General features: G+C 56.7%; 4 protein-coding genes and 1 pseudogene across 7 annotated transcripts in view; 2 read left to right on the forward strand and 3 right to left on the reverse strand.

The window, feature by feature from the left end:
- LOC119508917 (elongin BC and Polycomb repressive complex 2-associated protein-like) overlaps window positions 1-2,198 on the forward strand; it is a 2,735-nt gene extending 537 nt beyond the window's left edge. Inside the window, exons 2-4 of the mRNA XM_037802624.1 lie at window positions 333-504; window positions 1,077-1,577; window positions 1,660-2,198. Of these exons, the coding sequence (XP_037658552.1) occupies window positions 333-504; window positions 1,077-1,577; window positions 1,660-2,198 (1,212 nt within the window). The remainder of the gene's footprint in view (window positions 1-332; window positions 505-1,076; window positions 1,578-1,659) is intronic.
- Window positions 2,199-57,907: 55,709 nt separating this feature from the next.
- TSNARE1 (t-SNARE domain containing 1) lies at window positions 57,908-201,702 on the reverse strand. 3 transcript variants are annotated; one of them, XM_037803642.1, is made up of 14 exons: window positions 201,600-201,702; window positions 147,690-147,813; window positions 139,447-139,596; window positions 137,587-138,084; window positions 119,618-119,695; window positions 119,298-119,367; window positions 102,207-102,297; window positions 98,973-99,044; window positions 98,485-98,541; window positions 82,503-82,658; window positions 69,021-69,093; window positions 66,411-66,890; window positions 61,513-61,599; window positions 57,908-58,913 (listed from the first exon to the last, which is right to left on the reverse strand). In XM_037803642.1, exons 2-14 carry the CDS (start codon window positions 147,775-147,777, stop codon window positions 58,327-58,329), a joined length of 2,487 nt encoding a protein of 828 aa, XP_037659570.1. In that variant the 5' UTR covers window positions 147,778-147,813; window positions 201,600-201,702; the 3' UTR covers window positions 57,908-58,326. The 3 variants fall into 3 exon arrangements, with proteins under 3 accessions (XP_037659570.1, XP_037659568.1, XP_037659569.1); XM_037803640.1 differs by having other exon boundaries at window positions 98,973-99,047; XM_037803641.1 differs by having other exon boundaries at window positions 98,973-99,047; window positions 147,690-147,808; window positions 201,600-201,655.
- Window positions 73,386-79,946, reverse strand: LOC119509656 (formin-like protein 20). 2 transcript variants are annotated; one of them, XM_037803654.1, is made up of 3 exons: window positions 76,402-79,946; window positions 75,728-76,235; window positions 73,386-75,459 (listed from the first exon to the last, which is right to left on the reverse strand). In XM_037803654.1, exons 2-3 carry the CDS (start codon window positions 75,879-75,881, stop codon window positions 74,768-74,770), a joined length of 846 nt encoding a protein of 281 aa, XP_037659582.1. In that variant the 5' UTR covers window positions 75,882-76,235; window positions 76,402-79,946; the 3' UTR covers window positions 73,386-74,767. The 2 variants fall into 2 exon arrangements, with proteins under 2 accessions (XP_037659582.1, XP_037659583.1); XM_037803655.1 differs by having other exon boundaries at window positions 73,386-74,814; window positions 75,300-75,459; window positions 75,728-79,946.
- On the forward strand, window positions 179,271-180,364 carry LOC119509665 (annotated as a pseudogene).
- A 47,271-nt stretch (window positions 201,703-248,973) lies between the features above and the next one.
- LOC119508918 (collagen alpha-1(III) chain-like) lies at window positions 248,974-253,717 on the reverse strand. The gene is made up of 6 exons (XM_037802625.1): window positions 253,607-253,717; window positions 252,546-252,739; window positions 251,566-252,097; window positions 250,408-251,443; window positions 249,598-250,351; window positions 248,974-249,427 (listed from the first exon to the last, which is right to left on the reverse strand). Exons 1-6 carry the CDS (start codon window positions 253,715-253,717, stop codon window positions 248,974-248,976), a joined length of 3,081 nt encoding a protein of 1,026 aa, XP_037658553.1.
- Between the last annotated feature and the right edge of the window lie 5,968 nt (window positions 253,718-259,685).

Genomic DNA, 259,685 nt, shown 5'->3' on the forward strand with positions numbered 1-259,685 from the left:
GGTAGGCTCAGCACATCACCAGGATCAGGGCTCAGTGTTGTCCAGGATCAAGGATCAATGTGTGACCAGAGTCAGGGCTCAGCCTATGATCAGGCTCAGGGCTCATTGTGTGACCATGATCAGGGCTCAGTGTCCACTCTGGAGTTCTGCTTTTGAATGAATGACCTGACCACCCCATGAGCTCACGTGCACTGCTGCCTGCTGGTACGAGGGCCTGAGGAAAGAGGGTGCCCAGCCTGCAAGTCCCTGTAGACCCTCAGACAAGTCCTCTTCTCATCCTGCTCACCTCTTGGCTAAATGGCATGGACCGCCCTCCCTCAATGACCGGAAAGGACAGCTGCCGGGGCGGCCTGAGCCCAGTGGCCTTCCTGCTCCTGCTGACCGGCTGCCTGGCTGTCACCCCCTGGCCCAAGGCTGAGGGCATCTGCCAGGCTGGAGACGGCAGCCATGGGGCCAGGCCGGCCTGCCCTGCAGTGCAAGAGAGACACATTGTGCTGCTCATTGGTGACGCTCTCCAAATATCTTATTAGAAATTAATATTTAATTCTCTTCTGTGGATTTAGCTTAATTATTCAATTTATTATTGCAATTACTGAGAAGCACGCAGAAGCAAAATTGCTGGCTTTGAGAAGGGGAGAAAGTCAAGAAGGGGGGATCTTGCCAACTGCATCTCATTTTTCAGCATGACTGTTTGCCACCCGTGTCCTGGAGGGTTCCTCCTTGTGTCCTACTGAAGTCTTTCTTATTGCAGTGAAAGAAGAAACAAACCAAAACCTTGTCTCCATCTGGCCCGACTGGATGTGCTCCCTTTTCCCTTTTCCTTGAGGACCTCTCCTTGGGGGAGAGAAGGGCTCTTCCCTGGGGTGGGGCCAGGATCTCTGCATCTGCTAAAGGGGGGGCCTGAAGGCAGAGCCCCTTCTCTTCCTTTCCTGTCATTCTGGGGCCAAGGGCCTGGAGGAGGGAAAAAGGAGGGAGGAGGAGGAGGGGGAGGGAGGAGGAGGAGGGGGAGATGGGAGGGGGAGGAAAGGAGAGGGGCCAGGGTTGCCTGCCTGGGTGCCTGCGGGTCGGCTCCGCAGAGCGCAGGGTGGGGGAGGCTCTGGCCAGCGGAGGGGACACCTCCCAGGAGCTGTGCAAGGAGGCGTGGCAAAGGCTGCTCCAGGGCAGGGCTGGGGGGACACGCATTTACTATGCACCAAGCATGGCTGGCTGCCTAGGGGCATCAGGACCTCAGCTAAGCTCGCAGACACCCCAACAGGTCTTAGGGACCCCAGGCACTGAGGAGGAAACCAAGGCTCCAGAAAGACCACCCCCACTTCCAATGAGAAAGGCGCAGAGAGGGGCTCAGCCCAGGCCGTCTGACCCCAGAGACCCCCTCCACAGCCCCCAGCTGCAGCCCCCTCAGCCCACAGTGGGAGCTGGCCGCATCCCTGACGGCGGGACCCCCCACCCCATCCCCACCCTGCCAGGGGCCCCGCAGCTGCTTGGGCTGCAGATTCCCGCCGACTCGCTAGATTCAACACCACCCCCTGCCATCCTGGCTGCCAAACTCCATCACCGAGATCGCCTCCTCCCGCTCCGTGAACGCGCACAATATGCTGCCTTCTTTGTTGGCTGCCAGGATTTTTCTGCTTTTGTTTTTTTCCCACCTTTCCTTGGCAGAGCGCCATTCCCGCCGTGGCCCCTGCCCAGCCTTTGGGGGTCGGTCCAGGGAGGGGGAGCACCCAGGGCGGGGGTCCCACTTGTCGGACCGAGCAAGTCGGGAGTGGGAAGCCAGTGGCGCGCGAGGTCTCCGGCCGGCCCACCGGGAGACACGGCCGCCCCCACGCTGCACCTCCCCAGGGGCCTCCGGGCTTCCCAGCCCACCCGAGGCTCTCCCCTCTCGACGCCGCCCGCGGCCCTGGGCCGGGCGCCTGCACGTGTCTGTCTGTGCCATGTCCCCTCCCCTTCCCTCCGCTCACACAGGGGAACACGCACCCACTCTCAGCACTCGGCCCTCGGGAGCCACCTCCTCCAGGAAGCCCACCCGAAAGTCCGGCGGAGCAGCCCCTCCTCTGGCTCCCACACGCACTGCCCTGGGCCGGGGGAAGGGCGACGGGGAGGAGGACGAGGCAACACCAGAGAGGAACCAGCCAGCTGCGTCTGCCTCGGGCCTCCTCGCCAGAAGCAAAGCCTCTTCCATGAAGATAATGTTCCAGTAAGGAGCCCATCGGGCCCCCGAGGCCCCCCTAGAGGTGAGCCCTCCGAGGCCGCCCAAAGACTCAGCAGGTCAAGACCCAGACCCTGAGGCTTTAGGCCGGCTCAGCACACAGGGGCTCTCGGCCTCATCTTACTAGCTTTTGAGAGTGGCAGGGACCACCGTTCACCATCACAGCATGACGACAGGCAGAGACCGCCTGTCCTGGGCCGCTGGATCGTGGGGAGACCCTCACTCTGCACCTCCAGCAGGCAGGGTGGCCCCCAGACCTCGGCCAAGACGGACCCAAGCTGAAACCCAGGTGTGACACTTCCCTCTTGTGACCTGGGGCTGACCCTGAGCCTCCAGGCAGCAAAAAAGAGGATTCACAGAAAGATGAGCAGAGAGCTCAGCCCAGCCCCGTGTATACAGCAAGTGCTTAATAAATGGCAGCCATTAGGGTGGCGCAAGGCGATGTCCCATAATGCCTCTAAGCTCCCAGTCCTGGGCCCCCCGGAGGCTTTCGCCTCTCTGCACGTCCCTTTCTCACCAGGAAAGCAGGACGCACGACTGCATGGAAAGCACCTGCCAAGTGCTCAGTAAATCGTGGGCACACGCGTGCACCAGAGCTGCCTTCAGCCCCGCTGGGCTGGCACGTTCAGGCCCCTTGTTCTAGTTACAGACGCCAGAGCCTCTGGGAGGGGGAGGGGCAACGAAAGGGGGGTCTGCTCTGCCCACCCCCACGGCACACACGCAGGCACACTCACGTACCTGGCAGCCACGGGGGGGGCGTGTGGAGGTGAAGGCCCTGCTGCACGCTCACCAAACTGAAATCGATGGTGCTGAGTCAATACTGCAAGGCTTTCAGAAAACATTAAAAAGATGATTTGCTATATGCCTCAATTTAGCTCCTTAAATCTTTTGTGCTCATGAAAAATACTTCATTGATCGTTGCCCAGATACTGCAATTTTCTATTTATCGAAGCCCAGCCTTGCATCTCAGGCAGGGGGCATGGAGCTGGCCGCCCGCAGCCTGGTGAGGCCTCCCCCGATGCCTTTCCCTCCCTCACCCACTCCCCACTCTGTCCCATGTGTCACTGACGTCGGAGGACTCACATCACAACAGGGGCCACCACAAGTAAACAGCAACCAAAATTCAATGTGGATGAACCCCTGAGGACACAGGGCTGGAGTCGAGCCAGAGGAGGACAGGAGGAGGCAGGTGTCCCCAGAAGGCAGACAGACCCAGGGCCCAGGACACGTCCCCTTCTGCAGCCACCTCCGCTCTCTCCTGCGGCCCAGCACCCAGCGAGGGCCATGCAGGTGACCGCCCAGGGCACGGTGTCATGCCTGAGGCAGGCGGGAGGGCTCAGAATCCCCTCACGCTGAGCCTGGCCCAACCTGGGTCCACAGAGAGAGGCCCCGTCACCCAGCAGCAGGGCAGGAGGTGCCCCTGCAAACAGCTGCTCCCTCCTGGGCCAGGGACTGGGGTGTGGGGTGGGCTCTGAGGGACAGGGACCAGGGCTGGGCTCATTCCGGGGTGGCCACTGCTCTGTCCCACAGGCCTGTCCAAGGCTGATGCTCCCACTGCTCACCACGGCTCAGGAGGCCCCAGCTCCAAACACAGGTTAGCCCCAACATGGGTCACAAGGATCCTGACCATGGGCGCAGGCTCGGCCCTGACCCTGGTGACAATCTGAGCCCTGATCCTGGCCATACCCTGAGCCCTGACCCTGATCACACCCTGAGCCCTGATCCTGATCACATCCTGAGCCCTGTTCCTGATCACATGTTGAGCCCTGACCCTGGTCACACGCTGAGCCCTGATTCTGATCACACCCTGAGCCCTGATCCTAATCATACCATGAGCCCTGTTCCTGATCACATGCTGAGCCCTGACCCTAGTCACTTGCTGAGCCCTGATCCTGCTCACACCCTGAGCCTTGACCCTGATCACACCCTGTGTGGCCAGAATCCGAGCCCTGACCCTGGTCCCACACTGAGTTCTGATCCTTGTCCCAACTCGCCTTCATTCTTGCTCTAAACTAGTCCAGGGGCTTGCTGGGGGCGGTAAGGACAGCCCGGCACAGCCCTTCCCCATTTCAGAGACAGAGGCTCTGTTTTGGAAGCTACACCAGGGAAGGAGGGGGGCGTTACCCGGAGTCATGGACTCTCCCTCCCTCGGCCCCCTCCCCTGGCCCCTCTGGAGCGTGTCCCTGGTGACCCAGTGGCTCTCCCTGTCAAACGCACACCCAGTCCTGACTGCCCCGGGTGCTTCGAGGACCGGGCAGAGATGGGTTCTGAGCCCTCTCAGTGAAGAGCACGAGCTGCACCCGGGGCGGGGTGGGCCTGGCAGGCGTGGGCAGGGGAGGGGCATCACCCCCGGGAGCAGAGGACCCAAGGACGGGACCCACACCCGGTCAGACCCCGAAATGGGCCGTGCTCCTGGCGGTGCAGTTGTGGATTTTTTCCAAGCCGGGGATGCAGCCTGAGCCCCACCCTCAGATCCTGCTTTTCTCTGTAGAAATAATAATCCACTGCATTTGAATAGAGCCTTTTCCTTCCTCAAAGTGCTGTTTATATTTAGCCATCATCCTCCTCTGTCCTCAGAGCAACTCAGCGGCAGGGAAGGAAGGCAGAAGCCCCTGTTCTCAGCCGGGACGGCAAGCGACCAGGGGCTGGGCCAGGGTGGCCGGGGTCCCTCCAGCCCGGGCTCATCGCCGAGGGGCCGGCTGTGCGGGGGTCGGGGTGCTGCCCCTCCACGGCCGGGCTGACGCGGCGGAGATGGCACAGATGTGGGCCTGCCGGCCCGGGGACAGGGGATGCGGGGTCAGCTGTGGGAGCAGGGGATCCGCTTGTCCTCTGGGATCTCCCCCGGGCTCCTACCACTGGGACGCCTGGGGAGGGGAGAGGAGGAAGGAGCCCCCAGGGACAGGAGCTGAGGGCCCCTCGCCCTGAGCCTGCTCCCTCGCGCTCTCCCACCCGCCCAGGCACGCTCACACCCGGCACCTCCTCGCCTGCCCCCGCTGCCCTTCACCCACTCGTCTCACTCTCACACCAACCCCCTCGGTCACTCGCACGTACTCACTCTCTCCCACTGTTTCTCCCTCTGTCTCCCTCACCCGGACGCCCACCAGCCTGAGCAGCTCCTGTGTCCGTGCATGGCCTTGGGCAGCTCCTGCACCCCTCGTGGTCCCAGCTGGCGCCCGCAGCGAGGCCCCCTGTTGCCCTCAGCACGAACGTTGTGCCTGGTCCTTGCGGTCTGAGCTGTGGCGTCGGTGCTCCCCATTTTGCCCAGGGGAGCCAGGTGCCTGCCAGGAGGCCGTCCCGGCCACCCACTCTGACCCTGGGCTCCCTTCCGCACTTCCCACCAAAGCCAGTGCTTTGTCCAACTGCATCTGCTCCGTTCCCTGCTCCCATCCGGGTTCTGTCCTGAAAACCCCTCCTTTACAGGACTCGGAGCTGGGAGAGCAGCCTGAGGAGATGGGGCAGGATGTGTCCAGGCCCCCAGGCCCTGGGCTCCTGCCCAGCTCACCATCTCTGACCAGCTCCACTCCTGGACTGCACTGGGATTACTGGGGCCAGGGGCTGGGGGCATGCAGGACCCCAGAGTCCCCCGCTGGAGGCAGAAGCACTAGCTCCCCGGGGTGGAGGCTCCCCTGAGATGTGGTTGACCAGGGGGTCCACATAGCCCTGGAGGTGGTTCAGGGAGGTTGCCCAGGGCCACCCCTCCACAGGGCCACAGCCCAGGCACCCCTCCCTGGGGCCAGCCCCTCCCTCCCCTGCCATTAGGGTGAGCGGGGGTCTGGGTCCCTTGGGGGTCTTCATTTGAACAGGGCGCCTGCACGCTCAGGCCTCGCTGGCTCACCATCCTAGTGTCCACCACGCTCGGAGCCCTGGGATTCGCTTCGTAACCAAGGACCCCATAGTCAAAGCCTGACACGTGTGCAGAGGGTTTACCCGGGGTGGCATGCAGCTGATGGGAACACCGGGGTTGCTTGTGGGGTCAACAGGCTGGCTCGGGGGTGCTGGGGATGCACCCAAGTCACACGCACCTAACATGCTAATGAACGTCCTCAGGATGCCTGCTCCGAAGCCCACCTGCTCCGCAGGGCCGGAGAGCGCAGTGGGGACCGTCCTAGAGGACAGGGGCCCTGGTCAGCACCCATCTCCCCTCCCCCGGCCCCGGTGGTCGCTGCCTCCTCTTTCATCCCCCGGGGGCTCGGCGCAGGAGAGGGGAGACAGCTCCTGGCTCTCCAACATCGCCCACCCGGACCTGGGCAGGGCGTCATCCCGACGGGAGGGCAGTCGCCCCCCACCCCAGTCCTAAATCTAACAGGGAAGGGTCCTGAGAGTGAGAGTTTCTGGGAAAACTCTGGAATCCAGAGTCCCAGCCTCCAGGCAGCCCTGGGGCATAGAGGGGCCGGCCGAGGGCCATGGTCCCCAGGAAGGCCCAGCTGAGAGGCCCCCTGAGGACTCGGCGTTGTTGCCGCTGATCTCCAACCCAGAATCCCGAAGCAGCTGCAGCGGGGACCCCCTGGGACAGTGTCTGTGAAAGGGGTTTGGACACCGCAGGTGCAGCCGGGGCCTCAGTCAGGCTGGCTCTGCTCTGAGACGCTCGCCCCACCCCTGCTGTACCCCCAAGCTTGAAAGAGGGGGCCCCCCGACAAAACCTACCGAATAAACAGACGGCAAGCGCCTGAGGACTTCTGGCCCCTGACCGTCCCCTCCACCCTCTGCTGCAACCTGCCCTTGTCCACCTCCCCCTCCCAGGGGCTGCCCCGCTTCCATTCGGACCTCAGGGCCTCCCACTCCCCACAAATGCACCCGCCCCACCCCGCAGCCATAGGGATCCGCCTCGCGGGCAGATACGATCGTGCTGGACCCTGGTGAGCCCCGCAGGAGGCCACCGTCCTCCCGCCCCAGGCTCGCCCTCCGCAGGTGCCTTCCGGGAGCCAGGCCGGCCCTGGGCCAGGAATGAGGGGCGGTGGCTCCTGCAGTGGTGGTGGCTTTAGCTTGTTCTCTTGTATCCCTTGCTCTGGGGGAAGCCAGCCAGGGGGAGAATCCAGGGGCCACAGAGGCCTCGCACCTCAAACCAGACCAGTGGGCGGCCCTGGGAGGGCACCATCCTGGAACCAGAGCCCCAGCCCTGGCCTCGCCTTCGGAGATGCAGCCCCGGCTGGCACCTACCTGCAGCCTCCTGAGAGACATGGGCCAGAGCCACCCAGCAAGGCCACTTCAGGATTCCTGCCCCACAGAATGGTGAAAATCAAGTGTCTATTGCTGTTTTAAGCCACTAGGTTTTGAACTAATTTGTTATGCAGCAATGATTACTGATACACCTGCTTCACATGCCTCCATCTCCCCACAGCCACTCCAGGCCCTGCCAGCCAGGCCTGCCTCCCTCCCTTCTCCCTTCCACATACCCCTCCTCAGTGCCCCAAGCCCTGGGGACCAGCCTAGTTCCCTGTGCACCTGGCTGCATCCTCGCTCGGCCTCACCTGCTGCTCCTTTGGCCACGTCTCGGTGTCTTGGGGCTGCCACACCAAACCCCACAGACTGGGGGGCTCAGAGCAATGGCCTTCAATGCTCTCATGGTTCCGGGGCCCTGAAGCCCAGAATCAAGGGGTCAGTGGGGCCAGGCCCCCCTCTGTCCTGGCCCCTTGGTGCCTCGGCGTTCCGGGCTGGTGGCAGCAGCTCTCCAATCCTCCCCACCTCCTCCCTCTGTGTGTGTCCCTTTTTTCCCTCCTCTTTTCATAAAGACACAAGTCACCAGATTTAGGACTGCGCTAAGGTAGAAGAATCTCATCTCAACTGGATTCCATCTGCCAAATAAGGTGGCGTCCATGGTACCTGGGGTTGGGACTTCAGCATGCCTTTTGGGGGACACAGTGGAACCCATGTGTCCCCTCCATTGCCTGACAACCCCTTGCCCATCCCAGTCTCCCGTCTCACATCACCCTCTCTAGGGAGCTCCCCTGACCCCAGTCCCTCTAACACCTGCCCACTGGTTGGCTGGACATACAGAAGGAGGGGTGGATGGAGGGATGGGTGGGAGGAGGGATGGATAGTGGGGGAGGGGCAACAGGAAGTGACACCTGAGCTCACGTCTCTGGAGCTGGGGGGAGAGGGAAGTTGTTGCCATTCCCTGTCCTCCAGGCTCCCGTCCTGAGGGGCTTCTGCCCCTGCCCACTCTGGGCTGTACCATGGAGGGTGCTGGGCCCCCACACAGCAGGGCTTGAGCTGAGTCTGTCCCTTGGAAGGGGCTCTGCTCTGGGCTGGCCCTGGAGCCAGGAGGCCATGACAGCACCGGAGCTCCAGAGCCAGCGGGCCTGGGTGAGAATGCCAGCGTGTCCCCTCAAGCTGGGGCCTGGCCACCCCCTCCAGGACCTTGGCGTCTTCTTTGATAAGCAGAGGATGATGCTGAGGACTCCATGGGACAAAGGAAGCCATAATAGGATGATGGCGGGCATGTAGCTTGGGGCTTGCAAAGGCCAGACACGTAGTTCCCACCAGAAATTTTCCCTAATATTCATGTGAATAGCTGTCATTACCATTAATTTAACAATTCTGTCCCCAACCCCCACCCCCCCACCCCACCCCCGTCAAAGGCCTCATGGAGGAGAAAGACACACATGCGTCCTGGGGACTCATGACAAAGGGGTTATGGGAGCTTCATGGAGACGGTGAGCGGGGTCCCGAGTGGGGGGTGGGGCTCCCCAGACAGACCAGGGGTTGGAGGCAGGGGACCAGGGGGAGAACTTTGCAGCAAAAATGGGGGCTTAAAATAATCTGGCAAGTCATTGAGTGGCCACAGTAGGGAGTGGGGCAGGGAGGGAGGGGGAAGGAAAAGGGATGGGCAAGCCTGCAGGTCCCGAGGGGTTTAGACAGCGCTCCTGAGACAGCAGGGGTGTGACCCACTCAAGAGTGTGTCAGTGGAGAGGCCATTCAGGAAGCCAAAGGGGAAGACAAGTAGGAAAGGGGCGAGGAGATAGGGACACCAACCAGGAGTAAGACAGACCATGTGTGTGAAGATCGGGGTCCTAGAGCAGAGCAGAGGAGGAAGGAGCAGCAGAAACAGCCAGGACCAGGAGGGAGAGCCTGCATGTACAGAAAAAGTGAAGGCAAGATGTCCACACATCCATCCATCCACCCAACTCTCCATCTACCCATCCATCCATCCACCCATTCACCCACCTACCCACCCATCCATCCATCCATTTACACACCCACCCATCCACCCATCCATCCATCCATCTACACAACTCTTCATCCATCCATCCATCCATCCATCCATCTACACAACTCTTCATCCATCCATCCATCCATCCATCCACCCATCCATCCATCCACCACCCAACCATCTATCCACCCAAGTCTCCAGCCATCCACCCATCTACCCACCCATTCTCCCATCCATCCATCCACCTACCAATCCATCCATCTACCCAAATCTCCATCCATCCATCCACCCAACTCTCCGTCCATCCACTAATCCATCATCTACCCAACCACCTATCCATCCATCCACCCAACTTTGCATCCATCCATCCATCCATCCATCCATCCACCACCCATCAATCCATCCACCCAAATCTCCATCCATCCACCAATCTATCCATCTACCAACTCTCCATCTATCCACCCACCCATCCACCCATCCATCCACCCACTCATCCACCCATCCACTCACCCATCCACCCATCTACCCACCTACACATCCGTCTATCTATCCTCCCATGCATCTTCCCATTCATCCATCCATCTATCCACCTACCCACCCACACAGCCATCCATCCACCATCCATCCGTCCACCCAACCATCCGTCTGTTGGGGATTGAATCATGTCCCCCACAAAAGGCATGTTCAGATCCCAACCCCAGGTCCTATGAGTGTGAACCTGTATATAAACGGGTCCTTTTTAAGATGTTATTTTTAGTTTAGGTGTGGCCCAACAAATCAGTTTGGGCTTTCAATCTGGATTAGTGGAGTCCTTGGTAGGCAGAATGAAATTCAGACATAGAGAGAAAAGCCACAGGGAGTAGCCAGAAACTAGAAATTAACGGAAACTGGAAGGAGAAGGGAGAAGACACCACCATATGGCCATATGACAGAAAAGCCAAGAATCCCCAAAGATTGCCAACTAGCCAGAAGATACCACCCCCGGAAGGAAGCAAACCTTCTAGCCTCTTAAACTGAGAGCCCATAAATTCCTGTTGTTAAATCAATCCATTGCATGGTGTTTGTTTCAGCAGCTGGAAAACTGAAACAGTTTTTGGTACTGGAAAGTGGGGTATGGCTATAAAAAAAATACCTAAAAATGTGGTAATGGCTTTGGAATTCAGTAACGGGTAGAGGCTGGGAAAATTGTGAAGCACTTGATAGAAAACTCCTAGGTTGCTCTGAAGAGACTATTGATAGAAATATAGATGTTAAAGCTACTTCCTTAATCTGAAATGATGAATGTGTTATTGGAAACTGGAGGAGAGGGGAGCCTTGGTGTAAAGTGGCAGAGAACTTGGGGAAATTGTGCCCTGATGTCAGATCAAAGGCAGAACATGAAAGCAATGAACTTGGATATTTAGCTGAGGAGATTTCCAGGCTATGTGTGGAAGGTGCATTCTGGTTTCTACTTGCAGCTTATGGAGAAATTCAAGAGGAAAGGGATAAGCTGAGAATTCAACTCAGCAATTGATGATTTTGAAAATTCTCGAACTCTCCAGATAGTGTTCTCTGAGACGAGGGCCAGAGCAGCTCTGTCAGGAACCCCCTGAGCTTTGGGAAAGTGATTCCACAAGGTGCAAAGCTCCTGAGACAGTTTAACTGAATAACCCTTAGCTAAAGAGGCTGCAGCTGAACACAGATCCAGTCAACCCTTTAGTGGAAGTCCGGACTGGAGATGCAGTTATCCTGGAAGGACCTGTGGAAAGTTCTAGTGTTTGATGATTTTGGACCCGCTTGAACTGCTCACAGAGCCAATAGGGTTTTTGTAAAATCTGTATGAACAGAAGCAGTGCCTGGAAAGGGCAAAGAAGGAATGAGCTGAAAGAAGAAGGCCTTCGAGGCAGAGCCGTGGAAGCTGAGGGCTTGGGCCAAGAGGGTGGGCCCACCCCCAAGTGGAAAGGCAGCTCAGCCCCTGCGCTTGGAGGAGCTGGGTCTTGCACCCCGATGTCCATGGAGAGTGTCCTCACCCCAAGGCTCAGAGATGGTGGGGCCTGTGCCCCGGTGTTCACGGAGAGCCTGACTGCCATTCCAGTGTCAGATGGTGGGCCTTGGCCCCGGTGCCGGGGAGAGAATGGCCACCCCATGAGCTCCTGGAAAGGGAGGGCTCCCACTACACCAGACCCCGAAGGCAAGCACGCAATCCAGGGGTGACTCTCAGACCTGGAAATCCAGTGGGATTTTCCCTGCTGAGTTTGGGTTTTGTTTGGAACCCGCAACACCTGTTTTCCTTCGTTTCTCACTTATCCTATGCTTGACCCACCATTGTATACTGGAAGCAGATAACCTGTTTTCTAGGGTTTACCGGTCCACAGATAAAGAGGAATTTTGCTCTAGGACAGACCACATCCAGAATTGATTGTGATGAGACTTTGCACTTGGTGTTGCTACTGAAATGACTTAAGGCTTTGGGGACGTTGTGACAGAACGCATATGTTTTTCCTGTGGGGAGAGCATGTCTCTGGGGGTCCAGAGGGCAGGCTATTGGGGATTGAATCACGCCCCCGACAAATGGCATGTTCAGGTCCCAAACCCTGGTCCTGGGGGTGTGAATCCTTATAAATAGGACCTTTTGAAAATGTTACTTCAGTTAAGTTGTGGACCACTTAGTCTTTAGTCTGGATTGTGCTGGAGTCCTCTATAAACAGAATTAATTCAGAGAGAGAGAGAGAGAGAGAGACAGAGAGAGAGAGAGAGAGAGAGAGAGAAAGAGAGAGAGAGAGAGGAGCCATGGGGAGTAGCTAGAAGCTGGAAGTCAAAACTTCAGAAGAGAAGCTGGAACTGGAAGAGAAAGAAGATGCTGCCATGTGCACCGCCACGTGACGGGAAAATCAAGGAACCCCAGAGATCACTGGCAGCCAGATCCTGACCTCAGGAGGGAGCCAGCCCACTAGCCTCTGAAACCAAGAACCCATGTGTGCTGGTTTGAATGTATTATGTCCCCCAGAAAAAGCCATACTCTTTGATGTAATCTTGTGGGGCAGACATATTAGTGGGGATTAAGTTGGAACTTTTGGATTAGGTTGTTTGCATGGAAATGCGCCCCACCCAACTGTAGGTGATAACTCTGATGAGATATTTATATGGAGGCATAGCCCCACCCATTCAGGGTGGGCCTTGATCAGAGGAGCCATACAAATGGGCTGACAAACAGAAGGAACTCAGTGCAGCTGTGAGTGATGTTTTGAAGAGGAGCTACAGCCAAGAGGGACACTTTGAAGAAAGCACAGGAGCTGCAGATGAGAGACAGTTTGAAGATGGCCATTGAAAGCAGATTCTTGCTCCAGAGAAGCTAAGAGAGGACAAATACCCCAAGAGCAACTGAGAGTGACATTTTTGAGGAACTGCAGCCTAGAGAGGAACGTCCTGGGAGAAAGCCATTTTGAAACCAGAACTTTGGAGCAGACGCCAGCCACGTGCCTTCCCAGCTAACAGGTTTTCCGGATGCCATTGGCCATCCTCCAGTGAAGGTACCCGATTGCTGATGTGTTACCTTGGACTCTTCATGGCCTTAAGACTGTAACTGTGTAACCAAATAAACCCCCTTTTATAAAAGCCAGTCCATTTCTGGTGTTTTGCATTCAGGCAGCATTAGCAAACTAGAACACCATGAATCCCCACTGTTAAGCCAGTCTATTGGATGGTGTTTGTTTTAGCAGCCGGGAAGCAAAAACACCATCTACGCACCACCCATCCATCCTACCGTGTGACCACCTCCCAGGCTTTGTTCCTCTGTCTACTCACTTTCTCAGGTTGACTGAACCGTGAGATGCAGGAGTGAAGCATGCAGCTCAGCTCAGGGGAAGGGAAGAGATTGGGGGAACAGGAGGGCTCCTGGAGAAGGTCAGCTAGATGTGGGTTTTTTGGGGGGCTGGGTGTCCACCATGGGTTTTGATCTGAGGATCCACTCCTGCTCTGGGGTGGTGTCTGGGCTCTGCTGGGCATTGGAGGGATGACCAGCCCCAGCTCAGCTCCCTCAAGCTGCCTCCGTGTCACCCCATCTTGGGCGGGAGCCACGCACCAGCCTGAAAATCAGTCAAGGAAGGGGCCGCTGCTTCCCTGCTGGGCAGTGCTGACCAGGGACACTTGGCACCTCTTGGAAAACCTCAGGCCCTTCTCTGTCCCTCCCAGGAACTCCTAGACGTGGACCTGGGGGGTCACTGTCCCTCAGAGCCCAGACAGACGGACCACACATACTCACCCACACCCCAACCCCTACAGCTCCCTGACTCCCCACAGATTTACACACACACCTTGACACACACGCTGACACAGACACACTCAGCCCACAGAGACCAACAGCTGACACCCACAGTGGTGCACACCTGTTCTTATACACACATGCACACTCACACTCATGCTTACAGGCATGTTCACATGATGCACACACCCATATTCACTTATACCCACACTCACAGGTATACACACTCACACCCATGCTCACACATGCCTGCTCATGTGTGCACTCACCCACATTCACACACACACATTCATGTGCACACACACCCATATTCACACATTCACACACATACATGTGCCCTCACACCCACATTCACACACACACGCCCACATGTGCACACACTCACACAGTTCCTATGCACGCACACACCTGTATTCACACACACACGCTCACATATGCACACACTCTCACACACACACACGTTCCTATGCACGCACACACCCATATTCACACATGCACACACATACTCACGCCCACATGTGCATGCTCCTACACAAGCACGCGCTGGCCTTGCACCCGCCCCGAGCCTCGGCTCTCTCCCGTCTGACATGGGGAGAGCAATGCCCCTTCGGTGGCAGGGCTGTCCTGGGCACGCATGAGGGACTCCAGGAGCGGTTGTCACTGTCGTAGCCACCTGGGCCTTGCGTCTGCACAGCCCAGCTCCTCACCCAGCCCCTGCCTGGACCCCAGATTGGTCAGGTGCACCCCACCCCCTGGGTCACGCCCTGCCTGGGCCCCCAGACCGGCCTTCCTGGGCCCCTGACACTGGCTGTGCAGTGGACATGCAGCCAGCTGCTCCTCGGGGGGGTCAGCAGTCAGACATGGCCCTCGTGGCCCCTCCACACTGTACACCCCAACCCCAGGCTTTACAGATGGAGGAGAGAGCTGCGGGGGCCACAGGGGGTCCGTGTTAGGAGAGCAGACAGGGACGCTGGAGACCCCAAGGGACAGCGAAGGGCGCACCCGGGAGAAGCACAGGGGCCACCTGGGGGGGGGCAGTAAATGATCCCCGGGGCCTGCAGACCTGCACCCAGCTGCTCCCAGTCTCCTCCCACCCCCTCCGGGGGTCCAGTCCCCGACTTCAAGGAGCGAGGCAGAGAGCAGGCAACGAAAGGCAGCGCTGGGGCTGGGACAGACGGCGGAGTCCTCTGATGAAGGGCCCTGCCCGCCCCCAGCCCAAGGCAGAGCCCCCCAGCCCCCCAGCCCCTCCCGGCACCTGCCGCCTCCTCGGCAACCCCATGGGAGGGGAGCGGGAGCCGCACACCCAGCGCCGAATTGTGCATTTGAATGGGGTTCAAAAGGGGGACTTTAGGTTGTGTATGCGCTACTAGAACAAAAATTTTTAAAACCATAGACTAACAGTGAACCCTACTGTAAACCATGCACTACAGTTATTAGTAAATTATATTGTTTCGTCAATTGTAACCAAGGTACCATACTAATGCAAAGTGTTAATAAATTGGAAAACTGGGAGCCAGGGATTTGGGAACTCTATTTCCTGCATGATTTTTCAGGAAACTGACTTCTCTAATAAAAAATAAATTCTAACATTTTCCAAACACTCTCTGCCCCCCAAGCAACAACTCCCCCACCCCATCCATGGTAACCCCTAATCTATTTTCTGTCTCTGGAACTTGCTATTTCTAGGATCTCGTCTAAGTGTCACCAGGCAGTGTTTGCCCTTCTGTGCCTCACTTTTCTCACTCAGCGTAACATTTTCCAGACTTCCGTGTTGCAGCCGGAATCAGAGCATCATCCTTTCCTACGGCCGAGGGCTACGCCACGGTATGGGGAACACCACTTTGTTTACCGACTGTTGATGGACACGAGAGGCCCTGGGGCAGCCTGCTTTCCAGGGGGGCCCGGAAGCCCCACACAGGGCCCTGGGGCCACGGGGTGTGACACGGCCCTGCACCGTGCGTGACCTTCTGCCCTGTCCCCAGCCTCTGGAAAACCCAGGCGCCCGAGCAACAGAGGGTCCCTGGCCACCCCCACTGCTGACCTGGGGAAGGTGGCAGGGACACTCAGGGCCCCAAGGAAATGTTGGTCAGTGGAGCGGATCCAGGGCCTCACGCGGTCCGGTAGGCGACAGCTCCCAGCCCAGGACACCCGCAGCACTGCCCTGTCCTGCCTCCACCCCTGCAGCCCTGCCGGACAGTGCGGCACCAGCAAATGGCCACTCTCCTGCCCCTCAAGGTAGGGAGATGGCTCCCCCGAGGCCTCTGGGACTGCAGCGGGGAGCCCCCGAGGGCCACGGAAGCTTCCAAAAGTGGCAAGTTCCCTGGCCCTGGGCATCTCCAGGCAGCAAAGGGGCTGCCAGTCAGTGACCGGGCAGCTCGGGTCCCTCTAGCCCCTGACCCAGTTTCCTGCCCCACAAGCCCATTTCCCTCGAGACTGGCCCGGGGCTCCCGGGGGCTCTGCTCCCTGAAGGTTCTTTGGGTGCGCAGGGACCAGCCCGGTGCGTGCCTGCTGACCCTGAGGACATGTCACCCTTCTCGGAGGTGGAAGCCCCGGCTCTGACCATGCACTTCCCTCAGCCACCCAGGGGTGAGGGGACAAGGCCCAGCCTGGCGTCAGGCTGGAGATGGGGCAGTGTGGGTGGGGCCCGGGAGGGTGAGGACAGCAGGAAACCTGGCAAGGGGGACACCGAGGTGGGCAGGGCCAGGGCTGGGGTGGCGGGAGGGTCACTCTGCTACAGCCCCCAGCTGCAGACCGACTCAGCCCCGGGAGTCAGGACCTCCGGCTGCCCCCACTTCCCCCCTCCAGCCAGGCTTGATGAATTCCTCCTAAATGCCAGCCCCAGGGGGAGGGGAAGGGGGAGCGGCTGGCAGCGGGGAGCCAATTAACCTGATCAGGCTCCTGATAGGAGCCCAATTAGTGTCAGCAGCACGGGGTCAGCCGCAGCCGGCTGCTGTGATTGTTTAATTGATTCACTGGTGAGGGAAGAGCTGGAGACCCTCCCAGCCCCTGAGGAAATGGACCTGCCTCCGTGACTTCCTTGACCGGCTCAGCCCCCGTCCGGCCTGCAGAAGTGATGCCTGGATTAGGCTGGGGAGAGGGGATTTGCCCAGGAAGTTCCAGTCCCCACAGGGCCTTTGTACATCCTCCTGCTTCTAGATCACTTCACTTAGCAAACTCCTGCTTGCTCTACAAAACCCCAGTCCAGCACCACCGTGGCCAGGGGCCTTCCTGGATGCCCCTGGGCTGCAAACAGAGGTGTCTCTGGGTCCCCTGGCTCCTGCACTTCCCTGTCCGTGAGGGCAGGTGCCACGTTTACCCTGAACTTGGCAGGGGCTCAGTGGAAGCAAGGTGACCAAGCAAGTGGCCAGTGACAACAACTGTGGGACCTGGTGCTACACGTGGCCAGGGTGGGCCCCAGGCCTCTGCAGGTCCTGTGTCCACACTGCCAGAGGGCCAGGGGAAGAGGGGGCTGGGCCAGCTGTCATCACACGTGGTCCCCACGGCGGGCTGCCCCCCACCTGTCCCACCAACTGCACTAAAATGGGAGGCCCGAGGGGGCGGCCGGAGCAGGCTGGAGAGGCCCACGTGTTTGTACTGGAAAGGTGGGGTGGGGGGGTGGTGAGCAGAGCCCAGGAGACAGGCTGAAGAATTTTCTGGAAGGCCCAGGGAAGGTACAAATACGGGTGGCATCTGGCCTCCCCCATAAAGGGCTGCCCCCAGCTCGCCTTCCAACCGGCTTTCTGGCACCAACATTAATATAAGCCGATGACCGTGCCCCTCGGGCAGGTGAGGAACAAGGTCAACACAGAGGATGGCCACGGCCTCGGCAGACAGAAAGGAATAGGCCGGCTGCAAGCAGAAGGGCCAGCAGCAGGTCCTCGGGGGCCAGGGGAACTCTCAGCTCAGGGCCGCGCTCGCGAGGGGGCCTAGACAGGCCAGCGGGGCAGCCGACTGCCCTCCTGGTGGAGAGGTTGGAGAGCGCCAAGCCCCGTCAGGCCTCGCCCCCCTTTTCCCCACCCTTCGAGGGGTTAATCCACTTCTCCTCCTGCTGCCCCGGGGGGAAGCAGCCTGCTGGGTGCCAGGCACTGGCCGGAGATGCGGCCTCGACAGCCCGTTTCCCCTGCCAGCCTCCGGCCCCAGCCCTGACCACACCGTCAGCCCGGGAAGGGCCCGGCGTGGGTTCCGGGAGGTGGGGGCCCCAGAGCAGGCTGGGGCAGGAAGGAGCACTGGGCCAGGGGTCCTGTGGGCCTGGTGCCTCACCCACAGGCCCACTGCTGGCCAAGGGGAGGCTGCAGGTGCAGGCGGTGCACTTCGTCAGAGCCATGCCCCTGCCACTGGGCCACGTCCCCCAGCCCGGGACGCCTGAGGGGCAGAGCACACGGGGCGCGGGAACCTGCCCGAGGAGCAGCCACAAGCTGGGGGTGCTGGGCTCCGAGCTGCAGGGCGACGGGGCCAGTGGGACCTGCTGCTTCCTGGGTGCTGCCCGCTGTTCCAGCTCCTTCTCCCCCACCCCCCTCGGGAGTCCCTGCACCCCTGGGAGCACCAGTTTCCCCCATGGGAGCAGTGGGATGGTGCTCTCCAAGGGTGCTGCCCAGCCTGGACCCCACACCCCCATTTCCCTGCACACCTGCCCCTCAGGTCACGGGCTCCCCAGGCAGACCCGTCTCAGTGGCGAGCACACAGTGGTGCTCAATAAAGGCTGAGCCTCCCCCGGGGCCAGGCAGTGGGGAGGCCGAGTCCCGCAGTCCTGGGGCCTCAGACCGGCCTCGCCATCTGGGCCTCAGCGTCATCTTGCCGTCCTTGTCTCCAGTGGCCGGGGGCTCCGGGCAGGGGCACAGCGGGGGGAGAGTGAGTGGGGGGCCCAGGGGGAGGTGGGTGAGAGGAGGGCGAGGAGACGAGTAACATCAGTTCCCGGCTTGGGCACCACCGCAGGGTTTCAGCAGAGCCAAGGCCTTCCTGGTCTGCGGGGGCCCCTGCCACACCAGGGCCTTGGGGGTTGGGCCGGGCCCTGGGGGGACACCCAGCCCGGAAAGAGGCAGTGACTCACCCAAGAGCACCCCCAGCAGGCAGGGCTGGGCAGGCCCGTGGGTGCCAAACCCCAATGCTCGCCCTGGAGGTCTCCCTGGGGTTCCCCGGCCTCCTGTCCGGGGGCCGGTCCCTCCGACACCTCCAGGTCCCCCAGCCCCTCCCCCCGCCCCACCCCTGGCCCTCTGCCCTCCGGAGCCCCCGGCCCCACCCCCACCTCACAAGCCACTTCCCATGCAAATGCATTCAGAATACATGACATTTCAGGAACATCTATTTGTATATATTTAGACTCCATTTCAAAAGAATTATTCATAATCGGAGCCATTTGGATAGATGGGGGGGGTTGTTTCTTAAGTGTTTGTGTCAAAAATACCATGTTTTCTAAGTGGATTACAAATGCTGTAATTATTTAAATAGGTGCATTCCACTGGGGGAAAATTACAGAATTATAATTTGATTTCCGTCTCAGGAATGCCATGTCCTGAGGGAGAGGGGGTGAGGGCACACCGCCACAGGGTCCCGGGGACAGCAGGGCGTGTGCGGCTCTGGGACCTGCTCTGTTGGCAGCAAAAGGCACACATGTCTCCACGGGAAGGCCTCGCCCTCACATCAGGTCAGGGTGGGTGCAGGAGGGGCAGGGAGGGGTGGCACGGGGAAGGGCCCTGCCTGGCAGGGACAGAGTGGGGATGGCCCCAAGCCATGGACAAAGGTAGTAGCAGGGGGAGCTGGAAGGTTCCAGGTGGAGACAAGATCCCCTCACCTGAGGAGCCCAGACAGCCGAGTATGGGGAAGGATTCGGCAGCCCTGGGAGTGGTGACAGTTAATGTCACATGTCAACTTGACCAGGTTACGGTGTCCAGTGGTTTGGTCAAGCAAGCACTGTCTTCACAGTTGCTGGAAAGGTATTCTGTAGGTGGGATTTGTATCTACAATCGGTTGGTTGCATCTGCTGTGCCTTGCATCTACAACCAACAAAGGAGATTGCTCTCAGCAATGCAGGTCGTCACCTCATCCAATCAGTTGGGGGTCTTCAGGCCAGAATGAGGACTTCAGCAGTCTGAAGGAAGAATTCTTGCCTCTACTTCAGCCAGCAAATTTCTCCTGGGAAATTCAGCCTCACCTTCACTGGCGTTTCTAACTTGCAGCCGGCTTTATGGATCTCAGGCTTGCCAATCCCCACAGTCGCTTGAGCCAAGCCCCGTAATAAATCTCCCATTGGCTCTGTTTCTCTGAAGATTCCTGACGAACCCCTTGCTGCCTGTGCGGTGCTCTCTCTGAGCCTGTTTCCTCATCTGTAAAACGCAAGAACGTTCCCAGCTCACAAGGTCGGGGTGACAAGGGAAGGAGCCAATGTAGCCAACGCATCCAGAATGGTGCCAGGAAATGCAGCAAGCCTGGGTGTGTACTGGGGAACCCCTGCCTCGTGGGTCCAGCCTCCTGGGATGGAGGCCAGCCCCAAAGCCCCTCACACCCCCACTGCATCCACCGCCCCTCACCAAGCCCAGGTCCCTCCCCAGTGAGCACCTGCCTCAGCCCCCTGCACCCGCAGGCAGGTCCCCCAGGGCCCAGCCAGGCGGCCTTTTATGCCTCAGGGCCTTGGCACATGCTCTTCCTGCTGGTGGATGGTCCCAGCCCGTGGTCCACCTTGCCAGGCTCTGATCTTCGACCCAGTCCCAACCTGAAGGCCACGACCTGCACCTCCAGGGCAGGCACCCCCCCCCCCCATGACGCTGTTAGTGCCACCCAGACCTCTTCCATCTGGACAGATGTGTCAGCTCCCATCCGAGAGTGTGATGTCCTGTCCATGAGGCAACCCATCCTCTACCCCAGGCAGTGTCACAGGTGGGGACAGAGGGGGTCGGGGAGCTGGGCTGGCGCCCACCGCTGCAGGCCCCCCTCCCCGCCTTCCGCACCTCTGCCCAGGCTGCCCGCATCACCCCGGGGCAGGACACGTCTGCAGGCTCAGCATTTGCCCCAAGTCCCCAGGGCCCACCCCAACCCAGCTGCCGCCAGAACCAGGCAGACCTGACCACAGGCCCTGGGCCCAAGCCCACACCCCTCATGGCTCCAAGCCCCCTGCCCCCACCCCTGAGGCACCCAGCTCCAGTGTGCACCTGGGCTCGCTCTGCCCCCTGCCTCATGCCGGGAGGCCCCTCTGCTCTTCTGCTCTGTGTCATCACTCAGCTCTACTCACTTTCCAAACTTAGTTCACGTGGTGCCTCCCCCAGGAAGTCTTCCTGGACCCCAGAAAATGTGTTTAATTTTAACCCATTTCTGTGGGTGTGAACCCATGGCCAACAGGACCTTTTGAGGATGTGGGTTTTAGTTAAGGTGAGGCCCAATGGGTGAGACTGGCATTTGGAAGCTTTATGAAGAGAAAGTCACATGGAGGGAAGTTGCCAGGCTTCAAAAGAACTCTGAAGAGAAAGGAGTGGACATCACCATGTGCCAGGAAAGCCACAGAACCCAAGGACCACTGGCAGCCAGATGCTGCCAACCCTGGAGAAAGCAAGTTTCCAGTCTGACACTGAGCCAGTAAATTCCCGCCGTCCTGCCCGCCACAGGGGGTTTGACTCGGCCCCAGCTGTGCTGCCACAGGCTCCCGGGGCAGGGGGGCTGGCCTGCGGTCGCAGTTGACTCGTCTGGGGGGGGGGTGGAGGCCGGTCGCTAAATCCTAGGCTCCCAGGATTGCTCGGAGGGTACCGGCGGCGGGGGCTCTTTCCCGGAGGCGAGGGCGAGGCGGGGGACTTGGCCAGGTCCCCGGCGGGGGCGTGCAAAGTATGGAGGGCGGCGAGAAAGGAACAGGCAGGACACGTTTCTTTTTAGGGTGAAGAAACCAAGAGAGTTTATTAGGGGAGAGTACAAGCTTATAACGGGCGGTCTAGAGGGAGGGGTAGCTGTAGAGGTTAAAGGCTTGGATTGGTTCTGAGAGGGCGCGGAGGTTGGTTGTTGGGTGTTGCACAATGATTGGTGCATGCGCACTGGCAGTAGGGGACGTTGCATTGTAACGGAGGGGTTGAGTGGTTAGACGAGGGAGGCGGTCTTACCCAGCAAGCTTCCTCCAACGGTTGGTTTTGGGTGAGGAATTGGGGCCTGCCTCCGGCCTCACCTTCTCAGGCCCGGGGGGCTGTGGAGGGCGCTGTCACCCGTACCCACTACCCTCCCCAGGGGTGGATCCGGTCCCCCGGCCCAGGCCCGCCAGGTTGAAGCACGTAATCAGTATCCCGCACTGGCCCTTCGCTGGCCCCAGCAGCCCTTGGAGAACCTGGTAAGAAAAGGCCCGGATGCCCCAGGCAGGAGCTCAGCCGGGCAGGGGTGGGAGAAGGGGCAGGGGAAGGCTTCCCGGGGGAGCTGCGGGGCAGGTGGGGGCACCCCAGGACGGGCTCTGGCTGGGGTAAAGGCCTCGAGGAGAGGAAGGCCTGGGGTAGCAGGGGAAGGACAGAGGCCCTGCTGAGCTGAGCTGCCACCGGCTGCCCATCGTGCCACCTTCTCCTCTCTGCAGAGCACCACGGGTGGGGGGGGCGGGCAGCCAGCCGAGTCACTTCTCCCGAGGATCCCCCACACCCCTGGGGGAGGAGCTGAGGCAGGCTTGGGCGGGAGCTGCCTCTGGGCCCTGTGCACTCTCTCCCCCCTCATCTTCCTCAGCAGCTTTTGCATCCTGTGGCCCTTGCTGAGGGTCACCCTGACATGCCCCCAGGGCTCAGTCTGTCCCTCTGTCTTGGGGGAAGCAGGATCCCACCCCGCCCAGGTGCTGACCTGAGGCCTCTCCGGGGGTACGGGATCCCCAGGGAGCTGGCATCTGCAGTCCCTGCTTTGCCCCAGGCCCCGGGTGGAGGTGACAGGCTCTGCTGTGCACTTCTCCTGCTTGAGAACTGGGCCAAAGAAGCCACCGCTGGGCGTCTGAGGCGGGCCCGCTGGGGGCATGGGGTGGGGACGGGGCACGGGGCGGTGGCAGCCTGAGCAGGCAAAGGGGAAGGCTCCTGCCCTGGGCCAGAGGTGTAGTGGGGGAGATGTCACACACAATTAAATTACAAAGTAGGTGAGAAGGTGATAACTGCCTGTGAAAAAAAGAAAACACTGTGCAAGATGAGGGAGGAGCAGAAAGTTAGAATTACGCTGCGACCCAGGGATCCAACTGCTGGCAGGGACTAGAACAGACATTTGCACAACGGTATTCACAGCGGCCCTGTGCACAACTGCCAAGAGCAGGGAGCAACCCAGGTGTCCATCAATGATGAAAGGATAAACAAACCGTGGTGCACACACACAACGGAGCGTCACTCAGCCGCGAGAAGGAAGGAAGTCCTGAAACACGCAGCAACACGGATGAACCTTGAGACAGCGTGTTGAGTGAAACAAGCCAGACACAAAGGGACAGACATCGTACAACCTCACTCATATGAAATAATGAGACTAAGAAAATGCACAGAGTCAGAATTTGGGCTGGGGAGGGATAGGGAATGGGGAGTTAATTCTTAACTGGTGCCAAGTTTCTGTGTGGAGCGATGGAAAAGTTTCTGTGATGTTTAGAAGGGATGGAAACACACCACTGTGAGTGTAATACCACCACTGAATGTGGAAAGGGGGAAATTTTAGGTGGTATATGTATGTTGCTTGAACAAAAATTTTAAAAAAAGTAGGACTGTACAGTGCACTGAACCCTAATAGTAAATCATGGACTATAGATAATAGTACAAGTATAGAATTCTCTCATCAATTGTAACAAAGTTACCAAAATGTTAAAAACCTGGGCAGGTATATGGGAACTCTATATTTTCTGCAAGATCTTTCTATAAACCTGCAACTTCTCTAATAAAAAGTAAACAGATGAAGGGGGCAGGCAGGTGGAGGATGAGGGGGAGGGGCAGGTGGAGGATGGGGGAGGGGCAGGTGGAGGATGAGGGGGAGGGGCAGGTGGAGGATGGGGGAGGGGCAGGTGGAGGATGAGGGGGAGGGGCAGGTGGAGGATGGGGGAGGGGCAGGTGGAGGATGGGGGGGCAGGAAAGGCAGGTGGAAGCATCACATGGGCCTCAGGGCAGGCCCCACAAGGGTCTACAGGAGCAGGCGGCAGAGGGAGCCAGGTGGGACCGTGGGGAGGAGTGCCCTGGGCAGAGGGAGCAGCCAGTGCCCAGGCCCTGAGGCAGGTGCGTGCAGGTGTGTGTGAGGGGAACAGGGCGGAGATAGTGTGGCTGTTCCTCTTAGTCCCTGTGCTGAGTCCTGGGTTCACAGAGACCCCTCAGCCTGGCCTCTGCCCTGGGGACTCCCAAGCCCAGTGGGGAGACCCAAATACGTGAGAAGAGGAACAGATGCTGGTGAAAGCTGCCCAGGTGGGCACGGCATGCCGGCTGCCTCTGAGTCCTCTTCCAGAGAGACACTCAGAGTCTATGCTTCTGTGCACAAGGACAGGCCTGGGAGGTGCAGGTGAGGGCTGGGGTCACACATGCCTGACCTTGAATCCCATCCTTACCTCTTACCACCCCTGTAACCTTGGGCAAGTCACTGCATACCCTGTGCCTCAATTTCCTCTTCTAAAACAGGGCTGAGCACATCTCCCCTACAGGGCTTTTGGGAGGAAGAAATGTCATTTATGGGGAGTGCCGAGCTCAGAGCCTGGAATTATTAGCTACTCGGTAAGTGGGACATGTTTGGCTATTATTGTGGCTTTTGTCATTATTATAATTATCAACAAGAGTCCACAATCTGTGGATGCTTCACAGATAAAGGGGTGTAGTGGAAAGTATATAAGGCATTTGCCCGTAAAAGTCAATGCTGGAGCCTCTTCCCTCTTATAAAGTTCTGGCTGGCAGGAAGGCCCCCACCCCCAAAGTACTGCCACAGCCCCACTCCTGTTTGCACCTGATGATTGGGATTACACTGCTTGTGGTTGTCTCCTTTGATTCCAGGTGAAAAGTCCTAGACCCAAGTCAACTCACCATAGCCTAACGGACTCATCTAACATCCTGAGACAAGGTGTCCCCCCACTCCATCTACCCAACCCTGCCGGTGGTCTCCCTGAAGGCTTCCCCCAGCTGTTTTCACCCCTCTGATTCCTGGCACAGGCAGGGGCCACGCTAGCTTATTCTCTGTCAGCAGAGCCAGAGTGCATTTCTCTGGTGTGGGTGGGAAAGACCATCATGATGACAGCTACATCCAAATTCAATACGGAGGCTTCTCATAACACAATGGCTGAACTGGGGCTTCTGCCACTGAAGGCAAGTAAGATCTTGAAAGAAAACACTTCTATGCTATGACATTGCCCTCCTCATTCAAGGAGTAGGGAGTTCTCCAAGCAGCCTCCTCTTTCCAAATCAGAAACGCAGAGCTGGGTCAGGAGAAACGAGTGTGGGGTGGGCTGGGCTGGGACATCCAGCACTGGATGGGAGTGGGTCGCCTATGAGCTCACTGTCTGAAAGTGAGGGCTGCACCTCCCGCAAACAGTGAAAAGGGGGAGCCCAGACACTATAGGCTGGCTGGAGTTGCTACCAAATAGCAGTGTCCTTGGCAACTGGCAGAAGCAGAGCAAAATATTCTTTGGATGAAAACTTCTCCAATCCAAATATAAGCCCTAAAGTATGCCACCAAGTAATGTCAAGCCATGGATTCATCATCAAAGAGCATAAAACACTGAGGAAGAAATAGGTTACATACTCAAAGACTGAAAAATTGGGGTGAACCATTGTTCTAGTCTGCTAATGCTGCAGAATGCAAAACACCAGAGATGGATTGGCTTTTATAAAAAGGGGGTTTATTTGGCTACACAGTTACAGTCTTAAGGCCATAAAGTGTCCAAGGTAACACATCAGTAATCGGGTACCTTCACTGGAGGATGGCCAATGGCGTCCGGAAAACCTCTGTTAGCTGGGAAGGCACGTGGCTGGTGTCTGCTCCAAAGTTCTGGTTTCAAAATGGCTTTCTCCCAGGACTTTCCTCTCTAGCAAGCTTGCTCCTCTTCAAAATGTCACTCACAGCTGCACTGAGTTCCTTCTCTTTGAGTCGGCTCATTTATATGGCTCCACTGATCAAGTCCCACCCTGAATGGGTGGGGCCACGCCTCCATGGAAATATCCAATCAGAGTCATCACCCACAGCTGGGTGGGGCACATTCCAAGCAAATCTAATCAGCACCAAAACGTCTGCCCCACACAAGATTGCATCAAACATAATGGCACTTGGGGGACACAATACATTCAAACTGGCACAACCATTTATGACTAAAACATCTGAAGGAATGAAGGGCACAATCATAAAGATAATTAACAAGGGACTACTAGGAATGAACAGACAGATTTGAAAAAGAATGGAAATTTTAAAATCATATTTTAGAAAAAAAATGTAATTTTTGAAGTGAAACATTCAGTTGACAAGTTAAGAAGACCTGACAAGCTGTAAACTAAAAGATATATCCAAAGAAATTTACCAGAATTCCACAAATCACAGGAGTTTGGAAAATATTAAACAGATGTTAATAATATGGGGGACAGAAGAAGCCCTAATGTAAGTCAAGTGATCATCCCAGAAGGAAAAATAGATATAATGGAGGAGGAACAATATTGAAAGGGATAATTAGTTGTATTTTTCCAGAACTGATGAAAAACATGAAACCACTGATTCAGAAAGCTCACAAAGCAGGATAAATTAACCTAAATCCACCCCTGGATACACAAGGGAAAACTGCAGAACTCTAAAGACATGATCTTAAATTGGCCAGAGGAAGAGACAGATTCCTTACAAAAAAAATAAAGACTGTTAGATTGACAGTAGACTTCTCAGTTGCAACAATGGAATCCAGAAAGCAATGGAATGATATCTTCAAAAGAGTGATAAAAATAATGCTCTAATTATGTTTTTATTTAATAACAATCTCTGTTAAAAATTAGGATAAATGACATTTCAAGATAAACAAAACTGGTAATTTATCACCAAGACACTTGTACAAAAAGAACATCTAAAGGATGTACTCCAGGAAAAGGAAAATGATTCCAGGAGATTTGAGATAAAGGAATGAATGATGAGTAAATAACAAAAATAAATGGCTGTGCAAATTATTGTCAACAGTGGCTGCATAAAATAATGATATACAATTTGTGGGGTTAATAAAAGGGATAGAACTAAAAATAATGGGTAACAATAACATATGAGTTAGAAGGGGAGCTATGGGAGCTAAAGGGTTTAAAGTCTCTTGTATTATTCAGGAAGGGACTAAGATATTGTCTAATTTTAGACTTTTTTACAGCAGATATACCTGGTAAGATTTCAAGGGAAACAAAGGAAAGATTTATGTAAAGTGTGTTTATAGATTTTTTAAAAGAGTGTATTAGTTAGGGTTCTCTAGGAACCTATTCAACAGGAGATATCTGTAAATATGAGATTTTATAAAAGTGTCTCATGCAACTGTGGGGATGCACGAGTCCAAATTCCATAGGGTAGGCTGCAAGCTGGCAACTCTGATGAAGGTGATCAATGAACTCCTCCAAAGAGGCCAGTTGGCTCAAGAAGTGAAGGTTCTCTCTCTTCTCCCTTAAAAAGTCTTCAGCTGATTGGATTAAATCCAGCTGATTGAATTCTCTCATTGAGGAAGACACGCCCTTCATTGATGTAATCAGTCACAGCTGCAGCCAACTGACTGATGACTTAATAAACCAGCCACAAATGTCCTTGCAGTAACAGGCCAGTGCTTGTTTGACCAGACACCTGGGTACCATCACTGGCCAAGTTGACACACAAATCTAACCATCACAGTCCACCCCTTGTCAACTTGGCAGCTATACACATCACCTTAAACCATACTTAATCTGTAAATAGAACACAATAGCAGACATATGTTTTGCCTAATAATACTCAGCTGTCCTGCGTACAACCAAAAATGCACTAAATCTCTCCAGAAAGGGGTACAAGTCCTTGGGTAGCATTCACTCTTTTTTTTTTTTTTTCCCATTTTTTTTTTATTTTGAAATAAATTCAAAGTTATAGGATCAGTTGCAAAAACAATACTAACCCGATACACAGAATTCCATCATACCCTGACCCCTCTCCCCCGATAGCTCAATCCACCAACTTTAACATGCTGTCACATTGCTATTTCTTTCCCTACCTCCCTACCTCCCTCCCTATCTATCATCCATCATCTATGGCTCTGTCTTCTGAACATATGAGAGCTAGCTGCAAACATCCTTGAACATACACTATAATTCACGTATACACTTCCCATGAACAAGAACATTCTTTTATGCAATCCCATTAAGCGCAGCTAAGAAGTACAAGAGATTCAACAATGATACGAAGCTTACATACTATATTTCCTTTTCCTTATGTCTCAACTGTGTCCCTTTGAGCCACCTGTCCTCTATCCTCCAATCCCATCCAAGTTCATCCTTGGCATTCAATTGTCATCTATTTAGACTTTTTTTTTTTCAATTATGGAGACATATATACAGCCTAAATCTTCCCATTCCACCCCCTCCCTAGCCTTCCATTAGTGGGATTAATCAAATTTAGAATGTTGTAATGCTCTTTCCCATCATCCATTACTAGAAATTTCCCTTCACCTCAAACAGCAACCCTACACTCATTTCTTAACTCCCCATTGCCCCTTCCCCCATTTCTCTTAACCCAAACTCTACTTTTCATCTCCATGGTTATATTCTCTGATAATTTCTTTGCCTTTACTGTGGGGCTTAAAATTAACCTCTTATATCCATATCAATCTTGTTTTTCTTGGATACCACCTTCACTTCAATAGGACACATAAACTATGTTCCTATACTCTTCCATTCCCCCACCTTTATATAGTTGTCTAAAATTACATATTTTACATTGAGTTCAAAACCACTGATTTGTCATTAGAGTTGTGTATTTTATATCATGTAGGAAGTAAATAGTGGAGTTACCGTTCAAAACTTATTGACTTCTATTTGTATTCCATTGTGGTTGGAGAATGTGCTTTGAGTATATTCAATTTTTTTTTTTTAATTTCTTGAGGCTTGTTTTATGCCCCAGCTTATGGTCCCTTCTGGAGAAAGACCCGTGATCACTGGAGAAAAATGAGTGTCCTGGTGATGTGGGATGTAAGGTACTATATATGTCTGTTAAAATTCTCTATATCTCTTTCTCCTTTCTTTGTTTCTCTGTTGGTAGGGCTTCCTTTAGTATCTGAAGTAGGGCAGGTCTTTTATTGGCAAAGTCTCTCAGCATTTGTTTGTCTGTGAAAAATTTAAGCTCTTCCTCAAATTTGAAGGAGAGTTTTACTGGATAAAGTATTCTTGGTTGGAAATATTTCTCTCTCAGAATTTTAAATATGTCATGCCACTGCCTTCTCGCCTCCATGGTGGCCACTGAGTGGTCACAACTTAGTCTTATGTTGTTTCCTTTGTATGTGGTGAATTGCTTTTCTCTTGCTGCTTTCAGAACTTGCTCCTTCTCTTCAGTATTTGAGAGTCTGATCAGAATATATCTCAGAGTGGGTTTATTTGGATTTATTCTATTTGGAGTTTGCTGGGCATTTATGCTTTGTGTATTTATATTGTGTAGAAGGTTGGGGAAGTTTTCCCCAACAATTTCTTTGAATACTCTTTCTAGACCTTTACCCTTCTCTTCCCTTCTGGGACACCAGTGAGTCTTAAGTTTAGATGTTTTATTTTATCTATCGTATCCCTGAGATCCATTTCGATTTTTTCAATTTTTTCTCCATTCTTTCTTTTGTTCTTTCATTTTCTGTTCTGTGGACTTCTAGGACACTGAGACGTTGTTCAGCTTCCTCTAGTCTTGTATTGTGAATATCCAGAGTCTTTTTAATTTAGCCAACAATTTCTTTTATTTCCATAAGATCTTCTATTTTTTTATTTACTCTTGCAATGTCTTCTTTATGCTCTTCTAGGGTCTTCTTTATGTGGCTTATATCTTGGGCCATGGTCTTCTTGATGTCCTTTAAATCCTTTGCCATGTTTTCGTTCCTCGATTGTGGTTCTTTGATTAATTGTGCGAGGTACTTTGTCTCTTCCAATATCCTGATTTGTGTGTTTGGAGTTGGATTCTCCATATCGTCTGGTTTTATCATATTCATTAAGATTTTCTGTTGTTTTTGGCCTCTTGGCATTTGCTTTGCTTGATAGGGTTCTTTTAAGTTGTAAAAGAAAATACCTATCTAATTTTTCAGAAACACAGTTTGGTGACGTACACTTTCTCTAACTACCCAGCAGATGGTGTCTGGAGTCACCTATATCCCTCAAGTCAGTTCTCCACCTTATCCCCGCAGTGTGTGGGGAAATGATTCTTGTGGGGTTCAGTTGGAGAACTCAGTTTGGGTGTGTTGCTAGAGCCGTCTGCCCTGAATGTGGGGCGTGTGTACGGGTGGCCAGGGAGGAAGGACAGTATTAATATTCAAATCCCCCAGGTTCCCAGGGATTCAAGGCCGCTGCAAGAGTCTAAGCCTTCATTTCATTTCAGCCCCAGACCCTCACTCTCGCTGTCCCACAAACCACCGGACTTGGTGTAGCGTCCCTGGGTTCTCTGAGTGGGTCCCCCCACCCAGCTGCAATCCTCCAGGACCTCTGCCGAGGGAATGCTGTGCTACGTCACCAGTGCACGCTGTCCCTCAAGGGAAGCCTCGGGCCACCAGGCCATGCCAGGGCGCTTTTAGCCTGATGCAAAGATGGCCGAATGGGGTGTCTCCACAACCCCCTCCTTGCACAGTTCCTCCTTCCCATCTCCAGGACAACTGGCGGGACTCTGGACTGTGGGCACAGCCCCAGGCAGTTTATCCAGCCCTCCAGGTAGCCAGCTGCTAGCCACAGGGTTTCTTTCTGCTTCTGGCTCTCCCCTCCGTTCCCCCAGCCCCAAGGGTATCTGCAGCAGCCTATCCTCCAGGCCAGACACCGAGAGGCCGGCCCAGACCCCTCTTGCTGTGTTTTACTGCGTGGTTCCCACTATCACAGCTGCAGCAGCTCCTGGGTTTTTCCCTGTTGTTTTTTTTTTTTTTAAGAGCCCATTGGTCTCCAAACGCCAAACCCTGGCTTTCCCAGACCGCTGCACAGCTGCGGGTCTTCCAGCCAGCTTACTCACTCGTTTCAGAATGCAGACTCCCAGTTTCACCAAGTATACGGCCCCTGTGGAACTAGAAGACCTCGTCCAGCTGGTGCATTGCTGTAATCAGTATTCCGGGTCACTTTCTGGTTTTTATTTAGTGTTTTTCACCGAGGTGTATTTTTTCCCTGTCTCACCTAGCCGCCATCTTAGTTTCTCCAACATTCACTCTTAAACTTGATAGCCTATAACTTAAGTCCATCCCAATCTGCTAATGCTGCCATTATGCAAAATACCAAAAACGGATTGGCTTTTATAAAGGGGACTTATTAAGTTACAAATTTACAGTTCTGAGACCATAGAAGTGTCCAAACTAAGGCATCAACAAGAGGATACCTTCACTGAAGAAAAGCCAGTGGCATTTGGAACACCTCTGTCAGTAGGGAAGGCACATAGCTGGTTTCTTTGCTCCTGGGTTGTGTTCAAAATGGCTTTCTCCAGAATGTCTCTGGGCATTTGTCTTAGCTCCTCTCTCTGGGTTTCTGTGCATCCTTGCTTCTTTCTCCCAGGGCATCTCTCTCTAAGCATCCAGGGGTCCTCTCTTAGCTTCTCCAGGGCAAACTCTGGGCTTCATGTCTTAGCATCTCCAAATTTCCTTCTGTCCTCATCTCCAAGCATCTCTAAGCATCTCTGTCAGCTCTGGCTCCTGTCTCTCTTCTTGAGCCTCTTAAAGGACTCCAGTGATCTAATTAAGACCCACCCTGAATGGGAGGGGCCACACCTCCATGAAAATGATCTTATCAAAATGTCTCACCTACCGTTGGGTGAGTCACATCTCCATGGAAACAACCTAAACCAAATAACTACAAGATTGGATTAAAAGAACATGGCTTTTGTGAGGGACATAATATATCCAAACCAGCACAGAGAGTAACGAAAAAAAATGAACGAATTAAAAAAAAAAAAACCACTATTGATTAAAGATACATGTCAACTAAATGCAACAGGTGAAATGATTAGATCCTGGGCTTATAAAGAATGTTGTGGGGATAACTGGTAAAATCTGAATGAAATCTGTGGATTAGAAAGCAATATTTGATTAGTGTTAACTGTGGAAGAGTGAGCAGGTGCTCATCAGTGCTGAAGTATTAAAGCCTCATGTAGCATCCTATTGGCTAGTGATAAAGAAAGGTGAACTCTCGGGGACATGGGATTCTGGGTCCTATTTCTGCACTTTTAAGTAAATTTGAAATATTTCCAAAATAAAAATATATAAACTCTAGTAGTATAAAAACAAAGAAGCTTTGAAATCAAAAGCTATACTCAAATCAAAAAGTAAGATGGGAAAAACAAGTCCTAATATATCATTAATGGATTAAACTCATCAGTTAAAAAACAGGAGTTGTCTGATAGGATTTTTTAAATCCACATGCATGCTATTTACAAGAGACATATCTAAGGCTAAAAACACAGAATTATTAAAAATAAAAAGATATAAAAATATTCCATGAATCAAAAGAAAGTTAACATAGACACATTAATGGCAGACAATATAGCATGGGATAGAAAAGGTCAATTCATAATACTAAAAGTTTCAATTCACCAAGATGATACATCAATTCTAAACTTGAATGCAATCTCACAAAAGAGTTACAGAATACATAAAACAAACATTTATAGAGCTGCAGGGAGAAATTTCCAGATCCTTTTAGGGTAGTAGAAGATTTCAACACATTTTTCTCAATTTATGACAAGCCAGACAGGCCAAAAAAAGGGCAAACATACTGAAGATATGAATTTCAAAGTTAACAAGCTTGATATAACAGGCACTAAAGAACTTCCCATGCAACAATTATAGAATACACATTCTTCTCCAGCACATATGGAACATTTACAGAAATTGAAAGTTTTAAGCCATAAAGCAAGTCTTAAGAAATTTCAAAGAATCAGTAACATAAAAGAAATTCTCTGAACAAAATGTAGTTTTTAGATGTTGGTTTAAAAAGAGTAAATTTAAAATCCATACATATTTAGATATTTTATAATTCACTTCTTAATAACTCATGGGTCAAAGAAGAAATCATATTAGATATGATATTTTAAAACTGAAAAATAATGAAAATACTATGTATCAAAACCTGAAGAGAAAGCTTACGTAGTAACATAAGCAGTAAATGCCTATGCTAGAGAAGACAAGTTCATGGACTAACAAGTTAGAAAAAAGAAGTACAGAATACACCCAATGAAGTACAGAATACACCCAATGAAGGAGAAAGAGAGGAGATAATAGAAGTTGAAACCAATTAAAAAACAAAACAAGCATTAAATAGAACCACAAATCAAAGGTTAGTTCTCTAAAACACCAACAAAAAACACAAACCTCTGGAAAGACTGATCAAGGTAAAGAAAAAAAAGCCTAGGAATTAAGCAATGTAAGGAAAGAAAAGGGGTATTAAACTATAGCTAGAGCAGATGACATAAGGATAATGAGAGGATATTATGAACAATCTTAGGCCACTACACTTGAAAGCCTAGACAAAATAGACAAATTCCTAGAAAAATATAATGTATCAAAACAGATTTGAGCCAAAGTCCCGATCAAGATGGCGGAGTGATGGGCCTCGGGGCTCTGTCCCCAGGCAGGAGGAGCCTTGAACAACCAGCAAGAGCTGGCAGAAGCGTCTTTCTCAAAGCCCCAGAAAACAGTTAAAGGATGGCAGAAACAAGGAGGGCACCAAATCAAGAAAAAGCCTACTTAAATAATGGTGGGCTCTCCTGGGGGCCTGGCGGCCCCTCCTGAGCATAGCACAGAGCAAGCCTTGCTCCCGGGGCGGACTCCTGGAGGGAGCAGGGGAACCTCCTGCACCAACGTGGAGCACATATGTCTGGCCCAGTCCGGCCAGTGGCCGCTGAGGGACTGAGCCAGTGTACTCGTCCCAGACTTGCTGCCCTAGAAGCTGTCCTGCGTGGAGAACATGGTGCGTGTGCACTATTGAAGTTAAGTTGGTAGCAAAGCCAAGGAGATCGTTAGAGAGTTAGGATGTCAAATTTAAGCCCCATGGTAACTTCAAAGAAAATATCAGAGAACATGCGAGTTCTCTTCTGTCTATGTAGAGACAGAAATTAGAGGACATATAGCCAAGGGCAGGGGCAAGCGGAACGGGAAGTTAATGCATAATGGGTAGAGTTTCTATTTGGAGAGATGGGAAAGGTTAATAATGGAAGGTGGTGAGGGCACCGTTACACTGTAAATATGAATAATCTCATGAATGGTGTGCTTGGGAGTGGTTGAGATGGGAAAGTTTATGTTGTATATATGTTCCCACATTAGAAAAATCAAAAGCAATTAAAGAGATAATGGCAATTAAATGCAACACATGATCCTGGATGAGATATAGCAAAGGAGAAGAAAAGGCTCAAAGGGACATTATTGTAGCACATGAAAAAACTGTAAGCTTTATATCAATGTTAAATTGCTTAAACTTGATAGGTGGATGTAGGGTGGTTACATAAGTGAATGTGCTGGTTCTTAGGAAATGTATATAGAAGTATTAAGTGTTCAAGAAGCACGATGTATTCAGCCTGTACTCGAGTATTCAGAAAGTGGGTTGATAAATAGACAGGTGGATGGATAGACACACAGATGGACTGGGGGATAGATAGACAGAATGATGACATGGCAACTGTGTCAACAAAATGTGAATGCTGGTAGATCTGAGAATCTGGGCGGATGGGTGTGTTTGTGTTCGCTGTATGGGTTTTGTATTATTGTTGAAAAAAGCTGACTCGAGAAGAAACAAGAACTTGAATGGTCATGCATATATCATACTAGTGGAATACATGATGTGTAACAGAGAAAGAAAAGGAGAGACTTTCCCCAATCTGAGGCCAGAATAACCGTGATACCCAAATCAGACAGGAAAGGTAAGGTGATGTGTGGCCCACGTAGAAAAGAACATCCCCATTAATATATGATCAAAACAAATCTGACAGTGAAAGGGCACGATGCTAATAACAGTAATAAACTCTGACCACATCGAGTTTATCCCAGAGATGCTGGAAAATCGATACATCATTCACCACATAGCTCAAAAAACACAGAAAAATAATTTGACAAAATTTAGTATCCATCCCTGATTTTTTAGAAAATCCTCTAGTCAAACCTTTAGCAAACTTCCTTGATTGGACAAAGAGTATCTACAATGAACCTAAAGCTCATCTTCTTAATGAGAGAAAATTGGAAGTGCACCTTTTACAATAGGGAACAAAACAGGTTGCTCAGTGTCCCTGCAGACAATAAGGCCACGAAAGGGGACAAGAAAGAGAAAGTCAAGGCAGATGGTGTCAGGGCAGAAGAAATATTATTGGAACTAACAAGATTATCTTCAAAAGAAACATAAAAGAATTATTAAGCAAATTATTAGAAAGAATGAGAAATTAACATTTGGCTGACTATAAGCTCAATTTACAAAAATCACTCATATTGCTATACACCAGCAACGTGCAATTAGAAAAGGTGATTTTCTAAAGAGACACCATTTACAGAAGCAAACAAACAAGATGTATGTTTAGCAAGAAGTCTAGTAAAATACATAAAATATCTCTATAAAGATTATTGCTTAAATGTATCTTAAAACATTATAGAAGGCATAAATAAATGAGATATCCTATGTTCATAGATAGGAAAACTCAATATCCTGATGTCAGTTCTCACCAATTTAATCCATAAATTCAACGCAATTCCAATAAAAATGCTAACAGGGTTATTTTTGGAACGTAACAAGGCGATTATAAAACACATATGGAAGAGAAAGAGCCAAGAATGTCTAAGGTGCAACTAGAAATCCGAGGGAAGGGGCGTCTGGCCCTCCCAGAGACCATCGACCAGGGCAACGGTGCAGGAATTAAGGCAGTGAAGAAGCAACTCGGCGAGGCAAACGGCCAGCGGCTCAGAGGAGTCCAGAAACAACTGTCCATGGGGCTGCCCCAGGACAAACCGCTGGGGACAGGGGATCCTCCAACAGCGCAGGGCAATGAACAGCCCCCTGGGAATCATAAAAGGCAAAGCTGTAAAATCTTTAGGGAAACTACAAAACAAAACAAAGGCAGACAGAGGAGACCGTGTTTCCGACTTTGGAGATGGGGGGTTCCCGGAGGGCACAAAATCCACAGATCATCACAAGACCCCACGAGGGGTGCGGAAGGGAAGGCACCAAGCAGGTGTGTCTGGATAGGAACACACACACCCACACACTCAGACACACCGGTGTGTGTGCACTCTACAAATATTACAAAGAAAAAAACAAACAATCCAATTTAAAAATGGGTGAAAAACATGAACAGACTTTTCAAAACAAATGAAACACTAATATAAGCATACAAAAACCCAGCTTCATTAGAAATCAGGGAAATGCAAATCAAGACCACAGCTAGATACCATTTTACTCCTGCCAGATTGGAAAAAATTAAGAAGTCCAACACTATCCAATATTGGAAAGGCAGTGGATCAAAAGGAGCTTACGTATTTCTGGAGAACATGACAGCTTACATACACGCTGGAAAACAATTTAGCCTCATCTCATGAAGTTGAGCCATTCTCCTCCCTCAGACCCAGTAGCCAAACTCCCAACTTTATATCTAGAGGAGCAGCGCCATTTGTATCACTCCAAACCTGGAAGTGATCTACATACCCACTGAGACGATGATGGATGAATAAATTATGATATAGTCACACAATGTAAATTTATGCATTGGTAAAACATGCGAATCACTGCTATGCCCAACCACATGGATGGGTCTTGGAAACAAAGTCAGATGAAAACATGCAAGTCTCAGAAGAATAAAAATAGCATGTCTTGATTTTTATAGAGCTAAAAAATAAGCAAAACAGAACAATATATTGTTTAGGAATAAACACATTTTACAAGCGTTGTCTACATAAAATACTACAAAACTGTTTAAAACCATGTGAAAACAGGGAATAATACACACGGCATTTAGGAGAGCAGTTACGCTGGGGTGAAAGCAGAGGACGGGCTGGGCTGAGCTCACACACAGATGCTCACTGTGGATCCCAGGTCTGGGGTTAGGAGGTGGTGAATAGGAGATGGTTCTATCAGTGCACTTGAAACTGTAACTATATGGCACATGTAACCTTCCTCATGTATCAAATAACATATTAGAAAAAGGTAGTAGAGTTGGTAATATTGAGACCAGCCAGGCTTTATAAAGACAGTGCCTTTAGCCATCTCTGGTGGCTTGGCGCTCTGTACCCCAGAAAAACAGGTTCTTAAACTTGATCCATTCCTGTGGGCGTGGACCCCAGTAAAGGGGACCTATTGATGAGGCTACTTCAGGGGAAGCGTGGCCCAGGATGGGTCTTACTCCTATTACTGAAGGCCTTATGGGGAAGGTCACAGAGAGAGGGCAGGAGGGGGGAGGGGCAGCCAGATGCTGAAGGTCAAAGGGACCCGGAAAAGTAGGGAGAGGCTGGGAGAGGCTGCGCGGTGATAGAGGGGCCCAGGACCAAGGATCACCGGCAGCCAGCCCCAGAACGCCAGTCTCCAGGAAGAAAGCATCACCTTGATGACGCCTAGGTTTGGACTTCTCCTCGAAACCAGGAGCCAATAAAACCCCACTGATTAAGCTGATCCATCACCTGGTATTTGCTTTAGCAATGAGAAAATTAAAACACCATCACAGCCACACTCACGTTACCCGTGAATTCAATAGTCAACTTCTCCAAGATTCTCAAATTCCACTGCTATAAGATTCCCATGTGCTCATTCCATGATTCCAATCCCCAATGGCGTTACGTAACAGAGCAGGGCTTTAAGATTCTGCCATCCCAATGCGAGGCTCCACCCACCACCCATAAGGGCCCCTGGAGGCTGTGCCTGCTTGCCGGGTCCAGCTCGGGCCGCCCTCACCGGCCAGCAGCTGAGGAGCCGCTGTCTCTCCTGGGAGGACACAGCTGGGCCCTGCTCCCCCACAGCTCACGTTCCCCCTGAGGACGGGCCCCCGGAAGGTACAGGGCTGGGCTCCCTAGGAGAGAGGGCTCCCACCACCAGACCCCCTTCCCATTGAGTGGACCACCCAGGGCCCCTCCTCCCCCATGACATGTCCCTCTCGGGCCAAGCCAGAGAGGCTCCGGCAGCTGGCTGTGCCCCCCACCCCCAGCCAGGGCCCACCCTCAGGGGCAGACGCCCCACCCGAGGGCCCAGGGCCAGCTGCCACCAGGCTTCGCCCACCTCTGCAGGCACACCTGCACCTCCCCCTTTCCCCAGCACATCCCTGAGCTCGCCCTGGCACCGTCACCCATCCCAGGGAGAAAGGGGGCCTGGCCTGCTGTACGGGGCCTGGCCCTGGACTTGGGGTCAGAAGACTGGGTTCAAACCCCCTGTGCCACTTAGGGCAAGGGCAGCTGTGGAAGCCCCTGGGACCCCATCTTCCTCGTGGGGGCGAACCCTCCCCCACTGCAGGGTCTCTCAGTTCTCGTGAGGACCCACAGCGCGTCAGCACTGCGTCGCTATGTGACCACCACCTAAAAGAGGTCGCGGCACCCCTGCGCCATCTGTTCATCCACACAACCCACCCCTCACCCACCAAGCGTGCACTGGGCGCCACGCGGGGCCAGCCCGCAACCTGCAGAGCCGCTCCTTCCCGCTCCGGAAGCCGAGCTCCATGGGGGGCGGTGGACACAGCGCCGAGTCCGGGCCGCGGGAGGGGCAGGGAGCAGGCCATCCCCACCAGGCCGGAGCCGAGATCTGACGGCGCCCGGGAGAGGCTTCCAAAGGGCAGCCGAGCAGCAGGGCTGAGCCCGCCGCAGCTCCCGGAGATGGAGGCACCTGGGGAAGGAACCAGCAGCCGGGGTGACACCGGGAGGCTCCAGGGCAGCTCCCGGCGGGCGCAGGCTCACTCCTCACTCACACACAGGAGCTGCTGCTCCCAGATTACCCGACTCTGTCTGCAACCAGGCTGCAAACAGCCCTCGGCCCAGAGCAGGGTGGGTGGCCGGCCACACCTCCCATGTGCAGACGGAGGGGGCCCCTCACCCCAGGCTCAGCTCGGGGCAGTTTCTGGAGCAGAGCCTGAGACAGGCACCAGAGGCCCCTGGTTCCTGAAGTGGGGGAGAGGAACTAGCCAGGCTGGGGCACGGTCTCAGGTGACATCCACTTTAGCCTGACCCACGGGGGACGCCAAGGATAGACCACCACAGAGCCATCCCTCCTTGAGGCCAGGAGGCTGGGCCTCGGGCCTCCTGCACCAGCCATCAGCCGCGGGCTCCCCACAGCCGAAGGCGATACCTGGAGAAGGGTGTCCTGTGAGCCCACGGTGCCGGGCGCCCCTGATAAAGGGGGTCTGGGTGGGGCACTGCAGCATCCACGCCCCACACTCACTTTGCTTCTGGAAGGTAACGCGGTGGGGGGCAACAGCGCTCAGTCTAAGCCATGCACTGTCCTGCACCTCGAGCACACCATCAGCTCTCAGAGCCTCCGCCTTCCCGTCTGGGCGAGACTGCCCTTGCCTTGCAGGGTTATAGGGACTGAACGGAGCCACTTCCCGGTCCTGCCCCAGGCCACGGCCCACAGGAAGGGCTCCAGGCTTCCTGCCCAGGTTGGGCCACATCTCGGGGAGGCTGCTCAGCTGGAAGCAGCATCTCCCCCACTTTGCAGATGGAGAAGCAGTGCCCAGAAGGGGACGAGGCCCCGCAGCCAGTTGCCATGAGCTCCATAGTCTTAAGTCATCGTCTGGCCCCCAGGGCAGGAACCCACTCGGCCAGGGTCCAGTGTGGCCCTCCATTCACCCAGGTGGTCGCCGGGTGGACCTTCAGGAAGGCACTGGAGTCAGAAAGCCGAGGTGCACCCTCCAAAGCCCAGGGAAATAAAATTCTGGATTTCCAGGATCAGGGGAAGTGGGGCCAAGCTCTTAGGCCCAGCTGCTTCCTGGCTGGAAGGAGACTCCGGGGACATCGGGGTGTTAGGCCTGCAGGGTGTGCCTCACGGTCAGCTGAGGGGTGAGGAGAGGAAAGGCCTGAACTTGGAAGGCGGCTGAGGTCGGCGTGGGTGAGAACGGGGCTCGGGAGGAGGGGACCACCCCACCCTGGCAGGACAGAGTCCAGGGACTGCAGAGCCCAGGGCCCAGGCGGAGCAGGCCCAGACGCCCAAGGAGGGCAAGGCCCAGCAGAGGCCAGAGGAGCAGCGGGTGGCGGCGGCTGGGGGAGGAGAAGCCTTGGAGGATGTGGCAAATTACCGCATCCTCAGTGTCAGTGCTCCAATGTCCAAAAGGTCCCCTGCTCTTCTAATCAGGCCTCTCCCTCCCTCCCCGCAGGATGTCTCCACGCAAGCCCCAGGGTCATCGGGATCAGCCTATGGAATGTTTTGGTCCGTGGAATGGGACAGAAGTGGCATCTATGGCCTCCAAGCAGATGCTTTACAAGTTGCTCTGAGGCTTTTCCAACATTCTTCTCTCTCTGCCGTGCGCTTGGCAGTGCCTAGAAGAGGGCTGCGCTGTCGGCCTGGGCCCCTGGGTAAGAAGGATAGGGAGTAAGCCAACCCATCTGCATGAGCAACACAGAATCCATCCTGAGATTTGGGGGCCGTTTGTTCCTGCAGCAAAACAGCCTGAGCCAACAGAGGAATATAAGCTCCGTTTAATGGAAGGGATGTAAATTCTGCCACTGACTTGCTCTGTGGTCCTGGGCAGGGCCTTGACCTCTCTGGGCCTCTCACACCCTTCTCCAAAACGGACATCAGGACTGTTGGTGGCCGCTGCCATCTGGAGCACTGGTGCCGAGGCTGGCAGCTCAGTATCACGCGCGTGTGAAGTTATTCACGCAGGCAGGCCCTGAGTTAATAAACCCACATGGCAACCACTCATGCTGACAGCCACGTGTTCCTCTCTCCTGCCAGCGGCAAGAGCATTTTGAGGGGAAAATGCAAATTTGGGGGACATGGGGGAGCTCTTCGCCAAGGCTAAAAATGGTGCTCTGAGGAGGGCTCCCTCCCCGAGAGAGAAGCCAGCTAACACTGCTCGCGGGGTTGGGTTTGAATCAGCGGGAGCCGAGGCACCTCCCTGCTCCTTTCCCAGCAGACCGCAGTGGGGGCTGGACCAAAGGGAAGGAGAAACGGCCCCAAACCAGGGGCCTCACCGGGTGGCAGATGCCCTGCTCTCCAGCAGATGCATCTGGAGCCATTTAACAGCCCCCGAATCACAGACACCCCCTTTTGCTTTTGTTTTCCCTTCAGAACCTTTCTCATGTGTCTTGTTGGCAGCAGCGTTGGATGTACCTGAAGTGGTAGCTGAGCACCAGGGATGGGGGCATGGGGTGGAGGGCACAGAGGAGATGGGGTCCCTGTGCTCGAGACAGAGGCGTGAGGGAGGGAGACCTCATCACTCTGGCCGCAGCCCCAGGGGAAGCCAGCCTTCCTCCCCTGGGTGGCATGAAGGTTAACGTGGCTGTAAAGGGAGCCCCAGCTGGCGCCTTGCACCCAGAAGACAGCCAATTCATGGTTGTCCTGTCCTTTCCCCGTGCCTTTCGCTGAGTGAGGAGGTGGGACAGTGCTCCCCTAGGCCTGGGCTCTGCACCCACAAAGGACAGCAGTGAGAGACCCGTTAAGGAAGACAGGCCTCCCCCTCTCGGGAGCTGTCCGCGGTGCTGAAGTTCATGCACAACTCCTGGTGTGGACCCAGAGCCTTGCTAGGGTTAAAGGATGAGAAGTAACGGATGAGAAATCTGAGAACCAGAATCACACAGAAAGCAGGTGGTAGTGTCAAGCCCAAGTGGTCTGAAATCAGACCCCAAGCCTCCCCCAAGCCCCCCGCTGCCACACCTTGACCTTCTCCCACCCCACACCCCACCCCCAGCTACTCTCAGAGCTTGCCATTCTCATCAGTTGCCCTGAAAAGGGAGAAGATAACTGCACCCACCTACCCTCCAAAGCCACAATCAAGAAAGGAGAGTTTGTCCTTCCAGATTCGGAGAGGAAAAAAGGCTGAGAGGAAAGGCTGCAAAGGGTGGGTTCTCCTGCTCACACCTGTCCCATCTGCGTCCCCGTGCAGCCCATGCGGTGGTGCTCAGCTCTCCCCGGTAGGGTCACAGCACACACCTGTCCATCCCTGAGCCACGCTCACACACACACCTGGCATTCGAACACATAGATAGGCCCCCTGGAGATGGGGCCAGGGCTCATTAGAGGAAAGTCTCACACCTTCCAGGAATTCTGGGCAGGGCTGAGGTGACCGCTCACCATGCCGTCCACACTGTTTCTGCAGAGCACGCACACAGGGAGGACAGCCTGTTTGATGTCTGGGTGGTTTGTTTGCTTTAACTTTGTTGTTTTCCCTTTCTGCTGTCAAGAGGTAAACAGACACACTGCTTCATCCTCCCAAGGAGGGCTGGGTTAAAAACGCACTCGCAGCAGGTGGGAGAGAAGGGGGTGGCCGGGGCGCCTGCACATGGGGTTTTCATCCTGGCTGTGCTGCCAACTCACTCTGTGACCCCGGCGACCCACCGACCCTCTTTTCCTCATCTGTGGGATGACCAGGGCGCAAGCCAAGCCTCCTTCATCCACCAATCTCCACAGCCCCACAACTCTCTCTCCCTAGGGGCGGCATCCAGTAAGCTCACACCAACTAGGGGCTGTGGGCCAGCTGGAGCCCCCTCCCAAGAGGGTGACATCATGGGGGAAGAGCCAGGCAGAGCCGACTCAGGGAGGAGCTCCTCCAGCAGAAGGCGCTTCCGAGTCCCAGTGGGTCAGCTGCCACCATCTTAAGGGGTCCCGTGGTGTAGCAGGGATGGTGGCCGTGGCACTAACAATAGTCAAGGTGCCAAAAGCAGAGCCAGAGAAGGCGCATCCTAAGCACTAGGCATGTGCCAGTCACAGACGAGTCCCACCACCTCATCCACGCAGGGTTGGCACCCAGTCCAGGGCCCAAGGCCCTCCCAACTGGCCATGCCAAGGGTGTTGTCACCATCCTCGGCCTGGGGCCCTTCTGGGCAGTGATGTCCTGCAGGGCCACGCAGTCACTGGCTAAAAACAATGCCTTGGGCAAGAGCCATAGCCTCTCTGACCCTCAGTCTCTTTATCTGTGGGTGTTAATAAACACCTCCTAAAGGACTTGGCTACAGTCAGAGAGAATGAATGCGCATAATGCCTCTTTCTCGGGGCCTGGTACGCAGCCTGTGCCCTCCATGTAGTATTTGGCATTTCTATTGTCATGAGAGTCAGAGCCTGTAACAGGATTGGGGGGGGCACTCACGTCACCTCTGCCCACAGCTGCCCATCCCCCTCAAGTCCTGTTGTCCTCAGGCCAGAAGCTGGACCAGATGACGGGGCTGCGATAAGTCATTGGGCATTTTCCAGAAGACAGAAATCAATTTCATGCAGAGATATTCCTGGCCTTTTCATTTAAAGAGCAATAAAATTCTCTGTGCCTCCCTTTCACCTTCTTTCTTGGCAGAAAACACCAGAGAGCCGTGGGCTCCGGCCCCATGAGCCCAGCCGGGCGGAAGCCTGGCAGTGTGTTAAAGCTTTTTAATGAAACCAATCTATATCTGTTTGCGGTAGGCAGGGGCTCAGCCAACTTCACTCCATCGTGTTTTCCAGGCATCTGAGGCTGCAGCTGGCTTCCCCAGCACCCCGTGGAGCTATACTTCCTGGCACAGGGAACCACCTGACCCCTGCGTTTCGCAGCCTGCCTTATGCTGCGGCCCAGGAGAGGGAACACATCGATCAGGCCCAAAAGCAGGTAGCTCTAACGCCTCAAGCCCACCTGGCTACTCTCCCCAGACTGCCTTGAGCAGTTTAGTCAACAGACCAAAATATTTCCCCAGCAAGGCTCAGGTCCTCTGACAGCCACCTCCTCGCCCAGCACAGAGCGGGGTGGGGGTGGGGGCTTGAACTGTCACCCCTGTTCTTCTGGTGTCACCTGTGGCCACCCTTCCCCTGAGCTGCCCACCTTCTCGGGCTCCTCTCCTGGCTTCCTGGCTTTGTAAGATGTTTTGGTGAAAGCATGGGCATCAGAGAGACTTGGCTTCAAATTCTGGCTCTGCCACTTGCCAGCTGCTTGCTTTGGGGCAAGTCCCAGCCTCTCTTGAATTCCAGTCCCACATCCATGACATGGGTACAACAGAACCCACTGCACAGGGCGAACGTCAGGATGAGAGTGAGGTAGGGGGAGGTAAGCTGCAGCAGGGACTGGCCCACACTGACCCTGGCCTGGTGCTCCAGGTGCCCGAGTTCAGGGTCCCCGAGGCCCTCCATTGCCTGGCACTGCCCCCAGGAAGCTCCGAGAAGGCTGGGCCTGGCCGCCCCAGCAGCTCCTGCACACATGGCTGCCTTTCAGGGATGCCACAGAGAGAGACCTGTGCCCTCCTCGGGGAGCCTGTGGGCAGCACGGTACACAGACCCCAAATGAAGAACTGAGCCAATGGGTCTGGAGCTGTGCTGCACAGTGGGAAGGGCCAGCCCTGCAGGGGGGCAGTCCGATGTGGACAGTGTGCCCTCGTGTGCTGGGTCTCAGAGCACAGGGCTACCTGCCCCCTGGGAGAATGGCGGCTCCTCAAGGGCAGGGGCCACGTCGCACCTTCACTCTGTTCCGCACCTGCCTGGTGCTGGCTGCTGTGACCCAGCAGGGCTGGTTCTGGGAGTGAGGGCATGCTGTCCTGAGGCCAGAGAGGACTGGGGGCAGTGAGCGGGTGAGGATCGTGGATCTCTTAAGGACAGAGGCACCCAGGGGTTGCAAGGTAATGAGACTATTTGGGACTTTGCCCCTGCCCCCAAAAGGCCTTTGAACAAGAATGGGCATCTCAAAGAAGAGGTTACCTTTTCACACCTTTGCCACCACCATGTCCACCACACCAGCATCATCCCCACAGTTACAACCATCCCCATCACCCCATAATCACCCACCACCACTACCACCACCATCACCCCCAGGAGAACAGGTCACCATGCTATAAGTAGCACATGCAGTCTGTTGAGGCTTCACTGGTATATTTTACAGGTGAGAAAACTGAGTTATAGAAGTTAAGTAAAGTTCCCAGAGTCACACAAAACAAGTCATTGGCAAAGCTGTGATTAGAACTCAATTCTGCGTGACCCCAGGGACAGGGCACGGCTGTAGAATAAAGAGCAGGGGCAACCTCTAGCAGCACGGTTTCTGAAGAAGGGGATTCGTGTTTTGAGTGAGGACAGGGCGCCGGGGCTGCTTGTGGTTCTCTGTAACACTTGCTCGGGGCCACAGGTACTAGAGGGAAATAGGCTCATTTGCATGCAATTTGCATACAGCTGCTAAAACAGAGCTTTGATTCCCCATGCTTCAAAACTGCATTGTTTCTGCTTTGAAAGGGACCCTCCTACGCCGTGCACACACCCATCCCCCAATCACCCTAGACACAGGCACCCTGCTGTGGGGCGGTGTCCCCTCATCACCTCTTTCTGAAGGAGGCAATTCTTCACTCTGGCTCATCCCCCACTTTGGGGGTGACCTTGGACAGAGAGCCTCCTCTTCCTGAGTGGCCGGGGACCCTGCAGCCCTCCTGAGGAAGCCAAGCCTCCTGAGCATGCAGGGATGTCACAGGAACTGGGCAACGCGGGCAGGATGAGGTCTCCTGCAGAGGAGCCGACGAGGGCATCTCAGGGTGGGCAGGAGGCCAGAAGTGCCCCCGGGACCTGGCTGCAGCTGGATCCTCCGGGAGCCCCCCTCTCCTCTAAGCCACCATCTCCCGGCAGGACACCCCCAGCCTGGGGGTTGATGTCGTCAGCCCGGGAGGCAGGGCTAGGAGGGGGTTCCACAGGCATCCTATGTGGGAGCCCCGGGAACCTGAGAGGATCTTGGGCTCCTCTGGAGAGCCTGACCCTGGAGAGGGGCCTGCCAACAAGCCCCCAGGTGATAGTGAGGTGCTCCAGGCACCCCCTTCCCCATGGTGGGGTGTCCAGCTCGGGGCAGGAGTCCTGGCCCCGCTGCTCTCCCTCAGCTCACAGGCCCGGCCCACCCGGCCCTTCCCGCTCCTCACCCGCGACCCTCCAGGGGCCTTTCCTGCCTACAGGCTCACGCCCCAGCTAGAATGTGAACCCCAGCTCTGTGCTCCCGACTACATCACCACATGCTCACACAACGCACACACACGCAGAGCTGCACACACACAGATGCCCACACACACATACATACGTACATGCACAGAGATGCCCCCACACAAAACGTGCACACACACAGGCACAATGTCCACAGGTGCACATACACACACATACATGCCCACAGAAGCCCCCACACACATACACATGCACACTTACATGCACACACAGATGCCCACACACACACAGATGTCCACATGCACACATACATGAACACACAGAAATGCCCACACATGCACAGATATACACACAGACACATGCACACACAGATATCCACACATGCACACATATGTATAGAGATGCCACACATGCACACACATGTGCAGAGACATTCACACACATGCATGCACACACAGGTGCCCACACGCATGCACACACAGAGCTCATGTGCACATATATACATGCAACACATGCTGCTCACCCATGTGCACACATAAGATCATAAACGAACACATGCACTTACACATGCACACACATGCAGGCACACACAAGAAGTGCACGTGGACACATGCATGCACACACACCAAGGCTCACAGCTGCCCTGAGCAAACAGCCTCGCCTATTCCCCGTGTGCCATGAGCATATGCTCGGTGAGCCTTTACTGTTTCCTGGGAAGTCTCTTTCCCTCCAGCCTTGGTTCTTCATCAGAGAAATGGGACACACGTCCTCCCTCCCGGGGCTGCCGTGAGGATCGTGGGCCAGGCTAAGCAGCAGGCTCTCAGGGTCCGGCCTCTGTCCCCCCTCAGACTTTAGCTGCCCACCTTAAGAGGGCAGAGGACAACCGCCTCCCACTTTCAGGGAGACGACCCCCCTTCCTTCCCTTAGGAGGCCCTTCCTAATCAATCTAGGCCATATTGATTGGCCTCCATCCTGGGCTCACGCCACCACGCTGACATTTAATTATCCGTTCTCTGTGGCAGTTCCCACTGGCCTCAAGGTCGCCCCTGCCCCCAGGCTATGGAGCAGGAGCGTGGGTGACCAGAGCCACTCCTGGCCAGGATGGCCAGCCACACCACCCCACCCCTCCAGCACCCAGAGGGACAGGCCAGTGGCAGACCACTGCGGTGGGGGCAGGCAGAAGGGGCCAGCAGGCAGAGGTCCAGGATGCCTTCCCAGACGGCACACGTGTCTCCAGGGATGAGAAAAGGGTGGTGAAGCCTCTGGGTGGCCGAGGGCCCAGATGAAACATGGCCAGATGAACAGCTATTGGGGCCCTTCCTTGGCTCGGCCTTGGGGTGTCCTCAGCTACGGCAGTTCACGGCTTTAGATCGCTCCCCTGAGGGCCTCAGCATTCCCAGTAAAGAGGGAGAGAGACATCAGCCCTGCATGTGTGTGTGTGCACGTGCGTGAGTGTGCATGTGGGTGAGCGTGTGTGAGTGTGCAGGTTTGCATGTGTGCACACTGTGTCTGTGCTTGCATGCCCACCTCACCGTGTACCTGCTGGCCGTCCTGGCCACAGCCACCCACCCACGTCACCCCGTGCCCTGGGCACAGTACGGCAGCCCCAGGCGAGGGGCCACCAGCCCAGAGTGACACCGAAGCTGAGCAGCGACAGAGCCCGGCCTTGGAGCCAGGACAGGCTGACTCCGAGCTGCTGCCCAAGTAGCCCAGGCTGAGGACGCTTTAGAGAAGGGGGAGGACCGAGTGCAAGTTTGGGGGGCAGGGCTCTGGGGACACTGCCTGGCCATGGGGCCCTGTGGCAGAAAACAGATGGGGCATAGAAAAGGCTGTTGAATGGCTTATGGGAAGGGAAGTCCGAGAAGCGTCTCCCACCCCTCCAGGGATGCTGCCCAGGCCCCCCAGGCCCCTGAAGGGCAGGGCCCCCCGCAGGGCTGCACCGCCCGCCCCCCTCCTCGCTCCCGCTGAGCCTGGTATTTAGTACACCCGGAGCAGATGGATGTAAGTCTCTGGCTGAGGCTATTTTTCCTGCTCTGAATTAACTGAGACACAGAAGGACAGGCCAGCAGGCCCTTCTAGAACCTTCTGTGGACAGGAAAGGGCACAGCGCAGGGCCCCAGGCCTGTGAGGCCCCAGTTCAGATGCCCCCTCCCCGTCCCCCAGAGCAGTCCTCACAGTGCCTGGAACAAAACACGATCCTCGTGTGCAGTTCTCAGCGGAGGACGGGGATCCACAACTGATATCAAAAACGAGGCTCCTGTGTTCTCCCACCAGGGACCGTGCCCACCACCCAGGCCGCAGCCAGACCCAACTGCCGTTTATTTAAGCAGCTCAGCCTCCAAATTACGAGGCAGCCCCTCTCCCCACATCTGCCCACGGCCCTGGGCTCAGAATGCCCGGCTCTCTGAGAAGGCGGGAAGGGCCTGGGAAGGAGGGCTGCTCCACCTCCCCGGGGGCACCTGCCTGAGTCACGGCAAACCCTGCAGGTGGTTGTCTGAGGAAGGAAACGTCCCGTTCGGGAGGCGGGAGAGAGAGGGTCCCCGCCCCCCAGCCCTCCAGTTCCAGAGCCCCCAGGCTGACTCCCCACCCTGCAGCCCACCTCCGTCCCCTGCTCCCCTCGCCTCCCCAGGACGGCCTCTTCCTCCCATCCCCGGCCCAGCCCGCCGGCCCCGGAGGCCTCCTGGACGCCCGGGCCGATGGACGACCCCCCCTGCCACCACAGGAGGACCCAGAGCCTGGCACCTGGCAGGCACCTGACACAGGTGTGTGAGGTCGTGGCCTGGTCCTAGCCCGGGTTTTACATGAGAAAACGGGGCACAGAGGGCACCAAACAGGACAACTAACACCGGGCTGGGGCACGACAGCTGCTCAATATGTCGGAAGAAAGAGAAAGAAAGGAGGGAGGAGAGAGGGAGGGAGATGGGGGGTAGGAAGGGGAGAAGGGGGCCGGGAAGGGGAGGGGAGAGAAGAGGAGGAGAAGGAAGGGGGGCAGGGAAGGAGGGAGGGGGAGGGGTTAGGAGGCGGGAGGAAGAGCCAAAGGGCAGAGGGGTCGGCTCGTGCGGGCCGGGGCAGGCGCCTCTCCCTCCGAGCTCAGCCCGCTGTGCGGACCCCTCTGTCCTTGGGTGAGGCCCACGCCAGCAGGTGCCAGGGCCGGGGGGTCAGCGGGTTCTTAGCTCACCTTGCCCTTCGCTGGACTAGGGGCAGCTCAGAGCCCTGCACTCCTTGGCCAGCCTCACTTCTCTCAGCCCTGGACCCCCAGGAGGGGCCCTCCTGCTCCCTCCGCTGTCCCTGAGACCTCTGCTTTCTGCCTCCTTCATCTCCCCACAGGCAGCCGAGCCCCAGCCCTGCCTCCTGGGACCCCCTGGCGTCCACCACCACAGCAGGGGCTTATGGAGGGCCAGTGGGGTGCCCGGCAGCGCCCGAGCAGGGGGTGCAGCCAGAGCCCTGCCCTCGTGGTGCTCGCGTGCCCACAGGCTGGACGGTGCGGGAGCAGACGGCAGCGGCGCAGCATGTCAGCAGAGCAGGTGTGCAGCTAGAAACCAGGTGTGGGTGTGTGTGTGTGGGTGTGACCAGTAAGGACCCCTGGAAGGACTGAGCCAGGGAGCTGTGCAGATGCGGGCGGACAAAGGAGGCACAGGAAGGGGTGGTGAGGAGGGGGCGAGCAGGGGGAGAGCAGGAGGCAGAGGAGCACGGAGGGGGCGGGAGCGGAGGGAGAGTCCCGGGTGCTGAGCTCCCCGCATGCCCGGTGTCCTCACTGAGGGCGGCCACACCTCCCACCAGGGCGCTGTGATGGCTAAGTGAGGAGCAGTGTGGAAAGCTGAGGCCTGGGAGCACCGATCAAACCCAACACATGGCAACTCAGTCGCCCTCCCCTCAGGGCTCCCACCAGGGGCTGTGGTCGCCCCTCACAAGGGGCTTTCCTGGCCCCCGGCTGAGCCATGAGCTGGCGACAGCAGGCCCCTGGCCCACGTGCTTCCAAGCCCCTCTGCTCAGCGCCCAGAACCTCCTCAAAACCCACCCCTGGACACGCCCTTCCACAAGGGACCTGCCCAGGCACAAGGGGTGTCAGATCACCCGAGCTCTGGAGTGAGACCTTACAGCCAGCCTGCCAAGCCGGCACCCTGAAGACGCTATTGGGATTTCGGTTGCAATTGCACTGAACCTATAAATGGATCTGGGGAGAATCGACACCTTTACAATACTCGCCTATCCATGAACATGGTTTGTGTGTGTGTGTGTGTGTGTGTGTGTGTGCGCGTGTGTGTGCGCGCACACATGCCACTTAAGTCTTTAAAAATGCCTTTTAATAAAGTTTTGTAATTTTTTCCATATTTTCCTTGTTATAGTTATTAGACGTAATACCTGTGTAGCTACTATAAATGGTACATTTTCAAAAGAGAGTTTATTTGCTCATTGTCTATAGAAATGCATTTGATTTTAGATCCAGCCACCTTTCCAAACTCTCACTGAGGGCTCTAACTCGTGATTCTTTAATGAATTAAAGACAGTTGTTTCTTCCTTTCCAGTTCTTACGCCTGTTCATTTCACTTCACTTTCTCCTGAGCTAGCATCCCCAGCACTGTGTTGGACATCACACGAGAATGGGCATCCCCGACTTGCTCCTTATTTTAAAGGAAAGCTGCTAACACCTGACCATCGAGGTTTGCTGTTGGGGTTTTGGCAGATGACCTTATCAGGTAAGGGAATTCTTTTCTGTTTGATTTTGCCAAGTTTTTTTTTTTTTTTTAATCTTAATGAATTGTATCAAATATTTTCTCAGGAGTTATTGATGGTCATCATATACTTTTTCTACTTTATTCTGTTAATGTGCTGAAATTACACTTTCAGATTTTGTATTGATTAAATTGATAAATGACTAAATGAGCCGATAATAACCATTCCTGGTATAAATCCAACTTGGTCCGCATGTGAAATCTTTGAAAGCACTTCTGGATTCCGCTTGCCAGTGTCCCATTTAGGATTACTATGCTCGTGACGTAGGCTGTCCTATAATTTTCCTTTCTCACACTGTTCATCTCTGGTTTTGACCTCACATTATATGTTTAGAAATTTTACCTCCTATCCTATTTTCTAGAAATGCTTATATAAGATTGGATCTCTTCCTTGAAAGCTGGGTCAAACTCACTTACAAAACCATCTGGGTTTAGTGTTTTCATTGTGGGTAGGAAATTACTACTGATTCAATTTCTTTAATGGTTCTAGACCTATTGAGGCTCTTTAGTCTTGAGTTGATGTTGGAAAATTGTTCTTTTCTAGGAATCTGTCCATTTTTCCTAAATTTCCAAATACGTTGGCATAAGGCTGTTCAAAGAATTCTGGTATTATTTTGGAATTTGTGCTTTCCTTTCTTCCCGGATCAATCTCAACAGTGGCTTGTCTAGTTTAATAGTTTTTCCAAAGAGCCAGAATTTGGCTTTATACAGCATCTTTATTACAACTTATTAAATTCTGTTCTTACTTTTGCAATCTTCTTCCTTCTATTTTCTTTGGGTTTATTCTCTAGATCTTTTAGTTTTTTAAAACTGAGGTTTTAGTGTCTTTATACACTAATTTTCAGCCTTTCTTCTTTTGTAGTATAAGCATTTAAGACTATTAATTTCCTTTGAAGTATCCTACACATTTTGATACATAGTATTTTCATTACAGTTTTTTATATATTCATTATTTACATATCTATTAATAACTACTTTGACCCCTTAGTTATTTATAAATGTATTTACACTTCCAAATACACAAGGACTTTATTTTTGCTACAGATTTCTAACTACTGGATTTTATTCAGAGAATGTATCCTATGCATTACTGATTCTTTGATTTGTTGACATTTGCTTTACCACCTAGTTTGTGATAAAAATTTATGAATATTCCACATGTACTTGAGAAGTATTATCTATTTGTTTGATACAGGGTTTGATAATTGTCCCTTAAGTCAAGTGTTAGTTATGTCATTCAAATCTACTATCTCTTCACTACCTTCCTGTCCATTTGCATCAGCAAACATTGTAAAGGATGTGTTGAAATCTTCACACCATCACGATGGATTTATCAATTTCCTCTGCAGCTCTATCCATTTTTGTTTTGTTGACTTTGAACTATTTTATTAGGTGCATACAAGTTTAGGGATTTTCGTTCTCCTGATGAAATAAACCTATGATAGACAGACTCCCTTGATTCTTAATATTTACATTTCTGTCTTAAAGTCCATTTAGTCTGAAACTGATACTGCTACGAAGACTTTCTTTTGCATAGTTTTTGACTGGCATATCTTTCTTTATACCCTCACTTTCAACTTTTCCATGTCCTTGTGTTTTAGTGTGTCTCTTGTAAACAACCTAAAGATGTTATTTTTTCCCTCTGTCAGCAATCCTTGACTTTTAATGGACTCTTTTAATCTATCTGCACTTATTTTGTTTACTGGACATGGTTCCAAAACGTTGCCTGTTTTTTTCTATTTGTCCTATTTTCTCCATCTATATTATTTTTGTTCTTTTCCTTTTTGCTGTTTTTTCTTCTCCTTTCCTTTCTGTTTCTTTTTTTTTTTTTTTTTTTTTTGGATCAATAAGTGTTTTTGTTTGATTGTATTCATATTCCATTTTTACTTGTTTGGAAGTTAAATACTCTAATACTATCCTTTTAGAGTTTGCCCTTGTATTAAGTTTTATTGTACTGCATTATTTTTTCTCTCATTTCTGTTTTACATGTGTACATGAAATGTTATCATATACGTAGATACATGGATATCATGGTCAAGACACAGACCGTTCCATCCACACAAAGTCCCTCCCTCGGTGACCCCTCCACAGCAGCACGCCCCCACCCCATTTCCTAGCCCTGGCAACCCCTGGTCTGGTCCCCATCTCCATAATGTTGTCACTTTGAGGCTGTCATAGTTGGGGCTGTCACAACTCAAGAGGCTATGGACATCCATGTGCAGGTTCTTCTGTGAACAAGAGCTTTTATTTCTCTAGGATAAATGACCAGGCATGCGATTGCTGGGTTGTCTGGCATATATATGTTTGATTGTTGAGAAACGACCAAACCATCTTCCATGGTGAGTGCACCTCCTGGATTCCCTCCAGCAGTGGATGAGTGGTCCAGTTTTCCCACATCCTTGTATCTTTTATGTTGGACGTTCTAACAGATGTGCAGTGGTATCACACTGCGGTTTTAATTTGCATTTCCCTAATGGCTAGTGATGTTGAACATCTCTTCACGTGCTTACTTGCCATCTGTATATCTTCTTTGGTGAAGTGCCTGTTCAAGCCCTTTGCCTGTTTTCCATTTGAATTGTTTTCCTTACTGTTTTGTTTAGAGAGTTCCTTATATATTCTGGATACGAATGCTTTGTCAAAAAAGGGATTTGCAAAAATTTTCTCCCAGTCCATGGCTTGTCTTTACATGCTCTTAAAAGTGTCTTTCTTAGAGATTTTTAATTTTGATTTTGATGAAGGTATCCTTGAGTTTTTTGATGTACAGTTATTAATGAAGGATAAAATTAATCAATATTTACCCTCCTTGCAAATAACGCAAGGCCTCAGAGTACTCTAACAATTCTTCCCAATTAATATGCTACTATTGTCCACTATTATTGCTCTGTCCCGGCTAAAACTTTAACCCCAAATCAGACATTATGGTTATAATGACTATATTATAAGAACATTATTTTACTTAGTTGTTTGTTCAGGTTTTACTAAATATTTACTAGGTCCACTGTCCTTCTTGCATTACAGAACTTTCTTCTGGGATTATTTTCCTCCACCCGGAAGTCCACCCTTTAGACATTCCTTTAGTGAAAGACTATTGGTGGTAAAGCCTCTCGGCATTCATTTATCTGGAAATGTTTTATTTTGCCTTTGTTTTTGAAAGATGCTTTTGTTGGATGCATAATTCTAGGTTGACAGCTATTTCTTCTCAACACTTTGTAGAGATCATTTCACTATTTTCTGCCTTCTGTTGCTGCTGATAAAGAGTCAGCTGTCAACAAAACTGTCGTTCTTTTCCTGGCTTTCTAGCTGCTGTTCTGAAGCTTCATTACAATGTGTTGATAAGAATGTCTTTCTTTTCATTTGTGCTATTTGGTGTAAGTTGTGCTTATACTCCGTGTACTGCCTTGCCTTCCTGCCATCTATTCCTGCCTTCCAGGCTCCACTTAGACGTGTGTTGGTTTGTCTGATTCTCGTCTTCATATCTTCTCTTCAGATCAGCTAATTCTCCAACATGCCCAATATGCTGCTTAACCCACATGCCAGCTTATTCATTTCTAAAATTTATGTCTGTTCTTTTTCAGATAAGCTTGGCCACATTTTATCATCTCTTATTATTGCTCATTTTTTGTGAGTTCATCTTATTTTTCAAATATTTCATAGAAGTTACTTGTATATTATGTATGGTTAATTCCAACACCTATAGTTCTTTGAGCTCTAAACTATATTTCATTGCTGGTTCTTTCTCCTGATTCCCACTTGGTGACTTGCCTCATTTACAGACCAAATGGTTTCCAAATGAGCTCATGGGATTTTTCTTATTGTCTGGGTACCCGAAGTCTTGACAAAATCGTTTCCTCCAGAAAGGACCTTTTGCTAGAACCCAGGATCCAGAACTGACACTGACTTTCAATCTCAGGGCACTCCTGCCTTTCCTTGGCTTCCCTCGCCGGTGCTTCTAACCAAGGGGAAGGTGGTGGGGATGGGAAGAGAGGATCTTGGCCATTTTGTGTCTTCCCCGCAAGCCAGCAAAGCATGTACTCGCATGATTCTCTGTGTGTAGGGGGGACCTCTACACACTGTCTAATCCACCGTCTGCCCAGCTGCCAGCAGCTGCTCTGCCTGATGTCCTCACTTCCCGAGGCCCCTCGAGGGCAGGGGCCTGGCCTTGTCCATTGTGAGTCTGGGGGACAAGGCACACAGAGAGCACACCCTCACTCACCTGGGGAAGCAGCACGATGCACAGGAAAGGGCGTGAACTCGGGATCTAGAAAGCTGGCTCCAGGCCTGCCTCCAGCTCTCTCCCCGGCTCCCTCCAATGCCACCCAAGCTCCTGGTTTTACGTCTGGAAAATACTTGGTGAGGTGGCCTGAGGGCTCTTCTAGCTCTAATGGGAATCAGCCCAGACGTCCCCCAGCCCGGTTTTTCCGACACACACAGCAGAGGGCCCTGCAGTCAGCCTCTGCCACAGAAGGTCACAACACCATCTCCTGCCGTGGTCACCGATGCCTTCGAATGCCCCAAGTCAGGCCCCTTCTCAGTCTGACCGCCACTGGAGCTTCCTATGGCACATGACGCTGTTGACCCTTCCTCCTCCGTGAAACTCTCCTCCAGCTTGTCACTGCAGCCTACAAAAAGGTGCTCCCCACCCCGAGTGCTCCCTCTCTCCTCTGTCCCTGAAACCTACACTCAGATGCTCCCCATCCCGAGTGCTCCCTCTCTCTTCTGTCCTTGAAACCTACATTCAAGTGCTCCCCACCCCGAGGGCTCCCTCTCTCCTCTGTCCCTGCAGCCACTCCCTACTCCAAATGCTCCCTCTCCCGTCACTGCAGCCTACACACAGATGCTCCCTACGCTGCATGCTCCCTCTTTCCTTTGCTGACCTGTGTGTTTCCTGATGTGGCTCCTCAGAGCCCTCTTCCTTTCTCAAGCCACACAGTCCCCTAGAAGAGCGCAGCCAGCACCAGAGCTTCAGTATTGCCCCCATGCTGGGACAGAACCTCCCAGCTGCTCCAAGCATCCCCACCGGGTGGCCCACAGGCTCCTCAAATGCAGAAAATCCTTCCGATCTCACCACTCTCCTGGTGACTGACCCCACATCCCGCGTCCCTCCAGGGCCCACCACCCTCCTGGTTGCTCAGGCCTCCTAGGGGACAGAGCACAAGCAGCACAGACTTGGAGGCTGGGCAGTCTTGGTTTGAATCCCAGCTGGGATCCCACCTGGGGGAGTTATCATCATGGTCTTCTCAGCTGTCGCCACCTCACGGGCTCACTGGGAACTTCCCTTCCTTAAAAGTTGTGATTCTCACTGGCTCCTGTTTAATCCAGGACCACAGGCTCCCTCTTCATACTCAGGTCCCGAGGTTCACATAGCCACACCTTCTGCCCCCTAACCAGGAGAAAGGGCTTCCGAAGTCCCAGCTCTGAGGACAGCACTCCTAGAACCACCCGGGTTCTCCTTCCCTCCGCAGTCGACCCACCCTCGAGACTAGGCTGGCCCACCGCTCTCACCAGTGCCGGCCTAAGCCCTCCTCTGTGCTCCCTCCCCCATGCTCCCTCCCCTGTGCTCCCCTGGACTGGGGAAGGAGGAAGCCATGTGCTCCATCTGCAGATGCAAGGAGCATGATGACAGCCACCTGCTGTCCCAGTCAGCCTCTGGCCAGCACAGGGCACCGACCTCAGGAGGCCAAGAGCGTGTGCGGGCTGTGGAGGCGGAGACGAACTTGCCCACATTCTCCTTCTGCCTCTTTCCAGCCCCAGGCCACCGTGGAGCATCCTGGCCCCTCAGCCACTTGCCCTCTGATAGTCTCCCTGGAGTGAGGTCGTCCCCCAACCCTGCCTGTTCTGTGGGCCTCATGGGTCAATGCTGAATCACGCTTCTTCCAAAATGGGGGATTCTGAAATAAGCCTCTGCTGAAACAAGCCTTCTTCGGGGGGCCTCCCGGACACTCGAGCAGGGCAGACGCCAGCCCCATCGACTCTCACAATCTGGGAGATTGCTGGTTGCCTGCTCCGGCATCCAGAAACCCTCCCTTTCATTAACAGTACCCTACATGGGGCAAAAGCTGTAAAGATATTTTCCAGCTTCCACTGACACTAAGGCTGGGCATCTGACTAACTTTTGGCCAATGGGATGAGATGCAAGCAGAGGTGTCCCAAAAGCGATGGACTGTGCTCTTTCTAATTCCTTCCTTCCATCCTGCTATTTGGAACATAATGCAATGGCAGGAGTCCCACAGCCTTCTTGGACCATGAAGGAACTGGAAGGCACCTGGTCTCTGGGGACCGTGCAGCCACCTTGCCAGTTCTGGATTACTGACTTCCAGATTCCTTTTATTTAAAAGCCATAATGCCTATCTTTTCTAAGACACACTATTCTGGGTTTTCTGTCAAATGCAGCTAAACCTATTTTTAACTGATGCACAGAGTAATATTCACCACATATGGATGCTTGCTTACTATCCATTTTCTAGAGCTGACTGAGTTTTGTGAGAAGAGGGGCCTTGCCATCCTTGGATGCTTCTGTGTGTTAGCACTTACCACAGGGCTTGGCGCAGAGGAGGCACTGACAACTATCAATACACATGGGACTAAGCAGGGTCACGGCTCAGTGTGTGACCAGGATCAGGGCTCAGTGTACTACTAGGATCAGGGTTCAGAGTGACTAGAATCAGGTCTCAGAGCATGACCAGGGTCAGGACTCAGTGTGTGACCAGTGTCTGGGCTCAGTGTGTGACCAGGGGCCAGTGTTGGCCTAGCACAGGGGCTGTGACTGGAGTAAGGCTACAATACCAGAAGAAAGTGTCCCTTGCCAAGAGAGGCGAAACTTAACCCAAGGGCATTTTTCAGAAGCCCAGGAGGGCCAGTCACTTCCCCTTGGAATAAGGATTTAGGAAGGCCTCTTGGAGGCAGTGGCATTGCGGGGGCCTGGGCTCTGTAGGGTGAAGGGTGCTTTCCCGGGGAACAGTCAGTGCCCTCAGGGCCCTAGCGGGAGAGGTGGCAGAAAGAAGGCGGCAGGTCACCCGGCAGAGGACAGCTGCACGCATGGCTGAAGGGCTGGGTTTTCTTCTGTAGACAGAAGTTACTGACCACTGCTGGGCACCCAGTGAGAATCCGCAATGAAAAGATCCCTCCTGCTTGTCCACCATAACACTCTGACCTCTGCTCTTCTCTGGGCTGGGGTTTCCAGAAGCTTCTGAGACCAGCACACTGTCCAGCTCACACCAGTTCCTCTGCATCTTGTTACCGGAAAAGGCTTCTGTCCGCGGGGGTCGGGTGAGAGAAGACCGAGGAGGAGCCGGGGGCGGCGGGGCCAGGACAAGCCCGAGGCCCCCGGAGGGCGGGTGGGGGTGGGGGGTGGGCTCCACCTGCCCTCTCCTGAGGCCTCCCCGGCCGAGACCCCGGGGAGTGTGGCGGACAGAATAGGGCGTCAGGGGGAAAGGCACAGGTTCTGTCTCCTTCACTTGTCGTCATCATCATCATCATCACCATCATTTTGTGTTTTTATGCTTATTTAAGAAAAATATTTTTGCAAGAAAATTCAACAGGTACAAAACGGCATCCCACCCCCATACGGTACCAGTACCGTATGTGCGTACATATATTTATAATAATATAAATATGAAATTGGAGGGAACGGAGCGCAGACCCCAGCCGCGGCTCCCCGGGTCGGAAACCCCGCCCCTTCACAGCTGCGCCCCGAGGAGGACAAGCTCCCAGGAGACACCCCGAGTTGGACTCTTGGGGGCTCCTCCCAGGCACCCAGCGGGGCCGTGTCCAGGGCCAGACACCCAGGGTGCCCGGGCTGGGTGGCGCCGTGCCGTGCCCCGATGTCCCTCTTCCAGCTCCGACAGTGTCGTCCCTGAGACGGTCCCGGAGGGGCCCCTGTGGCGACGCCCCCCACCCTGAACCCGGGCTGCCCGCGCCTACATCTCCTCCTCCACCTTCAGGATCATCCCCGAGAAGGCCTCAAGGCCGGCAGGGGCGCCCGCGGGGCTGTCCGGGGAGGCTGGGGCGAGTCCCCGGGCCCCTCCGGCCGCGGGGACGCCATCCCCGGGGGGTGCGGGCTCCGTGCGCGGACGCGCCCCCGCCAGCCCGCCGAGCGTGCGGTTGAGGGCCTCGACGCCGTCCGCCAGCCGCTGGCTCTGCTCCGCCAGCCGCTGCAGCAGCAGGTTCTGCTGCGCCATCAGCGCGCTCTGCTGCCGGGCCCAGGAGGCGAGCAGGGCGCCCTGCCGCCGGTGACACTCCAGCAGCCGCTGCTCCAAGGCGCCCGCCTCGGGTCCCGCCGCCGGGGGCTTCCCGGAGGACGCCGGGGGGGTCGGGGAGGGCCCGGGGGTCCCTGGGACTGCGGCCGCGGGCGGGCCCGAGGCGGGGGATGCCGGCGGGGAGGGAGAGGGGGCGGGCGCCGGGAAGACTCCTCGGAAGTCCAGGGCGTCGGGCTCGGGCAGGCCGGGGCCGTCGAGGGTTCGCAGGGGCACCCACAGGCAGCCGGGGATGTCGTCCTCCTCGCCGGCTAGTGGAGGGAGACAGGGAGGGGTCACGCCTTGTGGCCACAGCAGGGCCATGGGAGGGGATGGCAGGTGCCCCCGCCCAGCCCTGGAGCCTCTGGTCTGAGGGGTGAGGGAACCGCGACAGAGCGAAGCTGCTGGCTTTGCAGTGCCACCAGCGCAGACGCCAACACCCACGGTCCAGGCAGTCAGGCTTTCACTACCCACCATCCTGTCTGTCCATCTGCCTATCGCACCCGCCCACCCACTCACCTTTCACCCATTTGTCTGTCCATCCATCCATCCGTCTGTCCACTGGACTGCCCACCCCTCCCCACTCGTCCACTGCATACAAGCATCCATCCATCCTTCCTGGCTGTCCCCCCACCCATGCCCCCAGTGGCTGTCCCGAGGGGGGGCGTGAAGGGACAGCTTCTCCAGGGCAGCAGGGATAGCCCCAGACCCAGAACCCTAGATCTGGGCTCCAAGCCCGGCTGTGCCAGTGACAGCGCTGGGCCCTGGACTAAGAGCCATCCCTTCTCTGGACCCCACCTCCAATCTGCCAACAAAGGACTGGCTTTGGGGACCTAGGAGCTCTGCGTGTATGGGAAGAGACAGCAGGGAAGCCGGGAGGGTCTGTGCCTGGGGAGGCCTGGCAGGTGCGGCGGGTGAGCCAATCCACCACTGGGTGGGGGGGGTCTTTGTCGCGAACCAGCAGGATGGAAGTGCACGGCCAGGCTCTGTACGGGAGGTCTACGGCGGAGCCCTGCTTGTCTCATCCACGCGGCTGTGGCTCCCACTCTGTGATGGCAAATGACGTCACAGTCCCTCCGGAGGACGTGCCAGGACACCCACACCCAACGAGGTGCCACGGGCACAGGGCTGGCCCGGCTGGCGCTGCTGCCTCTCCTCTTCCTCCTCCTTCCTCTCGTCGCCCTCCTCACTGTCGCGTCCTCTTGGCTTCCCACATACACATCCGTCCTCTTGACCACACTGCTCCTCAGGACAGAGCCTTCCTGCCGGCCCCGTTGGGTGGTTCCCATTGGAGTGTCTGGATAGAGCTTCCAGTGAGCGTGCCCCTCGCCCACTGCAGACCCCACCCTGTCCCAGGGGAGCAGGGAGGGGCAGGGCTGGGGCCCAGGGCAGGAGCCTCCAGCCACACTCTGCATCACCCACAGGCACCAGCCGATGCCCTCCCAGCCCGGCGCTCCCAGCCACCATAAGGGGCCAGCCCGTGGCCACCCAGACCTTCCGAGGCTGTCAGCCATAGAGAGAGGGGACGCCAGCCCAGCTTGGAGCCCACCCAGAGTGTGAGGACAAGTGCCTGGGCCCAGCTGGGTCCCACAGCCGCCACCCGCGGGGATGTGCCTCAGCTGCGGTCAGCCCATGGTCACCTGAGCACACCTGCGCCACCGAGCACAACACGACACAATCTTCCAGGCACTTGGACTTCCCAGGCCCAGGAGAAATGGGGGTCACCACCCACCCACTCCTTGCCAGCACTTCTCCCCACTTCCCTGAAAGCCCCGCACATGCTGCTCCACTCCCTCCATGCCCTCCGCCCCCTCCACGCCCGCCCTCATCTCGCTGCACTGGACCGTCCACCCCCTCATCTGCACTCACCCACCCCTGCCCCTCCCCTGGGACACACGCTCGAGGGAAGGTCTGTGTTTAATTCATCCCCGTGTCGGGGACCAGCAAGAGCCGAGCGGACCCTCCACTCCCAGCCGGGACCAAGTTGGGCTCCCCCAGGGTGGACCCAGGCCATCCTGGAGGCTGCTCCAAGTTCCAACACAAGCAAAAACAGGCCAGTAGTTGTCCTCCCTCCAGGCCATCAGACGGCTCCCAGCAACCCCCAACCCGACTCCGGCCGCCCGGGAAGCGGGAGGCAGCAGGGAATGTGGGGGTCCTGAAGAGCCCACCCAGGCCCGCGCCCCGCTCATCCCCTCCTGTCCTGCCACCACAACAGGGAAGTAGAGACCCAGAGCCCCTGCCTGCCCTCAGTCGGGAAGGAACAGCTCTCCTAGGACAGCGCACACAGGTAGGCGCCTCACAGGCCACGCCCCCAACCTCTGGCCGCGCCCCCTCTCAGGCCACACCCCTAACCTCAGGCCACGCCCCCACCCCCTCAGGCCACGCCCTGCTCCTCAGGCCATGCTCCACCCTCGGGCCACGCCCCCACCCTCAGGCCACGCCCCCACCCCCTCAGGCCATGCCACGCCTCACATGGGGACCCCACCCCAGGCACACCGGCAGGGAGACAGCCTGGGGCCTTCACACTGCCCTCTACCCGCTGGCCTGTGACCCGGGGCCTCCCGGCATGAGGGGTGCAGGCCCCGTGCGGAGTGCAGCCAGGACAGAAGCCGGACAGCGGCTGCAGCGTCCCCAAGGCGGCCCGAGCGGCCCTTGGCTCTCCCCTCCGCTGACCACACTCGCCCTGCCCCTCCCCGGGACACCCGTCTTCGTCCCACCACTAGTCTGCCCCAGGGCAGTGGCCAGCAGGGGCTGGGCTCCGAGAAGACCCCGTGGACTGGCTCCTCCCAAGCCCAGGCAACGGCCTGGGCCCCAGAACTCCGGGAGGGCGGCAGGGAGCTGGGCGGGCACCTGGCCCCCACCCTGACTTACTTGGCGCCGGTGGCTCCAGCCAAGAGCTTGCTGGCCGACGGCGCCCCAGGACGGGCAGGAGCACCTCAGGGCTGGCTTCAAAACTCCCTGCAAGTCAAGACAAGAGACAGCAATTACAGGAGAGACCCTGTCCTTCTCTCGTGAGGGAACCCCGAGGGATGAGCCTGGGGAGGCCACGTGAACATCCGCCAGCGCAGCCTGGCCCGGCAGGGGGCATCGCCGGCAGGAGCAGCCGGGTGGGCTGTCGCCCCGCCCCGAGGGCAGCTGCCTGTGAACCCCAGGTCCGCCCCTTCCCGGGTGAGGGATGGAGATTCCCCCAGCCTCAGCTTCCTCTCGTCCCCAAAGGGCGGGTCCCACCCAGAGGGTTGGGAAGCTCCTGCCTAGTCGGCAATAGGCCTGTCAGCCACTGAACAGGTCAGGAGAACGTTCTAGAAGGCACCGAGCACCTGGGAGAACCTTGGAGGCAGTAACCTAAATTTCAACCTCACACCTCCCGGGAGCAGCTGTGCAGCCTGGGCCTGGCCCCCTACTGGCCTGGGGCAGAGAAGGCTCCGGAAACCAGGGAGGAAGGAGGGAGCCTTCCCCGGGGCCACATCCGGGGTGTGTGTGTGTGAGATGGTGCTTTCTCCCGGCTCACTGCCGCTTGAGGGGCTCAGAGGATCTGGAAACTGCAGCCCCCTCTTTGCCTCCATGGACCCACCTGGGAGAAGCCTCCCACCCAGGCCTCACCCTGACCTTTAACCTGGGGCCATGGAGCTGGCCGCAGTCTCTTGCCTGCCCCCAGCCCAGGCTAGATGGACCCCAAGGCCATGCCAGGGTCAGAGTGCTCCTGGGGAGCAGCGGGCAGCAGCAGACACAGCCCAGTCGCCCATCACGGGGCCACCTCGCTGGCTCCTGCCCCAGCCTGTGCCCCGAGCTGGAGCCCAAGGGGACAGAGGAAGGAAGTGGGTGATGGCTTCCTCGAGCTCAGGACCCCACGTCCTCTCCTGCAGATGCGGGTGGCTAAGCCGCTCCCTGCAGTGAACAGGATGTGTCCTCCCACACCCGAAGGTCACTCCCCTCCAGCCAGCCCAGAAGGGGACACGGAAGGAAGGACGGGGCCAGACATTTCATTTGTTCACCCACAACTGCCACGGAGGCGGAAGGCGACCCCTCAGGCCCTGCTGCGGGCAGGGACCCTGCTCCCGGGCCCCTCGGGGTCCCTTGGGTTGTGGGCCTGCAGACCACACCACGGCCTTGCCCCAGCTGGAGAGGGCTTGAGGGCGCCTGTCGGGAAATGCTGCCTGGGTCTGGGGCCGCACAGGGGCCCTGGGGGGCCGTGCTCCCCACCGCGGCCTCACTGCTCGGGAACGCAGAGGCGCCGCCCTCCCACCCAGAGTCGCGGTCCTGGGCCCCACGGGGCCCTGCCCCTGGAGACACGTGGAGCCAAGTCGGCCCTGCACACGCTGATTCTAGCAGCCGGGGCTGCCCCAGCGGGAAGCCCCCCTCCCACAGCTGCAGGCGTCACGCCCAGGCCCACGGGCACCGGCCACCCCGTGCAGCCCACGGCCTGCCCACCCTGCCCCAGGTTCGGACAGGGCTCTCTGCAAAGACGCACGACCAGCCCCGGCTCCACAGCCAGCTCCTCACCCTTGCCAGGGGCGGCGACAGGCCCGAGGCCACGCACAGGGACAGGGTGAACGCTGAAGCTCACGGACCCAGACCCCGCTGCAGGCCCCTGGACCCCACCCAAGCACTGCGGGCAGGGCTGGGTGTAAAGCTGCTCCACAGGGGATCTGACTCCCGCCCCCCAGGCATCCAAAAGTCAAGGGATTGCCAGTCCTGCCCTCCCAGACACACCCCCAGGCCCACTTGGAATGCAGGATGCTTGCACCCCGGGCAGAGCCAGCACGGGTGGGCACCCCGGGGCAGTGGAGCCTGCCTGCTCACCCTGCTCATGGGCCTCGGGCGTGGGGACTCCCTGGGGGGAGACACATGTGACTCTATCAAGTCAGGCAACCCCAGCCCCATAGTGGGGGCCATGATGTGACCCTGCAGGAGGGGCCAGATCTCCAGTCACCCATCAGGCTTTGCAGTGCCTCACCGCCAAGGGTCCCAGGCCTCTCACTCGGTCACTCAACAAACGTCAGCGGGCGGCAGCCCTGCCCAGGCGCTCCCACCAGGGCCAGGGGCATCTCATCCATTCGGCTGGCTCCCACCCAAGCACAGGGGGCGGCAGGGGTGAGCGCACCTGCTGAGTGGGTGAGGGGCTTGCAGGGAAGGGACTGGGTGTTGGATGCCACTACTCCCAACCCCTTTGCATCATGCCGTCTGCCCCACCCCCACCATGGCAGCCCTGCCCCCTGCCCTGACCTCTGCAGAACATTGGTGAGAGGGTCCCTCAGGGCTAGGTGATAGTCCCCTTCCTGGCCCAGCTGGCCCCTGCCATCCCCACTGACCCCCATCCATCCCCACTGTCCCATCCACCCTGACCAGCCCCCGCCCATCCCTGCTGGCCCCCATCCACCCTGGCCAGCCCCTGTCCACCCCAGCTGGACCCCGTGCATCCTCACTGGCCCCCATCCATCCTGGGCAGCCCCAATCTACACCCAGTCCCCATCCACCCTGGCCACCCCCTTGCCGAGGCCCACCCCAGCCCAGCCCTGCAGTGCCTGGGTCCACACAGTCTCCGACTGGTCCAGGTTTGCTTTGTGCCTGCAGGCCCTTTCCCAGCAGCTGCATCGATGCCCACAGAGGGAGCAGCTAAGGGTGCACTGGGGCATGGTGGTCTGGACTGGTTGCTGGGGGTTCTGCCTATTGTCACCTCTGGGGGCATTTGAAGGCTCCCTGTGGCCCTGCTTATCTCAGTGAGGCTGGGGCCTGCGGTCCTGGATCATCCCGGACTACCCTGCATCGCCCTGGATCACCCTGGATCGTCCTCGATCATCCTGGATCCACCTGGACCACCCTGAACCATCCTGGATCATCCTGGATCAACTTGGATCATCCTGGATCAATCTGCATCATCCTGGACTTCCCTGGAATGTCCCAGATCATCCTGGATCAACCTGCACTACGCTGGGCCATGTTGGATCATCCTAGATCAACTTGGATGGTCCTGGATCAACCTGGACCACCTTGGACCGTCTTGGATCTTTCTGGATCAATCTGCATCATCCCGACATATTCTGGATCATTCTGGATCAACCTGGATCATCCTCCATCCACCTGGATCACTCTGGATCATCCTGGATCAATCTGAATCAATCTGCATCATCCTGGATTGTCCTGGATCATCCTGGATCCACCCAGATCATCCTCCATCCACCTGGATCATTCTGGATCATCTTGGATCAATCTGCACCATCCTGGATCATCCTGGATCCACCTGGATCATGTTCCATCCACCTGGATCATTCTGGATCATCCTGGATCAACCTGAATCAATCTGCATCATCCTGGATTGTCCCAGATCATCCTGGATCCACCTGGATTATCCTCCATCCACCTGGATCATTCTGGATCATCCTGGATCAACTTGGATCAATCTGCATCATCCTGAATTGTCCTGGATCATCCTGGATCAACTTGGATCAATCTGCACCATCCTGGGTTGTCCCGGATCATCCTGGATCAACCTGGATCAATCTGCATCGTCCTGGATTGAGCTGCATCATCCTGGATTCATCTGGATCATCTGGACCGCCCTGGACTGCCTGGATCTGGCTGCCCTGGGGGCTGCTTGGTGTCCTCAGGAAGGGTTCTGACAGGACTCCTTTCAACAGCTCCCAATGATGGTCACTGGGGCTCAGCTGCAAGGAGCTCCTGGTCCTGAGCAGGGGACACCGAGGAGGTGCCTGGGGAGGCGGCAGCGAGCAGGCAGCCAGCAGCGCCCTTGGGGCAGAGGAAGGGTGCAGCCGGGCATCAGTGTGTTCCTCTCCAGGCACAGAAACGTCCAGCAAAGGGTGTCCCTGGAGGTGGACCCATGGGCCCAGATGTGTGTATTTGGTGGCTGGGGGGAGTGCATACCATGTCCCAAGAGGCCAAGGGCCCCCAAATCCTCTCCCAGGTCTGGGGGTTGAGAGGGACCTGGGAGAAGGGCCTGCAGGACGAGAGCAGAGGGGGGTCAGGAGGAGGAGGTGCTCCCCCCTCCTCCACACCCAAGAGGCCCGGGTGGGTGCGGGGGTGGGGGGAGGCCCTGGGGCCGGGGCGCCCCCTGGCTCCCCGAGATCCCACAGTGCTCACTGACTAACCCAGGGCTGCCGCCTGGCACATGGAGGCAGTGGGCGGGGCCAGCAGGCCAGGGGCAGGGCTGGAGGCCAGCTCCGAGCCCTCCCACTCGGCTGTGACCTGGGTGAGCCCCTGGCTTTCTTGGGACCCTGGGTCCACACGTACAGGGGTTGGGAGCAGCTGACGATGCCTACCGAGGGGGCTTCGAACCCTCAAGACGGTGGGGGGTAGGGTGGGTTATCTCGGGGATCCTGCCCAGGACCCACCACTCCCCACTGGGGTCCAGCAGGAAGGAGAGAGTGTGTGGCCCTCATCCTCCCCGAGCCCCATGGATGCTCATTTGGCCTCTCTGGGGTGAGGGTGAGGAGGACAGAAATGACACCTGCCCCTGGGGCCAAGGGCAGTGCCTGACCCCGTGGGAGGCACTCATGTCGCCCTCAGCGGCCGGCGGTGTCTCTGGAGCCCCTGCCTGCACTAGGCTGTGGTCGGGGGCGCGTCCAGGCTGACCCTGGCTCAGGCCAGGACGGTCCTGGTTCTGAGCCCCGGCTCCTCGGCCCCAAGATGGGCAACCCTGCCCTGCCCTGGCACTCGACTTCCCCATCCAGAAGCAGCGCGGGGCAAAGCGGGCAGTGGGCTGTGCTGCCAGGAGACCCAGCACAGAGCAGGTGGGGTGGGAGGGGCCCACCTACCTGGCAGGGGCTCGAACACCGGGCCCTCGCCCTGGGGGGCCGGGGCTGAGAAGGTCTCCGCCACCATGCGCTCGACGGGCGTGAGGCTGAGGGCTGGGCCACCCCCCGGCAGGGCGCAGGGCCGCTCCGCCAGCTTCTTGCGCACGGCGCCGCGCAGGTCACGCCACTTGTGCTTGAGGTCGCCCAGGTCGCGGCGGCAGTAGCCCAGCGCGTTCACGGCCTGCAGGATCTTGCTCCACACACGGTGCTTCCGGGCGGGGGCAGCCCGCAGGGCGCCAAACAGCAGCGGGTAGTGCCGTGCCACCCTCTGCACCAGCACCTCGGTCTCCTGCGGGCTGAAGTTGGGCTTGCGCGTCTTGGTGCGCGAGTGGGGCCCCGGGCGTAGGCGTGTGGGGCCGGGCCCATCGCCGGGCAGCAGGGCCGCCAGGGCCGGCTCGGGGCTGCAGCTCTGCCGGCAGGGGGGCTTGCTGCTGCTGGACCCTGGAAAGGCAGCGGAGGCTGAGCGGACAGGCCGGTGGGAGAGCGCTGCCCCGTGGGGGGCTGGGACCCCCACCGCGCCCGCAGAGGGGAGCCCACGGAGCTGCACCTTGGGCACACAGCACACACCCAGCAAAGGGCACTGGTATCCCTGTATCCCTGCCGTGTGCTGAGCCCTCGCCTTTCCAGAGGGGCTTGTGTGGGTGGGTCGGTCACCCGGCCCAGCTGGGAAAACCATTCCGCAAGCCCCACTACACCCACAGCCAGCCAGAGGTGGCCAAGCTGCGGTGGCCAGTGGGCGACGGCCTGGAGACTGGGGGATGGGGAGCAGGGTCCCGGGGAAAGGACACGGTGAAGAGGTGATCGGGGCACCCATCTGAGACCTCCCTGGGGCCCAGAGCACCTCCAGAAGCCCAGGCCCGAGGGGAACGAGGGGCAGAGGGCCACAGCAGCAGGCCCTGCGTGCTGGTTCAAGCCCCTCTGCAGATCCAGCCCCCAGGAGAGGGACGGTGGGTGGCCCTGCTGGGTCAGGGGAGATGCCCAGTCCTCAGAGCATCATGCAGAACCCACTCCCGGGCCGAGAGAGAAGCAGGAGACTGTCCACAGCTGGGGCAGAGCCACCAGGTGACAGGCCAGGGACGGATCATGCAGAGGGCAGGCAAGGCAGCGGCTCTGATCCTGGCTGCAAGCCGGCTGCTCAGTGGCACCAGAACCCGCCCCTTGGGCCTCGCTTTGCCCGCTGCAGAATGGGACGAGAGCCCGGCCAGGGAGCCTAAGTCCCTCCCCCGGCCCAGTTCAGACCCAGGCTGAGCCTCAGGTACCAGGCACTCCAGGCCTTACCTGCGAAGCCCCTAAACCCCATATGTGTGGACTGGGTAGGGCAGGGGTCTCAGGGCCTTCCGGGGGGGAAAGGAGGGGCACCACAACAACCAGGAGGGCAGCCTTGAGGGAGGGTGGCGACGTGGGCATCTCCCCAAAGCCCCCTGAAGCCAAGCACCAGGTGAGTGGGCTGACAGGACAGGGCCTTCACATGACCCACAGGGTCAGGGGCATGAGTGTTCAAGTCTGGCCTTGCCAGGCGGGCACTGGGCAAGTGGCTCCTGTCAACAGCCACCCTGCTCCGGCAGGAGGGGGCGAGCCCAAGCCCCCCGTCAGGGTCAGCACTTGAAAGGGAACTCCCCATGCCCAGTGGCCAGGCTCCCACCCCCATTTTGTTTTTTAACATTCGTGGCCTAATTTGTTAGGCATGGACCCAGGTAAAGACAGGAGAGTTCTAGAAAGATCTCTCTCTCTGTTTTCCAGTGGACCTGTTCTAAAATTCACGTGGCCCAGCTCTGGGACACAGGGCTGCCCGTGTCCCATCCCACGGCAGTGGGGAGCAGAGGATGAGCTGAGGGGGGCAGCTGGCAGGCTGGGCGGGCATCCCTGGCCCCAGTGGCCTGTGTCCCCACCTATGGGGTCAGCCGCCAGCTCCCCTCCTCCACACTCACCTCCCCATCCCGGCTCTCACCCCCCAGGGCCCGGCCCGGTGCCCCTGGTCGCACGCGGGGCCTTCCCCTAGGAGTGGGAGGAGCCTGGCCTCCTGGGGTCCTGCTGGGCCCCCACCCCACCCTGGGCGACCCCACGCTGCGGCGGGGCCCAAAGGGAGCTGATTCCTCTCTGAGGGGAAGGGGATCTTCAGGACACCCGCCCTGGCCAGCCTGTGTGCAACCCCGTGCACCCTCCCACTCGCCCTGCCGTTGGTGCCACTCTCGTTCCAGAGAAGCAACTGAGGCTGAGCCGTCCGCAGCAGAATCAGGACGCAAAGGCAGCTCCCGAGCCCACACCCTGAGCCCACGCTGCGGGGGCATCTGCTGCAGCCGTGGCCCCCACCCCCCACCCAGGAAGGTCAGAGACTCCATGAGCAGCTGGGGGGCAGGGTTGCCCCCTTCCCGAGGGGCTGGGGGAGGCGGCCAGAGCAGGTGGGGTAAGGAGCCTGGGGGGCTGGGACGGAGGTGAGCAAACGCTCGGAGCGGGGCCTGGCTCATCTTGACAGCAGCTTGCCCCACCTGGGGGAAGGGGCGGGCAGGTGGGGCCTAGTGAGCAGGCCCTGGGGTCCAGCAGGTGGCTTGGAGGGTGGACTGGGGCACCTACCGATGGCATCTCCTTGCTCCGACACCATGGCGGCCAAGTCCTGGATGATCTGGTTCACATCCAACAGGTCACTCTGCAGAAACAAGATGGTGGCTGTGTCAGGAGGTAGAGGGGCTGCCTGGCCTGCAGGGTGTGGAGTCAAGGGCACAGCCTGTCAGAAAGCAAGTGGGCCCTGAGTGGGATATGGAGGGGCCACAGAACCAAGAACCAGCTGCTCTGGCCACTTCTTGTTAGAGAAGGAGGGCCCAGGGCCCAGGAACTCAACTTCTGACTCCCGGGCCTGGCCCCAAGCTCTCTGAGTACCCAGAGGACATGAGCTCCTTCACTGGGTGCTAAGGACTCAGCATCTGCCCCTGGGGACTTGTGAGCCTTGTCACTGACCTTGTCCTGGATGCTTAACTAGAGGATGGAAGAGACTGTCCAGAGCAGAGCATCAACCCTGCAGACAACAACTCTCCCCACCCCCACTTGCTTGGGGTTCCTGCCCCTTTCCCTTTCTGTGTGCCCAGACCTGAGCACCAGTTAGGCACAGGTGTTGCACAGGAAATTCTGAAGTAGTAAGTGGGTGGGTGGGTGGATAAGTGGATGGGTGGATGGATGGATGGATAGGTGGATGGTAGGTGGATGGATAGATGGATGGGTGGATGTGTGGGTAGATGGGTGGATGGATGGAAGGATGGATGAGTGGATGGATGGGTGGATAAATGAATGGGTGGATGGATAAATGGATAGGTGGATGGATGGATGGATGGATGGATAGGTGGGTAGGTGGATGGATGGTTAGTGGGTGGGTGGATAGATGGATGAATGGATGGATGGATGGATGGATGAGTAGATGGATGGGTGGATGGATGGATGGGTGGATGGGTAGATGAATGAATGGATAGGTGGGTGGATAGATGTATAGCGAGTGGGTGGATAGGTGGGTGGGTGGATGGCTGGGTGGGTGGATAGATGGTGAGTGGGTGGGTGGGTAGATGATAGCCCCATGGCTACCTAAGGACACCTAAGGACTTAGTGGCTCCATGAGGCTAGTGAGCAGGGTAAGGAGCAGAAACTTGGGCCAGGAGGACTCTAGGGACCCTCCACCCCAGCATGAGGGAAGCGGCCGCCCTGCTCACTCTGCCTCCGGAGCTGGGCTGGGGCACCACCCTGGGAGGGGAGGTCTCGACACCCATGTGACAGAGGAGGGGTCGGGGGCTCCGTGTGGTTCTGTGACCTCCCCGGCCTCTCAGAATGGGAAAGCTGAGACCACACCTGTGCCCGCTGACCCAGCCCCTTCCTGCCCAGTGGCCCTGCCCAGAGCACGGCCCCTCCACTGACCAGCGGGGCCTGGGCACACTGGCCACCTCTGAGCCAGTTTCCTCCCCAGGGCGCCTGGCCGTGGTCAGCCCCTTGCACAGCGACTGGTCAAGGCTGGGTGAGCCCAGGCCAGGGGTGGGCACCTACGCCCTGCACAGAGGGGCAGGAGGGGAAGGGGAAAGGGGAGGGGGGATGTAGGGGAGGGACCGCGTGATTCCCACCCCTCCCCCCAACCCTGCGGCTCATTCAGAGCTGCGATTGATTTCTGCAAGGGTCATTTCACTCCACTGCAAAATATTACAGGGAAATTCATTTTCATTTTAGGAGTGTTCTGGGAAATGAAGCAATTAGCATCATCTTAAATCGACATGTACTATCAATTGCAATTCAATTCCTGGGCTGAAACACGGCGCAGGGGCGGCCGGCCGCCCTGTGGGAATCCGGCCGGTGGCGGGGAAGGGTGGGAACGGGGGTGGGGGCCCAGTCTCAGTCCCAGGGGGTCACCACCCAGCCTGTCTGTCTTTGGCACAGCAGCTGCGGGCAGACGGGGTGAGCAGGTGGAAGCGGGGGGCCCGGGCCGGGGCTGGGTTCCACGGCGATGTCACAGGAGCTGAGGTCGTGAGCTAAGGCTGCAGGCCAGCCGGACCACGGTCACGGCCACGACTGGCCCCGTCGCAGCAGGACTCCTGGTTGGTGCCCCCACCACCCCAGAGGCCGGACGCTGAGCGCCAAACCCCGGGCCTCAACCTCGGCCGCTGAGCACGCCCTCACCCCTGCAGAAGGCCCTGCTCCCTCCAAGCCCTGGCCCGGCACACCCTGGGTCTGGCTGTGTTCTCGGGCAGCGACGGGGCCTTCTGAGGGCTTCCAGGCCGCACTTCAACCTCCCCCACGCCTGCCACTATCCCCACTTCACAGACAGGGAGACTGAGTCACGGGAAGGTAGGGTAATGCATCCAAGGACACGCAGCTAGTCACTGTTAGAGCCAGAATTGCAAGCCAAGCCCAGACCCTCCTGCCCCAGGTCTGAGCCCTTCGGGCCCCACCGGGCACCTGACCACTGTGGAGACCCAGGAAACGACCGCACGGCCGCTGGGTGCTGCACATCCTGGCAAGGCATCAAGCCTTCCAGCCCCGGGGGACGCCGGGCCTCCCTGCAGTGCTGGGGCACAGTGCGCCCGCCTGGGAGTGGCTCCTCGGTGCTGCAGCCCCTCCCTGTGAGCCGCAGTGGCCAGGCCAGGGAAGGCTTCCACTGCCTGCCCTCGGGCATGACCCGGCCTGGGCGAGGGCAGGAGGGAAGGGAGGGGCAGGGGGCCCAGGACCCCAGCGACGGGGACAGCCTGGGGGCTGCAGCCACCACTCCGTGACACGTGGCTCCTGTACTGGGTGCTCCCTGTCTGGGCAGGGACTCCGGTAACCTGGGACAGCCCAGGGCAGGAATGTGGTGTCCCCAAGCCAGACCGCTCTGGGGTGCCAAGAGGGCACATGCACCCACACTCTGGGCTCGGGGAGCCTTTGAAACCACAGACAAAGCGATTTCCTGGCCGGCCACAAGCTCGCCGCTCAGGTGCCCCTGGACACTTTCCACGCTGCTCTCCCCACAGGGCCCAGGGCCTTCGGGAAGGCTGTCTGAGAGCAAGCCTTGGAGGCCGGCCCCGGGGTGCTGCCGAGGGGGCCGCAGGCCTGGCGCCCACTGCTGGCCACGGGGCGGGGGTGACTGCACAGGCCCCTGTGACATGGGTCGGAAGGTGCTGGGGCTCTGTGCGGCAGGACAGACGGACCGGGAAGGGAGGGGCAGCAGTGTCTTCCATGCTGGGGCCCTGGAGGGGGCTCCCGCCCACCCCCTGCTGGACTCAAGGAGAGGACACGGGGACAGAGGTCACCCGGCCCCCGACACGGGGCTGAACAGAGGGACGTTAACTAGTGCACGGCTAGTGAGGACTCACAGGCAAGACAGACACGGGCCCCTCAGTGTGGAGCTGGAGCATGAAAAGGGAAGTAGAGTCACAGTGCGGGGGAAGGAGGGCTGGGGGCACCACGGGGGCAAGCGCTCCAACACCCAAAGGGCCTGGGAGCAAGCTCTGTGGGGTGGGCAGCAGAGAGCCCACCCTCAGGCCAGGAGGGCAGGAGCAGCCCCCTTGCTCTCTGCTCCCAGGGACCCCCACAGTGAGGGGCTTCACTGAAGACCCTGCCGGCTGCACGGGCTGCGAATGCTCGGAGCCGGGAGCCCTCTCAGTGCTGCCAGGGGCTGTTTCCTAGTGGCTGGGAGCAGGCACGGCCCTGGAGGCCACTGGCCTGGGGGTCTCGGCCCTGCAGCTGGGGTGGACCTTGGTGAGCAGCTGGGAGAAAGAGTGGACCCCAGGAGGGCACCGCGGGTGGGCTGGGCGGCCAGCAGTAGAACACCGGGGAGCATCTGGGCACAGGTGGCAGCACAGATGACCGTCCTTGGGGTCACTGTCCTCGGATCTGGGCCCTGGGCAGCCTCGGCTCTGGGTGAGGGTGGGTCAGAGACACAGAGTCCCACCCGGGGGCCTGGGCTGGGGAGGGCTGGGAAGCTGCTGGCAGATGTCCAGCTCTCAGCTCTCAGTGGACGCAAGAGAGGGCTTGGCTGGGGGGCCCTGGGGGCTGGGGGCCCAGAGGGGGCGCCGAGCAGCCCCAGTGAGGTACACGAGGGCGGCAAGCACCCAGGGCCGTGCACCCTGGCGTGGGCACAGAGAAAGCAGGAGAGAGACAGAGACTAAAAAAAACCTTAACTTGGTAAATGTTTAAATCATGCAATTATTTTTCTGATTGCTTCTAAAACTGGAACTCATTAAAAGCTCTCATGGAATCTTCTTTCTCTTCTTTCACTGGTACCGCATCACAGCAGCCCTGCCCGGGAAATAATAAAACCTCCATGCGAGTGCGCGTGCACGTGTTTGCAACCCTTCCTTTAAGAGCAAGGAGGAAAAAACGCCGCTGCGTTTCTCCCCATCACACAATTTCTATGTGTAATTAGGATCCTGGCAACCACCCAGCCACAGACAACTGTTCCAGTTAATGGAATAATAGCCAAATTGCGTTTATTTCTTTATTTCTACTTTGATAGTAACCAGATTACTTGCGGCCTGCATCAGGGCTGTGCCATGCCAACCGCGGCGGCGGGGTGGGCTGCACTGGGCCGGGGGCTCCGCGTGGGCCCTGATCACCTTCCAGGACCAAGGCTGCGTCTCCATCCTCCTCCTCCTGGGCCTGCGGTAGCCATGGCAACAGAGCAGCCAGCGCTGGCTGCACCTGTGTCAGGTGACGCGCGCACACCAGCGCCAGGCCCAGCAGGGGAGACCCCGCGGGGAAGGCAGCCCGGGCCAGGGGCCCAGTGCCCACCACAGGCTGTGGGTGGACTGCGGGGACTCACGTCCACACCCATCAACCTCGCCCAGCACAGGACGCAGGACGCTGACCCCTCCACCTTGGGGGGCGAGCCTGGTGGCTCCTTTATCTTCACCCAGAGGCAGGGCACACGCCAGGGCCCAGCAGCCTGGGCGCAAACCCCAGCTCTGCCACACGCAATGTGAGCAACCTCGGCCAAGGACAGGGCTTCCCTGAGCCTCAGTTTCACCTTTGAAAAAATAGGGACATAGGAGCGCTCGCTCTCAGAGGGCATTTGGATTGAAGAGATGCACAAAAATAACATGGCAGAGACCTCCTTTTAAAAGTCAAATCTTCCACAGAGCCCCCAAAACATAAAACGTATCTAACCATCCACCTATCGTCTACCCATCTGTCTGTCCATCCATCTACCCATCTACCCACACTTCTATCCATCCGTCCATCCATCAGTCCATCCATCCATCCATCTGTCTATCCGTCCGTCCATCCACCCATTCGTCAGTCCAGCCAGCCAGTCGTCCATCGTTCAGGGCTGGGGCACAGAAAGTTCTAGAACAGACACAAACCCCTTCCTCATGGAGCTTTTGTTCTAGTGGAGGGCAATAAACAATAACAAGATAAAGAATTCAGTAAACAGTATGTCAGAAGGTGCTGAGTGCCAGGAAGAGGGAGGTAGTGTGGTAGTGTGTGCGTGTGTGTGGCCGTGCCTCTGAGGGGTGGGTGACACCTGAGTAAGCACGCGCAGGTGAGAGGGCGTGGGCTGAGTGAGCACCTGGGGGAACGAGGCCCGGGCAGCTGGAGGGACGGGGCAGAGGGTGCCAGTGGCAGGGGCGTTTCTGCAGCCCGGGGAGCAGCAGGGGTGGAGGAAGGTGACACCCACGGGCTCTGCCGTCAGACTGCGTGGGGGGTGAGGAAGAGAAACCACGCTTGCTCGACGGGCCGGGCCGGAGCCGTGGGAAGACGGAGGTGCCCTCCGCGGGACGGGGAGGACAGCAGGAGCAGGTGGGGACCTGGGGCACAGACGGTCAGTGCCGAGTGGCGGGTGGGTGGCAGGACACCGAGTCTGGAGGGGGAGCTGGTCAGGCTGGACGTGGACATTTGGGAGGCGTCCGTGGGCATCTGTTGACTGGATGGAGACGGACAGGGGCCACCCAGCGAGTGAGGGGAGAGGGCGCCACGCGGCGAGGACCGTGCCCGGGCACCCTGGGTCTGGAAGGAAGGAGGACAAAGGGGACCACCCAGGAAGGGCCCGAGCAGGGGCCCCCTTGGGAAAACGGAGGGCGCCCTGGGTCCTGGGAGCCACCGAGGAACGAGTTTGGAGGAGGAAGGAGCGAGCCGTCGGCTGAGAGGGGGCCCTGGGCCGGAGGCCGCCCTGGTTGAGGTGGGCGGATGGGCGAGGAGAGAGGACAGAGCTTCCGGGAATCCAGGCAGGGGCTGGGCGCGGGGTGAGCTTGAAAGAAGGTGCTTTGTTTCCAGTCGGGGCGGCTGCAGACCCGGGAAAGAGGGACAGGAGGAGGGCGCAGGGAGGCAGGGGCCGGGCAGCGAGAGGGCGTCCTGGGCAGGGGCAGGGGCAGCCCCCCGCCCTGCAGAGGAATGCTCCACTGGTGGCACCTGGAGAGGAGGCGGAGCAGGCCCCGAGGTGCGCCGGAAGGACAGCAGGACCTCGGGGGGTCCTCGGGGGTCCTCTGGGAGCTCTCTGCCAAGACCTCGGCTTCCCCAGAGGAGTGGGATGCAGGGGGCGTGCAGGGACGGGAGACTGAGAAGACAGGAGCTGTGGAGCCAACCAGGGCAGGCTGTTCTGGGACCAGCACACGACAGCTGGGCCCCACAGCCACCAAAGCCTCCCCAGTTCCCACCCCAGCGGCAATGCAGACCCACCCAAGCCCTCTGGAGCCCCACAGTCTCCTATCCACACCCCAGACCCAGAGGATCAGAACCTCCCTAGTGCCACAGGGACACACTTTCCCCCCCTCCACCCAGGGTCTGGGCCCACAGCCCCGGACGCCACGGACCCACACTGCAGTGCCCAGGGCGCTCACCAGTGGGGGGGGCGGGATCCCCAGCCCCAAACCACGCAGAGGCCTGTGGGTGCACGGATGCTGGGTGCTGGGTGGGCGTTGGCGTGGGGGGCGGGATTGGGTCCTGGAGCTCAGTGGGGGTGAGGGGCTGGGGTGCTGCGGCCTGGGAGGTCATTTGGGGGATGGGTGCTGCGTCCTGGGGAGTGGGTCCGCAGCTCTGCAGTTCTTAGTGGACCCGGACAGCTCTGAGGCAGAAGCAAGTTCCCCTGAAAATGCAAATCTGTCCCTCTCAGGGCCACACCTCGGTCCATTACCATCCATTAGCACCTCAGCTCTGAGCCTCCTGGGACTGACACCTCTGCCAGCAGGGAGCCTCCCTCGGGGCTGCCACCTGGGCCCCCGGGGGCTCATTCCTGGACTGGGAGGCCTGAGCCAGGGGCACAGTGAGGAGGGTCACAGGCGCCGGGGAGCGACGCTTGGCTGCGGCAGGGTCTCCTTCTGATCACAGAGGCGTAACATGTTCGCTGAACTGCCAGAGAGACGGACAGCCCGTGTCCACGTCGCAGCAAGCAGGTGGTGGCTTGGCTAGGACCCTCTGTGGCCAGCAGGTCGGGGCACCCCCTCTCCCAGGGACGAGGCACCCTCCCTCTGGACTCCCAGGGCTGCCCCTCCCAGGCGGTGTAAGTGGGACCCACCTCGTCCGGCCATATGCAGGCCCAGGGGCCGGGAGAGGGCACTGCCGTCCAGGGCCTCTCACAGGCAGGCAGGGAGGGGGCAGGAGAGGAAGGGGCCACAAGCGCCCCGAGGACAGCGTGTGCAGGACAGCCTGAGGGTCAGCCAGCCCAGCCGCAGAGGGACACCCTGAGCATCACGGCGTTGGAAGGGCGTCGGGGCTGCCGGTGGCACTGACAGGGATGGCGATGGCCTTGAGGCACCGTGGAGCCCGAGGGCCAGGCTGGATTCCGGCCACTGTGCCGGCATTGGCCTTGTGGGGACATCGGGGTCTGCTGCACACGGGGGTGCTGGGCACCATGGTGGGGACTGACCACTCTCCGCGAGGTCAGTGGGGGGTGAGGAGAGCCGCTGGGTGGGGTGGGGAGTTTGGGAGCCAGGGGTGGGGAGAGGCTCCTCAGCCAAGCTTCCAGAGAGGCAGGGCCGGCGTGACCCGCGGGCCTCTCCTGTCTCCCCGGGGAGTGGCTGGGGGCACCCGCCCACCTGAAGACACGCCCGCCTGACCGCACCTCCGTCCTTCCCACTGCCCGGCCATGGCCCCGTGGGACTCAGCTCCTGCACGGCCTCACGGTCACCCGGGCTGACCTGTCCCTCCCGTGGGCCGGGCTGTGCCAAGACCTGGATGGGGACAGGCCCCCCAGCCCCCTCACCTAGCGGAGACCCCTGGGGAAGGTTGTATTAGCCACCGAGGCCCTCAGGTGGTGTGGTGGGGGGGGCACTGTGAGCAGGGAGGGGTCTGCTCTGAGCTCCCCAGCCCCGTGGGGTTCCTGCTCACTCCGTGGGGTTCCTGTGAGCCCTGTGGGGTTCCCACGAGGCCTGTGGAGTTCCCATGTGCTCTGTGGGGTTTGTGCCTGCCCCATGGGGTTCCTGCTCACCCCATGGGGTCCCCATGTGCTCCGTGGGGTTCCAGTGCATCCTGGGGCTCACTCTCTCTGGCGTCTGTGCCCCCGCCGGCCTTCACCTCTGCACAGGCGGCCACCCCTGTCTGCCCAGGTCCCCCTTGCCCCCAAGTCTCTGAGTCCCTGGTGGCCGGCCCCAGGACACCACGACTTCCCTCTCTCCGGGGCATCTCCCCAGGTGGCTCTCCTGAATTCCCTTCCCCCTGGGTGAGTGCAGAGCTGCCCTCCACGGCATCCGTCTGGGCAGGGACTCCAGCTGGAGCCCTCCCTGGCACCGAGCGGGCTGGGGGTGGCAGCTGCCGGGCACAGCCCACCGCCCACTCTGCCTCTGGACACTGCTCTCCCTGAGGCCGCCCACCCCGCACGAGGCTCTCAGCACAGGGCCATGCCCACCATCAGCCCCCAGGCTTCCCCTGGGACCCCCGCGGCAGGGGCGGACCCGACCTGGCAGCCCCAGTTCAGCTCCCCTGGGGCTCTCTGGGCCTCAGTTTCCTCCCCAGGGACGCCCATGACTCCCGGCTCGCAGGCAGAGGTGGCGGGACGGTGGTGAAAGCCACAGCATCTCATTGTGGGTGCAGAGGCAGCAGCTCCAGGCCCCCCAACTTTGGGGGCGACACCCTCCGAGGAGGCCTGGGGGCGTCTGGGCCAGCAGCTCTGCTCAGCTTCAAGGCCCCGAAGCCTCTTCTTGCCCCCAGACACCAGCCTCTCACTCCTGGGGACTCGGTGTGTGCTGGGAGGGGCGCCTGGGGGGTGGTGCTGCCGAGGTCCTTTCAGACTGGAATACTCTAGAGTTCCAGAGAGCTGCCGGAAGCCGGGGTGCCTGGGACCAGCCTCTCGGGTGGAGGCTTTGAGGGAGGGGCTGGCAGGAGGGAAAAGCAGCCCCGAGGGGTCCCACGGGGGTGCTGGGGGCTGCGGGACCAGGGCAGGGAGAGCAAGGAGGGCTGCAGGAGAGGCTGGGGCACAGCCAGGTGGGGCAGGCCTCTGGGGGGGTGGGGAGTGGGGGTCACCCCCTAACCCCAGGACACAGTGAGGGAGCCAGCTGCACACAGGGCTGGGGGGTCCAGGATGGCATCAGGAAGGAAGGTCAAGACCTCACGCTGAGGGGACATGGGGTGCCCATTCCCCTGGGGTGAGATACAAGGCTCTGAGCACAGGGGGTCCAGCAGCGCCTTGCTCCCAGCAGCTCCACTGGCCTCCCCGGGGTGCCCCCCTTCATCTTGCCCCACACGTGGCCCCCACCTTCCAGGCAGCCTCGCAGGGATCCTCCACCCACTGGCACCCACAAGGCAAGACCAGGACCCCCGTCCCAGTTAGGAAAGCAGGGCTCAGGGGGGTGACGGAGAGGCTGGAAGGAGCCACGGGGACTGGCTGCCACGGCCCTGCTGTGGGACCGGAGCCCAGCCCCCTCTCTGGGCTCTCAGGGTCCAGCACAGGACATGGGTGGGCAGCACAAGGCAGGGAAGGGGCGCAGGGCACAGCCAGCAGCTGCATTCCAGGGAGAGGGGCGAGGCCTCGGAGGGAGAACCCCAGCCAGGGCTGCGGGAGGGGACCAGGGTGGCATCGGGTCAGCAGGCACAGGTGGGCACAGGTCAGTGGGCACAGGTCGGTGGGCACAGGTGGGCACAGAGCTGCAGCATGGAGGCTGTCCGTGTGCCCTGGGAGCGTTCTGAGGGGTGTGGGTGGACGGACAGTCAGGGAACCGCAGAGAGCCGGGCCTGGGGGTGGGCCGGGGGGTGAGAAGGGGTGCGGGTCCTGAATCGAAGGCCTCCGAGAAGGTCCTTCGAGGGGTCTGTGGCCGCCCCGGAGCCCCCAGCTCCAGCAGTGAGGGCTCCGAGAGGCCCAGGCCCAGCCCTGTGGGCACCCTGGGCTAGGAAGAAGCGCGCTGGGGCAGTGCCCTCAGGTGCCAGCACCCCACCTCCCACCCCAAGCCCGGTCCCAGCAAGACCCCCTAGGCCTGAGGAGGCTCTGGCGCGGTGGCCAGCAAGTAGCCCTCAGGGGAGGCCGAGCTCTCCAGGCCCTTCTCTCTACCACCCCGAGCAAGACCAAGAGCCCATGGCCACCTAGAGACAGACAAGGAAGTGCAGGGCAGGGGGCAGTGATGAGGGCAGGGAAGGAGGGTCTGGGGAAAGTGGAGGAGTGCTGGGGGCAGTGGGGCCAGGAAGGAGGTGCTGGGGAAAGTGGGGGGGGTGCTAGGGCAGTGGGGGCAGGAAGGAGGGTGCTGGGGACCAGCCCCAGGCCTTCCAGGTGACCACCAGCCCCAGCCCTCCGGGTCTCAGCCTCACCTGAGAAAGGGGCAAAGGGGAAGCGAGGGACAGAAGGTGGCTGCCGACACCCGGGTCCCTGCCACTGGCTGCTGTCCTCCTCAGGTGCCCCCTCGGCCCTGCACCTTTGACCCCTGCCACCTGTTGAGGGGGGAGTGTGGGGCAGAGGAGGGCGAGGGGCCAGGCACCGTCCAGACTGACTCGAATCTGCGCTGGGCCCTGGGCGGACGCGTGTGCCAGGGCAGGGGCAGGTGGCAGGGGGCTGGCAAACGTCGGGCTCTGCTGTGCCCACCTGTGCTGGCCCCGGGGGCGTGGGGAGGTGGGAGGAGATGAGCCCAGGGGTGTAAGTGCTCACACAGGCCCAGGCCTGAGTCCTCCTCCCGCAGCCAGCACAGGGTAGGCCAGAGGGCATGGGGTGGGGGTGGGGGTCCCTGAAGGCTGTGGGTGGAGGGGAGGCTCTCTGGGGGGTGGGCCCACTCCCAGGCCGTCCAGGCTGCCCCGTGCCACTTTGGGAAGCACCAGGGTCTAATGGGATGTGCACTGACGGAAGGCCAGCTGCCACAGGGAGGGTTGAGATGGGGGTCGTTAGGGGGCGCCCCCCAAACTTCTGTCCTGCCAGGGCAAGACACCCTCACAGAGCATCCTTAAGAACAGGGCAGGGGGCCACTGAGGCAAGGTGAGTGCCTGGACTGCTGTCTCCCCTCCGCTGCCCTGTCCCCCCGGGGACAGCCCTGCTGAGGAGGACATGGGGGTGCCCACCGCCCCCCACCTCACAGATGGGACAGACCCAGGACGTAGTGGCTCTGGGGTCACCGTGCTGGTCGGGGGCAGAACTCAGTGCTAAAGCCAGGACTTTGGGTTCCCAATCCAGGTCCCTTGTTTTCTGCCAGAAGGGTGGTTGTGGGGAGGAGGGGGACGAACAGGGAAGGCACAGCATGTGGAGAGTGGGGCCCACCAGCCAAGAGCCCCCCAGGCCCAGGGCCCCCAACCAGCCTCCCCTCCACAGCACTGCCCACCCTGGCCACAGCTCCACCCCATAACGCTCACAGGGGCATAAGCAAGGAGAGGTGAGCAGGGGTCCCTGCCATGGACAGACCCGCTGCGGTGCCCACTCTGGGCCTCAGTGTCCCTGTCTGTCCTCCACCCTCCCCTGGTACGGCCAGTCGAGTCCCCGAGCCCGGCCAGGGCCATCAGAGGGTCTCCTCTCCAGGGCTCCCCTGGGTGACTGGGAGATGTGATGGTATAAAACCGTGGGAATCTGGAGCTCCCAGGGAACGTGGGAGGGGCCTGAGTTGGGTGGCCAACTTGAGGGGGGTCGCTGTGTGGGTGGTGATAACAAGTCTACTAAATTCCACAGGCGAACAGTTTGCAGCAAACCAAGGTGTGAAATCACCCCATTTTCTGTTTTCTTCCCGAGGCTGTTTCCTGCAGCCCCCTCCCCAAAACATCCCCCGCACACCAGGCCCAGCCCCTTGGGCAGGGGTAACTGCAGGACAGACGCCAGGCAGGGGCACCTTCAGGACAGATGCCTGCAGACAACGCCCCCCACTCGGAGCCAGCCCCCCTGACCAGGCCAGCTGCAGCCCTGGGAGAGGGTTCTTAAAGGATAACAGAAATTCGCGTCTTGTTTGTCCCTTTCCTCCTGTCCCACCCTCTGTCCCCCTGACCCACGGGCAGGGATGGCCCTCGCTCCATGCCCTTGGCGGTGCCCCCAGGCTGCAGACGAGGAGATGAGGCCAGAAGGGGCGGGGGCTCAGCAGGGTCACCCAGAGCGGCAGCGGCAGGCCACGAGGCTGTCCACGCCGTCTTCCTGCAGGTCCCCTGCAGGCACCCAGTCAGCCGGGGGCTCCAAGGGACATGGAGGAAGTGTCCCTGCCCCCCAGGCCTGTGTCCGCCGCCCATGCCGCACACCCAGGCCCTGGGTTAAATTCACTGTGGTTCAGGTCACTTGGTAACTTCGGGGTGTCCTAGAGCCACAGTCCCTGTCCCAGCAGCCCATCCCTGCAGCCCCTGCCCCCAGAACCCCGTCCCCACAGCCCGTCCCCACAGCCCCTGTCTGTGCCTAGGCCCCACCCCTCCCGGACCCCAGCAGCAGCCCCCACACAGCCCCTCGCCTCCCTGCCCTGCCCACCGCCCAGCCCACACTGCGCAGGGAGCCCTCACCTGGCCCACACCCGACGCTGGGCTGCCCAGGGCTTCCCCAAAGCCAGTGGCGACCATCTCCCTATGAAGGGACAGCCTGGGGAGACACCGTTGGCCCTGCCTCCAGCTGCACGAACCCAATCCTGGGTGTCCCTGCCATGGCAGAGAGCAGGTCCCCGCCGGCCCCTCGAAGGCTGCCCAGCACGGGTGGCTGGCACCTGGCAAGGCCCTGTCAGCCCTTCAGCCTCTTCACGGAGGCCTGGGAGCAAGACACTCAGGCTCCAGTGGGGAGAGGCCAGTGCCCTGGGCCAGACCAGCCCCTGGAGTGAAGTTGGACCCCTGAGCGAAGCCAACCTCCCGAAGCAAAGCCGAACTCCCAGAGCAAAGTCAGACCCCTGAGTGAGGCCGGCCCCCCAGCAGGTCACCAAGCCCCCTGGTGTCCTATGTTCTGAATGCACTTATCCGGGCAGTGGGGCTCGCTGACACTCGCTCACACACGCCTGTGGAGAGGACGGTGGGGAGACGTGAGGGTACAGGGCCCAGTCAGGTCACACACACACACACACACACACACCTGGCTCCAGGCTCCACCGCAGACCACAGAGCCCTGCCCTGCTCCCCCAGGCTCAGGCTCGGGGACTGGTCTCCGTCTGCTGGTATAGGGCAAGTGCCTGATGGGGTCAGCAGAGCTGCGAGTCACTGCACACGCACATGTGTGCACACGCACACACACACACAGGTGTGCGCCCGGGCCCGGCTCACCTCGAGTTGCAGGATGGCCTCCTCTCGCAGCCGGATGGCCTCCAGGTCGTCCTGGGTGATCTCCGGGAGCAGCACCTGCTCCTGGCTCTGCCACATGTCGCCCCCATTGAAGACCTTCTCCTCGTCCGCCAGCTCAGGCAGGGGGGCCCGGGGACTCTGTTGGTGACAGAGACAGACTCGTCACCACCCACATCTCCTTACCACCAAGCTCGGAGGCCCTGCATCTTCACCCAGCTGGGAAGGAGGCACCCTCGGCTCTGTTGGAGACAGGGAAACTGAGGACCAGGAGGCGAAGCCACCAGCTCGCATGCACCCCAGGGCCCCTGGGAGTCTGCATGCTGACTTGCTCTTGGGCCTGCAACCTGGGCTCGGTCCTGATGGGATGTTGGGGCACTGGCTGCAGGTGGGGTTTGGGGCAGGTGGGATTCAGGGAGCAGGGGTAATGGGGCAGAAGGGGATGGTGGTGGGTGGGGGTGGGCGGGCACAGGCTGGCCCCCCACGCTGGCAGGTGTGCCCGTCTCTGGCTGGCTCAGGCTTGGCTGCAGGGAGAACGGCCCCTGTCCATGGCACCCGGCTGGGGACATGGGATGAGTTAAGACATGGCCCCTGGCCCCAAGGAGCTTTTGGGGTCCCAGGCCTCTCTGTGAACCCCCAGAGCTCCCCCCCACCATGTGCAAACACGAAGTCCAGCTTCTCACCTGGGTGGGCCCACCAGGAGCCCCTCACAGAGCCCATCACAGATCTAGCTCTAGCTGCAAGGCTGGGGCTGCAGGGCTAGTGAATAGCTGGGGAAACTGAGGCTCGGAGGGAAGCAGTGACCGCCTGACCCCACACAGCCGGGCACAGAGCACCACCCAAGGGTGGTAAGTCTTGTCGTCGTCATTGTTTTCCCTAGAAATTGTAACAGCTTTACTGATCACGACTCAAATACCTTACGAGTCGCCCAAAGTGTATGATTCAGTGGTTTTTAGGATTTCCCAGAGTTGTACAACCACCGCCACAGTCCATCCTGGAAGTTTCATCACTCAAGAAGAAACCCTGCGCCCCCAGCCGCCCACCTTCCGTCTCCGCGCATCTCCCGTGCCGGGAGCTCCCGAGGGGCATCTGCAGTCTGTGGACTCGGGCTCCTGCTTCTCTCACTCACTCGATGCTCCGACGTGGGCCCCTAAACCCACGATGGCCCAGCCCCTCTGGCTGGACTACAGGAGGGATGTTTTTGAGTTTGTTTTAATCTTTGTTGACTTCCTTAACTTCTCAAATTTTGAAATTCAATAAAATGGTGGCTTTTCCTCTCAAGTATCTCCATTGCTCCTTGATGGGACAACCTGGGTCCGAGTGGCTGCAGGCCCCCACCGCCCGTGGGAGTGAGAGGGGCTGCCCCAGCCCTGCCCCCCACACTCTGGGGTGTGCAATTTAACTGAAAATGTGCACGATGAAGATCACGGCTCTGCAGCCCACGGTCCCCCACCCTCCCCGCCCCTTGGCAGGGCATGGCCTGCCCCGTCAGCCGAGCCCGTCCTCCCCGCTGGGGCGCCTGCCTGCACATGCATGTCTGAAATCAGAAGGGAGACGGAAAAGGCCCGGGGACCACGATGAAGGCAGCCTGGCCCGGCCTGCCGCCCTCCCTCCCGCGTGGTTCCCGGGTCCAACGCGCCCCCGACGCCCCCAATCCCCGCAGGAAGGAGCTATCCACTCATCTCGCAGCTGAGCTCTGGAGCACAGTCTGCTAAACCCCGATCCTGCCCCTGCCCCGGTACCTCCCCACACCCCACAGAAGAGAGGACAGTGCCTCTGGGTCTGGGGGCACGGAAGGGCCCCCTTCCAAAGCACCAAGCGGACACTGGGCCTGCCAGACCCCTCCCCGTCGGCAGCCTCCCCTTCCAGCCCCCACAGCCCCTGCTCTGCTGCCAGATGATTTATCTTAACATGCAAATCGAATCCGGTCACTCCTCAGCTCAAAACCTTCGTTGGCTCCCAGTGCTCACAGAATGAACCCCAAGCTCCACCAGGCCGCAGGACCCCGGGCTCTGGCTTTTGCACGCTGCCCTGGAGGCTGTGCACTACCCTCTCCAAGCCCTTCTTCTCCAGCAGTGTCACGAGTGGGGCGGGGGATCGCCAGCTGCTGGTGCCCCAGAACACCCCGAGAGCTGCCCAGGCATCTGCGGCCCGGGGCGAGCTCACCTCCAGGCACCAAGGGGCCTGGGGACAGTGGGGACAGCTTCCGGGGACTAGACAAGGGGCCGATGAAGCCCACCTGTAACCCCACCCTGGCGGCCGGCCCGCCCGCTTCAGCAGAGCCAGGCCCCTGGCACCACCCTCCGGAGCGTTTCCAGAGCCCGGGCCAACAGCACCAGGCGTGACACTGTCAGAGAGGACCCGACAGGACCCCAGGCTCTTGGCGTCTCCCCAGGGCCAGCCCATCACCAAGGTCCCAGCTGCCGCTCACCCCCAACCACCGCCCCTCGCGCACCCCAAAGCCCCAGGCTGCTGGGCCCCGAGCCCTCCACACTTGCCCACACCTCTTAGCAAACTCCTCTGTGTCCTGGGAGACCAGGCCCTGGGGAGCCCCTGGAGGCACCGGCACAATTTCCCAGGCGGCTGAAAGCGATACTGTGGAATACATCAGCTTGAACGAAGGGAATTTATTTGCTTACGGTTTTGAGCCCAAGGAAATACCCAAATGAAGGCCTCATCAAGGCGATGCTTTCTTCCCAAAGACTGACTGCCAGCAATGCTTGGCTCCTCTGCCACACCGCAAGGCCCTTGGCAGGGTCTACTTGTCTCACCCTTCTCTCCCGGGTTTCAATGATTCCAGCTTCTTGCTTCTGTAGCTTTTTCGCCCTCTCTATGTATTCATCCCATTTTTAAAGGACTCCAGTAAGAGGATTGTGCCAGTTTGAATGTATTACGTCCCCCAAAACGCCATTATCTTTGATGTAATCTTGGGGGGGCAGACGTATCAGTGTTGATTAGATTATAATTCTTTTGAGTGTTTCCATGGAGATGTGCCCCACCCAACTGTGGGTGATGACTCTGATTGGATAATTTCCATGGAGGTGTGGCCCCACCCATTCAGGGTAGGTCTGAATTAAATCACTGGAGCCATATAAATGAGCTGACAAACAGAAGGAACTCAGTGCAGCTGAGAGGGACATTTTGAAGAGGAGCTACAGCCAAGAGGGACACTTTGAAGAATGCACTGGAACTGAGAGAGGAGCTTCAGCTTACAGAGACATTTTGGAGATGGCCTTTGAAAGCACACTTTTGCTCCAGAGAAGCTAAGAGAGGACAAATGCCCCAAAAGCAACTAAGAGTGACATTTTTGAGGAACTGCAGCCTAGAGAGGAACGTCCTGGGAGAAAGCCATTTTGAAACCAGAACTTTGGAGCAGACGCCAGCCACGTGCCTTCCCAGCTAACAGGTTTTCCAGACGCCATTGGCCATCCTCCAGTGAAGGTACCCGATTGCTGATGTGTTACCTTGGACACTTTATGGCCTTAAGACTGTAACTGTGTAACCAAATAAACCCCCTTTATAAAAGCCGATCCATCTCTAGTGTTTGCATCCCAGCAGCATTAGTAAACCGGTACAAGGATGAAGACTCATCCTGACTGATGTGGGCCATGCCTTAACTGAAGGAGCCTCATCAAAAGGTTCTACTTCCCACAGGTATGGATTAGCTCTAAGAACGTGTTTTCCGGGGGTACACACAGCTTCAGACGCCCACAGGAGCCCTCCCCATGCCCTCCCAGGCAACGCCTCTTCCCCTCTAGGGGTGGAGTCCAAAGCCCCCTGCACCCATGCCTGCAGCCACATGGACGGGGACACCCGCACGCCGTCTCCTCGGGAGCAGGGGCCACACGCCGGGCAGCTCCATAACCCAGGGCCTAGCCAAAGGGGCCAAAAATACTTGCTGCACAAAAAACTTACAATGAACCTTCTAGCTATTTGTATGTTAGAAATATGACAGGTAGACAGGTTAAATAAATGCAGTGGGTGGGTCTGCCCAACTGGGCTTGTAACATGCCTTATCCTAGGAAAAAAATGGAATAGCTTATATTTTAAAAAGATATTATAAAACCCTAAAACCATGAAAAACATGAGGAAAAGTCACAAGTAATTAGAGGAAGTTCAATGGAATTAAAGCAATGAAGGGAATGGGCAACAGAGGCCAGAAAACCTAGGTTAAAAGAAGCTCAGCACAGAAGTTTGATCTGAGCTTCCTGGTAACCAAGGCAAAGAGGGAAGGAGGTTGGTACATGGAGCTCTGGCTGTCCTGCCTCATTGAGTCAGCTGAGGCTCCCTGGCTTCCAGGAAGTTCTCCCTGAACCCCCAGGCTGGCTGATGTGTGTGCCGCCAACCTGAGCCCTCCAGGCTGGGAGGCTCCTGGGTGGGAGGGCTGTGCTGACTCATTGTGGGGTCCTTGGTGCCTGACACAAGTTGGGGTGGAGCAATGTATGACAAAGGCCCAGCTGCCTCCCCTCCTGCACCTCCCGAGTGTCGCAACATGCCAAGGGCGCTGCATTCCCCACGCGCCCTCAGTGGCCCCCCAGCCCACACAGGGCCCCGGCTTGCACATGAGCACACAACGCTTAGTGAGGAAGTGGATGAGTGAACAAATGAATGAATATATGCAAGGAAAGAGCCTCTGTTTCCTGTTACTAAATGTCAAGAGCAATGACTGGCTCCCGCACTAGGGCCACCACACAGCCTCCTTGGCAGCTCCTACAGCGACTACTAAACCCTACTGGGGCAGGATGCTTCTACAGGGTCCCCAGCGAGAAGGCTGAGCTCGTGGCTTTCTGCTGCCCCAGGGCCTTGCAGAGAGCTGTCCTGGCCACCCTGGCCTTCCCGTTCTCAGGCCTCCTGGAGCTCCTCTGTGCGGCGTTAAGATGGCCTTGCTCTGCCCGGGCCCACGCCAGCAGGGGCTGAAGGCAGGGCCTTGGTGAAGGGGGATGGGCTCAGGCAGGACTCGGCACCATCGCTCGCTGGCTGGGTCTCCTTCTCCTGGGTCTGGGAGGTTCTAGATCTGTCAGCTGGAGGAGGCTGCAGAGGCTGCCCCCTGGTACCTGAAGCTGCTTCCAGAAGATCCTGCTGGCACCCAACGGCTCAGGTGGCCACGGGGAGGAGGTCTGGCCAACCCGATGTCTGCGGCATGCCGGGCAAGGACCTGCCTGTGATGTGACCTGCGGCCTGTCCTCCCATCAGAGGCGGCACTCCCAAGGGCGGGCCCCTGCCGCGTCCACACCTACGCGGGGGCCTGGGTTCTCCTGCAGAGTCAGGGAGATACAGGCTCCTCCACGGCCCTGCCACGCTGCCTTATGGCCCCCACGGCCTGCAGGGCCCTCTGGTCAGGATGTGGCTCGGCAGCTGGAAGGAAGACTCCGGAACACCGTCCAAAAGACAGAAGGTTCACCCGTCTTGCATTCTTTCCTCACTCTTTTGGGGTGCCCTTGACCCCCCTGCTCTGTGCCAGGCCCGGGACGGAGCAGAGAAGGGAGGGCCCTGTGCATGGGCAGAAAACCAGATACTACAGAAACAAGACGACGATGGCATTTGTGACCAGGGCCACCACGGGCAGGCACGGATGCTGCGAAAGCCACGTGTGTACCTGCTGACGGGGGCAGGGGGTGGCGTCTCCTCCAAGACCCCAGGCCCCGTGGGCAGGAAGCAGCTGAGAACAACGGGGGTTGGCAAGGCCACCAGCGACGCCACCGGTGCCTGCAGCCGACGGGAACACACTGCTTTCCGCTCATTCTCATCGGCACTTTCTGCCAGGAGAGCAGTGGCCCGTCTGAGGTCACAAGGGAGGGGCAATGGCGAAGCTGGCACAACCCAGCTCCTGTTTGGAGCCAAGGGCCCCTCTCCAAAACTCGCTCATGGGTGGAACAGTTTCCCCCAGGGGAGTCAGCAGAGGCCTTTATATAAATAAATAAGTGGATAAACACTTATAAAATAGAAGACTGAAGAATCTGTTGGCAACCGCTCTTCTTCAAGGCAGCAATTATCTCCTCGCCTTCCGGGGCAGGTGGAAACAGGGAGCCATGGCTGGCGGGCGGGCGTGGGGAGGACAGCGGGCCCCGCGCCAGGCCCCTCTGTGCCCCCTGCCCTTCCTGGAGTGTCGAAGGCATCAGGGAGAGAGCTTGGGACACAGGGCCGAGGCACACGGGCACCAGCCAAGAGGCCCCAGCCAGTCACGCGCCTCCCCTGGTGTCCTGGGCCCATCTGCAGAGCAGGCTGGTGGGTCCACCCCCCGCCCAGGCCCAAGGGGCCGCTCAGCCTGTCCCATCCGAGTGGCGGCTGAAGCACGTGGAAGGAGCCCGCAGCCAGGGCTGCCCTCCAAAATGCCCGGCTCAGGGCCCCAGGCGGGAGGGGTGGGGGACTCAGGCTGGGTCAGCGGCTGGCAGATGACTCTGGGCAAGCCCTTGGCCTCTGTGCATGTGGCCTCCACTCAGCAAAGACAATGCTGCGCCCGGCCACACAGAGAACCGGGGGACGCAGAGGCCCCACAGATCCAGAGATAGGAGGGGAGCGGGAGCTGGGGGGGGGGGGTACCCGAGAGGCCACGGGACACCAGCACAGCCGACCCGCCCCCATAAGGATCACACATCCAGGGGACACTGGGCCCTACCCGCACGCTGGGATTTTAAAAACACTGAGGCAGGGCCTGCCCTGAGGGCCTGGGCAGGGGGCAGGGGAGGTAGGAAGGGCCCCAGGGGAGCCGGCGCCTGTGCGCTCGGGCGGAGCTCCTGGAGTGCTCGCTGCAGCGGGACCCCCACACTCCAAACAGCAACGGGGCTGAGCGGGAGGAAGCCCGGGGGAGTCTAAGATGCCCCATGGAGCAGCCAAGCGGATCAGGCCTGCTGGGTGCAGAAAGCCTCGGAGATGAGTCTGTGCCTTTCCTGGAAAGCACCCCAAGAGCTGAGAGCATAGGGTGCCGCTCCAAGACCACCCCTGCAGACCTGGAACGGCCTGGGGGCTGCGGCTCACTGCCCCCTCCTGTGTGTGGCAGAAAACTGGAGAACGTGGAGAGGGACTGGGCAGGCAGGAGAGCTCAGGGGCCAAGAGGGTTCAGGGCTCGGTCTGGGACAGGAAGAGCTGCGAGGCCCAGGGAGGGGGCCCGGCGGACCCTCAGGCCCCAGGGACAGGCCAGGCGGTCCACGCGGTGACCGGGAGCAGGGCCACCGGGGGGGGGGCAGGTCCCGGGCACACCCTCCCCGCTCCTCACGACAAAAGACAGGGAAAGCGGAAATGGCTCAGCAGCTCCGAGCCCACCACATCCTTTCTCTTGAAAGGATCACAAAGCGCTCCTTTGTCCTCCCCACAAAGGCCCAATTTGGGTCTTTAGCTCCAAAGCTGGGATTAGGGATTTGCTGGCAAGGTGCGAGCCGCGGGCCTTGTGATGGCTTTCCAGCCCGAGGCCCACAAGGGCGCCTTTGTCCTCCCGCGCGGCCCGGGCGCAGGCCCCTCGGACACGTAGGGAGACTCACACGTCCAGTCTGACCGTGAGACGCTTCCCGTGAGAAGAGACAAAGCGCCGACCGGGGTTCAGGAGGCCGGGCCGGGGCCGGGCAGCGACTGCACAGCCTCCACCAGGAGAGAGGGCAAGAGGCTACAGGCCCAGGCCCCGCGCAGGGGACACCACTGGCTGGGTGAGAGGAGGGGCCGGGCACAGACCCCCGTGGATCGCCCCAAGCCTGGTCATCTGTGTCTCTAAACAGCAAATAATGCTACTTATTAACTGACGGAAGCTTCTGGAAGCTCGTCAAACCCTAGAATGGCAGAACTGGAAGACTAGCAATCCTTCCCTCCACCATTTTAAATAAAACAGACAACGCTTATTTCATTTTGTGCCCAAAACCACAGACGGGAAGGCAGGGCCAGGAATTTATAGCTGGCTGCTGAAAGTGAAGCTCACTTTTATTTCTGTGGTCTGGGAGACGCAGGGAAGTTGGAATGAAAACTGCAGCTGAGTCCGCGAATGGCCGTGTGAAGACGGCGTGTGATGCACATGGAGAACCCCTGAAGCTGAACAGTCGCGGCTCAGACTCGGGCCCGGCAACCTGGCCCCACACGTGCTGCCCGGTGTGCGGCTCGCTGCCCGAGCCCGAGCCTCGATCTGGCCAACAAGAGCCCTGGGCCCGGCTGGGGGCCACGTCCTGCCCAGTGCCCACCCCACAGAGCCCAGGAGGCCAAGGGCCCGCACCCACCCCCAGCTCTCATCTCAGGCGAGCGCCCGGGCGGCACAGGGGCCCTGCTGCTGACGGGACCGCTCAGGACGCCGCAGAAGGCTGTCCTGCCATCGGGAACTCCAGCTCGGCAGCTAGTGTCTCCTTTTCTTGAACAGGGCGGTACATCACCTCATTATTTATAATTTTTGAAAGCACTGGAAATAATCTTTCATAGCTTCTCAGAAGGACTACTGATCATTTCTGTCTTTCCTCAACTTTTTAAGTGAAATGTAGTACATCTACAGCTAAATGCATGAATCTTAGGTTGACAGCTCCACAAATCAGTACAAAGGAAAACAAAATTCCGACTTCTCACACTGCTGATTACTTTAGCCTGTTTTGTAGGACACAAATGGAATTTAACGTATATCCTCTTTGCTTGCAGGCATCTGGCCTCCTTACACTGTGGTCAGAGAAGATGCTTTCCAACCTTTTTAAATTTGAGGCTTGCTTTGTGCCTAACATATGCTCTCCCCTAGAGAAGGACCCGAGGGCACTGGGAGGAATGCGTATTTGCTGCACGTCTGCAAGGCCTAGGTGGTTTAGAGCAACGTCCAAGTTCTTCCACTTCCTCACCGGTCTTCTGTCTGGATGATCTACCCATTATTGAACGTGGTACACTGACATTTCCTACTTTGAATATAGAGCCATTTATTTATCCCTTCATGCTGACAATGTTTTCTTCTTACATTTGGGGGCACTGTAGTTAGGTGCGTATATGCTTATAATTGTTTTATCTTCTTCATGAATGGACTCTTTTATTTAGTATACAGTGTCCTTCTTTGTCCCTTTTTTACAACTTTTGACTTAAAGTCTATTTTGTCTAATATTAGTACAGTCACCTCCATCTCTTTTCATTAGTATTTGCATAGAAAATTCTTTTCCATCATTTCACCTTCAACTTACTTGTCTTTGAGTTTAAGGTGAGTCTCTTTTAAACAGCAGATAGTTGGGTCACACTTTTTTATTCATTCTGCCAGTCTCTACCTTTTGACTGGAGAGTTTAATCCATTTACATTTAAAGTAGCTACTGATAATGCAGAACTTTATTCTGCCCTTCTGCTTTTTGGTTTTTTAAGTCTTACACCTTTTTTTGTCCCTCAATTCTTTCATTACTGTCAACTTTTGTATTTAGTTGATCTTTTGCAGCGAACCATTTAGACTCCGCTCTTCCTACTGTGAATACTTTTCAGATATTTTCTGTGCAATTACAACAGAGTTTAAAATATAATGTGGTTTGATTTGATACCAACTTAACTTCAATAGCATACACAATGTAAGTTCCTATACCTCCAACTTAACTTCAATAGCATACACAAAGTTCCTATATCCCTCCATAAACCCACATTTATGTTGTTCTTGTCATAAATGACATTTTTATTCATTTTGTGCCCAAAACCACAGATCCAGCATTACTTTTTATGCATTTGCATTTTAGATCTTGTAAGAAATAAAAAGTGGAGTTATAAACCAAAAATACAATAGTACTAGTGTTCATAATTACACATGTGGTTATCTTTATCAGAGATCTTAATTTCTTTATGCAGCTTTGATCTACTGTTTAGCGCCCTTTCCCTTCAATCTGAAGAAACCCCTTTAGTACCGATTGTAGGGCAGGTCTAGTGGTGATGAACTCCCTCAGCTTTGGTTTATCTGGGAATGTCTTAATCTCACCCTCATTTTTGAAAGAAAGTTTCATCAGATATTAAATTCTTGGTTAGCAATTATTTGCTTTCACCATGTTGGATTTGTTGTCCTACTTCCTTCTTGCCTCCATGGTTTCTGATGAGAAATCAGCATTCAATCTTATTGACGATCCTTTGTATGTGGTGTTTTGCTTCCCTCTTCTTGCAAATTTTAGGATTCTCCCTTTGTCTTTGCCATTTAACAGTCTGAAATGTGTAAGGGTGTGGATCTCTGAGTTTATCCTGTTTGGAGTTTGTTGAGTTTCTTGGATGTGTATACTCATGTCTTTCATTAAGTTTGGGAAGATTTCAGCCATTATTTTTTTGGAATATTCTCTCTGTCCCTTTCTCTCCTCCCCTTCAGGAATTCCCATAATGTGTACATCAGGATGCTTGATGGTGTCCCACAGGTTTCTCAGATTCTGTTCACTTTTCTTCATTCTTTTTTCTTTCTGCTACCCAGACTAAGTAATTTCAATTGTCTTATCTTTGCCTTCACTAGTTCTTTTTTTCTGCCAACTCCAATGTGCTCTATAACCCCTTCCAGGGAATTTTTTTTTATTTTAGTTGCTCCAGTATTTCTCTACAGTTCCTTTTTAGAATTTATATCTCTACTGAAATTTCGTTTCATTCACGTATTATTTTCCTGATATCCTTTGTTTTTTTTTTGTTTGTTTTTGTTTTTGTTTTTGTCTATGCTTACCTTTAGCTCTTTGAGGATATTTAAGACCAATTACTTAAATTCTCTGTCTAGTATGCCAAAGTCTAGTTTTCTTCATTCATGGCTTCTGATGATTTAACTTGCTCCTTTCTAGGGGCTGTCATATCCTATTTCTCTGTATGCCTTGTTGCACACTGTACATTTTAATATCTTAATGTGCTAACCCTGGAATCTAGTTCCTGGTGTGTCTGTTCCCCGAGTGTACATCCAACTAGTGATATGACAGATTTCCGTGAATGCCAGGAGTTGACAAAAACAAACCAACACAAATAATACCCTTCACAGTCTTTGCAAATTGCCTCTGTGTTGATTGATTTTCTCCTAATAATGAATTTGAAGAGCAGCCTGAGGCAGAAGCGTAGTAGCCTCTGTTTTCTTTCTGAGCATGTGTCTTGTTTTCTGGGCATGTGCTGTGGTCTTAGAAATTCTCATTTACACAGCTCTCAATACCATCTCCTCTCACTATGAAATAGTCCTTCCTCCCAGTCCTGGACACTCTGTCATATGTCTCAAAGTCGGCAATCCTTTGCCCAAGGTCATTTTGATTTGACTGTTTCTTACACTGATGTAGCTGCAGGCAAGCTGCTTCCGCATGCAAGGCAAGTTCTGGAACAGTGAGCCAGACGAGTATCTTGGCTCAGTCCTTCAGGCTGCCACCAAATAGACTGGTACAACACATACGCACCCCACTGTGTTCACAGGGATTACTCTGCTCCCTCCAGAACCAGGACCAGGGACCTACCTGGGAACATGGGCAGATCTGCACTGAGCCAGTGAGGGTCAGCAAGAGTGCCAAGGGATCTACCTATCATTTTTCAGTTACCTTTTTCTTGACTCCATGACCACCCTGTTAACTGCAAACTTTTGACTCTTTTCTGGAGCTCTGAAAAAGGTTTCTGCCAGTTCTTGCTTGATGTTCAAAGCTTCTTTGGGGGGAGAGCCCAGAAAAATCTCAGTCCACCATCTTGGTGATATCAATCTCTTTTGCAGGATTCTTTGACCCAACAATATGTTGACAAATTATCCATGGACTTTAGAAGCAATTCTTTTTATTGGCATATGATGTTTTCTGTATTATTGCTTGTAGACATTAGCACTGTTACCAGGATTTTGATGTTGCATGCAGTACTGCTATAAGCATTTTTATATATGACTTTTGGTGAATATGCATGTGCATTCCCATCAAGTATATTCTTGGAGTGGAACTGCAAGGTCACAGATAAGAAAATGTTTAACTTTAGCAGATATTTTCAAACAGTTTTCTGAAGTGGTTGCAGAAATTTACACTGACATCAAAAGTATATGAGATTACCAGTTGTTCCATATCCTAGCAAACACTGGATGTTCAGATACTGATCTGTGTGTGTGTGTGTGTGTGTTTTAAACCATACTGGTGTGTGTGAGGTGTGTAGTGGTATATCAGCATGATTTTTATGTGTTTCTGATGATTAATAATGTTGAACATACTTTCATATACTTATTAGCCATCTGGATATGCTCTTTTTCATGATACGCCCATCTAAGGCTTTTCCCCATTTTTGTTTTGAAATTGGTTTTCTGCCTTTTCTTGATTTGTAAGAGCTCTTTACATATTATGGATATAAACTCATTTCAAATATGTGTTGTGCAAATATATTCTCTTACTCTGTGGAAAGCCTTTCTACTGTCTTAGTGGTGTACTAGTTTTAACAAAGTCAGGATTATTCATCTTTTCATTCATGATTAGTGCTTTTGTGCCTGTGTAAGAAATTTTTGCTTACTGTAAAGATGTGAAGATAGTCTCCTACACTAACTTCTATAAGCTTTACCATATTACCTTTAATATTTAGGTCTATGATGCAACTGGAAGTTAATTTTGTGTATGGGGTGAGGGAAAGGTAGGAACTGTGTTTTTTTCTTTCCTCAGTATGGATGTCCACTTGATCTAGCATCAAGTCCTGAATAAATCATCCATTTCCCTCTTGCATGGCAGTGCTACTCTGTCATAAACCAAACAATCATATACGTATGTGTCTGCATCTAAACTTAATTCTGTTCTTACCAGTCTGTTTACCTATCCTTGCACCAATACCACATTGTTTTAATTTATGCAGCTTTATATTGACTTCCGATACTTGGGTTTTTTCTTCTTCAAAACTGTCGTCATTATTTTGGGCCCTTTTATTTCCATATATGGCTTAGAATCTACTGGACAATTTATACACACACACACACGCTAGGATCCTGATTTGGACTGTATTGAAGCTACTGGCCCACTTCATGAGAACTGACATCTTTACATTTCAAGTTTCTCAATCTATAAACATGGTTTATCCTCCATTATTTAGGTCTTCTTTAATTTCTCTCCATAATATTTTGTAGTTTTCAAGGTAGAGAACTTGAGCATCTTTTGATTGAGTGCCTCCTAGATCTGATGCTACTGTAAATGATATATCTTTTTACATCTCAGTGCCAAATGGTCTTTTGCCAGCATATCCAGTGTCTTCTTGTTTACTGACTTGCTACCAGTGATTCTACCGCATTCACTAATCAATGTTAATGATCCATCTGCAGATTCATTCAGATTTTCTATGTACACTATAAGGTTGTATGTGGAGCACAGTTTGTTTCTTCCTTCCCAATCCTTATACCTTTTATTTTTTTATGAATATGTTTTGTGTGTCCTTGAAAGGAATTTATATGTTCCAGTGATTGGTTACAGCGTCAGAGATATCAGTTAGGTTAAACTGGTTAATAGTACTGTTCAAACTTTTTATATCCTTACTGATTTTTTGACTGTTCATTTTATCGGTTATTTAGAGAGATGTGTTAAAATCTCCAACAATGATTATGGATTTATTATTTTTTCTTTTAGTGCTGTCAATTTTTGCTTTACATATTTCAAGGTACATATATAAATATAGGAGTGTAATGTTTTCTAGTTGAAATGAAATGCTCCAGTAATACTTCTTCATTTGGAATCTACTTTTTCTGATATTAATATAGCTACACCTGTTTTCTTTGGTTAGTCATTGCACAGCATACCTTTCTCCCCTCCTATTTTCAACATTTTTGTGGCCAAATATTTAAGGTGTGTACCCTGTAAGCACTACATAGATTTTTAAAACCAAGTCTGTGTCTTTTAATTGGAATATTTAGTCCATTTTCATTTAATATAATTATAAAAAAAATTGACACAAATCAACTTAAAGTTCACTTTCTATTTACCTCTGTTTTTTTTTTTTTGCTGATTTTTTCCTCTTTTCTTGTTTTCTTTTCAATTGGTCAAGACTTTTAAATCATTTCTTATTTTCCTCTCTATTGGCTTTTTAGTCCCTTTAGTAATTTCTTTACAAATTGAAACACGTATTCTTGGCTTAGTGAAGTCTATATTAAATCAGCATTTCTGTCACCTCTTTGTGATACAAGGACATGGTAACACCATCCACCCACCTTGTATTTTGCACTATTGTTGTCATATTTTAATTCCACCCGTATTTTAAACCCCACAAAGCATATTATTATTTTCAAACAGTGAACGTTCATTTAGATGTACCCACATTTCACCGTTCCCAGCGCTCTCCACTCCTTCCTGTATTACGCTTTCATCTGGGATCACTTTTCTTTCTCCATCATTAGAGAATTCAGTTGATGATGAATTCTCTAAGTTTCGGTTTCTCTAATTTTCTTTCCATTTCACCTTCATTCCTGAAGAACATTTTCACCAGATGTGAATTCTAGGTGCTGTTTTCTTTCAGCACTTCAAAGGCATCTTTCCATTGCCTTCTGGCTACATCGGTTTGATACAACAAGTCATGTGTCAGTTTTGTTTCTCCTTTAAAAATAATGTGACCTTTTCTCAGGTTTTAATCACTTTTAAGATTTTCTCTGCCTTTGTTTGTCAAAATTTCATTATGATGTGACGAAGGGTAGTTTTCTTTACATTCACCTATTTGAGATTGATAGAGATTCTTGAATCTATTGCGTAAATTGATTGCAATACTTTTGGGAACTTTAACTCATTATCTCTTCAAACACTGCTTCTGCCCATTCTTTCTCCTAAGCATCTAGGATTCCAGTTACACCCCTTTTCCATATTTTCTATCATATTTTTTCTCTGTATTTCAAGATAAGTACTTTCTTATGTACTATCGCCTACTTCACTAATCTGTTTGCTATGTCTACTTTGCTATTTAACCAATCTCTTGAATTCTTAATTTCAGTTGTCATATTTTTGAATATTAAAATTCCTACTTCATTATTTTTATAAGAGCCAAGTTCTCTGGTGAAAGCCTTTATCTTTTCATCTATTTTCTTGAACATATAAATAATTATTCTAATGCACATGTCTGATTACTCCAAATATGAATCAACAGTACATCAATTCCTACTGGTCACTTTTTCTTGGCATTAGTATGTCGATCCTGTTACCTGGCGTGTCTGGTAATTGTGGATTAAATATCAGACAATGATCAGAAAAAGCAGAGAAGCTCTGTACGACGGGTTCTTCCTCCAGAGACGATACGGCTGTCTTCCAGCAACAGGGACAGACGTGATCCCAGGCGGTGCTTCCGGATCTTTGACAGCTGGTCCATTTCTGGTTCACCGTATTCCTGAGACACAGCCCTTGTCTCAAAGGAAAGGGGTGATGTTTACGAGAGCACCTGTTACCTGGTGGGCACTGAACTCCGTTTTTTTTTCTTCTTAGCATCCCAAGAGTGCCCCAATTTCTAACTTTTCCTGGAAATTGCTTTTTGCTTGGTTTCTTGGCTCTCACAACATGCACGCACAGTTTAGGAATCAGCAGATGCCTCAACGAAAAACCGTACAGACTGCAGCCACCCCCTTTCTCCAGGGACTTGATTCCTCATGTCCAGACTACCTTAGGATCACTGAGTGCCAACTTTTGTTTCTGCAGCCCAATGGGACTGCTGGAGCCCCAGGCCATCACCTTTTCCTCAGCTTCCAACGGCAACAGCCCAGGGGGTGGAGAGGAACTGGAGGTGAATGTGCTGTGCATCACCACGCATTTCCCTTCCCTTAGTACTCTTCGCTTTTCAAGTCCTTGCTGCCTTTGTTGCCCTCTGGGGTCTTAAACTGATGTGTATGTGTGTCTGTGTGTCTGTGTGTGTGATGTCTGTTCTTGGCAGATGGATTAGTCTGATACGAGGTAGACCTTCACAGCAAGTGGAACTGTCAACAGTCATTATTTAGGAGCTTACCCTGTGTCAGGCCCTGTGCCAGAGACCAAGGGCCAAAATGCCAATTTTTAAAAAGGTTATTTGTCATGCAACTGCCCTTCCCTGGAGCACAAATGGTTAATGGATTCTGTGCTCTCCCCTAGTACCTAAATACCGGGCGCCCACCTGTTTGCTGCCCCTCTGCGCCGTGGGAAGCAGTGCTCTGGACTTTTCTGCGATTTTCTGTCAGAAAAAGCACAAGAGGAGGGAGACAGGAAGAATAAAAAGGGTGGGAGAAGAGAAGAGATGGTCAGATGGAAACAAGGCATTGGACCATGACTGACAGCAAAACACACCTCAGCTCCCGGAGAGAATGGAACTCTCCCGGGTCCCAGAAAACGGGGTTCTTGACTGGCTTCTGCCAGTGATTTGCTAGGCAACTGCCATCAACGCACCTGCACTCTGTGCACCTCAGTTTCCTCACCTGTCCCTCCCACCTTCCAGGAGGCTGCCGTGAGAGAACATCCCGGGCAGCACTGCATGAAGGGAAAGCCCTTCCATACCCAGGCCCTGAGGGTACCCGCCCAGACCCTGGCTCCCGGCAGACAGCCCACCGGGCCAGTCCCTGGTTCTGACAGCCAGAGTGGACCCACCCCTGCTGCAGGGCTCCTCACCTTCTGCACGACGCCATAGCGCTGAATGGCGTCTGACAGCTGATTTTTCAGGCGGTCCAGCTGAAGTCGCTCCTGCTGCAAACAGAAGAGGGTGGCTTAAACAGGCAGCTGGGGCCTTGGTCTGGCCCTTCAGCCCCCTCGTAGCACCTGCACCGCGCCCCAGCTCTGTCATCACCCCCAGTGACACCACCTCGGGCCCTGTGAACACTGTGAGCACCACGCCCATGGGCACGGCCACGTCACTCGGACAACTGCCCCAGTCACCTCCCCACACGCCTCCCCACAGACCACGCAGCTGAGCACTGCCTGAAGCACACTGCACACCCGAGGACATGGGAACTGTCACCATCCCCGTTGCACAGCGTAGCAGATCCTGGCTCTGGGTCGTGGTTGTTCAAGGCTGCACGGGTGGTGAAGCCCGGTCCTGAACCCAGAGCCCACTCCCCTCAGCACCCGTGAGGCGGGGCCGGATTGCCCTCCTCAGAACTGCAGCCACCCAAGCATCCCTTCCGCCCCCAGGTCTCACAGGCACCCCTCCCTCCGCCCCCGCACCACCCCTTCCTCGCTGGAACGGGGCCATGATTTCTTGCCCATCATCTGAATCCCAGCACCCGTCACAGGTAGCACAGCCAGCCCACTTCCCCGGGCTGGGGTCCCAGCACAGCCGGCCCACTCCCCGGGGCCAGCTCCCTCCACGGCACCTGCTGCAGCTGCACAGCGGCACCCCTTCTGCACGCAGAGCTGGGGAAAGTGGGGCCTTGGTCACTGGCTTTGAAGTTCTCACATGGGAATCTGTCCCTTCAACAAGCAGCCCTAACTCACCTGTCCCTCATGAATTTAAGACACTTCCGAGCATGTCAGCCTCCCTGCCCCCGCCCCCAGCCCAGTGCCACAGCCACCCACCCTGGCCTACACGGTGCCTCCTCCACCCACAAGGGCCTCTCAGCAAACACCACCCCTCGGGTCCTCCCCAGTCAAGGCCCTTTCACTCATCCTCTCATTCGTTTATTCGCTGGTCTGGTAAGTAGGCACCGAGTGCCACTACATGAGGTCTCACTCAAACCCAGACACTCCAAGGAGCCCCCACAGTGGCCCCTTCCTGATGTGCTGCCCTCTGGGAAGCCCCTCGTCCAAGACAGAAGTCTCACTCCTCCCTGGGCCCCCATCATGCCCTGCGCACACTGCCTTCGGTGCTCCCACAAGACGCAGAGCTGCAAAAGAGGAAATCCCCTTACTGCCCTGTCCCCACATCAGGAATGGAGCAGGTATTCAAGAAACGTTGCTGGGTTTTATGGGTGGGTGGGTGGAAGGACATGTTCAGCTGGAAACAATCCCTCTCACCTTCCCAGGACCCCAGCTCCGGTGCTGAGGACTTGTGCACACAGAGGCAAGAACAGGGGCTCCGGACCGGGAAGGCCCGAGTTCAAATCCAGCCAGAGCTGCTCCCTGGCTGTGACCCCTGACCTGAGGGTGCAGACCGAGCGCCCGACCTGATGTGAGCCAGCCTCCAGCCCGGCCTGCCCTCCTGGGTCGAGGGGCCATGTCTTACCCGAGCGTTTACCCCCCCCAAAGTCAAGGGTGCAGGAGACTCTTGGAACATGTCCAGTGAACAGACTGGACGAATAACGAACCCTGCCGGGAAGGAAATGCGGTCCCTCTCCCCTTCGGGCCCCAGCACAGGCCTCAGGTGACAGGGGCTCCCCCGACATTTGGATGAACAGATGGAGGCAGGCAGGAGTCAAAGGGCAAAAGGCAAACGCACACAGGGAAAGGCCACATAAACACCAGAACTGCGAAACCTCTGCCGACGGGGCCGCCGTGCAGCCAGTGCCCCCTCGGGAAGAGCTGTGGACACTCCGCCCAGGAGCTCAGGGCCAAGACGCGCCCGACTCCCCCGAGCGACCAGCCCGTGACCACCGAGCTGGGCAGGGCGGCTGAGGCCATGCAGGGCAGGGGGCAGTGCTGCCCTCAGTCCCAGACCCCGGGGCACCCCGTCCACCCACCACCGGGGAATGGGCCCTGCTCCCAGAATGACTTTTTTAGTGCATTTGATTTCTCAACATGTAACACAACTTTTGGAGCTGGGCCTACTTTTTCCCTATGACAAATTTACAAAAGTCTAATTGACGCAGCACAAAAACCACTCACCGGCAGTGTGCAGCTCGATAACTTTTAGTTAATGTACACGGTTGTGCAGCCCTCGCCACCGTCTAGGACGTTTCCATCACCCCGGAACCCTCCCCTGCCCTTCACCGTCAGTCCCTGCCCCTGTCCCCAGGCCCAGACAAACACCGTTCTCCCGTCTGTCTCTACAGACTGGCCTCTTCTGGACATTTCCCAGAACCGGGACATGCCACACGGGCTCTCCGGCGTCTACAGGGTCACCACCCTGAGTGGCCCGCGGCACCAGGGCCAGGGGGAGACGTTTCCGGCTCTGCAGACCAGACGGCCTCTGTCACAGCCACTCGGCTCACAGGACGGAGCCGCTGTGGACAGGTGAGTGGGTGGGCACCACTGGTCCCAATAAAACTTTATTTACAAAAGCAGGTGGCCGAGACCGAGGCCTGCCGGCCCACCCTACACCAGGGTCTGGAGGTTCCCCGTAAGCCCCTTCAGGCTTCAGGCACCGGGGCAGGGCGTGGCCGCCCCCGGCGTTGGGGAAGCTGGGGTGTGAGCCGGCGGGCGGTGGAGATGGAGACGGGAATGGGTGGTGGCCGAGGGGAAGGCTGGGCCTGGGGCGTGACAAAGGGATTGCCGGTGGTCATGCTGGCCACATGGGGTCGGAGATGTGTCTGGAGGTGGCCGTGGATGTGGAGGTGAAGGGACCCGGGGAAGAGACCCTGATGATGGAGGGGCTGGTGGTCGTGACCTCCATACAGAGAAATGCCCGGGAACTCGGGGTGCCCTCACCCCCTCCAGAGCACGTGCTCAGGCGGGCAGGGCCTCCGTTGCTTCGTTCCCTGAGACCCCCGGCACCTACGCTGCCACCCGGCAGACAGCGGGAGCTCAGTGGGGGGCCGTGTGAACCTGAATTGCCCAGTGCCAACCCAGGGGCTGCGCCCAGTCCTGAGGCCCGAGCCCACCAGCCGAGCAGCCCTGCGGGCCCCTCCTCCACCAACAGCAGCAGGGCTCCCCTTCCAGGGGCTGCACCCACTCCAGGGGGTCCCACAAAGGCACCAGGTCACTCTCACGACAGCACCCGGGGGCCCCAGCTACAGACCCCGAGAAACGTACCCGGGAGGTGCCCCGCAGGAGGTCAGACAGCTGCTTCATGGCGCCAGTGCTGGCACCCACGGTTGTATTGGTCTCCTGCTGCGCCGCGTGCCTGGGGGGAGGGGAGAAGTGGGGAGACAGGAGCGGGGTGGGGGGAGACGCAAGCAGCAGGGAGAGGAGATAGGCCGGGAGACAGCAGATCCACCGGAGAGGGGCTCGGAAGCAGGAGGCGCAGGAAGGGAAGGAAGGGATAGGGGGCGAGTAAAAATGGAGAAAGTGGGGGAGACAGGGGAAGCCAAGAGGAAGGAGAGTCAGAAACAGAACCAGGCCGAGGCCCGAAGAAAGACAGAGGACACGGCGAGGCAAGTGGCAGCGATGGCGACAGGGAGAGGAGGGAGAGAGCGGGCGGCAGGATGGGAGGGCCCAGCAGGCAGGCCCGGGAGGTGGGAAATGGGGAGGGGGCAGAGGGGGCAGAGCGAGCAAGAGGAGGAGGACAGAGAGAGAGAACGGACAAGGTGAGTTTGCGTTGGAGCGGACGGCAGTGTCCTCAGGACAGAGGCCCCTCCCAGACCCCGTGGCCGGGACCACCTGTGCCTCCCCGGCCGCCCCCACCCAGACCTGCACAGACAAGTGGGCTCTGGCTTCCAGGGGGCCCCGGCTGCAAGCCCTCCCTGTGGAAAGGCGCCTCCTCGGGGTCAACCGTTCACGGGGACAGGGAGAAGGGAGCCCCGGGAGCAGAGCTGAGGCGAGGCATCGGGAGGCCTGGGCTCCCCAGCCCCTCAGCCAGTTCTGCCGGGCACAGCGGATGCTTCCCCCCCCCAGACCCAGGACAGCAAAGGGCCCGGGCCCCGGGGCTCTCCCTGCTCCCACAGGCCAGATTTACGCTTCCCAAGAGTGACCCAGACGCCATCAAGAAGAGACAGCAGGCTCCTCCTGGGGGCCGACCGGCCCCTCCTGGATCCAGGGTGGGCCCCAAGTCCTCACCCGGGCCCACAGTCCTCACCCGGGCCTCCCCTGCTGTGTCCTCCCCACCCGCACCTGCACCCCATGCCGGGCAGGCTGAGGGGTTCTCCATCCCGGGGCACGGGCGTGTGCCCGTCGCCTCAGACCTCGCCATGCCGGTGGTCCCAGCCCGGTGGCACCCAGGCACCAGAGAGCTGTCCTGGCTCCCTGTGGACACTAGAGGCTGCCCAGCAGCCCAGGGGAAGGGAGGGAGAGGACAGGCAGCAGAGCCGCCAGGCAAGGAGCATGGTGCGCTGTCCCCACAACCGCGACTCGGAGACCTCCGCCTGCAGCTGCGACGGCCGCCTGGTCCCGGATGACCACAGCCACCAAGCACCCGGAGACAGCCCAGGGGAGACCCGAGGAAATGACAGCTGCACAAGGCAGCTAACACAGGGCGCCAAAGGAGGATGGGAGCTTTAAATTCCTATGCTAGGGAGAAGAAAAGAATAAAACCGATATCCCAAAGGCCCATCTAAAGAGGTTAGAAAAAGAAAAGCAAGTTAAATACAAAGTGGAATAATATGGATAAGGTCAATAATTAATAAAATAAATAAAAGTACCATCAGTAAAATCAAGTCATTCTTTAAAAGTACTTTTTAAAGGTATAAGTCCCTAGATAAACTGAGGAAAAAAAAACACAACTTTCCAATATAAGGAATGACAAAGCGGGAAAGGCCACAGACACAACACTAAAAGGACAGTAATGAAACATTGTGAACGATGTTATGTCAATAAATTTAGATGAAATAGAAAGAACTCCTTGAAAAATCATGAGCTATCAAAACTGACTCAGGAAGAAATAGAAAACCTAAATAGCTCTATATCTACAAAGAAACTAAATTTACTTTAAAAAGGATCTCACAAGAAAACCACAGGCACAGATGGCTTTGCTATCAAATGTCTGAGGAAGAAATAATATCAATACCATAAAACTTCTCCAGAAGAAGGAGGAAAGGGGAACACAGATATTTTATGAGGCAAGCATTACTTTGACACCAAAACCTAAACAAGGAATCTAAAAAAAAACTACATATCATTCATGAAAACAATACCAAAATCCTTCACAGGGTATTAGAGAAATGAATCAATAATATGACCAAGAGGAACTTACTCAGTGAGCATAATTTTCATATTATCAGAATAAATACAAAAGGCAGGAAATCACCTCAATAAATTATTCAGAAAAAAAAAATCATTTGACAAAATTCAATACCCATTCAGGGCAAAACTCTAGGAAACTAGGAAAATGATGAGAACTTCCTATACCTGAGGCAGAAAACTCACAAAACAAGCCAAACCAACATCTAATATGCTGATGGTGAAAGACTCAACCGCTCTCACCTAAGATAGGAGGAACAAGGCAAGTGTACGTACTTTCACTCATTCCATTCAACATTTTACAAGCAACATTGCAATAAGGGGGGAAAGAAATAATGAACATTAAGGTTGACGGCAAAGAAGTAAAACTGTCTTTATTCACAAAGGACATGTTATTCTATGTTGAAAATTCTAAGGAATCTGCAGAAAAACTCCTGGAATTAATATGTGAGTCAAGCAAAGTCACAGGATACAAGGTCATATTAACAAATCAATTGTTTTTCTCTACTTGTAGCCAATAATTGGAAAACGAAGTTCTAAAAATGCTGACATTTACAATAGTGTATAAACATGCAATCATTAGAGAAAATTTAACAAAGTATGTTCGAGACCTGTACACTGAAAACCCTAAGACATTGCCGAAAGAAATAAAAGAACATAAATAAAAGACTAACCATGTCCATTGCTCAGAAGACTTGATATTGTTAAGTCATTTCTCCCTAAATTCATTTATAGATGCAATACAATTGCAACCAAAGTTATAGTAAGCGACTTTTGAAGGCAGAAATTGACAAGGTGATTCTAAAATTTATACTGAAATATAAAGGACTTGACTTGAATTATACAAAACAACTTCAAGAAAAATAAAGTTGAAGGATTTACACAACTGATTTAAAGACTTACTATAAAGTTTCAGTAATTAAGGCTGTACAGTATTATCATAAGGACAGATATAAAGATCAATGAAACAGAAGAATCCAGACGTGCACTCAAACCTATATGGTGAATTGGTTTTTCAAAAAGGTGCCAGAATAGTCAATGAGGAAGGGCAGCTCCTTCAACAAATGGTGCTGGAAACAATTGGATAATCGTATTAAAAAAATACACAGAAATAAACTTAAAATGGGTCATAGACCTAAAAGTAAAACGTAAAACAATAAAAATCATAAAACTATAAAAAGCAAAACCCATGAATGAAAATATCAATAGAGATCATGAACATTAAAATCTTCAGCTCTTCATAAAATACTAAAAAATGGAAAGGCACGCTATGCATGAGAGAAAATATTCTCACTGCATGTCCTGGATGAAAGACTTGTACACAAAACGTATAAAGAGCTCTCACAACCCAATAAATGAGACCACCCAATAAATGAGAGGTAAAGGGTTTGACAGAGAAGAGAAGCTTCCACACAAAAGAAGAGGGCAGACAGCGGAGAGTGCAAATTAGCAGCACAGCCGGGCCCCAGCCGCGCTCACTGGAATGGCTCACGTACAGACAGACAAGTCCCAAAGGCCCGTACAGTGCTGGGAGGAACGTAAGATGGTGCAAAAGAGTTGGGCAGTTTCTTATAAGGTTAAATATGACTGTTATTCAACACAACAGTCCCCCTTGTATCAATTAACCCAGGCGAAGGGGCAGCCGTGTCCCCACACAGGCTTGCGGGAGACTATTCACAGCGGCTTTTGTCACTGCACAAACTGGAAATACACCTAGGTCCACTGACAGGTGAGTGGATAACCGGAATGTGACGTGTCCACACAACAGAACACCATCGAGCACTAAAAGGGGGCAAACACCAAGGCATGTGTGCTGGTTTGAATGTATTATGTCCCCCAGAAAAAGCCATATCCTTTGATGCAATCTTGTGGGGCAGACATAATAGCAGGGATTAAGTTGGAATGTTTGGATTAGGTTGTTTGCATGGAGATGCGCCCCACCCAACTGTAGATGATAACTGATGGGATATTTCCATGGAGGCGTGGCCCCACCCATTCAGGGTGGGCCTTGATCAGTGGAGCCATGTAAACGTGCTGACTCAAAGAGAAGGAACTCAGTGCAGCTGTGAGTGACATTTTGAAGAGGAGCAAGCTTGCTAGAGAGGAACGTCCTGGGAGAAAGCCATTTTGAGGCCAGAGCTTTGGAGCCGACGCCAGCCATGTGCCTTCCCAGCTAACAGAGGTTTTCCGGACACCATTGGCCATCCTCCAGTGAAGGTACCCGATTACTGATGTGTTGCCTTGGATACTTTATGGCCTTAAGACTGTAACTGTGTAGCCAAATAAACCCCCTTTTTATAAAAGCCAATTCGTCTCTGGTGTTTTGCATTCTGCAGCATTAGCAAACTAGGACAGCATGTACCAGTGGAGGTGAATCATGAACACAGTGCACCGAGCAGGAAAGCAAAAGACAGACACGAAAGGACACATGTGTGATTCCAACTATGTGAAGTTCTAGAATAGGCAAAACTACTCCGTAATGCTGAAAACCAGGTCAGTGGTTATCTGGGAGGAGTGTGAGGGGCCCTGACAGGAAGGGGCCCAACACGATGTTTTGGAGGATGGAAATACCCCACGTTTTGCTGGGGGCATGAGTATGTGACGTGCACATTTGTCAAAGTTCACTGAGCTGCCTTCTGAAGGTGGGTGCCTCTACCATCTGTAACATGATTAAAAACAAACTCACAAAATGACACAAGGAGACTCTACAGAGAAAGGGAGGCGGGAGCCCGGGGCCTGCAGGAGGAGCGTGAGCGGTCCCTCGGGAACACACCCCACAACCCCAACTGCAGGTAAAACAAGCCTGGACTTGGGGGGTAGGGAAGTGTTTTTAAGGCCCCACTTAGAAGCAAATAAGTAGCTTTCATCAGGGGAAGTTCTGGCCTAAACCCTCACGCTGGGCCCTCCTCAAGGACAGGGCCACGTGGGCTCCCGCAGGGGCTCGCCAGAGTGTTGATGATGAAAACGGTAATGGGCACTGTCCATCTGGCGTGGCGCCAAGCCCTTCTTGTGCAGACTTTATGGAATTCCGCCACCGGGTGAGATAAGCCTCCTTTCCTGTGAGGAAACCAAGGACCACGGAGAGAACGGGTCCCGCCGATACCTGGTAAGGTGCGGGAGGAGCAAACCAGAGCCAGACACCGGGGAGAAAGCTGAGACACTGTCCCAGAGCGTGGGAAAGAGAACCCAGCAGTCAACACGGGTGCCCACCCCAACACCTCCACATGGCGGGAATCACTGGCCGCGGTGGCAGAGGAAGTCACAAGAGCCGAGGGCAGCTGTGTCCCTGGGGTGGAGTGGCCATCAAGGCCCCGGAAGGAGGGTCTCCTGCTGGTCAGTGGAAAGAGGTCAAAGTGACCCCGGCTCTCATCAGCTCACAGTGGACCCAGCAGGCCCGAAACAGAAGCCTCATGCACACTTTAATGCCCAATTAACCACAGGCAAAAGCAGATGAGGGTCGAGGGTCCTGGAATGAAGACCCCAGCCAGACCTTGCAGTCCCCTCCTGGGACAGAGGAGCCTGGCCCAGCTAAGGGACTGGACGAAGGCGAGAGCTGCCTGGGCACTGGACGCCCCTGGAAGGGTGAACAGGAGCAAGGCCACCTCCTAAATCCCACCACTGCTGTGACGGGACAAGAGGGCCCCCACTGCTCTCGTGTCACAAACAACAGACAACCAGAAAACATCCTGAAACGCCAGTGGTCAGAACTGGACGAGAGGCGCCGCGGGCCTCTGATCTCCGGCGAGAGAGAAGCGGCTGAGCAGGCTCTCCGACTGCCTTGTGCTTCTGCTGGGGAAACGCTGCAGGCTGTGATGTCTGGAGTGGGACTCACGCCCAAAGCCCGTCCTGTGGAGCTGAGGGGACAGACATCCGAGTCCAGGGGGGCTGCAGTGGAGAGAGGAGAGAGCTACGCAGGAAACGCACTTGAAGACCTGTACAGGCAACCCCGTCTCTGCTGAGTGCTGAGCCGTGCACGTGGAGGGTGACACTTCCTGGGGTTTCCGGGGACTAAGGCTCTGGGCCCAACAGCTCCCAGGGCTCCCAGAGCCACGACAGGCCCTGGGGCGGCAGCCAGGGAGAGTAAAGGCAGCGGCCGACCGCCCAGGCATGCGGGAGAGACCAGGGCCTGCCTGAGAGGAGGGCCACGCTGCCCCTCCAGCAGATTCTACAACAACCCACCTCGAAAAGTTCACGAAGCTCGAAATGATCAAGTTGATCCGTAATTGCCTCCAGAACGAAACATAATATCCTCTTTAAAAGAAGACAACAAAATCCACACATTCGAAAACATAATTCACAGCGTCTCATGCCCAATAAAAAGTTAACAGACAGTAAGAAGTAGGAGAAAGGGAATCAATGACCTGGGGAAGAATCCATCCACAGAAACAGGCCCCAAAATGACAGGGATGCTGGATCTGCAGATCAAGACTTTAAAATGGCCACTATAAATATGCTAAATGTAATTAAGTAATTAATGTAAAACACAAACATAACGAGGAAAAAACAACACCTTATAGGCAGAGAAACAAAGGAAAGGAATTACAGAAGACTTCTCATCAGCAACTACGTAAGCCCAAGAAATTGGGGAGCCATCCTAAATGTACTGAAGGAAAAAAGTTAAACCCAGAATGCAATACCCAGCAAAATATATTTCAAATTGAAAAGGTAATCAAGACTCTTTCATACAAACAAAACTAAGAGAATTTGTTACCAAAGACCTTCTCTACAAGAAATGTTACAAAACATTCTACATGCAACAAGAATCTGAAACCCGGGGAGACTTGGATCTGCTTGAAGAAACAAGGATCTCCAGAAATAGTTACAATTTCAGTAAATATTTTTTTACAGCTTGACATGTTTAAATGCTCCAAAAGATAATTGACTATTTAAAGCAAAAATGGTCGCAATATACTGTGGGTTTATAGCATCCGTAAAAGTAAAATGCCTGACACGAAGAGCACACAAGCTAGAAAAGAAGAATCAGGAGCACATGATACACAGGAAGAAAGCAGGGCGATTTGAATGCAGACCATGATTAATTAAAGGTACATATTTTAAACCTTAAGGAATAATAACACGAACAATATTAGACACATCAACAACTTACATGAAAAAGGCAAGTTCCTTGAAAGAAACAAGAAAGATAATCTGAAGATTTGTGTTTCTACTGAAGAAATTGCAATTGAAAGAAAATAAATTTAGAGTCTTAAAATTTCCAACAAAGACTGGAAGGTCGCAAGATTTCGCTGGCAAATTCTAGCACATATTTAAGGAAGAATGCTAAACAATCTCTTCCAGAAAATAAAAGAGGTGGGAACATTTCCCAACTCACTTTATGAAGCCAAGATTAGTCTGACACGAAAACCAGACAAATTACAGAGCTTGTGCTCATGATCATGGATGCAAAACTCAGTAAAGCATCAGCCCAGACCGAGTCCAGCGGTACGTACAAAACATTTATCCCAGGAATGGAGGAGACCCGTTGTGACACAAGCATGACCCCTAGTGAGGGCCTGGAGCAAGCCCCCTGACGGTGGCCGAGTCCCAGACCCCTCATCTGGGCTAGCCACACGGTAAGGGATGTGGGGTTGGGACCCCGTGCACAAAGTGCTCGAGGCTGGGCGAGTGGGCCAGGGCCCCTCAACCACTCGGCCCCCGCCCTTGGGGTCCTCTCTGCCGGACAGGGTCAGGCCGGGCCTCAGGAAAGCGGGCGGCTTGCGGCCAGACCAGCCCCCAAATCTGGCCCCGGCTGCATGCTCTTCGGTGGGCTTCTAGCTCCAAATGGACGTGAAAATGGCCAACGAATCCGAGGGAAGAGTATGGGATTGAAACAGTGATCACACTAGCAACCCTCCCACCAAACAAGACAAGTTTCATCTTTTCGGGTGTTTGGTTTATTTGCTTTTTTAACTGTATGCTTGAATACATACAGTTTTGTTTAATTTTTTAAAAATGACCACCCCATTGGGTACCCCTTCTTAAGAAATGGTGTGTGTTAGAGAATCTTAAAACCCATGGCTGGGGGGCGGGGAGGGCAAAGGCCCCTCCCACGCCGCCCTCTGTCCCCGCAGCCCGTCCTGCTGTCCGGCCAATCAGCCTCATTGGACCCCAGGCCAGGCGGAGCCACTGACCCGGGCGGGCCCCTGGGGAGACGGGACGGGGGAAGGAGTGCCGCCATGGTCACTGGGCCCCGACTGGCCTTGGAGGCCTGACCTCGCTCGGTCCTGGTTCTGTGGATGAGAAACCCCAGCCGCAGACAGGTTCATGAGCTCGGCCAAGGCTGCCCCACCAGGAGGTCAGCCAGGACCACGGCCAGGGGAGGGGGCCTGCGCCCAGCCCCTCCATGCCCAGTGCCTGGCTGGGAAGGGGGAGGGGCCAGGAGCAGCAGGCAGCAGCTGACTTCAGGCTTCCTGGGCCCCGGGTCACGCCAGGGCGATGCCCCAGAGTGAATCTGGCTCCTCCCCGTCCCCACCTGCACCCCACAGTAGGACCAGGCTCCATGGCCAACAGGCTGTTCCTGCCCCTTCACCTGGCACGGAGGGAGTGCCCGGCAGCTACTCGGCCTGCCCTGGACCTGCTCCGTGCTGCAGGGACTGGCCGGATCCTTGCCAGGCACCCTGGACTGCCCCTACCAAGACGCAGTGACAACATGTATTTCCCTCCAGCCTGAGCTCCCAACCCGTGTCTATCCCTGGAGACTCTAGATGACGGCGGGGAACTGCGGGGAACAGGGCAGGCTTGGGGCTGCTGCTGAGTGTCGGGGGGCCCTAACCCCACCAGCTGGGAGAGCTTCGCCCAGGCCCCAGGGAGAAGGGGTGCCCCTGCACACCCACGGGGTCTGGGGTCATGCCTGTGCCAGCTCGGGCTGGTGGCTGATTTTCAGTCGGGTTGTTTTCCTCTCCAAGGGGCTGACCGACCACCTGAAGGCCATCAAGGACCCACCTGCTGCACACACCTGCTCTGAAATGACCACACGACAGGGGCTGCTGGGCCTCCGCTGTGAGGCCAGGCCTGCAAGGTGACCCCTGCAGATCCCGCTGGGCCTGGGGCCTCCTGACCAGGCTGGGCCAGCCCCACTCCCCTGCTGGGAAGGAGCTCAGGGCACTGAGGAGGCCGCAGGGATGGGGCTCCCCTCCTCCTTCCCCACGTCTGCAGTTCTGGGGCTCACAGAGGGGTGGGGAGTAGCCGCAGCCCAGGTAACCAGACACCACGGTGGGTCCCCGATCAGGGAGGCCACCCTAGGGTGCCCATGAGCTCTACCTAGCCACTGGGCTAGCTCAGCGATGAGCCAGGGAGGCAAAGGAAAGCTCAGGACTTCAGTTCTATGCTGAGGGAAACCAGGCCCCTTTCCTTATTCACATGTGGAGTACGGTGTGAAGCCCGGAACCATGACCCCTGGTTTGTCACCATGAGACATGTAAGCCAAGTGACTGGGGGCCCCGAGTAGACAGTGCTTGACCTGCACGGCACTGACACTGCAGTTAGCCAGCTTGCTGCCCATCAGCCGCCAGGTCAGGAAGGTCACAGGTGAGTGGCCAGGGTAGGACAGCTCAGCGGGGAGGCCGGCCCGGTGCTGAGAGGGGCCGGGCAGTGAGGAGCCACAGGGGCAGCTTGCCCCACTCCCCTCCATCGCCCGCCCTGGGCGCCACGTCAACCTGCTCACCCTCCTCTTGATTGACTTGACACTTAAGATGCCTTTTAGAGACCACCACCGCACACGGGGTTCCGTTGTCCCCCCACCCCATGGCACTGACCGGGACACGGAAGCTCAGGGTAAGGCAGGGGCCGGTGGGTGGAGGCAGGGCACAGCCGAGATCCCCACATCCAGGCCCTGAGAACTTCCCGCCTCGCATCTGGGATCCGAGACCACACGCGTCCCGTGCACAGGCAGCAGTCTGCTTTCCCTTCCGGATGCAAGTGCATTCGAGCACCTCCGCCTGTGTTTGTAGAATATTCACAGCACCCCAGCCAGTCCCCTTGGAAAGGGTGGGCCCATGGCCCCCGGGCTTTGGAGACAACCCATGGCGTGGCCTGGTCCTTCTGTCCCGATACGCTGCACCTGTCCTGCAGTCCGGGCCCCCACAGCCCCCAGGAAATTGGCCACCCGGACCTAGGCCTGGCCTCCTGGAGCCGGCAGCGCCCGGGACACACGCGAGGGCAGAGGTGTGCGGCTGCACCCCCGCCACCAGAGGTGGGACGCGGCACTTCAGGCAGCCACTCGGGAGGGTCCGGGCGGCGCCTGCGTGATGGCGCCCTGGGGAGAGGGTGCAGGGAGGCGGAGAGCAGGGCAGCTCAGAGCCCGAGGCCGGAGGCTGGGGGGACTGCGGGTGGGTGAGGGACGGGGCTGGGAGGTGGCAGTGGTCACGGCACAGGCCGTGGGGGAGCAGGTCTGGGAGGTGGGGATCACTCAGGCAGGCCGGGAGGCCACCGCCAGGTTCTGGGCGAGAGGACACTGGACGGTCCTGAGCAGGGGCTGGTGTGGACAGAACAACCATGGGGCAAGCCGAGAAGGGGGAAGCCGGGAGGAGGCACTGCCAGGGTGGGGCCGGGGGCCAGGTGATGATGGGAGAGGACTGAAGGCGGGAGAGCCAGGGTGCCTCCTGAGAGTGGCTGGGCCTGTGGTGGCAGCAAAGGTGGTGTGGCATCTCCCTGGACGGGGGCTGAGATGGGAGGCACTGGGGGCAGCTGGCCCGGGGGAGGCAGCGTGTGCCCTGGATGGGCCCTCAGCACCACCTCCCGGGCATCGAGGAACGAGGGGTGGGCCCTGGACTTGCTGATGGGGGACTTGGGAGGCAGAGAGATCTTGTCTCCACGCCCTCATGCCACTCCCTTCTAGAAGCCTCCACCAGCTTCCCACTGCTCTGGACATAACACTCAGTGTACCCCTACAAGGCACCGTGGGGTCTGAGAGCACCCACCGCACCCACCCCACTCCCACCCGTCAGGACCCACTCACATGGCTGCGGCCCCCGCCCCGCCTCCTGGCCAGGCCCGTGGCTGCTTTAGGACCTGTGGCAGTTTCCTTTGACCCTGCTCCCAGGAGAGGCAGGGCCTGTGTCCCCTCCCCTTGGACCTGGGTGGGCGGCCGCTGCTGTGAACTACAGAGGGTGGCAAAAGAGGTGCCTATGACCTCCAGGCTGCGTCACAGCAGAGCGGCACCACTGCTCTGAAGCTGCAGCACTCACGGCAACAAAGAGGCCACCACTCTGTTAGGGAGCCCCTGCTACCCAGGGAGACCATGTGAGCTGTGTGGGTGGCAGCCCAGGCACCTACACGTGAGTGCAGAAGACTCCAGAAGCTTCCAGCACCCAGCTCTCAAGGGCCCCTGACACCAGGCAGCACAGGTGAGCCATCCCTCTGTGCCCACCCAAATCCCTCACCCACCGCCTCAGGCCTCAGGCCTCAAGCCGCGGCCTGGCCCTGGGGCTGCTCTAAGGCTTCTCCTCGCCCCAGATGGAGCTGAGCTTCCTGCCCCACAACAGCCCGTTCCCCCTGCAGAGTGACACATGGGCACCAGCCAGTGTCCTGGAGGACGTCCTCGCCCCAGCTCCGCTTGCTGTCAGCAAGGCTGGTGAAGTCCCTCCCTGCCTGTAGGCCTGTTTCCCCACATGTGAAAGGAGGAAGCGGGGAGGGGTGAGCTGGGGGCCCTGTGTGTGTCTGAGCCTCTGAGCCTGAGGGCAGCTTTGGAGAAGCCGGTCAGTGTCCAGGCGGAAGGCGGATCGGCCAGGGCTAATTCCACCCCGGGAATTCCACTCCAGGAACTCCGTGCAGCAGCCACCATGGATTAACTTCACCCCAGGCTTCTAGACTCTCCTGGTGCCCGATTCTGATGGGCGAGTCCGGGCAGGGATGCTGGGCCCGGCTCACAGCCCCGATCACGGCATCTAGGGGGCTGGCTGGGCAGGGCTGCAGCGGTCACCTCAAACCGCAGCCTCCCACTCCAGGGTCACCCAGTGGGTGCTCGCCCCAGGTGTGGGGGGTGGAGGAGCCCGATCGTGCCCCCACGGGGCAGGTAAGGGGTGCGGCCCAGGGGCGGGCTGGAGTCCCGCGGGGAGTGGGTTCCATCTGTGCCAACAGCAGGAGCTGAGCCCCGGCGGCGGCCCCTTGGATCCCCAGCCACAGCGGGAGGGAGAGAGCCAGCCCACTCGGACTCGTCTCGGGGGGTCAGGACTGGGAGCAGGCAGGTGGGCTACCCAGGTACAATGGCCCATAGCCAGGAGGGAGATGTCATGCTCCAAATCAGAGCCCGCACCCCCAGAATCGGCCCCCTTCCCCCACAAACCCTCCCGCACGCTGCGGGCAGAGAGCAGGCACCCAGGCTCCAGCCGCAGCTCCATGGGCGCTGCCCACAGCCCTGTGCCCCCCAGCGCGTGGGAGGGGGTGCCCCCTAGTATGCTTATCCTGGGGGTCCTCCTGCGGGGTCCCCACCCCCCTCCCCAGGGGCCCAGGGGCCCCCTCTCCAGGAAGCCTCCCCTGACCACACCCTGCTGTCCCGGGCCTGGCCTGCAGGGGGCTCCCCGCTCTCCCTGAGCCCTGCCCACGGGTCACCTCCTCCGTGGAGCCCTCCCCGCTGGGCCTCAGAACGGCAGCCTCTCCTGGGGCTCCCCTCCGGACTTGTCCCCACGTGACAAGCAGAGGTTGCACCGGGCCAGAGGGGCGAGCCTGCCCACGGCCCCCGCCCGGCCTCAGTGAACCGGAGAGCCGCCCCGAGAGGTGCTCCCGGCCTGTCCCCAGCTTCCCTCTGGGCCAAGACCCGCGCAGGCACCCAGGCCACGGGGGCACCCGAAGGGGCTCATTCACCACCATGTGGCCTCGGGAAGGAAACGCCCAGGCGGCAAGGGGGGCCGGCAGGGATGGGGAGAGGCAGGCCTGCGGGGCCAGGACGGGCACAGGCCTCCGCGGTGGGCTGGTGGGGGAGGGGCAGGCCCGATGGGCGCATGCAGGCGGCTGGGAGAGGGCCCCGCAGTGAGCCCACCCACCCATCTCCTATTTGCCTTTCGGGTGCCAGGAAGCACCACTCTCAGCTCTGATGCGGCTGTTTCCGTGGCAACAGAGCTCCCCTCTGGAAAGAGAAAGGTGGCAGAGTGCTCACCATCAGTGCAGGAACATGCCGGAAGCAGGGTGCTGTGGCCTGGGCCCGCTGGACCTCAGCCGGCTCCCCCTGGATTCCTGGGTGCGCCCGCCCCCTCCCTCCCGCATCTGTCATGCACGATGGGCAGTGGTCTGCACGCCTCCCCACCACTCCGGTTCCCATGGGGGCTGAGAACAGGAAGTGGCACAGGGAGCCCAGCTTGGCACCAAGCCCAGCCCCCTCAGAGGAGCTTGGTGGCCTCCATGCCCAGTGCAGGTGCCCACAGAGGGCCTGAAGGAGCCTCCCTCCTCCGCCTGCTCAGACCAACCTGAGCCCTCCGTGGCCGCTCTAGGCCTGAGCATCTTCCCCGTGGAGCCACGGTGGCAGTGCCCACCCTGTGGGGTGGCCACGAGCTGAGAGCCACAGCCCAGAAGAGCCGTCGCGGGAGCCGCTGCAACACCCACTGCCCCTGCCCCGAGGGGCTGACCCGAGGCCCCAGCCAACCCCCACTGCTCACCAGCCACCCCGATCGAGCTGGCGCAGCCAGGCAGGCTCCTCACCAGGCCACAGCCCAGGACCAGGCAGGGGCTAGAGCCGGCCAAGCCCCACCTGCCCCGAGTGAGACGAGAAAACGCGCACAGCCGTGGGGGCTTCCTCTGAAGGGACAGTTATTCAATGGGAAGGATTGTCCTCTCTTGAGATCAGACCCTCCCTACTTTGGTGGTGCTGAAATTTTGTTTTATAAAATGATGGCAACAACGGGTGGTAATGTGTTTTTATTTTGTTTGTTTTTTAATGTCCTTACTTGGCAAAGTAAAAACCTGGCAACTCTGTCAACGTGGAGAAAACAGAGTTGGGAGCCCTATGCTGGTCACAGACACAATTTTTAAAATGCTAACTGGCCGAGACATACATAATTCCACCACTGAATGAGGTCCTGGATGCTTCTGGAAGGTCCCGACAGGGAGGCACGCAGAGCGGGCAGGAAGCCTCTCTGGGTGGGAGGGAGGCACCCAAAGGTGAGCGCCCAGACCTGGGGCTGGGGCTGGCTGGGAGAGGGGCAGGCAGGCCCCGGGGGGTCACGGCGACAGCTCTCACCTCCGGGACCCACGTTTGCCCCGTCCCCCTTCAGCACGTAAGCAAGACAGCCCAGAAACACACACACACACACGAGCACCCGGTCCCCCCACATGCACCCCACAGACCCGCCAGTCCCAGAGCCCCAGGGATCTAGGGCAGGAGCCTCTGGGACCCCGGGACTCCACCATGGGGACGTCCGTGGGGACAGTGCACGAGCATAGGACAAGCAGGGCGGACAGACCAGGCATGGAGCCAGAGTCCATAACCCACGCACACTGGAGCCCTCAGCACCTCCAAAGTGCCCCCAAAGAACGTCCAGAGAGGGACCACACACCACAGGGATCGCCAAGTGTAAGACGCAGCCCCAGAGCACTTGTTCACCAAATGCACACTGTGCACGGATTTGAGAAAAGGCTGGCAGGGATCACCAAAATGTAACAGTGGTTCCCGAGACATCCTGCATGTCCAGATTTTCTGTAATGAGCATATGTTCCTTTCACAATCAGAAAAAAATAAATGTTATTTCAAAAAAGAAATAAAAAGAATAATTAAAAATAGAACGGCTCCTCAGATCTGCACAGGCACCGTGCCACCTCAAGCACTGGAGCCTTGACTCGTGTTAATTTTGAACAGAGTGGTTTTTGAAGAGGTAGCGAAAGACGGCAGCGCCTGGGGCCTGGGGCTCCCCTCCTCCCCACCTCCTTGCCCTCGAGTCTTCTGGGGCAGGAAGCTGGGGGCCTCAGGGAGGTGGCAGAGGAGGGGGCACCTGGGGACCAGGCCTCTCAGCACTGGCAGAGCCCGGGCGCAGCCCCCAGTGGCATCGCAGCCCACTGCAGGGCTGGGCCCAGGGAGGGTGGGGCAGAGCGCTGGCCATCAGGACCCAGGGTGCCCAGCTTCACAGGGAGGGGCATCCACACGGGGGTCAGCCTGGGTCTCGGCTCACCTGCCCTCCCTGGCTAGGGGGACGCTCCCTGGGCTCCCACCGCCTGCCATCTCAGCACCCCTGGACAAACCGCTCCTCAAGGGCTCCTCGCTACACTGCAAGCTCCCTGAAGGCGAGGGACTTGCCTTGGGGATTCTCATGTCCCCAGGCGCATGGCTGTGATCAGCAAACATGAGCTGGATGGAGGCCGGATGGATGGGTGGATGGGTGGACAGACAGATGGACTGATGGACTGACGGTTGAGTATATAGGTAGATAAATAATGAATATAGAGTGAGTGCATGGAGGGATGGATGGATGGATAAGTGGACGGGTGGATGGATGGGTGGACAGACAGAGGGACTGATGGATCGATGGACAGATAGATGAGTATTTAGGTGGATGGATAATGGATGGAGAGTGAGGGGATGGAGGGAAGGATGAGTGGATGGGTGGGTGGGTAGATGGGTGGGTGGGTGGATGGATGGATGGACGGATGGATGAACTGATGGATCGATGGACAGATGGGTGAGTGTCTAGTTGTCTTGGTGGATGGAAAGGTGGATGAAGGGAAGGGTAGGTGGGTGGATTTGGGCCAGGCTCTAACAGTTCAGAGAGGTGCCCCCGGCCCACACACTTAACCTCCCTCAGACCTCAGTGTCCTCACGTGCAAGGCAGGGATGAGACCGCCTCCTCTCCTCCCCTGAGGCTGCTGGAGTGATCCAGGAGAGGAGAGCTGGGCCAAGCCCCAGCGGTGAGGAGTCCCACCCTGCAGTGTGGCACGATGCCACACAATTATCAACCCCGAAGCACCCGGCGTCTTCAGGGCAGAAACATGAAAGCTACAGATGACACCCAGGCCTCACTGAAGCAGACGGGCACCCAGCACGGGTCTCCCAAACCACAAGGCCCCAGCTGGGGAGGCTGGCCGGGTGCCTGTGGACATCAGGGCATGGAGGTGAGGCGCTGACGGCTGGGCACTTCCCGAGATCTGATGAGGCGCAGCCCTGGAATCTGCACACACTGGCCCTGGAGGTCCCTGCCCTGCAGGACTGGCCATCGAAGGCTTTGTCACCCACAAGGATGGCTGAAGGTCCTGTTCCAGGAGCCGCCAGCTGCTCGAGAGGTGGGGCCTGGGCAAAGCTGCCCCTGCCCTGGGCCCTGGCAGGGCCAGCACCCCACAGTCAACACACTCGCCCCCCAAAACACAGAGACCTACTCTCTCATCCCCAGCAAACCAGCTGCCTGCAGTGAGTGACTGTCCCTGGCAGGGCCCTCGCCCCTGCCCTGACCCCGGGCAGGTGCTGGCCAACCCTAAAGGGGAAGCCCCATGGCGCCACCCTGGAGAGGCTGCGGCCCCATGGGTGGGTCAACACCCTGAAGTCCCGCTCCCACCCACCAGTGTGGGTGTAAATGGCACACCTGTGTGTGGCCTTGTCCATGTGCACACTCCCAAGTGTGCGAGAGTGCTGGCACTGTGTGGGTGAACGCAAGCTTGGGCATGTCAGTGGGCAACTGGAATCTGGAGAGCCCTGGTACAGCACCCCTCTGAGCACTGGGGGCCTGCTTGCTTGTGCAATGTCCCCAGGTACAACTGGCTTCTACACCTGTCGGCCTGGGGACCATCCAGGTGCCCCAGGCAGGGCCACACAGCCACCAGGGTCAGGACCTTCTACAGGTGTGCTCTGACCAGGGACTGGCTGGCAGGCGTGTGCAGTCACGGCATGTGCAGCAGTGTGTGCAGCCATGGTGAGTGCAGCAATGTGTGTGGTTGTGGTGTTTGCGGTTGTGGCACGTGCATGTGCAGTCACAGGGCTGTTGGTGAACAGGTGCACGGACGTGCTATGCATGCGAGCATGCCCATGCCCCCATGCTCACACACCCACACGCATGCTGCACCCAGGCACGAGGGTGTGGCGGCCTGACACACACTCACAGGCTGTCCCGCAGCTCCTGTGTGTCACTCGGCGTCCCCAGGGACCGCAGGCTCTGCTCCAAGGAGGTCACTGCCCAAGAGAAGAAGGGCAGGTGTGAGGGCAGAAGGGCGCTTACTGCCAGGCAGGCTCTGGTAGGGGAAAAGAGGATATGGGGATGGGGACGGGCAGCCATCAACGTGGCCCATGCACCTGCCACAGCCAGGAAGGGTCATTCACAAGTGTCCGCTGCCCCCAAGGTCACCTCGCCTCCCAGGGGGCAGAGCAGGGTTGGGCCCATGACTAGGCTGGGGTAGCGGCCGCAGGCTGGGGGCGGACCTACCGTTGGAGTTGATCCGGAAGACATTGGCAGCCATCTCCTGGAACAGGTCCTGGAGGTCGCTGGGGTCGACCGGGGTAGCTGAGAGCAGACAGGGGACAGGAGAGCATGTTTGTTTCCCAGCAGCAGGGCCCCCACTCCTTGCGTCCTCCCCCAGTGGCCTGGCGCAGCATCAGACACCCAGCCCTGCCTGCCCGGCACTCACAGGCCGCAGGAAGGAGCAAAGCCAACAGGGCGGCTCCTCAAACAGCTGAACACGCAGACGCCGTAGACCCGGCAGTGCCGCCTGGCTGCCCCCACCAGGGATGAAAGCAGGTCCACGCAGGAACCCGCCCCCAGTGTCACTGCAGTGTCCCTCCCAGAGGCCAAAGGGGAGCCACCCAGGTGTCCACCAAGAGGTGAGCAGGGAAACAAGATGGGTGTGGACACACAGGCACCGCTGCTCAGCCGGGACACGGCAGCATGCCCTGGCACGCCGACACCCAAGAACCTGAAAATGCCGGGCTGCACAAAAGAAGCCAGGCCCAGCGGGCCACGCCTGGTTCTGGTCCGTTTCCATGAAGTGCCCTGAATGGCGAGTCCAGAGACAGAAAGTAGGGGGCAGTCGCCAGTGGGGTGCAGAGTTGCTGGGGGGAGTGTGGAGGAGGGGAGTGGAGGCCGGGGTGGTGGGTGGGAGGCAGGGGGCAGTCACCAGAGGGGGCGGGGTCAATCACTGGGGGGATGTGGGGGCTGCTAGCAGGTTTCTTTTTAGAGAGAAGAAAACATTCTGGAATTAAGAGCATGTGATGGCCATATAACTGTACTAAAAGCCACTGACTGTGCACTTTAAAACGGTTAAGGTCTTGAATTTTACGTCAGGTGCTTTTATCTCTGTGTGGAAAGAAAAGCAGACAGGAGTGGGTGGGCCGAGGGGTGGACACCCCCGGGTGCAGGCTTGAGACAGGGCCGCCGTGGGCAGGCAGGCCGGACCCCACACCCCAAGCACACCCCTACCCCAGCCGGGTCCCCACAGAAGCTGGTGTGCAGGGGCCGCAGCAGCCTCAGTGCCAAGAGCTGAAACCCAGAGGAGACCATGCGTCTGGCCGTCCGTCTGGCCCTGTGGCCGATGAGACTCACTGAGAGCCAGGGCGCTCCCTTTCCAGGAGGTTCCGGAATAGCAAGGGTCATCTCGGGGACAGCACAGAACAGGGGCTGCTCGGGGCTGGGGGCCGGGGTGCAGGAGGGGCCCTGTCCCGGGCAGGGTCGTGTCTGTGCTCTGACGGGGGGCTGGGGGTCAACGCGGGCACACGCCTCCGTCGAGCTCCCCAGCAGCACCTGCCGAGGCGTGCGCTCATTCAGGCCATCTGACCTCAGGACAGCGTCCAGGGGGCTGCACCTCACGCTGAAACGCAGGGGAAGCAGGACAGCCGGAGGGACGGGCCAGGGCAGGCGGGGCCGGACGTGAGGGAAAATAAGGCCATGCGACGCTCAGGGCGGGCCCACGTGCAGTCACTGAACAAGTCTTTCAACTTTCCTGTATTTAGGACTTTTCTACAATAAAACGTAAGAAAAAGAGGATGCAGTGAAGGTCCTGTGGTCCGGGGGGTGAAGACCCCGGGTTGCAGGGACCCTCCAGAACTCTCACCTCTCCAACCTGCCTGAGGACCCGGCACCGGGGCAGCGCCACACCTCTGGTGAGGGGTCTGCTTGCCCACCAGGACTCAGGCCGCCAGGCTGCCCGGCGAGTCAGAGCCGACCCCTGACCCCCCAGCCAGGGCTCCCGGCAGGGCACCAGGCTGCCAGAGGCCCGTCCTGGCGACAGGCGACTCATCCTGCTCGGCCCCTCTCCCCGCTCAGCACCCCCAGACCCCAGGCTGCAGCAGGGAGGGTCCCGGAGAGGAAGCTGGCTCGGCTCACCACCTGTGGCCAGGAAACTGCATTCACACCCGCCTCCCTGCATGCCTGCACCCACAGGCTCGGGTCCCGGGGTGACTCCACTCGAGCCCCAGCCCTGAGGACAGGCACAAGGTCACGGACAGACTGCTGCACCCGGGGGCAACGCCATCGGGCCTGGGCCCGTGGAATCTGCCCGGCACCCTCTACCGAGGCTGGGGTTACGCTCCCCGAGGCGGCCGAGGCCCAGAGAGGGCCAGCAGCTTGGCCAAGGTCACGGCGCCAGTAAGTGGCGGAGTCCAAGTGCTTGGCTCTCACAGAGTCACGCCAACGGGCTGGGGAAACCACCCAGGCCGACCCGACAGCAGTTTCCCACCCTCGCCGCGGGAGCTGGGCTGAAGAAGCAGGGTGGCTCCCCCCTGCGGAGCTGTGAGGTCCTGGGCAAGACCCGGAGCCCTCGGAGCCCGGCGTCCCACCTCACTGACAGGTGTGGGAGGGTCGGGGTGGGGCGCCATGTGACCCAAAGCAGCCGCTATGCGGCGGTGGCTGCCATGAGGGTCCCCACATTCTCACACAGCACAGGCAGGGACACTGCCATGGGATATCGACATTCTCCAGAAGAAAGAGTTGTCCACCAGGCCACACCACCTCCCCACACCCACCTCACTTCTGCCCCAGGCCCTAGCCCAGATGGCCCCACTTCCGTGGCTGCCCCGTCTTCAACTCGGCCGTCAGGGCCAGCTCCAGCCTCGGGCCTGGGTCTACCACAGTGAGACAAGAGGGCTGGCCAGGAAACAGGCAAATGGGCCTCAAAACTCAAGAAGGCCCTGCTCTCCGAATGCCTGACTTCTTTAAGGATGGAGCTGAGAGCTGAGGATGCACCTGCCCCGTGGGCCTTATGGGAAGTTCTGGTGGGGGCCTCGGAGCTGCAACTCAGCCCTCTGACATGACAGGCTCTCCAAAGGGAGCAGAGGCCACCGGGAGTCCAGGGGACAGAGGGCAGCTGAGCTCCGTGACCACGGAGAGCACTCGTTCTCTGCAGGCTCCTCAGCACATCCAGCAAGATCCCTAAAGGACTAGCCCAGGGCAGGGGCCCTGAAAATGCCACTCCCTATCTCTTCTCTTCTCTTCAAAATGAAATAAGAAACTAATTGATTTGGAGACTCCTTCCTATTCTCTGCATCTGTGTCTAGACGATTCCGGAAGCCACCTTGGGGTAAAAAGGCTCTGGAGAAGGCACAGGAGCTGCTCCCTCTCCAACTTCTGTTCCGGAAGCTTCCCTCTCCGAAGGCCCTGGGAGGGGCAGCCATCTCCTCTTCGAGCCCCTGGCACCCTCGCATTCTCCCCTGCCCACCACGCCCCAAGGAGGCCTTGCCAACACACTGCTCATCCCAGCTGAGTGCATCCTTCTTAGCCCCTGCATCTACAGCTGAGGGGTGACACAGCCAAGGCTGGGAGGCTCGGGGACCCACCACGGTGGGACTGGAATCTGAGTGCAGAGACAGCTGCCCTTAGAGACGAGGAGTCCTGGACCACTCAGAGGACATGTGGGAAGGGGCAGGACAAGCAGAAGCAGGGCCAGGGACGGGCTGGCAGAACCCCAGAGCCCTGAAAGGAGCCTGAAGGCAGAGCCAGGCCACATCGCCCAGGGAGTGTCCGGAACGCCAAGGCTGGGTAACAGGGCCGGAGCCAAGAGGCCAGGCACCGGCCGCACAGCAGGGTCCCTGCAGAGCCCTCTTGTGGGGTGAGACGGGCCTCAGGCCTGCAGGTCAAGCCCATCAGCAGCCAAGGGGGATGGGGCTGAGAGGCTGGGGGCTGGGCAGTTGCCCTGAGGAGCAGCGTCCAGGGCTGGCTCTGGTCCCAGGGCCGGGGACGATGACAAGGCTCCACCACACACCCCCGTGAGCTGCCCGCGGACCCCCCCTCCCCGAGCGGGAGGCAGTGGGCGTGTCGGCCTGGCAACAGCAGCAGGTGCAGCCCAGATATTTCTGACAGCCGCTATGGAGTTTGGTAAACACCTAGCACCACTGTGGGCGAGAGCGAAAACCAGGGAGGGGGAGAAGGTGGGGAGGCTGCCAGCTGGCTTCCTTGGCGTCAAGACTGGGGCGGGGTGGGGCGGTGACGTGCAAAGCCTGTGGATGAGGACGAGGCCCACTAAGCCGCACGGCGCAGGAGGGACAGCGGCTCAGCCCACCACCTGGACTGCGCACCTTCCAGCCAACCGACATCCGCGAGGGGTGCGCTTCAGCAGGGGACGCTGCCCGTGCTGCTCAAACTGGAGACTGCCGGCTGTCTCCCCAAAATCCAGTCCTTTCTTCCTCCCGGGGCCATGGCCGCCCGGCTGACAACTACATTTCCCAGCCTCCTTTGCAGCCAGAGGACATGAGACTAGATTCTTACCCCTGGAATCTGGGAAGAGAAGTGGAATTTCCCTCTCACATCTTCCCAGGAAGCTGCTCACCCACAACGGCCTTGCACCCTTTTTTCTCGAGCTGGATGCCGACAGGGCAGATGGGGAGGATGCCCCAGGGGCACATGGGGCTGCCGACAGAAGGAACCCGGACCCCGAAAGGCCCCGTGGAGGAGAGCTGCCTGTGCTGTTACCTGAGAGAACAGTCCCGTCTCACCTGCGCCCTGGGATTTGGGGTCCCTGCTACAGCAGCATAACCTCTAATTTACCCGACACGCCAACACTAGCGTTAACCAAGGGCCGGAGGCAAAGCAGGACTTCCCGTTCCCGCAGACATGAGGTTGGGAGTCACAGAAGGGAAGGGTTAGTTCTGAAATGTGTTAGTTCATTGTCCCACTGCCTCATACGCTCCCAGACCACACACTCGACAGCGGCCACCCCCCGGGGGCAGCTGGACAGTGACACATTCACCGTGCAAACACTAACTGAGCCTCTGCATCCCGGAGCAGGTGACGAATGACAGGCGGGGTCCGGGGTGTGAGGAGGGAAACCAGAGGAGCCAGGGGAAAAGGGGTGACAAAATAGAGGACGGCTCAAACAGCGAGGGATGAAGGAGAACTGTGGGGCGACTCCAGGGGTCGGCCTAGACACGCTGGGGTGGAGTTGGGCTGCTCACTGCCACAGGAAAGGGCAGACAGGCCGAGAGGACAGACAGAGGGTTCGCTGTGGGTGAGGTGGGGTCTGAGGGGCCTCCAGGTGAGCGGAGCAGAGACGTCCAGCGGCAGCAGTTAACATCCGGGGGGATTCCCAGGTCAGAGATGGGCGGTGGAACAGAAATGCAGGGTTAAATGGTACACAGAAATTGACATGGACGATAAGCCAAGTTCTCGTGAAACAGCAAGGCAGATAATTAGAGGACCCTGGCCTCCCCGTGAGGATCTAGAATTACCTTCCCTTAGAAACAGCCCACAAACCGGATGCAGTACAGGAAGCGGTCACTTCCTGATAATAGACAGCAGCCAGCACAGTATCGTGGTCCCAAGAGAAGGGAAGGAAAATGAGCCATGCCCCATGGTCACCCGGCTTTCTGCCCAAGAGAACTCCAGCCTATGAGCGGGGAGCAGGGACCAATACAGAGCCCCATAGGCACGCTGGGTGGGGGAGAGCATGGGGGCTCTGGAGAGGCACAGACGAGCAGCTGCCCTCGGTGGGCAGAGATCCAGGGATGAGAGCCGGCAGAGAGAGAGCTCCAGAAGCCGCCGGAGGGCCCTGAGCATGTTGAACGGAAGTCCATGCACACACATGGCGATACCCCACAAGGGCAGGGAAAGAACAACTCAGGGAAAGTACCAATGACCAGGGACACGCAAGCCTCACAAGACCCCGAGCAAAGCCGGGCTGGAAGTCATCCGTGCTCGCACGACAAGAAGAGGGAGCCCTCAACGAACACCTGGAGCTGAGTGGTGGGCGCAGGAGGGGTGTGCCCCAGGAGCGCGGCTGCATCAGCGTCGCCGTGACGGCTGCTCCAGAGGTGCCCGAAATTTTTTAAAACAAGCCTCAAAAAGATGAAAGGGATTCACAAGTCACCTAACTGCCTCCCAGAACAAAGACCACTCCTAGTTAGTGGAAAACTACAAAATCCAGTACTTGATGACATAAAAGGCACAATGTCTGTCATTCAACTAAAAATTATTAGACATATGAAGAAACAGGAAAATGTGACCCAGAACCAGGGGAAAAGTCAGTCAACAGAAGGAGATCCAGAAGTGACAGACAACAGAATCCGTAGAGAAGTACGTTAAAGTCACTATTATAAGGCCACTAAAACGGCATCAGGAAAAGACCAAAACGGAACCCATAAGATGAAATATGTTTGAAATGAACATTTCACTGATTGGGATTAACAGCAGATGAGGCAGCAAAAGGGAGGACCCGTGAAACTAAAGACAAAAAGAAAGAAACAAACAAAATGAAGCACAGAGACTGAAAAAGAATAAGTCAACAGAGCCGCAGAGACAGCATTCATTGAAGAAGAGTTCCATAAGAAGAGGGGAGAGGGAGAAGCAAACAAACAAAAAAATAGTTTGAAGAAATAATGCTGAGATGTACCCAAATTTTCTGAAAATATAAACTGACAGTTCTGAGAAATTGCAAAAAACAAAACAAAACAAAACAAAACATTGATAATGATAAAAACCTTAAAACGAGCCAGAGGAAAAACTGCACATCCCATAGAGGAAGAAAATACAAGAATGACTTCGTTCTCTCACTCGAAACTGTGGAAGCCAAAAGACAAAAAAGTGCTAAAAGAGAGCTTTCCACCAGAATTCTACACCCAGAAAAAATATAGTTCAAAAATAGAGGCGATCTATTTGGAACGATGAAAATGTTTTGGGAATGGATGGTGGCGATGGTAGCAGAAAATTGTGAACGTAACCAACAGCACTGAAATACATACCTGAGTGTGGTTAAAAGGAGGAATATTAAGTTGTACATAGAGTACTAGAATAAAAACTTAGAAGGCACAACACAAGCAGTGAACCCTGTTAAACCATGGGCTTTAGTTAATAGCACGGTTATAAAAATGCTTTCATCAAGTGTAACAAGTGTCCCACACCCACGTGTGGTGTTAATACTAGAGTGGTCTCTGAGGGTTCTGTAGACCCACAACTTCTCTAACAAAAAAAAGAGGCAAATAAGGACTTATTTTACACAGACAAAAGCTGAGAAAATCTGCTGTACCAGATGTGCACTATAAGAAATGTTAAAAGAAGTTCTTCAGGTCAAAAGGAGATGATAAAATACATAAAGAACCAGTACCAGGTTGTTAAGCATGATGGTAAAAAAAAAGGAAGACATATTTTCTCATTTTAAATTTCTTTAAAAGACAATTAATTATGAAAGCAAAATCAACAACAGTGTGTTGCTCGTAAAAATGTGTTGATAACATGTAAAGCAGTAGTAAGAAAACAATAAATACAGGATGAGAAGGGAGAAATGGAAGAATATTATGGTAAGAGTCACACATTATATGTGAAACAATATAATAATGTCTGAAGGTCAGCTGTGAAATGTTAAAGATGTATATTGTAAACTCTGGGGCAACCACTAAAACACAAAACAAACAGGTATACCTAATGAGCCAACAGCAACATAAAATGGAATACCAAGCAACACACAATTACTCTACAAAAGGGAAGTAAGAAAGAAATAAAAGTGAAATATAAAAAGCAAATAGCAAGATGACAGATTTAAGTCTGAACATACTGGTATTTACATTAAAGAAAAATGATCTATACCTGAGTTATCCAATACAGTAGCCACTAGCTACATGTAGCAATTTAAGTATAAATTTTAATTAGTTAAAATTAAATGCAATTATAAATTCCATTCCTTGGTGGCACTAGCCACTTGAAGAGCTCAACAGCCACATTTGGCTGGTGGCTGCCATCTTGGAAAGTGCCAATTATTGAACATTTCCATTATCAGCAAATTCTCCATTGGACGGTGCTGGTCTAAACATGCGCCAAAAGGAAAAAAGTGAAAGTGTCAGACTGGATTAAATGCAAGAGTCAGCTATGCACTGTATACAAGAATGCCACTCTATATAAAATCAGATACAGCTTGGAAGTGAAAGGATTGGAAAATGTAGCCTGCAGACAGTAATCACATAAAAGGAGAAGTGACTCCATCGATAGCAGAGCAAAATTCAGAACAATGAAGAAAACCTGAGATGAAGAACATTTTTACAATGATAAAGGGATCGACAGATTAAAAAGATGAAACGATCCTAAATACGCCCACACCTAATATCACAGCTTGAAAATTCATACTACTAAAAGGAGAAACAGACAATTCCACAGTTACATTCAGAGACATCAAGACTCCTCTCTCTGTAGTCAATAGAAGGAGAAAGAAAATCAGTAAGGACACAGGAGACTGGGTCCAGACCGTCAGTCAACTGGACCCGACTGACGTGTGCAGAACATCCCAGCCACCAACAACAATACATATTCTGGTCAAATGCTCCTGGAATGTTCACCACGATAGATTGCATTTCAGACCACAATGCAAGTCTCAACATATTTAAAGTAACAGAAATTACACAAAATATATTCTCTGACTGTAACAGAATTAAACTAGAAATCAATAATAGAAAATATCTGGAAACAGAATTGTTTGAAAATTAAACACACGCTTCTAAATAACCATTAGTAACAGCTGAAATTACAAAAGAAATCAGAAAATATTTTTAACATAATGAAATGAAAACACAACATGCACAAATGTGTATAAGTGAAGTGGTGCATACTGAGAAATTTATAACAATAGCTGCTTATATTAGAAAAGATGAAAGGTCTCAAGTCAGTGATCAAGAGCAAATTACACCCAAAGTAAGCAGAAGAAAGTAATAAAGATGAACAGAAATCAAGTAAATTCCATTAGCATAAATTAATGAAATCAAAATATGTCTCTTTGAAACAATCAATAAAATTGGTGAACTTCTAGTCACACTAATCGAGAACAAAAAAGAGAAGACACAAATGAGCAATGTCAAAATGAAAGAAGAGATATCACTACAGTTCCTACAGAATTTAAAAGTCTACTAAAGGAATATTATGAACAACTTCATGCCAATAAATTGACAACTTAGATGAAATAGACAAGTTCTTTGAAAAACAAAATAAACTGCCAACACCACTGGAGAAGAAACAGATAACCTGGGCAGTGCTGCACCATTAAAGAGGCTGCAGTGGTTGTGCAGAGTCGTCCCACAATGGAATTGCCAGGCTCAGAGCACGGATCCGCTGAGCTCTGCCAGGTATCCAAGGGAAGAGTAGTATCAGTTCTACACAAACTCTTCCAGGAAACAAAGTGGGAAGAAACACTTCCCACTCATTTCAACGTTTATTTCATAGCTACAGCAATCAAGACAATGTGTTCTTGGCATAAGCAGAGACATATGTCAATGAAGCAAATCAATATTCCACATGGACACGTGGTCAACTGGTTTTAGACAAGGCGTCGAGACAGTTCAGTGGGAACAGGACAGCCTTTCCCACCAATGGAACAACTGGATATCCATTGAACCTCAACCTAAAATTAACCAAACACCCAAATTAACCCAACATGGATCGTAAACAGATGTAAAAGCAAAAGCTAAAGCTATACAACTTGTAAAAGAAAACATAAGACAAGATCTCTCCACCCCTGTAGTAGGCAAAGATTTCTTACATAGGATACAAAATGCAAAAATCATAAAATAAACTATTGATGACATCAAAATGTAAAACTTTTGACCCTCAAAAAACAGTTAAGAAAAAGAAAAGACAAGCCACAGCATGAGAGAAAATATTCACAACACACCTATCTGGCAAAGCCCTTGCATCCAGAATAAAGAGCTCACATAATTGCATGGTAAAACCACCAACCCAATAAAAATGCACAAAAATACACAAAAGAAGATTCACAAATGACCAATAAGCCCATGACAAGATAGTCAACGTCACTGAAATACAAAGTAAAGCTACAACCAGTGAGATATTGCTGCACACCACCCACAGGAGGGCAACAACGTCACATGTGGCCAAAGATGCAAACACTGCTCGTGGGGACTGAGAATGGTACAACCACTTTGGAAGACAGTTTGGCAGTTTCCTAAAATGTTAAACTTGCACTTAGCATATGACTAATAATTCCTCTCTTAGGTATTTATCCTGACTCCCCTGCAAAAAAAATGAAACATTCGTACACAAAGATTTAATTTAATTGTTCATAACACCCTTATTCATTACAGCCAAAAGCTGGAGACAGTGACAACCTCAGCCATCAGGTAAACGAAAACAGAAACTGCGGTCCACCCGAGGAGTGGAGCACCCGAGTAATAAAAAGGGGTGGCTGCAATACAGGCAGCCAATGCGGTGACCCCTAAACGTACTTGGCTGAGGGAGGGGTCAGACACAGCACAGGATGAACTGTGGGATCCCGTGTACATGAAACCCTAAAGAGAGAAACCTAATCGACGGGGGGTGCCGAGGGGGCAGCTGGGAAGGGGCACGGGGTCTCCTGAGCTCGTGGGGTGTCTGTTACCTCCGCCGTGATGGGAGGCAGGTGTGTGTGTTCCGAGGCCCCGTGATCCGTGCCCTCAGATGGCTGCCGCACCGCAGAGAAGTTACACTCCCAGAAGGCGAGTCCGGGCCCCATGTGGGGTGGGGGAGAGGCACGCCCCCAGAACGCCTGCACCTGCCTCCCCGGCCCAGCCCCGCTGGGGGACCCTCCGAACCCAGCGCCCCCAGGCCAGAGGCCCAGTGTGCTGCGGCAGCCCCTCCCGCCCGAGCCCCGGCTGCCTCCCCGCGCCTCCCAGCCTGGGCAGATCCTCAGGCCAGGACAAGGCCTGTCCACCACTTCCTCCCCGTGTCGAGACGACCCCCAGAGCATTTCCTGTGTCAAGGAATAAAGTCCTGGCTGCCAGGGTCTGCAGTGGGCACTTGCCCCTGCCTCCCAACTGCTTCCCAGAGGCTTCCTCTGCCACCCTCGGTGTGACGGACATGACGACGACGCAATCCCCCCCAAACACCCTCCAGGTGACGAGTGCATCACCTGTGCCCCGGCACCCAGCTGCCCGCAGCCCCCCACAGACAAGGCCACCAGCTGCGCCAGCTTCCCCATGAACCTCAGTTCAGGCTTGCAGACCCCAAACCCTGCCCCTCTCACCCCCCACCCACCACCCTGGTCCAAATAGACCCGATGTGCGGGTGCCCTAGAAACAGGACGCCCTGCTCTTGATGGGAGATGGGACTCTCGGGCCCCAACCATCAGTGACAAGGTCCGAGGGCAAGGCTGGGGCCTGGGGTCTTCAGGGGGCCAAGGAACCCCAGCTTTAACGAAAGACGCTGTGCAGCGCGCCCACCACCAGGCCCCACTGTCCTCGGCCCCCGAAGGAGCGGGGCGCTCTTTGTCCCCCAGCCCCGGCCCCCGGAGAAGGAAGGAGGAAAAAGCCACCGTGCAGGTTCTGTCTTCACATCACCTCGGCGATTTCACTCGCAGACGGCGACATGAAATAAAAACTCAGCAGCACTTATCGGGCTGAGAGCCGGCCTCCCTCCCGCCCCTGCTGCACTGCGAGCGGAGATAACGGGGCTCCCGAAAGCGCCACGGAGCAGGAGGCGCCTCGGCCCTGCCCGGCGCCCATATCCGCGCACCTCGCTGCCCCGCGCGCGGCCTCATCCGCCCGCTGCAGAGACAAAGGGAGCCCTTCCCAGCACCCGGCAGCTGCGTCGCATCACCCGGGCCCGTGCCCCGCCGCCACCCGCTCTCGTCTAACAGGTCCCAACGGCACCTGCAGCAGCAGGGCGGCCACCGAGGGGGGCCTGGAGCAGGACCCGGGGGGCTGGCAGCTCACGGCACCGGCGGCGCAGACCTCCCTTCGCACGCCAGGCGAGCCCCACACGCCACCCAGCCGCCGGGGCCGGCAGCCCCTCTGCATACCCCACCGCGTCTACAAGGGGGTACGTGGAGGGGAGGCCCGGGAGGGAAGGATCCTGGCCAGGCTTTTCCCAGGAGACTGGGGAGCCCTTCCAGAGATCTGGGGAATGAGGGGCCCACCCAGCATGCCTGGACCCAAAGCCACACCCAAGTAGTACCCACCCCCCCCGAGAAATCTCAAAACGGAGGTGAGAAAGGCCGGGGCCAGCACCGTGGGGCCTTGCCCGGAAGTGGGCCGCACTGGGCCTTCTTTCCACGAGTGACCACAGCGTGAGAGCACCCCCCACCCCACGGAGCTGGCACAACCAGCTCCTCCTGGGCACAAGGTGGCCCAACGAGGTCGAGACTCCTCATCAGACAACAGAGAACCTGCCTGGGAAGGGTTTTAAATGAGGGTGTCCCTGGTGGGTCCCCTGAAGGTTGGGTGGGGCACAGGTGGGAGATGCAGGAAAGCAGAAAACTAGAGCCCGACTGGCAGCCACTGAAGGAGGCCAGGTGACAGGGGCCAAGGAAGTGGGGAGGAGGAGGCAGGGAAACCGAGTCAGGCTATATCCCAGAGGACAGAGAGTGACAGCCGAAAGCAGAGGGCGGGGTGGGGCAGTGGAGGGTATGCACACATGTGTACACACACACACACACACACGCCCAAAGGTGCAGAGCAGGCCCAGACCACCTCCCAGGGAGCCCACCCACTCTCTTGCCCAAACCCATCTCTCCCGAGTATCCACCAAAGCCAGGCCCATGCCCACCCAACCACTAAGGACCCGCCTGACTGGGACCAGCCCCTCTGGGCCACATGTCCCCCGCGGCAGTGAGGCTCTGACCTTTGACCTGGCCATCCTAAAGCCCTCCTGGCCCTGGGCTCAATGGTTCCACGAGCCCTGCAGCCACCCCAGGGGTCTCCATAGTCAGCCAGCGCTGGCACAGGGGAGACCGGAGGCCGCAGGGCTGGGGGAGAGGACAGGAGCTACAGGAGGCAGTGACTCCACCGCCAGAGCCCCAACCCCCCATGCACGATGCCCCCACACCCACCCAGCCTCCCCTTACCATGGGCCTGACATTAAGTGGGGATAGGGACCCCGGGACCCTCCCCAGGCCCCACACCCTCCCTGACCGCCTTCCCCGGACTCTGGCACCAGTGTCCCCCATGACACCCACTGCCTGCCCTGATCCAAAAGCGTCTCTAATTGCAGGAAAATGAATGGAGCAAAATACATCCAAACACAAACAATGGTGATCCCTGGGTGTGGGTCATGGGGTTTTCCTTCTCTCCCTGATCCCTTTGCAAATTTCCTTCTGCAAACATATATGACTTCTAGTCTGGAAAAATGCTACTAAAAAATATAGAAATGCATGTGCCACCTCCCTGCTCTAAGATCTCCAGAGACCCCCTTGAGCAGCAGATGAGGGTCCACTGAGGCCACACGGCCCGATGTCCAGGGCCCCCATCAGTCCTCCTCTTGAGAGCCCCCCACCCTCCACACAACCCATGGCACCCCCACCTGTCCTCCTCATTGGCCAAAGCACTCTATGGCTTCCCAGGTCTTCTTGCCTTTTATTTCAAGAATCTCAGTCACTCCTAGAAGTTCTAATTGGTTCAACAGTTTACTGCCCATGCATATCTCTTTGGGGTAGGGGGCTGTTTCTGCTCTTATTTCGCTGATCATGCTCATGGTGCTTTACTCCCTTGTGAGTATAGAAATTCTCAACTGTGACCTGCTCATTTTCCATGGAGTAACATTCTAGCAAACCCCCACACTCCTTAAGACGCAGCCCCAATGTTCCTTTTTCTGTGGCACCGTCCCCGCCTTCCTCCCCCTAGTTTCTTCCCAAGCGGGTATCACCGCTTGAACCTGTCTCCCGCACCTCTCCCGCCACCCTTCAGTGGAACACACCTCCTGCTCTGTCACCGCTGTCTGCTCACAGCGGTTCCTTCCAGAGCTCTATTCCAGGGCAGGGACGGCACCCGACACCTCTCAGTGTGCATGCCCCCTCCCAGCACAGGGCCTGGGCCTTAGCGCACGGTGGCCTCGATAAACATGGAGGGAGGGAGAGGAAGAACGGCTGAATTAATGAACATGGCCAGGCGGCCTGCCCATGTGGAAGCTCTCCTTCAGTCCCCTCCCCGTGAGGACACATGTGGTGCATCCTGGAGCCCTGCCACCCACATTAAAGACATGAATCCACCCACAAACTCAGGAAGGACCGAAGGAACAGTAGGTGGGGGAGGACGCTGAGATGTGACCATCAACCAGGACAGAGGGCCCCACCTGAGGGCCAGGAGAGTTCTGGGCTGGGTTCTAGCCATGTGGCTGCTTTCTACCTCAGCATCCCGTTGTCTGGGGTGCAGAGGATCTTCTGGCTCTCAGTCTTGGGGATCCCAGGGCTCCGCCAGCCCCAGCCAGCATGCAGCCAGGGTTTGGAAACCTCCAGAAGGCCATGTCCCACCAACACACCTGGAGCTCAGGTGTCCCCACCCACCCCTGCAGACAAGGATACCCACGAGGCGTGGGGTTTGGCATTGGAGAAGGGAACGCTGGTATGTGGTGGCTCCTGGCCCAAGAGATGTGTCTGCTTCCATTTTGTGTTTTACATTCCTTAAAGCGTTTTCTGGACCCTGTTTCAAAATCTAAAACTAGGGAGGGAATTAGAGATATACCCTGAGAATTCAACTCATCTACCTGGAAGGAAGAGGTCTTCACAAAGTGGTACATTCTTACTCTGCCCCCAGCCCCCCAGTTTCAGTCTCTCCCAATGTCTACAACCCCTGGTGTTTGAACACTGTCAAGCCCCCATCCTGCTCAGCAGCTCGCCCACAGCTCCCGGAGGATGGCCTGTCGCTGTTCTCTGTCCTCATAGCTCTCAGACGCCAGGCCCGACCCAGAGGAGGGGTTCAAATGACACGTGGGGACTGACTGAGGGCAGGGCCCAGTCAGAGTGACCCCGAGACCCCCACCCCTGCCCCTCCTGTGCCCCTGACACACACACCCTTATGTGCACCCAGAACAGGGTCTCAGACTGAGTGACAATCCGGTACCCAGATCTCCTGCCATGGCAAGGGCAAAAAGGTTTTATTAATGAAAAATAAAGACCAATCCTCGATGGGTTCAGGGGAATGAGGAGGCTGTGAGACCTGAGGGATATCACCTGGGAGGGCTGGCAGAGCAGCACTCTGACCTCAGCACCTGAACCCGCCCTCCACCCCTGGTGCTCCAGACCCCAGACCCAGGCCCCAGATCCAGGCCCGAGGAGTGTGGCCCTGGGCCCCAGCCGAGGACGGAAGGCACAGGTGTGGCCACGTGAGGCCAGGCAACCGAGGCCCTCGGACACAGGACGAGGTGAGCCAGAGGGGGACAGAGGGGCCCCGGCCCTGCCCCGCCTTCTCCCCAGCACTGCCTCCTCCACCTCCACCCACACCGTGGCCACCACAGGAATGTCACTGTTCATCAGCCACTCCACCACCCGGCCAGCCGGCACCATGCCCTCCTCTGGGCCACGCCCTGTGCTAACAACCGAGGGCTGGGTCTCTAATCAGCCACTGCCCAGGCTGTCCCCGGTACAATAAATACAGCTTCCCCTACCCAGCACAACCTCCAGAACACTCCTCACCAACAGCCTGCCTGACGCACCAGGAAGCCCACCCAGATCCTGCAGGGAGGGAGAAGGGCTTCTCCGGGCCAAAGCCAAGGCAGACGAGCCCACGGCCCCAGGACAGCAGAAGTCCTCTGAGGCACCCCCACAGCCCCACCACCACCATCACCCACCATTACCCAACCACTACCCACCATCACCATCACCCCATCACCCCATCACAACATCACCACCATCACCCCATTATCACCCCATCATCACCCATCATCCCATCATCACCCCATCACCCCACCATCACCCACCATCACCATCACCACCATCACCCCATCACTCCGTCACCCATCACCCCATTATCACCCCATCATCACCCATCACCCCATCATCACCCCATCACCCCACCATCACCCACCATCACCATCACCACCATCACCCCATCACTCCATCACCCACCATCACCCCATTATCATCCCATCATCACCATCACCCTATCACCCCATCACCCTGTGACCCATCATCACCCTATCATCACCCATCATCATCCCTTCATCACCCCTTCATCACCTCACCATCACCCATCATCACCAAGCATCACCCCATCACCTACTGAAACCCACCATAACCCACCATCACCCCCCTCATCCCATCATCACCCTGTCATCACCCCTTCATCACCCCATCACCCACCATCACCCTCATCACCCCATCATCACCCCATACCCTCTCATCACCCACCATCACCCACCATCATCCCATCACCACCCCATCTCACTCCATCACCACTCCATCGTCACCCTGTCATCACGCCATCATCACCCCATAATCACCCACCTTCCCTCATCATCACCCCACCCTTGAACATGACCACCGGCCTCCTCCTGAGGCCATCTGGCCCCACCCAGAGTGACACCTGAGCCACGGCCACAGCCTTTAGGGAAGTGACCACAGTCCTTGCACAATGCCAAGCAAAGACAGGGGTCCTTGGGGCTGAAGATGGGGTTCTGCTCAACAGCACAAGTAGTGCCTTTGGATACAGCTGCTTCTCCCAGCCACTGCCAGAAATGACAACCGGGCACTCTTCTGCAGTGAGGCCAGATCCCAGGGGATCTAGGGGTCCTGTCCTTGCCGACGGGGACTAAGAGGCCCGCCCTTTGTCCAGGTGGAGGCTGTGGATGCCTGCCCAGGATGTTCTCGGGGCTCCATCGGCTTTGCCTTGCCCAGGGGGGCACACACCCCAGTGCCCACCCAGCTAGGGTCAGGCACGGGCACAGATCCCAGCTGGCATCTTGAGAATCCTGCCCAACCTATGGGAGTCCCGTACTCCAGGGACCCCATCTGACCCCAGATGGGAGGATCTCTCTGGGCAGCCTCCAGGGTGGAACACTGCCCTCATCCCCAAGACACTGAAGTGCAATGCACAGGGCCACCATCTACCATCCTTGTCCAGCTCTCCTGCTGCTGAGGTGGCTGCTGCTGCACCGGCGTCACACACACATCCTTGCTGTCTGAGTGTGGCCTCAGGGCCACAGCCCTGGGGGTGGGCTGCACCCATTCCTCAGCACCTGTCCAGGCTCCCCACCACACACTGAGCCCCCAGGCACCAGGCCCACCCTGACCTCAGTCAGCCTCCCAGGAGGACAGACCCCCAGGGGGAAAGGCACCCCTGCGAGGACAGCCCATGTGAGAAGGGCCCTGCCCAGGCCTCCAGGGTGCCACAAAGGCCCTGAAGGATCCCAGGGCCACCCTTCCCCTCGCAGGCCACCATCCACCCAGCAGGGCATCTCCAGGCAAGACCAGCAGCTTCCCAGGGCCCCTCGGGATGTCAAACGAGCATGTGTCTCCAACTGCAGATTTGAAACCCGGGTCATAACATCAACACAGGAAGTCACCACCAGCAACACTAACGCTGGAAAGGAAAGGAAAAGATAGGATAAGGCAGAGCAGAGCAACAAAGAACAGAATAAAATAGAAAAACCAGCACAGTAGAAGGGCAAGCGCTGTTCCATAAGCTTCCGGTTCAGCTGTGTGTGGACACATGGGGCTGCAGCATAAGAGGCATTTCCTACAGCGGGCACTAGGTGCTCAGCCCTCCACTCGGACAGGGTAAGCCAGGAGGGCGAAGGCAAGAGCCAAGCGGGAAGTCAACACTTCTTCTGAAGCCCCCTTGGTACTTTAGAAATGTCTGCTAAACACATGGGTGGGTGGGTGGATGGACAGATAGACACACAGGCGCATTAGTGAGTGAGTGAATGGAGTAAGGGAACGAGCGAACAAGACTGACCCAGACAAAGGTAGGGATGATGATGACAAAGAGAAGGGGATTAGAATAGAAAGAGGAGGTGGAGGAAGGGGAGAAGCGGGGAGAAGGAGGGGGAGGAGGGGGAGGAGGGGGAGGGAAAAGACGGGAAGGAGGGGAGGAGAGGGCAGGGGGAGGAGGGGGAGGAGGAGGGAGAGGGGGGAGGAGGGAGAGGGAGAGGAAGGGGAGGGGGAAGAGGGGGAGGGAGGAGGAGGGAGGGGGAGGAGGAGGAGGGGAGGGTTTGGGGGCCAGCGCTGGCGGCCGAGGCGCGGGCAGGGAGAAGGACCCGGGCCTGCAGCGGGCAGCGGGGCGGGCACTCACCTGTCCGGGGCTCCGGGCCGAGGCCCTCGGGGCGCAGGGCCTGGCAGGAGAAGGTCTCGGCCACCACCTGCTCCACGGGCGTGAGGGTCGGGGCCGGGGGCCCGGGGTCAGTGCCGGGGCCAGGGGCAGCGGCGCGGAGGCCGCCCAGCTTGCGGCGCACCACGGCACGCAGGTCGCGCCACTTGTGCTTGAGGTCGCCGACGTCGCGGCGGCAGTAGCCCAGCGCGTTCACGGCCTGCAGGATGCGGCCCCACATGCGGTACTTGCGGGCGGGCGCGGCCCTCAGCAGCCCCGAGCCGAACAGCAGCTGGTGGTGCTGGCTCACCTCGGCCACCAGCACCGCCGTCTCCTGCGGGCAGAAGTTGGGCTTCCTCTTCTTGGCGCGGGCGGCGCCGGCCACGCGGCCACGGGGCCCAGCCACCGGGTCCTTCCTCGGGCCGGCGGCGGGCGGCACGGGGGGCTCCAGAGGCCGGCGGCCTTCGGGGGTGACAGCTGGCCCTGGAAAGGCACCACAAGGCGGGGGGTTAAGGGGCCCTGGTGGAGACAGCTGCTCCGTCGGCTCGCTGGGCGCCTCCTCTCGGGCTTTGGCTTCAGAGGACCGTGGCCCTCACCCAGTCTCACCCCTCCATGCTGGGTGCCCGGCGGCCAGGTTCACGTCCCGGCTCTGCCCTGCCCTGCCGGGTGCCCTGCGGCCAGCACTCAGCCTCCTGGGCGCCTGTGTCCCCGCCCCAAAGCAGGGCTTCACTGACCCTGCCCACTGCCCCAGCAGCCACAGGACACCGGGGCCGGGACACGTGGGGCAGCCAGCCCTGGGCCCCTCTTCACCCACCTCCTGGTCTCAGGCCAGGACCCCAGGGAGAGGGTCCTCTGGGGCCAGGGCACGTGCCCAGCCCAGGGTCGGCCCCATGGGCTCACTGGGAAGATGCCCTGCCCCTCCAGGAGGTCCCGAGCCCTGGCCACCTGGCCTTCGTGTCACGCTGCATGGCCTGGAGAGCCCGGGGCCTGCTGGCTGCGGCTTCCCCTTCCGGGAAGTGAGCAGAGGAGGGGCTGGGGGCTGCCCATCCGTGCCCCACTCCGTGCCCCCCTCCACTCACAGGGGGCTCTCTGGGCTGGGCCAGCACAGTGCCAAGGTCAGGTGTTTCTCTAGGCTGCTACTCAAACGGGTGCCTGTCGCCAATCAGACCACGACTTCCAGAAGGCAGAGCCAGGTCTCCCCAGAGTGGGGGCACCCCCCACTCTGAAGCATCACAGGGGTGAAGCTGGGCTCCCCACCTGAGGGGGTTACCGGGAGACGGGGCTGCATGCCCATCAGCTGGGCCCTCCAGTGCACCCCTCCACAGCACACTGAAAGGCCCCCACCTCCAGGGAGAAGCATCCAGAGCAAGCAGCCATCCTGGCCTCCCGCCTCTGGATCCCCAGCTCCCGGGAGGCACCGAAGAGCCCATCTGTGGTCCTGTCTCGCCCAACCCCTCCTGAGTCATGCACCAGCAGCCAGCACCCCTCCCACCAGCCCCTCCACCAGAAGCCTGGGGCACAGGAGCCAGTGGAGTTGGTCAAGACCCCTGGCATGAGCTGGCCCCTCCCGTGGAGCCCAGGGGCCTCAGGCAGGATGAGCTGTCACAAGCCACCCTCCTGTCACCACCCAGCAACCACACCATCCACATCCGCTCCGCAAGGAGAAAGGCTGGGGGGAACCCCCCACTCCAGCCTCCTCCTTCCTCTCCTCGGTGCTTCTGGGCACCCCAGCCTGAGCCCCTGGGCTTTGTGCCAGCTCCTGCTCACGGGCCTCTCCCCCGTGAGGGTTCAGCAGGTGGGGTGGCCATCCCGGGACTCCCCCGACCCAGCACCCAAGGGAAGTACCTCGCCTCCTGGCCTGCAGGCCTCTGGGCATGCCTGCCGGCCCCACGTCGCCTTCCCGGTCCTCCCCTGCACGGCGGTCCTGCAGGCTGCTCTCGGGCGCTGGGCAGGGGAAATGGCGGATTCCGTACTCGCTCCAACACTTAGCGCACTCTACGGACAGCAAGGACAGCACGATTACTCCCAGCCAGCCCTGGCACGAGCTGCTCAGGGCACGGTGGACAGCAGCAGCCTGGGGCCCTCCAGTCACTCCATGCCCACCTCCTCCAGGAAGCCACCCTTGACTGCCATGGCTCTGCCAGCAGAGTCAGAATTTTAGATGTTCAGAAACTTATCTGAACTGCAGTTCTTCCAAAAGGGAATTTCAAACTAAGATGAAACCCCCCAGGACAGGCCCCCCCACATGGCCACGGACAAGGCGGGTCCTTTGACTGCCGTTACCCTCTGCCACAAATGAAAACGTGTCAAAACTCTTTTATGGGAATTTGAAATCGTTGCAACATCCAAGCACGACACCATTTTATTGTTCTATGACATACTGGAAGTGAAGGGACCCCATGCCCCTCACCACGCACGGCTGGGGATCCCCTGGCTCCAGGTGCTGGCTCGGCCTCTCTCCTTCTCTCCTGAGCTTCCAGCAGGACCAGGAGTGGGCTCAGGCCCCAGGGAGAACACGTCTTAACTGTTGCTTTAGCAACGACAGTTTATTCAGAAAACGTGCCTTGAGCCCGCTTTACTGAAATCCATCCCGAGATGCGCCTTATGGAAACGCTGAAGGTCCCTGGAGCCCAGAGACACCCCTCAATGCACGTGGGAACCTCAGAGTCCAGACACAAGGCCGGGCCCCCCTTCTCCAGGGGACCCTGCTCTCTCCGGGGTCTCTCTCAAGTGCAGTAGCAAGCAGTTTCAAAGACGGCTTCAGGGGTGATGGTGACACAGCTGATGGGACCACTGGGCACACCCATGGCCTCTGCCAAGTCCCTGGGCTGGCACAGCCTGTCCCTGGCCACGTCCCACTGCCGAGCTCGCCTGAGGCAGCAGCTCTTTGAAAAAGCCCTTTACGTCGATGCTCCCGGCCGCCGTGATGCCCCGTCCAGCTCACTCTGTGTCCCCCGTGGGGGCACGTCAGCCCAGCGCGATTCGCAGGGAAGGACAGCCAAGAGCTCCCAGCCTGGACACCAGCCCACCTCGCCCCTGGGCTGGGAGAGGCCCAAAAAGCCACCCCAACCACCCTCCTGCCTCCAGGCAGGACGCCCCAAAACACTGGCAGCCAGCAGCCTCGTGGGCTCCGCAGACGTGGAGAAAGCAGCCCCTCCAGGACCCAGCATCTCCCCCTGGAACCCAGCCACAGCCCCCCAGTTCCGGGCTGGGGGAGGGGAGACGGGAGGGAGAGGGCCAGAGCAGAGAGGGTGCCGAGAATGCCACCCGCTGCAGGGACAGACCCCCACCGGTTCCCCAGGCCCTCGCTCGCCAACGGCTGATGGGGGCACCCAGGCTGCAGCGATGTGGGAGCTCACTCCAGAGACCAAGCAGAAGGCTCACAAAACAACCATGCATTTCTTCCTTCCTTCCTTCATTCATTCACGGAACCCTGCCTGGGCACTTGGTCTATGCCAGCAAGCCCAGGGCAGAGGGGGGTCCGGGCAGCAACTGATGGGTCCTGGGAGCAGAGGGGAGGCCCCACCCCCACCCCGCCCCCCGGGGCAGCTGAGAGCCCGCAGGCCCAGCTGGTGCCCGACGCCCTCGCTGCGGGGCTGCCACGTCGGCCAAGCTCCTGGCACCCAGGCCCCCACCCACCTCCCTTTCGTCCAACTCACCACCCAGGCACCTGGGGGAGGGCAGCCAGGTCCGCCCACCTTGAACCTGGGGGAAAGGGGCAGGCCTGCGACATTTACCATTTGCTTCTGATCAGTAGAAATTACAGAAAAATGTTAAAATACAGACTGTTTATAAAGAGAGAAATGAAGATGATTTGCAACCACGGCAACCAGAAGTAAGTCCTGCTGCCCGGGCTGGCCGTGGTCTTACAGTCGCACTGGCGCACGCCTGGTTTTGCTTAGTTCCTCGACCACATTCATGATCATGTCACGAACGTGGACGGAGGTCACCCCGGGGCCTTCCACGACGCGATTTCAATGACTGCAAAGGACTCTGCCGCGTACCGTCATCTACTCAGTCACTTCCCTAGAGCACGACGCGGGCAGCTCCCCAGTTCCTGCTCCCACAAGCCCGGCTGCAGCGAGCACCCTGCCCTGATCCCCGATCACCTCCGAACCCCAAGTCCAATGGGAAGCCTGGGCCAAGAGGGGGGTGTCCGCGTCCTGAGACGCACGGCCCCTTTCCCTCCGGATGCTCCCGGACACGGTGGGGCCTCACACCACTCGCCAGCACTGCCCCTCCTGGGGCTTCCCAGGGCCCTCGAGGTGAGCGACGGCCTCCGGCTGCTCTTTCCCCCCACACCCCTGGTGGCGGGGAGCCAACTAGTTTCCCCAGACCTGGCAGCCATCTGTACCCTCCTCGCCCGCTGTCGGGGAGAGCTGGGGACCCTTTCTATTGACTCGAGTGATTCCTATGTCAGCTATCTGCCAGGGGCTCTGGGCTGCATTTGTCCAAGAGCCCATGATGGAGACGGACCCTGGGGCCTGCAGGACTCCTCCAGGGTGACCACGAGTGCCAAGCCACCTGCCAACGGCCAGGCCCCGCGGCAGCCACCGGGCAGGTGACAGCTGCCTCGACTCACCATGGGCAGGACAGACCCCAGCGTCCTGCCGGGAAGGCCTCTCCACTCTCACCCACCTTCAAGGCTCAGTCTGAGCCCTGCCGCCCCCAGAAGCCCCCTAGAAGCCCCTCCAGAAGCCCCTCCAGGGCAGAGAGGCTGCTTTGTTCTCTGCAAAGCTCTGGCTCCTGAACAGAAAAGTCTTGGGGTCTAGTGGCTTCCTACAGTTTTACCCTATTTCCCCAACGCACGCTAAGCCCCTTGAGGGTTTTGGCCGTCACTGTAACTCCTACAGATGGAAACACTGAACCAGGCTCCCAAAATAAGCCCCCTGCCTCAACACTTCTCAACAAACCAGGATAATACAGTCTGTTTTCTAACCAAAATGCAATTAATTTAGAAATAATTCCTAAAAGACAACTAGAAAAAAATACAGATATTTGGAAATTATGAAATACATGCCTAAATAACTTGTGGGTCAAAGAAGAAATTATAATGGAAATTAGAAAACATTAAGAACTGAGCAATAACAAAAATACTTTAAATTTAAAATGTGTGATGTTCAACTAAAGCAGTGATTATTTCAAACTATCATTGTAAACGCTTTCAGGATAACAGAATAAAAACCAAATGTTATTGAGGTAAGCATCCAACTTGGGAGCTAGAAAAATAAAACAGCATCAACTCCAAGAAAGGAGGAAGAAAATAGTAAAAATATGGAATTAAATCTAAAAACCAACAGGTAAGAGAAAGGCTCAACCAAGGCAAAGGCCCGTTCTCTGTAAAGAGTTACAAAACGGCCACGTCTATCAATAATGATTTAAAAAGAAAAAAAATAGAGAAGGCACAGAAAAATCACATTAGGAGTAAATAAAAAAGAGGACACGATGCAGACATGTCAACACGGATAATAACAAAACCACCTCCACCACCCCGTAGCCGCAGCGAAGGCTGACGCGTCCTGGCCCCAGTGGAGGGTGTGCATTTGCGACACCCTCACGCCCCAGCGACACAGGCTCCGGCCAGGCCCACATCAGACGGCCAGGGCCGCTCGAGGCACCGCGGGCAGCCACTCCGGGGCCCACCTGCCACCCTCCGCACAGCACTGCCCGGCGCCACGCTTGGCCAGGAGAGGCCACGGGCTCCGAGCAGCACCTGACACATAGAGCTTGAACTGGGGGTCAGAAATCTTTCCACAAAACAAAACTATTAGGCCTGGACAGTTTTACAGCAAAATCTCAGAAACATTCAAGGAACACACATGTCCATTTTTCCATAAACTCATAAAGAATATAATCACCACTACAGGTTCCAGCCAGCTCAGGGAGGCAGGGAAAAGAAAGAAAACGTGAAAGGATTAGAAGAGAAAAAACTCATTCACAAATGATACTGCCTAAATACAGAAAACTCGAAAGAATCTACAAGGTATTCCAATTAATCAAAAGAATCCAGCAAAATGACTAGATACATAATCACTAGGCAAAAATCAATTACACTCTACAGGAAAAAAATTTTTTTTCAACAAATAAAGTTTGAAATAGAGGGAAAAAAAGGCCAGCGGAGGGGAACTGAGATGAAAAGACGCTCCTACGGCAGCGTCCGACCTCAGTACGTGGGTCTTATTCGGACCTTGATTCAGACAATCAACTGTAAGAGAACCATGTAATTTACAACACAACCAAAATGTGAATGGCAGATACTGATGTTTGCTGCTAAGTTTTTGGGATTATAAAGGGATTCTGGCCAGGCTACAAAGAAGTCCCACTCACAGGCAAGGTGACCTGCTGTCTGGAATTTAATTCGGAACGATCCGGAAGGGCAAACGCGTGTGGGCACGAACGAAGCCAGCCTGGTCGCGGGCTGAGGCGCAGTGGGGTGAGTGGGGAGCCCCGGGGTCCCTGCGCTACCCGCCCACTTACATATGTTTGGAATTTTCCATATTTAGATAGTTAAAAAAACAAAATATTTAATAAAGAAGTAAAGTCTCTGGACTTCGCTTTAAATAAACAATTGTGTGCACCAGCAGCAAACACTTGGGCATGTGGTACCATCTATAATCAGCAGCAAAATACATGTTTATTTTACTTTTGCTAGAATAAGTTTGACAAAAGATTTGTAAGATATTTATGGAGAAAATTATAAAACTTTGCTGAAAGAGACTAAAGAAGACCCAATAAACAGGCACAGAAGTGCACGGCTTGGAAGGGTGAGGAAGATGAAGATGCCGATTCCCCCACACTAACCTGGGGGGTGTAAAGTGGCCCCAACCCGACAGTTTGGCCAGGTGATTTTGAAATTTATGTTGAACAAAAAGGGCCAAAAATGGGCAACATGTTCCTGTAGGAAAATAAGGTAGGGCAGCTTGTCCTAAAAAGTATCAAAAATTACAACAAAGCTACGGACACTAAGACGGATTTGGAGACAGGAATAAATAAAACTGACCAGGAGAACCTCTATGGAAACTTTCTTTATCGCAGAGCTGACGTTGTAAGTCTACAGGAAAGGGACAGAATTTTCGATACAGAGCCCTGGGACCATTTGCTCCTCAGCCACACCCAGGAGTCAGGCCAGGGGAGTAAAGGCTAAAGTGTGGGAAACAAGTGACAGGCCCATTAGAGGAACGTGAAGGGCAGTGTCATCTCGTGTGCAACGTGTCAGACGAAACAGAAAACTACAGACACCAACAGAATCAACCAATCCATTTGGGTCTGTTACAGTTGGGAACCTCTGCTCGTCACCAGGCTCCAAAACGAAGAGCCACCCCAACCAGAAGAGGACACTGGAGACCGTCCATCTGACGGGGGTCTCACGCCCAGAATACAGAAGGAAATCCTGCAAGTCAGGAGGAGTAAGACAAACCCAGGAGAAAACTAAACAAAAACAGTTACGCACAGGGATAGTTCAAATGCCCAATAAACCTACAAAAAGATGTTCAATCCCATCAGTTACCAGAGAAATGTGAATTCAAACCAGAGGAGACCATTTCACACCCACTGGACTGACACGGTTTGGGGCCGACAGGAGCAAGGTGCAAAGAGGACAGGCGGGCGCTGCCAGGGTAGGCGTCGGTGGAGTGGGCGCTGCCGGGGCGGGCATTGGTGGAGCGGGCGCTGCCGGGGCGGGCGCTGCCAGGGTAGACGTCGGTGGAGCGGGCGCTGCCGGGGCGGGCGCTGCCAGGGTAGACGTCGGTGGAGCGGGCGCTGCCGGGGCGGGCATCGGTGGAGCGGGCGCTGCCAGACTGGGTGCTGCCAGGACAGGTGCTGCCGGGGTGGGCACTGGTGGAACAGGTGCTGCCAGAGTGGGTGCTGCCGGGGCAGGTGCTGCCGGGGCAGGTGCTGCCGGAGCGGGCATCGGTGCAGCCGCTTGGAGACAGCGCGGTGGCTTCTCACGGGACTGAAAACACAAGCCCACTGCCCTGGAACGCAAGACCCCTCTGGAGAGCTCAGAGACACGCTCGGACACAGGCAGCAGGGAGCGCGGGCAAGTATGTCCTCGGCAGCATCGCCCGCGAGGGTGTAAGACGGGGGACAACTGAGCGCCCCTCAGACACGGGGTCAGCACAGACATCCCGGTGCGCACACGTAAGGACGCAGCCCAGCAGGGAACCGTGTGCATTCCAGCCACACGCGGCAACGCCCAGGGCCCAGCGCAGCGCGGCTAAACCAGACTACGATACAAGGGGTCGGCTTCCATCACGGCTCAAAGCACGAACACGAACGACGGAGGACGCCGAGGAAGCGACAGCTACACAGTTCAAGGGGAAGGGGCAGGAGAAGGGGCAGGGAGGGGGCACCTGTGCCTCTGGGTCCTCATCGGTTAGGGTGCTGCATAGCCTGTATGCAGACGCGTGTGCACGTATACTTAAACCATACATCTGTCTAAAACACATACACTCGCACATATATATAAAACAGCCTTGAATCTACTCAATATCCCGCACGCATCGAAAGAAAGCAGCGCACATCGCCCCCTCCCTGACCCCTCCCTGGCTTCTCTCTGGCTCCGGAACGAAGCTGCGCTGTGACCTCCCACCAGTCACAGAGGATCTGCCCCGCAGCCCCCACCCAACCCTGCCGTCCTCAACACGCCGAGTTCACGGGGGGCTCCCCACAGTTACGTCCTGCTCGTGGTCTAAGCCCCACTGCAGTCACCTCCCCAGAGGGGCTCTCCGAGCACCCCCCTCAGCTAAAAGAGCCCATCACTCCCTGTCCCATGCAGATTCTCCCCTGGGACCCCCTTCATTTCCTTCTTGGCACTTCAGATCATTCCAGAACCTTCTCTCCTGACAGAATGCGAACTCCTGGAGGGCCAGGGCCTCACCTGTTCTCCAGCACCCTGCCTGGCTCCCAGACGCTGCTGGAGAGAGTCAGGGCAGGAGGCAGGGGAGGGAGGGCCCAGGCCAGCGCCAGGCAGGCACCCCCTACAGAGGACGGGGGGTGCTGGGCGTCCCAGATGGCAGCCCTGGGCACGGGCACCAGGGAGGCGGGAAGGCGCCCAAATGACAGCACAGGGAGGGCAGGAGCCGTGTCTGGGCCGGGCAGAGACCCAAGGCCACCTGGACTCATGTCACCCCTGCTGCCGTGCCCGGAGACCTGCCCACGTCCTCTTCGCTGGGGAGGGTCAGGTGGGGGCTGCCAAGCAGACAGGGGTGGTCCTGCCCAGCCTGCTTCTCTGACAGGCACCCCTGGGGCACCAAACCCCAGTTAGGAGCAGGGAGGGGCTGTGAGGGAAGAAACGCAGGCTGGACCTTGGAAGGGCCAGGCCGAGGCAGCCTCGAGGCAGCCTGGAGGCGCGTGGGGGCCCCGGGCCGGCAGCAACGGCAGAACCCGAGACCTGGGCCCGGCCAGGGGGAGCCCGGTCTGGAGACGCAAGCAAAGAGCTCAGGGACCCCGAATTCCATCCCCTTCCCCACTGCCAGACCACGGCTCAGGGGTCTTCCCTGACCACTGCTAGGAGCAAGAGGAGGGACCCAGCCACCCAGCTGGCCTGCCCGCCTGGAGTAGCGGTGACACCACGGGGCCCAGAGCAGAGGGCAGCGGGGGGACAGGGCAGGGCGGTGGACAGCCACACTCAGGCGGCCACAAGGACAGTCCCTGCACTTCAGTAAAGTGCAAGGAACAGGGGCTTGCACTCAGAAAATCTAGAAGTGGACTCCCGCTCTGCTTCATCCCAGCTGCGTAGCCCTGGAGCCTCAGTTTCCCCCCTGTACAACCTTCCTACACCCAAATGAAATGAGATCAGTCACCTGTGTCACAGGTCGAACCTTCCCACAGCTCCGGACGCCGGGAGCCCGGCAGTGCCACCAAACACGCAGACACCCGTGGCTGCCCCCGTGCGGGGGCCCAGCCGCTCTGTCCATTCCCAGCACCCCCGCTGGGCCCAGCCGTCCTCGAGGTGCCTTCACAGGCAACAGGGGTCTAAGGGATGCACCCAGCTAACCCGCCCCCAGCACCATCACACTGAGGACCCCACCCGCCCACCCATCCCCACTACCTCCCCCCACCCCCAAGCTGCCGGCCACTGCCATTACCTAGGGGTTGATAGCCTTCTCTAGAGGGTCCCCCGAAAGGGCTGCGGCTCCCCGGGCCGCCACCACCAGCGATGGATCCACAGGACATCTTCTCGCAGAAGGGGAGGCCAGCCTCCTCCCTGCGCTGGAAGAAGCACAAAAACAGAGGGGGGGACAGGGGTTCAGCTCAGATGCAGGGCACACACAGTCCACACCCACCCAGCCCCACGACCTGGCCCCACTGCGGCCTCCCCCAGGGCGACCCCCAGTCTCAGCCCAGCCTAGAGGCCATGACCCCCCCCACACCGAGCCCCTTCATAGAGCCCGCCGTTCTGCTCACCTCACTGCCCCACAGGGACCCCGAGAGGCAGGCCTTCCTGCGGGCTCCTGAAGCCTCCCACCCAGGCTCTGCCCCCTCCCTGGTGGCACCCACCCCGCCTGGCCGAGTCTCTCCACAGGTTGCACGAGTCCACCCGTCCTGCCTGGGCCCGGCCTGCACGGGGGCAAGCACCCACAGGCCACCCCACGCCCACATTCTGCTGTCCCAGGCAGCATGAGGGGCGGGGAGCTGGGGCCCACTGCCCGCAGTTGAGTCACCCCGCCACTCAGCTCCTGGGCTCCGTGGCCATCGGCCACCCTGGCGACCCCAGCCAACTCCGCCAGGGGCCTGCAGCCCCAGGCCGGGGGTAAAAAGAAGCTGAGAAAGGTCTTCAGCAGAAGACCTACACGACCCGAAATGCTAACGGGCGCCCTGCGGGCTAAAGGAAAGGTCTCCAACAGTAACCAGAACCCATCAGAAGAAAGAGAAAACACAGCAAAGGTATCCACACAGGTCAGTATAAAAGCCTGCATCACCGTCCTTTGGGTTTGTAACTGCCCCCTCCATATGACTCAACAGGCAAATGTGCAAAATCACACTATAAATAGCTGTTAATGGGCAGACAATGCACGAGGATGTAGTCCCGGGCAATAACAATATAAAGGGGTGCATGGAGACACACGGTGGGGAGAGTCTGCAGACAAGAAGCTGGCACTAGTCAAACTAGGCTGCTGTTAGTTTAAGATGTTCACTGTGTTAGTAAAAGGTAACCACTAAGAAAATAACTAAAAAATATAGAGAAAAGGAAAGAAGAAGGGAATCAAAATGGTACCCTTCAAAAAAAGCAACTGAATACAAAAAAGGAGGGAGTATGGGAGTAATTGAGGAACAAAAAACATACAAGACATACAGAAAACAAAGAGCAAAATGGCAGAAGTAAATCTTTCTTCTCAGTTATCACCTTAAATGTCAATGGATTAAACTCCCACATTAAAAGGCAGAGACTAACAGATTGAATAAAAAAGCATGCTCTATCTGTATGCTATCTGCAAGAAACTTACTTTAGCTACAAAGACACAGAGAGATGGAAAGCAAGAGGGTGAGAAAGATATTCCATGCAAACAGTAATCAAAAGAGAGTGGAGTGGCTATATTATTCTCAGACAAAATAGACTTTAAGTCAAAAACTATTACAAGAGACAAAGAAGGAATTATGTATTGATAAAAGTTTCAATCCAGGAGGAAGATATAATGATTATAAATGTATACGCACCTCACAACAGAGCTCCAAAATATATGAAGCAAATTTTGACAGAATTCAAGGAAAAAAGAGAGTTCTATAATAATAGGTGGATACACCACCATGCCGGTTTGAAACTGTTATGGACCCCAGAAGAGACATGATCTTTTAATCCAATCTTACTGGAAGGAATCCTTTGATCAAATTATTTCCATGGAGGTGTGGGCCCCGCCCATTCAGGGTGGATCTTGATTAGTGTCCCGGAGTACTTAAGAGAGCTAAGAGACGACGCTGATGCTGAAGCTTGGAAATACTTGGAAATGGCAAATAGAAGGACGTTTGGAGATGCTAAGCTAAGAGATGAAGCCCAGAGTTTGCCCCGGAGAAGCTAAGAAAGGACCCCCAGATGCTTAGAGAGAATTGCTCCAGGAGAACCAAGCAGAGAGCTGAGAGAAGCTAAGAGAGACAGAAGCCCAGAGACACTCTGGAGAAAGCCATTTTGAGACGCAGCCCAGGAGCAAAGGACCAGCAGATGCCAGCCACGTGCCTTCCCAGACGACAGAGGTGTTCTGGACGCCGTTGGCCTTTCTTCAGTGAAGGTATCACCTTGTTGATGCCTTCGTTTCGACACTTTAATGGTCTTAGAACTGTAAATTTGTAACTTAATAAGCCCCCTTTATAAAAGCCAATAAATTTCTGGTATTTTGCATAACAGCAGCCTCAGCAAATTGAAACAACCCCTTTCAATAATTGATAGAAGATCACTAAGGAAATACAGGACCTGAACATGCTATTAACCAATTTGATCCAATAAGACATACACAGAATACTCCTCCCAAAAACAGCAGAATATGCAATCTTCTCAAGTGCACATGGCACATTTTCCAGAATAGACCTCAATAAATTTAAAATATTTAAAAATATTGAAATCATACACCATATCTTCTTGGACCACAAAGGAATAAAGTTAGAAAACAATAACAGAAGGAAAACTGGATAATTTACAAATATGTGCAAATTAACCAACATACCATTTAAAGAAGCAATGGATCAAAGACATAATCACAAAGGAAATTAGGAAATATCTTGAGAAAATGAAAACAAAAACACAACCTAACAAAACTTATGGAATGTAGCGAAGGCAGTGCTCAGAGGAAAATTTACTTATTAAAAATCATTAACTTAACTTCACAGCTAAACACACTACTACAAGAAGGGCAAAATAGCCCACAGTTAGTAGAAAGCGGGAAATAATAAAGATTAGAGCAGCGATAAATGAATTAGAGACTAGAAAAGCAACAAAGAGAGTCATCAAAACTGAAAGTTGGATTTTGGAAAAGCTCAATAAAATCTACAAACCTTTAGCAAGACTGACAAAGTAAAAGACAAAGGGGCACAAATAACCAAAATCAGGAATGTTAGCTAGTTTTACAGAACTAAAAAGGACTAAAACAGGGAACTATGACCAAAAATTATATGCTGACAACTAAGGAAACCTAGATGAAATGTACAATTCTTAGACATATACAAATTGTCTAATCTGACATGGGAAATGGAAAATGTCAACAGACCTGTAACAAGAGATTGAATCAGTAATCAAAAACCTCCCAACAAAGAAAAGTCCAGGACCAGATGGTTTCACTGCTGAATTCTACCAAATATTTAAAGAAGACATAATGTCAATCCTTCTCAAACTCTTCCAAAAAAATAGAAGAGAAAAGATTACTTCCTAACTCACTCTCTGAGGCCAGCATTACCAGAATGGCCAGATAACAACAGCACAAGAAAAGAACATTACAGACCAACATCCCTTATGAATACAGAGGCGAAACTCAACAAAATGCTGGCATGTACACCATGACCTGGTGGAACTTATTCCAGAAATGCAAGGATAGTTTTACATAAGAAAATCAATCAAGGAATGAAGGGGGAAAAAAATCACACGATCATCTCAATTGATGGAAAAAAAGGCATTTGATAAAATCCAACATCATTTCATGATAAAAAAAAAAATTCAGAAAACTAGAAATAGAAGAGAACTTTCTCTACATGATCAAGGGCATTGATGAAAAACCCACAGCAAATATCATAGCTTTCGCCCTAAGATGAGGAGCAAGACAAGGACACCCACTGTCACACCATCACTCAGCACTGTGCAGGAAATTTTGCCAGGCAAGAGAAAGAAACAAAAGGAATCCAGATTGGAGAGGAAGAAGTCAAAGTATCTCCATCTGCAGGTGATACGATCCTATACAGAGAAAATACTGAAGAATTCACAGGAAAGCTTCCATAACTAATAAACAATTTCAGAAAGTTGCAAGATACAACACAAAAACACGAAAGTCAGTTGAGTATCTATAAACTAGTAATGAACAATCTGAAAAGGAAAATCAGGGACACAATTCCATTTACAACAGCATCTAAAAGAATAAATACCTAAGAATACATTTAACCAAGGAGGTGAAACTCTTATACACTGAAAACTACAAAACATTGCTGGATGAAATTAAAGAGGGCCTAAATAAACGGAAAGAAATCCAGTGTCCATGGATTGGAAGAATTAGTATTGTTAAGATATCAATTCTGCCTCAAGCAATAACAAATTCAATGAAATCCCTATCAAAATTCCAGCAGACTGTTTTTCCAGAAACGTAAAAGTTGATCCTCAAATTCATGTGGAATTGCAAGGAGCCTTCAAAAGCCAAAACACTCTTGAGAAAGTGCAGAGTTGGAGAACTCACATTTCTGATTTCAAAAGTTGCTATTTAAAGCTACAGTAATTAGAACAGTGTGGTCCTGGCATAAGCACAGACACACAGACCAACGGAATAGAAATGAGAGTCCAGAGATAAATGCACACATCTACAGCCAAGGGTGCCAAGTCCACTCAACGGGGAAAGAATAGTCTCTTCAACAAATGGTGCTGGGGCAACTGGAAATCCACAGGCAGAAAAATGAATGTGGACCCCACCTCTCACCATATACAAAAATTAATTCAAATGAATCAAATACCTAAATATAAGAACTAATACTATAAAACTCATAAGAAAACAGGGAAATATCTTCAGGACTTTGTAACAGACAATGGGTTTTTATATTTTAAACTAAAAACGTGAGCAACAAAATAAAAAATAGATAAAATGGATTTCATCAAAATTAAAAACCATGTATCTCATAAGGGTTTAATATCCAGAATATATAAAGAACTCCTAAAACTCAACAAAAAGAAAGAAACCCAATTAAAAAAAAAAAAAAATGGGCCAAGGATTTGAATAGACATTTCCCCAAAGATGATATCCAGATGGCCAATAAGTATATGAAAAATGCACAATATCATCAGCCACTAGAGAAATTCAAATTAACTACCATGAGATACACACCACTAGGATGGCTATTAATTAAAAAACAAAATAACAAGCATTGGTGAGAATGCTAAGAAATAGGAACTCTCAGACATTGTTGGAGGGACATTGTTGGAGCCACTGTAGAACACAGTTTGGCGGTTCCTCAGAAAAACTAAATACAGAATAACCGTATTACCCAACAATTCCACTCCTAGGTATAGACTCAAAAGGACGGAAAACACTCAGGTAGGTATTTGCACACCAGCGTTCAACGCAGCACCATGCACAACAGGCAAAAGGTGGAAGCAACCCAAGTGTCCGCCTTCAGATGAATAAACATAATGCGGTGTATACAAACAATGGAATATTATTCAGGAACAAAATGTTGTATGATTTCTCTTCTATGGAATACTTAGAATAAGCAAATTCAGAAAGTCAGAAAGCAGAATAACTGTTACCAGGGTTACATGAGGGGGAATGGGGAGTTATTGCTAAAAAAGTATGAGTTTTGGTTTGGGATGATGAAAATAACTCTGGAAATAGATACTGGTGCAAGTTACAAAGTCTTGTTAATGTACTTAATGTCACACAACTGTCCCCTTAAAATGATTAAAATGATTTTTGTTACATATATTTTACTACAATTAAAAACTAAAATGTTTTTTTAAACCTACAGCATCAGTCCTGGAGTTCCTACAGCTGAGTAATGGGAATTCCAGGAAATGAGACAGAAAGAAACTCAGAAAGGGAGTCGTCCAAATCAGGGTTCAGAGCCGAGACCCCTTCCAGCGGGCCCACGAGGAACCTGCACCCGGCCGGTCCCACGACAAGAGGCTTCAGGACCCTGGACAGGGCCCCAGGCACGCCACCACCCCCCCCACCCTCTGCCCCCTTCCAAGCAAAGCCAGCTCCACACGGGGCATTAGAGGCCCTGTGACCCTGGGGGGCTTCTCACAGCAGCGCTGGAGCCAACGAGCAGACCTGCCCAGGCGGGAGAACGCTGCACCCTGGGCTTCTCAGGCCAGCACGGCCATGGGGGTGGGGGGCTCCTGCAGCACCCAGGGCCTCAGGACGTCCCCTGCACGAAGGCCAGGGGATGAACTAAGAAACCAGGAAGAGCCCGCTGCTGGCAGAAAAGGGAAGGCAAGGGGTCTCCAGACAGACACGCAGGGAGCCCCAGGGGGCACGGGACCTGACGGGGACACAGCCGAGCTGACGGAGCCCCTCCAAAGGCTCCTGGAGACTCCAGGGAAGGCAAAGGTCAGACACGGATGTGAAGGAACGTTCTGAAAGGGTGAGGTCGGGAGAACCGGAGGGGTCGTGGGTTACAGTACCTCGAGGCACGGAAAAGACTAAAGAAAGACAGCTATGAGCTGCGGGAAAACAGAGTTGGGCTGAAATGACAGTTTCCTACAGGGCTCAATTCCCAGGAGGCCTTGGCCTACCCGAGAGTGAGGTGCCAGGATCTGACTCTCCTGGGAGGAGAGGGTGGGAAGTGTGTGAGCGCGTGCATGTGCATGTGAGAGTGCGTGTGCCCGGAGTGCACGTGTGCACGTGAGTGCATGTGCCCATGAGTGCATGTGTGCACAAGTGTGTGTGCCTGTGAGTGCATGTGTGTGTGCGTGAGTGTGCACTGCCTGTGAGTGCATGTGCACACAAGGGTTGTGCGTGAGTGCGTGTGCGAGCGTGCACATGCGCGTGTGCCTGAGTGCATGTGTGCCTGTGAGTGCATGTGTGCGTGCACGTGTGTGCCTGTGAGTGCATATGCGCGCATGCGTGTGTGCCTGTGAGTGCATGTGTGCGCATGTGCCTGTGAGTGCATGTGCGCGCGTGCGCGCCTGTGAGTGCGTGTGCGCGTGTGCCTGTGAGTGCATGTGCGTGCGTGCGTGTGCCTGTGAGTGCATGTGTGTGTGTGTGCATGCATGAGAGAGCGTGCATATGTGTGGAGGGCAAACAGGCAGGTGCAATGTTTGCCTTCAGTCCTCATCTTTCATGTCAGGAAATCACACCTCAACACTTAAAAAAATTCAAGCAGTAGCAACACAGCGTGTTACCAGAGGTATGAGATACCGTATAAAAAGAACCCACAATAAAAATGAGATGTGGTTGACTCCGGAGGGGAGTGAGGGGTCACTGTTTGCCTCAGTCATATAGAACTAGTTGATTTGCTAAACTATCAGCATGTGTACTTTAAAAATATTAAAGCTTAATTCTTAAAATTCCAGTGAAGTCAGCATCTAGAAAGCGCAGCCAGGAACCAGCTGGACAGCCGTGGGGTGGCAGCCTTGGGAAGACGCGGCCGGGGTGGGGAGCCTCGCGCTCTCTGAATCTGGGGAAGGGCCGACTCAAGAGCGCGGGGTCCAGTCCAGTCCCAGCCACCCTGTCCCAGGAACGAGGCGGCCCTGGTCTGGGGGCACAACCGCTTAGCAGGGGTCAGTCCTGTGACATTCTGGAGGAGTTCGGGCAGGGGCTGGCAGCTTCCCAGAGGAAGTGCATCTAGCTAGGACCCCAGAGATGGGCAGGAGGTGGTCTGTTGGGTGACGGAAGGAGGAACAGTGAGTACAGAGGAGGGAATGGCTGACTAGGGGCAGCCGAGGCTGGGGACAGGGCCAGGTGGGGGAGACGCTGGACCTGGCCACGGGCATCGGCCATCACTCTCCTTGTACTTTGCTCCTCGTGTAACAGCTCGGAGTGCGGGATGTGCGGGCAAGCTGTTGCACGGGAGTGTCCTGAGCTGAAGGGGGTCCCGGGAGCCCCTTGCACCTGCTGCGGGGTGGGGGCCGAGAGCTCGAGAGGCGCAGACCCCTGTGCCTTTGCCTGGCACCCAGGGCCTCCCTTGCTCCAGCCTCAGGTCCTCCCGCACCCCCACCCCTGCAGCCTGGGCGCGTATAAACTCTGCCTGCCACCCCCAGGCTGCCCCCACCAGCCCCCCAGGCAGCCCCCACTGACGCCTCTGCCCTGCATGGCCTGGGCTTCCTTCCCACAGATCTGCTCACCAGCTCCGCAGCCAGCTCAGGTCCGACTTCTCGACCACCCATTCCCGGCCTTTGCCCCTGCCTGACGGAGCCTGGAGCTGCAAGCCCACCGGCCAGCCCGTCGCTCTGCTCCGTACAGCACACTCTCCGCTGGGCCGCCCACCCGTTCCTGCAGCACCCGCGGGGGCTGCCCTCCAGGACCTGCCTGGCCAGTCCACTCCATCACCCGCCATTCTCCAGGCCCCAGCCAGCCAAGGGGCCAGGGAGACCCTGTCTCCACCCCCAGCCACGGCCCCCACAGGCTCTGGCCATCTCAGACGGGAAAAGAGCAGGAGCCGCCACCCTCCCCATGGCCGAGCTGTCACTGAACACAGGTGGAGCGCACGACGTGGAAGACGCGCCACGACACCCCCGTGTCCCACCCACGCAGGGCTCAGGGAGGCCTGGAGGTGGGGGCTGCAGGCCAAGCCAGGAACAACTCCAACCTCACAGAGACTGAATCCCTAGAGAGCCCTGCCCGGGTCAGCTGAGTGGTCGGGAGGCCCCAGACCCTCTGGTGCAGCGGGCACTAGGCTGGCGCTGACACGGTGACCATGGGCGGCACACTGGTTCGGGGCTCTTGGCGCTGAGAGCTGAAGGCCCTGCTATGCTGCAGTGGCCCCTGTGGGACGGAGGCTCTAGGGCAAAGGCCCTGCAGAGAGGCTGGCAGGACAGGGCACAGGCACTCGGCAGGGGCCCGAGAAGGGAGAGGGCGGGCAGGAACATGGAGACACTGCCTGAGGAGGGTCGGGGGCTCTGCAGGGAACACGGCAAGGGCAGGGGGCTGGGGAGAGGCTGGCACAGCCGGCAGAAGCCAGTCGCAGCGGGCGGAAGCTGCCAGGCTGCGGTGCCCAAGAATGCCCGAGGCCCCAGGCTGTGGAATGAGGCCAGGAGGGCCTGGGGACAATGACCCGCTCGCTCACCGAGAGGCCTCCCACCAGGCAGCTTCCGCGACGCCCGCCCGGCCTGCCAGCCTCCTCCAGCCTCACGGCCCCCGGGTCAGCGCAGGCCGTTCCCCAGCCCACCCCCGCCAGCCTGGGGGGCGCGTCCCTCCTCCGGCTGCTCAGATCCTGTTGACGGGGCACCAGAGGAAGCGGAGGTGCCAGAGAACGCCCACCTCAGGCTGCCGCTGCCCGGCAACCCACTCAGCCCCCAGAACAAAGCAGCCCCGATGGGGGGACACCAGGGGCTGTCCCGGCCTGGAGGGAGCTGGCCACACAGCCGGGCTGTGCCGGAACACCTGGGTCCTGGGTCAGCTAGGGGGCTGTGGGCTCCTCCATCCAGCTCCAGGACAGCCCGGACCCCCGACCCTGGGGGGCACCTAGGACAGGGCCTGGCCTCTGCCTGCCGCCATCCTGGCACCTGCAGCGGGGACTCACAGAGGCAGGGACGCTCCGGCCAGGCAGGCCACACCCTGGGGTTGGGGGTGCCCTTCACACAGGCAGACAAGCAGCTGAACTCCCTAGACTGGGGCTCCCCAAGACCAGGGCCCTGTCCCCCACATTATGGATGAGAGAGGCCCCCGGAAGGGGAGGGCCTGAGCAAGTCACGCCAAGCCTCAGGCAAAGGGGCAGTGGTGGCCCCCACAGACCAGAGGAAGGCGGAACCAGCACAACTCGGGCCTTCTGTGGGGGCCCAGTGGGCCAGACCCCGCAAGGCCGGGAGCCCGGTGAAGACCAGATAGACCCTGCCCCTCTCCAGGACTTCACAGCCACTGGAGAGGAGGCGGGACACAGAGCTTGTCACAGGGAAGGAAAGGACGAGGGCCGCTCAGGCAGGAGGAAGGGGGACATGGGGGAGTGGGGGAAGGGGGTCCCGACCTCCAGCCGCCTCTGGCAGCACCCGACAGCAGCGACCTGGGCTTGGCCCCTCAGGTCAGTCCCTGCAGCCCTGGCCACCTCACCACTGGCTCCGTGCTCTCTCCCGAAGGCTGGAGGGTCCAGCCTGGTCCTCGCCCCTTTCTCTACTCCCCAGGGGCTCAGCCAGTCCCTCGGCTCAAAGGCCACCTCCACGCCAACGACCCCAAAATCGGGCCCATGAGCCTCCCTGCCTGTGCCCAGCGCTGTGACCTGCAGCTCCAAACCGCAGCCCTGGGTCTCCCGCTCCAGCCAGTCACACGGGCGGCCCCCTGGGCGGAAGTGGGCACCCCCTCAGCCTCCTGACCCCAGCCTCATCTTCACGCCCCACCCATCCCGCCCCCAACCCATCCACAAGCCCGGCCAGCCTTCCCCCCATACAGCCAGGAGCCCCCCATGCTCCCACTCTCCTGCCGCCCGTGCCCCGTGCCCCATCCACCTGGCCCCAGCCTCGACCCCTGCCCCCCCCACCAGCCCATTCTCAGCCCTGCAGACCAGCGGAGCCCTTAAAATCAAAGTCAGATCTGGCTTCTCTCCACTCAGGACCCTCAGTGGCTCCCATTTCAAGGAGAGCAAAGCCAAAGTCCTCCTCATGGCCAGAGGCCCGCCACGACTGCCCTCCACCCTGAGCCTCCTCCTGCTCTGCCTCAGCCCACTGGCTCCCACTGCCCGGCAACAGGGCCGGGGCCTGGCTGCAGCACCCCCATGCCCACCCGCTAGCGCCCACACCCTTGAGGGAGGCCTGGTGGGCCACCCTCTCCCCAGGCCTGCCCCTCGGCCCCTGCCCACAGCCCCTGCCCAAGCTGCCCTGCCGTCCTCCGGGTGTTTATCACTTATCAGCCTCCTGGGCTGAGCCAAGCTCCGAGGATGGGGTCCTGGCTCAGGACGTGGCCATGTGCCTAACGCAGCATGTGAGCTGGAGCTGAAAACCTGGGGGGAATGGGTGAATCTAACCCCCAGAGACTTGTGCAGACTGACAGCTCCTCCACGCAGCAGGTGCTGTCCAGTCCTAGGAGCCAGGGGCAGCAGGGCCCCTGCCCACCCAACAAGCAGACCCAGGGACACCCCCACCCACCTTTCCCTGCTCTTACGATCCCCTGCTCAGAAGGCAGCAGGAGCAGGTCCCCGGCCGGGGCCCACAGCGGGGCCTCACCCATGGGAAGGGCCAACTTCTGGGTCAGGAAACACTCTCAGGCAACAGACCAACCCCAGTCCTTCCCGGCTCGGAGCTCCCAGGCCCCCCAACCTGCTTCCCTGCTGGAAGTTCCTCCTCCCAGCTAACTGGCGCCCGTCCTGCCCACCCCGACTCTTGAGGGAGCTTCAGGAGCACTGCCCACCACGACTCTTTCTTGGCTCACACCCCCAGCCCGGGAGGGTGCAGAGCAACGAGCTACGGGCCTGACCCGTCTGTTGCTCCGGCCCTGGCGCCAGGGGCCTCGGGAGGGGAGCCCCGGCTCCTCGTTCTCTGGGTTCGCGGTCCTCTCACAGGGCCCTCTCTGCCCCTGGCCCCAAAACGAGCAGAGGGGTCCAGGGCAACGGGCCTCACAAGCCTGACAGCTTGGCTCCTGGAAGGCCCACACGCATGGCCTGAGCCTGACAGGGGAACTACTGCCCGGAAAACTGAACTGCAATATCAGCAGACTCCCCACCTTGGAATCCCTCCAAGAGCCGGAGGGGGAGGCAGATGGGAGGCACGGCCACTTCCTGAAGGAGGCCGGGCTGGGCTGGGAGGAGGGCCCGGCCAGGCCGGGCAGGAAGGACACTGTCCAGACGCCCACTGCCGGCTGCCTCTGCCCGCCTTGCTCGCCCTCATCTCCATCGGGTCACGCGCCTGCATGGCCGGTGGACCCAGACGCCCCCACGACTGCCCCAGCCTCGGTGCCAGGGGCCACCCCCACCAGCCACACAGCTACAGGCGGGCAGCCCCGGGCTTGGGGAGCTCCGCAGCTGGCCCCAGGGGAGCTGGGCTGGGAGGTGAGGAGGTGCACCCAGGCCCACACATGTGGCTGCCCGCGCAGGCCTGGGCCCACGCACGACCCTCTGGGGTGTGACTAATGCCGTCTGGACTGACAGCCCCTTCCATCCATCACTGATGGCAGCAGCCATCAGCAAGTGCCATCGGTAGCTGCTGTGGATGCCAAGCCCAGGGTCAGACTGAGACATCGGCATGAGACTGGCCACCTACAAATAGGGCCTGAGCCTGGTTACATTGGTGCCCAAACCGGAGTTTCACATGAACAAGATTTCTAGGACCTGTTTGGGGGCCAAAAGGGGGCCTCAGATGATGATTGAGGGGAGCTGAGGCACCTGGCCAAGTGTTCCCAATCCAGTTCAGGTCCGTTTCTAAGAGGAGCACACTGGAAGCCAGGAGGGAAAGTGGCTGACCCAAAGTCGCAGAGACAGGCAGGAAGCAGACCAAGGTCACCCAAGGTCGCCCAAGTCCCCAGCCCAGAGCACCCTCGGCCCGCCCTCCTCAGTGCTCCCTCTGCCCCTGTCTGTAGGTCTTGGGCCTGCCCTCAGGTAGGTCTTTCCCACTAGACCAAAGCTCCAAAAGAAGAGGGCCGAAGTCCCCTCAGGTCCACAGCATAGTGCCAACCACCCGTCACAGAACACGATTAGAATCTGGAGATGTCCATGCGGGGCCAACAGTTTTAACGTGCACAGATAGGACAGATGTGCGGGGCACACATAACCACTGACGTGTGTGCACACACGTTTGCACAGGTGTGTGAATACACAGCATACATCGACCCCCTGGCTTTGCCCACCGAGACCTAGAAGCCATGACACCCCATAGCCTGGACCACACCCATCACCCAGTCCAGGTTTGCTAATGCTGCCATTTGCAAAACACCAGAAACTGATTGGCTTTTATAAAGCGGCTTTATTTGGTTACAAAGTTACAGTGTTAAGGCTATAAAGCATCCAAGGTAAGGCATCAGCAAAGGGTACCTTCACTGAAGGAAGGCCAAGGGCATCAGGAAAACCTCTGTTAGCTGGGAAGGCACGTGGCTGGCATCTGCTTGCTCCCAGGTTGTGTTTCAAAATGGCGTTCTCCAGTGTTGCTCTTGGGGCGTTTTGTCCTCTCTTAGCTGCAGCCCCTCTCCAAAATGTCATTCTCAGTTGCTCTGAGGTCCCTCTGCTTGTGAGCTCTTTTTATAGGACAACCTGAAAGGGCAGGGCCACACCTCCATGGAAACATTCAGTCACGAGGTCACCCCCTAATAAAGGTGTCACTCGCAGTTGGGTAGGTCACATCTCCATGGAAACACTCAGTCAGAAGGTTCCAACCTAATCAACACTAATACATCTGTCCCCACAAAACTGCTTTAAAGAATATGGCTTTTCTGGGGGACATAATATATACACAGACCAACACACCACCCTAAACTCAAAGGAATTCAGGCTCCAGGGGAAATTACAGGGCTGGGGCAGGAAGGCAGGAGATGAGCCTGCACCACCTTGTTATGCAAACGAGGCAGGGACCTGGCCAAAAGACACAGGAACCAGTGTGAAAAGGCTTGCACCGGCCAAATCTGGGACAATCTGCACCTGAAAATAGATAATGATAATAAAGAACTATAACCCATTGACTAAAATAAAAATCCATGTGTCTATAATGTTATAAAGAAACAAACAGGAAAAAAGAGAAAGCACTCCCTTAGAGTAGAAAGGCAACTCATAAATGTGGGGAAAGGCTGGAATTAGCAACCAGCCTGCTAATAGCTGACTAAGGCCAGAACGCCCAATGGATGCCAACGCTCGTGGGTGAAAGTCTGATGCATAACAGGATTTTTACATGTCTCAAAAGTGCTTATGAATTAAAAGTGGGACAATAATGGCTTTACAGAGGAGAAACCCGGCAGACACCCTCTTCACCGGTAGTCTCAGCTAACATCACCCTTGGTGGGACAAACCAGCACCAGGTGCCCCCACAGATGCAACGAGAAGCACATGGCGTCACCCAGGACATTGCCGCCAGCGGCACACGGCACTTAGGAACATGAGAGACCAAAACGGAGAAGCATCCTACAGAATAACTGCCCTGCAGTCTTCAAAACTGTCAATATCGTGAAGGAAAGACTGAGGAACTGTTCCAGTTGAAGTAAGCTTTAGAGACATGACCATCAAAACCAACACATGAACTAGGATTTTCTTTTGCTAAAAGAGATACTAATAAGATCTTAGACTAGAGTATTATACTGATGTTAGTTTCCTGATTTTGATAATTATACTGTAGTTAAGAGGACATATACTTGGAGACGAAGGAAAATCAAGTCTGCAACTCACTGTCAAGTGGTAAAGAAAACAATGTATACATACATACAGAGAGAAAGGAGTAAAGGAAACAAGGCAAAATGTTAACATTTGGGATACCTAAGGGAAAAGTACACAGGAATCCTTTGGATTAATCTGGCAACCTTAAGTCTAAAACTACATCCAAAAGAACTTTCAAGTTAAAATTAAATAAAATCTCAATGGAGTTTTTTTTTAATTCTAGGAATAAATTTAAGAGAGAGGTGTGAGATTTATACGCTGAAACCTACAAAATATTACTAAAAACCTTTAAAAGGTTGACATGGAGGGCTACAACATATTCATGATATATTCAATATCATTAAAATGTCAGTTCTTCCAAAACTGATTTATAGATATACTACAATCCCAACCATAATCTCAGCAGTCTATTTTAGGAAAGAAATGAACAAGTTGATTTTTTTTAACTTTAATATAATTGTGTGTTGTTTTTTTTTAATTAGAGAAGTTGTGGGTTTACAGAACAGTCATGCATGAAACACAGGATTCCCACACACAGTCCTCCACCAACACCCAGCACTGGTGTGGATCATTTGTTACAATTAATGATAGCGCATTTTTATACTTCTATTGAAGTCCATGGTTTAATTTAAGGTTCATCGTTTCTGTACTGTAGTTCCAGGGACTTTTTTTTTTAATTTTTATTCTGTTACCATATACAAAAGCTAACATTTCCCCTTTTCATCATATTCAGATATATATTTCAGTGCTGTTAACTGTGGTCACAATGTGTGCTACAATCACCACCATCCATTACCAAAACTTTTCCAACATACAGAAACTCTGTACAATATAAGAATTAGCCCCCCATTCCCTACCCCTACCCCATCCCACGATAATCTGCATTCTAGATTCTGACACTATGAATTTCCTTACTGTAACTACTTCACATCAGTGAGATCATACAATATTTGTTTGTGTCTGGCTTATTTCACCCAACATGATGTCTTCAAGGTTCATCCATATTGTCACATGTCAGGACTTCATTCCTTTTTACTGATGAATAACATTCCAACGTATGTATATTCCACATTTTACTTATCCATTCATCTGCTGATGGACACTTGGGTGGCTTCCATCTTTTGGCAATTGTGAATAATGCCGCTGTGAACATCGGTGTGAGTCCCTGCTTTCAATTCTTTGGGGCATATACCTACGAGCGGGATTGCCAGGTCATATGATAATTCTACACTTAGCTTCCTGAGGAACCACCATACTACATTCCCACAAGCAGTGTTCTATTTCCTATTTCTCCACATCCTCTCCAATACTTGTGATTTTCTGTGTCTTTAATAACAGCCATTCTCATGTTTCCCACAGATCAGCACCGCAAATATGGAAAGGTGCTTGCATGACAGACTTCTAAAGTATGACACTAGCACTGAGAGTTGAAAACAGAAGGGTACATGGGAAAAATCTACCTATTGCATACTAGAGACTATAATTAATAGGAATACCTTACTGGTACCACACAAATACTGGGGACAAATAATTAAGGGCTGACAAGAGCTAAGAGGTATTTTGGATCATGAGAATTGTTTAAAATTGAGAGCGATGAGGACTGTACAACAAAGTGATGATAATGTGAGATATGGATGGATTATCGTAGCTATAACATATGCTATGTGAACTTAGGAACCCCCTACTTTATAAGTCATGCCCTCAATATTGAGGCTTACTCAGGTGAAACTTACAGCTGTAAACAGGAGGCTGAGCCCACCTATAATTACGCCTAGGGTCACCTCCAGAGAAGCTCTTTTGTTGCTCAAATGTGGACTTTCCCTCTCCAAGCCTAACTCTGCAGATCAATATCCACCACATTCCCCCCGACGTGGGACAGGACCCCCAAGATGAATGAGCCTTCCTGATGATGTGGGACACGGTTTCCAGGAATGAGCCTGACCCTGGCATTGAGGGATTGAGAATGCTTTTTGACCCAAAGGGGGAAGAGAAAGACAACAGTGTAAGGTTTCAGTGGCTAAGAGAATTCAAATAGAGTCAAGAGGCTGTCCTGGAGGTTACTTCTGTGCAAGCTTCACCTAGATATGCCAAATGACCACAGTATAAGCCCAAGTCAACAGTAGTCCTGAAAACCCTACAGAATACCCGGATCCCTATCTGAGGACTTATCTCACTAAGTGTATCCTTCAGAAACTTAAATCCTTCAGAGAACTCCTATGCCAGCTAAGTCCTGAAACCCAGAGGCAATAGCCTCTTCAAGAACATCAACCAGATGTGTCCCCTTTTCCCATAATGTTAACACCCCTTTCCTACATGAACAGGTTAGGGTGGTCACTGCCTAGACATCCCTGAAGATCAGGAAAGTGATTAAACTAGAGGAAGGGGTGGCAACAGACAAGATGGAATTTAACAAAGGATTAAGAATACTGAATCTCTATATAATTTCTTCTTCTTGGTTGCTAGAGTATTAGAATAGCTAGAAGGAAAGAATTGTAGTGGTGGAACTATAACCCATAGCGTGCTTTGAAATTTGTTCTATAGCTACTAGTTAAATTGTAAAAGAACCAACTTTTGGTTTTGTTGATTCTGTTGTTTTTGTTTTGTTTACTACCTCATTTACAGTTGCTCAGATCTTTGTTATTTCCTTCCTTCTGCTCACTTTGCGTTTAGTTTGCTCTCCTTTTTCTATTCCTTCACTGTTTTGAGGTTACGTCTGATTTGAAGTCTATCTTAATTTTTAATGTAAGCATTTGGAGCTATAAAGTTCCCTCTCGGCATGACCGTCACTACATCCATAAGTTTTGGTATGCTGTATTTTCATTTTCATTCACCTCAAGATGTTTCCTAATTTTGCTTCTGATTTTCTCTTTAACCCTTTGGTTAAGGGTATGTTGTTTAATTTCCACATATTTGTGAATTTTCCATTTCTTCCTGTTATTGATTTCTAGCTTCGTTTCTTTGTGGTTGGAGAATATACATTGCATGATTTCAATACTTCTTAAATTTATTGAGGCTGTTTTGTGACCCAGCACATGCTCTGCCCTGGAGGATGATCCGGGTGCACTTGTGAAGAATGTGCACTCTGTTTTTGTTAGGTGCATTGTACAAACGTCTATTAGGTCTAGTTGGTTTAGGGTATCACGTAAGTCCTGTACTTCCTTATTGATCTATCCATTATAGAGTGGTGTGTTCAAGTCTCCCACTATTAATGTAGGACCATCAATTTCTCACTTCAAATCTGGCAGTATTTGCTTCATATATTATGGGGCTCTACCGTTAGGTGCATATATATTTGTAATTGTTACATCTTCCTGTTGAATTGTCCCCTTTATCAGTATATACTGACCATCTTTGTTCGTCATAATTTAAAGTCTTTTTTATCCAATATTAGAATAGCCACTCCAGTGCTCTTTTGATTACTACTTGCATGATATATTTCTTTCCATCATTTCACCCTAAACCTATTTGTATCCTTGACTTTAAAGTGTGTCTTTCACAGACACCATATAGTTGGGTTATGATTTTTATCCAGTCTGCCAATCTCTGCCTTTTGACTAGAGAGTTTAATCCATTTACACTTAAAGTCACTACTGATTATACAGGACTTTCTTCTGCCATTTTGCTATTTAGCCTGTGTAAGTCTTATGCCTTTTTTGTCTCTCACCTCCATTAAAGACTACTTTTACTTTTTGTGTTGTACCATATTGAGTGCATTCTCATTTCTATCTGGATAGGTTTTTCATCTGTTTTCCTTGTGGTTACCATGGTGTATTAGTTAGTGTGCCAGTTTGAATATATTGTGTCCCCCAAACGCCATTATCTTTGATGTAATCTTGTGTGGGCAGACGTTATCAGTGTTGATTAGATTTCTTTGAGTGTTTCTTTGGAGATGCGCCCCACCCTGCTGTGGGTGATGACTCTGATTGGATAATTTCCATGGAGGTGTTGCTCCGCCCATTCCGGGTGGGTCTAAGTTGAGTCACTGGAGCCATATAAATGAGCTGACGGGCAGAGGGAACTCAGTGCAGCTGTGAGTGAGGTTTTGCAGAGGAGCTACAGCCAACAGGGACACTCTGAAGAAAGCACAGGAGCTGCGGATGAGAGACAGTTTGAAACAGCTGTTGAAAGCAGACTCTTGCTCCAGAGAAGCTGAGAGAGGACAAACATCCCAAGTGCAACTAAGAGTGACATTTTTGAGGAACTGCAGCCTAGAGAGGAACGTCCTGGGAGAAAGCCATTTTGAAACCAGAACTTTGGAGCAGATGCCAGCCACGTGCCTTCCCAGCTAACAGAGGTTTTCCGGACACCATTGGACATCCTCCAGCGAAGGTACCCAATTGCTGATGTGTTACCTTGGACACTTTATGGCCTTAAGACTGTAACTGTTTAACTAAATAAACCCCCTTTTATAAAAGCCAATCCATCTCTGGTGTTTTGCATCCTGGCAGCATTAGCAAACTAGAACAGTTAGGTTCTCTAGGGAAACAGAATCAGCAAGAGATATCTAAATAAAAGATTTTATAAAAGTGTCTCACACAACTGTGGAGATGCATGAGTCCAAATTCCATAGAGCAGGACGAGGGTGTTCAATGAACTCCTCAGGAAACGCTTCGCTGGCTAGTTGAAGCAGAAGTGAAGGTCCTCTATCTTTCTCACTTAAAAGTCTTCAACTGATTGGATTAAATCCAGCTGATTGAATTCTCTCATTGTGGAAGACATGCTCTTTATTGATGTAATCAGACACAGCTGCAGACAATTGATGATTTAATAAACCAGCCTTCTGGTTTATTAGCCAACCACAAACGTCCTTGCAGTTAACAGTTAGGCCAGTGCTTGCTTGACCAGACATGCAGGCACCATCACATGGTCAAGTTGACACGTGAACCTAACCATCACACATGGGGTTAAAAATTAACATCCCAAATATATAACAATCACATTTGGTTTGATAACAGCTTAATTTCAATAGCATATACATATACTTTTCCTATACCCCTCTGCCCCCCCCCATTTTTTGTACTTGTTACCACATGTATCTTTGTACACTATATGTCCAAAAACCTAGATTCATCCTAGTTTTTGTGCATTTGCATTTTAGCACCTGAAGGAAGTAAGAAGTGGAATTACATACTGTGAGGTCTGAAGGCTTTATGGACCCCAGAAGATCGGTTCTTAAAGTTAATCCATTCCTGTGAGTGTAGACTTATTGTGGGTGGGAACTTTTGATTAGTTATTTCAGTTGACATACACCCCAGGTGGTCTTAATCCTCTTACTGGAGTCCTCTGTGAGAAGATGAAACAGAGAGAGAAAGACACAGAAGCTGAGAGAGAAAGCCACAGAAACAGAGAAGGCGGCACTGAAGCCAGAAGCTGTAAGCAAGGGAAGCCGGGAGAGAAAGGAGAGACCAACAGACACCGCCATGTGCCTTGACACGTGACAGAGGAGTCCCGGATCACCAGCAGCCTGTCTTCAGGAAGAAGGTTTCATCCAAATAGATTTGGACATGTTCATGCCTCAGAACTGTAAGCTTGTAAACTAATAAATTCTCATTGTTAAAAGCCAGCCCATTTCTGCTATACTGCATGTCAGCAGCTTCAGCAAACTAAAGCACACACCAAACAATACAATACAAGAACAGTGGCATTTATAACTGCCCGTATGGTTACCTGTACTGGCAGTCTCTATTTCTTTACGCTGTTTTGAACCACTGCCTAGTGTCCTTTCCTTAGTCTGAAGAATTCCCTTCCACATTGTTTGTAGGGCAGGGCTAGTGGTGACGAACTCCCTCAGCTTTTGTTTATCAGAGAACATCTTAATCTCTCCCTCATTTTTGAAAGAGAGTCTTGCCAGACATAAAATTCCTGGCTGGCAGCTGTTTTCCTTCAGCACTTCAAGTATTTCAACCCACTGCCTTCTTCCCTCCATGGTTTCTGATGAAAATCGGACTCAATTTCATTGGGACTCCTTTGTATGAAACACATTGCTTTTCTCTTGCAGTTTTCAGAACTTTCTTCTTGTCCTTTGCATACGACAGTGTGATCAATATATGATAGGGTATATTTTTCTTCATGTTTATCCAGTTTGGTGTTCTCTGAGCTTCTTGGATGTGCTTATTCACATTTTTGCTAAGTGTGGGAAGTTCTCTGTCATCATTTCTTTGACTGTTCCTTCTGCCCCCTTTCCTCTTTATTCTCCTTCTGGGATTCCCATATTGCATATACTGGTGTGCTTGATGGCATCCCATAGCTGTCTTAAGCTATTTTGCTTTTAATATTTCTTTTTTCTTCCTGCTCCTCAGCCTGCCTCATTTCAAGTGTCTTGTATTCAAGTTCACTGATTCCTCCTTCTGCCAGCTCCAATCTGCTCTTCACACCCTCCTGGGCACTTTTCATTTCCGTTACTGTGGCCTTCAACTCCAGTCATTCTGTTTGGTTCCTTTTTTAAATTTCTCTTTATTCAGACTCTCATATTGTTCAGTCATTGTTGTCCTGATCCTTTAGTTCTTTGTCTGTACTTTCCTTCATTTCCTTGAGCAGTTTTAAGATCATTTTTTAAAAGGCTTTGTTCAGTATGTCCACATTCTCTTCCTTGTTGGTCCTCTTCTTTGGGCCATCATTTCCTGTTTCTTTGTCTTGTTCTCTCTTGTTGCACACTATACATTTTAATATTTTAAAATGTTAGCTCTGGGATTTACTCCCTGGAAATTTCTTGGTTTTGTAACCAGCTGGTGATAAGACAGAGATTTCCTTGAGTTCCAGCCCTCCTATCAGGAAGGTAAGCCCAAGGAGAATGCAGTGTGCAGTGTTTCCCTTCTTACTGGGCCTCTGCTTGCCTTGTGCTTTTTAGTTGTTTTGGAGTTTCCCTGTGTGCTGATTTGAATCTATTATGCCCCCCACAAAAGCCATGTTCTTTAATGCAATCTTGTGGGGGAAGATTTAGTCTTTTGATTAGGGTGGAACCTTCTGATTAGGCTGTTTCCATGGAGATGTGACCCACCCAACTGTGGGTGAGACCTTTTGATTAGATCATTTCCATGGAGGTGGGACCCCATCCATTCCAGGTGCATCTTAATTAGATCACTGGAGTCCTTAAGAGAGCTGAGAGTCCATGCAGACCCAGACGCTTGGAGACACTGGGAGATGCAGACTGAAGGACGTCTGGTGTTCTGGTTTGCTAATGCTGCCGTTATGCAAAATACCAGAAATGGACTGGCTTCTATAAAGGGGGTTTATATGGTTACAAATTACAGTCTGAAGGCCATAAAAGTGTCCAAACTAAGCATCAACATGAGTATACCTCACTGAAGGAAGGCCAATGGTGTCCGGAAAAAGCTGTGTTAGCTGGGAAGGCACACGGCTGGCATCTGCTGATCTCGGGTTGTGTTCCAGCTCCTCTCTCAGCTCCTGTGCGTTCTTTAAAATGCTGCTTTTGGGGTGTTTCTCCTCTCTTAGCTTCTCCAGAGCAAACTCTGGGCTAGCATTGCCTAACTTTCAGCAAACTCTTTTTCAGCAGCCATCGCCAAAATGCCTCTCTTAGCTGCTCTGAGTTCATGCTGTTTGTCAGCTCTTTTATAGGACTCCAGTGACTTAATTAAGACCCAATCTGAATGGGTGGGGTAATACCACCATGGAAATTATCTAATCAAAGGTCTCATCCACAGTTGATTGAGCCCCCTCCATGGAAACAATCATTATGTTCCAACCTAATCAACACTAATACGTCTGCCCCCACAAGACTGCATTAAAGAACATGGCATTTTGGGTGACACAATATATTCAAACCAGCACATTTGGAGATGCTCAACTAAGCAATGAAGTTCAGAGTTTGCCCCAGAGATGCTAAGAGAGGACCCCCAGACGCTTAGAGAGAAACACCCTGGGAGAACAAGCAGGGATGCACAGAGGCTGAAAGAGAGAAGCTAAGAAAGACAAAGCCCAGAGACATTTTGGAGAAAGACATTTTGAAACACAATCCAGGAGCAATGGAGCAGCAGACACCAGCCACATGCCTTCCCAGCTGACAGAGGTGTTCCGCATGCCATCAGCCTTTCTTCAGTGAAGGTATCCTCTTATTGGTACCTTAGTTTGGATACATTTATGGCCTTGGAACTGCAACTTTGTAACCAAACAAATCCCCTTTATATAAGCCAATCCATTCCTGGTGTTCTGTATAACGGCAGCTCTAGCAAACCAGAACACCCTCTGTATAGGAGTTTGGTTGTCCCTTCTGCTTCCCAGGAGACAGAGCTCCCTCTCCAGGTGTTTGAAACTGGCAGAACTTTGTCCAGAGGATCTGCCTCTACAGCTGTTTACATTCCTTTCAATGTCTCACGCTGCTCTTGCCTGGAGGGCAAATTCTGAGAAGAGGGTCACCCCGGAGATGACTTTCCCAAGTTGGTCTTTTCCAGCCAACACAGGGCCAGGGACCCACGAAGGGGGAGTAGACTGGCTCCAAAATGCCCTGAGAGGGATCAGAAAGGGCAAAGGAGCTTCTCCAACAGCTCCCCAAAGCTGAGCTTCCCAGGCCTGCCCAGCGAATGCAGCCCTCCAGCTAACTGTCCCCACAGCCCTGAGGAAGCCCTGAGTCTGCAAGCTGTACTGCCCCGGCCCCTGTCCGGAGAGGGTTGAAACAACGGCTGCCACCGCCTTGGTCAGGGAGGGGTCACGCAACAGCTACCCTCAAGAGCCGGGACCCAGCGATCCAAATTCATTGATCAAAAGCCATGATCGGCAATTGGCCGTGCTGATCCTCTACCCTGCTCTTGGGTAGAGGACCTCCATGTCCCTTTCTGTGGTCAGCAGCTGGCCAGGGACTGGACCGCGCAGGGGCCTGCTACAAGGGCAAGGGAAGGGCACTGGTAGGCATGGCACAAAGAGCAATTTAGTTCTTCACTGCAGTTTATCAGTCCAGTCCTCCCATTCTTGCCTGGATACTCTTCTGGGTGTCAAAAGAGTTGCTTCAGACAGTTCCTGACTGTATAATATTTGTTTTGGTGAAAAGATTGAGTCCTGGAGCTCTCTACCCCACCCCTTTCCCAGAAATCTCCAACAAGTCGAATTTAAAATTTATACAGAAACATAAAAATCTAGACAAGCCAAGGCAATACTGAAAAAGAAAATCAAAGCTGAAGTTTAAGAGAATGAAAAGACAAGACACAGGCTAGGAGAAAACATTTACAAAACACATGGCTGACGAAGGACCTGTATCCAAAAAACAAAGAATTCTTAAAATGTGCAGAAGATCTGGCCAGACGCCTCACCAAAGAAGACACCCAGTTGGCAACCAAGCCTGTGAGAAGTTGCTCATATGTCATTAGGGAATTGCAAATGAAAACCCCAAGGAGACCTCACTGTACACCTACTAGAACGGCTAAAATCCAAAACCCTGACCATGCCGGGTGCAGGGGGGGGATGTGGGGCGACAGGAACGCTCACTACAGGTGGGGAGCCCAAAATGGAACAGCCCCTGTGGAAGAGGGCGTGGCAGCTTGCTGCAAATCCCAACACTGGCTTACCCCACGAACCAGCATTCAAGCGCCTAGAGATCGACCCGGTTGAGCTGAAAACTTAGGTCCACTCAAAAACCTGCCACAAGTGTTCACAGCAGCCTTATTCATAACTAGAAGCAACCAAGATGCCCTTCAACAGGTGAGTCAATAAACAAACTGTCATATATCCATACAAAGGAGTAGTATTCAGTGATAAAGAGAAATGAGCCATCAAGTCATGAAAAGGGTCCTAAGTGCATGTTGCAAAGTGAAAGGAGCAGTCTGTAAGGGCTGCACACTGCCCGGTCACAGCTGCACAGCATTCTGGAAAAGGCAACACCACAGAGACAGTAAAATGATCAGCGGCCACCAAGGGTTCAGGGGGAGGAAGGGGGTGACCAGGTGGGGCCCAGGGTCAGGTGGCAGCGGCACTGCTGTGCGTGTCCTGTAAGGGGGACACAGGGCATCGTGCATTTGTGAAACCCACAGGACACGAGTGACTCTCATGCAAACCACGGGCTTCGGCTCCTAATGAACCCTAGGGCCTCACCAACCGTAACAACGTATCCCTCCAGTGCAGGATGTGCCTGCAGGGGAAACTGAGGCAGGAGGTGGGGATATACAAGGACCCTTGGTCTTTCTGTGCAACCTTCCTGTAAACCTAAAACTGCTCTAAAATAAAGGCTATTTTTTTTAAAAATCAAAGCTGAAGGACTCAAACAAACTTACTGTAAAGCTACAGCACTGAAGACCCTGTGGCCCCAGCACTGAGAGAAGCAGATATTTAAAATCTATTCTAAAAGCAAACAGCCCCTCCCAATTTAAAAACCATCTTTTAAACAAGTCTTGGAGAAATAGGAAAAACATAAAAATTAAGAAATTTCTAAAAAATAATAAAAATGAAAACACTACAGATGAGAATGCATGAGCTATATTTAAAGCAGTGATCAGAGGAAAATTCACAACATTAAACATTTTTATCAAAAATGTAAAAAGTGAATACAAACTAAATTCTTAATTTAAATGGCTAGAAAAAGATCAATAAGTTAATCCAAAAGTAAGCAATGAGAAGTAATAGGTAGTGACTGCTTCAAGTACAGAGTTTCTTTTGGGGAGGACGAAAATGTTCTGGAATTAAGCAATGGTGATGGACACACAACTCTGCAAATACACTAAAAACTAACGAACTGTACACTTTAAAAGGGTGAATGTTACAGTCTGTGAATTATATCTCAATAAAGCCATTATTTTAAAATGCTAGAAACCCTCTATAATTAAATCTCTACAAATGATAACATGTATAGACCAACAGAATAAGAAAAAAGTCCAGAAATAGACCCATGTACATATGGAAATTTACGATATGAAAAAGGCAGTGAGATTTTTTAAAACAAATGGTGCTGGGACAGCTGGATAGCCAATTTGAAAAAGATAAAAATTGATCCATGCCCTACATGATAAAAAAGAATAAACTCCAGGTGGACCAGGGATATCAACATAAAAGACAAAATGATAAAACTATGCAAAAAAAAATAAAAAATGAAAAGAACTGTGGTGTAGGCGAAATCTTTCTGTGTATGACTTAAAATTAAAATGAAATACAAGATCAATATACTTGATACATAAAGATAAAAGCTTTCACATGGCAAAACACCACAAGAAAAGTAAAAAGACAACTGACAAGCTGAGAAAAAAATATTTGCCCAGATAAAGGGCTAATAACCCTAAAAAAGCGCTCTTAAAAACTGAGGGGGGAAAAAGAGACAAATCAGGCAGATAAATGCGTAAAAAACATAAACAGAAAATCTGCACACACAAACACACACGCACACATGTACGGGACATAAAACTGGCACTTAAACGCAAGAAAAGAAGTTCCAGCTCAGGCGTAATTAGCAAAATGCAGTTTAAAATTACGCGGAGAGAATCCCACTTCTGCCTAGAAAGTAGAAAGCTGGGAAGAGTGTCACTCTCGACCTATGATAGAAAAAAGCGAGATAAACGACAAAATCGTCATTTCTGTAACCACTGGAGAGCCGGGGTCCCAGGGCCATGCGCAGCCTGAAATCTAAAGAATGGGGGGTGCCTCTCGCCCCCACGAGGGCAGGTGCAGGCCTCTCCCCTGTGGTGAGACCCCGGGCTGCGAACACGCTGGGGGACCCGAGCCACAGGCCAGAGGGTGGGGGGGCTCCCCTGGGTGCAGCCTGGAGCAGAGCAGCAGCCCCACAGCCGGAAGACTAAACCCCACCACGGCCCCTCCCCAGGGGAACAAGGGCCGGAAGCCCACGGGGTCAGCCAGCAAAGCCTGCCCTCTGCGGCTCCCAGGGCAGCAGAGAACGCCCATGGAGGCTGGGAAGGAAAAATCCAACCAACCAACCCTGGGTCCCTGGAAACGGGGCAGGAAGCCTTCCCGGGCCCAGACCATTGGAGCTCCCAGCCACCGGGGAGGAGCAGGAAACTTCCCCAGATAAAACCCCAAAAGACCCAGGGGTCCCCGACACCAGGCCACAGTGGGACACGGGAGCCACGCCCTGCCCCCATGCACCAGGTGCCGGCCCTGAGAGACCACCTGGGAGTGGCAAGGGTGCGGAGAGGGTGCCCCTGCAGCGCAGAAACATGGAGAAGAAACTGCCTGCCCCGAGCCCGAGGGAGTGCCAGGCGGACGGGCAGCTGCAGTGCCCTGGCTCGGCGAAGCCCAAACCCAGCCCAGCCCCAGGCCAGCCTGACCCATCTCCCACGGAACAGCCAGAGGAAAGAAGACGCGTGTCCCCTTCTGGGCCTCCAGCTTCTGGCAATCAGTCAGAAGTAAGAGACTCACAAGAACACAAGGAAACCCCACTGTCACATAACAAAATGCTCAGCAGAACCAGACTCAGATGTCAGAAAGTTCACACAGGGAATTTAAAGCGACCGTGACCGATATGATAGAGGCTTCAAAGGGAAAATGGACACAATGAATGAACAGATAAGGAATTTCAACAGAGATGGAAGGTATAAGGAAGAGTCAAATGGAAATGCTAAAAATTATTATGGCAAAAGAGATGAAGAACCCATGTTTTGAGCTCATCTAACCAACACAGCCAAGAAAAAATTCAGTGAATCTGAAGATACGGCAACAGAAACTAGCCAAACTGTGATGCAAAGAGAGAAAAAAGTGAAAAAGGAAAAGGAAAACAAAGAAAAAGGGGGGAGGGGCACCCAAAACCTATCAGACATCGGCCAAACATACATTTAATTGGAATCCCCGCAAGTAAAGAGAGAGAGAACAAGGCAAATAAATATTTGAAGAGAAAAAGATGGAGAATTTTCCAAACAAAATGAGCGCCATCAAAAACAGACCCAAAAAATCTCAGAAAACGCTAAGCAAAATAAATACCAATTTTTGTAAAAAGTAGAGGGGAATATTAACATCATACACAAACTTAAGAAAACTAAAAATAAAGGAAAAAATCTTGAAGCAATTGGAGGAAAATTTTCGAAATTACATATTATATGCAAAGGAAGGAAAATATTACAACAGGCTTCTCACCAGAAACTGTGAAAGCCGGAAGACAAGACTGTGGCATCTGCAAAGTGCTCAAAGAAAAAACTGTTGGCCCAGGGTCCAAGATCAACTGAAAAGTCTTTTGAAAATGAAATAGAGTGGAGGAAAAACAGGCGCTGTGGCTCTAAGTCACTCAGGAAAACAGCATTTTGCACGAAGAAACGGCACAGAAGCAGACTCGAATCGGTAAAGGTGTTTCTCACAGGAGCCCGGGTTAAATCTGAAACTGCCTGTTCTAGTTTGCTAATGCTGCCAGAGTGCAAAACACCAGAGATGGATTGGCTTTTATAAAAGGGGGTTTATTTGGTTACATAGTTACAGTCTTAAGGCCATAAAGCGTCCAAGGTAACACATCAACAATTGGGTACCTTCACCGAAGGCAGGCCACTGGTGTCCGGAAAACCTCTGTTAGCTGGGAAGGCACGTGGCTGGCATCTGCTCCGGAGTTCTGGTTTCAAAATGGCTTTCTCCCAGGACGTTCCTCTCTAGGCTGCAGCTCCTCAAAAATGTCACTCTCAGTTGCTCTTGGGGCGTTTGTCCTCTCTTAGCTTCTTCGGAACAAGAGTCTGCTTTCAACAGCCATCTTCAAAATGTCTCTCATCTGCATCTCCTCTGTCAGCTTGTGGGCTTTCTTCAGAGTGTCCCTCTTGGCTGTAGCAAGCTCGCTCCTTCTGTCTGAGCTTACATAGTGCTCCAGTAATTTAATTCAGATTACTGGGGTGGGGCAACACCTCCATGGAAACCATCCAATCAAAGTCATCACCCACAGTTGGGTAGGGCACATCTCCATGGAAACAAAGAATTACAATCTAATCAACACTGATATATCTGCCCACACAAGATTACATCAAAGATAATGGCGTTTTGGGGGACATGTTCTTTTCAAACTGGCATACTGCCGTACCTACTACCTGGGAGTGAACAAATAAATAAATGGACGCGAGGCCAGGCCACTCACTGTTGGAGAGCAGCCACACATAAACAAGGTGAGGAACGACTGGAAAAAAGCACAAGGAACAGGATTCAAGTCCGAAGCATCAGCATGCAGCACATTCACACTAACACGGAGCTGGAGGAATCACTGCAGACGTGAGTGAGCCTGGCTTAGTACACACACGCAGCTCCAAGCACATTCACACTAACACAGAGCTGGAGGAATCACTGCAGATGTGAGTGAGCCTGGCTCAGTACACACATGCAGCTCCGAGCACGTTCACACTAATACGGAGCTGGAGGAGTCACTACAGATGAGAGTGAGCCTGGCTCAGTACACACACGCAGCTCTGAGCTCCATCCTCTGGGAGGGCCTGGAAGGAGGGTCACCCAGCAGCAGCGAGCAAGCCCCGAGCCATGGTTTCTAAGCCCACACTCCAATAAAAGGGCCCAGGGATCCTTGGAAAACTGGCTAACTCGAGGGGCTGAGGCAGGCAGTACTCAGGATGGCCCTGAAGCAGTCTGAGGGGCCAGAAAGCAAGGACGTGCTCACCAAGCAGAAGAATGGGGGTCCAAGGGACACAAGAGCCGACAGAAAGAGCTGCAACAGCCACAGCTGGGACCATCTGAGCAACAAAATCAATTATGCAATATAGGCTCAAAAGCCAAAACATAAAATAAATGTCCACGGGTCCAAACTGACATAAATAACGGATTGAATAAATAAGTAACTGGGGCAGAACAGACAAATCCTTTAACAGAAGAATCCCCAATAACTTATGTAGCATGTACCCCTGCAAGGAGTAGACTTGCCCAGCCCCGCTCCCCTGTTGAGTGTGGGCTGCACCGAGTGACCTGCTTCCAAAGAAGAGGAGAGCAGGGCGGGAGGGAAGCCTGGAGAGCAGGACACCTGGAGAGCAGGACACCTGGAGAGCAGGACTCCTAGAGAGCAGGAGACCTGGAGAGCAGGACCACAGCCAGTGGTCTGGCTCAGCATCACCACAATGAGCCCTGTCAACAGCACGGACACCACAGGGTGTGACGGACGGGTACATCACCTGGGATTCCAAAGAAAACCATCACCCAAGGCTAATCAGGAGGAAAACTGCAGACAAACCCAAATTGAGAGACATTCCGTGCAACACCTGACCGGGACTTCTGAACACTGTCAAGATCGTCAACAACAAGGAGCGCCTGGAGAACCCATCACAGACAAGAGGGGCTCAGGAGACACGAGGACCAGATGAAACATGGGGCCCGGGAGGGGATCCTGCGTCAGGAAGAGGGCATCGGTGGGAAAACAAGGGGCACCCAAGAAAAGCATGAAGTCTAGTTACCGGTGATACGCAGACGCCGGCCCCTTACCTGGAACGAATGTGCCACAGCAATGTAAGACTTCACGATCCGAGAAAGCGGCTGAGGCCTACGGGGACTCTCTGCATTATCTCTACAACTTTTCTGTAAATTTACAACTATTCTAAAATGAAGAGGTCATTTTTTAATGTGTCCACCACCCAGTTCAAGAAATAAAACTTACCAAGTGCAATTGAAGTTCTGGTAGTTTAAAAATATCCCTGCAGCACATGCAACACCCCACACTGAAGCTGGGGCAGTAGACAGTCCACAAGTGGTGAGCTCACACAGGCCCGACTCGAACCCCAGCTCGCTCACATGAGCTAGGAAAGTTATTCTACCCTTTAACACTTCAGTTTCCCGATGGGTGGTCATGAGGACCCAAGGAGAGAACACAGAGGACTCTGCAGCCAAGAGGCCCGCGTTGGAATCCCGGCTGACGTGGTCCCAGCGGGGGATTTAACCTGGCAGCGCCTCAGAGTCCTGGCTGTAAAAGCAGGAAAACGGACGGCGTGAGCTCCAGGGTTACAGTGGACACCAATCGTGCTAACGCAGCAAGAAGCTCAGTCCAGGCCTCACGAGCGGACGGTCAGTGATCATCATTCTCTCTGCCCTTCTGCCCCCAAACATGACTTCCAGTCTTGCAAGTACTCTTAATAAACATTCTATCAATTTAATTTCCATCCAACCCTCCACTATTAAAATTTAGGAATCCAGGGAAATTCATCTTAAACGTCATTCGGAAAAGTGGGACATAGGTAATGTGCCAATTTTCAAATGCTTTTGCTTATTAAACAAGGTTCTAAAGATCTTTTCTTCAAAAAATCTTTTAGTGAGACTTTTTAGAAAAAAAAAAAATTCTCCACAAGTTCTTTATACTTCTCCCTCCAAAAGGTAAATCCAGCTCTCTCGCCCGTACAGGCCCTGACTCACTCTCAGTGAGTACAACACGGTGGAGGAGATGGCCTGCGATTCTGAGGCTGGGTCCTAACAAGGTCACAGCTCCTGCACAGCACATGCACACGCGTGTACAGATACACGCTCTCTCACTCTCTCCACGCCTGCCTCTGACACCTGCCGACCTGCTGAGGCAGGACCAGGCTGCATGGGGACGCCCACGTGGCAGCTCCTGGGGCTCCCGACCCCAGAACCCACCTGCCAGCCTTGGGACTGAGCCACCCCGGAAGGGGGTCCCCCAGTTCCTCGGACTCAGCCCGGCTGACACGTGACTGTAACCAAGGAGAGGTCCCAAGCCAGGACCAGCCCACGAAGCCAGACCTGAACGCCTGGCCCACAGAAGCTGGAAGAGATGGTGAATGATCACTGTGGTTTTCAGAAAAACTGAACTGGAAATAAAAACGTTTGCAGGCAAACGAAAGCTGGGAGAACGCACTGCTGGCAGGTCCGCAATGTAAGAAGGAAGCTCTTCAAGCAGAAGGAATATGACACCAGAGGGAAATTTAGAACGAGTAAATTAAATATAAATAAAAAATGCTTTTCCCCTTATTCTTCATTGCTTTAAAAGACAATGGAATACCTAAAATAAAAAGATAGTAATGCATTTTTGGGTTATATCATAGGTAACAATAAAATGCAGGAAAAGAATAGCACAAGAAATGGAGAGGAATTGGGAACATATTGTTGTAAGGTGTTTTATGCTATATGTGAAGTGGCAAAATATTATCCAAAGGTAGACTGTAATAAATTAAAGATGTATATTGTAAACCCCACAGCAACCAGTGATATTTTTAAAAAAGTGTAATGACTATGCCAATAGTGGAGTTAAAACAGAATATGAAAATCACTCAACCCAACAATAATTACATTAAACATAAATAGTCTAAAAAATTCAATAAAAGCCAGACATTGTCAGTCTGTTTAAAAAAAAAAAAAACATCCATCTATATATTGTATGTATATACACTAAGAAAAAACACATACCTAGCTATATAAAGACATAGACGGATTAGAAGGAAAAGAATAGAAATATATATACCATGCAAACAGTAACAGAAAAACTGGAGTGGCTGTATTAATGTGAGACAAACTAGACTTCCGAGTAAGGACTGCTACCGGGGTAAAGGGAACATCACATAATGATAAAGGGGTCAACGCACTGAGAAGACATAAACCTCCTAAATGTGCATGTACCGGTGAGCAGCTAGATCCACGGACAGAGTCTCAGCCTCACCGCGGCCGCCGCCCAGAAACTTCTGAGCCCGGTCTGTCCGCCGCCTCCTACTCCAGATACAGACATTCTTTTCCCTAAAGGATGAAAGATGCTTACTTTTGGATCAGTAGTGATGTTGGAAACTGGAGTTGAGATCCTGGCCAAGCAAGATAAGGGCTGGTTGTTCAGGCAGCCTCTTGACCAAATGTGCTTTGACCTTATGTGAAATTAAGAGCTTCTGAACAAAGATGAGAACATCCAGTCATGGATAAAAATGAGCTGGTGCAGAAGGCCAAACTGGCCGAGCAGGCTGAGCAACATGATGACATGGCAGCCTGCATGAAGTCTGTAACTGAGCAAGGAGCTGAATTATCCAATGAGGAGAGGAATCTTCTCTCAGTTGCTTATAAAAATGTTGTAGGAGCTCGTAGGTCATCTTGGAGGGTCATCTCAAGTATTGAGCAAAAGACGGAAGGTGCTGAGAAAAAACAGCAGATGGCCCGAGAATACAGAGAGAAAATTGAGACCGAGCTCAGAGATATCTGCAACGATGTACTGTCTCTTTTGGAAAAGTTCTTGATCCCCAATGCCAAATGAAAGGAGACTACTATCGCTACTTGGCTGAGGTTGCTGCTGGTGATGACAAGAAAGGGACTGTGGATCAGTCACAACAAGCACACCAAGAAGCATTTGAAATCAGCAAAAAGCAAATGCAACCTACGCATCCTATCAGATTGGGTCTAGCCCTTAACTTTTCTGTGTTCTATTATGAGATTCTGAACTCCCCAAAGAAAGCCTGCTCTCTTGCAAAGACAGCTTTTGATGAAGCCATTGCTGAACTTGATACGTTAAGTGAAGAGTCATACAAAGACAGCACGCTAATAATGCAATTACTGAGAGACAACTTGACATTGTGGACATCGGATACCCAAGGAGATGAAGCTGAAGCAGGAGAAGGAGGGGAAAATTAACTGGCCTTCCAACTTTTGTCTGCCTCATTCTAAAATTTACACAGTAGACCATTTGTCATCCATGCTGTCCCACAAATAGTTTTTTGTTTACGATTATGACAGGTTTATGTTACTTCTATTTGAATTTCTGTATTTCCCATGTGGTTTTTATGCTTAATATTAGGGGAGTAGAGCCAGTTAACATTAGAGAGTTATCTGTTTTCATCTTGAGGTGGCCAATATGGGGAAGTGGAATTTTTATACAAGGTATAAATGTTTGGCATAGTACTTTTGGTACATTGTAGCTTCACAAGGGCCAGTGTTAAAACTGCTTCCATGTCTAAGCAAAGAAAACTGCCTACATATTGGTTTGTCCTAGTGGGGGATAAAAGGGATAATTGCTTTCAGTCACAAGTGTAGTTATTGTGGGTACTTTAAGGTTTAGAGCACTTTCAGGGCTGTGGTAGAAAAGATACCCCACAGATATTACATGTTGAACCATGTGTATCTGTGGAATACACAGTCTCAATGTGCATACCTTTGACTACAGCTGCAGAAATGTTCCTTTAGACAAAAGTTGTGACCCAATTTACTCTGAAGAAGGGCAGAAACGGTTCACATTCCATTATTTGTAAAGTTACCTGCTGTTTGCTTTCATTATTTTTGCTACACTCATTTTATTTGTATTTAATTGTTTTAGGCAACCTAAGAACAAATGTACAAGTAATGATGCAGTGAAAAGGAGTTGCTTGATATCCATTACTTTGTGTATATCAAGCACAGCAGTAAAACAAAAAACCCATGTATTTAACTTTTTTTTAGGTTTTTTGCTTTTGTGATGTTTGGTTTTTTGTTTTTTTTTTTTTGATACTTGCCTAACATGCATGTGCTGTAAAAATAGTTAACAGGGAAATAACTTGATGATGGCTAGCTTTGTTTAATGTCTTATGAAATTTTCTTGAACAATCCAAGCATAATTGTGAAGAACACGTGTATTAAGTTGATGTAAGTGGAATAAAAGTTTAATGAATGGAAAAATAAATAAATAAATAAATGTGCATGTACCTAGTAACACAGCTTCAAAATATATAAAACAAAAACTGATGAAATTGAAAGGGAAAACAGATAAATCCACAATTACAGTTAAAGATTTCAACACTCCCATCAGTAATTAGCAGAACAAGCAGACAGTAAAAATACAGAAGTCCTAATCAACACTATCAACCAACTCAACGTGATTGATAATTATGGAACTTACCACCCAACAACAGCAGAACACATGTTCTTTTCTAGTACACAAGGAACAGTCACCAAAATATACCATATTCTGGGTCATGAAACAAACCTTAAAAAAACTGAAAAAATTTGAAATGACACAGTGCATGTTCCCCAACCAAGATAGAATTAAAGTATAAATCAGTAATGGAAAGATAATTGAAAAAAATCCCAACTATTTGGAAATTAAACAAAATACTTCTAAATAGCCCTTGTGTCAAAAAGGATGTCACAAGGAAAAAGAAGAAAATATGTGAAAGCACAATTTATCAAGAAGCGTGGATCTGGGGATTCGGGCAAGATGGTAAAGTAGGAAGCTCCAGGAATCAGGCCCGCCACGAACACAACTATCGGATTGGCAGGAACTATCCGGATCTTTTCACACTGCAGAGTCGAGCGGAACACTGCAGGAAGAGCCGGAGGAGGAGGCTGGCAGACGGCAGCGATGCCGGTGAGTCCCACCGTCCCTTCCCCGGCCCCGGAAGGCAGCAGTGGGGACTGGGGCTCGTTCCTGGGGCAGCCGGCTGGGGCCGGCGGGAGGGACGATCTGGCCCTCCACACCTGGGGTGGGTGCGATTGCTGACCCCTGCTTCTGGTCAGTACAGCGGATCACAGAGGGGCGGCTCTGGGGGCGGCCACCATTCCCACACCCCAGGTCGAGTCGCAGTCCCTGTGTCAAACCTTCGGCAAGCAGTTGAAGGGCTGCAGACACGGACAAGCACTGAAGCAAGAAAACACAGCTTCAAGAGCCGTAGGAGAAGCTCCCCGCACCCTGCTGGCCCCCCACCCCCTCCAGAAGCGGGGTGGAGCCAGCTTGTCCGCTGTGGGCCCCTGGCCCTGTTCCCCTGCACTGCAGCACATACATCAGTGCCCATCTCTCGGGTGGGAGTCTGAGGGGCTGAGCTGGAGAAGGTGTCTGTGGCTCACCCTCTCCGAGTGTGTCCAGGGGGGCAGATGGGGGGAGCAGTGTGAGAAATGGCCACACTGGGGGCCAGCGGCAAAGGGCCACCTGCACGGAGTCACAGGAGAGCACCCGGAGCTGGTGAGCATCCATTTCAAACAGAGCCAGGAGGCAAGTGCTTGATCCCCTGCCAACGGTAAGTGGGAACTCCTGAGGCCTCCAGCAGGCACACGCCCAGGAAGAGAAGCAGGCTCAGCGGCTTCACAGGGCCCGGATAAGACACGGAGGACCCTGCACTTCGCGTTCACCTCACTTCGCGTTCACCTCGGCTGGACTTGACAGGCGGCCAAGCTCGGGGAGAGCATGAGCCAAAGCAGAGCCAATCTGCAAAGCCTGTGAGTGGTGCTGTTTGCTGGGTTTGTTTTTTTTTTTTTCTTAGCTCCTGGCACTCAAGGAACTCTGGGTCATGTCACTAGCTGGATACAAACTTAAAGAACAGACAGCTCAGGAACGAAATCCCAGAGTTAACATTATAAAATACTAAAATGTGCAGTGTGCAACAAAAGAATACAAGATAAACAAAGGAACAGGCAACAATGGCCCATCCAAAGGAGCAAGATAAAAATAACAAGCCATCATTGAAGAGGACCAGACTCTGGATATACTGGACAAAGATTTTTAAACAATGATCCTCAATATGCTCAAAGAGATAAAGGAAAATGCAGAGAAAGAACTAAATGACATGAGAAAAACAACGAATGAACAATATAGGGATCTCTTTGAGATTCTCAGTAGAAACCAGAGATATACTGGAGTCAAAGTCCAGAAGAACCGAAATGAAAAATTCCCTGGAGGGTTTCAACAGCAGATCAGAGCTGGCAGAAGAAAGTATCAGTGACATCAAAGACAAGATAATAGAAATGATTCAGGCCGAGGGGCAGAAAGAAAAGAGAATTTTTTTTTTAAAGTGAACAGAGCCTAAGAGACCTGTGGGACACCATCAAGTGCACCAATGTACACATTAGGGAGTTCCGGAAGGGGAATAGAAAGGGGTGGAAGGAACAGTCAAAGAAATAATGGCAGAAAACTTCCCAAATTTAACGAAAGACATGAATATGCACATTCAAGAAGCCCAACAAATGAAAAGATACTCAACATGAAAAGATGTCAACATCTTTAGCCATCAGGGAAATGCAAATCAAAACCACAGATACCATTTCACTGCTGCTATTAAAAAAAAAAATTGGAAATTACAAGTGTTGGAGAGGATGTGGAGAAACAGGAACCCTCATTCACTGCTGGTGGGAATGCAAAACAATGCAGCCGCTGCGGAGGACAGTTTGGTGGTTCCTCAAGAAACTAAGTACAGATTTACCACATGCCCTGGCAATACTCAAAAGAACTGCAAGCAGGGACCTGAACAGACACTTGCACACCAATGTTCATAGTGGCATAATTCACAGTTGCCAAAAGGTGGAAGCCACCCAAGTGTCCATCATCCAATGAATGGATAAACAAAAGGTGTTATATACCACAGGGGAATACTATTCAACCTTAAAAAGGAATGAAATCCTGACATCACGTTGAGTGAAATAAGCCAGACGCAAAAGGACAGAAATTGTATGGTCTCACTGATAGGAAATAATTAGAATAAGCAAAGTCAGAGTCAGAAACTAGAATACAGGTTACCAGGGGATGGGGTGGGGGTCGGGAACGGGGAGTTAATGCTTAAATGGTACAGAGTTTCCACTTGACGGAAAAGTTTGGATAATGGATGGTGGTGATGGTAGCGCCACATTGTGAACATAATTAACATCACTGAATTACATATTTGTATGTGGTTAAAAGGGGAAATTTTAGGTTATATATATGTTACCAGAACACATTTTTAAAAAACCATAGGAGTGTACAACAGTGAGCCCTAACGTAAACCACCTACTAGAGTCAACAGTACAATTCTAAAAATGTTCCTTCATCAATTCTAATATATGTACTACACTAATGCAAACTGTTAATAAAGGGGTAGTAAATGGGAACTCTGTCTTTTATGCATGATTTTTCTGTAAACCTACAACTTCCTAAGAAAAAAAATTTTAATGTGTGGGCTGCAGCTGTATAGCATTAAACACTTACACTGGCAAGGTCTCAAATCATCTAAGCTTCTACCTTAATCCACAAAAAGAAATGCAAAGTAAACTCTAAGCAAGTGGAAGGAAAGAAATAATAAAGAGCAGAAATCAATGAAATGGAAATTGGCAAACAATAGAGAAAAAAATGTATAAAACTAAAATCTTGTTCTTTGAAAAGATGGATACAAGGCTAAACCTCTAATCAGACTGACCAGGAAAAAAGGAGAAGACACAAACTACCAGTATCAGGAATGAAAGATGAGATGTCATTACGGATCCTATAAGGGAATATTACTAACAACTTTATGTCCATAAATTCAACAACTTAGATAAACCAGTAAGTTCCTTGAAAGACACAAACTAACACAGCTCTGGAAGAGAGATAACCGAACAGCCCTACACTCACCCAACCCGCTGAACTGGCAGCCGAGAGCCCCCCCCAGGAAAACTCCAGGCCAGAGACTTCCCACGCCAACGTCTGAGGAGGAAACACCACTCGTGAACACGCTTTCCCAGGGGTGTAACACCCGACGGGACGGAGGTCAGATCAGCGGACTCCGGGAGCGGGGTGGGGTGGGGACAGAGTGTGCGGAGCCAGGAGGAGGCTTTGGGGGTGATGGAAACGGCCCAGTTTGACGGCAATCACGCTTGCTTGTACTACGTATACATGTAACAAAACTCTTTGCTTTGACAAAACAAAGGGTTCTGTCATCTGCCAATTATACTTCAATAAACCTGACATGATCCAAAACAGAAATGAAAACGTGGGCCACACCCGCGAAGGACGGCGAGGCGGCGCTGGCTCCGGCGGCGGGAGGTTCTGCGTCTGGGAAGGGCACGAGGGGCCTTGCGGGCGCCGGGAAGGGCAGGATGACGCGGGAACATGCACCTGTAGAAACGCATCCAGCTGCGCACTGAAGGTGAGCGCCTCTTACTACGTGTGAGTCAAGCCCCAATTTTAGAAAAAAGGAAAAGCTGATGAGTACAAGACTTTGGGCCTAAGCCAGGGGCCGGCACGGGGACCCGCGCCCCGCGGCCTGTTTCTGCAAACGAAGCCTCACTGCAGCGTCGCCGACGTCTGTGGCGGCCTTTGAGGCACAGAGCAAGCTGGGGGCTGCAGCGGAGACCACACGGCCCGCAAAGCCACACTGCTGACCCCCGGCCTTCTGCAGGAAGAGTGTGCCGGCCCGGGTCTAAGCGAGAGGCGGAACTGAGCCACCCGGGGAGGGGAGGGCGGGGAGGCGCACACTCGGGCCGGGTACACTGTTTTGTCATCCCGTGGAAACGCGCACAGGAACCGGATGCCGGAATCGGGGGCGCAGGCGAGAGGGTCAGAGGGAAAGACAGGAGGCGGGAGCCTGGCACCCAGCGGCCTCTGTGCCATGGGAGGAGGGGAGGGGGGAGGGAGGAGGGAAGAAGGGAGGGAGGGAGGCGGTAAGGGGAGAGGGGGCAGGGCTGCCTCGTGGTCCTGGCACCCTCCATTTTCCTAAGACTCTCTCCCCTCACGTCTGCCCAAGGTGCCCCGAGCTGCTCTCCCTCTTGGGCTGGGCCTGCGCATGTCTCAGCCTCCATCACTGGGTGCCACGGGAAGAGGGGAGGACGGGAGGGGGGAAAGGATGGGGAAGGTGGAACGGGGAAGAGGGGAGGGAGGGAGCGAGGGGAGGGGGCCCTCCGTGTGAGCACAGACCCCCGGGGAGAAAGCCACCTGGACTCTGAAGGCGCCCGGGGCCCAGGGCAGAGGGCTGCCAGCACAGGGGCCCCGGGGTGGGCGGTGAGGAGGCCCTGGGAGCCCAGAGCCTAGCCCGGGGGGTGGGGGGGGCGAGCAGGGGGAGCAGGGGAGGGAAACGCCCCACCCAGGAGGCAGAGGGGACACAGGGACCACGTGGCCTCCCCCAGCACCCCAGCCCAAGGAAACTGGGCGTTTCCAGACAGCTGGGTGAAGTCCGAGGAGGGGCTCGCTGCCACCCCCAGGCGGGCTCCCAGCTGGCTCCCAGCTCCCCCCCACAGCCCGCCTCCAAGGCCCCACTCCCAGCCTCCCAGCACCCCAGGTCACTGTGTGACCCTGAGAGCAGGGGCAGGAGGTGACTGCCCCCCGACTCTAACCCCCAAGACCACCATGGCAGGGGACCCCCAAGACCACCATGGCAGAGGAGGCCGGGGCCCTGCTCTCCACAGGTGACCCCAGGCACAGGTCCCCAGGGTGGGCGGGAGACAGCACCGGGCCAGTGAGGCGGCCCAGCACCCAGCCCTGTGGCGCGGGGCCCCTGGGTCAGGGCCAAGAGCTGGCCAGGCCCTACCTTGTGCAGAGCAGGACGCGGGACCCAAGGGGCAGCTCTGACCATCTAGGCAGAGAGCACCCAGAGGGCAGGATGCCCAGAGCCCGGAGAGACGGACGGACAGCGACGGGGGCAGAGAGAAGCCTGGGAAGCAGAACCAAACCCCGGGACTGAAAACAAAAGGGGACAGTCCCGTGTCCAGCGCCCACGCGGCTGAGCCGGACAATGGGGAGCGGTCTCCGGGAAGTGTCAGCTTTACGATTCAGCGAAGCAATTAGAAGACTGCAGTCCACTCGCCAGGGACTTGCCTTCCAAGCAAATCACTTCAGAAGTGGGAAATCCCTGAATTACAGGCCCCCGGAGAGCTCTCTCAAAGAAAAACCACTTCAAGCGGGGAAAACCACACCGGAGACCGCGAGGACGGCGCCTGCAGGCAGCTGGGAGGGAGAGGCTGCGGGGAGGCCAGGCTCGGCCTTGGGGAGCCCCGGGAAGGTCCCGCACCTCCCCACAGCCCGCACTGGACTGCCCGAAGGGGAAGGAGATGGAACCTGGTGTCCCCAAACTCACGGACAGCCCACGGCGGGGCCCAGCACCCTGAGCTGCCATCTGAGGCACCGACCGGCTGGCAGGAAGGTGCCCACTGCTCCCGCACCGAGTGGTCCTCACGCCTGCGACGGCACAGCGTCAGCCCCGCACCCACCCCTTTCGGGGTGCTGGGACCCCAGACTGCGGACACCCATGGCAGTGAGTGTGGCCGGGGCCCGTGAGGAGGGGCCCGTGAGGAGGGGGTGGTCTCCCTGGCCGGGCAGAGCCGCCCTGAAACATGCAGGTGGAGGCAGGCGGGCAGGGGCGAGACCACCCGGACAAGGTGGCAGCGAGTAGCTCCCACACCCTCCGAGGCCCGGCCAAGCACCCCACCGAGCTCAGCCCACTGGGCGGCCTCCGAGGCAATTCCAGGGGCACCCACTGCCCACCCCATCCCCGCCTGCAGCCCACCCTCGTGCAGTCCTGACCCCCACGTGGGCAGGTCCCGTCAGATGCCCTGAGCAAGCAGCCCAGCCCACAGGCCACCCGGCTCCTGGCTGCCCGGCCAACCTCTTGGCAGATGGACACTGAGCTCATGGCAGACACAGCCCAAAAGACATGTCTCCCTAAAAGAGAGGGCCTGCTCCCCCTCGACGCCCAACCCAGCTGGGGTTCCCAGCACACTGGGTCCCCATGTCCAGCTCCAGCTGGGCCCAGGCCCAAGGGAGGGGAGCACTGGACAACCCCAAGACCGTGTTCTGGGTGAACGGAAAGGACCTGGGGAGCCAGGGCCAGGGGAGGTGGCCAACAGAGCGTAGGCCCAGGGGCCAGCCATGACAGACAGGAGGCCCCTCCAGAAGTGGAAGACCCTGGAGGCAGGCCTGCCCTGCTCTGCACCCATGGGGAGCCCCTGCATGGGCCCCCAGGGCGTGAGGTCTACAGGGGGCTGATGTGGAGGACAGTGGGTCCTGCAGAGACGGGGGGGCAGAGCCAGCAGTCTCCCCCTGCTCTCCTCGAGCCAGCCATGCGACCTTGAGAAGGGCACCCTGTCTCCCCGCGTCTGTCCACACACTGGAAAACGGGAGCCATTAGAACCCAGGGAGGTCATGAGAGGGAAAAGAGAGAGAACAGGAAGTGTGCAGCAGGGGTGGTCACGTGACAAACACTCCTGCCTTGCTCTACCTGGAGGGGTCCCTGAGCACATGGGGCGGCCCTGGAGAAAGCACAGGCCGTGGGCAACTGGGGGCCTGCCCCGAGACGGGGCTCAAAGCCGAGCAGGCCTGAGCCCACCACCAGCGAGCAATCCAGGGCAGGCACCACTGAGAGGCCCGAGGATTCCTAGGGGCGAGCGGCAGAGCTGAGGGGCACCAGGGTCTCGGGGGGGCCCCACCTGGGGATGGGGAGCAGCCCTTCCCCGCCACAGCCCCTCCGAGTGTGCAGTGGGGCGGTACATTCTTCCTCGCACTCTGGCCTGTGGCTCTGCTCCCCCTGGGCCTGGCTCTCCAAGGGGCCCCGGTGATGCTGGGGCTGGCGGCTTCAAAGTGGTTCCCCCCAGCGGCCCTCAGCTGGTGCTCCAGCCGCCACCCAGACCCCCGTCGAGCCCCAACTGGCCCCACAGTGGGGAAAAAGGTCTGCCCTTCCCTTCCCAGGGAGACCAGCAGAACCCGGGGCGGACAGGAGGAGCACCGGGCCAACGTCCGAGGGGTGGGCGTCCACGCAGCCCCAGAGCCTCTGCCACCCTCCCGGCTGCCTCCACACATCACACACCTAGTGTGCCATAAACTACGAATAAACACCGTTCTGTGCCCAGGGAGGACACCCGCCTGAGCGTCCACTGACCACACAGCACAGAGCGGCGCAGCCCCACACCCAGGCCCGCCTCCTTCTGCCTCCCTCCGCTGTGGGGGACGCGCGTCCTCAACAGGCACCCCCCAAGGCCCACATCTCCAAGAGCCCCCTCGCTCGCCCTCAGAGTCGTCCGTCATTCCTGCTGGGACACAGCACCCAACAGCCCAAAAAGTAGGTAAGCTAGTCCGTCACCTCACAGTTTAAACCAAAATAAATCTCAGATGGACCAAAGGGTTAACCTGGTGAAAAACAAACAAAAAGCAAAACATTAAAACAGCCCCAAAGAAAATAACTACCAAATACAAAAGCCACGTTAAACCCAGACACACATGAGACACACACGAAAGAAGAAACGTATGAAATGCAAACTCCTGAAAATAAAATGCAACGTCAGCGAAACTAAAAGGCAAACCAAAAACCAAAAAGATTTGTAACAAATAAGACAAAGGTTGCTCTCCTTAAGATCTAAAGCACTCCTACAAGTTTATTCAGATGTTAAAACATCACATAAGATGCAGAAAGCCCGAAATGACAGGGACCCACCAGCACCTGAGAGCCAAGCTCGTCAGCAATCAGAGGACACATCGCAGGGCAACGGCACTGCCCACTGCCCACCTCAGGACCACCATAGACCATCACTCAGAAATGGGGTTGGGGGACCCCCAGCCTCAGACGCTGTCCGTGGGGGATGCAGCAGCCCAGCCTCCTGCAAAACGAGCAGGCAGTAGGGACCCCCCTCCACCCCAAGCACCCACACCAAGGAGCCCTGCCGAGAAAGCCGTCAGAAACCTCCAGAGCAAACGCTGGAGCCAAACGAGGCCAGTGCTACAGCTACTCACATTACATGTCTCAGAACATCAGGATGCCACTTTAAAAGGTGACTAAAACCTATTCTAGTTATGGGGACACAGGAAAGGCTCAGAATACAACGCTAAAGAGAGAAAACGCAGGTAAAACGTGCGTCCCGCAGGGTGATGCCGGTGGAGCCCAGGGCTGGCGGGCAGGCAAGGGGCGAGCATCCGAGGCCGGCTGGCAGCGCCTCACGGACGGGTGCACCCTCTGGCCAGTCGCCCACTCCTGGGTGTCTCTTGAGGCCTCACACACAGCCCAGCAGCCTGAAGCTAGCCCAAGCGCGCGTGGCCGGGAGACAGGCCGCAGGTACCACATGGTGGGATGGGCTCGGCGAGGCGAGGGCAGCCCACAGAGACACAGCACCACCCGCAACGCGTGGCAAAGCCAAAGGAGCCACACTGGGGGCAGCGCTGCCCTGGGATTCCTATCCATCTACGTGCCCAGCAGGCAGGAGCAGGCCTGCAGCCAGCTCCTTGTTCTCAGGGGGCTGTGAGGGACCCACAGGTGATGCACAGGAAGAGCTTCACGGGTGGAGGCGAGGGGTCCCCGCAGACCCCAGTCCCCATGCCTTGGCGCCCTGTGGCCCAGGCTCACTCCCACCACCTGTGTGGGGTGCGAGGGGCCCCGGTGGGAAGCCAAGCCCAGCCCAGACCGAGGGCACAAGACACCCAGCAGGCTCCAACCGCCTGGGTTGCCAGGGCAGGCATCCGGAAGCTCATGGGGCCAGCATCAGCCTCTCCAGGACAGGGCGCCCAGTGTCCTCTGCGTCCCGGGGCAGAGGAGGAGCCCAAGAGCCTGGGAGACGGAGCCGCTGCCCCAGCCCCAGGCAGGTGGGTGCAGTGCGGGTTTGACCCGGGGCGCCTAAGCTGCAGGGCACAGAGCCTGTCACACCCGCCCCAGGCAGGGAACTGAAACTTGCTGGGCCTCAGTCTCCCCATCTGTACAGTGGCCCCCCCGGGGACAAGACAAGGCAGTGTGAGCCTGCCTGGGGCACAACTGGCCACTGTCACCCACACTGACCGTGGGCCTGATGCCTGACGTGCACCCCCAGCCCCTCTCCCCTGCCCCAGTTGGGGGCAGGACGCCAGCCCAGGGCAGTTACTCGCAGGGAGACGAGCAACACGGGGATTCGTCAGCTGGCGTTCACGGGGTTTGGAGAGGCGCTTGTCTGGGGGAGGAAAAGTGGGTTCACAGCTTCTAAACTCAACATGGCAGGAGCATGCTGGGAAGGTGGGGGCCGCCCCACCCACACACCTGCATTCAAAGACTCGATTCCCAGGGGCAGGGCCCACGTGCCACCCTCTCTGAGGGCCCTAGCACCCTGCCAAGAGCAGTGGCCAGACAGGGCAGCGCCACGGCCAGCAGCTGTCTCCCGCCCTCATGGGGCCCCTGGTGCCCTGCCCATGCCCGCTTCCCAGCCCCCAGGTGCAGGCCGACCCCGCCAGGCCCTGGGCTGCTGCACCAGGGCCACCCAATCCCACCCCTACACTCCAGCCAGACCCACCAGGGAGGGTCTGCTCAGGCCTGAGGTCCCCGAAACACCTGACAAGAAGGGCACTGCCAGGTGGGGGGGCGGAGACCCTGGGCCCGTGAAGGTCAGAAGTGCCTTCCTGCTGCAGCTGTACCTGCCACAGAGGAAACTGCAGCCAGAGGGAGGGATCAAGAAGGTGCCCAGCCCGAGCGCCCGCCCTGGCCAGCAGCACCCAGGACCTCCGTGGCAAAAGCAGCAACGATGGGATAGGCCAGCAAGGGCAATGTCTGTCAATCCCTCACAGAGCACCAGGCACGTGCTGGGTGCTCAGGAGCATGAACTCCGACCCTCCCACTCTCTATGCACCAGGCAGAGTGGGGAAACCGAGGCGCAGGGGAGCGACCCAGCGAGTGGTAAGAGGCAGGCAGGTGGCTGACTCGGAGCCGGCCATACCAATGCCTGGCACAGTGTGCCAGTTTGGATGTATCATGTCCCCCAAAATGCCGTGTTCTGTGATGCAATCTTGCGGGGGCAGATCCATTAGTGTTGATTAGGTTGGAATCCTTCGATTGATGTTTCCAAGGGGATGTGACTCAATCAACTGTGGGCGAGACCTTTGACTGGATAATTCTCGTGGAGGTGTTACCCCGCCCATTCAGGGTGGGTCTGAATTGAATCACTGGAGTCCTATAAAGGTGTTCACAGACAGAAGGAGGTGCTGCAGCTGAGAGAGGCATTTTGGAGACGGCCACTGAGAGCAGACTTTTGCTGACACTTTGCTCCAGAAAAGCTAAGAGAGGACAAAATGTCCCAAGAGCAACATTTTGAAGAATGCACAGGAGCTGAGAGAGGAGATGGAACACAGCCTGGGATCAGCAGACGCCAGCCATGTGCCTTCCAGCTAACAGAGGCTTTCCGGATGCCATCGGCCTTCCTGCAGTGAAGGTGTATTTGTGTTGATGCATTAATTTGGATATTTTCATGGTCTTCAGACTGTAACTGTGTAACCAAATAACCCCCTTTATAAAAGCCAATCCACTTCTGGTATCTTGCATAACGGCAGCATTAGCAAACTGGACACAGCACCCCCCACGGCCTGTGAGAGGGGCTGCAGCTGCATCACAAGGGCGGGAAGGCCAAGCTCCTGCCCACGCCGAGGGCAACACGTGGCGCCGTGGGGGCTCCGGCTACCTGGGGCCAGGGGCAGCAGAGGCGAGCTCACCGCGGGCAGCCACGGGGCCCTCATCACAGGCCCGTCACGGTGGAAGGAATCACACAGTGAGGTCGCAAGGGTGTGGACCACGTGTCCTCCTAGGAAGGAGACGGGGACGGGGGCCCTGTGGGATCACCAGCGCACGGCAGGGCCACAGGGACATCTCCTGTCTCCTCGTTTGCTTCTGTCTCAACTGTCTACAAAGCACAAAGAGCTTTGTGGAAAGTGAGGACAAAGCAAGGTCTGTTTTCTTTTTAATAAAAAAGTTGGAAAGAAAAGAAAGCCTTAAAACCTCCAATGTTCCCCTACTCCCCTCATGGCCCGGCCCTGCCAACCTCCAGCACCTGCCCTGGGCAACCCAGTCCGAGCCCCACATCCCAGCGATGCAGACCCCGCCGCCAGTGCACAGCTGTCAGTCCGTCGTGAGCCTGATGGTGGGAGCCCCCTGCCCCAAGCCCCAGCCTGAGTGCTGGGCTATCCATCTACAGCGGGGGCTCCCCAGCCGAGCCCCTGCAGGTGTGGGCAACCCAAGGCCGGGTCACCTCTCCACAGCCTCCTGCACCAGCACTGGCCCCGCTCCACAGATGTCCTCATCAGTGATGGGAGCTACTCCAGGGTCCTCTGTCAGCTGCAGAGAGAAATGGGGGCTGGATCCAGGAACCCCCAGCTCCTCCCTGGGAGCCCACCTCAGATGGCAGGAAGGAGGGCCAAGGTGGGGCCGGGCACATGGCAAGCACCCACTGCAGATTTATTTTTTGATGTCGTTTTCCCAACACCATGGAGAGACAGCCGTCACCGAGTGCTGCCTGGGCCGGCAGGGAGACTTCAGCCATGGACCTGGGTGCCAAGGCCAGCACCCTGCGACCCAGACTGCCCACCGCACGGGCTTGGGACAGGACGCCCATGACACAGTCGTATCACCCAGTGGACAGGGGAGGCGCTCAGCGAACCAAAAGACACGGGGGTGGCCGCAGGTCTGCCCAGGAGAGCCCAGGTCCCCGTGGGGAGCAGCAGAGCGGGACCGACATGCATTTCCCCAGGCCCCAGGGTGGGGCCACATCCCTCCCACGTGCAAGTCCTCAGGGTTGGTAAGAGAAGGGCAGCCCTGAGATGTGTGCACACGACAGGGTGCCACAACTCAGCTGCCTCACACCCACACGAGCAAAGACAGGCCCCCAGAGTCAGCCACAGCCAGTGCAGCAGACACCTGAGAAAGGCTCGTGCCACACCCACTCCCAGGGCCCCCAGCCTTCCCCAAGGGGACACAGGCAGCCACCCTCCTGATGGTGCCCGCACGCCAGGGGCAAACGGAGCATCCCTGTGGAGACGGAGGCCAGAATCACAGTCACGGGGGGCTCACAAGGGGTGGGGGAGGCTCCTGCTGGAGGTGGCGGTCTGCTCTGACGGCATCAGTGCTCCCGTCCCACCAGGACAGTGACCATAGTTCTGCCTCCTTTGGGGAGGCTGGTGGAGGGCATACAGCAGCTTTCTGCCTTATTTCCTACAACAGCACATCAATCTATAATTTCTCAAAATAAAAAGTGTAATTTGGAAAAAAAAAAAAAAAAAAGGGAGGCTGGGATGCCATCTCTGTGGCCACCAGAGAGCAGAGCCATGCAGAGCCTTACCTGCCGGGTTCCCGGGGGCTGCCCCCTCTCCACTGCCCGGCCCCGGGAATGCCAGAACCAGGGGGGAGACAAACATCATAGGGTCAGGCCCCTCAGTCCACGTGGCGCCAAGGAGCATGAGTACAAGGGACACAGGTCCTTTCTGAGCCAAATCTTTAGCTTCCGGACAGGATCCCCCAGAGTTTTCTTTTCCCACCAGCACATTTCAGAGGGTGGGTGCTGCCAGCCTGGGTTTTGAGCACACGAAGCACAGCCCCATGCCTCAGTTGTGCTGGGCCACTGATGCTTGGGGATGTTTGTCAGGCAGCAGCGCCTGGCTTACACAGTCACGTCCCACCTCCCATCACACCTCTGCCTGCATCCGGCTGCCTGACCTTGCTCCCTGCTCAGAGGGGACGCCCGCCACCCCGGCCCTCTGCCCCGAGACAGGGCCCTGCACCTGCTTCTGGGGCCTCACGTGCTTCTCCCCACACTGGGCTTTGAACCCTCCTGCACAGGTGCAGACTGTCAAGGTAAAGAGCTGCAAGTGGACACCAAGGCGGGAGGTGACAATCCCATCACACAGTCATACCGAAGGCGGGGACACAGCTGCACCCACAGCAGCACAGCCATTGGGAGTGGGCAGATTGGGCCTCCATCTCCCCATCTGCGAGATGGGGGGATGCAGCCTGTTCTGGAAGCATCCTCAGCTACAGAACCCTCTCTTCAAACACAACCTGACTCAGAAGCTAAAAGCAAAACTGATCAAATCAGAGATGCTCTGGGTAAAGGGACGGGGAGCAGGGCACCCAGCAGGGGGTGGCTGGAGGCCCCAGGACTACAAGGAGCTCCCCCCAACCGAGAGGCTATAATCCCAGGAGGCAACACGGAAAGACAAACTCCGGGTTTTACAGTTGGACCCGCTGGACTCCAGCCCCAGCTCTGCTCTGTGCCCACTCCGTGGCCTCTCAGAGCCTCGGAGAAAATGGCTCCCAACGCCCCTGCCCTGCCCAGCAGTGCTGAGGCCACCATGGCCACCGGCTCTGAGCCCAGGGGACACCCCTCCGGGTCCCCAAACCCTGCCCTCCAGATGCTCATCCCATTACTGCCCCCAGGGACCCCAGCAGACCCACAGCCTCGTCCAGCGCCTCGTCCAGCACCTCCATCCTCTGTCACCAGGCTGGGGCCCAGCCACCTGCCCTCCGCAAGCCGCAGGGCCTTCTGTAAAGCGGGGCTGCCCCCAGGGTGGGCACGTGCAGCATCTGCCCACCGCCCAGGCCCATAAACCCTGCTGCCTCCCTCACCCCTTCCTGCCCCTTGGAGGAGGGGGTGGCACAGGGGCAGGAAGCGGAGGCTGCGCAGAGCTGCTGTTAGCTGGGGCTGAACGGGCATTTCCTGGCCACCGGCCGTGTGTGTTTTCGTGTTTGGGGGCCACAGGACAGACTCAGTCCAGGCCCTGGAAGAGGGCACGGGGGACCCGAGGCAGAAACAGAGGACAGCCATGGAATGGGAATGCACCCCGGGCGGCATGGCACTGGCCTGTCCACCTCTGCCTCAGGCCCTCCCCGAAGGCCTCGAGCAAGGCCCAGAAGCAGCTGGAGGCCAGACCTCGAGGACGGGGCGGGCTCGCCGGCGGCAGCAGCGGAGGCCCCAGCTGGGCCTGGCGTCAGGCCATTCCGGGAGGCAGGCTGAGGCAGCCTGGGCCGGCCAGAGGGGGTAGCCAGGGTCAAGGCTGGAGGGACAGATCCGGCCCTGAAGGTGGCAAGTGCCAAGGGAGGGAGCGGGCTCCAGGCTGCCAGGGGGAGGCCCGGGGCCCGGGCAGGTGGGCGGATCTGCGCACAGCACGAGGAGCCCTGAGGCTGAGGGAACCACTGTCCCCGACCCAGTGCCAAGAGGAAACAGAGCCAGCTGCCTCCTGCCCCGGGTCCTGCTGCCCCAGCCCCGCACCCCACTCCCTGCTCACTGTACCCACAGAATGGGCTCCGCAGAGCGGAGAGGGAGGGCAGCCTCCAAGCAGCGCCCACTGAGTGGCCCCAAGGCTGAAGCCTGCCAGAGCAGCGGCCAAGCCCAGGGAGGAGCCTGCTGTCCGGCTTGTTCCTTGTCTCCTGTTTGGAGAGACTGATTCTGGGCTCCAGGCTTAAAAACATGCCCCTTTCCAAGAGTTGGCCGGAATGGACTCCGGGTCATGGTGGAGGGCAACCAGCAGCCAGGGAGAGGCAGATGTGCACCCCCTTCTGCTCCTACCAGCTCTGCCTGGCCGAGTCCGAGCCCCAATGCCCTCCACATCCTCGAGGGCAAGTTCTGTCACCAGAGCAGGCGCACTCCCCACACCCCAGCCCGAGACCAGGGTCTGGCACGGGCAAGGGAAGGACAGAAGGGCAGGGACAGGGGCCTGCCCCAACCATGGCCCGTGGCCCCAAAACTCCCCAAAAGGACCTGATGACCTGATGCCCTTCCACGGGTCCAGGAGAGCCGGCCAGCTCTGAGAGCAGCTCGACCTACCCCAGCCTTTCCCCAAGACTTACTGACATCAGGAACTCGGGGGGCTCCCAGCTCCACCAGACAGCATGCGGCACGGCCTGCGTTTACCGCCCTCGAGCCCCTGCCAAGCTCCTGCAGAGCGTCTCCTCTCGAGGGTGGACATCCGGGATCACACCTCCATTAGGGTAACAGTCTCCGGCGTTAACAACACCCGACTCCCAGGCATCGCGCAGTGGGGCCCCCACACCGCAGCAGGTGCACCCAGAAGGCACAGAGCGGGGTGGCAGGGGCAGGGTGGGCTCAGACCCCCTCCCCACCCTGGCACCCACCAGCTCCGTGATTCTGGACAAGTCACTGAGCCTCGGAGAGTTTCCTCGTCTGAGGAACCTAAAGAGCCAGCAGGTGCCCGACAGAGGCCCGGGGTCGATAAACGGTGGAGACTGTTCCTATGATGACAGCAACAAAGACAGAGGTGATGCATCACCTCAAAAGCAGCCCACATCTCAGCCAACCGGGCGAGCAAGTGCTCTGCAGAGGCAGCAGCGGGGAGGCCAGCCGAAGGCTCGCTCAGAAGCGGGCAGGCTCCCCTTGCCCTGGGGGCATGGACCTCGACTGCCCGGCTCCGGTGTGCACCCCAGGAGAGGTCCCAGAGGTCCTGAGCATCCCTGCCCAGTCTCGGGGTGCAGCCATGAACCGCCAAGGGCCTGGCACAGCAGGTGTTAACAGAGAACGCCAAGCAGGATTCCAAGGCTAAAACGCTGCAGTTCTGTGTCCGAGGGACTTCACTGCTAACAGAGGTCAGGGCTGGGTCCCCGTCCTTCTCTCGGGGGAAATCAGAGGCAGAAAACAGGACAATCTTACATCGATCCGGTTGAAGAAACCATAAAGGTTTATTGGGCCAAACTCGCCAGCCAGGAGCATGAGGGTCAGTGTGCCCGCCAGGCTGACTGCTTTCTCCAGAGCCCCAGCCCATGGGCCGGGGGGTTAGAAGCAGCTCACACCCCCACGCCCAGGAAGGACCTGGCTGCCCCTGCCAGCATCAACCCAGTGAGAGGCTGGACAGGGACGCTGCATGGACACAGACACAGACCCAGGCACGGGGCACTGAGCCACGAGGCACGAGGCAGCCTGGACACAGCACCGCGGAGGGGTGGCCTCCAGCCCAGGACCCTGCCCCGCACAGCCCTGCCTCACGTCCTCTTCAGCTCACCAGCATGGGCTCCCTGGGCCCACCCATCAGGACCGAGGCCAGAGGGAAAGTCCAACCCTTAGCTTGCCCCCTGAATGCTCACCACCTCGCAAGTCAGACCAGCAGCTAGGAGGCCGACACGGCTGTGCTCCGCCTCGGGCCTCCAGCGCCCACCAGGCCCTCCCAGGCTGAGGCCACTTAGTTACAAGGCTCAGCGCAGACCTCCCCAGCGCCCGGGTCCCTTCCAGATAGCTAGTGCCCACCCGCCAGCCACAGGCACAGACAGAGTGGGGCAGGAGACCCTACTGCGCTCTCAGCTGGCAATGGGATTCGCAGACCTACTACGTGGCTATGGGCAGAAAGTCCCTGAGCCACTACGAGGACATGGATACACAGTCCCCGACCTCCCATGAGGACGCGGACGCAGCCCGACCCCCTGTGAGGATGCGGACACAGCCCCCGACCCCCCCAAGAGAACACGGACACAGCCCCCAACCCCCCACAAGGATGCAGATGCAGCCTCCAACCCCCCATGAGGACACGGACACAGCCTCTGAGGACGTGGACACAGCCCCTGACCCCCCAAGAGGATGCAGACACAGCCCCCGACTCCCCACAAGGACGTGGATGCAGCCCCTGACCCCCTGCAGTGAGCCCCATCTCGCCCCTGCACCTGCTAAGCCTCTGCACAGGCAGGGCCCTAGGAGCCCCTCCCCGCGCTCTCCACCTCTCCCAGGGCCTTTCTGTCCCCTTCAGCGATGCTGTCCAGAGCCATCCCGCAGCACCCGCCCTGCTCCCCTGCAGAGGCACCCCCGGCCCATGCAGCTGGTTCGCATCCTGCCAGGGCCCCCCAGGGCAGGAGAAAGGGCCCACATGCTGGGGGTTTGAAGCCACGTGCAGCAGCATCTTTGGGCCTGCCCTGGCCCTGAGGGAGACTCGGGCACACAGAGAGACCCCAAAGATGGGCCGAGGCCGGCAGAACAGCCCAGGCAGGCTCTGAAGGCAGCCCTGGGTGCAGACGGGACACCCGGCCCCAAGGGCTCCCCGGAGCCAGCACCCAGCCCTGCCCCCAGAACAGGCACAGCAAGCCCTCGCCAGCTTGCCCGGCACACACTCCTGGGGTAAGGGTAAGGAGACTCAAAGGGGGTACAAGACAAACAGAACAGCGAACACTCAACTTCCCCTCGGGAAGACAGAACACGCCCATCCGTCACGTTCGTTCCTTCTTCCCTTTAGCGCCCCGTCATTCCGTCCATGTCTCCACTCGCAGATCCAGCCACGCTTGCCGCAGCCTGGGAGCCTGCAGGCTGGGCGCCAGGCAGGGCACGGATCCGAGAGGAAGGCCACCTCAGCAGCGACAGTCCAGGGTCGCTGTCCGGCACAAAATCGGATTTTAAAACGACATAACGAATGACACCAGGATTGAGCCACAGGTCAAATACCACTTGTAGCAATTCACACAATCAAAACAGATCCCCGGTCCACAGATGCACCCACCTGCAATTAAAAGGAAAAAAACCTAGGCCTGAGGCAACCGCACCAATATCCTCAACAACAGCAGAGCAGTCAGTGCCCGGCAACGTCGGGATGCAACATGTGTGCCGGGGCGAGTGCCCGGGGCCTGAGAACTCGAGGCTAAGGGCCGGAGACACTGCAGGGAAAACGCTCAGAGCCACGCCTGGCACCAATCGTGGCACTCGTGAGAGTGGCTACGCTGATTGGTCCTCTCGCTGCCAAACACCCACCATCCTTTTCGGCCAGCACAGCATGGCCCATGGTCCATGTGTCCTCCTTCCCCGGCCAGGAGGTGAGCTCTGCCCACCCTGCTCCAAACTCCCGGCCTCAAGAACAGCACCCCCAGGCCTGCCCTGTCCGCCAGGTTCCAGTCACAGGATCCCAGGTCCCATTTATTGATTCACCAAACGCTGCCCATCCCGCTCCACAGGCGGGGCCGGGCACTGACGGTAGAGGCGCAGCCGGCACAGAGGCCCCTCACTCCGGGCTCACGGCATGTGGGAGATAAACATGGAATGGTCACTGTGGCAGAACTGGGGAAGGTCTGTGTCCGGGGAAGCCCTGGGCATTTGTGTGGGCACATGGAGTGAGCACACAGACCCAGCAGGAGGGAGAGCCTGTCCACTGTCAGGAGTGCAAGGGAACCCCAGGCAGAAGGCTGGGCATAAACACACACGGGCTGAGGAGAAGACCTGGAATCTGCAGGAAACACAAGTCCTGCACTGCAGGAGCACACCGAGCAAGGTGTCGAAGACATGGCCCTTGCCGGCCGAGGGCGCATCCTGGCCTTCACCCTCCCGGAAGCAGGGAGGAACAGAAAGCACAGAACGGTGCCTGCCTGCCCACACACCCATCAGCTCCCCGGGCAGTGCCTGTGCTGAGGTGCCTGCCTCGGAGCCTGCAGGGAGCTGGAAGGAGAGGTCCGAGCAGAGGCACCTGTAGAAGCCTGGGAGCCACAGGCTGCTGGACAGACCCAGAGGCAAGCCAGAGGAAGAGGAGAGGAAGGGGCAAGTAAACTAGCTAAAGCTCCACCTCTCTCACTTGTCCGTGTCCCCCCGCCATTTACACTGTGACATGGCTCCGGAACCACAGCTAGCCGGGCCAGGCCATTGCTGCACCAAAGGCCTGGAGACCTCCGATCACGTGAGCCCCTGAAATTATCACTTTAGGAGACCAAAACATCCCAATACTGACAAATGTCATGCATAACCTTTCAATCTCCTGCTATATCCCCACAAAGTACAATCCCAATCCTTGACTTGTAGAAACCAAAAATAAAACAGTGAGCAAGCAAATAAGTGAGCAATGACACAACAGGAAGTGCAGGTGAGGAAGGAGAAGGAATCAGGAGCTGGAGTGGCTCCAGGAAGGAAGGGCCCAAGGGGAAGGAGCCCAGCCCACGGCCCAACAGCCTTTCCCACAGAACTTTCTGCGATGACGGCGATGTTCTGTAACTGTGCGCCCAGTACAGCAGCCACTGGCCAAGTGGAGCCATGGAGCATCTGAAGTGTGGCCACTGGCCACCAAACCAGAGAACCGGGTAGAGCCTCCAGGTCCAGGGGAGGTGAGATGAACTGGTGGCCCCTGAAGAGTTTCCCCGAGGATAGCACAGGACAGGATCACCCGGGAAGCTCCTCGAGCTGGACGTCCCCAGCTCTCAGCACCCAGGAGGCCAAACTTGGAGAAAAGGGAAGGAACGTGCCGCGCAGGAGGGAAGGCGCACAGGGTCCGGACCTGCAGATCTGGGCTCAGGGCCCCTCCCCGCCGGATCCCCTTCCCCCCGACCGGCGGGGCCCCAGGCGCCCCCAGGGCGGGCCCTGCCGTCCGGGCCGAGGACACCGGGCGCTCCGGACCCGAGGACCCGCAGCGGGCCCGACGGGGCGCCTGGGCACCCTGCTCAGGGTCGGAACCCGGCGCCCCCGGGGGGCGGCAGAGCCGGGCGGAGGGTCCCGCCCTGGCGTGTCCCCGCCCCGCCCCGCCCCCAGGGCCGACCCCGCCCCCAGGGCCCTCCGCGAGCCCCGCCCCTCGCCGCGCCGCAGCCCGCCAGCCTGCCCCCGCCGCACCGCCCGCCTCGCCCTCGCCCGCCGCCGGCCGCCCCGCCAGGCCCGCCCCGGGAGCCCGGGAACGGGGCGGGGGCCCCGGGCGCGCGCCGGCCGCTCACCTGGGACTGGGCGGCTCGCGGACGCGCTCCGTGCGTCCAGGCGGGGGAGGGGCGGCGCGGGGAGGCGACGGCACCCAAACATCACGTGACCGCCTGCCTGCCGACAGCCCCGCCCCCCGCCGTCCCGTCGGCCCCCGCGCCGCCCGCTGGCCAATGGCTGTCCGAGGAGGGGAGGACGGCGGCGAGACTGCGAGTCCCAGCGTGCCCCGCGCGGGGGGCCGGGAGTGGCGGGGGGCGGCGTGCTTTGCGGGGCTCCTGGGTCGCGGGCGGGGGCGCTGGGGAGGAGCGCAATGCGCCCGGGCCGATTATCGGTGGCTGCTGGCCGGCCTCCCCAGACCGCTGAGATGGCCGGGTGCCCCTGAGCCCCCGAGCCTCGGTCTCCCCGTCTATAAAACGGGGGAATAACGAAGAGCACGAGTGACCCTTCGAGAACAGGCCCCGCCGCGCTCCTCCCCCAGGTGCCGGACCCCGAGCCCCCGTTGGTGCCCCAGAACCTGGGGCGCTGGGGCGTTTCGCAGGGCCCGCGAGGCGCTGTAGCTACCCCTGCCCCGAGGCCCCGGCCTCCCGGGCGGCACGCGGTGTGCTCCGCAGGCTCAGACCCGCCAAGCCGGGGAACCCGGTGTCGCCCCCGAGGCGAGCTGGCGCTGGCGCTGACCGCGAGGGCCCGCGCTGGAGACCTGGGCGGCGGGGTCTGGACTCCCGCGGCCTCTGGTTCATAGTTGAGGAAACTGCCGCGCAAGAGACCTGAAAGGCCTTTGCCCGATCCTCAGCTCATTCCAGAGTGGCGGGGCCCCCCTTCCGGCCCAGGGGGTGTGTGCCCTTGGGCAATCGGGCTCACCTCTCTGAGCCTGTTTCCCCACAAATAAACCAAGATTCCCGCCAGGGCCCGGGAGCCCGATCATGCCCCCAGCCCGTCCTGGCACCGCAGCCACTACCGCTGTCATGGCCGTGACTGGTCTCCTGCTTCCCAGGCCTTGGGTACACGTCTGAGGCCCTATGACACCTGGCTGGCAGCCCCAGACGCTCTGGCAGGGACTGCTGAGCTCCTGGGGAGGGGTCATGGTCCAGGCAGCCATGGAGGATATGAAAGGGATTGTCACCGCACATCAAAACACTTCTCACAGAGGGGCTGAGCTGGGGCTTCTCTGCGCCGAGAATTGCATCATTTTGCAGCACGGCTCTTGATACTTAGGATGTCTTGAGCATGTGCATCGGGGTGTGTGCATATGGCATGAATGTGCACACATGCATGGTGTGTGCTCGTGGGCATGCCTGTGGCATGTGCGAGTGGATACGAGGGTGTGTGTGGACACTGCATGTATGCATGCACCCGACACTCATGTGCATGTGTGTGTGTTTGGACACAAGTGTGCATGTGGCAGCTGTTTTGTGAACATGAGGATGGTCCCCAGGCTGGGGGTGGGCAGATGCACACTGGAGCCTCTGCCTGCCGGCGTCCCTCCTGACTTGTCCCAGGAGAAAGCAAACCCCTGTTCATTTGTGCTGCGTTGGGTTTTCGGTCACTCAACGGTGTTTAACTTCACCCAAGTGCTGTGTTTTGAAACACGGCTGGCTGCAAGGAACCAGCCTTCCCCACTCAGCTTAGGTGAGATTTACGGAAGCCCCAAGTTTGCCTACGATCGGGCCACACGTGGACCTCCAGATGCCCATTTTTTGCCCCAAAAGTGCTGAGCTGAACTGCTTTTCTCTACAGATCAATCGAAATTAAATGCATGTTCACCACATGTTGGCAAAGCTTCTCCCCTTCCGCTGGGCCCTTGAGCTTTCAGGGCACCTCCTGGAAATAGGCTCTTCAGCATAAACATTCTCGGATCTGCCGTCTGATGACATCACCCTGTCACCCCCTTCCCACACCTGGTTCTTCCCTCTCCATGAAAGAAAAGCCCCCTTAGCCTAACCCTTGGGACACATGCAGACCTTGAGATCAATGTTCTCCATGCTGCCGTAGCTCCTCCGCCGTTGCCATCATCTCTCCCCCTTCCAAATATCTTTTTGAATAAAATCTATCAAGTCCAGGTTTGCTTCTTATTTGACACGGTCAAGCCAAACACCATTCCCCACAGCTGGGTGCTCCTGTGTGCCCAGGACTGGCCCATCAGCTTTTTAGGGGTGAGTCTTGCACCCTGGCCAATGGGCTTCTTGAGGGCAGGCCTTGTGATTTCAGGTTTGCATCCCCAGCTCCTGGGGAGGGGGCATGGTCCAGGCAGCCATGGAGGATGTGAAAGGGAGCTCAGGGGAGCACCTGGTACAGCCTCAAGGAGTATGTGACAAACAAATAGGTGAGTGCACAGCCTGAACTTGTATGCGCTTATTTTTCACACTGTTCATGTTAAAAAAAAGAAAAGAAAAGAAAAGAAAAAGACGGAGGGACAGAGAAGGACCCTAACACCAAGGCTGGCCTTTGTGCTGTGTGGGGTTGAGCAGGTGACACCTCTTCTGCCAGGAACACAGGGTCGGTAGAGGGCTGGGCACCGCCATTGTGTGGCACACAAGGGAGGGCAGCACGCTGCCCCTTACCTGTGCAGTGGGCGTGGTGACTGCTGCCACCCAGGCCACAAGGACAACGTGTGCAAATCCCTGGATGCACCCTCACGTAGGAGGGGTCTGACCCAGACAGCCCCCACCCCATCATCACCAAGACCCAGCCCACTTCACAGCACCAGGCTTGGAAGTCAACCCCAGCAGGAAACCGGTAACAGTCTCCCAAAGTATTTAACACCAAGCAGGAGTGGGGAAAAAAAAAAAATCCATTGGAAGGAGTTTTGACTTGCTAATTGTACCCTCCAGTGAAGGATGAGCCTCCAGGAAGGTGGCAGAGCCGGCTTCCCTCCATCCCTCAGGCAGCAGATGAGCAGGTGAGGAGGAAGGGGGAGGGAGCCACCTGGTCTGGCTGCCTTTCCTCTCTTACCAGATCTTAGCTCATTTTCAAAGCCTATCTTCCACCATTCATTCATTCATTCATTCACCCAAGAATCTTGACTTCTGATGTCAGGCAACAGTTAGGCCCTGTAGATACAGCACAATTAGATTTTATTACTGATGGTAGAAAACCCAAAACAACCAAAATAGATGTTTGCTTTGACCCACATTCAAGTCCAGATAGGCAGTAGGGCTGAAAGGTAGCCCCATAATCATCAGAGCTCCCTGGTATATTCAGTCTTTAATTTTTAAAATGGGCATTCTGCCTCATGGCACAAGATGGGTGTTTAAGCTCCAGCCATCTCGTCTGCTTGCCAGCCAGCAGGAAGGAGAACTGGACTGTGGGAAGGCATGCCTGTCCCACACTGTTAAGCATGCTTCCTGTATATTGCACGCAACACATCTGCTTACACCACCATGACCTTCGGCCAGAACTGGGTCTCTTGGGAAATGTCTTCGTCCTGAGGGCCAAGTTCATGGCTAACATCTGGGCTTTTGTGTCGGTGAGAAGAGGAGGGTGAGGGTTATCTAGCATCTCTGCACCAGGTCACGGCCCTTGCCATTACAGTGCTCACCATCTGGCAGGCAGGCCACCGTCCACAGCCACGAGTCCCACAGATGTGCACTCGGAACATGGGCTGAGACTGTGCCGAGCAGAAGAGGGGGCGTGGGGGACTCCACTGTGGCCAGGGGGCCAGGATAGCACCTGGGAGTCTGTCCCGGCCTGGGATGGGGTTGTCTTGAGATGAAAGTCATCGGGAGGAGTGTGTCCTGCTGGCCATGCCCTCCTCCCTGGGACAGCCCTTTCCTCTGCAGCCACACTGTCCTCTGCACCCTCGCCCCTCAGAGGCAGAAGTGGGGGACAGGCCACGTCTTCTGCTCCCCTCATTCCACAGCTGGGAAGCCTGCCCTAGGGAGGGAGGGCTGCCCTGAGGCCCTAGCAGGACTCAACCTCCAGATCACACCACCGCACCCCCCCCTCAGTGCTCATGGCACATAAAGGTCATAAAATCAGGAGTCCAATCGTCTTAGTGAGCCACAGGGAACTCTGGAGAGGACTCGCCCACCCCCCACTTGTCTGTCGATAGCACACAGCTCTGATTATGTGTATTCTTGTGTGTTCACTGTTCTGCAATTTAGGGCCTGGATGAGGCTGCCACCCCTAAGGGCAGGGAGCGCACTGGATGTGCGTCGTGGCTCTCAGCTCCTTGCTGGACACCAAGTAAGCCTTCCGCAGTCACGTGGGAGTGAGACCGAGCGCAGGAGGGGACGGGGAGTGGATGGAGGGTCGCAATCCTTCACACCAAACACAGCCAAAGGGGTTGCCCGGGCTGCCTGCTTCCCCTCCTCCCTCCAGACATACATATGTACTCGCACACACATGCACACACACCCACTGTTCTGGTTTGCTAACGCTGCCTTTTCACAAAACACCAGAGATGGATCAGCTTTTATAAAGGGGGTTTATTTGGTTACAAAGTTACAGTCTTAAGGCCATAAAGTGTCCCAGGTAAAGCATCAACAATCGGGTACCTTCACTGGAGGATGGCCAATGGTGTCCGGAAAACCTCTGTTAGCTGGGAAGGCACATGGCTGGCGTCTGCTCCCGAGGTCTGGTTTCAAAATGGCTTTCTCCCCGGACGTTCCTCTCTAGGCTTCAGCTCCTCAAAAATGTCACTCTTAGCTGCTCTTAGGGCATTTGTCCTCTCTTAGCTTCTCCGGAGCAAGAGTCTGCTTTCAACAGCCATCTTCAAACTGTCTCTCATCTGCAGCTCCCCTCTCAGCTCCTGTGCTTTCTTCAAAGTGCCCCTCTTGGCTGTAGCAAGCTCGCTCCTTCTGTCTGAGCTTATATAGTGCCCCAGTGAACCAATCAAGGCCCATGCTGAATGGGTGGGGCCACATCTCCATGGAAACTATCCAGAGTCATCACCCACAGTTGGGTGGGGCACATCTCCATGGAAACACTCAAAGAATTACAACCTAATCAACAGTAATATGTCTGCCCACATAAAATTGCATCAAAGATAATGGTGTTTAAGGAGATATACTACATTCAAACTGGCACACCCTCAAATACAGCCACACAGATGCACACACCGTCACACACGCACACAACCACACACATGCACATACACGCAGCCACACCCTCAGACATGCACACACCCACACACTGTCACACATGCACACACAGTCACACACATGCGCATACACACGCACACACATGCAGACATACCCATGCACATACACACACCCTCACAGACATGCACACACAGTCACATGCATGCACACACCCACACGCCCTCACATACAGTCACACACACTTGCACACCTTCTCACATTCAGTCGGGAGTTGACGGGGCTGCCTTCCCCTGACTGCTCCACGCAGGGAAACATGGTAATAGGATGCTAATGAGCAAAGGTGAAAATCAGAGAGAACAGCATTTTGCAGAAATCACAACACTCTGTACATCAGGGGCTCCCCCTCCCCCACCCCAAGAGCGTGTTGCCGAACTTCCCAAAGGTGCTGTGTGGCGGCAGAAAGAACAGTGGGGCGGTGGGAAGGGGCACCAGCAAGGACATCCCCCTCCTGGGTTGTTGACAGAAACTGGAGGATCAGCAAGGTGGTGAAAACAGGGCAACCCGGCCCCCAGACCCTGCATGGGCAGCTGAGACCCCAGCCCAGCTTGGCTCCCACACAGGGTCTGGGGATGTGGAAAACGTCTGCTCCAGGCCCTCCCGGGGCCCCCGTCCTGCCTGGATCCCCAAAGCTCCGTGTCCAGCATTCTGGGTCCTTCGGGACGCTGGCACCCCACACACAGACACACACGCGCCACCCCCTGCCATGTGCACATGCTCATCTCTCTCCCTAGCACACCCCTCGCTGGTGCTTCAGCTCACCCTCGAGGGCTGTGTGAGGATGCCCTGCTCCTGGAGGCCTCCCGGACCCTCAGCTTCCCTCTGTCACAGCCTCGACAGCCCTCTGTGGCCACCCCCCAAACTGGGGAGCTTCTTGTTGGCTGCTTCTTGATGGCTCGCTGTGCAGCCGCCATCCCACAAGGGCGTGTTTAATTACCCCTGTTGCACAGATAAGGAAACTGAGGCCCGGCAGGGGCAGCTGGCCCAGCATGCGAACCCAGAGCTCATCTGATCCCGAAGCACAGGCTCCGGATTCCGGAACCAGGTCTGAGTTTCAGGACATCTCTGGGGACTGTGAATATGCATCTCCTAGGGGATGACAGACGGACAGGCAGGGCCACCACGGGGGTGACACATGTACAGGTGGGGTCATTCTGGCTGGAGGGCTCCCTTGGCGACCCTGTGGTCCTTGGGCAGCGGGCACTGCCTGGTCAGCAGGTGTCCTGGTGCCCCCAGCCCTGGAGGCCAGTGTGGGGAGGATGGTTTCCAAAGGGTTAGGAATAAGTGGTAGAAGGAAGAGAACGGTCCTCTCTCCGAGCCCCCAGCTTACAGGCCTGAGGGCCCCTCATGTCCCTGCCCCTCTCTGCCCTGCCCTAGGTGCCTGCAAAGCCCCTCGCCCTCTAGGGAGCCTGCCAAAGCTGCAGCTGCCCCTGCGCCCCACTCAGCACGGTGTCCTGCCGTGCCCCCGGGGAGAGGTGGGCTTCCCAAGGCTGGGGGCGCTTTGCCTATGTGGTGGACAAATCCCAGGTCTTCCTCTTCCTTGCTGTGGGTCCTTGAGCAAGACTCTCCACCTCTCTGGGCCTCAGTTCCTCCTGGGTGCAAGGGGCGCCTGAGACGGACCATGGGGGCGTGTTGTGTGTGGCACGTGAGGCTCAAGGGGCCCTCGCATGGCACCCAGGGGTACCCCAGCAGCCCCAGCCCAGGCACCTCCCTCCAGCCCTGTGGGGTCTGAGCCCCAGGCTGGGAGGGGGCACACCTTCTGCCTGGGGAGGTGGGGATGGCATCTCGTCCTGCCTGCGTCCTGGGCTGGGTGGGGACACCAGGAGAGGAAGGGATGGCAGCCCTCAGATAAAGCAGCATGGTGGCCTCACCTCTCCCCCACCGAGCCCCTCCATGGCCAGCACTTTAAGGCAATTATCTCATTCATTCATTCATTCATTCACTCCACAAACAGTTATATTTGCCAGACGCTGGCCCAGGCCCTGGGCGGCAGCAGCAAATGGAACCCGTGAGCCCCCGCCATTTGGGAACAAACTCGGGGGTGGACAGACAGACGCCACCCAGCCTCCATGCCGGTTCTCGTCTCCATCCACGGACTGGAACACCGAGCTCCAGAGGGGCGGCCTGAGGACACACGCTGCTTGTTCTTTGCATCATAACTGAGAAGAGAGAGGGGGATCGCCAGACCCTCAGAGCGGGGAGGGGAGAGGAGTCTCCCAGGGTCCGCATGGAGCATCCGCCCCCTCCCCAAATGCCTCGTGTGTCCGCCCCCGCCCCAGGTTCTGGGCCTGGTGGGCGCGTTGCCCACGGCTGCCCCTGGTGACAGCGGGCCAGCGCGGGGGACGGAGGCGCTGGGGAGAGCGCCTGCATTTGGTGAGCATTGCTGTATTTACAGGGCTCGGGGAGATAAAAATAAAGCGAGGAGGAGCCAGCATGAGTCACCGCAGTGCATTTCACAGTATGGACTCGCTCCCTCTCTCGCCAGGGGTTCGGAGCTTCGGCGGGATGGGCGAGGAGGCAGGGGCACACCGGAGCCACCAACTCCAGGCCAGGTGGGGACTGGCCCCGGGACCCCACACAGCGGGGGACCTCCAGGAGAGTTGGCGGAGCCATGGACTGGCAGGAGGCCACACTGAGCTGGCAGCAGGGTCCCCGTGGCTTCCCCAGCCCAGTCCTCCCTGGGATGGGATGTCTGGTGAAGGTCAGGGCTCAGCACATGACCAGGATCAAGGCTCAGTGTGTGATTAGGGTCAGGGCTCAGCATGTGACCAGGGTCAGGACTTGGGGTGAGACCAGGATGAGGTTCAGTGTGTGACCAGGATCAGGGCTCAGTGTATGATGAGGATCAGGGCTTAGAGCGTGACCAGGATCAGGGCTCAGGGTGTGATCAGGATCAGGTTCAGTGTGTGCCCATGGTCAGGGCTCAGCCTGTGACCCGGATCAGGGCTCAGCGTGTGACCAGGGTCAGGGCAGAGTTTGTAACCAGGGTCAGTATTCAACCCATGCCCAGCGTTGGGGCTCCATCTGAATCTGGGCTAGCAGGTTCTGCTATGACCCTGAGACCCCAGGCGGCACCAGCCCTCAGGCCCTGCTCTTGGAACCTGCCTTCATGTGAAGTGTCCCCACCAGGCATTCGACGGTCTGGTCCTCTCTGTTTCCCAAGGCTACTGCAAGCTGAAAGTCTGCACAGGAGCGGGGACGGTCTAGGCCTCCCTACCCCATGTCCTCCGGAGGATCCGGCTCCTCCCCAATTATGTCCCTGTCATTTATTTTTGCTCTGCGCTTGGTTGCTGTCAGTCAGTCCCACATAAGTCACAGGCTTTTGGAGGAGCAACACTAACAAGCAACAGTGAGTCCAGCCTCCTCCGCTGAGGGCCTCTTGGGTGGCGGGGAGCAGTCAGTGGGGGGCAGGCTTGGCCACAGAGCTGGGGGTGGATTCGTGGGGACCCTAGGCTCCCTGTCAGGGCCCAGACCCCAGTGTCCACCTGCTGGGGGTGCTGCTGGCCCACAGCTGGGTCCCCCTCTAGGGAGGGCCCGGACAGAAAGGAGCTTCCTGGCCCCAGCTCTCAGCCACGGCTCAGGGCACCCTCATCCCAGGACTCGTTCGGGCCCAAGTTGGGGCATCTCTGCAGGGCCACCCAGCTTTGGAGCCCAAGGGCGGGCCGGGGTCTCCAGGGCAGTGGTACCCAGTTTGGCCCCTCCCTCTGCCCAGTCCTGCCTCCCTGCCCTTCCCCTCGCAGCTGGTGGTCCCGACAGCATCCCTCCATCAACTTCCTGCCAGGGAAGTTCCGTCTCAGTCTCCTCCCGAGGGGAGCCCGTGGCTGGCTCTTTCCTGCCCTCCTCTGTGAGCTGCCACGTCGGTCACTGCAGGTCTTGCAGGCCTGCGGCCACCAGCTAGGGGCTAGGGTGGGGGCCACGGGACGTGGGCAACACACGAGCTCCTGGATCTACCCAGGCCTGAAGCCAGAGGTTCCCGGGAATTTAGGGGGGCTCCTCATTGCTTCTGGCTTGAACTGGCTGCATTGGGTTTCTGTCACTGTGTTGAGCCTCACGGGACTGTGACAGGCTCTGTGGAGTGGGGGACGTGTCAAAGTGGGGGCAGCTTGGTAAACCAAGGGACTTCCTGGAACTTGTTTCGACCGAAGTGTGCTCGGGCCCAGGTCAGCCCCGAGGAGTTTGGTAAATCAGCTGCTGCACCCTGGGAGGTCCTTCCAGCCATCGCAGCCCACCACCCCCAGCCCCAGGAAGCAGAGCAGGGTGGTCTCTGTCCCCATGGGATGGAGCAGGGGGGCCTGTCCATGGCTGACCTGCGGCCCCAATGTGGCACCACATGGGGAGTGATGACAATTGCCAGGCTGGAGCCACTGGCGCCCCTGGGCGAGGCTGGAGCCACAGAGGGCTGGGCTGGGCGGGGAGACCATTTGGGGGTGCCCAGCCCCACCAGCGCGTCCCCTCCACCATGGAGGGGATTCATGTCTATTTCATTCACCATTGTCATCCCCTCACCCAGCACGGGTGCACAGTAGGTACTTGATAACATTTTTTTGAGAAAACACAATGCTCTTTCAAGCCCCAGGGAGAAGCCAAGATAGCAGCCTGTCGCCAGAGCCACTGGGCTGTGGGGATCCCCACCCACCCCAAGGGGTGCCTGCAGTTACTCTACCCGGAACCCCAAAGCTCCTGGCCAGCACCAGGGTGCCCAGCCGGCTGACCCCGGGGACCCCTGCCCTGTGACCCTGCGGCTGCATCTGCTCGCCCTCCCCAGCAACCTTGGCCCCAGCCCACACCAGCTGGCAAATTCCTGCCCCTGCCTGGGCCTCTGCTGCCCCTTGGCCCACCCCCCCCCCACCAGGAACTGGACCCTAACATCTGGAACTTGCTTATATGAGACAGGTTCAGTGTGGGAAACTGAGGCTCAGGGAGGTTAAGTGGCTGACATTCTGGGCTTCCTGCTGCCTCATTGCTGGAGCTTCCCCAAAATCAGATTTTCTGGGTCATGGCCTATCCCTGCAAGGTGGCCAGAGGGGCAGGGGGCCCAGAGGGGGCTGGGCGTGGATGGCACCCCCCCCATGCCCTCCCAGAGGTGCAGCCACAGCTCTGTGTGGTGTTGGCTACACCTGGGAGGTGAGAACGGGGCTGGGAGGTGCAGGGCGCAGGGAGGGCCCGTCGGAACGGGGTTGAGGGGAGCTGGCCGTGAGGGGTGAGAGGGCAGAGAGGGCTGGGGCTGGAGGAGGGGGCTGGATGGTGGGGAAGCGACTTCCCCCGGGGGGAGGCCACAGACACCACCCTGGCCCAGGGCTGGATGCTGGCTGTGGTCAGTGCCCAGGACCCGGCTGCCCTCTCAGTTCCCCAAGGCTGCCCTCACCCCCGCCTTCCCTGGTGGCTGCAGGGGCTGGCGGCTCTCCAGCCTCTCCACGTCTCCATCTGGGCAGACCACCTTGCGGGGGAATCTCCCCTGGGGCTTGTCCGAGCCCCGGCCCCCCGCCGCCCTGCCCGAGTGATTTGACTCATGGTCAAGCTGCTTGTCTTCCGAGGGACCCCGGGATCAGCCGTGAGGCCTTTGCAGCGCCCCTTAAAATGCCCCCTGCCCACCTGAACCGGCTCTGTGCGCAGGTACAGAAACCTGCCCCGTGGCTCCCACCCTGTCTGTGCCCCCTCCCCGAACCTGCTGAGAGAATCGCTGCTCTGATTTGAGCTTTGGTTTCACCAAAATGCCAAGGGCAGGCCCTGCCCGCCGCCCTCCGAGGGGATGGCCCCGTGTCCAGCTCCTGACGCTCGGGTAGCACCAGCCAGGCCCCTGCGTGCAGCCCCCGGCAGCTCCTGCACCTCGGCCAGTGCCCCCCACCCACTGCCTGCTGTGCCCCGAAGCCCGGTCAGCGGCTTGGTGGATGTCGGGGGGCCCTGGGTGCTGCTCGCTCAGGGCATCTGGCGTGGTGCCTGGGGGGCTTCAGGGGTGGTGGGTTTGGCAGGTCCTCCAGAGCCTGGGGAGACGGCAGTGATGCCACCAGCGTTCATCACCTTTGTGGACCCCTCGCTGTCCGGCCTGGGACCCGCCTGGGCAGCCCAGTCGTGGCTTCTGTGATTTTGCTGGGAAATGGTGGCAGAAGGGTCAGCCCCGTGCTCCCTTCCCAACCCCAGGGAAGCTCTTCCCCCCGGTCTCGAGTGGGGCACCCTCTCCCACTCAGAGCGCAGGGAGCTGAGGGGCCTGGGTCCCCCTCACAGGCATACTCGGGCTGCCCCCCGCCCCGGGCTCGGCGGACGGAAGCCTGGGCCCCGCTGGGTCTCAGCCCCTTCCCGCCCAGCTCCCTCCACCCGGAGGGCCCCACTGTGTCACAGCCCCTCCCAACAGGAGGGCTCTCCCTCCCCATGCCCTCGCCCCAGGCCCGGAAGGACCTGCCAAGTCCACCACCCCAAAGCACTGGGCGCTGTTTGGGAGGGCTGGGAACCAGCACCCCCAGCCTGCTGCTGCCCGGGGGTCCTTGGGTCTGTTCCACTCCCTTGGAGGGTCCCCTGCCGGCCTCCTGCCTCACGGGCTGACATCGGGTCCTATGCTGCATCCTCAAGATTTGGGGGGTGGGGGAGGTGTCAGACATCTAACTCCATCTGTATCCCCCCAAATCGGCCTCGGCATGGAGCAGAGAAGCCTAGAGACCAGGGGGTGGTTCTGGGGCACACCCCTCCCCGGCTCCCCAGCAGCGTGGCCTCAGCCATTGCCCCCCACCCCGCCTCAGGCCCGCAGGTGACCACAGCCCCTTACAGATGCCTGGATCCGGTGCAGGCCAGCTCCTGCCCGATTCCCACCCTCCAGGCCGGTCACCGTCGAAGGTCAGGACGGGCTCGTGCTCCAGGTGGCCGGGCTGGGCCAGTGGGGCCCTCTGCTTGCTGGGCCACCCTGCCCGGGGGGCAAGACCCACAGGTTCACACCGACCGCAGAGGCCCCCGACCAGGCACTGTGCTGCGGCCGCCGCACGTCCCCTCCACCAAGGCTGCTCCACGGGGACCAGGCCACGCTCCGTCCCTGAGAGGCCCTCACCGCACCGTCTCATGTCCCACACGCCTGTCTGTCCTTTACTTCTGGCAGGTGCCCGGCTGCCTCCACCCCTTAGAAGCTGGGGAAGGATGGAGACTTCACAACAGATGTCAGCCCACGGCACAGAGCTGCCAGAACCCGGTGAGGAGTGGAAGCCTTTTGCTAAAGGTTGGGGAGTGACGTGTGGTCTTAAGGAACCCAGGGAGAGAAAATTCCACTTTTCACTTTATTACAAAGAGTCCAAGGAAACGTCGGATGTCAGAGGAGGCTGCTTTGCACCTTGCCAGCCCCATCTCAGCTTCATGGATGGTTCCAAGGCCTGGTGGCCATGCTCAAGCCGCAGAGGTGCGGTCAGCAAGGGCTTTGGAGGTGGGGAAGGCCCCTTGCTCCCCTCCCCGATTTGGCCTGGCTTCTCGCCAGCTGCACCCCCTTCCCTCCCACTGTGTCAGGCTGGCTTCCTGGGCCCAGGTGACGCCTCAGCTGCGTGGGTCAAGTCGAGACTAATCTGGTGATGGTTTTGGTTCACAGCACTCAGGAGGGCACGGGAAGGCCAGAGGGACACCGGATCCCTGGTCCCCAGCTCCTGCCTGCACCGGAGCCCTCAGCCTGGAAGGGAGAGGTGGGAAGGCGTGGCCACGGCCTCCAGCCTCCAACAGCACCCGGAGATTCAGAGGCCACAGCCTCCTCACCCTTTGAAAGCGGTGACAAGAGGGAGACCGATGGTGCCCCGGGATGGTTGAGGCAGCGGGGAGAGAAGGGCTGTGTTAGCATCGTTGGGGACGCAGCTCTGGGTGAGACGGAGTGGGTGTAGTCCTCTCCGTCTTGTGCTCTTGAATGCAGCTATAAATCCTGGACCGAGTGCAGGGCCGCCAGGCCAGCAGCTGAAAAGCAAGTGGCAGCAGGTAGGCTGGGAGAGAAGACCAGAGTTTGGGGAGCACCCAGTCGGTGGCGAGACTCTAGCGGTTTCCCCTCTGGGGCTCCCCAGCCTGGAGTCTGTCTGTGGGCACCGGCCTGGCCGCACTCAGGGAGCAGCTCTTGTGTTCTGGCCCAAGGAACAAAAAGGGGGCCCCCAGCACTGAGAGAGAGTGGGAGATGTCCCTGCTTCCCCCTTTCTGTTACTCCCCCACCCAGCCCCCAGCCAGCTCACGCTGTGCTCCATGCTGGCAGCGGCTCAGCAGTGGGGGCCTCAGGCGTCTCCAGATGTAAAGGAGGGGCATTGGGGCTCTGCTCCCCAGAGGTTTGGGGCAACCTGCGTGTCCTTTCTCTCACTCTGTCCTCCTTCCACTTGGCCCCAGATGCAGACACACATGTGGCAAGTGACAAGACAAAGACCAAATAGGAGTCTGGGACCAGAAAATATCAGGGGGTACATGGAGAGGAGGGGTTTGGGAAAGTGACCCCATAAAGTGACCCTTTTGCACATGCCTGCGCTCCACCCCGAGCTGTGCATGTGTAGACACTAAATAGCACCCAGATCTCTGAGGAACGGACTGTGGGGCAGACTACCACCGGGTTCCAGAATGGCCACCGTGCGGCTCACACACGGGACAGGTCCGAACGGCACTGGGCTCCCGCAGAGCCACACACAGAACCAGCAGCCGGAACCCCATGACCCCATTGCCTCCAAAACAAGAGTATCTACATCGCTGCAGGATTTAAACAGGAGCCAGAGCCTCATAAAAGGATTCCAAAATGCCCAGCACACAATTCAAAATCACTCAGCACACAAGGAGACAGAAAAAATCACAGCTTGTGTGGCATAAAATGGCAAACAGAGGCCAATTTGGGAGGACACTGGTGTTGGGATTATCAAGCAAGGACCTTGAAGCAGCTATTGTAAAAATGTTCCAACAAGCAAGGGCAAAAACTCATAATGAGAGGAAATATAGACAGCCTCAGGAAAGACATGGGAGAGATATACAAAGAAGAACAAAATGGGAAATTTGGAACTGACAAATACAATAACCAAAGATTTTTTTAAATTAAAAAAACTCATAGTATGGGCTTAGAAGCAAATGTAAATGATCAAAGAAAAATTAAGTGAACATGAAAGTAAATAAAGAGACTGTATCCAATATAAACAACAAAGAAGAACAAAAAAAAAAGATTTCAAAGAAGAGATCCTCAGGGATTTCAAGTATTATATCAAAATGTCTAACATTCATGAAATTGGAATCCCAGAAGGAGACGTAAGAGAGTGTGATGCAGAAAAAAACGTTTAAGAAATAATGGCTTAAAATTTCCCCAAATTAGCAAAAAAAAGTCATAGACTTAAGAAGATCAATAAGCTCCAAAGAGGATAAGAGATTCATTCTCAGATACGTTGTAATCAAATTGCTGCAACTAAAGACAAAAGAAAAGTGAAAGCAGACATAGAAAAATTATGCATTGTTTATACGGGAAAATGATTCCGGAACTGCAGATTACTCATCGGAAACAATGGAGGCACAGGGAAGTGGAATGATTTGTTTAAAGTGTTGAAAGAAAAGAACTCTAACCCAGAATTCTATCTCCAGTGAAACTATCCTCCAGGATAAGGTGAAAAAAAGACATTCTCAGGTGAAGGAAAATGGAGGACCTCCCTGTACTGTTTTGCAACTTCCTGTGAGCCTATTATTATTTGAAAATAAAGGCGTTGTATTTACATAGGCAAGAGACCTGAACAGACAATTCACCAAAGAGAATTTTCAGATGATAAATGAGCACATGAAAAGATATTCAGTACCGGTCACCATTAGGGAAATGCAAATTAAACCCACAATGGGATTCCACTTCACACTTAATGAATGGCTAAAATAAAACTTATTGACCATGCAAGTGCTGACAAGAAGCTGGAGCAACCCGAATGCATCTGTATCGCTGGTGGGAATGATACAAAACAGTACAGCCACTCTGGAAAAGCATTTGGCACTTTCTTATAAAATTAAACAAACACTGACCCCATGACCCACCTGTCCCAGCCTAGGCATCTAGGCAAGTGAAGCAAAAACTTAGATCCACAGAAACCTGTACGTGACTGTTCACAGCATCTTCATCTGTAATAGCCTCAAATTGGAAACGGCCCGATGTCCTTCAGCAGGTGAGAGGCTGAACAAATTGTGGTGCATCCACACGGAGCACTAGCCCACAATAAAAAGAAATGCACATGCAACAACCCGCATGGGTCCCAGTGACGTGCTGCGGAGAGAAAGAAGCCAGCCCGGAAAGGACTTGCTCCGCAGGATTCCACTTACACCACATTTCCACAGAGTCACAACCAGCGACAGGAAGCCGGGGGGCTGCCGGGGTTAGGGGTCGGGAATGGGGCACGACCATACACGGGGGGCAGAGGGAGTTTGTTGGGGTGATGGTACTGTTCTGTATCCTGATTGTGGTGGTGGTTACGCAAATATAAAAACATCCCAAAATGCGTAGAACTACACACCAAAAAAAATCAATTTTACTAAATGCTAATTAAATGTGTTTAATTGTCCAGAACGAGGGCGGAGGGAGCTGCCCCTCAAGGCCGTGATTGACGGAGAGCCTCGACCCACTCCTGGCTCGGCAGCCCTGAGCAGGGATCTGCACCCCAACTTGTGCTCTGTCTGCCCCTGCTCTCGCCCTTTCGGCCTTCCTCCCCCGTCTGGCTCTGCGGCCCCCTCCATTAGACTGGCAGCTCTCCAGGGGAAATGGGAGGTGGAACGGGGCGTATGGAGCATGACCCCTGCAAGCCACCCCTCTGACGTGCACTCCAACCCTCGAGGCGGAGGTGTCTGCCCCACTTTCCAGGTGAGGGTTCAGAGCAGACGTGGAGGCTTGGGGGCAGGGAAGGGGGGCCTGGGGCTTGAACCCCGGATGCCCAAAGGCTGGCAGCACCCCTTCCCCATGCAGCCACCAGCTCCCCTAAACATCCGGCTGCACCCACGGAGCATGGAGCGGCAATGCCGGGGCGGGAGCTGGAAGTGATGTGGGGATCTCCCCAGTCCTCAGGCAGGGCCCCCCAGGCACCTGGGGTGACTGGGGCAGGGGTGGCTTTGGACCTGAGGACCCTCCGGTGTGGGGGGCCGGGGCTCAGGCACTCGCCCATCCACTACTCCATGCGTAACAGTCAAACTGGGTTGTGCTAAAAACTCCCTCTAGCTGCGGGAGGGGACTTGTTAATTAATTAAATGACACTTCAGCTCCCCACGTGGCCAAGGAGCAAGAAGGGGCCCCCCACGGCTCCGAGGGCGTCGGGATCTGGGGCGAGGCGATTAGTGCAGGAAGGTGGCAGTGTGGGTGGCAGGTCAGCTTGTGGGGGGCTGGGGGGTGCAGGGCCCGGCCCTCTCTGCTGGCCATGTGGCCACTGCCAGCACCTCTCTGCCCACTCCAGCCGGAGGACGCCAGGTGGGCACGGGCACGACGGGGGCCCTGAACCCCCACCCTCCACAGCAGCTCGTGGCCCCCGTACAATGGGCCATGACCACTCCCACTCTGGGTTGCCGCTGCAGCCCCTCCCATTGGGGGGTCAGCCGAGCGCGGGCTTTGTGGGGGGCTTCTCTGTCTCGGCCTGCCCTGTGCCCTCCTTGCCCAGAGCACCCAAAACGACCCTCCGCCTTCCTCGGCATCTTGTCCACTCTCTCTTGCGTGGCCCCCACTCCTCATCCTGCATGCAAGCCTGGGCTCCCCCACCCCCCACAGTGAGTTGTCCAAACGCAGGACAGGGAATTGGCCACCCCAGGTCTACGGCTCCCAGCAGGAGGCTGGAACATGCTGAGGGGTGCCCTGGCCCAGGCAAGGGCTGAGCCTGGTGCTGAGGCAGGGTCTGTGCTGGGTGGGTGGGCACCTGTGCCTCCTTCTCTCGTCATCACCCAAACGCCCTGAGCAGTGGTGCCTGTGGTGGGACCTGCCCATTGGCCCCGCGATCCAGTGTCCCTTCTTCTTCAGGAATAGAACCTGGTCTTTCACTGAGAAGTAGCTGCCAGAATAAAGACTTCATTCCCAGCCTTCTTTGCTGTCAGGTAACTAAGTTCTGACCAATGAGATTTGTGGGAAGTGATGTGCACAACTTCCAAAAAGTGCCTTTAAAGAGCAGGGCAGGTCCTTCTTCTCCCCTTCCCTTTCCTGCTGGCCAGAAGATGGATGTGACAGCTGGAGCACCAGCAGCCACCTTGGACCACGAGGGGCAAGGCACATGAGCGTGGACTGTGTGGGCTGCTGGTGAGGGCTCCCATGAAGGAAGCTGTTGTGAAAGCAAAGCTAGCCCATGAGGATGAGGCAAAGCAAGGAGAATCACAGAGGAGCAGAGCCGGAGCCTTGATCACCCCTCACCTGAAACCAGCAACCACTCCAGACTTTCCATTTACATGAGCCAACAATACATTACTTTTATAGTTTAAGAGTGTTTGAGTTGAATTTTCTGCTATGAACCACTGAAAGCTTCCCAAAAGACACTGTGGGGAAAACATGTGCTGTGAGCCCTCCTACACAGTAAGGGTTCTGAAGAAGGAAGGAAACCTGAATCACACAGGAGCACTAGAGGGGAGGGTGTGGTGCTAGGTCCTGGGCATGGTGCTGGGCCCTTCCTCAGACAGGCTGCGGGGCTGTTGTGCCCTGATGAGAGTGGGCATGGGAGTGGGCATGGGGCCGAGAGCCTGCAGCCCCTGGTGCCAAGTCTGGGGCACTTTGCCAGGTCTCCATCTGGCCCAATTTAAAATTCTCAGGTAGCACCTCACACCTTCCCTGGAACTGTGAAAAGCACAGCATGACCCCTATATAATCCATGAGGTTTATTTATTGCACCACTGAGTTCTCCGCGGGCCAGAGAGATTAACTGTCCCTCCCTCCTCTGGCCACAGGCACATGCCCATGCACATATACACAGCATGCACACACACACATGTACACACATGCATGCATACACATGTGCACTACACACATACAGTGAGTTCTGTGTGTACCCGTGTACACACATGTGCACATACTGTGTATGCATGTGCATGATACCCATGTGCACATCCACACATGCATGCACATGCTGTGCACACACAGGCTATGCACAGGTCCATGTGTAAGTGGATATGTACACATAGGGAGCACATGTGCATATGTACAGCTTGTGTGTATCTGCACAGGTATTAGACATGTACACATGCACACATGCACATGGTGTGTACACATGCACAGTGCAACATGCACACGGAGTGCACTCATGTGCAGACATGTCTACATGCGGGTGACTGAGCTTGTACCTCGGCTTGCCAGGCCTGGGCCAGGGGACCTGATCACCCCCTGGGGAGGGTAGTAGGTACGGGCGTGAGTGCCCTCTGCAGCCCCCCCGAGCCTGGGGAGCGAGGTCAAGGCAGCTCCCTTTTCCTCACCCAAATTGCCACTGGCAGGGGAGGCTTGCCGGAGGAAACCGCCTTTCTCCCAACTGCCCTTTCCCCACTTCCTTATCTTACCCACTCACTCCCTGGTGCCAAGGCCACTCCTGCCACCGCCAGCGCGCATGCACCGTGGCCAGAACAACCCCCGCCCCGCTGCAACGGTTCCGGCGTTCTCTCAGAACCAATCCTAGCCCCTATCCCTTCAATATTGCCATTTAAGGCTGCTTCACCTCCTTTCCAGCCCTGCCCTTCTTACCAGCCTATATAACCTGTAATCACCCCTGAATAAATCTCTTTGGCGCATACTCCTACTGGATGAAGAGTGTCTTGTCCCTATCGCCGCCCTCCATACCTTGCACGCCTCCCGCCGAGGACCCGGCCCACGTCCTCCGCCTCGCCCTCGCCTCCGGGAAAGAGCCCCCGCCGCCGGTACCCTTTAAGCAGCCCCGAGAGCTGAGGGCTTAACTACCGGCCGCCCCTCCCCCTAGAAGCAGTAACCGCGACCGCATCTACACATCCAGTGTGAGGGTGCTTTTGCACCCTGTGTGCATACGTACAAATGCCTATGTGCACAATGGTGCATGTGTATCTGTGCACACATGTGCACATGGGGTACACACATATGCACACTGTACCTGTGCATGCAGAGGTAAGTGCATGTGTGGGGTGCACACCTGTATATACCTGGGGTTACAAGTGTGCAAGCACACAGATATAGGGACTGGGTACACACAAGCAGGCTCTTGTCAATGCACCCCACTCTCCCTTCTAATTCAGTGGAGACTGAGTCACAAGGGCAAGGCCCAGGGTGAGGCCCCAGGGAGCCAGTGACACCGCCAGGGCCCCCATCTGGGGCTGTTGACTTGGGGCTGTCCATGTGCCCAGATCCCAGGCCAAGCCCCATCACCCCTGTCCTCATCCAGAACTGAGCACAGTGTCTCCTCACAGGGCTCCTAGGACGGCAGGGAGATGAAAGGGGTGGGACACGCTGCAGCCACGAGCAGGCCCTTGCGGTCGCAGTTGATTTATCTGAGGGGGGGGGCGGCCGGTTGCTGAACCCTCGGCTCTCGGCGTTGCTCAGAGGGTACCGGCGGCGGGGGCTCTTTCCCGGAGGCGAGGGCGAGGCGGGGGACTGGGCCCTAGTCCCCGGCGGAGGCGTGCAAGGAGGGCGGCGAGAAGGAGCAGGCGGAACACGGTTCTTTGAGGGTGAAGAAGCCAAGAGAGTTTATTAGGGGTGAGCACAGGTTATATAGGCTGGCATAGAGGGCGGGGGTTGTTACAAGTCAATGCTGAGGGGATAAAGGCTAGGATTGGTTCTGAGAGGGTGCGGAGGTTAGGATTGGTTCTAAGAGAGCACGGAGGTTGTTTGAAAAGGGGCGGGAGTTGCTTTGGCAACGGTGTCTGGCAACAATGTATGCGCACTGGTGGTGATGGGAGTTGCACCGGCAACGGGGAGTGTTTGGGCAAGATAAGGGGGTGGGGAAAAGGCGGTTCCCTCCGGCAAGCCTCCCCTAACAGTGGTATTTTGAGTGAGGAAATGGGACCTGCCTCCGGCCTCACTTTCCCAGGCCCGGGGGGCTGCGGAGGGCGCTGTCGCCCGTGCCCACCACCCTCCCCAGGGGCTGATCAGGTCCCCCAGCCCAGGCCTGCCAAGTTGAAGCACGTAATCAGTGTCCCGCAGGCCCTCTGCTACGGGCATACCTTGGCCCACTCGGAATCCCTTCCCAGGCTCGCCCACCTTCTAGAAGCCCTTGCTCCCCTTCTTGCCCCACCTAGATTCCTGAAATGCAGGAGGCGTGGAGCTTGCATGTCCTGTGGGGTGGGCTTTAGAGGGTCCCGGGAACCTGGCGGGGCCCTCAGCTCCCATTGCTGAAGCCAAGAGGGGCTGCCGCGGCGGCCCGTCGGGGCCCGATCTTGCCTCTAGGACAGGGCTGAGGCCTCGGAACCAGCTCTTGTCTCAGCGAGCCGAGCCTCCTGCCCGCTACTGAGACCCAGGCTGCAACCCAGCAGTGCCTACGCACTGTGTCAACCGCCCGAGCCCTGCTGGAGCCCCCAGCCATGCGGGCGGGCGGTGGACAATCTGTCCAGCGGTGGGCAGTCTGTCCTGCGATGGGCAGTCCATCCCACATGTGCTGCTCGCTGACCCGTCTGGGGACAGCTCTCAGATCAGCAAGTTCAAGTGGCTCACGGGCACCCACCTTCATCCCGGGTCCCTGTGACTCGTGTTCCCGTGGTCTGACCCGGTGCCCAGGGAAGCTCCTTCCCCCCCAGCAGGGTGGGGGGGCTGTGTTCTTCACGCCGTCTAAATCTGGGGCCGGCAGGTCGCTGGTGGCCGCAGGCACTAAGGAGGGCAGCTCAGGGGGGATGAGTTACACAAGCCGTGGCCCCATTCATGACCTACATCTGGTACCTGCCCCACTCTGGGCCCTGAGGGGTGCACACGCAGGCGTGGGGGGCTGTGGGTGAGGCCGTGGCCTGCGCACCCACCCTGGAGGCCTGTCCTCCCCTCACCCATGGCCACAAGTCCCCTCGCCCCTCACCTGGGTGGTGGACGAGGCCGTGGCAGGAGCCAGACCCAGCTTCACCTCTCACCCCACCCCCCCAGGCCCCTCCTCCACCCCCTGCACCCCACGGCCCTTGGCCTCTTCCCCAAATGGGAATATTTTGACAGTGCCAAGCACCACCACAGGCAGGCAGGCTCAGAGTCTCATGATCCACTGGGACCTGGGACCCCCTCCCCCCGCTAGTCCGAGACCACGTGCCCGTGTTTGCTGGGCTGCCGTGACCAAGCCCCTGGCACTGGGCAGTGAGAACCCCAACGTGGAGGCCAGGAGTACAGCAGCAAGGTGGCCTCAGGGTCATGCTTTCTCAGAGAGAAGTTTCTGGGAGAGGCTGCTTCCCGGCATCCCCCAGCTTCCGGGGGCTCCAGGCCCCCCAAGCTTGCGGTTGCTTCTCTCCATCTTCACCGCCTCCTTCTGAAGCCTCTTTCCCCAATCCTGTCTTCTCCTCCCCTTGTAGGGACACCAGCCACTGGGTTCCAGACCCACCCTCCACGCAAAACGGTCTCATCTCCAGATCCTCAGCTGGTCACGTCTGCAAAGATGCTGTCTCCAAACAGGCCATGTTCTGAGGTTCTGGGTGGACCGGGATTTGGGGGGCACTGATCCACCCAGTGCAAGTTCCCCCACCTGCTGGACGTCACACCCAGTGCAAGTTCCCCCACCTGCTGGACGTCAGTGCCCACCACCGGCACCACAGGCCCGGCCGCCCACCCCATCGTCCTAATGCACCGCTGTCGGGCAGCAGCAGCCTCCCCGTCAGGACCCGGCTGGGCCTCCCCTTCATCCGCCGTTGTCCCCTGCCCTGGACCGTGGCCATCTCCACACCCGCCCTGCTGGCCCTGCAGTGCCACCACCCCTCTATCCTGCACCGTCACCCGGCCCCGTGCCCACGCCAGGCCCCTCAGTGCTGCGTGTCCTCTTGCCAACCCTCCTGTCCCCAGCCGTCATCAGCCCCGGGCCACGGGGCCGGCAGCCGCCTCCAGCTCCACCGGCACCTGCTTGCCCTTCAGGGTGTGTCCCACAATGACAGGGACACTGTCCTCTTCAGTGGGACCCCCAATGGCTGGGGGCTGCCACCGGGTCCCCCAACAATGCTCCACCCCAGGGTGCAGCCCCCACACGGGACCCAGCTGAGGGGTTCCTGGTCTCTGTTTCCTCTCACCCCCCGATGGGGTCCACGGCCCCCACCCCACAATTTCCCTGCGGTCGCAGTTGACTCGTCTGGGGGAGGGTGGCGGCCGGTTGCTAAATCCTAGGCTCCCAGGATTGCTCCGAGGGTACCGGCGGCGGGGGCTCTTTCCCGGAGGCGAGGGCGAGGCGGGGGGACTTGGCCAGGTCCCCGGCGGGAGGCGTGCAAAGTATGGAGGGCGGCGAGAAAGGAACAGGCGGGACACGTTTCTTTTAGGATGAAGAAAACCAAGAGAGTTTATTAGGGGAGAGTACAAGCTTATATCGGGCGTTTAGAGGGCGGGGTAGCTGTAGAGGTTAAAGGCTTGGATTGGTTCTGAGAGGGCGCGGAGTTTGATTGAAAAGGGGCGAGAGTTGCTCCGGTAACGGTGTCTGGCAACAATGTATGCGCACTGGTGGTGATGGGAGTTGCACTGGCAACGGGGAGTGTCCGGGCAAGATAAGGGGATGGGGAAAAGGCGGTTCCCTCCGGCAAGCCTCCCCTAACAGTGGTGTATTTTGGGTGAGGAAATGGGGCCTGCCTCCGGCCTCACTTTCCCAGGCCCGGGGGGCTGTAGAGGGCGCTGTCGCCCGTGCCCACCACCCTCCCCAGGGGTGGATCCGGTCCCCCAGCCCAGGCCCGCCAAGTTGAAGCACGTAATCAGTGTCCCGCATTTCCCCCCTGCTCACCCCCAAGTGATCCCAACGCCATCCTTGCAGCCTGCCCAAGGTGGGTTTGTTTTCTGTTTGTTTGTTTTCCCTTTTTGCTTCTAACTCATTTTCTCTCCCCTCTAAATTGGCGCGGTGCAGGAAACACACAGTTCACCCTCCTCGCTCCCGTCCCAGCGGCTCTCCTCTCTGCTTCTTTAATTACCTAATTTGTAATATTTCATCTCCTTCCCAACACCCCAACCGGTTAAAATAAACATGTATTTTTAATTTTGAGGCGCCTAATTTAATCTGGAAGGCAATGCTCGCCGTTCAGCCGCACGCGTCTGTGTTCGAGATGCTTTCCACCCCCGGGCACGCTGTCCCCCTGCCCACACTGCCAGCCTCAGGGAGAGCCCCAGCTGGGGACAGGGGGCAGTGCCTCCAGCCACAGGGGCTTCCTTTCCTGGAGGGGCCCCCAAGGCTCCTGCCCCAAACCTCGGGTCCCAGACGTCCAGTGGGCGCCTCTGGAGCTCACTCACCTTCCACTGCCCGGGGCCGGCTCAGGGGCTGGGGGGCCTCTTGACAGGGGGAGGGAACGTGCCCGCCCTGGCCTGGCCTGGGGGGGGCCCAGCCTGTAGCTCCCCTTTGCTGGGCTTCCATAGGGGTGTTGCACCCCGTCCCGCTGAGCCTCTCAGACCCTGGCTGTGTCTCCCCCGCTGCGTCACCCCCATCTGCATCACCCCAACTGCATCACTCCCCACCTGCATCACCCCAACTGCATCACTCCCCACCTGCATCACCCCAAGCCTGTGCCTCCCCCCACATTGCCCCCCACCCACATTACCTCCCTCATCACCCCCACCTGCATCTCCCCCTCCTGTGTCGCCGTCCCTGGCCCAGAGCTGCGGCTGCTGCTCTGCCCTGTCCCCTGCCCTGTCCCCCACCCTGTCCCCTGCCCACCCAGCTTCAGGTCTGACAGGAGCTTCCCACGGACTGGGAGCCGAGAGGTGGGGCTGCCCCTTGCCCGTCCCCTGTCCGGCTTGGGAACCAGGATGCCCGAGAGGAGGGGAAGCAGATACGCAGACCCCGTGTCCCCTGGCCAGGACTGGCTGGTCTGGGGGACGTCAGACCCCACACCCGAAGTCCTGCTGGAGACCGCCAACCCATTGGGTGGACATGACTGTGGATTCTGCAAACCAGTGACTGTCCACATGCTGCTGAAGTCTTCCCCAACTCGCTCGTTGTTCATTCATTCCATCTTTCACTCATTCATTTGTTTATTCCAAACGTGTCTGGCCAGGCGAGGGGTGCTCTAGAGACTGCCAAGTGTGGTGTGTGAGAAGATGAGGTTCCGGGCCAGGAGTCCCAGGGGCTTGGGGCTGGGCAGCGATGGCACACAGGGGTGACCCCCTCTCTCACCGGGCACAGCCGCTTCTCCCAGGGCTGCTCTGCACAGGTCCCGAGCCAGCTTCACCTGGGCCGGGCCCTCGGCCCCCCACCCAGAACCATCTTGCCACCCCGGGCGCTTCCCACTGACTGTCCCACACCCCTCACCCCTGCCCCTCTCAGCTCCCGAGGCCGAGGGAACACCTGAGAAACAGGGAGGTGCCAAGGAGGACTGTGAGGAGCGGCCCGTCCAAACACAGCACGTCTGGGCACCAGCTCCCCGGGGCTGCGGCATCTGGGCACCGAGGGAGCCGGAAAGGGCCCATCCACGATGGAGAGAGGCTCGGTGTCCCGGATCCCCAGAGCAAAAGGCCACAGACCGCGGAGCCTGAAACGAGAGGAGCCGGGAGGCTGACACCAGGGCGTGGGCAGGGCCCTCCGAGGGCTCCGGGGCAGCTGCACCCCGGCTCCTCCAGCTTCCGGAGGCTCCTGGCCATCGTGGGCGTCCCTCAGCGTGTGGCCACCTCTCTTGACCACCAGCCATCTTCTATGTCTGTCCCTCTTCCCCTTGTCAGGACAGAGACACGGAATTGAGGTCCCCCCACCTCCAGGAGGGCATCATCTCGAGGGCCTTAGCTACCTCTGCAGAGACCTATTTCCAAATAAGTTCACAGTCTGAGGCTCTGAGTGGGCAGCCCTTTGGGGAACAGGGGAACAGTACGGCACACCACAGCCAACGCGGGCTGAGCCCCCAGATGTGGTGCACGGAAGCAAACCGCTGCGGGAATCAGGAAGTGGGACGGTGAGTACCTGAGGCTTGGAGCTCCGCGGCCGTTTCTGCGCCCTGCTGGGTTGAAGCAGGTGGACCGAGGTGGGGGGCAAGGGGCAGGGGGCCGGTCAGCTCCAGTCGGGAGGAGGGGGGACGGGGCATGGGTCCGCCACAGGCTCGTGGAAGGCAGCCTTGTCAGCAGGCGTGTTTTTTCCTCTTAAATATAGAAAAGATCTTAAGCAAACACAGCAAAATGCTGAGCTCCGTCAAAGCTGGGCGATAAGCTGGGGTGCTTCTCGTATTGCCCACCTACTTTCAAAATCCTTAAAGCAGTGGATACATTTTTGAAAGAAAAAAATGCCCCCAGGTACTCAGCCCTGGAAGAGCAGGCGGCTGAGGACACTGGGCCCTGTGGGGTGGGCGCTCCCGACCCTAAGGCAGAGAGGAGCTAATGGGGGACCTTAGGGCACCGTCCATGCTGAGAAGTTGGGGGTGGTGTTCTTCCTGGAATCTCGGAAACCATCCCAGGCAGTGGGTTTCCCGGCTCTGTACCAACCCCCAATCCACGCAGGGGACGTGGGCCTCAGCTTTTCTCTCCGTGCAGCGCCGAGTCCAGTTGGCTCATCAGGCAGGATTCCCACAGGTCAAGCCCTTGTCCCTGGGTGAGGGGACATAGACTGGGTCCCTGCAGTGGCTCAGTGGGAGCATTCGAGCCACATGGGGTGCAGCAGGGTGAGTGGGAGGAAAGACCCCCGGCTGCCTCTGCCCTGCCCGGGTGTGCCATCTGAGGACAGCCCCAGGCAAGTGACTGCAGCTTTGTGTGCATACACATGTGCGCACCTGTGCACACGCACACCCTAGGCTGACACACCAGGGCAGGCCATGACCCTGGGACAGCAGAGGTCCTGAGGGTCCTGCAGGGCAGAGCTCAGCTTCCAAGGCTGGGCTTGAAAGGGGTGGGGAGAAGCCAGGAGGAAGGGGTGCTGGGGAGGGATGAGGGCAACAGAGTGATCAGGTCTTGGGGGTCTAGAGGAGCTGCTCCCCTGCCTCTTCCTTTCATCCCAATCATCGGCCTCATCAAACATTGGCTGAGCATGTAACCTGGGGGCCGAGCCAGGGGCCGGGGACTGGGAGATGGGCAGAAACAGGCTGCCCAGGCCCTGCTGCCCTCCACTGCTGGGAAAGACAGCCCAGCAGAGGGGCCACCTGGAAGAGGGGAGAATCAAGATGTGGAGAGAGCTCTGGGGGGCCTGGGGGGGGGGGATGGGAGACAGACAACAGTCAGATGGAGAAGGGTCCCAGATAAGCCTGGCGTGGGCGCTGGAGGCATCAGGGAGAGAGCCATATGGTCTCCAGGTCTCAGCTTCCTGAGGAATCCACACCAGGCAAGTCTACTCTTCAAAATCATCAAAATCTCCACTGCCATTACCAGCCCCAAATGCATCACCACCACCTTCACAACGATGATGACAATGACCACCACCACCACTGTTATCACCATCACCTTCACCACCGCCACCACCACCACAATCACCATCATCACTACCACCCCCATTGCCACCATCACCATCATCACCAATACCTCCATCACCACCATCACCATCACCACCACCACCACAATCACCGTCATCACTACCACCAGCACCAGCACCACCAGCACCACCACCACAATCACCACCACCACCACCACCATCTGCGGTCGCAGTTGATTTGTCTGGGGGAGGGGGTGGCGGCCGGTAGCTAAATCCTAGGCTCTCAGGCTTGCTCTGAGGGTACCGGCGGCGGGGGCTCTTTCCCGGAGGCGAAGGCGAGGCGGGGGATTTGGCCAGGTCCCCGGCGGGGGGGCGTGCAAGGTGTGGAGGGCGGCGAGAAGGAACAGGCAGGACACGGTTCTTTTTGGGTCTTAGAAGAAAACTAAGAGAGAGAGCTTTATTAGGCGAGAGCACAAGCTTATATTGGGCGATTAGAGGGCGGTGGGTAGCTGTAGAGGTCGAAGGCTTGGATTGGTTCAGAGAGGACGCAGAGGTTGATAGACAAGGGGCGGGAGTTGTTCTGGTAATGCACATGCGCAACTGACGGTGGGGGGAGTTGCTCTGGCAATGGGGAGTGTCAGGGGCAAGATAAGGGGGTGGGGAAAAGGCGGTTCCCTCCGGCAGCCTCCCCTAACGGTGGTATTTTGGGTGAGGAAATGGGGCCTGCCTCCGGCTCCACTTTCCCAGGCCTGGGGGGCTGTGGAGGGCGCTGTCGCCCGTGCCCACCACCCTCCCCAGGGGCTGATCAGGTCCCCCAGCCCAGGCCCGCCAAGTCGAAGCACGTGATCAGTATCCCGCATTTCCCCCTTTTTTCTAATTAAAGGAAGAAGCTTACCGGAGAGGTCCGCTAAAGGATGAGGGAAGGGGAAGGTTGGGGAGGGGAAAAAGGGTTGACGGTAGCTTAGCAAGGCTGGAGCTCAGCGTTGGTGTGGCACCCGGGCGCTCGACAGGGGCCTTGCTGCTTGCGGGATGGACGAGGATGGGAGGTTTAAAGTTGAAGGTTCAGAGAAGCTGGAGCTCGAGGTTGGTATGAGGTTCAGGCAATTGAGAAGGGCCTTGCGGTCGGCGGGTTGACCGGTGGCGGCGAGGTCGCGGAGGGTTGGTTGTCATCTTGGAGTAGGGAGCGTTAGAGGTGGCGAGTCGCTGGTACTGGACTTGCACGAACGAGGAAAAAATAGCATCCGTTTGTTTCCTTACAAGCTGGACAATTCTGCGGATAATGCAGGGTTCTAAAGTGAGAGCTAGAATAATCATTAGTAGGGGGCCGAGGAGAGGGAGAAGGTAAGGAAGGAGGGGAGTAAAGATGTGGGACTAATAGCTGGTGGCTTCACGGTCTCTTCTACATTGTTCCAGTCCCTCTTGGACCTTTTTTAGGCTGTCCTCGGCGAGACCTGTGGAATTGGCATATACACAGCACTCTTCTCCTAGGGCGGCGCAGAGGCCTCCTTCTTTGAGGAGGAGAAGGTCGAGACCTCGGCGGTTTTGGAGCACTACCTTAGAGAGGGAATTGACAGAATTTTTAAGATGGGAAATAGCGTCTTGTAGGTGACGAATGTTCTCGTCAACAGCCGCCCGGAGGTGAGTTAGGGCGGAGCTTTGACTGGCTAATGCAGCGATTCCGGTGCCAGCGCCTGCAAGACTTAGGAGGGAGGCAATCGTGAGAACGGTGATGGGCTCTCGCTTTTGCAGCGGGGCAGGAGCTGCAGTTGTTTCCAGGCGGAGGAAGAAGTCTTCTTTACTGTGGTATAGGACCCTAGGGATGAGGACAATCAAGAGGCAAGTTTCATGAGTTGTATTGAGGGTTTGTACATTAAGGCAGGGGGTAAGTCCTGTAGAGGAGCAGAGCCATTGGGAGGAGTTGTGGGGAATAAGAAACTTGGCAGAGCTGCTGGGAGAGGAGTAGTTGGCACAAGCTGTGAGGCTGGGAGAGTTACTCGAGCGAGGGCAGATGCACTTTCCTGTAAAGAAGACTGAATGAAAGGTTAAGGGGACGGCAGAGGTATTTTAATTGCATTCCGAAGGGCTGTTCTCTGTGTTTTCTGAAAAAGAGAGGTTGGAGGCGACTGGCTCATACAGGGGGGAGGAAGTGGAGAGGCAAAGCCAACAAGAGTAGGTAAGATTGGGGTTGGAGGAATTCACTGAGGTGAAGGCTGCTTGGATAAGGTCGAGGAGGGGAGAGGAGTAACGAGAGGGGGGTAGGAAAGGTTGGGGTGGTGGTGTTGGCGATGCGTTGTTTGTAGCTGAGGTGCGACTGGTTGGAGCTGAGGTGCGGCTGGAAGGCTGTGGAAAAAGGGGGTTAATGACTTTATTAGGACTAATGGCAGAGGGGTTTTTTAGTACAGCCTCCTTTTTTATCAAAATAAGGGAATCTGGGTTGACTCCTTCCAAATAGATTCTGAAGCCCCAGGTTCGACCGAATAGCCAAGAGGGATCAGTAGGGAGCTGTACGGTGAGATTTAGTTTTTGACAATTATATTTATCGTAATAAGGATTGATGGAATGGTCACGGGGCTTGCAACCAAAAGGGGCCCAATTTAAAGTTAGGTAACGATCAGGGGCGTAAGGCTTCCAAGTAGTGGCTAATGTTTCACACCCCCAGTATGCACAGTAGTATTGGTTGGGAGCATTGCAGTACTGTTTTCCGGGGTTTGAGGATGGGCACATGTAATATTGGGCTTGGTTAAGGCAAGGTGTGCCCTCCGGGAACAGGATTAGGTCGCAGGGGTAGATGACGAAGGAAGGGCGTCCTGCGGTAACGTGGGTTTGCACAATCTTGGAATCTTCCCACCGTGCTAAGGTCCATTTCCAAGGCTGGTGGGGGTTGGCCTGGGTAGAAGAGGCGAGGGCCAACATGACCATTAGAAGGGAAGCTATGCTTGGGTGAGGGTTGTGGAGGTGTAGGGGGCTGGCTTTTGCCTGCCTATAGAGGCGTATAATTTCTCTGATCTCTATTTTCTCTGGGGTCTCACTCGGGCTGGGGTCCAGGCTCAGGTGTACTGTTGTCATCTGGTGCACCAGGCTGCGGAGACGACGGCGTTCTCGTCTCATTAGACGCTTGGTTGCTGGTGGCGGGCCGGATTGCCCTTCCTGGGATCCAGATTGGTTGTGCTGCATCATCTGGGAAAACACAAGCAAACCCGCGCCCCTGGGCGAGGAGTGGGGAGGGACCCTTCCAGGCATTATTCTCTGGGTCTTTCCAGTAAACCATCGGGGCCTGGGTGGGCCTATATGAGGGCCCCCAATGTTTATGTAGGGGCGAAAGCCCTTCCTTATTGAATGTGAGTAGATTAAGGTGAATGAGGGCTGCTATGATAAGGTCCCCTGGAGTTGCCTGGGGGAGCATTGCCCTTTCTTTTTCAATTTGTGTTTTTAAGCGGCGATGGACGGCTTCCACAATGGCTTGTCCCTGTGGATTATAAGGGATGCCGAAATGATGGGTGATGTTATATAACTGAAGAAAGGCCGCAAAGGAGGCACTGCGATAGGCAGGCCCATTGTCCGTTTTTAGGTCCCAGGGGACTCCCATGAAGAGAATTCCTTGTCTTAGGGCCTTGATACAGTGTTTGGCCGTTTCCCCGGCGAGGGGGACTGCATAACACATGGCCGAGAAGGTGTCAATCATTACATGTACATACTTGAGGCGTCCAAAGGACGGAACATGAGTTACATCCATTTGCCATCTAGAATTGGGTTTTAGGCCTCGTGGGTTGACTCCCTGAGGTTGCAGGGGGCCAAGCGGCGCAAAGGGCGCACAAGTTGCACAATTGCGGACAAGATGTTTACAGGTATCTAGGGGGAGGCCACATAAATGATGTAACGACGTAGCCGAAAAGTGAAACCTGGAATGCAATAACTTGGCCTGGTTAACAGCGTCCCCCGGAGGGGCTGCCGTGTGGGTTAGCATAGCTTGGGTAGTCTGAGCTGAGACCGCTTGGTCTACTATACTATTGCCATTAGCCAGGGGCCCCGGAAGGCCTGAGTGACTACGAATGTGGCTAATGAACCAAGGATCCTGTCGATGCTCCAGGATGCTTCTGAGGTCAGAAAGTGCTTTATCAATGGCCGAGTCTCCCGGGAAAAAGGTGGAAAACGCGAGGACTCGGCAGACCTGATACGTGTAGAGGCTATCTGTGAAAATGTTTACTGGGTGGTTGCAGTGGGCGTTTAGCGCGTATGACACCGCCAGAATTTCCCCCACTTGGACTGAATGAAGGTTGACATAACTGAATAGGCGGGGTTCCGGGAGGTTCTGGGAATAAGAGAGGAAGGCGAAACGGGTTTTGGAGGCGTCAGTGAAGACGGTAGTGGCACCCGGGATGGGTGCAGAGGAGGGGAAAGGATGGAAGGGGCTGCGGAAGGGAAGCTTGGCGAGTCCCTGTAACAGCCGATGGCTAGGATAATGACAGCTGAATTCCCCCTGAAATCCTTCTAAGAGAATTTGCATGTCCAGGTTATCACGTATAAGCAGGCGGGTTTGGCCTGCGTCCAGGGGCCAAACAATTTTTTCTGGCGGCTCTCCGAATACATGAACAGCCAGGGTGACTAGATCTGAAGCTAGGCTGATCGAGAGCCGCACTACGGGGCAAATTTTCCTAAGCCGGCTTTTAGCAGGGTGCACCCAAAGCAGAGGGCCTGGCACGGGAGTGGGGGTAGGGGCAGCGCTGTTCTAAGGGTTGCCTTGAGGTGTAGAAGGCAGCCAGGGGTTGTTAGTCGGCAGGGTGGGAGGAGTAGCGGCAACTGCCGGTAGCGGCTCCAAGGGGGAGCTTGTCAAAGGGGGAGGCGGAAGTGGGAGGCCCCAAGCGTCGCAAGATGGCGGTGTGGTGGGCGTGGCTAAGACACAAGATGGCGGACTAGCTCTGCCCTGTGAAAGGGCGGGGTCTAAGGCATAAGATGGCGGACTAGCTCCGCCCTGTGAAAGGGCGGGGCCTAAGGCGTAAGATGGCGGACTAGCTCCGCCCTGTGAAAGGGCGGGGTAAAGCGCATGCGGTTTCCGGCCCAGCTTAGGGCTGACGTCATCACTAGAGCACTTCCTCCCCTCAGTAGAAGAAGAAGGAGGAAGTTCGCCATTTTGGAGCAGTCTGGGGGGGGCGGTTGCAAAGAGGCAGAGGGCGCCAAATAAAGAGAGAAACATACAAAGGACTACAGCAAAGTAATGGAGGGGAAGAGGGAGAGTGTCAGGAGGAATGGGGGTCATAGAAGAAAAGAAGGAGAGGCAGCCGGGATAATTGGGGAAGGGAGGAGCGGCTCCGGAGCGGCGAGGGAGAGGCGGCCCCTAACGTGGAGCGGCGAGGGAGAGGCGGCCCCTAACGCGGAGCGGCGAGGGAGAGGCGGCCCCTAACGCGGAGCGGCGAGGGAGAAGCAGCTCCTAACGCGGAGCGGCGAGGGAGAGGCGGCTCCGGGAGCGGCGAAGGAGAGGCGGCCCTTACCTTGCAGGCGAGGAGAAGGGGAGCTGGAGAGGCGTCTGGGCGAGCGGGTGGTGTACTGGATCGCTGCGTGGAGAGGTCGCGCCCCACGTTGGGCGCCAGTTGCGGTCGCAGTTGATTCGTCTGGGGGAGGGGGTGGCGGCCGGTAGCTAAATCCTAGGCTCCCAGGCTTGCTCTGAGGGTACCGGCGGCGGGGGCTCTTTCCCGGAGGCGAAGGCGAGGCGGGGGATTTGGCCAGGTCCCCGGCGGGGGGGCGTGCAAGGTGTGGAGGGCGGCGAGAAGGAACAGGCAGGACACGGTTCTTTTTGGGTCTTAGAAGAAAACTAAGAGAGAGAGCTTTATTAGGCGAGAGCACAAGCTTATATTGGGCGATTAGAGGGCGGGGTAGCTGTAGAGGTCGAAGGCTTGGATTGGTTCAGAGAGGACGCAGAGGTTGATAGACAAGGGGCGGGAGTTGTTCTGGTAACTGCACATGCGCACTGACGGTGGGGGGAGTTGCTCTGGCAATGGGGAGTGTCAGGGGCAAGATAAGGGGGTGGGGAAAAGGCGGTTCCCTCCGGCAAGCCTCCCCTAACGGTGGTATTTTGGGTGAGGAAATGGGGCCTGCCTCCGGCTCCACTTTCCCAGGCCTGGGGGGCTGTGGAGGGCGCTGTCGCCCGTGCCCACCACCCTCCCCAGGGGCTGATCAGGTCCCCCAGCCCAGGCCCGCCAAGTCGAAGCACGTGATCAGTATCCCGCAACCATCACCATCACCACCACCACCACAATCACCAACACCTCCATCACCACCACCAGCACCACCACCACCACCATCACCAGCACCAGCACCACCAGCACCACCACCACAATCACCATCACCATCACCACCACCACCACCACCACCACCACCACCATCACCCATTTTCACCACTAAGGAGACTGTGTAAATCGAGTTGGAGGCAGCTGATCTAGGGCCCTACAAGGGAATTTGGCCCAGAAGAACATTGGAGGGTTGGTAGGCGCCAGGACTTGCCGAGTCATTTTCTTGTCATGTGGCCTTGTGCAACTGACTTACCATCTCTGAGCCTCAGTTTCCTCACCCTTAATAAGGAATTTTGGTCTCTGACTTCTTTTCTTTTCAATGTTGCTTTGAGAGCGAAATAATTTGAAATATTTGAAAGTGTCACATAGAACTTAAAGTGCTGAGCAAATGTTACACATTATTATCACCGTGTGAAATCCATTCCCAGCGGTGCCCCCCGGGACCCCCCTCCCAGCAAGCACACATGTGCCAGGTCGGGGGCGGGCTGGGGTTCCAGGAGCCAGCCCCGGAGTGGGAGACTGAGTCCACCTTTGACTGCGATGCAAACGCTACGCAAATGAGCACGCGATTCCCTGGGGTCCGAGACAGACCCAGCCCCGACCCGTCCTGTGGAGTGAGCTGCCCTCCCCTCCCCGCCCACGGGCCCTCCTCCCAGCAGTGCCCCCCACGCCCCCCCATCAGTGTTTCCGCTTTCAGAGGGCTGTGGCTGGCAACCCCCAGGCAGGGTTACCCTCACCCTGGGGAAGGAGTGGGGTCCTCCCTGGGGACGAGGCTCAGGGGTTCTTGAAGGAAGAGGTGGGGGGAGCCAAAAGGCAGGGGTGTCTCAGGCAGACGCAGGGCAGCAGGAACAGGCACGCAGGACAGGAAGGAGGAGGCTGCGGGCTCATCAGGGCCTGCGCCCGAGGCGGAGGTGGCCGGGGCCACAGTGGAGCAGGACAGGCCTCGATGGCCAGGGGAGGGGGAAGTGGGGCCCAAGAGGGACAAGGTCACACTTGACCTTCAGCCCCGTGGAGGGCAGGCTGGGGGGGAAGGGGCCAGCGCCCACCAGAACACTGGGAAAACAACCCGGCCTTCTCCCTGTGCCCACAGGGAAACTGAGGCCAGAGCGGGGCCTCATCCTGCTCCTCCAGGCAGAGGAGGCCCCTGTGGGGGGTGGGCACGTGGCCCCACAGAGTGATGGAGACAGGCCCCTGGTCCCTGCATGGGGCCGCCCATCCCCTGCTCTGTGCCCCGGTGGGGGCAAGATTGGGTGCCACCCCCTCCGGAGGGGACGCTTCTGAGAGTCCGGGCCCCGGCCTGGGCCCGTGCTCCGCTCTCCTGGCTGTGGCTGGAGCTGGCGCCCACGTGCCTGCAGCCAGCGCCTCCCTGGTCGCCATGGTGACAGCCCGGCCGCTGCAGGGCCCACCCCTGCCCGGGGAGGACTCCCCGCGGCCCTGGGCCAGAGGCGTCAGTCCCGGCACCCGCAGCGAAATCCCCACCCCAGGCTGGGCGAGGGAGGGAGGCCCCTCAGAAGTCACCTGGGACGGGATCCGCCTCGCAGCCCACGCTTCTCTCCCTGAGAAAAAGGATCTGCGCGCGGGGGAGCTGCCGAGCCCGGGCGGCGGGAGGCGGGGAGGCGGCCCGGGGACGGTGGGCTCGGGGACCCCGCCTTGGGCTGCGGCAAATCCTGGGTGCGGGAGATGGTGCTCACACCAGGCACCTAAGGGCACGCACACACACCCATGTGCCTGCTTACACACACCTACACACTCACACTCGCATACACACACACATTCAATCACATGTGTGCAGGCTTACACACATGCACATGTTCACACCCTCACATCCATGCACACACACGTACACATACACTCATGCCCTCACACTTGCACACTTGTGTGCTCACACACGCTCATGCACTCACATGCACACACTCAAAGCTGCATGCTCACACACACACACACACACACACACACATGCCTAGGCACTTGTACCTGCTCATACTGACACACACACATTATCATACACTTGCACACTCACACACTCACATGCACATGCTCACACACGTACACGTTCACACACTTGCATGCTCACACACACACCTCTTGCTGCCTGCTCCCCTCCCCCTCTCCTTCCCGTGCTCCCCCACTGTGTCCCGGGGGCGGGCTCAGGCCTGACATCAAGTGGCATCACAGCCCCAGATGCCTCGAGGCTCAAATCCCACAGACGTTTCCTCACTGCCCACGTAAGGGTCTGGGCCTGTGCTCTGGGGTCAGTCAGGGCCCAGGGCCTCCCGCCTGGTCAGTCGGGACAGGCGGGGGCTCTTCCATTGGCTGGAACCGGTCACATGACCGCACCCTTTTGCTCAAGGCCGTCCAGGACCACCCATTCAAGGTGAGGGGATGCAGACCCCGACTCTCAGTGGAGCCCCGGCTGGTGCCAGAAGGAGGGGAGAACAGCTTTCATGCCACCTCCTCTTCCCTGCCTTTCCGGGTGCACAGGCCTTTGGGGCCACCTCCTGCTCCACCCTGAGGCCTCCCCAAGCCCAGCTCTGCCCGGATCCCCATTCCCTCCCAGGCCAACGGCCCAGCCCCTCCCCCCAGCACCTGCCTCTTTGCTGGTCCTACCCAGCAGCCTGCACCCCACCCCATGCAGAGTGGGGTGCCGGAAATGTGGACCTGACCATTACCCACCCCTCTGGGGGCTCCCCAGGGCCCAGGATGCAGCCCAACCCCCCCAGCCAGCTCCCACAGCCTTCCGCCAGGCAACACCCGCCCCCTCTCTGCTCCTCACCTGCACTGGACCCTCCCATCCCAGTTACTGCTGCGTAACAAGTAGCCCCTCACATATGGCTTAAGGAAGCTAGGTGATCGTATTCGTGGAGGCTGTGGGTCAAGAATTCAGAAAGGCCCTGATGGGGGTGGGTTGTGTCTGCTCCACGGAGTCTTGGGCTTTGCCTGGGAAGGTCTCGATGGCCAGGGGCGGGACCCCCAGAGAGGAGCCCACGGTCTCATAGGCAGTGGTAGATGCCGGCTGGTGGTGGCGCCTCCGCTACGGCTGCTGGCTGCAGCAGGCACCGTGGCCTCTTCATGTGGCCTTGCAATGTGGCTGCTCAGGGCTCTGAAAGTGGGCATTTGAGGGAGAAAGCGGGAGCTCGGAAGTCACACCGCAGGCCCCCCCACCACACCCTGTGGGTCCAGTCCTCCAGGGCCACCCAGATTCAAGGAGAGGGATACAGACACTGCCTCTCGATGGAGGCTGTCATGTTGAAGAGTGTGTGCGATGGAGATTTCATCACAGTCATTTTCATGACCCCCAATGTGCCACATGTCCAACGACCCCAAACCCCTGGCAGCTGCCTGCCCTTCCATCCAGCAATGGGAAACAGGTGGCAGGTGGCTGTGGGTCCCCCGAATGTCATTCTCCTTGCTCCTGGATGACCACTGGGGCAGCAGTGCCCACCCAGGGGTACAAGAAGATGCCCCCAAATGGCAGAGCAGCTCTGCATCTTCTCCCACAATTTGTTGGCTTGGAATATGTGCCCCACTTCTGGCACAGGAGCTCCAGGAGGAAGACTAGGCTCCCGCCTTATCCCCTTTCATGGGGTCGCTGAGCCTACCTCCCAGGCTGGGAAGGATTTCCACTGCTGAGAAGAGAAGGACATGACCCCACAAGCTCCTCTCTGCCTTCTTCTCTTGCTGTGACAGAGGGGCTCCTGGGAAGCAATGGCCGGAGCTGGGCAGCTGTTTTGCCACCACCTGGCAGCAAGCCTGAGGACAGAAAGCGACACATTGAGAAAAGGGGAGGCCTGGTGGTAAGGGCCAAGGAGCATCCTGAGCTGCTCTCCTCATGCGTTTCTGGTTTAGAAAGCGTTCCACGCCTTTCAGTCTAAGTCTCCCAGTCCCAGGACTTTCAGAGAAGGCAGAAGGTGGCAGCTCCCGTGACCAAATGAAGGTAGTGGCTTAAAAAGAGCCCCCTGCCTGGGCAGCTAGGCCCGTCCTGCCTCCGCCCAGCCTGCTTTCCCACCTCTGCTCCTGCTGCCCCCCACCTGGGATGCCCTTTCCCCAGTTCAACTGCCCGAATCCCACCCCTCCTTCTAGGCGCCAGCGTGCCCCCCGCCAGGAAGCCTCCCTGGAGTGCTCTCCGTCCTGTGGCCCTCACTAACTAACACTGACTGCACCTTGTGTGATTTACACTCACATGCAAGAGCAAGTGCACGTTACGCCCCCCTGCCCAGACGAGGGGGATCGGAAGGCTGAGGACCCACCCTGGCCGAGTCTGTGCCGGGAACGGGCACCCTCCTTCCTGAACACCTGCCACCTTGTGTCCAGGCAACCCCCGGCACCCGGCTGGCCCTGAGGGCTGCACCGCCCTCCCCATGGCCTGCACGGTGGGGCAGCTCCCAGGAGGCAGGGGGGCTTTTCCACCCACCCACTCCACTACCACCGGCACCCACAGGGAGCCCGGCACAGCTCTGAACAGCTGGTGTGAGGACTTGAGGATCTGGGGAGCCAGGGCCTGCGGATATGGGGGGCTTCAGCTGAAGCAGCTCGGGGCAGCAGACTGTTTGAGAGAACTGATCCACTTCAAAGGCGAGAGGCGGGGTGTGGTGAATCTTCATTCTGGGGCCACTGTCCCCCAGGGACTCCTTCCGGAACCCCGTGGGCTGCGCCAGGCCCTGCGCCCTCAGCGCTGCACTAGGAAGTCACTTCCCCACACTGGCCACCAAAGCTGCCCCGCTGACCCTCTTGACCCTGCAGATCCCGGGGTACCAACAGAATGTAAGCCCCTCCCCCAGCCTGGGCCTTGGTTTCCTCATCTGTGAGATGGACGGGTAACAGTGCCAACGGGTGCTGCCTGGCCCTCAGCGGGGCTCGCCAGGATCGTCATCTGACGGAGGGCCCCACCCACCCCCAGGAGGCCTGACGTGAGATGGGGCAGGTGGGAGATTAGGGGGGTGGGGGTGGCTCAGAGCACAGAGGGAGGTGAGTCTTCTGACCCTACCCAGACCCCCAGGTGGTTCTCAGACTTCGGGGCCATGAGGACACCCTGGGACCCACCCCCAGAATGTCACCCCGATGCACGCCCAGTGTCCGAGGCCACCTATTGAGACACCCTGGTGTGGGGGTCGTGTGTCTTCCACCTCCCGCCCGCCTGTCTGTCTGGCCACCCACCACCGAGGCTGGGGTGCCCTGGGTGCCAGGACAACACCCCACTGAGAGGCAGCTGAACGTGTGGAGACGTGAGCAGCAGGGCTTGGGGAGTGGGTGGGGGGCCCTTCGGTGCCCAGGGCTGCTGGGGGTCTTCTGCGGATGGTGGAGGCCTGCGGCTGGCCTGACCTGGCCAGGCTGAGCATCACTCCAATGTGACCGGGACTGGGCTCAAGTGGGGGTGCAGGCCTGCACCCACATGGAGACAGTGTGGCAGACTCACCCTCCAGCGAGACCCACTCCAAACTCCACCCCTGTTGGTTCCCAATCTTGCCGACTGTGTGTATTGATTTCCACAGCAACATTTACTAAATGCTTAATCTCCCTCCTCTGAGAGCTCCCAGAGCTGGCTTGGCATCTTCCTTCCCAGGGGCTCACTGAGCCCCAGAGCAGTGCCTTAAGGGCAGGAGGGCCAGCCGTTTGCATAGGCCCTGCAGCCGTCAGGGCCCCTGTCTGCTGGTGGTGGGCTTGGCCCGGTGACGGGCTTGGGTAAATACTGGCTGAACAACTGCATTTGAGGCCCATCCTCAGGTGTGAGCAGGGCCAGGGCTCAGTGCATGAGCAAGGGATCAGGGTATGAGCAGGCCCAGGGCTCAGCCTGTGCAGTGGGTCAGGGCTCAGTGTGTGATCAGGGCTCAATGAGTGATCAGGGCTCAGTGCGTGAACAGGGCTCAGTGTGTGAGCAGCACCAGGGCTCAGCCTGTGTGGAGGATCAGGATTCAGTGCATGATCAGGGCTCAGTGTGTGAGCAGGGCTCAGGGTGTGCACAGGGCTCAGTGCATGATCAGGGCTCAGTGAGCAGGGCTCAGTGCGTGATCAGGGCTCAGTCTATGATCAGGGCTCAGGGTGTTAGCAGGGCTCAGTGCGTGATCATGGCTCAGTGCATGAGCAGGGCTCAGTGTGTGAGCAGGGCCAGGCTCAGCTGGTGACCAGGAGTCAGGGCTCTTGGTGGGAACAGGCACAGGCTCCATCCCAGGTGTGGCAGGGATTTGGAGACGGTGCCTCTGCAGCGTCTGTTGCAACTCCTGCTCCCCGGCCGTGAGTCTGGTGCAGCCGCCCCCATCCTTCCCTTCCTCTGCCTCTCAGTCTCAGAGACCCCCTGTGAAGAGCAAGTGCACGCCCCTGGGTCCACCTGGTCAGGAGGGGATGCTTGGTGGCAGCCGTGCCAGCACACCCGTGGGCGTCCCATCGCCGCGCTGTGCTGCAGTTCCCAGCGTGGAGTGGGACCGGCATCCTCTCCGTGGCTGCCGTCAGGGCAGCTCAGCGGCCCAGCAAATGGCAGGGTGACCGCGACGCCCGGCTTCGCCGTTTGCAGGGGCCTCGAGGCGCCAGGGAGCCCCAGGCCCGGGCCCTGCAGCCCCTGCTCCTGGCGGGTGCCTCCGTCTTCCTGACCCGAATTCCCCACGCCCGGCCCCCGAGGGGTGTTAGGAAAACCCGCCGATCTCACCTGCTCCTCTCACGGAGAGCTGTGAGAACGAGTGGACGAAAATAGCCCCGCACGACAGCCCGGCCCCCTCCCAGCCCCGGGGAGGGCAGAGGCGGGTGAGGCGGGCTCCGGGCCGCTCCGTGCCACACGCTCCTGGGGGAGGCTGGGCCCAGCCAGGGTCCAGTGTGACGACCGGGTCTGGGAAACACTCAGCACGAGCTGCTGGGGACCCTCCACCATGCAGAGAGGTGTCCCCTTCTCCCCGGCAGCCTGTCCCAGATCCCGGCTCGGACAAGGATCCCCGAGTGGCCTTTGGCCAGCACCTGCAGGCCTCCAGGCCTTTCCCATGTAACTGGAAATCACCCCTGCCCGGCCACGATGAAGGCACAACCACAGACATGGGCTCTGCATGGTCTGAGAAAGTAGGACCGGACATCCCCCCGCCTACTTCTTGGGCCCCCACCACTGTCCCTGTCCACTTCCCGTCCTGCGGGGCCAACTCTCAGGGAGCAAGCCGTGCTCCTGGGGGCCCACGCCCAGGCACCCCTGCAGGCCTCAGCACCAACCATGGGAAAGCAAGCACACCCCCATCTGCCTGGTGTCCCCCTTTTTGGCCCTCAATCCCTGAGGCAGGGTGAGGCAGTTGCCCTGGGATTTCTGGGGCAGGCAGGCCTGGTGTTCTCCAGGCCAGACACAGAGGGGGTGAGAACACATTGAGCAAGGAGCCTGGGCTGAGGCTGCAGCACGCAGGCTTAAGGTCAGCTGTAGGGAAGAACTTCCAACAGGAGAGTCATAAACAAGCTGGAGTCAGGAGGGGAGGGTTTCTTTCCCGTCTCCCTGCCCTGCCCGGGGGCCGGCAGCTGGGGAGACTGTACCCCAACCAGCCAGTCCAGGGCTCCTGAAGGGGGTGGGGGTGTGGTGACGAGCTGTGTGCAGTGCTCCCACCCAGGGGCACGGTGCGACGAGACAGGGTGCTCCTGTGTTCAGGCCCAGAGGGGTAAGAGCCGTGGGCGGCCAAAACTCCACCTGCTGTGCCACGCCTGCCCCACCCGGGACAGTTGGAAGAAAGGGGCCCTGTCCTGTGGGCCGGGCCGCATCAGAGCTGGGGAGGCAGAGCAGGGCCAGGGGGCTTGGCACAAGCTGGTGGGAAGGCTGTGCTCTGGGCCAGGCCCACCCCTCTGCTCATTTAACCCTCCCAGACCACCCAGCGAGGAGACTAGGGTTGCCCCATTTTACAGATGAAGCAGGAAATGCACAGAGGGGGCAAGTGACTTGCCTGAGGTCACACATCTAAGAAGCGGTTGAGCCAGGCACACGGCCAGCCCGAATGGCTCCATCCACCGTACCCCCTAAGTGCCGCAGCCCCTCGCCTGGAGCCCCTGTGTGCAGGGAGGTGGGGGCTGGGCGGCTCACCTGCTCTGTGGCCAGGCCTGGGCGCCACGGGACACCTGCTCGGTACAGCCAAGATAGTGACGTGACTCGGGCACCCTCTGCTGTGGGGTCCCGCCCTCGGGGGGCCTTGGGTCGCCGACAGGAGCCAGACCCCAGCTGGGAGGGCTGCATGGCCAGCGAGCACCTGTGGTTATTAGCATTGCCATTAGTTAAAATAAAAAAAAATTAAAAACTCAGTTCCTCAGACACAACAGCCACATCCCAAGTGCCCAGAATGCCCGCAAGGCCGGCGGCTGCTGCCCTGGGCTCGCTGTCTGAACCCGGGGCTGGCCCTGGCTCTGGAAGTCTCCGAGGAGGGTCTCCGCGTTGTCCTCCTCTGGGCTAGCTGGACCGCGGGGCCAGGAGGGTCCTGGAGTGTTTGACTCTGTGGTGGGTAGGCTGAGACAGGTGCCTGCAGAGAGCCTGGGACACGGGAAGGGGCCTTGCCTGCTGGCAAGGAAACCGGGGTGGCTTCCTGGAGGAGGTGGCTGCCTGAGGCTCCCCCCTCAGAGCCTCGTGGCAGACGGACAGAGCAGGGAGCCTGGCCCTCGACGACATGTCCTCTCTAGTTCTCCCACCTTCTTTTTCCTTCCCTCCCAGGCAACTCACAGCAGGTACCCCCCGCAGGTGACCCAGCTGGGGCTTTGGGCTGAACTGGGGATGGGAACGGGGGTTGGGCTGCATGAGGCAGAGAGGGCAGAAGGCAAGGCCTGGCATCTGCTGAGTGGCGTCCATGCTCTGTATGTCCTGGCTGGGAGGCTAATTGTGGCATGTGGCACCCACAATTAATTATCGCGCATGTGAATCAGCTAATTGCTAACTGCACTCAGCCCCCACGGTTGCCCTCTGCCTCTGGCTGGCAAAGTTCACTGAGCAGCTGGGAGGGACCAGGGGATGTCCCCTGAGCCGGAAACCCTGGGCTGCCTTCTCCCACCCACCGCAGGTGACCTCTGACCCTGGGGAGGTTGGCTGATGCAAAGGACCCCTCCCCGACAGGGGGATTCCGGAAGGCGGGGCGGGGAGACTGTGGGACCGGGAGTTAGGGAGCTGGCTCCCCACACGACCTCATAGAGGCCCCTCCCCTCCCAGGCCTCTCCCTCTGTGGCTGGGATGGTGCCACGTGACAACAATTGGGAATAGTCAGGACTTGGAGGTGTGCTTCCAGGCCCCACCCTCAGAAAGTGACTGAGACCCCAGATCCGGGCCCCACTCGCTGCTCCACTGTTGCCCATCCTGCAGGGGTGCCCTAGAGTACACACTCAGTCTTGGGCCCAAAGGCTTGGATTTGTAAAACTGCCAGGGGTGCGGGCTCTGCATGTGACTAGGGCCAGGGATCAGTGTGTGAGCAGGGTCAGGGCATCAGGGCTCAGCACATGAACTGGATCAGGAGTCAGCATGTGTCCAGGGTCAGGGCTCAGCATGGATCAGGGTCAGGGCTCAGCATGGATCAGGGTCAGTATTCAGCATGTGACCAGGATCAGGGTTCAGCATGTGACCAGGATCAGGACTCAGCATATATCCAGGGTCAGGGCTCAGCATGTGTCCAGGGTCAGGGCTCAGTATGTGACCAAGATCACCGTTCAGCGTGTGACCAGGATCAGGGCTCAGCGTGTGACCAGAGTCAAGGTTCAGTCTGTGACCAGGATCAGGGCTCAGCGTGTGACCAGGATCAGGGCTCAGCATGTGTCCAGGGTCAGGGCCCAGTGTGTGACCAGGGTCAGGGTTCAGCATGTGACCAGGGTCAGGGCTCAGCATGTGACCAGGATCAGAGCTCAGCATATATCCAGGGTCAGGGCTCAGCGTGTGACCAGGATCAGGGCTCAGCATATATCCAGAGTCAGGGCTCAGCGTGTGACCAGGATCAGGGTTCAGCATGCGACCAGGGTCAGGACTCAGCATATATCCAGGGTCAGGGCTCAGCGTGTGTCCAGGGTCAGGGCTCAGCATGTGACCAGGATCAGGGTTCAGCATGTGACCAGGATCAGGACTCAGCATATATCCAGGGTCAGGGCTCAGAATGTGTCCAGGGTCAGGGCTCAGCGTGCGACCAAGATCAGCGTTCAGCGTGTGACCAGGATCAGGACTCAGCGTGTGACCAGGGTCAGGGTTCAGCGTGTGTCCAGGGTCAGGGCTCAGCATGTGACCAGGATCAGGGCTCAGCGTGTATCCAGGGTCAGGGCCCAGCGTTTGACCAGGATCAGGGTTCAGCATGTGACCAGGATCAGAGCTCAACATATATCCAGGGTCAGGGCTCAGCGTGTGACCAGGGTCAGGGCTCAGCATGTGACCAGTATCAGGGCTCAGCATATTTCCAGGGTCAGGGCTCAGCATGTGACCAGGGTCAGGGCTCAGCATGTGTCCAGGATCAGGGGTCAGTGTGTGTTCAGGGTCAGGGCTCAGTGTGTGACCAGGATCAGGGCTCAGGGCATGACCAGGTTCCTTGGTCAGTGGGTTCAGTGTCAGTCAGGGACATGGCTGAGTCAAAGGCTGTGCTCAGGGATTGGTTTGGGCCTTGAACCACACATCGAAGGTACCAAATGTCACCCTCTCTCTGGAGTGTGGTGAGGAGGTTCTAGGCCTTTATGCGTAGCTGGACAGGGAGCCCGGCCCCTGCAGGAAGCCTGCTGGGTGCTAGATGGTGAAGTAGAAGGAGTGAGGGGTTTGATGGGTTGTGAGGGAGGGGAGTAATGGATATAAATCACTGCAAATCCTGTGAAAACTGGTTATTGTACGTATAAAGTTCTAAAATTCTGAGTGGCTGGGCTGAAAGAAACTTTGAACCCATTAAGTCAAGATCCGCAGGTACCAATAGGGAAACTGAGGCTGTGGTGGGAGTGGGGTGCGGCGAGTGGGACTCCCTTTACCTCAGGGCCTTCAGCTGGGAGCTGGGGCTGGTGGGCGGGGGCTGGAGTCCTTCAGGGACCAAGCTGACCCTTCTCCCTCCGTGGGGCAGGGGTGGCAGGCAGGGGGCAGGCCCTCTCTGCCTCCGGACCAGGAACTGGGGTGAGGGGCAATTATCTAGAAGGGGCAAGGCAGGGAGGGAAGCAGGGCAGTCCAGCCTGGGGGGGGAGGCATGGAGCTGCTGAGAAGCTCCGACTGAGAGGGGAGGCCACCCCGATGGCCGGGGGTGGGCGGACAAAATGGTGGCGCCCGGGTTCACTGCTGCCCTCCCCCACCAGCAGGGACAGGGGACGGAGGGGGCAAAGCGGCCGCTGACACCCTGACTCAGAGCCGCCTGCCTCCTCGCAGCTGCCTCTTGGCCTGATGTCAGGGGCCCCCTGGTGGCCGCGGTCCCCTAGTGCAGCGAGAAGAGGGCAGCTGCCGCGGGGAGGGGGCCGCCAGCTCCCTGCCCAGGCCTGGGGGGCACAGCAGACTCGGCGGGGGGTCCACAGAGGCAGCACCCTGGGGCCCCACCTCCTTTTCTTCAACAGGACTTTCAAACAATGGGGGACAAAGGCCCGTTTCCTGCAGGGGAGAGGGGTGCCCAGGCCAGACTGGGGAAGGGGCTCCCCCCGACCCCCTCCTGACTGCTTCGGGGTCTAGGTCCCCAGGGCCCTTCTCACTAGTCCCCCAGGATGCTTCTCGAGGTTTGGAGCACGGGCCGGCTTTGGAGGAGGGACACCAAGGGGCGTGGCTGGGGCCTGGTTGGCTCTGGGGTGAGATGTCTGTGCCCTGGGCACTCAGTTGCCTGGTGACAGAGGTGCTGACAGTGGCCTGGTGCGGGTGTTGACGCTGACGACGACAGAGGTGGCACTGGTTGGAGGTTATGGGGATGGTCACAGGGAGACCAGTGTGGGGATGGGTCTGATGTTCCCATTGAGAGTGGAGATGGTGACTGTCAGAGTTGGTGGTGACAGCAATAACACTGATGGGGCCTCTGCTGAGTCCCCCGAGAGAAGCAGACGGCAGCAGCAGATGTTGGGCTTGGACAACAAAGGTGTCAGTGGTCCGCTGACATGAGGAAAACGTAAAGTACTAGATAATGAGTCAGAGCCAAAGAGGATCTTGTGTTCAGAGTGGACCACAAGTTGTAAAATGACAGCAAGCGGCAGGGAGGCAGAAACATCCTGGTGTAGAAGGACTCTGTGTAATTCCCCTGAGGGTGCTCTAGAGAGGCCCTCTTTGGGTATCTGCCCAAAGATTCCAGAAATAAAAAAGGCATGATGAATGCTTCGGGACCAGAACTTGGAGATGGAGAAGCTAAAGAGGCCCATCTCCATCAGCTTATGGGAAACAAATATGGGGCCCAATGTCCCCACTGTCACCAGGTCGAAGAAGGATGGGTGGAGGCTGAGAATGGGGAAGGAATGGCTGGTGACAGCCTCAGAGGGCCGATGCTCAGCTAGACCTTGCCTCCAAACCCTTTTCCACTTGGCTCCTCCCCTAGCCACAGCACCCAGCATCTCTTAGAACAGGAGTTCCCATGGGGAAAGGTGACAAATCCAGCCCGGGTGGTTCAGGTTGGCCCTTCCCATCCTAACTGACCTCTGACCTTCTTGGACCGGGTCCATAATCTATGCCTCTGACACCATCTCCTGCCCATCACCCATTCAACCTTCCATTCAACCCCATCTCCTCACTCCCCCACCTACCCCTACACCATCCTTGTATCTGCACAGCCCACCCATCCACCCAGCCCTCCTCTCCTGTCCAGCCACCCAGCCACCCAGCCTTGCTGCCATCTGACTGCAACCCTCCTACCCACCCCGCCACACATCCAGCCACCCAAAGGCCTTCCCGCTTGCCCACCTATCCACCCACCTGTCTCATCCATCCACACCCACCTCTCTCCTCCCTCCCTCATCCCATCCACCTCCCGCCTCCCCCTTCCGTTCACTTCAGTCATCTGTCCATCCACTCATCCACTCACCTGCCCATCCTCCCTCCTGCCTCAGCAGCCATCCTTCTCTCCATCCCAGCCACCCACTGCCCCAGTCCATCCACACCCACCCATCTCGTCTATACACACCCCCCTCCTCCCTCCCTCCCTCGCTCCCTCCAGCAGCCACTCCAGGCTCCAGGCACCAGGATGAGCAGAGAGCAGAGCCACAACTCCTGGCTTTGCTGCTGGATGGGGCAGGAGCTGGGCTTTGCTCTGAGGGCGCGCGGGTATGCGTTTTCTCGGCTCTCCCCCTCCCCGCCCCCCCTATCTCGCTCCCCTCCCCCCACACCCCCGCCCCCCGCTCGCGCTCCCCCCTAGTGTGTGATCTGGAAGCTCTATAAAGCCTGATGTAATCCGTAATGCAGTCTCTGGCTCCCGATTCGGGATCCAGTTTCAGAGAGCGAGAGATTGGGGAGCGCCGGCAGCCGGTGGGGGAAGCTCGCGCCTCTCTCCTCCTCCTTCTCCGCGTCCTCGGCCTCCTCCTCCTCCTTCTCCCCGCGCCGCCCCGCCCCCGGCTCGCCGGGCGCCCCCCACCCTCAGGAAGGGGAAAAAAGGCGAGAAGAGCGGGGCCGGCGAGAGGAGCGGAGCGGCGGCGGCGGCCGGAGAGGGAGCGGCGGGCGCAGGCGGCGGCGGGCGCGGCGTTGGCGGTGGCCCCGGCGGAGCGAGCGCGGAGCCCGGCGAGCCGGGAGCACAGCCGGCCGCGCCGCGTCCTGGCCGGGCCCGGGCCCGCGCGCCCCGCATCGCCCGCAGCCCAGGCATCCGGAGCCCCTCGGCGCCCGGGGGGCCCCGGCTGGCGGGGAAGGAGAGGGGTCCTGCGTGTTCCCGAGGGTGCGCTCCAGGGGGCGTCCCGACGAGACCCAGAGCGAGCCGGGGGCGGCGGCGCCAAGAGGAGCCCCCCCTCCGGGCCGGGCGCACCGCTCGGCCGCCGGCGACGCGGGGCGCTCCCGGGGATTTGCAACTCGCCGGATCAAGTCTTGGCCCGCGGGGCCGCGGCTGCTGGGGAAGGTAAGGAAGGCTCCGGGGGGACCCGGGGGCGCGGGGGGCGGGGGCGCCGCGAGGATGGGAGGGGGCCGGGGGAGGGGCGGGCGTCCGGACTTCCTAACTTCGCCGTTTGGGGCTTCGCAGCTCCGAGGTTTGCGCTCCGTGCTCGGGAGTTTGGACCCCCCCCCATCCCCTGCCTCCTCCCGCGGCGGCGGCGGCGGCATCCGGCTGCTCCCTGCGCGCCCGCACCCGGCAGGCTGGGGAGGGGGCGACCCCGGGCGTGGGAGAGTCTCCTTGGCAGTGCTCCCCACTCCCGTGCCGCACGTCCACACAGGCTGGCAGGCTGGGCAGGCAAGGCGCCCCCTCCCCATCACACTCACGGACCCAGGGCTGGCTGGGGGCAGCTTTACCGATGTGCCCCCAACACACACAAGACCGCTGGTAGAGGTCTTCAGGAGCCTTGGATGTGCCCCGTTTTAGCCACACACAGAACCGGGCAGGCTCGGGAGAGAGCCTGTGTGTGTCTCTTTCCCTTAGGGAAGAGCCTTCAACAGGGCGCTACGTTATCCCCCACCCCACACAAGCACAGAGCTCCGGGGGCAGGCACCAGAGGCCCCCCAGGCACCCCTCTGTTTGCAGCCCCCCTCATGGATCGCAGAGGCTGTGAAGCTTCCCTGGAGCCCCTCCCAATTTGGTCGGGGTTACCCCTGGGCCCCTCCATCCCTCAACATACAACCGCCGGGCTCCTTCCCTCCTCATCTTCCTTTTCCATTCGGTCGGCCGGCCCAGGCCGATAAGCCGCTCCGAACTTTGGGGCGGCCCTGCGCTCTCCCGGGGAGAAGCTGCGGCCCGCTCCTGGCACTGCGCGGTCCACGTCCCCAGCGGGCAGAGGCCGCCCAGCTTCGGTGTCCGCCGTTCGCTCGGAGCCGCGGAGCTGCCTCGAGGAATGAGCGCGGCCCCCGCCCCCTCCCGGGGGTGGCTGGGGGCTCTGGGCCCGGCCGAGCATCCTCTCCCCATGGTCCCCGAGGCCCCCCGGGCTGGACCGAGCAGGCCTGGGGCCTCGGGAGGGGGCGACGAAGCTGGGAATCTTCGCGGAGCGAGGCGGCCGGGGGGAGGGGGCTCCTCCGAGCCTGTGGCTCTGAGCCTGGGTCCCTAGGCCGGGCCGGGCCGCGCCGCTCCTGCTGGGTCACTTCCCAGGCAGCCCGGAGGGAGCGCCGGGCCTGGCACCCAGACCCGGGCCCGCTGGATACCTTATCCTGTGCACTTTTATTTGGGGCTACCAAGTTTCTGGGAGAACAAGGACCCGTGCTGGGCCCGGAAGAGCCCTAACCCAGCCCTCCTTCAGCACCCTCTCCCCCCTCCCCGCGCCGCCCCCAGCACGGCCCGCTCCGCCGGGTCTGGGGCTGACTCCTTGGCTGCAACTCCCGAGGAGTTGAAAGGCGTGCAGGCGTGTGGGTGGACGACCCGAACCCCGGCCCCACAGGAGCCACTTGGGTCCACGCTTCCACCCCACCCTCGGGACCCACGGAGACCCTTGGTGCCCTCCGCCATGGACACAAACACACGCCCCCTCGGAGCGAGAGCCGCCGCGGGGAAGAGCAGCGGCCACGCGGGCGCGGCGGGAAGGCACGGGAGCGGGGAACCCTTTTCATATCCGGGAGGCGCTATCGGGGGGCTGGGGTCTGGTGAGGCGGCCATACCATCGCCCAGAACCCACATGCCTTCCATTTCTCGGCTAACCCCGCAGCCGAAGAGGCCGTGGGGGAGGTTCGAGGGGGGAGCCGCTCCTTCCCCGATCGCGGGCGGCCGCCAAACTCTGTGCCCGGACGCCGGGGTGCCGGCGGGGCCGGCTTTGAGTACCCGAGCAAGGTCAAGCCGGCGAAGGAGGGGGCGGGAGCTCGGGAGAGTCGCGGCCTTGGGAGGGGGTGTAGACCGCGGAGGCCGCGGAGTCAGCTGGCGCTCCCGCCGCCCGCGCCTGCTGCCCGGAGGCGGGCGATGCGCGCGTTCGGGGATCCCGGAGCGCCTGGGGCCCCGCGCCCGGCCCGGCGCTTCCTTCTCCGCTCGCTCTTGGTTTCCCGGCGCAGCCTTCAGACTTGTTGCGCCTCGATTTGGGGAGGGGGGTGCTGGGTGTAAGGCCCCGGGCCCCGGGCGGCGGAACGCCGAGCCCCGAGGCCGGCGGGAATGCGCCAGGGCGGCGCGCGGCTCCGCGGGTCCCCCGCGGGCGGGGGGCGCGAGCGCGGAGTTTGCCGCCTCTGATCGCCGAGAAGGGCGCTTGTTCCCGCCGCGGTCCCGCGCGGGGGCGGAGAGGAGGCGATTTCGTCGCCTTCGCCATCATGCCGCCCTCCTCCGGATCCCCTGGCCGGGGAGGGGGCGCCGCCAAGTTGCTCAGCCTCCAAGTCTGTTTCCTTGCCCCCAGGCTCCTGCCCCTCTCCGGGCGTCGGTTGCCGCGTCCGGAAAATGGGGGCGTGGGTGATGCTTTCCCAGGGCCTTTCCGACCCGCCCCTGCACGCTCGCCCCGAGATCCCAGGGCTGGGTCTGCGGCGCGCTCGGTCTGCGGCGGCCGGGTCGGGCAGGTACCGCGGCGGCTCCGCGCCTGCGGGCACAACCGCGGGGCCAGGCAGAGCGGGCCCCGGGCACGGCCGGGAGAGCGACCGGGGCCCGGCGGCCTCCCCTGGCGCCCTCGCCCCCTGGCCGGCCCGCCTGGCCCGGACCCGCCGCCCGGAGCGGGTCTGCGGAGCCCGGAGCCCGCCCCCTGGGGACGCCCGGGGCTCCAGGCCCAGGCGGCGGGCGCGGGGCTGCGGTGACGGAGGGCGGAGAGACCGGGGCGCGCTGCCCCCGACGGCCGAGAGAGGGCGCGCGCGACGCGCTCGCAGCCGGCCCTCCCCGCCCCTTCCGTCTCCTCGGTGCCGGCCCGCGTCGGGCCCCATCTTGGGCTGCCCGGGCCGTGAGGCCGCCCCCGCCGTCCTCCCGCCGCCGGAGCCGTGGCTCGCGTCGCGTGGTGGGACCGGCGATGTTCCGCGTCTTAGCCCGAGCCCCCCTGCTGCCCGCACCGGCCTCGTCCCCGAGTTTTCTGTGTAGATGTGTGCCACGCGTGCACGTGCGTGTCCGGCCGGCAGGTGGGCAGGTGTGGGGGCGTGGGCGCGGAGGCCGCCCAGGCGTGTGCCCGCGTGGCTGGCGGCTGTGGGGACGTGGGCCTGGAGGCAGCGTTGCGTTTGACGGTCGCCTGTGTGCTGGTCCCGTGTCTGCCGTGTCCATGGGGGACCCCTGGGAGAGAAGCTCTGACTCCAACCTTAAACCCCCCCTCCCGCCAGGTTACCCCAAACCTGAAGGGCCTGGTTGGCACATCTGTGTCCCCTGAAAACCCTCTGGGCCTTAGAGCCACCGGGCTGCAGATGGGCTTGGACAGGCTCGGATCTTTCTGGGTCAATATGCAGGTTCCCAGGTACCTGGCTAGTGTGGCCTCTGCCCTCCTGGGGCCGGCGGACTGCTGGGAAGCCAGGGGCGAAACAGACCTTGGGACTGTCAGGATCCGACTCTGCTGGCGGAGGGAACACGGGGGCCTGGGGGAGCCCAGAGGCGGGGCTCCCGCAGCAGGTTCCCGAAGGAAAGCTGTGACCCAAGCAGGGATGGGGGTGTGGTTGTGACGGGGTGAGAAGGGACTCAGCAGGGGCCCTGAGGCCGTGAGAGGCTGCAGAAGGAGGAGCCAGGAGCTTGGGGAGCTGGGTAAAGGCCGGAGAGGGGGCTCCCGAGGAGGCCTGTGGGCTGTATCCCCGGTGGGGAAGCCGCGGAAGGGATTAACCCCAGTTGCTGACTTGATCTCTTGGACATGCCAGAGGGATGGTGGTGCCCTGAGGGTGGTGGGGTCACAGGGAGAGCAGTCAGCAGGCAAGATGCACAGCTTGGTGCCCGGGATGGCCCACACCCACTCCTGGCCTCCACAGCACACACCCGTGTGTGCACACACTCATCAGAGCAGGCCCCAACCACCCTGATGCCACCTGAGACATAAGCAGAGCACAGTACGAGAGTGGAGATGGCACCAGAGCAGGCCGCCAGCCTCGAGAGCCGTGCTTGGGGTGGGCTCGTAAAAACATGTGCCAACACCAGCACCCAGGGAGCTGCACACTCATGTGCACACACTGCCCATGCTCGTGTGCACAGACACAGGGCGTGTTCCCAGGTGCACAGCCTGGGTGCCCAGGCACGCGCCAAAGGACACAGGTGAGAATATTCACGCCAGGGGACGGCCGGCTTCGAAGGGCCGTGGGACAGCGCCGTGCCTTTCCCTCTTCCCACTTTACAGGCGGGAAAGGGAGTCCGGAGAGGGGAAGAGCCGCGCTGGAGCCCTGCAGCTCGGGCCTGCGCACAGCTGAGGGCGGCGAGGGCGGGGCCACAGGCTCTGGGAAGGCCCACCGTGTCCCAATCCCCGGGCTCCATCTCAGGTCTTCCAGGGGGCCCTTGGCCTGGCCCCTGGACCTCAGTTTCCTCATCTGGGCAGTGGGATCGTAGTCTCCTCGCCTTGGGGGGAGCACCCAGGCCCTGTCCTGGGTCCTGGCCCCGCCTTTCTGTCCTCCTCTTTGTTCATATGAATTAGTTTTTATTAATTGGAAAAGTAACAGAATATGTGGCCAGCAACAAAGGATGTGAATACAAAGGGAGTCTCCTTCCCATTCCAGACCCCTAGTCCTCCCACCCTGTGTAGCCCTTGTTAGCACTTTCCTGTTGTCCTTCCAGAATGTTCTTTCCTCCACAAGCATAACCTTGTGTGCATTTATCCTGTAAATGGGAGCTCTACAGCAGTAGCTGAGGAGGGCCCCTTCCCTCAGTCACAGTGTTAATCAACCCCACAAACACCATTCTCATCTCTGTAGCCACCACCATCGTCACCCCTCTGTTGCCCTACCACCATCACTGCCCCGCCATCACCGTCACCACCACCGTTAACTCCACCACCATCACCACCATCACTACAACTACCACCATCACCACCAACACCACCACTGCAACTACCACCACTGTCACTACCACCTCCACCACCACCACCACCATCACCTCCACCATCACCATCATCACCACCATTAACTCCACCACCATCACCACCATCACTACAACTACCACCATCACCACCAACACCATCACGCAACTACCACCACCACCACCATCACCATCACCTCCACCATCACCATCACCACCACCATTAACTCCACCACCATCACCACCATCACTACAACTACCACCATCACCACCAACACCATCACTGCAACTACCACCACCACCACCTCCACCACCACCATCACCATCACCATTAACTCCACCACCATCACCACCATCACTACAACTACCACCATCACCAATACCACCACTGCAACTACCACCACTGTCACTACCACCTCTACCACCATCACCTCCACCATCACCACCTTTAACTCCACCACGGTCACCACCGTCACCACCACCACCATCACCATCACCATTAACTTCACCATCACCACCATCACAACTACCACCGCCATCACCACCACCACCACCATCACTACAACTACTATCATCACCACCACCACCACCACCACCATTGCTACCACCACCACGATTATAGCCATCAGCAGCCTCTTCAGCCCCATCCCATCACTGTGACCGCCCACCACAGCCACCACCTTTAGCACCATCATCATCACCCATCGCCACCCCTTCCACCCTCCTCTCCACACTGGCCACTGCTCATCTTTGTGACCAATGAGCATCTTCGGGTGTCCTCTAGGGCCTTGTTCAGGAGGGGAAATACAGATGGGTGTCCTTGCAGCTTCCCTGTGGGCCTGGAGCCCTGTGTCAGGGGTGGTCTTTACGGGCACGCCTCCCACGTTCTGCTGGTCCTAGCTGGGGACCCTGTTTTCAGTGCAGCAGGAGGTGCCATGAAGCCTCTGGGATGGGAGGTGTGGGAGACTCCGGCCACCCAGGCAGGCTTTCCGGGTGCGGGTGCGCCGGGCAGTGGATTGTGAGGGGAGCCCACGGCTGGCGACGGAAAGGCCCGCTCCCTGGGGCATCAGCTGCTGGCAGCCCGCCCCTCTGGCCTGGGGGTTGGTTTGTGGAGATGCTGCTTCTTGGCTGAGGGACTCCTGCAGAGGTACTTGGAGAGAGAGAGAGCAAAGCGCAGGCATGGCTGAGAGGCTGCAAACCTGCAGGTGCAGGAAGGGTGGGGAGCTTTGGGGTGCTCAGCAGGGTTCACCTTTGACAAACCTGGATATGGGGGAGCATGGAGTGTGCCCAGCTGTGAGGTGGCATAATGCCCCAGGCCCCGGGCCGAGAGCCACGGCTAATTCTTCCCAGACTCCCGCCCAGGACTGGGCCTGTGAGTCCCCCTCCCACCGTGAGTGCCGGGCTCTGGGCGAGTCACTTCTCCAAAAGGCGGGTTTGCCTCTCGCCCATGTGAGCTGGGGCCCCAGGATGTGGACGGGAAGTGCTGCCCCCAGGAGCATGTGGGACCCCCGTGTGCCCTGCAGGACCCGACGGTGGCCCAGGGAGTCGCCCGTCCCTTGAGCAACACATCTGAAGCAGGGATATCACAACCGGGGTAGAAAGGAGCGGGATTCCATCACGGGGAGGAGGGCCCTGGTGTCCCCGTCTTGGGGGAGCGGTCTGCTGTCCCCAGCACGGAGCACGGTCCCCCAGGCAGCACCCCAACCTCCACTCCCTCCAGAAAGCTTCCGGTCAGCAATAGCACCACCCACTCTCGCATACCCATGACACACGCATGGCCATGCACACACAGAGGTCTCCCCACACACGCCTCACACAAACCAGGAGCTCACACTCACCACGCACCCACACTCACACCAGATGTGTGCACGCCCCCTCACGCACACCATTCACACCCATGCACACACACACTGCACACGCACACGTATATGTACACATTCCTCCACACTCACACCCACAGTCCACTTGCTCAGCTCCCTCACACGTTGCATGCACACATGTACATATGTGTACATTGCACGCACACACCACGTGTCACACATGCACACCCTCGCACACATCCTGGGAGCCCGTAGTGCCTGGCCTGCCTGCTGTCGTGCTGCGTCTCTGGGCTGCCCCCAGCAGAGGGGTGCAGTTGAGGGCGGCCCGAGTCCCTGCCCGCCACCCTCTCCACAGGGAGGAGAGCAGCCCCTGCCCCGCCCCCTGGGGTGTCTGAGGAGGCCTGGCGGGGGCCTGCTTCCCAGGGTGCAGCCTCGGTTCCTGCCTGCGCACCTGGGGTGGGGACGCTGCCCTGCGTCCCTCTTGGGACGTCTGCGCCCTCACAGATGCAGAAGCCACCGCCTGACGGTCAGTCCCGCAGCAGCCGCAGGTGCGATCGGGACAGTCCCGGCTCTGTCCCCCGGCCCCGCCTCATCCCGTGCTCGTCCTTCCAGGGGTCTGCTGCCCCCAGGGACCGTCCTCGCGGATGGCTGTGCTGTAACCTTGCTCCGGGCTCCCACCCGCTGCGGCTGCCCCTGCAGGCAGGAATGGCGGCCAGGCAGCCCCCGAGCCCTCCTGGTCCCTGCCCCCAGGCTGCCCTGCGTGACCTTGGGCAGGTGACCTTGGACAAGCTGTTCCCCTCTGGGGACGCCAGGACGCTGATCCAGGCATCTGCTGCGGGGGGCTGCGCACTCTCATGCCAGCCGCTGGCGGGGGGCAGGGGCCCTCCGCTCAGGGCCCAGGGGTCCCGCAGCCACTGATGACCCAGCACCGAGGCTGATGGGGTGCTGGGTGGAGAGAGGTGCCCTCATGCCCTCCCAGCCCTGCACCCAAGGAGGGGGGGCTCTCGGCAGGGGGTGCGTGAGGCCTCCCCCTCCCCTGCAGGCAACTTGCACCCCAGGAGCTGCATTCTGCATCCATCCCAGAGCCTGGAGCTGGGGCCCGGAGCCCTGCAGCCGGGTACAGGGGCAGCTCTCCCCACCACATGGGTGTCCCTGGGTCAGGCCATGGCCTCCCTGTTCCCCCTTTCTGCCCACTGGCACCCACAGTCGCTCCTCCTGGAACGGCTTCCTCCTTTGGTCGCCAGCTTGAGCTTGGCATCGGGCTCCACAGCTCAGCCAGGCCCTGCTGTGGCCAGTGGGGAGGCAGCCGGGCAAACGGGGCATCGCAGCCTGGCGAGCGGTGTGCACGTGTGTGCATGTGTGCATGCATGTGTGTCCATGTGTGTCTGTACGTTTGTGCATGTGTGCAGTATACATATGCATGCACGTGTGTGTGTGTGTGTGTGCAATGGTGTGCATGGCCGTGTGTCCCTGTGCACGTACATGTCCGTGTGTGTCCATGTGTGAGGTGTGTCTGTTCCTCTGTGTGTGCGTGCCTGTGTGTCTCTGTGTATATGCATATGTGCATGCCCATGTGTGTGCACGTATGCATATGTGTGTGTGTGTGTGTGTCTTTGGGGTGCAGGATGCCATGGGAGCAGGGGGAGGAGGGACCCCCTTCTTGGGACACTCTGGCCAGGTGGGGGACGGCTCTGTCGGGCAGGCCAGCCTCGCCCTGTGTCTTAAAACACAAGAAGGTGTTTGCACACTTCAGGGCATGGGTTGGTGGGGGCTTGTGGGGCTCCCCCTAAGCACAGGCCTGGGAATTTGCACGCATGTGGTGTCTTCAGGGCCTGTGAGGGGGTGTGGGGTGAGGGATTTTTGGCAGGGGTCGACCCGGGGAGCTCCCCAGACCCGGGGCCTCCCAGGTGGTCTGGGGGCTGGGCTGGGGTGAGGAGGACACCCTCAGGTACAGAGAGGATGGCAACCTGGCCCTGGTGGGCTGTGAGGTCTGGTGGAGGAGTGGGGGCATGGGTGGGCCGGAGCGGAGCCAGCACGGGACAGCCCCCTGCCGCCTCCCAGCCAAGGCTCTAAGGGTGTCCCTGTCTCCCCTCCCAGGCAGGGAGTCCTGGTTTGTGGGAGATACTCCAGGCTGCCCTGTGCGGGTGGGCCTAGCCTGCATGGTGAATGTGGACCCTCAGCCTGCCCACAGCCCCCCTCAGTGCATGGGGCACCTGCGCGTCTGCCAGCAGGACAGCGGTGGCCCAGTTGTCTGGGGGCAATCCCTCGCAGCCCCCCACCCGGCCTGGTGCTTGAGGGGGACCTGTCTGGGACCCTCTTAGCTGCCTCCTTGTAACTCTGAGCCCTGAAAATGGCCACACAGGTGGTCCTGGGCCCATGTCAGGGGTCCCAGCTGGAGCCCCCCAGGTGGGCAGCACTGGGTGCCGGTGGCTTCAGGGTCCGGGGCCACAGCTCCTCAGGCTGTGCCCCTCGTCTCAGGCCAAGGGGGGTCCTGTGGAGCCCCCCAAGTGGGGAGGGGCAGGCTGGACAAGGGAGGGGGTGCTGGAGCCCCTGGGCCTGTCCTGCCCTGCCCCCGGCCGCCCCGCCCCTCCCCCAGCGCAGCGTCCTCTCAGCCACACAGGCGGGCACTGTTCAGAGGCCGCGGGACCACAGAGGGCCTTTGTGGCCGGCGCCACAGACGCCATTGGGGCTGGGGGTGGGCGGGGAGGGGATGGGCCAGAGGATCCCGCGTGGCCCAGTGCAAGGGGCCTTGGAGGGTGCCCGGCCCGTCCTCTGGGCATGTGGAGGGGAAACTGAGGCACCGAGCTTGGTTGGATCTGGGTCTTCTGATGGCCAGGGCCTGTGTGTGTGCGCATGTGTGCGTGCAGGGGGCATGTGTGTTGGCATCACCTGGCACTGCGGTGGGAGGGCTGGGTGTCCTCATCTGACCCTCTGTGCTGTGGTGGGAGAGGAGCCCCCCCCCCCCACAGGGCTGTGTGCGGACCACAGAGGGAGGACGCCAGCCCTCCAGCCCTGCCCTGGCATGGCTCCCCACCTCCACCGTCCCCCTCATCCTGTCAGCCCCTGCTCAGTGCCTCCCCACCCCTCTCCCAAGGCCCCTCATGCAGGGACAGGGAGAGGGTGCCCCGTCCCCATGGGAGCTGGCCAGCCTCCCTGAAGCAGAAAGGATGGAGGCTAGACTGCAGGAAGGACTTCCCGGCAGCAAGGGCAGTTTGACCGTGGAGAAGACTGGGTGGAGGCGGGGACCCGGGGGGCTTTGTGCTGATTGGTAGCCGTCCTGATTGGAGGGCAGCATGGGAAACCAGTTACCAGGCAAGAGGCCTGTGGTTTGGGGGCTGAGGCAGCCACCCCCTCCGCTGAGAGGGGCTGGGGATGGTAATTAGCCTGTGAGCATTTGACATGACGAGTAGGCAGCGACCAGAGCAGACCCGCCCCGGGCACAGAGGCCCCGCACGTCATCCCACGGTCACTTCGGCCGAAGGCTCAGAGGTTTCCTGCCCCCGTGGAGGGCCAGGAGAGCGTGGGCTCAGGGGTCCGCTGGGCCAGGCTGGTGCCTGGCAGGGACAGGCCACTCCACATCCCTGGTGATCCAGGGAGCGTCCCTTAGGAAGCTGAGTTGGAAGAACGCTGGCAGGGAAACCGAGGCACCGCATCAGGGAGCTGCAGAGTCGGGTTTAGGGGCACAGGGCTCAGAGTCAATTCGGTTTTACCCTCAGGGGAGCCCCTGGTACCTGCCTGACCAAGGGGTCCTGGGTGCCGGGGTGGCTGAGGGGAGCGCATGAGCCAGGCAGCCAAGTACCCCCTGTGGATCTGGGCCCCTGCGTCCAGGCACAGGGACTGTCCTTGGAGCAGATGGGCAGAGCCTGGGGCCTGGGCCTCTCTCCTCCGGCCTCGGACTCCTCAGGACTTTGCCTGGCCACTCCCTCGGGGACAGGTGACCCCTCCCAAGCTCGGCTTTGACCCCGTGGCCCCACATCCCAGCGAGCGCAGTGCTGAGGCCACGGTCCCCTCCTGCCAGTGACCTGGGACTGGGTGCACTGCGTGCACAGATGCACGCACACACACATGAGCACAGGCACACACACGTACACTGTGCACGGAGACACAGACACACGCATACATGGATGCAGACACCAGCACAGGCACGTGTTCACACACACGTACACACACACTCAGGTGCACACAGACACGTGTGCACACACACGTACACACACACAGGTGCACACAGACACGTGCACACACACTTGTGTCCGCTCTCCCTCCTGCCCTCTGCAGTGAGGAGGCCAGCACCCGCCCGCTTGCCCGAGCTGGAGGCTGGGCCGTCCTCCGTGACGTGTGCCCCACTGCCCTCCGTCCAGCTACGGGGACACCTCCCTCCTGCACTGTCCCCCGGTGATCAGGGGGCCGCACCCACAGAAGCCCAGCTCAGGCTGGCCAGGCAGGGTGGGCGCCCCTCCGAGCCGCAGGCCGTGGGTCTGCAGCACCTGGCATGGGCCTGGCAGCCTGCAGACGTGCCCCGGGTGTGCCCCCGTTCCCTGCCCACCCTGGGACTGCTCTCCGCGCCACCTCTGCGGCCGTCTGCCTGAGGCCGTGTTGGAGGGTATCGGGCAGGGTGTTGGTGGGAAGGGGTGAGGCCGAGGGC

Source organism: Choloepus didactylus, chromosome 14, assembly GCF_015220235.1.
Source record: "Choloepus didactylus isolate mChoDid1 chromosome 14, mChoDid1.pri, whole genome shotgun sequence".
Lineage (NCBI taxonomy): Eukaryota > Metazoa > Chordata > Mammalia > Pilosa > Megalonychidae > Choloepus > Choloepus didactylus.

Bases quoted from the DNA above. Each gene is read 5' to 3' on its own strand.
- TSNARE1 (XM_037803640.1), bottom strand. From the start codon at position 147,777: ATGTCCTGTGGATCCATCGCTGGTGGTGGCGGCCCGGGGAGCCGCAGC. The intron at 119,368-119,617 runs GTAGGTCCGCCC...TCTCTTGGGCAG, and splicing joins CTTCCGGATCAACTCCAACG to TGACCTCCTTGGAGCAGAGC. The intron at 66,891-69,020 runs GTAGGTGCCCCA...CTGCCTTTCCAG, and splicing joins GGAGCAAGGAGATGCCATCG to GGTCCAGCAGCAGCAAGCCC.
- LOC119508918 (XM_037802625.1), bottom strand. From the start codon at position 253,717: ATGGTGATGGTGGTGGTGGTGACGGTGGTGACCGTGGTGGAGTTAAAG. The intron at 252,740-253,606 runs GTATTGGTGATG...CCCACTGCCCAG, and splicing joins TGGTGGTAGTTGCAGTGGTG to ATGAGGAAACTGAGGTCCAG. The intron at 252,098-252,545 runs GTGGGAAGAGGG...CACCACCCTCAG, and splicing joins CTCCCTTTCCCGCCTGTAAA to GGCACCACCATCCCTCTGGC.
- LOC119509656 (XM_037803654.1), bottom strand. From the start codon at position 75,881: ATGACCTCCCAGGCCGCAGCACCCCAGCCCCTCACCCCCACTGAGCTC. The intron at 75,460-75,727 runs GTGAGCGCCCTG...TTGGCTCCACAG, and splicing joins GGATCCCGCCCCCCCCACTG to CTCCTGTCTTCTCAGTCTCC.